The sequence below is a fragment of the Pseudophryne corroboree genome, chromosome 8 (assembly GCF_028390025.1).
Source record: "Pseudophryne corroboree isolate aPseCor3 chromosome 8, aPseCor3.hap2, whole genome shotgun sequence".
NCBI classification, from domain to species: Eukaryota; Metazoa; Chordata; class Amphibia; order Anura; family Myobatrachidae; genus Pseudophryne; species Pseudophryne corroboree.
The window spans coordinates 61721009-61964801 of record NC_086451.1 but is presented as its reverse complement, the minus strand read 5'-3'; the positions used below and the strand labels follow the sequence as shown (position 1 = coordinate 61964801).

Here is a 243793-nt window from a genome sequence, read left to right as displayed (position 1 = left end):
TGCAATGTACACTCCCTACTGTATTATGTGCCACAGGCAGCAGAGCTCCCATAGCAGCTCAGTATTAGACTGCAATGCTTCTGATCAGTGCCAAATGGTCAGGGGCTAAATATTCTGTACAATGAAGGATACTGGGGGTCATTGATGACCAGAGGGAAAAAAAAATCTTCATAGGATGCACATAAAATATATATATATATATATATATATATATATATATATATTCTATAATAATGAATAGTCCTATGCTACAGGACTAAAGAGGTAAAAAAATAAAATATACCAGGCTGCGCTGCAAATAGTAAATAATATTTGCAGTCCTTTGTCTGGTGACTGGATGACACAATGTTTCAGCGAATGTTAATAAGAACAATGGATATTTCCCATTTTGACCTTGTTCATCATTCATGCTTACTCTGTGGCTGATTTTAGAACCAGGGCTGAATAGTGGGCAGCTAGTTGTTCTGCTGCGTTTACAGCCTAACTAAGTCGAGCTATAGAAGCTTTGAAGAAGTTTGAAAAATCATAGCAATCCCGCCACGGTGTGTCAGGGGACAAGAACTGCTAGTGATAAGCTCTTTCTGCAAAGATTTGGAAAATATTGGTATCATCACACCTTCCAGGGAGCTTCAGCTGCATTTCCAGAGCAGCGCCACTAGGAGGAGCTCTGGCAACTGCTTACACGGACAGCAATGGGAGTAGATCGGTGGACTCAGGGCTCCTTGCTATAAACATATCCTCTATGTTCTCGCACAGAAAACTAAATAACGTTTGCAGAAAGAACCGCTTCAATAAGCAACATGAGCTTCTTGTGTTATTATGTAGCCTGCGTTTTATTTCTTTTTCTCCAGCATCTGCAAAAACTACAGTCCTGCATTTCCCCTGGGTGGTATTTTTGCCCACATAACTATAAAATAAGGCTGCAATGCTCTGCACAGCATCGGATCGATTAAATCGACTAAGCTGTTCTGTGAATCACAACTGCCCGTTTTATGCTGCTCCTAGACTTTATGTTCCTGTACTGCCTCTTACGTAGGTGTGATATAAGTCAGGTGTATCTAGAGGTGTATATTGATGCATGAAAGTCTACCCTTATTGTAATTCCAGAGCCTGAGTCTCTTTTCCTTGATACAAGAGTGGAGGTTGGATTATCTGCATCCTGGATAGAAAGATGCAAAACTGCTGGGGTTTAAAAAAGGTTCTCATTCAGAGGTTATCCTATAGGTGGTTAGATAGGCTCTAGTTCCCTTCCTAAAAAGGGGAGGGGGCACCACACCACCAAGTGGCACAGTGCAGTGATGACAAATACTAAAAATAAGGAACCTCACAAGAGCATAAGGCAGGATGAGAAGGGATAATTACACTCTCATCATGACCTCTTCTGCTAGCTGGACCAGAGCAAACTGCTGGGCTATACCCACCTTGCAAGGACAAACAGCAGTCTACTGCCAGGTAACTTACCCATGGGTACAAGTCACTTCTACCAAATTTACAGGGGTGGTATATGGTTTATTTTGTGTTCTCAGAAAGCCCAAACTAGGCATCAGTGGACACTTGGCTAGTAACTTAGAAGTTCTGTTCAGTAAGAAAACCCAATGCCACGTATAGGTAGGAGACATCTTTGTTTCACACAAGGGGGTTCAACCATATCCCCCCCCCCCCCCCCCCATCTGAATTAAACAACTATGGTGTTACATGGAATGAGGGAGAGACAGTGACAAGTCAAGCAAGATTGCATAAAGTTTGTTTTATTTAAGATTATAAATTTAAACAAATAATTTGAACAGTTTACCCGGTGATATACAGTTCAATATACACAAAATACAGGAATTGTAACACAAAATAAAACGTTTGGCAAAATATTTAATACACATAGTGCTTGTAAGTGTGAATGTTGGCAGGCTCATCCTAAACCACCTTTTTACAACAAAAGGATTAAATGCCAAAAGTATAAAGAAAAATGGAAGATAGATAGGGATAGAGAGATTATATATATATATATATATATATCTCTATCTATCTATCTATGGACAGATCACAAGACCAAAACTACGCTGGTTTCATGAAGTCAGTTGAAGGCTGAAATTGGAACAAGTGAACTTTTGGATTAAGGGGAGCACACTGCTGCGCTTGGGTTCAAGGGTAGTGTTCTCGCAAATCTGGGACTTTTTCATTTAAAACTTTACAAAAAAACATAATAGTATTTGGGTTCAGGGGCTGAAGGTGATCTGTAGCGTTCGCAGGTTTCCATGACCCACCATATAAATGAAGCCAGTGACACTACAGCCCCAATCTCCAAACACCCCCTCCACATATGCAGCTGCATTACACAGGCTCACGTTAGTCACAACACAGGAAAGAGAAAAAAAATAAAAAGTTAAAATGTTACTATTTCTGCCTTCATCTTGTAAGTCACACAACCTGACAAGGGCAAGACTGTAAAAAAAAAAAAAAAAAAGCAGTTTATTATACCCCAAAACCTTCCCTGTGACTGGTCTGAGGCTGTGCCCAGGTAGGGGACGTCTGCTTGACTCAGTTTAAAGGGAAGGTTCCAAATGGAAGAATAAACTTTTGGAGATATATTATTCCTCCTATGCGTCTTGAAGGGTTAACCCATAAGTGGTTAAAGTGTACCCAGCACTGGGAAAGTTAACCACCACACCAGGTACAGACCCCATCTCACATACTCCCTCCATAGGAGTAACCTTTAGTTTGGAGGTCCCAATGCAGCCCACCCTGTAAGTTACATGGGGACGGTGACTGCTTTGCAACAATACCCCCCCAAAAAAGCCACTCTTCCTTCTCCCCATTCTGCAGCCTGGCTTGTGTGACATTACTAGATCATCGACCACTACAAAGAAATGAAACAAAATGCAATTAAATAGGTGCTTTCTTTCTTTTTGCAAAAATAAAGTCCAAGATTATTTCCCCCCCATTAAGAGTCTGTACAGTTCTATAAAACATGTTTGGATTATTTGCAAGTCCTGATGTCGGTGTCCCCTCCAAGACCGCCACAGCAGCCCCCCACCCTCCCCGGTCAGCACTCTGGAGAGGGGCCGCTAGAAAGCCACGATCGCCCTAGTCCATGCACCCAGGCTGGCGAGCGCCTGCTTGCCGCACAAGTGTCCGTTTAAAGTCTGCTCGGACTCCGCCTGCCGGCTCATCAGCCCCGAGAAGCCCGAGCCGAAGATAGAGATCAGGTTGGAGATGTTGGAAGAGTCCGTGTGCTCGGGGGGTCCCATCTGCGGGCAGAAGTCCTCGTACCTGCCCCTCTTGCAGGGCACGAAGTGGGGCTCCAGGTCCTCCTCGTCCTCCTCCGCCTGCCCCGTGTAGCTGTACCCCGCCGGGGGGTACTTGCGCTTGGGGGCTGCGGCGGGCAGCGGAGCCGGAGCCGGCGGGAGCGCAGGGCACGGTGAGCCGAGGCACGGGCACTGTGAGGCGCAGCAGTCCTGGTGCAGGTAGCCGTTCTCCACCGTGGTCACGACGTGAGTGTCCAGGTCCAGCACGGTGGTCTGGCTGCAGTGGGGCAGCAGCAGGGCGCCCGGCTCCTCCGAGCAGCAGCCCCGGGGGTAGAAGCTGTCCTTGCCCGGGTGCGGGGTGTGAGCGCACGGCGGCAGCTCCAGGGGCTCCTCCGGGCTCAGCGCCGGGACGCAGCCGGGCTCCAGCAGCTCGGCGCCGGTCTGTATCCTGGGCAGCTGGTGCATCTCGTCCTCGCCTTCCTCGGGAATCTGCAGGGGGCTGAGCTCAGGGATCTCCTCCGCCGCCGAGCCGCACTCCATGGCTTGCGGGAAGGGCTGGCGGCGGTACAGCTCGGCGTAGCGCTCGCTCAGGTAGAGCTGCCGGGCGTTGCGCAGCACGTAGGACACCAGCAGGTTCTTGTGCAGCTTGATGCCGCCGCGCTGGGTGCGGGAGCTGTGGATCTTCCTCAGGGACAGGCTGATTAGACTCTGTGCGTCAAGGGCGCATTCCATGCTGTACGGACTCCAGCAGCCTGGTTCGGGAAGCGCACACTCTCACAGACGCGGCGGGACTTTCCCTCCACCGCTCACCCCCTGGCTCAGCAGTAGCAGCAGCGGCGGCGGCAGAAGGGATCAGCCAGCCTCTCGGCCCCCGCTCGCTAGCAAGCCTCTGAACTGGTTGTGCTTGTTCCCTTCCCCAGCCCGGCTACTTATACCGCCAGCGTAGATCCGCCCGCGCCCGCTTTGGCCAATCAGCGGCGCTCATCAGCCCTGAGTGACAGCGAACGCTCGCCCAGCCAGGGGCCTCTCAGCCAATGGAAGCGAGGCGGGTCCTTTGTGCTATTCAAATAACAAAGTTGTGTCGCTTCTTCTTCTTCTTCTCCTCCTGCTGCTGCCGGGGAATTACAGAGAAGCGCGAGCCTGGCTGCTCTGCATCAGTGTCAGGGGGATCTGGCTGGAGGGGACACCGGGCTCTGTGCAATCACAGGCTGGATGGGAAGTGAATGGGGGCAGCTCTCTGCACCCAGGACGTTTTATATCGCCGGTCACATTTGCATACAACAACCGAGTATATACTGTATGCATCTGTCTGGGAACCTGCAAGCCGGACAGCCTTAGTTACCATGCTGCAATTCTGTTCTTACATCGGAATACGCGATGCAACGAAACCTTAGATTGCAAGCTTTTGGGGTCAGAGGCTAGCATAGGTGCTTCTAATAGGTCCCACTATGGTACTTGGTGGCGCTATCGGAAAAGAGCCACGAGAGCGATGCTAGAACAGATAGGACAGGGCAATGAGAAGTGACAGCAGAAGAGCAGGTGACTGGCACCAGGACACAGCAGGGCAGCGATCTCATTGGACGAGAGGGATTTTACCTGCCCCATGCTGTGACATCTGTAGTCACACTGACATAGGTGCAGCAGGCTATTCTTCTTTGCACAACTACAAGTACCAGCAAGCTGTAGAGAGCCACGTGTCTTTAATAAAAATGATGCCACAGAACAAAACATAAAGACAAATCCAATCATCGTGCTTGTAAAAATATAGAGAGAAACCTATATAATACAGTACCATGAATAGAAACCAACCATGGTGATTGTCAGACTCCCTCTTACTTGGGTGTAAGTTTGTTGTGGTTCTGAAAAATAAAAGAAACATCTAATCACACCAGAGAGGTGGTTTATTGAAAGGAACCTATCACTTATCAGATGAGTCCAGTTGTAATGTTACACCGAATATCCTCTCCCCTTATTACATGTCACCCTCACATAAAGCATGATGGGCCCCATCTGTGCCCTGTCCTGATCACATAGATAAGAGTGCCCAGTAGTAACAGACTAACAATCCCAGGAACAATAGTATAATAGTAATAGACTGACACAGCCCTAGTAGTAATAATATAATAGTAATACACTGACACAGCCCCAGTAGTAATAGACTGACACAACCCCAGGAACAACAGTATAATAGTAACTGACACAGCCCAAGTAGCAATAGTATAATAGTAATAGACTGATGCAGCCCCAGGAGCAATAGTATAATAGTAATAGACTGACACAGCCCCAGGAGCAATAGTATAATAGTAATAGACTGACACAGCCCCAGGAGCAATAGTATAATAGTAATAGACTGACGCAGCCCCAGGAGCAATAGTATAATAGTAATAGACTGACACAGCCCCAGGAGCAATAGTATAATAGTAATAGACTGACGCAGCCCCAGGAGCAATAGTATAATAGTAATAGACTGACACAGCCCCAGGAGCAATAGTATAATAGTAATAGACTGACACAGCCCCAGGAGCAATAGTATAATAGTAATAGACTGAAGCAGCCCCAGGAGCAATAGTATAATAGTAATAGACTGACACAGCCCCAGGAGCAATAGTATAACAGTAATAGACTGACACAGCCCCAGGAGCAATAGTATAATAGTAATAGACTGACACAGCCCCAGGAGCAATAGTATAATAGTAATAGACTGAAGCAGCCCCAGGAGCAATAGTATAATAGTAATAGACTGACACAGCCCCAGGAGCAATAGTATAACAGTAATAGACTGACACAGCCCCTGTAGTAATAGTATAATAGTAATAGACTGACACAGCCCCAGGAACAATAGTATAATAGTAATAGACTGACACAGCCCCAGGGGCAATAGTATAATAGTAATAGACTGACGCAGCCCCAGGAGCAATAGTATAATAGTAATAGACTGACACAGCCCCAGGAGTAATAGTATAATAGTAATAGACTGACACAGCCCCAGGAGCAATAGTATAATAGTAATAGACTGAAGCAGCCCCAGGAGCAATAGTATAATAGTAATAGACTGACACAGCCCCAGGAGCAATAGTATAACAGTAATAGACTGACACAGCCCCTGTAGTAATAGTATAATAGTAATAGACTGACACAGCCCCAGGAGCAACAGTATAATAGTAATAGACTGACGCAGCCCCAGGAGCAATAGTATAATAGTAATAGACTGACACAGCCCCAGGAGCAATAGTATAACAGTAATAGACTGACACAGCCCCTGTAGTAATAGTATAATAGTAATAGACTGACACAACCCCAGGAGCAATAGTATAATAGTAATAGACTGACACAGCCCCAGGAACAATAGTATAATAGTAACAGACTGACACAGCCCCAGGAGCAATAGTATAACAGTAATAGACTGACACAGCCCCTGTAGTAATAGTATAATAGTAATAGACTGACACAGCCCCAGGAGCAACAGTATAATAGTAATAGACTGACGCAGCCCCAGGAGCAATAGTATAATAGTAATAGACTGACACAGCCCCAGGAGCAATAGTATAACAGTAATAGACTGACACAGCCCCTGTAGTAATGGTATAATAGTAATAGACTGACACAGCCCCAGGAGCAACAGTATAATAGTAATAGACTGACGCAGCCCCAGGAGCAATAGTATAATAGTAATAGACTGACACAGCCCCAGGAGCAATAGTATAACAGTAATAGACTGACACAGCCCCTGTAGTAATAGTATAATAGTAATAGACTGACACAACCCCAGGAGCAATAGTATAATAGTAATAGACTGACACAGCCCCAGGAGCAACAGTATAATAGTAACAGACTGACAGCCCCAGGAGCAATAGTATAATAGTAATAGACTGACACAGCCCCAGGGGCAATAGTATAATAGTAATAGACTGACACAGCCCCAGGGGCAATAGTATAACAGTAATAGACTGACACAGCCCCTGTAGTAATAGTATAATAGTAATAGACTGACACAGCCCCAGGAGCAACAGTATAATAGTAACAGACTGACAGCCCCAGGAGCAATAGTATAATAGTAATAGACTGACACAGCCCCAGGGGCAATAGTATAACAGTAATAGACTGACACAGCCCCAGGAGCAATAGTATAATAGTAATAGACTGACACAGCCCAAGTAGTAATAACATAATAGTAATACACTGACACAACCCTAGGAACAATAATATAATAGCAATAGACTGACATAGCCCCTGTATTAATAGTAATAGACTGACACAACCCCAGGAACAATAGTATAATAGTAATAGACTGACACAGCCCCTGTAGTAATAGTATAATAGTAATAGACTGACACAGCCCCAGGAGCAATAGTATAATAGTAATAGACTGACACAGCCCCTGTAGTAATAGTATAATAGTAATAGACTGACACAGCGCCTGTAGTAATAGTAATATACTGACACAGCCCCAGGGGGCAATAGTATAATAGTAATAGACTGACACAGCCCCAGGAGTAATAGTATAATCAGGCTTGGACTGGCCCACAGGGGTACAGGGGAAACCACCGGTGAGCCCCACTGCCTGGGGTCCCACCTCCTGCTCTAAGGATCAGGTTCCAGACTGTGCACTTAATTTATACATCATAGAGATGTTACCTTATACTGTACTATGGTGTATTTTCTACAGTGCATTGCTGTTATTAATCTGTTATTAATCTGGTATATTATCATGCATGCAGCAGCTGAATTTACTGTATATATTTATGAAGGGGCCCAGATGTTGCATTCTCTAATGGTTAGTCAAACCAATCAGGTGGCAGGCCACACCCCCTCTGTGGACTGGCCACACCCCTAAACATGGGCCCCTACCACTGCATTCCCCCGGTGGGCCCTATATGCCCCAGTCCGACACGGAGTATAATAGTATTAGACTGACACAACCTCAGGAACAATAGTATAATAGTAATAGGCTTACACAGTCCCTGGAACAATAGTATAATAGTAATAGACTGACACAACGCCTGTAGTAATAGTATAATAGTAATAGACTGACACAGCCCCAGGAGCAATAGTATAATTGTAATAGACTGACACAGCCCCAGGAGCAATAATAGGATTTTAATACCTACCGGTAAATCCTTTTCTCTTAGTCCGTAGAGGATGCTGGGGACACTTCAAGAACCATGGGGTATAGACGGGATTCGCAGGAGACATAGGCACTTTAAGACATTAAAAGGGGTGTGAACTGGCTCCACCCTCTATGCCGCTCCTCCAGACTCCAGTTATAGGAACTGTGCCCAGGGAGACGGACATTTCGAGGAACAAGGATTTATTTTGATTTAAACTAAAGTGAGATACATACCAGCTCACACCTCAAACATGCCGTACAACATGGCATTCAACCCAACGCATGCAACGGCATGAATAATGACAGCAACAGGCTGCCTATAAACGCAACACAACACGTGTGTAACCATAACCAATAACTGCAGATACAGTATGCACTGGGACGGGCGCCCAGCATCCTCTACGGACTAAGAGAAAAGGATTTATTAAAATCCTATTTTCTCATACGTCCTAGAGGATGCTGGGGACACTTCAAGAACCATGGGGTTTATACCAAAGCTCAAGAACGGGCGGGAGAGTGTGGATGACTCTGCAGCACCGATTGACCAAACAAGAGGTTTTCCTTAGCTTGGGTATCAAACTTGTAAAACTTTGCAAAAGTGTTTGAACCCGACCAAGTAGCTGCTCGGCAAAGCTGTAATGCCGATACCCCCCTGGAGCCCACCTTTCTGGTAGAATGGGCCTTCACCGATTTCGGTAATGGCAATCCAGCCGTAGAATGAGCCTGCCGAATCGTATTACAGATCCAGCGTGCAATAGTCTGCTTGGAAGCAGGAGCTCCAATATTGTTGGGATCATACAGGACAAACAGAGCCTCCGTTTTCCTAATCTGAGCCGTTCTGGCTACATAACTTTTCAAAGCTCTGACCACATCTAGAGACTTCGATTCCTCTAAGTCATCAGTAGCCACTGGCACCACAATAGGTTGGTTCATGTGAAACGATGACACCACTTTCGTCAGAAATTGCTGACGAGTTCTCAACTCCGCTCTATCTTCATGGAAGATCAAATAGGGGCTCTTGTGAGACAAAGCCGCCAATTCAGACACCCGCCATGCAGAGGCCAAGGCCAACAGCATGATCACTTTCCAAGTGACGAATTTCAACGCTACCTTACGTCAAGGTTCAAACCAATGAGAGTGCAGGAACTGCAACACCACGTTAAGATCCCATGGTGCCACCGGGGGCACAAAGGGAGGTTGGAAAGTCTGAACTTCTGGAAGGGAAGACAATTCTTTTTGAAAGAAAATTGATAAGGCCAAAATTTCTACTTTAATTGAGCCTACTTTTAGGCCTGCATCCACCCCTGCTTGCAGAAAATGGAGAAAGCAGCCCAGCTGAAATTCCTCCGTAGGAGCCTCCTTGGATTCACACCAAGACACATATTTTCTCCAAATACGGTGATAATGTTTCGCCGTTACCTCTTTTCTAGCCTGAAGCAGTCTGGGAATTACTTCACCGGGAATACCCTTTCGGGCTAGGATCTTGCGCTCCACCTCCAAGCCGTCAAACGAAGCCGTGGTAATTCTTGGTACACGCACGGCCCCTGCTGTAACAGATCCTCTTGTAGAGGAAACGGCCAGGGATCTCCTATGAGCAATTCCTGAAGATCTGGATACCAGGCCCTCCTTGGCCAGTCTGGTACAATGAGGATTGCATGAACCCTTGTTATGATCTTTATCACTTTTGGAATGAGTGGAATCGGAGGAAACACATATACCGACTGAAACACCCACAGTGTCACTAGGGCGTCCACCACTATTGGTCCCGCGACCTGGAACAATATCTCGGAAGTTTCTTGTTGAGGCGAGACGCCATCATGTCTATTTGAGGAATTCCCCAACGACTTGTCACTTCTGCAAAGACCTCTTGATGAAGACCCCACTCTCCTGGATGGAGATCGTGTCTGCTGAGGAAGTCTGCTTCCCAGTTGTCCACACCTGGAATGAAGACTGCTGACAGAGCGCTTACATGCCTTTCCGCCCAGCGGAGAACTTTTGTGGCTTCTGTCATTGCCGCTCTGCTCTTCGTTCCACCCTGGCGGTTTACGTACGCCACTGCTGTTATGTTGTCCGACTGAATCAAGACGGCCAGATCGCGAAGAAGATGTTCCGCTTGTAGAAGGCCGATGTAAATGGCCCTTAATTCCAGAATGTTTATGTGTAGACAAGCTTCCTGGCTTGACCATTTTCCCTGGAAATTTTCTTCCTGTGTGACTGCACCCCAGCCTCGGAGACTCGCATCCGTGGTCACCAGGATCCAGTCCTGGATCCCGAATCTGCGTCCCTCTAGGAGGTGAGAGCAGTGCAGCCACCACAGGAGTGAGATTCTGGTCTTGGAAGACAGGATTATCTGTCGGTGCATGTGCAGATGGGATCCGGACCATTTGTCCAACAGGTCCCACTGAAAAACTGAAGGGCCTCGTAGGCCTCCACCATCTTCCCTAGCAACCGAGTGCATTGATGAATCAACACTCTTGCTGGTTTCAGAATCTGTTTGACCAGGTTCTGAATTTCCAGAGCCTTTTCCACTGGAAGAAAAACTCTCTGTAACTCCCTGTCCAGAATCATACCCAAGAACGACAGCCTTGTTGTCGGAACCAACTGTGATTTTGGCAAGTTTAGGAGCCAACCATGTTGTTGCAGAATTGTCAGGGAGAGCGTCATGCTCTGCAGTAATTGTTCCTTGGACCTCTCTTTTATCAGGAGATCGTTCAAGTACAGGATAATTGTGACTCCTTGCTTGCGCAGGAGAACTATCATTTCCGCCATAACTTTGGTGAAAACCCTCAGAGCCGTGGACAGACCAAACGGCATCGTCTGAAATTGGTAATGACAATCCTGAACGGCAAACCTCAGGTAAGCCTGATGTGGAGGATATATGGGGACGTGTAAGTAGGCATCCTTTATGTCGACTGACACCATAAAATCCCCTTCCTCCAGACTGGAGATCACTGTTCGGAGAGATTCCATCTTGAATTTGAATTTTCTTAGATAGAAATTGAGGGATTTTAAGTTCAGAATTGGTCTGACCGAGCCGCCCGGCTTCGGGACCACGAACAGGCTCTAGTAAAAGCCTTCTCCCTGTTGTGACGGGGGTACCGTGACAATGACTTGATTTTGACATAGCTTTTGTATAGCACCGCATACCACCTCCCTGTCCTGAAGAGAAACGGGTAAGGCTGATTTGAAAAATCGTCGAGGGGGCACATCTTGAAATTCCAGCTTGTACCCTTGGGACACTATTTCTAATACCCATGGGTCTAGGGCCAAACGAACCCAGAAAGACTGAAGAGTCGGAGACGGGCCCCCACTGGCGCGGACTCCCGCAGAGGAGTCCCAGCGTCATGCGGTGAATTTGGTAGAAGCCGGAGAGGGCTTCTGCTCTTGGGAACCTGCCACAGACGGTGACCTTTTTCCCTTTCCTCTTCCTCTAGACGCAAGGAAGGAAGACCCTCGTCCTCTTTTGCATTTATTGGGCCGAAAGGACTGCATCTGATAGTGGTGTGTTTTCTTTTGTTGTGCAGGAACATAAGGTAAAAAGGATGACTTACCCGCGGTAGCCGTAGATACCAGGTCAGCGAGGCCGTCACCAAACAAGACACCACCTTTATACGGCAGAGACCTCATAGCCTTCTTAGAGTCAGCATCAGCATTCCATTGATGAATCCACAATGCTCTCCTAGCTGAGACTGCCATAGCATTGGCCCTTGATCCCAAAAGGCCAATGTCCCTCGCAGCTTCCTTAAGGTAGGCTGCAGCATCCCTGATATGACCCAGTGTCAAAAGAACGCTATCCCTATCCAGGGTATCTAACTCAGATGACAAGTTATCTGCCCACTTTTCAATAGCGCTACTCACCCATGCCGAAGCAACTGCAGGTCTGAGTAGCGTACCCGTAGTGACATAAATGGATTTCAATGTATTTTCCTGCTTACGAGCCGCAGGCTCCTTTAGGGCTGCTGTGTCAGGAGACGGAAGCGCCACCTTTTTGGACAGTCGTGATAGAGGTTTGTCCACAGTGGGGGTTGACTCCCACTTTTCCCTATCCCCAAGGGGGAACGGATATGCCACCAGAATTCTCTTGGGAATCTGAAACTTCTTGTCAGGATTTTCCCAAACCTTTTCAAAAAGAGCGTTCAGTTCATGAGAGGGAGGAAACGTTACCTCAGGTTTCTTTCCTTTAAACATACAGACCCATGTATCAGGTACAGCAGGGTCCTCCGTGATATGTAACACGTCTTTTATCACCACAATCATGTACTGAATGCTTTTAGCCAGTTTTGGATTTAATCTGGCATCACTATAGTCGACACTGGAGTCAGAGTCCGTGTCGGTATCTGTATCTGCTATCCGGGTAAAAGAACGCTTTTGTGACCCCGAGAGGGTCTGAACTTGTGACAACACATCCTCCACGGATTTCTTCCATGCCTGGGTCTGAGACTCAGACTTATCCAATCTCTTAATTACTAGAGTCACATTCGCATTCAAAGCACTCAAAACATTTACCCAGTCAGGCATCGACGGTGCCGACAGGGTCACTCCCACAGTCGTTTCTTTCCCTACTCCAGTCTCCTCCTGGGAAGAGCACTCAGCCTCAGACATGCCGACACACGTGTACCGACACCACAAACACACTGGGCATATAGGGGACAGACCCACAGTAAAGCCTGTCAGAGAAACACAGAGGGAGTTTGCCAGCTCACAGCCCAGCGCATATTCCAGTTCTGAACCTTTTAAATATTGCCTAAGACCTGTTAGCGCTTTTATAACATTAATCCAGCACCAAATTAAGTGTGCCCCCCCGTTTTGCACCCTGTTACTTGTACAGCAGTGTAGAGGAAGGACCAGCGTCTCTGCAGCTCTGTGAAGAGAAAATGGCGCTGATGAGAGCTGGGAGGGCTAAGCCACGCACCCTTAATGGCGCGCTTCAGCCCCGCTATTTTTTTAAATAAATTATACTGGCGGGGGTCAGATTTAGTGCCTAGGCACTTGAATACCTCTTAGCTAGTCTCAAAATGAGGATTTTATGCTGCCCAGGCCCCCCCCCCGCGCCCTGCACCCTGTAGTGCCGCTGTGTGTGTGGGAGCATGGCGCGCAGCGCAGCCGCTGTGCGTTACTGAAAGCCGTCACTGAAGTCTTCTGATCTTCTTCTACTCACCCTTCTTCTGACTTCTGGCTCTGTAAGGGGGGTGACGGCGGGCTCCAGGAACGAGCATCTAGGCGTACCTAGCGTTCAAACCCTCAGGAGCTAATGGTGTCCTGTAGCCTAAGAAGCAGAGCCATGAAACTCACAGAAGTAGGTCTGCAGGGAGCCTGTTGCCAGCAGGTCTCCCTGAACATAATAAACCTAACAAAAAGTATTTTTTCAGAAAAACTCAGGAGAGCTCCTCAGTGTGCATCCAGTCTCACTGGGCACAGATTCTAAACTGGAGTCTGGAGGAGGGGCATAGAGGGAGGAGCCAGTTCACACCCCTTTTAAAGTCTTAAAGTGCCCATGTCTCCTGCGGATCCCGTTTATACCCCATGGTTCTTGAAGTGTCCCCAGCATCCTCTAGGACGTAGGAGAAAGTATAATAGTAATAGACTGACACAACCTCAGGAACAATAGTATAATAGTAATAGACTGACACAACCCCAGGAACAATAGTCTCCTATATAATAGCCCTATTCTGTGACCTTGTGATTCATTTGCTAACGCTGCGCGGAGTCACAACAGTGGGCGGAGTTATTCAAATGAGTCACAGAGATCTGGCCAAATCTACAGGAGACTAGGAGCAGAAGCAGATAGCATGGACATTGGGCATGTCACAGACAGGGGTGCAGACCTCCCAGCTTTCTGCAGGAGCTTTCTCCAGGCAGAAGGAGGGAAACACTCGGCGAAAAGGGGGCGTGGCTTCACGGGAGGGTCCCCGTTTTCGTCAGTGAGGGGGCATGCCCAGCGCTCTGTGAGCTGCTGGCATGCCCCCAGGGGCTGATTATGAGTCCGGGGGGCCCAGGGCACTTGAGACAGGGGAGCCCTATCTCATTGCTGTGCCTGCTGGGGGTTGGGGGGCGTGGCCTAATCGCGGACCGCGCGGCCACGCCTCCTTATGCAAATTCCGATTTTTGTTTTTATTTTTTTGATGGGATTTTGGCCCCTCAGCTAGAGGTAAATCCAGAGGAGGTGGTCGCTCTCCCCTACACACCCGCACAGGGAGAAGAAAGCAGGGAGACTGCTGCCTCCCTGCAACACCACAGACCTGCCAATATGCAGCAGCGTGTGCTGACTGTAGCACAATGCTGCCACTGTTGCTGGCAGGACGGGGGGGGGGGGGGGGGGGGAGCTTCTGAGCTGGGACAGAGCTACTCCAGCCGGGGGGGCCTCTAAAACTGTGGGGCCAGCGGTACGTATCCCCCGCCCCCCCCCCCCCCCTTAATCCGGCTCTGCTGCTGGAACCCCCCCATTAATCCGTACCCCCTGATGCCCCCTCTCCCTCTGTCTCCACTATTCACCGCTGCTCTGCTAAGCAGAACAGCGAGTACAGGAGCTTTCCAACTGCCCCCCCCCCCCACCGCAGGACACTGCGACCCGCGGGTGGGACAGCGGGACAGACCCCAAAAAATGGGACTGTCCCGCGAAAATCGGGACATTTGGGAGGTATGGGGGTGTGTGAGGGGTATGTCATACAGACAGACGGGCACCGGCTCACTGTGTGCTTGACCCCCCACATCGGCATACTCAGCAGGGTCTCTCTGGTGCGGAGGAGCGTCACTTTCTGACACACTCCACGCTTCTTAGCTGCAGTTTAGTGAGGCACCTGCCGCTGTGCAGGTTCCATACTGCCTCTGTTATCTCCAGCCCCGGCAACCCCACCGCTAGCTGCAGCGCTGCCACCCGCAGTGGAGTGCGCCCAGCTCATTCACACACTTTAGCTGGCGGGTAGCGCTGCAGAAATCCGAGCTGCTTGCAGGCTCTGACCCACTCCTCCCTCCAGCCGCAGCGTCTTCTGGGAGCTAACCAGTCACTCCCAGTCTCCCCTTACCACAGTGCCCGGAAGCCGTGAGGTCCGCGCCACGTGCATGCTATGACCCCCTCCTCCCTCCAGCCGCAGCATCTCCTGGGGGCTAACCAGTCATTTCCAGTCTCACCTTACCACAGTGCCATGCAGCTGCGCGAGGTCTGCGGTGTGTGACTGAGGAGGGGGGGGAGGGATGCGGACTGGCAGAGAAAGCAGGACTCCAGCCTGAGAGAGTCAGCCATGCCAAGTCTCCAGCAGCAGCAGATCCCAACAGGTTGGAATGGAACAGCAGCAGCCAGCAGCAGTGACTCCGGTAAGACACATCTGTCTGTCACCACTGTTTTGTCCCTAATACCAATCTCTCCCATGCCCTGTGTTCTGTCATGTCCCTGGCCTTGCCCTGCCACCCTTATTCTGGCCCTTTCACCCTTATCCTGGCCCTGTCACCCTTATGCTGGCCCTGTTACCCCTATCCTGGCCCTGTCACCCCTGTGCTTGCCCTGTGAACCCTGTACTGGCCCCGTCACCCCTGTCCTGGTCCTGCCGCCCCTACCCTGGCCCTGTCACCCCTATCCTGTCCCTATCATTTCTGTCCTGGCCCCGTCACCCCTGTCCTGGCCCCGTCACCCCTGTCCTGGCCCCGTCACCCCTGTCCTGGCCCCGTCACCCCTATCCTGGCACCGTCACCCCTATCCTGGCCCCGTCAACCCTGTACTGACCCTGTCACCCCTGTCCTGGCCCTGTTACTGCATATCCTCCAACTACCTTTTATGGCATGTACAGTACCCGCAGCGCCTCCAGACCTCTCCCCAATGCACCACACCTCCGCACCTTCCCCTCCACCACATGCGGCACTCCACCCCTCCCCCACATGCTGTGCCTCCAGACCCCCTACACCACCCGTGGCTCCCACTCCTCCACCCCTTCACCACCCACAGCACCTCCAGGCCCCTTCCACCATTCACCCCCCTTATACGTCTCCCCCCACACCTGCCCCCCTCCACCCGCAGCATCTGCAGACACCCTCCTCCATCAGCGGTCCCCCCCTCACCCACCCCTCCCCCACCAATGGCACCCCTGCACCTGCCCCTCCACCACCTGCAGCACCTCCGGACCTCCTTTCCCATCCGCCGCAACACCCGTACCTGCCCCTACCCTACCCATGGTGCCTGCGGTCCCCTACCCAACCCCCGACACACCCGTCCCTTCCCATCCCACAGCACCTCCGGAACCCTTCACCCATCCACAACATCCCCACACCTGCCCCTCTCCCATCCGTGGCACCCCTGCCCCTCCCCCACCTGCGGTGCCTCCGGACCCCTCCCCCATCTGCATCCCCCACTCCTCTGCCCCTCCCCCACGCGCAGCACCTCCCGAACCTTCCCCATCCGGGCCCCACCCCCACTTCTGCCTCCCCTCCACCCGCAGCATCTACAGACACCATCCGCAGTCCCCCCCGCACCCGCTACATTCTGTACATCGTGCCCTGCAGGTGCTGTTCACGCCGTCGCAAGGGGCTGCGCCTCCTTCACCATCGCACGCCCTTTCATCTCCTATATATTAGCCTTGTGACTCTGTGCCTGGCTCTCTAACGCTGGGCGGAGTCACAGTCACAGATCTGGGTTGCTGGATGCAGGCCAGGAACAGTCCTCTCCCTCGGTCCGCCCATCCCCACCCAGTCCCCTCCCAATCTCCGCCCAGTCCCCTCTTTCCCTCCTCCCGGTACACTCCCTGCACCCTGGTGATACTGCAGCAGGTGAGTCTTGCAGCTGCCGCACAGTCCGGAGGAGAATGCCGTGGACCACCTCTGACTGCCGCACCCACCCCCCTCCCACCCGCAGCACCCACAGCCTCCACAACATCCGCCCCCCACCCGCGGCACACGCCCCACTCCTCCCCGCACCCTCCCACCCGCGGCACCCACAACTGCAGCACCCCCCGTCCCTCCCCCACCCACGGCACTCCCGCCCCCTCCCCCTCCCATAGCACCCACATCTGCAGCACCACCCACCCCTCTCCCTCCCGCAGCACCCCCACCCCTCCCCTCCCCCACCCGCTGCACTCCAGCCTCCTCTCCCACCCATAGCACCCACATCTGGAGCACCCCCACCCCTCCCCCACCCGTGGCACTCCCGCCCCTCCCCCACCCACAGCACTCCCGCCCCCTCCCCCACCCGCGGCACATGCCCCTCCCCCACCCGTGGAACTCCCGCCCCCTCCTCAACCCGATGCACCCACACCTGCAGCACCCCCTGCTCCTCCCCCACCTGCAGTACATGCCCCTCCCCCACCCACGGCACTCCCTCCCCCACCCATAGCACCCACACCTGCAGCACACCTGCCCCTCCCCCACCCGCGGCACTCACAGCACCCACCACATTCGTCACCCAACCATGGCACACGCCCCTTCCCCACCTGCGGCACTCCTTCATCCCCCATCCGTACCACCCACAAACCGCGGCCCCTCACTCCTCCCCAACCTGCGGCACCCCCCGCCCCTCCCCCATCCCATACCCACCTCTCCCCCCCGCTCCACCCCCGCACCCTCCACCCCACCTGCCCCTCCCCCACACGCTGCACCCCCGCCCCTCCCCCACCTGCGGCACCCACAGTATCCACCACATCCGTCCCCCACCCGCGGCATCCAACACATCCGCCTCGCGCCCCCTCCCCCACCCGTACCACCCACACCCGCAGCACCCCCGCCCCTCCCCCACCCACGCCACTCAAGCCCCCACCTGCAGCACCCCCCGCCCCTCCCCCACCCGCAGCACCCAACACATCAGTCCCCCGGCACACGCCCCTCCCCCACCCGCGGCACTCCCGCCCCCTCCCCCACGCGTATCACCTGCAAAAGTTCCCCACCCGCGGCACCCCCGCATCCCCATACCCACCTCTCTCCCCACTACACCCCCGCACTCTCCACCCAACCCCCATACCCACCTCTCCCCCCCGCACCCTCCACCCCACCCGCACCTCCCCCACCTGTGGCACTCATAGCATCCACCACATCCGCCCCCCACCCGCCTCACATGCCCCTCCCCCACCCGTAGCACCCACAGCCGCAGCACCCACCACCCCTCCCCCACCCGCGGCACCCCCATACCCACCTTTCCACCCCTGCACCCTCCACCCCTCCCCCACCCGCGGCACCAACAGCATCCACCACATCCGCCCCCACCCGTGGCACACGCCCCCCTCCCACCTACAGCATCCACCACATCCCCCTCACGCCCCCTCCCCCACCCGTAGCACCCACACCCACAGCACCCCCGCCCCCTCCCCTGCCCGCAGCGCATCTGGCCCCCCACCACACCCACATCATCTATAGACACCTTCCCCCATTCTTGGACCTACCACACCTGCCCCACCCGCAGCACCTCTGGACCACCTCCCACAGCACCTCCGGACCCCATCCACGGCTCCCCTGCAGCCACCCCACCTCCACCCGCAGCACTTCTAGAACCTATCATCCAACCTCCCCCCCCCCCCCCCGCAACCCCACCTCCCCACACCCCCCCCCCCCCACTACATCGCCCCATTATGTGTCTAAGCGACTCTGCTACCTGTGGGTATTGTGTATATGCGGCTCTGCTACCTGTGGTCACTGTGTGTATAAGCGGCTCTGCTACCTGTGGGCACTGTGTGTATAAGCGCCTCTGCTACCTGTGGGTATTGTAAGTATAAGCGGCTCTGCTACCCGTGGGTATTGTGTGTATAAGCGGCTCTGCTACCTGTGGGTATTGTGTGTATAAGCGGCTCTGCTACCTGTGGGTATTGTGTGTATAAGTGACTCTGCTACCTGTGGGCACTGTGTGTATAAGCAGCTCTGCTACCTGTGGGCACTGTGTGTATAAGCGGCTCTGCTACCTGTGGGCACTGTGTGTATAAGCGCCTCTGCTATCTGTGGGTATCGTGTGTATAAGCGGCTCTGCTACCTGTGGGTATTGTGTGTATAAGTGGCTCTGCTACCTGTGGGTATTGTGTGTAAAAGCGTCTCTGCTACCTGTGGGCACTGTGTGTATAAGCTGCCCTGCTACCTCTGGCCACTGTGTGGATACGTGGCTCCGTTACCTGTGGCCACTGTGTGTATAAGCTGCGCTGCTACCTGTGTCCATTGTGTGTATACGCGGCTCTGATACCTGTGGCCATTGTGTGTATAAGCGTCTTAGCTACCTGTGTCCATTGTGTGTATACGCGGCTCTGATACCTGTGGCCACTGTGTGTATAAGCTGCATTGCATACACTAGCAGTATATACTACACTATGTTATTCATTGTGCCCTGCGGCCACCCTTCACGCCCTCACAAAGGGTTACGCCCCCTTGACAATCGTACACCCTTGCAATATTTACCCACTAGCATAAACTTTTTTGCAGGTAATACTCCATATAATAACAATTATAGCACAGCTGAAGCCCGTGCAGGGGTTAACGGGACATAGCCTCTTGCAACGGTATTTTCTGTCTAACACCTTGCCTCTCTTTATTCTCTCCCTACCACCCTGCCTCTCCCTATCCTTTACCGATCTCACAGCGTTTCTGTACATTCCATTCCCCCTCCCCCCCATGCCTCTCTATCTTTTCTCACCCGGACACCATTTCTGTATGCCCTCTATACTGCCCTGCATTTCTGGATCTGTTATCTACCGGCCTGCGTATGTTCAAAGGCGTGCAGGGGTTAACGGGGCGTAGCCCCTAACGGCGGTGTGAAGAGCGCCCGTAGGGCGCGATGAATCACCTAGTTGTGCAATATTTAACCACTAACAAAGGAATGCAGGTAATACTCCATATAATACAAATATTAAACCCCAGAAAAGCATGCAAGGGTTAAGGGGGCGTAGCCCCTTGCGACGGTGTGAAGAGCGCCCGTAGGGCGCGATGAAGCACCTAGTATAATAGTAATAGGCTTATACAGTCCCAGGAACAATAGTATAATAGTAATAGACTGACACAACCCCTGTAGTAATAGTCAGTGGCAAACGCAGGATTTGCATGGGGGGGTTTCCAGAATTGGGTGGAGCCAATCACGGGGGTGGGGACTGAGGTGACCCAGTATATGCTGGGTCCGTAAAACTAGTGTGTCTGTGTGTGTGTGTATATATATATCTCCTATATATTTGCCTTAGTCTGTGACTCTGTGCCCGTAACGCTGGGCGGAGTCACAGAGCTGGGCGGAGTCAACTGCATCTGCTGCAGGGAGCTACCCCATACCCAGCGCCAGCAGCAGTCAGGTGCAAGACCCTACCTTACAGTATAGGAGGTGAGGATGGCCACTAGCTGCCGGCTGCTGTGCCTGTCCTCCCCCCCCCTCCCCCCCCAATCACCTGTGACAGCGGGCTGTGTGCTGTGCAGTGCGGGTCCCGAAAAGGGGGCGGAACTACGGCGTCACGAAGGGGAGGAGCTACACGGAATAGAGGGGCGGAGCTACACGGGACCAGACAGCTGAACAGTGGTGGAATCAGCATTGCAGTGACGGCCAGCCAGACTTGGTAAGTGGAGGGTGAGAGAGAAATGTGTGCGCGTGTGTGTATATAGTGGGGGTGTGTGTGTGTGTATATAGTGGTGTGTGTGTGTGTGTGTATAGTGGGATGTGTGTGTATATATGGTGGTGTGTGTGTGTGTGTGCGTGTGTGTGTGTATATAGTGGGGTGTGTGTGTATATATGGTGGGGTGTGTGTGTTTGTATATATGTGTGAATTGTGTGTGTGTGAGGTATGTCTGTGTGTGCGCACTTTATGGACGTCACTGCTGGGGGGGCCATTACATGCAAGGACGCTACTACTATAGGGGGGGCATTACGTATAAGGACGCTACTACTATAGGGGGGGCATTACGTATAAGGACGCTACTACTATAGGGGGGGCATTACGTATAAGGACGCTACTACTATAGGGGGGGCATTACGTATAAGGACGCTACTACTATAGGGGGGCATTACGTATAAGGACGCTACTACTATAGGGGGGGCATTACGTATAAGGACGCTACTACTATAGGGGGGGCATTACGTATAAGGACGCTACTACTATAGGGGGGGCATTACGTATAAGGACGCTACTACTATGGGGGGGGGGCATTACGTATAAGGACGCTACTACTATAGGGGGGCATTACGTATAAGGAGGCTACTAATACTGGGGGGCATTACATATAAGGACGCTACTACTGGGAGGGCATTACATGTAAGGATGCTACTACTACTGGGGGGGCATTATGTATAAGGACGGTACTACTACTGGGGGCACATTATGTATAAGGATGCTACTACTACAGGGGTGGCATTACGTATAAGGACGCTACTATTACTGTTGGGAGGCATTACATATAACTGCTACTACTACTGGGGGGCATTACGTATAAGGACGCTACTACTACGGGTGGGGCATTACGTATAAGGACGCTACTATTACTGTTGGGAGGCATTACATATAACTGCTACTACTACTGGGGGGGCATTATGTATAAGGACACTACTACTGTTGGGGGGGCATTATGTATAAGGACGCTACTACTACTGGGGGGGCATTATGTATAAGGATGCTACTACTACTGGGGGGGCATTATGTATAAGGACGCTACTATTACTGTTGGGGAGCATTACATATAACTGCTACTACTACTGGGGGGGCATTATGTATAAGGACACTACTACTATTGGGGGGGCATTACGTATATGGACGCTACTACTACGGGTGGGGCATTACGTATAAGGACGCTACTACTACGGGTGGGGCATTACGTATAAGATGAATAAGATTGTGCTACATTGTGGCATAATTTTAAATGGGGGTACTATTGTGTGGCCAATGCCATGCCCCTTAGTTGTGAGACCACACCACTTTTCCCGATGCACAACAAAGGAATATGGGAGGCCGCAAAATTCATAGTTTGCAGGGGGGCGCCGAACACCCTAGCACCGGCCCTGGCCACCAGTAGCAAAAGTACACCACGGCCACTGACACTATCTGCAGGGAGGGGAACAGCGCTGATATGGAGGGTACTTGCAGGCAGCGAGTCGCCGCCCGCAGCTCCTCTCCCACCTACACACCATACCTGCCGCCTGACACCCACACCCCAGGGAGAGGGCGCTAGCTCAGGCACCGCTAGATCAGCATCTGCAGCATACACACAAGGGCTGCCATGCTCAGCGGCAAGCGGTGCGGAGCATGTGCAGCGGGACAGCGCCAGGACGGGACACGCACTAATCAACATTGCTGCTGGGCCGGAGCTCCCTCCGTCTGCAGCCTAAGGACGCGCACCGCATCTCTCCAGGGAAACACCATGCCTGCCCGCCCACAGGGCTCCGGACGCTTACCTATGCTCCGCGATCACAGCAGCTGACGCTGCCATGCAGGATGGAGGAATGACGCCCGTCAGACGGGGCGGACAGTGTGCGGCGGAACGGGGCCAGGAAGGAATGCTGACCACGACCCATTGCTGCTGGGTCTGAGCTCCCTCCCTCTGCAGTCACCATCTCACAGCAGCAGCCTGGAGGTTAGTGGCCACCACGACCCGCACATCCTTACCTCACACATACCTCACATATACCTCACATACCTCACACATGAGAGCAAAGGTACACACACTGTGACATCACACCTGTAGCCCACCCCTATATCTGCTAAGTACTCCCCGTCACTATGCCCTGTCACCCTCATCCTGCTCTCTAACTGCCTGTCTGTGTACTGGCCTTCACCCCTCTCACACCATCACCAACCCTCACTAACTACCACAGAGACTATGTGCACTGATATCTGCCCCTCCACCACCTGCAGCGCCCCTGGACCCCTCCCCATCCCCCGCACCTGCCCCTCCACCACCCGTGTCACCCCCACCCACTGCGCCTTCGGACCCCCTACCCCACCCGCAGTGTCTTCCAAACCCCTCCCCCATCTGCAGCAGCCCCTCCCCCATCCGCTGCACCCCCCGACCCATCCGCTGCACCCCCACCCCTCCAGCAACCGCAACACTTTCGGTCCCACTACCCCACCCGCAGCACTCACCCCACCACCAACCACTCCACCTGCGGACCCCCTACACCACCTGCTCCTCCACCACCTACAGCCCCTCCCGATCCACCGCACCCTCACCCCCCTCCCTCCCTCCCCCACCCGCAGCGCTTCCAGGCCCCCTACCTCACCCGCAACACCTGCACCCTTCTCCACCAGCAGCGCCTCCGGAACCCCTCCCCCATCCGCAACAGCCCCTCCCCCGCCTCCCCCACCCACAGCACCCCCACCCCTCCCGCATCCCCTGACCCCCTCCCCATCCGCTGAACCCCCGCACTCACCCCTCCCCCATCCACTGCACCCACTGACCCATCCCCTACACCCCCACCTCTCCAGCAACCGCAACACCTTCGGACCCACTACCCCACCCTCAGCACCCACCCCTCCACCACCCACTGCACCTCCGGACCTCCTACACCACCCGCTCCTCCACAACCTGCAGCCCCTCCCCATCCACCGCACCACCACCCGCAGCGCCTCCAGGCCCCCTACCTCACCCGCAACACCTGCACCCTTCCACCCTGCAGCGCCTCCGGAACCCCTCCCTCATCCGCAACAGCCCCTCACCCGCCTCTCCCCCACCCACAGCACCTCACCTCTCCCACACTCCCGGACCACCTCCACCATCCGCTGCACCCCCGCACCCACCCCCTATCCCACCCGCGCACACACCCCTCCATCACCTGCAGCACCTCCAGACCCCCTCCCCCATCCACCGCAAATCCACACACCTGTCCCTCCACCACCCGTGGCACCCCCACCCACAGCGCCTACGGACCCCACACCTCAACACACACGGACCCTCCCTCCTCCGGACCCCTAACCCCATTCACTGCACCCCCCCTCTCCCACCCGCAACGCCTCCACACCTCCTACCCACCCGCCACACCCTTTCCCACCCGCAGTACCTCTGGAACCCCTCCCCCATCCAGCCCAGCACCTGCCCCTCCCCCACCTGCCCCTCCCCCACACACAACGCCCCCCCGGCCCCCTCCACCGGTACCCACCCGCGGCGCCTCCAGACCCCCTATGCCACCCGCCCCTCCACCACCTACATCACCTCCGGACCCCCTCCCCCATCCGCCACACCCCGCATCTGGCTCTCCCACGCCCGCTGCACCTTTGGATCCCCTACCCCACCCACGCAGCAGGCCCTTCCCAATCCGCATCGCCTACACCATTCGCAACAGCACCGCACCCGCCACCCCCCACCCACGTTACCCCCGCATCCACCCCTCCCCCACCCACCGCGCCCCCTGGACACCTCCCCCATCCACTGCACACCCGCACCCACCCCTTCCCCATCTGCAGCGCCTTCGGAACCCCTCCTCCATCCGCAACAGCCCTGCAGCTGCCATCCCCCACCTGCGACACCCCTGCTCCTACCCCACCCACAGCGCCTTCATACCCCCTCCCCCATCCGTGGTCCCCACTCCCCAAACCCCTTCCTGTTGCAAGGGACTACGCCCCCTTCACCATCGGAAGGCCTTTCATTGTGCAATATTCAAACACTAACAAAACTAGGAATGCAGGGAATACTCCATATATTGAACCCCAGAAAGGCGTGCAGGGGTTAAAGGGGCGTGGCCCCTTCCGACGGTGTGAAGAGCGCCCGTAGGGCGCGATGAAGCACCTAGTATATATATATATATATATATACACACATATATATATATATATATCTACACACATATATATATATATATATATATATATATACACATATATCTACACACACACATATATATATATATATATATATATATATACATACACAAACATATACACGGGTGGTCTTCAGTATGCCGGCGGTCGGGCTCCCGGCGACCAGCATACCGGCGCCGGGAGCCTGACCGCTGGCATACCGACACTTATTCTCCCTCGTGGGGGTCCACGACCCCCCTGGAGGGAGAATAGAATAGTGTGGCGCGCGTAGCGTGGCGAGCGCAGCGAGCCCGCAAGGGGCTCATTTGCGCTCGCCACACTGTTGGTAAGCCGGCGGCTGGCCTCCCGGCGCCGGTATGCTGGTCACCGGGAGGCCGGCCGCCGGGAGATCGTAGTGAACCCATATACACATATACATAGCATATTAAACATGCATACATATATATATATATATATACACACATACAGTACACATATATATACACATGTATATATATATCATATGTGTGTGTGTGTGTTTATATGTATGTATGTATGTATGTATGTATGTATATACATGTGTATATATGTAGGCACATGGATATATATGTACTATAATTAAAATAAAGTAAACTTTTATTGCACTTGCAAGTGCCACCAGGAAGACAGCAGGCTGCAGAGGACGCTAGACAGTCATTAATAATACTCATGCAGCTAAAAAAGAAAAGAAAAAAAATAATTTTTTTTTAGTGGAGGGGGGTTTCTGGGTACTCGGAAACCCCCCCTGGGTGCGCCACTGATAGTATAATAGTAATAGACTGACACAGCCCCAGGAGCAATAGTATAATAGTAATAGACTGAGACAGCCCCAGGAGCAATAGTATAATAGTAACAGACTGACACAACCCCAGGAAAAATAGTATAATAGTCCCAGACTGACATAACCCCAGGAACAATAGTATAATAGTAATAGACTGACACAACCCCTGTAGTAATAGTATAATAGTAATAGACTGACACAGCCCCAGGAGCAATAGTATAATAGTAATAGACTGACACAACCTCAGGAACAATAGTATAATAGTAATAGACTAACACAACCCCTGTAGTAATAGTATAATAGTAATAGACTGACACAACCCCAGGAACAATAGTATAATAGTAATAGGCTTATACAGTCCCAGGAACAATAGTATAATAGTAATAGACTGACACAGCCCCAGGAACAATAGTATAATAGTAATAGACTGACACAGCCCCAGGAGCAATAGTATAATAGTAATAGACTGAGACAGCCCCAGGAGCAATAGTATAATAGTAACAGACTGACACAACCCCAGGAAAAATAGTATAATAGTCCCAGACTGACACAACCCCAGGAACAATAGTATCTCCTATATATTAGCCTTGTGACTCTGTGCCTGGCTCTCTAACGCTGGGCGGAGTCACAGTCACAGATCTGGGTTGCTGGATGCAGGCCAGGAACAGTCCTCTCCCTCGGTCCGCCCATCCCCACCCAGTCCCCTCCCAATCTCCGCCCAGTCCCCTCTTTCCCTCCTCCCGGTACACTCCCTGCACCCTGGTGATACTGCAGCAGGTGAGTCTTGCAGCTGCCGCACAGTCCGGAGGAGAATGCCGTGGACCACCTCTGACTGCCGCACCCACCCCCCTCCCACCCGCAGCACCCACAGCCTCCACAACATCCGCCCCCCACCCGCGGCACACGCCCCACTCCTCCCCGCACCCTCCCACCCGCGGCACCCACAACTGCAGCACCCCCCGTCCCTCCCCCACCCACGGCACTCCCGCCCCCTCCCCCTCCCATAGCACCCACATCTGCAGCACCACCCACCCCTCTCCCTCCCGCAGCACCCCCACCCCTCCCCTCCCCCACCCGCTGCACTCCAGCCTCCTCTCCCACCCATAGCACCCACATCTGGAGCACCCCCACCCCTCCCCCACCCGTGGCACTCCCGCCCCTCCCCCACCCACAGCACTCCCGCCCCCTCCCCCACCCGCGGCACATGCCCCTCCCCCACCCATGGCACTCTCGCCCCTCCCCCACCCGCGGCACATGCCCCTCCCCCACCCGTGGAACTCCCGCCCCCTCCTCAACCCGATGCACCCACACCTGCAGCACCCCCTGCTCCTCCCCCACCTGCAGTACATGCCCCTCCCCCACCCACGGCACTCCCTCCCCCACCCATAGCACCCACACCTGCAGCACCCCTGCCCCTCCCCCACCCGCGGCACTCACAGCACCCACCACATTCGTCACCCAACCATGGCACACGCCCCTTCCCCACCTGCGGCACTCCTTCATCCCCCATCCGTACCACCCACAAACCGCGGCCCCTCACTCCTCCCCAACCTGCGGCACCCCCCGCCCCTCCCCCATCCCATACCCACCTCTCCCCCCCGCTCCACCCCCGCACCCTCCACCCCACCTGCCCCTCCCCCACACGCTGCACCCCCGCCCCTCCCCCACCTGCGGCACCCACAGTATCCACCACATCCGTCCCCCACCCGCGGCATCCAACACATCCGCCTCGCGCCCCCTCCCCCACCCGTACCACCCACACCCGCAGCACCCCCGCCCCTCCCCCACCCACGCCACTCAAGCCCCCACCCGCAGCACCCCCCGCCCCTCCCCCACCCGCAGCACCCAACACATCAGTCCCCCGGCACACGCCCCTCCCCCACCCGCGGCACTCCCGCCCCCTCCCCCACGCGTATCACCTGCAAAAGTTCCCCACCCGTGGCACCCCCGCATCCCCATACCCACCTCTCTCCCCACTACACCCCCGCACTCTCCACCCAACCCCCATACCCACCTCTCCCCCCCGCACCCTCCACCCCACCCGCACCTCCCCCACCTGTGGCACTCATAGCATCCACCACATCCGCCCCCCACCCGCCTCACATGCCCCTCCCCCACCCGTAGCACCCACAGCCGCAGCACCCACCACCCCTCCCCCACCCGCGGCACCCCCATACCCACCTTTCCACCCCTGCACCCTCCACCCCTCCCCCACCCGCGGCACCAACAGCATCCACCACATCCGCCCCCACCCGTGGCACACGCCCCCCTCCCACCTACAGCATCCACCACATCCCCCTCACGCCCCCTCCCCCACCCGTAGCACCCACACCCACAGCACCCCCGCCCCCTCCCCTGCCCGCAGCGCATCTGGCCCCCCACCACACCCACATCATCTATAGACACCTTCCCCCATTCTTGGACCTACCACACCTGCCCCACCCGCAGCACCTCTGGACCACCTCCCACAGCACCTCCGGACCCCATCCACGGCTCCCCTGCAGCCACCCCTCCTCCACCCGCAGCACTTCTAGAACCTATCATCCAACCTCCCCCCCCCCCCGCAACCCCACCTCCCCCTCCCACTACATCGCCCCATTATGTGTCTAAGCGACTCTGCTACCTGTGGGTATTGTGTATAAGCGGCTCTGCTACCTGTGGTCACTGTGTGTATAAGCGGCTCTGCTACCTGTGGGCACTGTGTGTATAAGCGCCTCTGCTACCTGTGGGTATTGTAAGTATAAGCGGCTCTGCTACCCGTGGGTATTGTGTGTATAAGCGGCTCTGCTACCTGTGGGTATTGTGTGTATAAGCGGCTCTGCTACCTGTGGGTATTGTGTGTATAAGTGACTCTGCTACCTGTGGGCACTGTGTGTATAAGCAGCTCTGCTACCTGTGGGCACTGTGTGTATAAGCGGCTCTGCTACCTATGGGCACTGTGTGTATAAGCGCATCTGCTATCTGTGGGTATCGTGTGTATAAGCGGCTCTGCTACCTGTGGGTATTGTGTGTATAAGTGGCTCTGCTACCTGTGGGTATTGTGTGTAAAAGCGTCTCTGCTACCTGTGGGCACTGTGTGTATAAGCTGCCCTGCTACCTCTGGCCACTGTGTGGATACGTGGCTCCGTTACCTGTGGCCACTGTGTGTATAAGCTGCGCTGCTACCTGTGTCCATTGTGTGTATACGCGGCTCTGATACCTGTGGCCATTGTGTGTATAAGCGTCTTAGCTACCTGTGTCCATTGTGTGTATACGCGGCTCTGATACCTGTGGCCACTGTGTGTATAAGCTGCATTGCATACACTAGCAGTATATACTACACTATGTTATTCATTGTGCCCTGCGGCCACCCTTCACGCCCTCACAAAGGGTTACGCCCCCTTGACAATCGTACACCCTTGCAATATTTACCCACTAGCATAAACTTTTTTGCAGGTAATACTCCATATAATAACAATTATAGCACAGCTGAAGCCCGTGCAGGGGTTAACGGGTCATAGCCTCTTGCAACGGTATTTTCTGTCTAACACCTTGCCTCTCTTTATTCTCTCCCTACCACCCTGCCTCTCCCTATCCTTTACCGATCTCACAGCGTTTCTGTACATTCCATTCCCCCTCCCCCCCATGCCTCTCTATCTTTTCTCACCCGGACACCATTTCTGTATGCCCTCTATACTGCCCTGCATTTCTGGATCTGTTATCTACCGGCCTGCGTATGTTCAAAGGCGTGCAGGGGTTAACGGGGCGTAGCCCCTAACGGCGGTGTGAAGAGCGCCCGTAGGGCGCGATGAATCACCTAGTATAGGAGATAAAAGGCTGCTGCTCACCTCTATTGGGGGGGGGGGGGGGGGGCGGATTCAAGTGTTTTGCGCACCGGTAGCCACTAGAGGGCGCCTGATGGAGCAAGTCAACTATTGCTCCGTTCATGGGTCGCACAGATCGGATCAGGGGTCCGTTCGTGGGGGCGCACAGATCGGATCGGGGGAGGGCAAATGAGTGATCCAGGAGGTAGTAGTGGAGTGAGGTTGGGGCTGCTTTGGTGGTCTCGAGGCATCCTGCCTAGCCCTGTAATGAAGAGAGCAGTGATGTAATGGTTAGGTCTAAAAACAAGTTGGAGAAGGGACCTCTGACATCACCAGGGGGAGGAGCTGCGTCACCAGGGGGAGAAGCCATGGCCGAACAGGATACCCGAAATGTTACGCTCGCCACGCTTTACGCGCCACCCTTTGGGCAGGTTACTACAGGGACTACTTGGTGGCGTAGATAGTAGAAAAACTATTCTGAAGGCCTAGCTCCCCCCCATCGTGTCGTGGCCCCTCCCCCTGATGTCAGAGTTCCTTTAGCCCACTTGATTCTAGCAATTACCGTGATGTAATGTGTATGGGTCATTAGGTCGACCACACTTAGGTCAGCAGTCATTAGGTCGACCACTATTGGTCGACACGCATTAGGTCGACATGGCAAAAGCTTGACATGAGTTTTTTTTTAAAGTTTTTTTGGTGTTTTGTATCTTCGTAAAGTGATGGGGAACGCCAATTAGTGTACCGTGCCCCCCCCCCCCCCCCCCACCCGCTACCGCTGCGCTCGGCACAGGTTACTATTCCCAATCGCAGTCCACGTGGATCGTAAAGTATGAAATAGTTCAAAAAATTTTAAAAAATTGAAAAACTCAACCTTTTTCCATGTCGACCTAATGATAAGTCGACCTAATAACCGTATCCCGACGTAATGGGGGAGGGGGGTTGCAGACAGTAATGTACCTAGGGGCAGCCTGAACCATAAATCTGCCCCTGGCTTTCCACATTACAGCTGGAAGTAGATCAGGCCTGAGGTGTGCAGTAATTGGGAAATAATGCATGGTCATGTGATCTGATGTATCCAATCCAATGGGTGAAATCTGTCTCAATATACCGCACTATGGGGGTCATTCCGAGTTGTTCGCTCGCAAGCTGCTTTTAGCAGCTTTACACACGCTAAGCCGCCGCCTACTGGGAGTGAATCTTAGCTTCTTAAAATTGCGAACGAAAGATTCGCAATATAGCGAAAAGACATCTCTGTGCAGTTTCTGAGTAGCTCGAGACTTACTCGGCATCTGCGATCAGTTCAGTGCTTGTCGTTCTTGGTTTGACGTCATAAACACACCAGCGTTCGCCCAGACACTCCTCCGTTTCTCCAGCCACTCCCGCGTTTTTCCCAGAAACAGTAGCGTTTTTTCGCACACACCCATAAAATGGCCAGTTTCCGCCCAGAAACACCCACTTCCTGTCAATCACATTACGATCACCAGAACGAAGAAAAAAATAAGAATTTACTTACCGATAATTCTATTTCTCATAGTCCGTAGTGGATGCTGGGGACTCCGAAAGGACCATGGGGAATAGCGGCTCCGCAGGAGACTGGGCACAAAAGTAAAAGCTTTAGGACTACCTGGTGTGCACTGGCTCCTCCCCCTATGACCCTCCTCCAAGCCTCAGTTAGGATACTGTGCCCGGACGAGCGTACACAATAAGGAAGGATTTTGAATCCCGGGTAAGACTCATACCAGCCACACCAATCACACCGTACAACTTGTGATCTGAGCCCAGTTAACAGCATGATAACAGAGGAGCCTCTGAAAGATGGCTCACAACAATAATAACCCGATTTTTGTAACAATAACTATGTACAAGTATTGCAGACAATCCGCACTTGGGATGGGCGCCCAGCATCCACTACGGACTATGAGAAATAGAATTATCGGTAAGTAAATTCTTATTTTCTCTGACGTCCTAGTGGATGCTGGGGACTCCGAAAGGACCATGGGATTATACCAAAGCTCCAAACGGGCGGGAGAGTGCGGATGACTCTGCAGCACCGAATGAGAGAACTCCAGGTCCTCCTCAGCCAGTGTATCAAATTTGTAGAATTTAGCAAACGTGTTTGCCCCTGACCAAGTAGCTGCTCGGCAAAGTTGTAAAGCCGAGACCCCTCGGGCAGCCGCCCAAGATGAGCCCACTTTCCGTGTGGAATGGGCTTTTACAGATTTTGGCTGTGGCAGGCCTGCCACAGAATGTGCAAGCTGAATTGTACTACAAATCCAACGAGCAATAGTCTGCTTAGAAGCAGGAGCACCCAGCTTGTTGGGTGCATACAGGATAAACAGCGAGTCAGATTTTCTGACTCCAGCCGTCCTGGAAACATATATTTTCAGGGCCCTGACTATGTCCAGCAACTTGGAATCCTCCAAGTCCCTAGTAGCCGCAGGCACCACAATAGGCTGGTTTAAGTGAAATGCTGAAACCACCTTAGGGAGAAATCGAGGACGAGTCCTCAATTCTGCCCTGTCCGCATGAAAAATTAGGTAAGGGCTTTTATAGGATAAAGCAGCCAATTCTGAGACACGCCTGGCTGAAGCCAGGGCTAACAGCATTACCACTTTCCATGTGAGATATTTTAAATCCACAGTGGTGAGTGGTTCAAACCAATGTGATTTAAGGAATCCCAAAACTACATTGAGATCCCAAGGTGCCACTGGAGGCACAAAAGGAGGCTGTATATGCAGTACCCCCTTGACAAACGTCTGAACTTCAGGAACTGAAGCTTGTTCTTTTTGGAAGAATATTGACAGGGCCGAAATTTGAACCTTAATGGACCCTAATTTTAGGCCATAGACAGTCCTGTTTGCAGGAAATGCAGGAAACGACCCAGTTGAAATCCTCTGTAGGGGCCTTCCTGGCCTCACACCTCCTGCTTCTTGTGCCGCCCTGTCTGTTTACGTGGGCGACTGCCGTGATGTTGTCCGACTGGATCAACACCGGCTGACCCTGAAGCAGAGGCCCTTGCCTGACTTAGGGCATTGTAAATGGCCCTTAGTTCCCAGGATATTTATGTGAAGTGACGTTTCCGTGCTTGACCACAAGCCCTGGAAATTTCTTCCCTGTGTGGACTGCTCCCCAGCCTCTCAGGCTGGCATCCGTGGTCACCAGGACCCAGTCCTGAATGCCGAATCTGCGGCCCTCTAGAAGATGAGCACCCTGTAACCACCACAGGAGAGACACCCTTGTCCTTGGAGACAGGGTTATCCGCTGATGCATTTGAAGATGCGATCCGGACCATTTGTCCAGCAGATCCCACTGAAAAGTTCTTGCGTGGAATCTGCCGAATGGAATCGCTTCGTAAGAAGCCACCATTTTTCCCAGGACCCTTGTGCATTGATGCACTGACACTTGGCCTGGTTTTAGGAGGTTCCTGACTAGGTCGGATAACTCCCTGGCTTTCTCCTCCGGGAGAAACACCTTTTTCTGTACTGTGTCCAGAATCATCCCTAGGAACAGCAGACGTGTCGTCGGAATCAGCTGCGATTTTGGAATATTTAGAATCCATCCGTGCTGTCGTAGTACTACTTGAGATAGTGCTACTCCGACCTCTAACTGTTCTCTGGACCTTGCCCTTATCAGGAGATCGTCCAAGTAAGGGATAATTAAGACGCCTTTTCTTCGAAGAAGAATCATCATTTCGGCCATTACCTTGGTAAAGACCCGGGGTGCCGTGGACAATCCAAACGGCAGCGTCTGAAACTGATAGTGACAGTTCTGTACCACAAACCTGAGGTACCCTTGGTGAGAAGGGCAAATTGGGACATGGAGGTAAGCATCCTTGATGTCCAGAGACACCATATAGTCCCCTTCTTCCAGGTTCGCTATCACTGCTCTGAGTGATTCCATCTTGAATTTGAACCTTTGTATGTAAGTGTTCAAGGATTTCAGATTTAAAATAGGTCTCAACGAGCCGTCCGGCTTCGGTACCACAAACAGCGTGGAATAATACCCCTTTCCCTGTTGTAGGAGGGGTACCTTGATTATCACCTGCTGGGAATACAGCTTGTGAATGGCTTCCAATACCGCCTCCCTGTCGGGGGGAGACGTTGGTAAAGCAGACTTCAGGAACCGGCGAGGGGGAGACGTCTCGAATTCCAATTTGTACCCCTGAGATACTACTTGCAGGATCCAGGGGTCCACTTGCGAGTGAGCCAACTGCGCGCTGAAATTCTTGAGATGGGCCCCCACCCTGCCTGAGTCCGCTTGTAAGGCCCCAGCGTCATGCTGAGGACTTGGCAGAAGCGGGGGAGGGCTTCTGTTCCTGGGAAGAAGCTGTCTGCTGCAGTCTTTTTCCCCTTCCTCTGCCCCGGGGCAGATATGAGTGGCCTTTTGCCCGCTTGCCCTTATGGGGACGAAAGGACTGAGCCTGAAAAGACGGTATCTTTTTCTGCTGTGAGGTGACCTGGGGTAAAAAGGTGGATTTCCCAGCCGTTGCCGTGGCCACCAGGTCCGATAGACCGACCCCAAATAACTCCTCCCCTTTATACGGCAATACTTCCATATGCCGTTTGGAATCCGCATCACCTGACCACTGTCGCGTCCATAACCCTCTTCTGGCAGAAATGGACAGCGCACTTACTCTTGATGCCAGAGTGCAAATATCCCTCTGTGCATCTTGCATATATAGAAATGCATCCTTTAAATGCTCTATAGTCAACAATATATTGTCCCTGTCCAGGGTATCAATATTTTCAGTCAGGGAATCCGACCAAGCCACCCCAGCACTGCACATCCAGGCTGAGGCGATAGCTGGTCGCAGTATAATACCAGTATGTGTGTATATACTTTTTAGGATATTTTCCAGCTTCCTATCAGCTGGTTCCTTGAGGGCGGCCGTATCAGGAGACGGTAACGCCACTTGTTTTGATAAGCGTGTGAGCGCCTTATCTACCCTAGGGGGTGTTTCCCAACGCGCCCTAACCTCTGGCGGGAAAGGGTATAATGCCAATAATTTTTTAGAAATTAGCAGTTTTTTATCGGGGGAAACCCACGCTTCATCACACACCTCATTTAATTCATCTGATTCAGGAAAAACTACGAGTAGTTTTTTCACACCCCACATAATACCCTTTTTTGTGGTACTTGTAGTATCAGAAATGTTCAAAACCTCCTTCATTGCCGTGATCATGTAACGTGTGGCCCTACTGGAAAATACGTTTGTTTCCTCACCGTCGACACTGGAGTCAGTGTCAGTGTCTGTGTCGACCACCTGAGGTAACGGGCGCTTTAGAGCCCCTGACGTTGTTTGAGACGCCTGTACAGGTATTAACTGATTTGCCGGCTGTCTCATGTCGTCAACAGTCTTTTGTAAAGTGCTGACACTATCACGTAATTCCTTCCATAAGACCATCCAGTCAGGTGTCGACTCCCTAGGGGGTGACATCACTAATACAGGCAATTGCTCCGCCTCCATACCATTTTCCTCCTCATACATGTCGACACAACGTACCGACACACAGCACACACACAGGGAATGCTCTGATAGAGGACAGGACCCCACTAGCCCTTTGGGGAGACAGAGGGAGAGTTTGCCAGCACACACCAGAGCGCTATATATATATATAGGGATAACCTTATATAAGTGTTTTTCCCTTATATAGCTGCTGTATAGATTTATCTGCCAAATTAGTGCCCCCCCTCTCTTGTTTTACCCTGTTTCTGTAGTGCAGGACTGCAGGGGAGAGTCAGGGAGCTTCCCTCCAACGGAGCTGTGAGGAAAAAATAACGCCAGTGTGCTGAGGAGATAGGCTCCGCCCCCTTCTCGGCGGCCTTTCTCCCGCTTTTTTAAGGAAAAATTGGCAGGGGTTAAATGCATCCATATAGCCCAGGAGCTATATGTGATGTATTTTTTGCCATATAAGGTGTTTTTATTGCGTCTCAGGGCGCCCCCCCCCAACGCCCTGCACCCTCAGTGACCGGAGTGTGAAGTGTGCTGAGAGCAATGGCGCACAGCTGCGGTGCTGTGCGCTACCTTAATGAAGACAGGACGTCTTCTGCCGCCGATTTTCCGGACCTCTTCAGTCTTCTGGCTCTGTAAGGGGGCCGGCGGCGCGGCTCTGGGACCCATCCATGGCTGGGCCTGTGATCGTCCCTCTGGAGCTAATGTCCAGTAGCCTAAGAAGCCCAATCCACTCTGCACGCAGGTGAGTTCGCTTCTTCTCCCCTTAGTCCCTCGGTGCAGTGAGCCTGTTGCCAGCAGGTCTCACTGAAAATAAAAAACCTACTTTAAACTTTTACTCTAAGCAGCTCAGGAGAGCCCCTTAGTATGCACCCTTCTCGTTCGGGCACAAAAATCTAACTGAGGCTTGGAGGAGGGTCATAGGGGGAGGAGCCAGTGCACACCAGGTAGTCCTAAAGCTTTTACTTTTGTGCCCAGTCTCCTGCGGAGCCGCTATTCCCCATGGTCCTTTCGGAGTCCCCAGCATCCACTAGGACGTCAGAGAAACCGTGAGTAAAAAACCTAACTGCATTGCAAATTTACTTTGCGCAGTCGCACTGCGGACATTGCGCATGCGCACTAAGCGGAAAATCGCTGCAATGCGAAAAAATTTACAGAGCGAACAACTCGGAATGACCCCCTCATATACATCTATCTATCTATCTATCTATCTATCTATCTATCTATCTATCTATCTATCTATCTATCTATCTATCTATCTATCTATCTGTCTGTCTGTCTGTCTATTTATATTATCTATCTATCTATCTATCTATCTATCTATCTATCTATCTATCTGCTGTCTGTCTGTCTATCTATCCATTATGTCTGTCTGTCTGTCTGTCTGTCTATCTATCTGCTGTCTGTCTATCTATCTATCTATCTATCTATCTATCCATTCTGTCTGTCTGTCTATCTATCTATCTATCTATCTATCTATCTATCTATCAGTCTGTCTGTCTGTCTGTCTGTCTGTCTGTCTATCTACAGTATCTATCTATCTATCTATCTATCTATCTATCTATCTATCTATCTATCTATCTATCTATCTATCTATCTATCTATCGTATCTGTCTATCAGTCTGTCTGTCTGTCTGTCTGTCTATCTACAGTATCTATCTATCTATCTATCTATCTGTCTGTCTGTCTGTCTGTCTGTCTGTCTGTCTGTCTGTCTATCTATCTATGTCTGTCTGTCTATTGTATCCATCTATCTATCTGTCGGTCCGTCCGTCTGTCGTATCTATCTATCTATCTATCTATCTATCTATCTATCTATCTATCTATCTATCTATCTATCTATCTATCTATCTATCTATCTATCTATCCATCCATCTATCTATCTAATCTCCTATATATTAGCCTTGTGACTCTGTGCCCTGGCTCTCTAACGCTGGGCGGAGTCACAGGCACAGATCTGGGTGGCTGGATGCAGGCCAGGAACAGTCCTCTCCCTCGGTCCGCCCATCCCCACCCAGTCCCCTCCCAATCTCCGCCCAGTCCCCTCTTTCCCTCCTCCCGGTACACTCCCTGCACCCTGGTGATACTGCAGCAGGTGAGTCTTGCAGCTGCCGCACAGTCCGGAGGAGAATGCCGTGGACCACCTCTGACTGCCGCACCCGCCCCCCTCTCACCCGCAGCACCCACAGCCTCCACAACATCCGCCCCCCACCCGCGGCACACGCCCCACTCCTCCCCGCACCCTTCCACCCGCGGCACCCACAACTGCAGCACCCCCCGTCCCTCCCCCACCCACGGCACTCCCGCCCCCTCCCCCACCCATAGCACCCACATCTGCAGCACCACCCACCCCTCCCCCTCCCGCAGCACCCCCACCCCTCCCCCACCCGCGGCACTCCAGCCTCCTCCCCCACCCATAGCACCCATATCTGGAGCACCCCCACCCCTCCCCCACCCGTGGCACTCCCGCCCCTCCCCCACCCACGGCACTCCCGCCCCCTCCCCCACCCGCGGCACATGCCCCTCCCCCACCTGTGGCACTCCCACCCCTCCTCAACCCGATGCACCCACACCTGCAGCACCCCCTGCTCCTCCCCCACCTGCAGTACATGCCCCTCCCCCACCCACGGCACTCCCACCCCCACCCATAGCACCCACACCTGCAGCACCCCCGCCCCTCCCCCACCCGCGGCACTCATAGCACCCACCACATCCGTCACCCAACCATGGCACACGCCCCTCCCCCACCTGCGGCACTCCGTACCTCCCCCATCCGTACCACCCACAAACCGCAGCCCCTCGCCCCTCCCCAACCTGCGGTACCCCCGCCCCTCCCCCACCCCATACCCACCTCTCCCCCCCGCTACACCCCCGCACCCTACACCCCACCCGCCCCTCCCCCACCCGCTGCACCCCTGCCCCTCCCCCACCCGCGGCACCCACAGTATCCACCCCATCCGCCCCCCACCCGCGGCATCCAACACATCCGCCTTGCGCCCCCTCATCCACCCACACCCGCAGCACCCCCTGCCCCTCCCCCACCCACGCCACTCCCGCACCCACCTGCAGCACCCCCCGCCCCTCCCCCACCCGCAGCACCCAACACATTAGTCCCCCGGCACACGCCCCTCCCCCACCCGTGGCACTCCCGCCCCCACGCATATCACCTGCAAAACTTCCCCACCCGCGGCACCCCCGCATCCCCATACCCACCTCTCTCCCCACTACACCCCCGCACTCTCCACCCAACCCTCCCCACCCCACCCCTATACCCACCTCTCCCCCCCCGCACCCTCCACCCCACCCGCACCTCCCCCACCTGTGGCACTCACAGCATCCACCACATCTGCCCCCCACCCGCCTCACATGCCATACCCACCTCTCCACCCCTGCACCCTCCACCCCTCCCCCACCCGCGGCACCAACAGCATCCACCACATCCGCCCCCACCCGTGGCACACGCCTCCCTCCCACCTACAGCATCCACCACATCCCCCTCCCGCCCCCTCCCCCACCCGCAGCACCCCCCGCCCCCTCCCCTGCCTGCAGCGCATCCGGCCCCCCACCACACCCACATCATCTATAGACACCTTCCCCCATTCTTGGACCTACCACACCTGCCCCACCCGCAGCACCTCTGGACCACCTCCCACAGCACCTCTGGACCACCTCCCACAGCACCTCCGGACCCCATCCACGGCTTCCCTGCAGCCACCCCTCCTCCACCCGCAGCACTTCTAGAACCTATCACCCAACCTCACCCCCCCCCGCAACCCCACACCCCCCCCCACTACATCGCCCCATTATGTGTCTAAGCGACTCTGCTACCTGTGGGCATTGTGTATAAGCGGCTCTGCTACCTGTGGGCACTGTGTGTATAAGCGGCTCTGCTACCTGTGGGCACTGTGTGTATAAGCGCCTCTGCTACCTGTGGGTATTGTAAGTATAAGCGGCTCTGCTACCTGTGGGTATTGTGTGTATAAGCGGCTCTGCTACCTGTGGGTATTGTAAGTATAAGCGGCTCTGCTACCTGTGGGTATTGTGTGTATAAGCGGCTCTGCTACCTGTGGGTATTGTAAGTATAAGTGGCGCTGCTACCTGTGGGCACTGTGTGTATAAGCGGCTCTGCTACCTGTGGGCACTGTGTGTATAAGCGCCTCTGCTACCTGTGGGTATTGTGTGTATAAGCGGCTCTGCTACCTGTGGGTATTGTAAGTATAAGCGGCTCTGCTACCTGTGGGTATTGTGTGTATAAGCGGCTCTGCTACCTGTGGGTATTGTGTGTATAAGCGGCTCTGCTACCTGTGGGCACTGTGTGTATAAGCGGCTCTGCTACCTGTGGGTATTGTGTGTATAAGCGGCTCTGCTACCTGTGGGTATTGTGTGTATAAGTGACTCTGCTACCTGTGGGCACTGTGTGTATAAGCGGCTCTGCTACCTGTGGGCACTGTGTGTATAAGCGCCTCTGCTATCTGTGGGTATTGTGTGTATAAGCGGCCATACCTTTGACAAAGTCACATGATTTGTGACGAAACGTGTCAGGACCCCGCCTCTCTGCACACCTGGATCATTCTACCTATTAGGTAGCAAGCCGCACACTGAGCCACAGAAATCCTGGTTCTACACCGGCCCTACATCTTGGCTCAAACTGCTCATTGAACCACAGATATCCCGGCTCCACACCAGCTGCACATTCCGGCTCATTACACGGCCGTCAGCTACTCCTTTCATTATATTGGAGAGACCACCTATATCAGGCAGTGAATTGTCCGTAAGCCATCCGGTCTTTCAGCCCCACGCATCGGCCCTGTGCACGGCTGCTGACATCTTCTCTTAGAACGCGGCTGAAACTACATTCTTTACCGCTGGTTGCCTGGTTATCGCACAGTCATCTCCTCGCCGCGCAGACGGACACTGGGCATTGCAGGACCGCAATACCGAGGACGCTCGGTACGGACCAGCCCTAGGAGAAGGTAATCATAATTTAATTATTCATATGCCCACCTGCCTGTGAAAATCTCTCAAGACATCTATCATCAGCCACACACTGATCGGCTGTTTATCTGGAACTGTGGACATTCCAATTACATCAATTCTGGACTCTGTGGTTCCCATTCTCAATAAGCAGATTGAGAATTTACAGCTCATACATCTTATGATCTAGGTGTTGACATATTTAATTTTATTTTCATGTGTTTTTTATTGCATTTTATATGTAGACTCCGAAAGTCTTAATTAATGTTATTAACATAATAAATCTTTTCTTTTTCTACGTCAGCTCTTATAATTAATTATTCCCCATTAGCCATTGGTGGTTGTTCTTCCACTTTTGCGCAGCCGTTTCTTCTTATTATTGTGTGTAAAAGCGTCTCTGCTACCTGTGGGCACTGTGTGTATAAGCTGCCCTGCTACCTCTGGCCACTGTGTGGATACGTGGCTCCGTTACCTGTGGCCACTGTGTGTACAAGCTGCGCTGCTACCTGTGTCCATTGTGTGTATATGCGGCTCTGATACCTGTGGCCATTGTGTGTATAAGTGTCTCAGCTACCTGTGTCCATTGTGTGTATACGCGGCTCTGATACCTGTGGCCACTGTGTGTATAAGCTGCGTTGCATACACTAGCAGTATATACCACACTATGTTATTCATTGTGCCCTGCGGCCACCCTTCATGCCCTCACAAAGGGCTACGCCCCCTTGACAATCGCACGCCCTTCCCCCTTGCAATATTTACCCACTAGCATAAACTTTTTTGCAGGTAATACTCCATATAATAACAATTATAGCACAGCTGAAGCCCGTGCAGGGGTTAACGGATCCTAGCCTCTTGCAACGGTATTTTCTGTCTAACACTTTGCCTCTCTTTATCCTCTCCCTACCACCCTGCCTCTCCCTATCCTATACCGATCGCACAGCGTTTCTGTACATTTCCTTTCTCCCCCCCTACGCCTCTCTATCTTTTCTCACCCAGACACCATTTCTGTATGCCCTCTATACTGCCCTGCATTTCTGGATCTGTTATCTACCGGCCTGCGTATGTTCAAAGGCGTGCAGGGGTTAACCCCTAACGACGGTGTGAAGAGCGCCCGTAGGGCGCGATGAATCACCTAGTATTGTATATTGATCGCGAGTTGCTGCGGGTGGGATAGGGGCGGGGGAGTGGGTGCCGCAAATGGGGGAGGAGGTCCGGAGGCGCTGCGGTTGGGAGAGGGGCAGGGGCGGTGCTGCCGTGGGTGGGGGAGGGGTTCCGGAGGCACTGCGGGTGGGGAAGGGGCGGGTGCAGGGTTGCCGCGGGTGGGGTAGGGGTCCGGATTCGCCGCTGGTGGAGGAGGGGGTCCGGGGGCGCTGCGGGTGGTGGAGGGGCACTGTATATACATCATTCCATTCACACATGATACACTGTACACATACCCCATGCACACACTACACACAATGCAGCACACACACAATCTGCTGGAGCAGCAGCGCTGTAGTGACCCGAATGCGCGCTCCCTCACACCTGCTGCCCGAGTAACAGCGGCGTCTCGGAGTTGGGGTCGCGCCTGGGCAACAGCAGCAGCAGGTGAGCGGGATCGCGCCGGCCAGTGACACGCACAGGGCGCGCCCTCGGCGGCTGACAGACTCGGGAGAGGGGATCCTCGGTGGGTGCAGCAGCGGTGGGAGGCGGCCTCATCCTCCGCCTCATAATGGCATCCTGTGCCAGGCGCAGCCGCCCTCCTAACCCTAGCACAGGAGCCGGGAACCGCGGGGAGGACGACGTGTCCGGCCGGGAAGATGGCAGAGAGGTAACATCAGCTGCATATTTGGCCATATCTGTGAGTCTATGACTCTGACTCCGCCCAGCGTTGTGACTCCACCCAGCGTTAGGAAATGAGTCACAGATCTGGACAAATATATATAGGTTACTACGTGCAGAGAGTTGCAGCTGAGGGGTGAATCACTTTTGGTGGGAATGAGTGTGAGTCACCTTTTTGTCTAATGTCTTGAAATCTGATCCTGACTAAGTACCCCCTTTTCCACTGAGCATAACACACTAGAAGCTTGGTCACATCCACCTACACTAGGTGGACAATTACAGAAGACCCTTCACTTCCAGTCTTCTCCAGACCACAAACATGCTGGGATAACTGGCTGCTAGAGGGTCCCTTGTGTGAGTAAATTTAGGGCTCTCCAGCCTGTGACACACTGCTGTGCTATAGACACTGTGCAATGGGCCTAATTCAGGGACACTAACATGCGGGGGGACACCTAGCACAGGGCTAGTCCACCCCGCATGTCAGGCCGACCCCACAGCGGCAATGCTTTTGTACTGGAAGAGTAGCTTCCAGCCAGTGCAGCTCCTGTGCGCTGGCAGGAGCTACTCGTCGCTGTGAGGGTTGTAGCGGCTGCGTGTGACGTCCCGCAGCCGCCGTGGCCCGCCCCTACCCCCAAACGGTCCGGGGACACCTGCGTTGCCTGACCGCGCCCCCTAAACGGCGGCCAAATGCTGCCGGCCCTCCCACCTCCGCCTGTCATTCAGGCAGAGGCGATCGCAGGGCTGAGATAGCCGTCGGCTGTCTGGCATGTGCCGGCACAAGCGCAGTGCAGACCTGATCGGCTGCTGTGCGAAAACAGACAGCAGCGATCGGGTCTGAATTAGGCCCAATGAGAGGATGCAGACATTGCGCACCGCACCGCATTGTGGGACCGGCACATAGACGCTAGGGGTCATAATTGACCTCTATTGTCTATGCTGTGCTATGGGAGAGACATCATGATGTCTCTCCCATAGATCCGAGGAGCGGCACCGACGGCCGGAGACAGAGGACAGCAGCAGTCGGGAAACAGGAGCGGGGATGGTATTTTTGTTGGTGATCGGCGCTACTGGGGGCACAGTACAGGGGGAACAACTGCTGAGGGCACAGCTACAGGGGGCATAAATGACCATGCCCCTTCTCTGAAGCCACGCCCCAATTTTTCGACCTGGGCGCCGCAAGGCCTAGATCTGGCCCTGATTGCTCTGAGAAGCAGCAGCCAGTGACGCATTCATAGTAGGAACGGAACATGGTTACAGCATGAGTGGAAGACACACATGGATGTGGTTACTGAATGAATGAAGGCATGTCTATGGTGTATTCAAAGTACAGCAAAACAAACCATAAAAGCATATGTGTATTCCATTGTATAGATGTAATAAGGATACAATGAATTAGCATTCCACAGTAGGACAAAAAGCCAGCGCAGCACACTATGGGGGTCATTCCGAGTTGTTCGCTCGTTGCCGATTTTCGCTATACTGCGATTAGTCGCTTACTGCGCATGCGCAAGGTTCGCAGAGCGCATGCGCTTAGTTATTTTACACAAAAGTTAGGTTTTTTACTCACGGCATAACAAGGATTTTTCATCGTTCTGGTGATCGTAGTGTGATTGACAGGAAGTGGGTGTTTCTGGGCGGAAACTGGCCGTTTTCTGGGAGTGTGTGAAAAAACGCAGCCGTTTCTGGGGAAAACGCGGGAGTGTCTGAAGAAACGCTGGGTGTGTTTGTGATGTCAAACCAGGAACGAAACTGACTGAACTGATCGCAATGTAGGAGTAGGTCTGGAGCTACTAAGAAACTGCTAAGAAATTTCTATTCGCAATTCTGCTAATCTTTCGTTCGTAATTCTGCTAAACTAAGATTCACTCCCAGAGGGCGGCGGCATTAGCGTGTGCAATGCTGCTAAAAGCAGCTAGCGAGCGAACAACTTGGAATGAGGGCCCATACCTGCAGTGGGGGAATGGGAATGTTGCCATAGAAATCCATAGGGCTTATTTAATACAATGGTGCATGCTGAACAAGGACTGTAACACACAGCAGCCAATGAAATATAAGTTTACATTGCTCTGACTACACGCATACTATTGCTACATGCGAATACATATTTGGTTGCTATGGGTTACAGCACACCCTTTGCACCATGCACACAGCAGCAGCTATTGATGGTCATCTGCCTGTGAGTTCATGCAAATGGACTACAGACTCTTTCCCCCGTGTACATCTGTGTGACCAAATGAGCAAGGACTGAGACACCCACTTTAGTGCCCATGCATGCTGTTATAGCAATTGTTGTGTCCTTATACACTCCCATCGGTCCCACCATCGGAACTTGCAGCAGTCCTCTGGGCAGATGCGTTGTCTCTGTCTGACTATGGCGTGGATGGGGAACCTTCGGCCCTACAGCTGTTGTTGAACTACACATCCCAGCAAGCCCTGCAACAGTTTTAGCATGGCCAAATGGTGAAACTGTAGCAAGGCATGCTGGTATGTGTAGTTCAACAACAGCTGGAGGGCCGAAGGTCACATCCCCGGACTATGGTCCCCCATGCCTGCGGCTGTGTAAGCATAGGTCGGTGGGAGCAGGAGGGTTAGGTTGTAGGATGGGAGGGTTAGGCTGCGGTAGGGTTAGTATTAGGCTGCGCGATGAGAGGATTGGGGTTAGCTTCATTGCAGCCACCTGTCAGGGTGCCGTTGGCGGTATTCTGAGCACCAGCCTCCTCACTGTCTGTATCCTGTACCCAACCCTTCACAACATCTCCCCCTTACAGATTGCAGTCTGCAACAGTAGCGTGGACAGTGTAAAACATGGAATACTGACCTGCAGGATACACATTGCAGCAGGTATACTCAAGGATACGTCATAAAATTCATAAATGATCACAAATCCAGCAAGAATCTCAGAGGATGCCTCATGCTGTCATTTCACCTACAAATCTGTCTGGCAGAACACCTTCCACTTGATGGGATATATTATTTACTAAAGAGCGGGTTTTAGAAATGGAGATGTTGCTCATAGCAACTAATGAGATTCTACTTCTCATTTATCTAGAACCTTGTTGAAGATAACTATTATTTATTTATTATTTATTAACAGTTTCTTATATAGTGCAGCAAATTCCGTTGCGCTTTACAATTGGAAATAACAATGATATAACAAAACTGGGTAATAACAAACAGTCATAGAGGTAGGAAGGCCCTGCTCGCAAGCTTACAATCTATAGGGAAATAGGCATGGATACACAAGGATAGATGCTATCTATTGCATAATGGTCCACCAGATTGCAAAGGTTCTTGGTGGGCTCTATGATATGGTCATACAGCAACGATGAACCAGGGTCGGGAGGAAGGTAAAGTAAAGGATGAGAAAACATGTGAGGATATGTGTGGACTGTACAGAGTGGATGCAATTTGATAGGAAGGTTTATGAAATGTATGTGGGCGGTTCTGGAATTTGATATGCTTGCCTAAAGAGGTGAGTTTTCAGGGGACGCTTGAAGGTTTGGAGACTAGAGAAGAGTCTTATTGTACATGGGAGGGCATTCCACAGAGTGGGTGCAGCCCGATGAAAGTCCTGCAATCGTGAGTGGGAGCGAGTAATGAGTGTGGATGAGAGACGCAGGTCTTGTGAAGAGCGAAGAGGTCGGGTTGGGAGATATTTTGTGATAAGCGAAGTGATGTACGTTGGTGTAGTTTGGTTAATGGCCTTGTGTGTGAGTAAAAGTATTTCATATTGAATACGGTAGAATACCGGTAACCAATGGAGGGACTGACAGAGTGGATCTGCAGACGATGAACGTCTAGCGAGGAAGATAAGCCTCGCCGCTGCATTCAGAATGGATTGTAGTGGTGAGAGTCTCGTTTTGGGAAGACCAGTTAGGAGACTATTGCAATAATCAATGCAGGAGATAATGAGAGTATGGATTAGAGTTTTAGCAGTGTCTTGTGTAAAGTATGGTCGTATTTTGGATGTTTTTTAGATGCATGTAACATGATCTTGAGACAGATTGAATATGGGGAACAAAGGACAGATCAGAGTCAAGGATGATACCTAGGCAGTGAGCTTGTGGGGTAGGGTAGATAGTAGAGTTTTCAACAGTGATAGAGATATCAGGTTGGTACCTACTATTGGCCGGTAGAAATATAATTAACTCTGTCTTTGAAGTATTAAGTTTGAGGTGGCGAGATGTCATCCAGGATGAAATGGCAGAAAGGCATTCAGTGACACGGCCCAGTACAGATAGGGACAAGTAAGGGGAGGATAAGTAGCTTTGCGTATCATCTGCGTACAGATGATACTGAAATCCAAAAGAGCTGATTAGTGTACCAAGAGAGGAGGTATAGATAAAGAAAAGCAGAGGACCCAAGACTGAGCCTTGCGGTACTCCAACTGAAAGAGGTAGCGAAGAGGAGGTAGAGAAGCTTATACTGAAGGAGCGATTAGATAGGTACGATAGGAACCAAGAAAGGGCTGTGTCTTTAAGACCTAGGGATTGTAGTGTTTGTATGAGAAGAGAGTGGTCAACAGTGTCAAATGCAGCAGAGAGATCTAGAAGAATAAGAAGTGAGTAATGGCCTTTAGACTTCATAGTGACCAAATCATTAACGACTTTAGTCAGTGCTGTCTCTGTGGAGTGTTGGGAACGGAAGCCTGACTGAAGTGGGTCCAATAAAGTGTGTGAGTTAAGAAAGTGTGTGAGTCGAGTGTAGGCAAGTCTCTCAAATAGCTTAGAGAGACAAGGGAGTTGAGAGATAGGGCGGTAGTTTGAGAGAGCGTTAGGGTCAGAATTTTGTTTTTTAAATGGGAGTAATCACTGCATGCTTGAAGTGTGAAGGAAAAATACCAGTAGAGAGAGAGAGATTACAGATGTTAGTTAAGGTAGGGATGAGCACTAGAGACAGAGCTTTACTTATTTGTGAGGGTAAAGGATCAAGAGGAGAGGTAGTAGAGAAGCAGGATGAGGAGAGTGATGATACTTCATATTCATTTGCGGGATCAAATGAAGAGAGAGTACCAGAGGGTTCAGATAAAAAGAACGGAGCAGGTCACTGGCTGCCGAAGAGCATACCATTTCATCTCGGATCTTATCAATCTTCTCCTTGAAGTAGGAAGCAAGATCCTGTGCCTTGATAGTGACTTGTGAGGTAGGTGAGGAGGATTCAGAAGTGATTTAAATGTATTAAAGAGTCGTTTGGGGTTAAAGGCTTGAGCAGAGATAAGAGAGTTTGGAAATATGTTTGTTTGGCAGTGTCCAGGGCATTTCTATAAGAGTGGTAGACAGTCTTATATGTGAGGAAGTCACTTGAAATACAAGATTTACGCCGCTGATGTTCAAGTTTTCATGTGAGTTTTTGTAGCTGTCTTCTTAATTTGGAGTGCCATGGTTGACATCTAGGCCTACGTGGAGTGTAATGGGTAGCTGGAGCCACTTCATAAAGGGCTAGTTCTAGAGTCTCGTTCAGGTGTGACTAGAACCTGATTGGTTGTTGTGGGCAACATCTCCACTACTATAAACTCACTCTTTAGTAAATATACCCCTATGAGGCTAAATATCTTCACTCCTTTCAGCCATTACTGAAGACTCAATAAATCTATGTGTATTCAATCAAGGCTATAAGGAGTCAGTGTAGGGTATGGGTTCTGGATGATAGGTCAACAGTCAATAGGTCAACCCAAATTGGTGACATGTAGGCAGACAGATATAAAAGTTCTGAAGGAAAGACAAAAAGTCTGAGGGACAATGCACAGGTAGCCAAAAATTTATAGAAACAATTATATGTAACCAACCAATAGAGAAACTGTAGTGAGGGCTAAAAAGAGGCCCTGGTCAAATTGAGGCTAGGTTGGAGGTGCGCCACTAAGCTAAATTGCAATGTTTTTCTAGACGTTATTAGTGTAAACCACTAGTGGGTTTATCACTAAAAGAAAGGCTTAGTGTGTGGCGCACTCTTTTGAAATGTTAATACAGTATTAAAACATAACTTTTATTCAATCTTTTAAAATAAATCTCTATAACCAGGCAGAGCAAATCATCTGATAGCCTGAGAGTGCAGAATAATTAAATTATTGCCCTGAAATCAGAATGCCAAGATGATATATGATTCCACAATATGGTTAGGGCAAGAGAAATATAAAAATACAAATATAAATAGATAGAAAAAACAAAAAATTATTTAAGATAAGTGAATTATTACTCCAAAACTATTATTGCTAATAGGCTATTAATTCAAAGAATTTTTGTTAAGGAGACTCAGTACGTTAGTAGTCTCTATGATTCTTAGGATACTAATTGCTCTCAAACGAGGCTTGTACCTAAAAGGATAGTGTGAAAGTATTGTAACATAGAGCCATCTTTTACACCAGTCTACTGTTCAAGACTGCAGTAACAGTGCAGATGTAAATTGAGACAAAGTTATGTCCACCAACTCGCAACAAATATATGGCTGACAACAATTCATACAAGAGATCAGATAATAGATACACTGTCTCTTGTGATTACATTCATGAGAACTGTAAGTGAGAGAAAATTGCAGACGAAATAATAAATATTTCAAATGGTTATTACTACTGTAAACCATGTGTACAAAATCACAAATAAAATTAATTTATTGGGTATAGGTGGACACAGTTGACTGATCTCACTCCTCTAAAAAATGTTTAATACTGTATTAACATTTCAAAAGAGTACGCCACACACGAAGCCTTTCTTTTAGTGATAAACCCACTAGTGGTTTACACTAATAACGTCTAGAAAAAGATATAAAAGTTCGACAGGTTCAAATAGTCAACATGACAATCGTTGACAAAAGTTTTTTGGGGTTGTTTTTTTCAACTTCTTCATCATTTACTATCCACATGGAATATGATTGGGCATAGTAACCTTGCCTGAATTGTGGCCAGCAAAGTGGTAGATTAATTGGGGTCACATGTGGTTTAATATAGAAAATTACACCACCCCCCAAAAAAAATAAATTAAAAAAATTGTGTCGACCTTTTGTATCTGTGGACATTTTCAAGAGTCTACCTTTTACATATCGGCCTATTGACCTCGTCGACCTTTTGACCATATGGGGTCGACCTATTGACTGTACCCAATGATCCACACCTGTAGGATATACCTTTTGTTTCATATAACTATCCTATACCTTACTTTTCATTCACTTATAGGCTACATGAGCAGGTATAGGGTCCGTATCAATATTACTAACAATGTCCCACTGGTGGCATTCTGACGTCAGCTGATGACACGGTGAGCGGACCTTTGCTACCTCAGTTACGTGCTCACACAGCTGATGGCATATGCATCTATCTACATAATAGCAATTGTATTTTTAGTTAACTTTTTTTTGTACACATACTTTTGCCTTTTTGACTTTTGTTGATGCCCCCGAAGAAAGTCAGTTATCTTGAAACAATCTTTTATTGTTTGCAAGAAAGCATGTGCTGGTTCATCATTTGGGTAACATGATGCAAAATAATGCATTCTAATCCAAAAGACCAAACAGCAAGGTCACGGTGTGAGATGGATCAGCCGCTATGTAGAAACAATTGCTTTGATGGGATTGCATGCAGACTGACCAATCAAAAGTAAGCTAGTTCCTGCATGCTCTAATAAATCATATTCACAGGGGTCCATTCAGTTAGCTATAAGTAAATCTGCGTATGTGTGGCTATATTTAGATTGCAAGCTCCCACGAACAGGGTCGTCTTCCCTCTTCCTTCACTTATACCATCATCTCCTCACTGGCACCAAACCATTGGGTTCAGCCGTCCTGCTGCTGATTTAGGTATTATGACTCTGATGCAGCAATGCTTATACACCTTGTCCTTGTTCTGCACTGTAAGTCACTTTTCTTTTGTTTTTGTGTTTATACTGTTCCTTCTTATGTACTTTGTAAGGCGCTGTGGACCCCTTGTGGCGCCATAAAAATAAAAGGATAATAATAATAATAATAATAATAATAATAATAATATGCCACACTTACAGTAGCCCAAGACTCTGTATTTTTTGTTCATATCCCAATTAGGCTGCACAAATAATTCACGAGCGAGGGTGAGATGGGGGTGAGATGAGGTACTGAGGCTGGCATTTCCGCAGCTTTGCAACAGCACTTCACTGCACCAGTGGTTAAGTGTATCGATCCCACCTTGTGTCACGTTTTTTGTTTTTTTCTCTCCTGTGGGTACACAGGACCGACATGTAGGGCGGACACGGACAATCTAAAAATCATATACACTTACCGATCGGCTGCTTGATATCTCGGTCCTGTCATACAGCTGCAGCCAGTGTACAAGCGGTTGGCGGACTGCCCGAACACACAGCCAGATGCGCCGATATATCTGAAGATAGATCAGCCATTTGCTGCGCTGCACAGCCAGCACGATATGTCTGTGAATGACGTCATTCACAGACATATTGTTTGCATACATCTGCTGGCCCGCTAGCGATCTATCAGCCATTTGCTCAGCTTTCCATTCCTCTTCTCTGTAATAACTCACCACCTCAGTATGGCATAATGAGGCAAAACTAGCCCCTTGTTTGGAGAAGAGCAGGAAAGTTGAATACATCCCTGCTTCCTCCCAGTCCTCGGCAGAGACGACCCTAACCAATATGATGCCCTAGGTAAGATTTTGGCTGGTGCTCCCTAGCACCGCCGCTAGTTCCGCCTCTGACCCTGCACCCCTTTCCCACCACCATTACCCCTCACCCATTGCAGTGCTCATATTTTAAAAAGGAACAGTGCGCACATTCGGCGCACAGTCCAAAAAAGGGGTGTGTTCTTGTTGGGAAGGGGCATGGCCACACAATAGTACCCCCAATTCAAATTATGCCACAGTAGTGCAACTTCATTCACATTTTATCATGCAATAGTGTCCCTTATTCACGTTACATCACACAGTAGTACCACTTTACCTTATATACATAACTTCTCACAGTAGTGCCCCTTATTTACATTACATCACATTGAATTGCTCCTTATTTCATTACACTGTACCATATTGCTCTTTATTGCCATTAGACCACACAGTAGTGCCCTTTCTATACGTTACAGTAGAGTACCTTATACACATAATGCCACACATTAGTAATGTCTTTATACACATAATGACACACAGTGCCCCTTACACATGACACTCATTATTAATGCCCTTATACACATAATGACACACAGTGCCCTTTAAACATATGCCGCACATTATTAATGCATTTATACACGACACACATAATGCCCCTTACTCATTTGCCACACATTATTAATGCCCTTATAAACATAATGACACACAGTGCCCCTTACACATATGCCGCACATTATTAATGCATTTATACACGACACATACAATGCTCTTTACACATATGCCGAACACTACTGCACAACCAACCCACCAGCACACAGCACTCACACAGCCGCTAACACGGTGACCTCTTCCTCTGCTTGGATACAGATGTGTCCTCATACATCTTTCCTCAATACGCCATGCAGCAGGAGATGCCTGGCGTGAGTCAGCTGGCAGCTCTAGGCCAGCTCTGCTAACTTCGGGCAACTTTTTTGCTGAAAATGCATCTTATTTGTATTGCTATGTGACTAGGATGCACAAGCAGCTTCAGCTGATTAAAATGATATGTTGCATGCCTTTATTCTGTGTGCGACTGTGGCTGTATCTGCATACAAAATGCTGTGTTACAGGGATTTCCAGGAATACACTGTTACGTAGCACTTCGTATGCAGATACAGCCTCAGTCACACACAGAATATAGGCATGCCGCATATTATTTTAATCAGCAGAAGCTGCTTGTGCCCCTAAGCATTCCAAAATGCCCTAGGCATTTGCCTATGCCTAGGACCGGCCCTGTCCTCGGCACTCACTCTGCCGCCTTTGTAGCATCCAGCGGTCACTGCATGAACAGACACTGGGGTGCAAAGCAGAGCCATAGTGAGCAGAGATGGGCCTGTGTGCTGTGGGCATGGCCAAATTGGGGAGGCATGGCCACACCCTATCCCCAATTTTTTTGTTTTTTAAGTTATTTGCGGCGCCGTTTGCAAGCCAGGGGACAGTTGCAGGGTGGGCATACAGTGCAATCGCCCCCCCCTTCCACACTTCCCCAAGTAACACTTGCAGGGAGTAGCCCGGGCCCTTCCTAATGGCGCTCCTGCTGCAAAGCACACGCAGTGTGACCACGCGGAATCGCGGAGGGGCTGCTTCTCGAACGATGTCGCTGATAAGGTTTTATTGAATGGCTACACAGCATTACTATACATTGCATCGACATTTTGTCTACCCTGTTGCATACTTTTGTGTCATCTGCAAAAGGACATACTTTCCCTTCAGTAGCATTGGCAATGTCACCAACAAAGATATTAAACAGCACTGGCCCACCTTAGATGCCAAATACCACTAGACGGTCGCAGCATCAGTATTACTTTCAAGAGATGAAGCATGTGAGGGCCTGATTCATAGTAGTATGCAAATGAGACTGCAGATGCGATTTTTGATTCAGAGGATCTGGGAAATGATGCTAATGTACCAGCCGCCACGATTTGTATTGAGACGCCCACTGGACACAACTGTGTTTGCAGCATGGACGCAGGTCTGGGAATGGCTGCTGCAACTGAGATGTGATTCCTACGATGCACACCCTGAAAACTATCCTGACATGCCCGCATTTCTGCAGCCACTTCCTGTCACCTCCCACAAAATGGCCACTTCCTGGAAATCACTTGCTAATGGATCCTCACTGTGAACGTAATCACAAATCAACCTTTGTGCACACGCATTGTGGCAGTGACACATGCACAGATTACCGATAATTGCTCAACTGTCAAAACATAGGCCTAGAGTATAAATCTGAACCAGGCCCTGTGTTCACAGCCACTTCAGTGACCCTCGCATAACGAGCCTGTAAGACGACCATCTCAGTGCGTAGGCATAGAACCCTCCCTGTCACCATCCAGTTAGAGCCCAGGAACGCCCAATACATTTTCAATACACTTCTGCATGCGCACGCCTGAAATCTCTACTGTTACTGTGACTCAGTACAAACACAATCAAGATGTGGTCAAAAAATGTCTGACTTTGACATAGCGTGCAACTGAGAATGAGGCCCTTCTAGTAGGGAAATAGGAACATGTAATTATTTGAGCACAGCTCTCCCTTATATCTTTCACAGACATAGGGGGTCATTCTGACCTGATCGCACGCTAGCTATTTTTTGCGTATGCACCGCAATGCGCAGGCACGTCATATGGGTACAAAGCGGATCCGTGCTGGGTGAAGGATTTAACGAAGATTCCATTCGCACAGCCGATCGCAAGAAGATTGACAGGAAGAAGGCGTTTCCGGGTGGCAACTCACCATTTTCAGGGAGTGGTTGGAAAACGCAGGCGTGTCCAAGCGTTTGCAGGGCGGGTGTCTGACGTCAATTCCGGGACCAGACAGGCTGAAGTGATCACAGCGGCTGAATAAGTTCAGATCTACTCAGAAACTGCACAAAACTTTTTTGTACTGCTCGGCTGCACAAGTGTTCGCACACTTGCAAAGTGAAAATACACTCCCCCATAGGCGGCGACTATCTGTTCGCAGCGCTGCAAAAAATAGCTAGCAAGCGATCAACTTGGAATGACCCCCACAGTTCATTACTAGATATATACTAAGGATCCATCTTGAAATGTGGCGTTTGTTTTTTTATATATGAGAATGGATCTGGGTCGGAGTTTATTCCCTGGTGACATCACAAGATGTTACAAAACTGCTCCAGTTACGTTGATGGTCCTAAGGTGGACTGTTAGATACTGTTCATTGTATTTTTAACCGTTTCGCTGCTGAGGTTTTTTTTTTACCCCTGTGCTGAGCCCAATTTTCCATATTTGCGCTCACCACATTCCATTCATCAGTGTCAGTAGTTTTTCTATACAGCACCCACATACTGTAATTATCTTGGGGTATTTTTTCAGGAGGACTTTGAATTTTCAGAAAATACTATTGCTCTTTTTGATCCTTCCAAAATGTCCTTAAAAAAGTAACTAAAATAAGGAGAAAAGCATTTTATTCCCTTTAAGTTGCAAGAAAGGGAATGTGTCTTTTTCTTATTATATATACACTACTTCACTGACGGATGCACCAGGGGAGTGACCAGGGCCGGTTCAAGGGCGCTCTGCGCCCCGGGCAGGAAAAGAGGCGTGGCCTAATACAGGGGGCGTGGTCAGTTACGCCCCCTGTACATTGCTAGCGCCGCTTGAATGCTGAGCGGTGCGCGATGACGTCATCGCGCACCGCTCAGCAAAGTTACTCTCTACGAAGGGAAACTAGACGCATAGCGTCTAGTTCCCTTCACAGGAGGCGGACGGGGACGGCAGCGGGCAGCGGAGGCGGACGGGGGACACAGCGGGCAGCAGTGGCGGATCTTGTCACGGTGCGGCGCCCTCCGGATGGCGCCAGCGCCCTCCGGAAGGTGGCGCCCCGGGCAAAAGTCCTGCTTGCCCGTGGCAAGATCCGCTACTGGGAGTGACCAGAAGTTTGTGGGCCCCATAGCAACATTTTGAAGGGGCCCCCGTCCCAATGCTTCTAGAGACTTCTCTGCAGCAGTTGTTCATTTTATGCCCTATAATAGTGCCCTAGTTCATTTTCTGAACCGTAGTAGAGCCTTATTTAATGTTATGCCCTATAGTAGTGCCCTATGAATCGCAGTAGTGCTTAAGTTCAACATATGTCACATTTCAGAGCTGCCAGTACACATTATGCCGCACAGTACCCCCAATTCACATTATGATATATAGTGCTCCCCGTTCATATTGTGCCTCATTACAGTGCCCTGGTTCATATTATATAACATTAAAATGCCCTCCAGTTCATTTTATACCACACTACAATGAGCAGGTCCAAGAACATACCTAGGTATATTGCAGGCCCCAAAGAAAAAGTTTGAAAGGAACCCTACATACCATCCAATGGCGAAAAATGTATGCAACACATGTAACTGTGACAGGGAAGGTGGCCCCTCTCAGCTCTGGGCCCCATAGCAGCTGCACTGCCTGCACCTATGATAGCTACGCCATACTTACCGACATTCTGGCTGCTCTCTGCGGGAGAGAGCAGCCAGGTCGGCTCAACAGGCGGGCCGGGGAGCGCTGTGACGTAAGGAGGGGGTGGGACGGGGGCGGAGCAAGTGTGGGACGGGGGCAGGGTTACGGTGATGCCTCCTTTAAGCCCCGCCCCCACCCTGTAATGCCGCGATTACCGGCATTACACTGCAAGGGGTTGGCTATGATGACGCAATTCAGCAAGAATCACGTCATCGACTGCCCGAATCGGCCACTTTACACACAAAGCGGGCGGACGGGCAGGGGGGACCCCTCAAATCGTGAGACTTGCCTGCTCTTCCGGGGGGCTGGGAGGGTCACACAGATTTTCGGGAGCCTCCCGGCCATTCCAGGAGAGTAGGCAAGTATGAGCTACGCCCTTGTATATAACACATATAACTGTGACAGGGAAGGTGGCCCCTCTTAGCTACGGGCCCCATAGCAGCTGCACTCCCTGCACCTATGGTAGCTACACCCCTGTATATAGCACATGTAACTGACAGGGAAGGTGGCTCCTCTCAGCTCTGGGCCCCATAGCAGCTGCACTCCCTGCACCTATGGTAGCTACACCCCTGTATTTAGCACATGTAACTGTGACAGGGCAGATGGGCCTCTCTCAGCTCTGGGCCCCATAGCAGCTGCACTCCCTGCACCTATGGTAGCTACGCCCTTGGGATGCACGGCCTATTGTTTCGCAATTGGCTGTTCTTTTACACACTGGGCAAGTGCCAGAGCTGCAGTGCCCATGACCAGTGATGGTGCTGCAGCTCTGGTCACAAAGCACTGGACACCACAACCTGCGGGCGTTTAGGGGTAGGGAGAGGGTGACGTACAGCATGGCCGCTAGAAGTAAGACTCCGGAGCCATGTTTACTGCATATAGGATCGCAGTCGCAAGCTGTGACACGCCCCCGACACGGTTGCATCACGCATGAGTTTCAGTTCCCAGTCCCACAAACACTACCTGTCAATCACTTTGGGCATAAATCCTCAGTGCGACCGCCACTGCAAGACCTTTGTGGCACATGTGCAGTGGCAAAAAATAGGATTTTGATACCTACCGGTAAATCCTTTTCTCCTTGTCCGTAGAGGATGCTGGGGACGACATCAAGACCATAGGGTATAGACGGGATCCGCAGGATACATGGGCACTCGAAAGACTTTTCATTGGGTGTGAACTGGCTCCTCCCTCTATGCCCCTCCTCCAGACTTCAGTTGTAGCAACTGTGCCCAGGGAGACTGACATTTCGAGGAAAGGATTTACTTAACTAGTGGTGAGACATTTACCAACTCACACCCTCAACCATGCCGCATACATGGCATTCAACATAACACACGCCAACAGGCATGAACCAAATGCAGCAACATGCTGAAACTAAGATAACACAACTTGTGTAACTGTAATAACTAAACTGCAGGTAAAATACGCACTGGGACGGGCGCCCAGCATCCTCTACGGACTAGGAGAAAAGGGTTTACCGGTAGGTATCAAAATCCTATTTTCTCATACGTCCTAGAGGATGCTGGGGACGACATCAAGACCATGGGGTCTATACCAAAGCTCCAGTACAAGTGGGAGAGTGCGGATGACCCTGCAGCACAGATTGACCAAACTTTAGGTCCTCATCGGCCAAGGTGTCAAACTTGTAGAATTTAGCAAATGTGTTCGACCCTGACCAAGTAGCTGCTCGGCAAAGTTGTAATGCCGAGACCCCCCGGGCAGCCGCCCAGGATGAGCCCACCTTCCTAGTGGAGTGGGCCTTTACCGACGTCGGTAACGGCAATCCAGCCATAGTATGAGCTTGCTGAATCGTATTCCTAATCCAACGTGCAATAGTCTGCTTGGAAGCAGGACAGCCAATCTTGTTGTGAGCATACAGGACAAACAGAGCCTCTGTTTTCCGTATACGAGCCGTTCTAGCAACATAGATTTTCAAAGCTCTAACCACATCTAAAGATTTTGAATCAGTGAATGTGTCAGTAACTACTGGCACTACAATAGGTTGGTTTATGTGGAAAGATGAAACCTCCTTCGGAAGAAAATGTTGACGAGTTCTCAACTCTGCCCTATCTTCATGGAAGATCAGGTAAGGGCTCTTGTGAGACAAGGCCCCCAATTCAGACACCCACTGCGCGGATGCCAATGCCAAAAGCATCACCACTTTCCAAGTGAGAAACTTCAACTCTATCTTTTGTAGAGGCTCAAACCAATCCGATTGAAGGAACTGCAATACCATGTTAAGGTCCCATGGTGCCACTGGAGGCACGAATGGAGGCTGTATGCGCAGAACCCCTTTCACGAAGGTCTGAACCTCTGGAAGAGAGGCCAATTGTTTTTGGAAGAACACTGACAAGGCCGAAATCTGGACCTTGATTGATCCCAATCGGAGGCCTGCCTCCACACCATCCTGCAAAAAACCAAGACACATATTTTCTCCAGTAATGTTTCGACATTACTCCCTTTCTGGCCTGAATAAGGGTGGGGACGACTTCCTTGGGAATACCCTTCCTGGCTAGGATACAGCGCTCAACAGCCATGCCGTCAAACGTAGCCGCGGTAAGTCTTGGTACACGCACGGCCCCTGCTGCAGCAGGTCCTCTCGAGGAGGAAGAGGCTGAGGATCTTCTATGAGCAACTGCTGAAGATCTGGGTACCAAGTCCTCCTTGGCCAGTCTGGGGCAATGAAGATTGCTCGAACCCTTGTTTTTCTTATGATCCCGAGTACTTTTGGGATCAGCGGAAGTGGAGGGAAGACATACACTGACGGAAACACCCACTGGGTCACCAGTGCATCCACTGCTACTGCTTGAGGGTCTCTCGACCTGGAACAGTATCTCCGTAGCCTCTTGTTGAGACGAGACGCCATCATGTCTATTTGAGGAACTCCCCAAAGACTTGTCACCTCTACGAAGACTTCTTGGTGGAGGCCCCACTCTCCTGGATGGAGATCGTGTCTGCTGAGGAAGTCTGCTTCACAGCTGTCTACTCCCGGAATGAATATTGCCGACAGAGCTTGTAGATGTTTTTCTGCCCAGCGGAGGATTTTTGTCGCCTCTGCCATTGCCGCTCTGCCTGTTTATGTATGCTACTGCTGTTACATTGTCCGCCTGGATCTGCACGGGACGGTCTTGAAGAAGATGTACCGCTTGTTGAAGGCCGTTGTAAATGGCTCTTAGTTCCACAACGTTTATGTGAAGGCAGGCTTCCTGATGTGACCAACGTCCCTGGAAGTTTTCTCCCTGAGAGACTGCTCCCCAGCCTCGGAGACTTGCATCCGTGGTTACCAGGACCCAGTCCTGAATCCCGAACCTGCGTCCCTCTAGTAGGTGAGAGCTGTGCAACCACCACAGGAGCGAAATCCTGGTTCTTGACGACAGGATTATCTTTCTGAGCATGTGTAGGTGTAACCCCGCCACTTGTCCAACAGGTCCCACTGGAATACTCTGGCATGGAACCTGCCAAACTGTATGGCCTCGTAGGCCGCCACCATATTCCCCAACAACCGAATGCACTGATGGATCGACACACTTGATGGTTTCAATATCTGTTTTACCATTTTCTGGATTTCCAGAGCCTTTTCCAGCGGAAGAAATACTCTCTGAACTTCTGTGTCCAGAATCATCCAGAGGAAAGACAACTTTGTTGTCGGTTCCAACTGTGACTTTGGGTAATTTATGATCCATCTGTGTTGTTGCAGTATTGACAGGGAGAGTGTGATGTTCTGTAACAACTGCTCCCTGGATCTCGCCTTTATCAGGAGATCGTCCATATAAGGGATTATATTGACTCCTTTCTGACGAAGGAGGACCATCATCTCCGCCATCACCTTGGTGAATACCCTCGGCACCGTGGAGAGACCGCAAGGCAACGTCTGGAATTGGTAATGGCAATCCTGGACCGCGAATCTCAGATAAGCCTGGTGAGGAGGATAAATGGGAACATGCAGGTGAGCATCCTTTATGTCCACCGACACCAAGTAGTCCCCCTCCTCCAGACTGGTAATCACTGCCCTCAGTGATTCCATCTTGAACTGGAACCTTTTTAGGTAACAATTCAGATCTTTTAGATTTAGGATCGGTCTGACCGAGCTGTCCGGCTTCGGTACAACAAAGAGGCTGGAATAAAAGCCCTTCCCTTGTTGAGACGACGGTACCAGGATTATGACCTGGTCTTGACATAATTTTTGGATTGCCGCTGTTACTGCTTCTCTTTCTGGCAGAGAAACTGGCAAGGTCGATTTGAAAAATCGTAATGGAGGCACGTCTTGAAACTCCAGTTTGTATCCCTGGGATACTATTTGCAACACCCAGGGATCCAGGCCAGACAGAATCCAACCTTGGTTGAAGAGTTTGAGACGTGCCCCCACCCGAGCGGCCTCCCGCAAGGGAGCTCCAGCGTCATGCTGGGGATTTGGCAGAAGTAGGGGTAGACTTCTGCTCTTGGGAACCTGGAGCTGCTGTGGGCTTCTTTCCCCTTCCCCTACCTGCAAAGAAGGGGGAACCTCTCGCTTTTTTGTATTTATTGGGCCAAAAGGACTACATTTGCGGGTGATAGGTCTTTTTTGCCGGTTCAGGCGCAGAGGGCAAAAATGTCGACTTACCTGCGGTAGCCGCCGAGCCTAACGCATCCAGGCCATCGCCAAATAAGGCCTCACCTTTATATGGGAGAGCCTCCATGTTTCTTTTGGAATCTGCATCCGCGTTCCACTGGCGAATCCACAACGCCCGCCTAGCCGATACTGCCATGGTAGCGGCCTGTAAACTCAAGACTCCAATATCCTTCATTGCTTCCAGCATGTAGGCGGCAGCGTCCTTGATATTCCCTAATTTAAGGAGAATCTCATCTTTATCAATCGTGTCAATTTCTGATGACACGCTTTCTGACCATTTTTCAATAGCGTGACTCACCCATGCGCAGGCAACAGTGGGCCTAATCAGTGTACCATTGGTAACATAAATGGATTTCAATATCGTTTCCATTTTGCGGTCTTCCGGCTCTTTAAGAGAAGCCGTGCCAGGAGCAGGGAGAATTACTTTCTTTGTCAACCTGGAAAGTGCACTGTCTAACACTGGGGGTGACTCCCACTTTTTCCTGTCCTCAGCCGGGAAAGGGTAAGCTATGTTAATGCTTTTGGGAATATGAAATCTTTTATCAGGATTCACCCACATCCCTTCAAACAGAGCATTTAGTTCGTGTGAAGGGGGGAACGTGACTTTGGACTTCTTTTCTTTACATAAATAAGCCTTCTCCTGTGGTACAGGAGTGGTTTCTGTAACCTCCAACACGTCCCTTATAGCCACAATCATATATTGTATATTTTTTGCCAATTTATGATCTATCTCTGGATTCACTATCGTCGACACAAGAGTCAGAATCCGTGTCGGTATCAGTGTTTACAACATTTGCAAATGGTCTCTTATGTGACCCAGAGGGGCCGTCCGCATAAGGAATAACAGCATCCTGAAAAATCACATCTTCCATAGATTTTCTCCAGCATGCAGCCTTAGATTCAGACTTATCTAATGTAATATTTATACTGGCGGGGGTAGGGCTGTGCCAGCGGCAACTTATGCCCCCTATAAGCCAGTTTGAGGTATTTTTATTGCTGCCAAGGGCGCCCCCCCCCCCGCGCCCTGCACCCTGTAGTGCCTGTGTGTGTGGGCAACAATGGCGCACTGCGCTCCCGCCAGCCGCGCCGCACCTTAGCCATCACTTACTTGATAGACGATCATTCTTCCTATACTCACCTGTCTTCTGACTTCTGGCTCTGTGAGGGGGGTGACGGCGTGCTGTGGGAGTGAGCATCTAGACACGGCTAGCGTTCAGTTCCCTTCAGGAGCTAATGGTGTCCTGTCAGCCAGAAGCAGAGCCATGAAACTCTGAGGAAGTTGGTTCTGCTTCTGCCCCCTCAGTCCCACGAAGCAGGGAGTCTGATGCCAGCAGATCTCCCTGAAAATAAAAAAAACCTAACATTAGTCTTTTCAGAGAAACTCAGTAGAGCTCCTCAAAGTGCATCCAGTCGACCTGGGCACATTTCTAAAACTGAGGTCTGGAGGAGGGGCATAGAGGGAGGAGCCAGTTCACAACCAATGAAAAGTCTTTAGAGTGCCTATGTCTCCTGCGGATCCCGTCTACACCCTATGGTCTTGATGTCGTCCCCAGCATCCTCTAGGACGTATGAGAAAATAAAAATAAAAAATTGCTCCACTGCCTACAACACTGTCATTCTTCTATGACATTCATTCCCTCTTTGAATCAGATGGCCTTAGACAGACATTGGATATTTCAATGCTCATCTATAAAATGGATTCCCACAGTCTCCGTAGCTCCCCTGAGCCCTGACAGCGTTCCACTACACAGACTGTGTGGCCACCACTGCACCAGCATCTGAGACACTGAGGTCATGTTTGGGTCCCTCATGGCATCACAGCCGCTACCTTTGTGAACCCTAACCAGTGCACTACAACACCGGCTGGTCTGTCAGATTACCGGCACCTGAGTCTCCGTTACCAGCAATACGGACCCGCCTACCATTGTTGCATATTATAGGAGCTACTTGAATCCCGGCTTCCATTACCCGCTTGTGGAACATTTAAGGGGTCCATTTTACAAGTTTTGGGCAACTCTATATCAAGGTAGACTACTGTGGATCCCATGTCATTTAACATTAGGTTTTAACTGGCACCATATATACATCTGTTGGCATCTTTTCATATGAGTGCCATCTAAGGTCACATACTACTGTATAAAGATGCCCATTTATCATTGAATATATGTGACTTTACCCCTGAAAACACCCGTTTTTTTGGGGGGTAACCACAAATAATCGTATCCCCCAATGTATCACAGAGGGACCGCAGCAGATATCTCCGATACCTGCTAATATCCCTCCATTCCCGTCGGCAGTCACAGCCCCCCCATAGGTTTCTATTGGGGGGATGTGATGCTGCCAGATTTACTAAGCTTTGCATTCCGTACATTGGGGGTCATTCAGATCTGATCGCTGGGCTAACGTTGCTGTCCTGCGTTCAGATAGTCGCTGCCTCCAGGGGGAGTGTAAATTTGCTGTGCAAGTGTGCAATCCCATGTGTACGCCAAGCTGCTAAAATCCACTGTGTGCAGTGTGTGCGCAGCCCAGGACTTACTCCTCCAGCGCGATGAGAACAGGCTGATTGGGGCTGGAGGTGACGCCAGACACCCTCCCTGAAAACGCTTGGACACGCCCGCGTTTTCCAGACACGCCCTGAAAACAGTCAGTTACCACCCAAAAACGGCTACCTCCTGTCAATCACCTTGCGAACGCCCATGCAAATGGATTTTTCGCACCATCCCACCGGCGATGCTCGTTGTTGCAGACCAACACGCTTGCGGAGTGTTCTCCCAGAACCGTCACAAGCAATGGCCACCGTGCATGCACATTAACCCTGCTGCCACTACGAGCACATTGCACCTGTCCCTGCAGTTGCTAGATACTATATTACTCTAGTGTAATCGCATATTGCACTGCAATCTAATGTTGCGCCCAGATCGCAATACAATAAAAAATGAGCCCCTTAGCGACTTACTACTGTGGAGTGATGCCAGTAGTATTATACTGAGACCAAATAATTGCTGACTATCAGGAGGCCCATCTGCATGGGTATGGGTCAGCGTCAGTAGCGGATCTTGCTACGGGCACACAGGATTTTTGCCCGGTGGCGCTGCCATCCGGAGGGCGCCGCCACCGTGGCAAGAGCCGTTACTAGTGGTGCCCCCCCAGTGCCAGTACTGCTGTGCGGTGCACACCGCACTGCATTGTAGGAGCGGCACTCAGACACTAGGGGTCATGATTGACCTCTAGTGTCTATGCGCTTCTATGGGAGAGACGTCATGATGTCTCTCCCATAGATCAGAGGACAGAGACGGAGGGCAGCAGCGGTCGTCATCAGGAGCGAGGATGGTAAGTATTAATTTTTTTTTTTTTAAAGCGGCACAAACGGGGGCAATACTACTGGGGCCACAAACGGGGGCAATACTACTGGGGCCACAAACGGGGGCAATACTACTGGGGGCACATTCCCCTTTATGAAGCCATACCCCTATTTTCACCCAGGGAGCCACAAGGGCTAGAACCGGCCCTGGTAAGCGTCTCTACATGGAAAAGGTATACAGTCATTAGGTCGACCACTAATGGTCGACATGCATCAGGTTTCATTTAATTATTGTGAATTTTATCATGATTGCTTACCGTACTGTCCTCATGGATTACACAGGTTCTGTGGCTGATTAAAACCAGGTGATATGCAGGCTTGAAGTCAGGCTTGTAATTCATGAGTGTCCCGCTTTAAAGGGATAGTATGGTAAGCCTAATTATTGCAATTGTTTGATTTTATTTTAACTATATCCATTGTGATTAAAGGGGTTATTCAGACCTGATCGCTCCTCTGCGAATTTTCAGAGGTCTACGATCAGATAACGGCTTGCGAAAATCTTGTCGATCGCCGGTCAGCTGCAAATCTATTCGCAACTCACTCACCATCTAATGATTTTGCAGTCTGTGTACAGCCAAAGACCTACTCCCTACTACAGTGTGCTAGAATCAGGCTGATCAGGCAGGAGCTGACGTCACATACCCTCCATGAAAACGCTTGGGAACGCTTGCGTTTTTCCTGACACTCTGAAAAAACGGCCAGTTACCACTGCCAAACGCCCGCTTTCTGTCAATCAACTTACGTACACCCAGCGATAAAAAAAAAGTTGCTGGATTTTTCCCGCTGTTGGAATTCTATGATCCGTATACATGCGCAGTCAAATCTATAAGCAGACAGCTTGCAAATTTGCACAACAGCGATCAGCATACCTCCCAACATGACCCTCTCCAGGAGGGACAAAATGCTCTGCTCCTGGACTTCTCACCTGTGTGGAACTAGTTACTTGATAAGAAAGGTGTTTCACCACAGGTGATCAGGGCCAGCGACGGGGAGGGGGGGGGGGCTCAAAGGGGACACCTGTACCGGGCCACAAGGATCAGAGGGCCCACAAGGATATGCCACTTAGAGCCCAGCACGGATGTGAGCTGTCTTGTCCAAATAGGGCAGCGAGCTGTAGGCGGTGTGGCTGCAGCCTGAGAGTGACAGGAGCCTCTCACACAGTGAGTGTGCGCCCACTCTTCCGGGTCCCGCTCTGTTGCAGCAGTTATGGGACATGGCAGTAGCTCCACTAGCCAGCATTCCCGTGCCCTGCGCCGGCCTATTCTGGTGGGCTGTGAGGGCCGCATGGTACCTGCTGTGGGGTGTTCAGGTATGGATACCGGGGAGTGCAGCGCAGGCGAGTCTCTCCCCATGGTAAGAGTGGATTGGTGAGGGGACACAAGATATCACTGTGCTGGGCCCCAAGATTTCTGTTGCCGTCCCTGCAGGTGATGGCAATCATAAATGAAGCCCAGGAGCAGGGCATTCTGTCCCTCCTGGAGAGGGTCATGTTGGGCGGTATGGATCAGGTCTGAGTAAACCCCTAAATTACTTTAATTTCATTCTTTTGCTCTCCTTTCCCATCTCTTCAGTTCCCTACTGTTAGGTAGCAGCATCAGGACAGAATACGCAGTCAGTGAGTGGAGTCTGGTATTTTCCTTTTACACCCTTAGATAGGCTTACCATACCATCCCTTTAAACCAGGACGCTCATGGATTATACAGGTTCTGTGCCTGATTAAATCCAGGTGAAATACAGGCTTGAAGTCAGCAGCCACAGAACCTGTGTAATTCTTTAGTATCCCGGTTTAAAGGGAAAGTATGGTAAGCCGACGCAAGTATGGGGAAGAGAGGGCACCTACTACAGCCTTACCTCCCTCCGATGTATTCCTTTCTGGTTTGTTCACTTTATTTTTAAAGTGATACTCCCGCGTGTGATTTAACAGAGCATATGTAATAGGGTCAGAGTTTGCTAGCGGTGCGTGATGCTGGCCAATCTCTGAGTTTTTTTTTTTAAAGCGGCAATCATTTAAAAGGCAAAACCATGACTTGTAAATGAATGCCGCTTACAAAAACCTCAGAGATTGGCCAGAATACCGCATCTCCGGAAAACTCGGACCCAGTTACATATGCCTCAGTGTCCGCAATTCTTATGTATATGCATAGTCCCACTCGTCGACAGCAGCAAAGCAGTTAAATAAACTATGTAAAATTTGAAAAATTGTTATAACAAGCAATTTATGAAACTACATGAATTTTATTTGCAGCGTTTTGCCTGAATTCAGAATCAGTTTGCAGATGACAAAATTTTCTGAATCATAATTTTATCTACAAATATTTGGCGACCTCAGTCCTGTCAAAGTCAGAAAAATATCTCTATGCACACTACCATATTTGCACCTCACACAGGTCCGTGCTGCGCATGCGTACGCTCTCCCGTACGTGCGCATACTCACAGTCGCGGGCACCCGCAGGCGCACGGTATGCGTATTTACGGTAGAGTTTATGTGATCGTAGCGTGCGACTCAATCGTTACATATTTTCACTAATAATGTAATTTGTAGATTATGGTCCCTTTGATAGATTCTGAAAGTTTGGTTAATGTAGAATGTTCATGAACAGAGAAATCCCTCTTTGTTTGATACGAAGGGACAGACAGGAGTAATACTGTTGTGTTTAGTACCCATCGGAAGAGTATTTAATTAGCAATATTCCGGTGTTGGTTTGAAGCGGATTAATCGCTCGTGCGAATAGTTATGGACATAAGAAGTTTATGTCCATTTACTATTATTTGCTCTTACTTAGTCATGCGGCGGGAAACTCAGTTTCCCTCCCACCTGAGCTGTTGGAAATAGTCACAGCCCACCTGTATGAATCAACCTATGACCTTTTGTTATAATGCGAAGCCGAATTCCTGTGTCCAATGAACAATGAGATTGTAGGGACCATTGAATTGTATTGTGTGTGGGGCATAAATAGACAAGCCGATCACATCCAGCTCTCACTCTTCAACGGTTATCATTGCTGAAAATCGGGAGCTGGATGTCCAGAGGCGCATGCGATCGTTTCCCCTTGTGCGTAAGTGTTTCTCCGCAACCATATTGTTCTTACTGTTATTGTGGGCCATTTCTCTCTCTCTCTCTCTCTTCTCCTCTTTCTCTCTTATTTTTCCCTTAAAACGTAATTGTATTGTATTGTATTTCCTGTGTAGTTATCTGGTTAGGTAGTCTATGTTATATTGTAGTGTATGACTTGTATTGTGTTAATTCTTTTGCAAGTATATCATTCATAATATATATTTATTAGGCGTTGGACCCTAAGCCCAGGTATCTGTGTATTTCTTATAGTGTTTAGTATTCTCAGAGCGTCGGTGACGCTCAAACAGCTTTTGAGTTAATAAGGTTATACTGTGTTGCATTTACACTCTATCATTACACTAAGGTTTTACTGCACAATACACTGTTTATGGTTTAGATACAAAGGTTTAACATTGTTAGCGTCAGCGCCGCTGGTGATCTCCTCTTGGTCCCGAGCGTCCGCTACGCTATAGCGAATCATTACGTTAGTCAGCAGCCAATAGCGTGCCTGCCCGTGATCTCTTGGCCGTGAGCGAACGTGACGCTTGAGCGTCTCGACTACGGCTAAGCGATTGCTATGCAACGTGCGTACCCTTACGGTACTCCATACGTAAATAGCGTACAGTGTTCTTAGACCTCATAAAGGGTTTTATATAAGATAAATATTCCGCTTTAACAGTCCTTAAGGCACTTAACGGTTCAGGTTTATGTATATCCATGCTTGGCCACAGGTGACTTAATTAGTACCTCAGTCAATGCTATTTAACCATCTGTGGTGAGTCATGGGATCTTTAAAACCTGTACTGTTAGTGAGCCTTAAGGACTGCGTTTGGGAACCACTGGGCTAGAGCTAGACTTAAAAAAAAAAAAAAAAAATTCAAACAATCTTCTGCAATGCGCATTAGATGCTATTGGTTTTGGCACAAAAGCACCAATTTAGACCACCTGGCACGGCTAAAGGTACAGGCCTACTTTCTGGTCTTTACAGGTGCTTCTAAACCACAGGTTCTCAAACTCGGTCCTCAGGACCCCACACAGTGCATGTTTTCCAGGTCTCCTCTCAGAATCGCAAGTGAAATAATTAGCTCCACCTGTGAACCTTTTAAAATGTGTCAGTGAGTAATGAATATACCACCTGTGCGCCTGCTGGGTGACCTGCAAAACATGCACTGTGTGGTGTCCTGAGGAACGAGTTTGTGAACCCGTGTTCTAAACAAGTAGAAGTGCTACCAGTGCAACCTTTCACTACTTCAGTACAACCTTATTTTAAATAAAACATTGCAGTTTGTATCCTAAATCCCTGCTTATTGTAACCACTGTCTTTATAACGTGACATTTTTGTGTTTTCTAAGATTTTTTCATATATTGAGCAAAGTGCGCTTCTCTGCAGAAGTGTAAATGGACGGCACAACCTACATCCCATAATAACTCTAACAAAACTGCACTTACATCTTATTACTAATTAACATCTTACTAATGAGAGCCAGTCCAATGAGAGCTAGTTGTGCCCACATCTACTGTAGCTTGTGTGTCAATAAAGTTATTATATGTTACTACTCTACATCCAGACCAGCGGCGCAGTTTTCTTAAGGGCCCCATACACTAGAACAATAAATGCCCAATTTCAGCCTAATTCGGGCATTCGGGCCGACATATTGGGTGAAATCGGGCATTTTCGTTGTGCTTTACACCCGATCCGATCCGCTTTCCCTAAATCCGACATATCACGAGTGCTGCACTCGTGATATGTCGGATCCCGCAGGAATGGCTGGGATAGTAAAAGATACATTGTATGCAAAAGGGCAGCATACAATGTATCTTTTACTATCCTGCCGCCCAGGAGGTTGAAGGGAAATCCTAGACGACATGACGGACCGTCATGTCGTCTAAGTGTATGGGGCCCTTTATACAGGGCCTGATTAAGCTGTGGTTGGAGCTGCTACTTACATAGAAGCAGCAGCGATCACTCTAATATGGTAACGCAGCAGGGGGCGTCACACCTCTGGCACGTATTACTGATCCTAGGATGCAGTATAGGATCATCTGCAGCACCAACGGATGGCAGGGTAACCCATGGGGTAGTGCAAGCTGGCTGACACAACTTCAACCGATGAAACCTCCGCCATCCAAAGCAGATTCTGGCTTTGTCCCTCCCCCCACAATGTCGGCAACACACCTCCGTTTTGGAAAGCGGATGTCGTCGCCTTCCCTACCAAACATCAGACTAGGTGTGTACACACAGTGAGATCCTTGCTATGTCCGATTTTAACTACTATGCGATTTCCCTTGAACTCCCCCAGAGCTCAGATAGAACAGATTGTACAGATTTTGCACAGATGCTTGAGATTTTATCTATGCACGATTTTGACTAAGTGCCAATTTTGACTATACTTTGTACTAGATAGTCAAGATGGACTTGCCTGCACAGTCTATCTAGCCTTACGATACCGACCCCACGGGAGCGCGCATCGGGATCGAATCTGTATCGCAAGCTGCCTAACACCTTGAGATCTGCACTAACTTTTCATAAGATTTTGATTATATAGTCAAAATCTTAGATGTATCTCAGCGTGTGTACTCACCTTGTTAATAACTGGCAGTCTGATGACGTACTGTGTCCTCCGTCGCTAAACCTATACTGCACATGCGTAAAGTAGCGGACAGTGGTTCTTTGTGACATGCACAGCTGCTCTGTCCACAGCTAATTAAGGGCCATTATTATAAATATAGGGCAGAAAGTTGATCTTTGCTAGTTCTAAGTTGTTGCAAAGTGTAACTGCCCACTCTATACTCCTAGATCTCAAAATAATCTCGCTCTGCAAAACAAAATCTACACAAGTCAGCAAAACTAGGTGCACCTGAGAGTCCAAATCTAACTTGCCTACTCTCCCGGAATGGCCGGGAGGCTCCCGAAAATCGGGTGACTCTCCCGGAACCCCTCCCTGGAAGAGCAGGCAAGTCTCCCGATTTCAGGGGTCCCCCCTGCCCGTCCGCCTTCTTGTTGAATCACGTCATCATAGCCACGCTCCCTGCTGTATAATGCTGGTAATAGCGGCATTACATAGCGGGGGCGTGGCTTACATGACGCGATCCCGCAGCCACGCCCCATTCTGCCTCCACCACGTCACTTTCCGCCTCCCCTGCTGAGCCGACCTGGTTGCTCTCTCCCGGAGAGTGTAGCCATGAAGTCGGCAAGTATGGTCCAATCTGTATTTACCAAGAAACAACAGAAATCCACCCAACTCCTTACTCAGGCCACCATCCCATGATCTGTTGGGATTGTATGCCACTGTGCCCTTACTTGCCTCTTTTTGCTGCAAACCACGGGCAGATTCAGAACTAAAAGTGGCCCTACAAAATTTGGTAGAAGTGGCCCAACATGGGCAGCACAAGAGGTATAACATACCGTGTAGCCATGGCAGCATCACTGGATGGCAGAGTTGCTGTACTGCAGAGATGTACTGAGGGGGTAATTCAGACCTAATCACTGTTGTGCGAATTCGCAAGGCGGCCGATTATCAATCGACTGCGCATGCGTACGGATCGCAGTGCGTACGAGCAAGGCCAAACTGCGAAATAGTCCAGCGTCTTTTTAACGCTATGCATACGCAAGTTGATTGACAGGAAGCCGGTGTTTGGGGGGTGGTAACTGTGCATTTTCTGGGAGTGTCAGGAAAAACGCAGGTGTGCCCAAGCGTTTTCAGGAGGGTGTGCGACGTCAGCTCCGGCCCCGATCAGCCTGTTCTTATCGCATGTAGGAGTAGGTCCTGGGCTACACACAGACTGGAAAAAATATTACATGGTGAGTTGCGAACGGATTTGCAGCTGACCAGCATTTGCAAAACTTTTCACACGGCGTACGCAATTTGCAAGGGGCTTGGCGGTGACTATCTGATCGCAAACCTCTGCAAATTTGCAGAGGAGGGTTTTATAATTTTAAGGCTGTTGGGGAGGGAGGGTGTCAAGCTGCGAGGGGAGGGAAATTTAAGGCTGTTGGGAAGGGAGAAGATTTCAGGCTGTCGGAAAGGGAGGTTTTCAAACTTCAGGGGAGAGGAAAAGATTTCAGGCTGTCGGGGATGGACAGTTTCAAGCTGCCAGCAGTGATTTTCATGCCGATGGCTGTGTGATGTCCTGTGCTGGGCATCTCCCTCCCCACTCCTCTCGGAGGGTTCACTACGGCTGGCCGGCGGTCGGGCTCCCGGCGACCAGCATCCCGGCGCCGGGAGCCCGACCGCCGGCTTACCGACAGCTTGGCGAGCGCAAATGAGCCCCTTGCCGGCTCGCTGCGCTCGCCACGCTACGGGCACGGTGGCGCGCTACGCGCGCCACACTATTTTATTCTCCCTCTATGGGGGTCGTGGACCCCCACGAGGGAAAATAAGTGTCGGTATGCCGGTTGTCGGGCTCCCGGCGCCGGTATACTGAGCGCCGGGAGCCCGACCGCCGGCAAACAGAAGACCACCCCTCTCGGATACTGCAGGGACTATTCTGTAATCTCAAGCTTCTGCTGCTGCTAGGAGAGCTGCTTCTGGTGGCAGAGGCTGAAGAGGGGAGACAGCAGTACCAGTGCTTCAGCCGGGAGGCCCCATGAGACAGGGGGGCCCGGGGGTACTTACCCCTCCTGGGCACTCCCTTAATCCGGCTATGCCGTCAGGATTCCGCTGTCAGTCTTCTGACTGACAGGATTTGGACCGCATCGCAATGCCACTGCATGGACATGTACTGTAATGTATATGCACTGCATACTGGGGACAGCCAGCAGTAGGTTAACCATTGATGGTACCATAGCTCCAGGAGTAATGCGTCTGACTGCAATATGGAAGGTCATGGGTTCAAATCCTTGATATGATAGTATTGATGGTCCATTACTTTTTGTCCTTTGGGCTAAGACCAGGTGTAGATGCCTATGTACACTATAGGGATTACAGGTGCACCATAGTACTCTGGTCCTCTGGCCAAGAGGTCAGCAGACTGAAGCCCGAGGTGTTATGCGCCCATGAGCAAGGGGTGCCTGAAAATGCACTGGTGATGAAAAACACCTTTGCACTAGTTTGGCAGTTTAGCACTTCTTTTTATGGACACACCATATTTCCTTTGCCCTAAGCCTTTGTCTGTAGCAAGGATAATTTTTTTATTTCCCTGGCCTATTTAATCATTGCACTTTTTTTTTTACCTCACCTTTCTAGGTTTTTATTGTGAGTGTGTCAACTTTGTGGAGGGTTTAGGTGAGAACATTATGGGCCACCCTCTCCCTTAGTTCCTGGAGGCTCTCTCCTTCTGGGGAGAGCGTAAGAATCTATTCCCCAGGGGGAAGCTGCAGCCAACCGTGGGGAGAAAGGGGCGACCCAGAGTCTTGCAGTGGAGGAAAGCCTGAAGACCCTTACCTCATAAGGGGCCTTTTGGCTCCGGGGGTCAGTGACTCTAGAGGTCCCTGCTAGCTTCAGCAAATAAAGCTAGTGGAGTGTTAAGGGGGGGTACACACAGAGATCTGTGCGTATGCCCAGAGCGATGCGTGGCGCTATCGTTGACTCTGTGTGCTGAGCGGGGGGAGAGATGTATGCTGAGCGGTCTGTGCTAGATCGCTCAGCTCACATCTCCCCCGTGTGTTTAAGCAGTTAATGTCCCTGTTAGTGCTAAAATAGGAATTAGCTATTCGGAAAATTCATGACATCACAAGCCAACAAGGGATTGATAAGTAAACAATGAACTATGAGGTAGTTGGTTGTGAATATTTAGGGCTTCCTCATAATAGAACTGTATTTAAAATATATGTGTTCTAGTTCAGCAAAATGGCAGTACTCCTGTACCTGAGGGTACTGACATATATTCCAGCTTTCATATTACCCTATAATGGTGTCATTTGAGCTAGACATGTAAATTCTACTCTTACTGGCTAAGGGGACTATTTATTAAACTGCCAAATATCTGGCAGTGCTCCGGGAGATTGGCTATCACAGCTCTTCATACAATTTATGAAAATGGCACTTACCGCCATCCCGATAGATCTCTATGGGGAGAGTGATCCATGAAGCAAAGCCTTTCACGTAAAAGGAACGTGCTCTCAGTATACCCTATAACATAGGGTCTGGAGAAGCTGGAGAGGTTTTGCTAGATCCCTCACCAGGTAAGAGCCATATCATGTACATACCATACCACACCATGTATGTACATGTAGCTACTGTAGCTTAAACGCCTTTCCCTTGCAGTATTAAGGTACATACACACGGATACATTTGACAAAACAATGTGGGCATTCTCGATCAATGGGAATGACCAATCGTCCCATGTGTATGAACAATGACAATGCTAATGTGCGCACATGCGGGTCGCTAGCGACAGTCTCAGATCTTTTGTACATGCAAAAAGATCTGAGGTTGACACTAGCGACACCATGCTGCCGAATGCAGCATGGCCCCCGCTTCACCCCCCGCTCGTCGCTGTCGGTATCGGCAAGTGTGTATGCACTTGCCAATGCCACCCACCCCCCCAGCCGGGCACGATGTGTCGTTGAGTGACACATCATGCTGTGTGTACCCACCTTTAGAAGAAAAAAAGTTTCATCACCAATGAGGTTTTCTCTTATCAGGGCTCGCACAGTCATCCCAGTTTGGTAAACCGCAACGTGCAGCAATTCATAATGCTAGTTACCATAGCCACCAGAGATAAATAGACCGTGAAGGGGTGTATGGATGTGTGTGTATATATATATATATATATATATATATATAAATTTGCTTTCTGCCTCTGAAAATTGCTGCAACAAGGAATCAGTATTCGCTAGGATGTACAATAATACCCCTTTCACACCAGCAACTATGAACACGGGTTTTTGGCACATGAACGCGCATGACCCGTGTTCATGTGCGGTGTTCACTCTCTATGTACAGGTGGCGCTTGGAGATCATGTGATCTCTAGCGCCGTCGCTGCTGACTGCGGTATGAAAGGCGCCTTAGCCAGGAATGTCCCTGCATGATCCTGGGACCGTATTCCCGGGTAAGACCCGCAGTTTTAGGTATGAAAGGGGTATTAGTGAGTTGCCAGTACAGGGGCTCCTTCTGGGTAATCTCTGAGAAATAATGTGTACTGCAATCACATTACTTCATGCCTTTGTCCCCTCAGCTGCTCTACTGCACACGCAAATTGGAGCCAGTGGGATGGGATACTTTGGGTCCCTTTCCTGAAAAAAATTGTGCAAAAGGTAGCGGATATACTTTGCATTACAGAGTTTGCTAAATCCGGCAGCCCCCATAGAAACCTATGGGTGCTGCGGCTGCTGTCCGAAAATGTAGGGACTGCGGCAGGTAGCGGAGATATCGTCTGCAGTCCCTCCATATTACAGTTGTGTCTATGTTACCTTCGTGATTAGGACCTGGAAGTGACATAACGAGAGGGCAGGAGCGAACTTCCGCCCTTACAGCACCTAAATATTTTCTCCGTTCTCCGTTCGTTTGAGGCTGTTTTTTTTTTCTATGCACCAGTGGACCCTCGCGGTCTCACTTCGCTTGCCGCGCTTCGGGCTCAGTGTCTCGCTTCGCTCGCTACAGGTTACTATTAAAAATACTTTGTGACATGGACCCAGGGGCTTATGGGAAAGGTCCTCTCCACGAAGGGAAACTAGACGCTACCTCCATAGTACATCTTAGAGATACTTAAAATTTCATGGTAACCACACAAAAATGGGTGTTTTCGGGGCATATTATGCAAATATACTTTAACAAATAGTCCCTTAAGTCATGTAAACAATCAAAATCTTCACATTTCATTGGCTACATACTATTATTTTTATGCTGACTTGTTCAGAAGACTGTTATAAGTGCACAATCTGACAATTCTATTCCACCCAAGTCCTGTACTCCTTTCTGCCCTGCACAGTGCAGTAGCGCTGTCTGACAGCTCTCCTCGCTTCCCAGCACGGCTGCACTCATCTGCATATTCACTAAATCTCTCACCGCTTCTTTCAAAGAGAAACAAAGGTGAAGAAGACCACAAGGTGGAGTTGTTAATTCCCTAGCAATTACAGCTACAGATTGACATTGACCTTAGATGAAGCTAGTGCCTGTGTGATCCTTCCCTTTCTATGCATCTTTTACAGGCTGAGCGCTGCGGAGTCTGTCCACACAACGCAAGGGGCTTGTTCATGAATCCAATGATGTTAGCCAGCCATGTGATTCTGGACTGTCCTTTTGTGGCACAGGGGCTAGTTTCTGTGTATGGTATATACAAGGCTAAGCGCCAGGTTCTAATAATAAATATTTCCCACGACAAAGTGTTTTCCAATAGTGATCTTTTGCATCAAAGCACTTCTCCAGCTGTGCATACTGAGTACATTGTCAGCAACTGTTCTTATGCTTATTCTGCATGTTTAGGGGCATATTTAGCAAGACCCACATTTAAACACCAATATAATGTTAAAGCTGCATATGGCGGCAATGAGAAACTATTTATTGGGTTGTCATTTATCAAGACTTTGTTGCAGTGCTGCTGTAAATTCTAAAAAGCAAAGGGAACAATTACACGATCACTTTACTTCCAAGTTTGGGCCTGGCAGGGTTACTGCAGGTTCAGTAGAGAATGATGGCAGTAGAATCCCGACGATCAGAATCCCAACAGGGGAAGGTAAGTATACTTACCTTCCTACGTGGAGGCAGTTTCTGCAGTTTTGCTTTGGACTACATAGCGGCCCTCATTCCGAGTTGTTCGCTCTGTATTTTTCATCGCATCGCAGTGAAAATCCGCTTAGTACGCATGCGCAATGTTCGCACTGCGACTGCGCCAAGTAACTTTACTATGAAGAAAGTATTTTTACTCACGGCTTTTTCTTCGCTCCGGCGATCGTAATGTGATTGACAGGAAATGGGTGTTACTGGGCGGAAACACGGCGTTTCAGGGGCGTGTGGCTGAAAACGCTACCGTTTCCGGAAAAAACGCAGGAGTGGCCGGGGAAACGGTGGGAGTGCCTGGGCGAACGCTGGGTGTGTTTGTGACGTCAACCAGGAACGACAAGCACTGAACTGATCGCACAGGCAGAGTAAGTCTGGAGCTACTCTGAAACTGCTAAGTAGTTAGTAATCGCAATATTGCGAATACATCGGTCGCAATTTTAAGAAGCTAAGATTCACTCCCAGTAGGCGGCGGCTTAGCGTGTGTAACTCTGCTAAATTCGCCTTGCGACCGATCAACTCGGAATGAGGGCCAGCATTAACAGAGACCACTAATTCAGCTTCTGTTGTAATTTTGCTAAAATAGAAAAACTGCATACGATTGCAAGCTGGAGACCGCCCAGCGATGCAATCGCAATTCAATTGCGATCGCATCGCAGACGCAGCAAATAGAGGTAGCCCCCCTGCATACGCAGCCAGGGTGTGTATGCAGGTGCATTACGGCCATGTTTTTCCCCGCATTGTGGTGTGTGACGTCACTAAAATGGTCTGGATATGCCTGGGCTGTCCGGACCACCCCCTCTTAACGCTGAATCGCTGCCCATTCTAACAATGCCGATATCAGTGACAGTGCGATCGTATCCTTCCGGGATGCGATCTCACTGTGAAAGTCTGCGCATGCACTGTGCAAATGGGCGATTTTTGGACTATTGCGTGTGAGGCTGAATCAGGTCCATTGTGTATTACAATGTGGTTCTGCAAAGTGCTGTTGTTCAAAGGCAGATTCCATTGAAAGCAGCAAGACAGGGGGTCTCCAAATCAGTGTCTTGCTTAGAGCCCCATGAGGTCTAAACCCGCCTCTGATCAGGAGGCAAGCTGCAAAAGGCTCAGCTTTTTGGAGCTTGGTCAGTTTGCCAATATTGCACTTCCCATGAGCCTTTGCTCTACGTGGCCCTGAGGCTAAAAAAGTAACAAAAAAACACAAAAAAACCCACAAAAACAAGACAAAAGTGTGAAAAGAATGCCCACCGGTAGCTTTGCAATCTCATGGGAAGATTTAGGGGTTAGGGCGCCCCTAGGCACAACAGTAATTTTATTATTTTCATTGATTGGTAACTCTCATTTGATGATAGCCAATTTAATAGAATAATAAAAACCCACTATGACATTTTTTAATTTTTTTATTATGTACACATATTTACTAAAGTAGGACAGCTTACAGGGGCATTATGTGTATGTCCTATCCATTGACACTCCATTCAAGACAGCATATGGCACGGTACAGTGGAAATATTTTGCAGTTACTGGTACATTTTGGGCTGACAGTACCAACACAAGCATCCAAGTGCTGCCCCCAAACAAGTGCCGCCCCTAGGCATGTGCCTCACATGCCTAATGGGAAATTCGGCACTGGCAAATACCAGTGGCTGCGTACAAAGATGCAGTGTCCGACGCAGGTCAGTCAACTATCAACTGCACGTACATACTGCCGATAATCGCTCAGCTGCAAAAAAAAAAAAAAGAGGTCTGCTTCCTTCTCTGAATCAGGCCCTTCGCTGATACTGCTGTATAATATACCACAGCCGAGGGTGTTATTGTCCACAGGCAGCATCCAACTCCCCACCTCCTCTTCTCCCAGGCACCTACCCAGCTATAGTATGGCACTGTAATATACATGAGTATTGCAAATTCAGAAAAGTCATTCTGTTTGTACTGTAACACTGACATGGCTATGCGGCGTAGCTAGCATAGGTGCATGGAGTGAATCTGCTATGGGGCCCTGAGCTGAGAGGGGCCCGGAGCTGGCAAGAGCCCACCTTCCCTATTACATGTGTTATATACATTTCTCACCATTGGAGGGTACATAGGGGACAAACTTTTGCCTTGGGCCAACAAAATATCTAGGTATGCCCCTGGATCTGCTCATTGTAATGTGGTAACCATACTGTTATATAATATGAACTGGGGCACTGTAATGTGGCACAATATGAACGTGCACTGTAATGTAACATATTCACAGGGCGCACTGTCATGTGGCATAACATGATCTGGGACACTGAATGTCATATGTGAATTGGGGCAGGGCCGAAACTAAGATTTTCATCACCCGGGGCAAGGCGGTAATTTGTCGTCCCCCCCAAAAAAACAAAAACAAAAACACAAAAACAAACATACAAACAAACAAACAAACACTGTCAGACTAAAATAATCATATTATCAAAAACCCATTGGGGGTACGGTGTTGCAAATGTGTACTGGCAGCCCTACAATGTGACATAACTTGAACTAGGGTACCACTAGCGGATTCGTGGGGGACACCCAGGCACATGTCCCCCTACCCGTTATTTTCGTGGTTGTTTGTTTTGTTTTTATTTTTTAGTCAGCAGGAGGCTGGGAATGAGAGGCAGTGGGCAGGCAACCGGCCCTCTGTACCAGACTCTGTCACCCACTGCCTCGCCAGTCACCCACTATCTATCTGTCATCCCTGCCTCCCTAGTTCCACACTATCTTTCCGTCACACTTGACTCTCGGTCACCCACTTACACCATGTCACCCACTGCCTCTCCGTCCCCCTTATCTCTCCCTATCACCCACTGCCTCCCACTCTGCCTCTCCCCGAGTCACTCTCTTCCCATTACCCTCTCTCTCCTGTCACCCTCTACCTATCCAAGGCATCGCCCTCTCCCCGTCACATGGATATGGCATTCCTTTTGAGGCCACACCCACTTTCCTAGGAGCAGGCACGCCTTCGGCGCCTAACACCACCCCTCGTTCCCTTGTCATGGTGCCACGCTGTCATTTTGTTCTGGGTCTGCCCCTCTGGGGCACTAACATGGTTTATAAAATAAACTAGGGCACTACGATGGGACAGAACAACAACAACTGCTGCAGAGAGGTCTCTCTAATATCACTGGGACAGGGGCCCCTTCAAAATGTTGCTATGGGGCCCACAAAGTTCTGAATACACACACACCTCTCAACATGTCTCCTCTGGGAATCAGGACACTACCTGAAAAGAGGCATGGTCATGTTGGTGGAGGGACATGTCCCCCCTCGGCTACTGAAGCGTGCAGTTACTATAATAGTATAATAATAATCATTTTATTTATATACGCTCTTTCACCAATAGGACTCAAGGCGCTTAACAGATAGAATGAACATAATACAGTACAGAAAAGCTCTTCACAAATAGAGAGAGCAGGGAGATACTAAAGGGCTGTTAAGGAAATGCTGAGTAAACAGGAAAGTCTTGAGTCTGTTTTTGAAGGATTCTAGAGTGGGGGCCTCTCGCACTCTGCGGGAAAGCGAGTTCTGGAGAGTTTGCGCCATGTGGCTAAAAGCTCGACCTCCAGATGAATTACAGGAGATTTTATGTACTTCTAAAAGTCTTTCATCCAGGGCTGGAGTAAGCCTTGGGGGAACCCAGGGCACTTAAGACACGGGTGCCTGGGGCAGTGCCGTAAGTAGGTGTGTGCCGATGGTGCCTTGCCCACAGCGCACATGCACTGAAGGCGCACCGCCTGGCCGCAGCCACATTGGCAGCATTCGATATAGAGTCCCTCCAGCACCGCCTCACTGAATGGGTCCCTGAGCGCCACAGCTCCCTCTCCTCCTCCTCCCCCCCCCCCCCCCGGCACGACACGCTGTCAGGTCTCCGCCGGCGCCTGTCTCCCGCCTGCGCCGCTGCAGGGGACTCGGGAGCGCAGCCGCCAGCTCCCGGGTCTCTCCCTTCACAGTCAACCGCCTCTCTCTGCTCTGGATGCCGCATCGCCACCCCCGCAACTTGGGAGCCTGTTCCGGCTTGGTCTCCCCGCGCCCCGCCAAGCGCTGCGAGGAGCTGGCTTACAGTAGCTTTCAGAGGAGGATAACTCACTCGGGCAGGCTGCAGTTTTCCATCCCCTGACTTGTCAGTAGCAGCACTGCAATGCCACATATGTATATTTATTTATCATCAATTGTGAAAAGGGGACACTGTCTGGCGTAATGTGTAAAAAGGGGACGCTGCCTGCCATAATGTGTAAAAAGGGGATGCTGTCTGCCGTAATGTGTAAAAAGGGGGACGCTGTCTGCCGTAATGTGTAAAAAGGGGACGCTGTCTGCCGTAATGTGTAAAAAGGGGACGCTGTCTGCCGTAATGTGTAAAAAGGGGGATGCTGTCTGCCGTAATGTGGAAAATAAGAATTTACTTACCGATAATTCTATTTCTCGTAGGCCGTAGTGGATGCTGGGGACTCCGTCAGGACCATGGGGAATAGCGGGCTCCGCAGGAGACAGGGCACATCTAAAAAAGCTTTTAGGTCACATGGTGTGTACTGGCTCCTCCCCCTATGACCCTCCTCCAAGCCTCAGTTAGGTACTGTGCCCGGACGAGCGTACACAATAAGGAAGGATCTTGAATCCCGGGTAAGACTCATACCAGCCACACCAATCACACCGTACAACTTGTGATCTGAACCCAGTTAACAGTATGATAACAAAACGAAGTAGCCTCCGAAAAGATGGCTCACAACAATAGTAATAACCCGATTTTTGTAACAATAACTATGTACAAGCATTGCAGACAATCCGCACTTGGGATGGGCGCCCAGCATCCACTACGGACTACGAGAAATAGAATTATCGGTAAGTAAATTCTTATTTTCTCTAACGTCCTAGTGGATGCTGGGGACTCCGTCAGGACCATGGGGATTATACCAAAGCTCCCAAACGGGCGGGAGAGTGCGGATGACTCTGCAGCACCGAATGAGAGAACTCCAGGTCCTCCTTAGCCAGAGTATCAAAATTTGTAAAATTTTACAAACGTGTTCTCCCCTGACCACGTAGCTGCTCGGCAAAGTTGTAATGCCGAGACTCCTCGGGCAGCCGCCCAGGATGAGCCCACCTTCCTTGTGGAATGGGCATCTACATATTTCGTCTGTGGCAGGCCTGCCACAGAATGTGCAAGCTGAATTGTACTACAAATCCAGCGTGCAATAGACTGCTTAGAAGCATGAGCACCCAGCTTGTTGGGTGTATACAGTATAAACAGCAAGTCAGACTTTCTGACTCCAGCCGTCCTAACTATATATATATATATATATATATTTTTAGGGCCCTGACCACGTCTAGTAACTTGGAGTCCTCCAAGTCCCTAGTAGCCGCAGGCACCACAAGAGGTTGTTTCAGGTGAAAACGCTGACACCCCTTTATGAAGAAACTGGAGACGAGTCCCAGTTCTGTCCTGTTCAAATGGAAAATTTTAATATGGGCTTTTGTAAGACAAAGCCGCCCATTCTGACAATCGCCTGGCCGAGGCCAGGGCTAACAACATGGTCACTTCCCATGTGAGATATTTGTCAACAGCATGGTCACTTTCCATGTGAGATATTTCAAATCCACAGATTTGAGCGGTTCAAACCAATATGATTTTAAGAAATCCCAACACTATGTTGAGATCTCACGGTGCCCCTAGGGGCACAAAAAAGCTGTATGTGCAATACATCCTTTACAATCTGGACTTCAGGAACTGAAGTCAATTCTTTCTGGAAGAAAATCTACAGGGCCGAAATTTAAATGTTAATGAACCCCAATTTGAGGTCCAAAACACTCCTGTTTTCAGGAAGTGTAGAAATCGACCTAGTTGAATTTCCGTCGTGGAGCCTTCCTGGCCTCACCCACGCAACATATTTTCACCACATGTGGTGATGACGTTGTGCGGTCACCTCCTTCCTGGCTTTGACCAGGGTAGGTATGACCTCTTATGGAATGCCTTTTCCCCTCAGGATCCGGCATTCAACCGCCATGCCGTCAAACGCAGCCGCGGTAAGTCTTGGAATAGACATGGTACTTGCTGAATCAAGTCCCTTCTTAGCTCCCCAGGCCCTTAGTCCTCTGTGAGCATTTCTTGAAGTTCCGGGTACCAAGTCCCTCTTGGCCAATCCGGAGCCACTAGTATAGTTCATACTCCTCTATGTCTTATAATTCTCAATACCCTGGTTATGAGAAACAGAGGAGGGAACACATACACAGACTGGTACACCCACGGTGTTACCAGAACATCCACAGCTATCGCCTGAAGGTCTCATGACCTGGCGGAATACCTGTCCCGTTTTTTGTTCGGGCGGGACGCCATCATGTCCACCTTTGGTCTTTGCCAACGGTCCACAATCATGTTGAAAAACTTCCCTATGAAGTTTCCACTCTCCCGGGTGGAGGTCATGCCTGCTGAGGAAGTCTGCTTCCCAGTCGTCCACTCCCGGAAAGAACACTGCTGACAGTGCTATCACATGATTTTCCGCCTAGCGAAAAATCCTTGCAGTTTTCACTGCCCTCCTGCTTCTTGTGCCGCCCTTCTGTTTACGTGGGCGACTGCCGTGATGTTATCCCACTGGATCAATACCGGCTGACCTTGAAGCAGAGGTCTAGCTAAGTTTAGAGCATTATAAAATTGCTCTAAGCTTATTTATGCGGAGAGAATTCTCCAGACTTAATCACACTTCCCTGGAAATTTTTTCCCTGTGTGACTGTTCCCCAGCCTCTCAGGCTGGCCTCCGTGGTCACCGGCATCCAATCCTGAATGCCGAATCTGCGGCCCTCTAGAAGATGAGCACTCTGTAATCACCACAGGAGAGACACCCTTTTCCTTGGATATAGGGTTATCCGCTGATGCATCTGAGGATGCGATCCGGACCATTTGTCCAGCAGATCCCACTGAAGAGTTCTTGCGGGAAATCTGCCGAATGGAATTGCTTCGTAATAAGCCACCATTTTTACCAGGACTCTTGTGCAATGATGCACTGACACTTTTCCTGGTTTTAGGAGGATCCCGATTAGCTCGGATAACTCCCTGGTTTTCTCCACTGGGAGAAACACGTTTTTCTGGACTGTGTCCAGAATCTTCCCTAGGAACAGTAGACGTGTCGTCGGAAAAAGCTGCGATTTTGGAATATTTAGAATCCACTCGTGCTGTCGTAGAACTACTTAAGATAGTGCTACTCCGACCTCCAACTGTTCTCTGGACCTTGCCCTTATCAGGAAAGCGTCCATGTTTCTTTTAAGAAAAATCATCATTCCGGCCATTACCTTGGTAAAGACCCGGGGCGCCGTGGACAATCCAAACGGCAGCGTCTGAACTGATAGTGACAGTTCTGTACCAGGAACCTGAAGTACCCTTGGTGAGAAGGGCAAATTTGGACCTGTAGGTAAACGTCCCTGATATCCAGTGACATCATATCGTCCCCTTCTTCCTGGTTCGCTATCACTGCTCCGAGTGACTCCATCTTGATTTGAACGCTTGTATGTAAGTGTTCAAATATTTCAGATCTCACCGAGCCGGTTGGCTTCAGTACCACAATATAGTGTGGAATACTACCCCCTTCCTTGTTGTAAGAAGGGTACTTTGATTATCACCTGCTGGGAATACAGCCTGTGAATTGTGTGAGGGGGAGACGTCTCGAATTTCCAATGTACACCTGGGATATTACATGTAGGATCCCGGAGTTCCCTTGCGAGTGTTGCTGAAACTCTTGAGATGACCCCCTACCGCACCTGAGTCCGCTTGTACGGCCCCAGCGTTATGCTGCGGACTTGGCAGAAGCCGTGAGGAGCTTCTGTTCCTGGGAATGAGCTGCTTGCTGCAGTCTTCTTCCCTTTCCTCTCCCCCTGGGCAGATATGACTGGCCTTCGCCCGCCTGCCCGTATGGGGACGAAAGGACTGAGACTGAAAAGACTGTGTCCTTTTCTGCCAATATGTGACTCGGGGTAACAAAAGGTGGATTTTTCAGCTGTTGCCATGGCCACCAGGTCCAATGGACCGCCCCTTTATACGGCAATACTTCCATATGCCGTCTGGAATCTGCCTCACCTGACCACTGTCGTGTCTTCGTCTGGCAGATATGTACATCACATTTACTCTTGATGCCAGAATGCAAATATGCCTCTGCGCATCACACATATATAGAAATGCATCCTTAAAATGCTCTATAGACAATAAAATCCTGTCCCTGTCAAGGGTATCAAAATTTTCAGTCAGGAAATCCGACCAAGCCCCCTCAGCGCTGCACATCCAGGCTGAGGCGATTGCAGGTCGTAGTATAACACCAGTATGTGTGTATATACTGTTATGATATTTTCCAGCTTCCTATCAGCTGGCTCCTTGAGGGCGGCCGTATCTGGAAACGGTAACGCCATGTTTTTTATAAGCGTGTGAGCGCCTTGTCCACCCTAAGGTGTGTTTTCCAACTCGCCCTTACTACTGGCGGGAAAAAGGGTATACCGCCCATAACTTTCTGTCGGAGGAACCCCACGTATCATCACACACTTCATTTAATTTATCTGATTCAGGCAAAACTACAAGTAGTTTATTCCCACCCTACAAAATACCCTTATTTGTGGTACTTGTGGTATCAGAAATACGTAACACCTCCTTCATTGCCCTTAACATGTAACTTGTGGCCCTAAAGGAAAAATACGTTTGTTTCTTCACCGTCGTCACTGGGGTCAGTGTCCGTGTCAGTGTCTGTCGACCGACTGAGGTAAATGGGCGTTTTTACAAGCCCCTGACGGTGTCTGAGACGCCTGGACCGATACTAATTTGTCCGCCGGCTGTCTCATGTCGTCAACCGGCTTGCAGCGTGTTGACATTATCACGTAATTCCATAAGTAAGCCATCCATTCTGGTGTCGACTCCCTAGAGAGTGACATCACCATTACAGGCAATTTTCTCCGTCTCCTCACCAACATTTTCCTCATACATGTCGACACACACGTACCGACCTACAGCACACACATACAGGGAATGCTCTGATAGAGGACAGGACCCACTAGCCCTTTGGGGAGACAGAGGGAGAGTTTGCCAGCACACACCAAAAGCGCCATAATGTATATAACAACCCTAGAAGGTGTTGTTTCTATATATGGGCTCTTAATATATAATTATATCGCCAATTTATGCCCCCCTTCTCTTTAACCCTGTTTCTGTAGTGCAGGGGAGAGTGGGAGCCTTCCTCACCAGCGGAGCTGGTCAGGAAAATGGCGCTGAGTGCTGAGGAGAATAAGCTCCGCCCCTTTCACGGCGGGCTTTTCTCCCGGTTATTAGGAAAACTGGCCTGGGTTAAATACATACATATAGCCTTAATGGCTATATGTGATGTATTTATTTGCCTCTAAGGTAATCTATATTGCTGCCCAGGGCGCCCCCAGCAGCGCCCTGCACCCTCCGTGACCGAGATCAGTGAGCCGTGTAGCAACAATGGCGCACAGCTGCAGTGCTGTGCACTACCTTCATGAAGACTGAGGAGTCTTCTGCCGCCTGTTTCCGGACCTCCGTTCTGCCGTTCTTCAGCGTCTGTAAGGGGGATCGGCGGCGCGGCTCCGGGACGAACCCCAGGCTGACCTGTGTTCCGACTCCCTCTGGAGCTCAGTGTCCAGTAGCCTAAGACTTCAATCCTCCTGCACGCAGGTGAGTTGCAAGTCTCTCCCCTAAGTCCCTCGTTGCAGTGATCCTGTCGCCAGCAGGAATCACTGATTAGAAACCTAAAAAAAAACTTTTCTAAACAGCTCTTTAAGAGAGCCACCTAGATTGCACCCTCTCGGACGGGCACAAAAACCTAACTGAGGCTTGGAGGAGGGTCATAGGGGGAGGAGCCAGTACACACCATGTGACCTAAAAGCTTTTTTAGATGTGCCCTGTCTCCTGCGGAGCCCGCTATTCCCCATGGTCCTGACGGAGTCCCCAGCATCCACTAGGACGTTAGAGAAAAGGGGCTCTACCTGGTGTAGTGGCGCTACTGTGCAGCGTAATTTGAATAATGGAGACTACTGCGCACCGTAGTATGAATTGGTATTATTTTGTGGCCATGCCCCTTCCCCGTGAAGCCAAGCCCCTATATATTTATCGCACGCCTGCTGCGCGCACTGCCCCCATCTTGCATAGGGGGGGTGCCAAAGACGTTTCTTGCACACAGCGCTAAAATGCCTAGTTACGGCACTGGCCTGGGGGAAAGGGGATTGTGGATATCTCCCACTATGACCCATTCCAGGAGGGACAAAATGCTCTGCTCCTGGACTTCCCTCTTGATATTTGATCGGCGTCACCTGTGATGAACTATTTAATTGTTAAGACAGGTATTTCAATGCAAGTGATTGCAATCATAAATTAAGAGGGAACTCATGTCGGGAGGTATGGATTGTGTATATTTAACCAATAGTATATATTAGATTTAAAACTAATATTTTAATAATGCCTGGGTACTGTTTATAGCTTCACCTAATTGAGACAGCTATTTTATAAAGTTTTCTTGAAGTGGAACAAAGACAACTTAACCTTAAAATACACACAGAAAAAGAAAATCTGTAATTTAACTTGTCACATGCAAGAATAGCAGCAGCCTCTGTACTACTTAAACACTGGGACATAACTCAGGAAGACTGTGTGTGTCGCTCTGAAACCTGATTCCCCTGAGTCTCTACCTGCACTACATACTGTACTGTCCTGTTTGCATTCTGGCTGCCTTGTTCTGCTGCTGCACAAGAGGGAGAGCTAGTGATGTAATTGTGCATCAGCCTAGGGGTCCACCAAAAGAGGGGGGCCAGGGTTACAGTATACCCTGCACCCCCTTCTTAATTTGACTATGCCTTTATCTACAGATCATAGTAATTGAGCGGGGCAGTATGAAATCAGAAGCTGCTTCAGATACCTTGGACCCTGGTCATGTAGGACTTTGAAAGTCAGTAAGCCAATCTTGAAAATAATTCATCATCTTACAGGCAGCCAGTGGAATTCTGCGTGAATTCTTCTATTTGCTGAAAAAAATAATCGGATACAAAATAAGGTGCAATAAATAGCAGAAAATGTGACAAAACCAACCCAGTGCACACAATAATATAATAAAATCTTACAGTTGGCAGCTACAATAGGGATGGATATTGAAGGGTTCACCGTGGATGATCTCAATTGATTGATTGATTGTGTCATCTGTATTTTACATCGATGGCATGAAAACCATCAATGGATATCCCTACTCTGGAACAAGTGACTGCTGACAGACAATCAGGAAAAAAGGGTGGGGCCAGGCTAAGTGCTGTTTCTCTATCGTCCTAGTGGATGCTGGGGTTCCTGAAAGGACCATGGGGAATAGCGGCTCCGCAGGAGACAGGGCACAAAAGTAAAGCTTTCCGATCAGGTGGTGTGCACTGGCTCCTCCCCCTATGACCCTCCTCCAAGCCAGTTAGATTTTTGTGCCCGGCCGAGAAGGGTGCAATCTAGGTGGCTCTCCTAAAGAGCTGCTTAGAGAAAGTTTAGCTTAGGTTTTTTATTTTACAGCGAGTCCTGCTGGCAACAGGATCACTGCAACGAGGGACTTAGGGGAGAAGAAGTGAACTCACCTGCGTGCAGGATGGATTGGCTTCTTGGCTACTGGACATCAGCTCCAGAGGGACGATCACAGGTACAGCCTGGATGGTCACCGGAGCCTCGCCGCCGGCCCCCTTGCAGATGCTGAAACATGAAGAGGTCCAGAATCGGCGGCAGAAGACTCCTCAGTCTTCTAAAGGTAGCGCACAGCACTGCAGCTGTGCGCCATTTTCCTCTCAGCACACTTCACACGGCAGTCACTGAGGGTGCAGGGCGCTGGGAGGGGAGCGCCCTGGGAGGCAAATGAAAACCTATTTGGCTAAAAAATACCTCACATATAGCCTCCGGGGGCTATATGGAGATATTTAACCCCTGCCAGAATACACTAAAGAGCGGGAGACGAGCCCGCCGGAAAAGGGGCGGGGCCTATCTCCTCAGCACACAGCGCCATTTTCCTTACACAGCTCCGCTGGTCAGGACGGCTCCCAGGTCTCTCCCCTGCACTGCACTACAGAAACAGGGTAAAACAAGAGAGGGGGGGCAAAATAGTGGCAAAAATTATATTATAAAAGCAGCTATACAGGGAGCACTTATTATAAGGCTATCCCTGTCATATATAGCGCTTTTGGTGTGTGCTGGCAAACTCTCCCTCTGTCTCCCCAAAGGGCTAGTGGGGTCCTGTCTTCCTTAAGAGCATTCCCTGTGTGTCTGCTGTGTGTCGGTACGTGTGTGTCGACATGTATGAGGACGATATTGGTGTGGAGGCGGAGCAATTGCCAAATATGGGGATGTCACCTCCTAGGGGGTCGACACCAGAATGGATGCCTTTATTTATGGAATTACGGGATAGTGTCAACACGCTAAAGCAGTCGTTTGACGACATGAGACGGCCGGACAATCAGTTAGTGCCTGTCCAGGCGCCTCAAACACCGTCAGGGGCTGTAAAACGCCCTTTGCCTCAGTCGGTCGACACAGACCCAGACACAGGCACTGATTCCAGTGGCGACGGTGACGAATCAACCGTATTTTCCAGTAGGGCCACACGTTATATGATTTTGGCAATGAAGGAGGCGTTACATTTAGCTGATACTACAGGTACCACTAAACAGGGTATTATGTGGGGTGTGAAAAAACTACCTATAGTTTTTCCTGAATCAGAAGAACTAAATGATGTATGTGATGAAGCGTGGGTTACCCCCGATAAAAAGATGCTAATTTCAAAGAAGTTATTAGCTTTATACCCTTTCCCGTCAGAGGTTAGGGCGCGCTGGGAAACACCTCCTAGGGTGGATAAGGCGCTCACACGCTTATCTAAACAAGTGGCGTTACCCTCTCCTGAGACGGCCGCACTTAAAGATCCAGCAGATAGGAGGATGGAAAATATCCAAAAAAGTATATACACACATACAGGTGTTATACTACGACCAGCTATAGCGACAGCCTGGATGTGCAGTGCTGGAGTAGCTTGGTCAGAGTCCCTGATTGAAAATATTGATACCCTGGATAGGGACAATGTTTTACTGTCTTTAGAGCAAATAAAGGATGCATTTCTTTATATGCGTGATGCACAGAGGGATATCTGCACACTGGCATCACGGGTAAGTGCTATGTCCATTTCGGCCAGAAGAAGTTTATGGACGCGACAGTGGTCAGGCGATGCGGACTCAAAACGGCATATGGAAGTTTTGCCGTATAAAGGGGAGGAGTTATTTGGAGTCGGTCTATCAGATTTGGTGGCCACGGCTACAGCCGGGAAATCCACCTTTTTACCTCAAGCTACTCCCCAACAGAAAAGGACACCGACTTTTCAACCGCAGCCCTTTCGTTCCTTTAAAAACAAGAGAGCAAAGGGATATTCATATCTGCCACGAGGCAGAGGAAGGGGGAAGAGACACCAACAGGCAGCTCCTTCCCAGGAACAGAAGCCCTCCCCCGCTTCTACAAAAGCCTCAGCATGACGCTGGGGCTTCTCAAGCGGACTCGGGGGCGGTGGGCGGTCGTCTCGAGAATTTCAGCGCGCAGTGGGCTCACTCGCAGGTAGATCCCTGGATCCTGCAGATAATATCTCAGGGGTACAGGTTGGAACTAGAGACAGATCCGCCTCGCCGTTTCCTGAAGTCTGCTTTACCAACGTCCCCCTCCGAAAGGGAGACGGTTTTGGAAGCCATTCACAAGCTGTACTCTCAGCAGGTGATAGTCAAGGTACCTCTTCTACAACAGGGAAAGGGGTATTATTCCACTCTATTTGTGGTACCGAAGCCGGACGGCTCGGTAAGACCTATTCTAAATCTGAAGTCCTTGAACCTGTACATAAAGAAGTTCAAGTTCAAAATGGAGTCACTCAGAGCAGTGATAGCGAACCTGGAAGAAGGGGACTTTATGGTGTCCTTGGACATCAAGGATGCGTACCTCCACGTTCCAATTTACCCCTCACACCAGGGGTACCTCAGGTTCGTTGTACAAAACTGTCACTATCAGTTTCAGACGCTGCCGTTCGGATTGTCCACGGTACCTCGGGTCTTTACAAAGGTAATGGCCGAGATGATGATTCTTCTTCGAAGAAAAGGCGTATTAATTATCCCATACTTGGACGATCTCCTAATAAGGGCAAGGTCCAGAGAACAGCTAGAGAGGGGATTAGCACTGTCTCAAGAAGTGCTAAAACAGCACGGCTGGATTCTGAATATTCCAAAATCCCAGTTAATGCCGACAACTCGTCTGCTGTTCCTAGGGATGATTCTGGACACGGTTCAGAAAAAGGTTTTTCTCCCGGAGGAAAAAGCCAAGGAGTTATCCGAGCTTGTCAGGAACCTCCTAAAACCAGGAAAGGTGTCTGTACATCAATGCACAAGAGTCCTGGGAAAAATGGTGGCTTCTTACGAAGCAATTCCATTCGGCAGATTCCATGCACGAATTTTCCAGAGGGATCTGTTGGACAAATGGTCAGGGTCGCATCTTCAGATGCACCAGCGGATAACCCTGTCTCCAAGGACAAGGGTATCTCTTCTGTGGTGGTTGCAGAGTGCTCATCTATTGGAGGGCCGCAGATTCGGCATACAGGATTGGATCCTGGTGACCACGGACGCCAGCCTGAGAGGCTGGGGAGCAGTCACACAAGGAAGAAACTTCCAGGGAGTGTGGACGAGCCTGGAAACGTCTCTTCACATAAACATTCTGGAACTGAGAGCAATCTACAATGCTCTAAGCCAGGCAGAACCTCTGCTTCAAGGAAAACCAGTGTTGATCCAGTCGGACAACATCACGGCAGTCGCCCATGTAAACAGACAGGGCGGCACAAGAAGCAGGAGTGCAATGGCAGAAGCTGCAAGGATTCTTCGCTGGGCAGAGAATCATGTGATAGCACTGTCAGCGGTGTTCATCCCGGGAGTGGACAACTGGGAAGCAGACTTCCTCAGCAGACACGACCTTCACCCGGGAGAGTGGGGACTTCATCCGGAAGTCTTCCACATGCTGGTAACCCGTTGGGAAAGACCAATGGTGGACATGATGGCGTCTCGCCTCAACAAAAAACTGGACAGGTATTGCGCCAGGTCAAGAGATCCGCAGGCAATAGCTGTGGACGCGCTGGTAACGCCTTGGGTGTACCAGTCGGTGTATGTGTTTCCTCCTCTGCCTCTCATACCAAAAGTATTGAGAATTATACGGCAAAGAGGCGTAAGAACGATACTAGTGGTTCCGGATTGGCCAAGAAGGACTTGGTACCCGGAACTTCAAGAGATGATCACGGAAGATCCGTGGCCTCTACCTCTAAGGAGGGACTTGCTTCAGCAGGGTCCCTGTCTGTTTCAAGACTTACCGCGGCTGCGTTTGACGGCATGGCGGTTGAACGCCGGATCCTAAAGGAAAAAGGCATGCCGGAAGAAGTCATTCCTACTTTGATTAAAGCAAGGAAGGAAGTAACCGTGCAACACTATCACCGCATTTGGCGAAGATATGTTGCGTGGTGCGAGGATCGGAGTGCTCCGACGGAGGAATTTCAACTGGGTCGATTCCTACATTTCCTGCAATCAGGATTGTCTATGGGTCTCAAATTGGGATCTATTAAGGTTCAAATTTCGGCCCTGTCGATTTTCTTTCAAAAAGAATTGGCTTCAGTTCCTGAAGTCCAGACTTTTGTTAAGGGAGTGCTGCATATACAGCCTCCTGTGGTGCCTCCAGTGGCACCGTGGGATCTCAATGTGGTTTTGGAATTTCTAAAATCTCATTGGTTTGAACCACTAAAAAAGGTGGATTTAAAATATCTCACATGGAAAGTGACCATGTTACTAGCCCTGGCTTCGGCCAGGAGAGTGTCAGAACTGGCAGCTTTATCTTACAAAAGCCCATATCTGATTTTCCATTCGGACAGGGCAGAACTGCGGACTCGTCCGCATTTTCTCCCTAAGGTGGTGTCAGCATTTCATCTGAACCAGCCTATTGTAGTGCCTGCGGCTACAAGTGACTTGGAGGACTCCAAGTTACTGGACGTTGTCAGAGCATTAAAAATATATATTGCAAGGACAGCTGGAGTCAGAAAATCTGACTCGTTGTTTATATTGTATGCACCCAACAAGATGGGTGCTCCTGCGTCTAAGCAGACGATTGCTCGTTGGATCTGTAGCACAATCCAACTTGCACATTCTGTGGCAGGCCTGCCACAGCCTAAATCTGTAAAGGCCCACTCCACAAGGAAGGTGGGCTCATCTTGGGCGGCTGCCCGAGGGGTCTCGGCATTACAACTTTGCCGAGCAGCTACGTGGTCAGGGGAGAACACGTTTGTAAAATTTTACAAATTTGATACTCTGGCTAAGGAGGACCTGGAGTTCTCTCATTCGGTGCTGCAGAGTCATCCGCACTCTCCCGCCCGTTTGGGAGCTTTGGTATAATCCCCATGGTCCTTTCAGGAACCCCAGCATCCACTAGGACGATAGAGAAAATAAGAATTTACTTACCGATAATTCTATTTCTCGGAGTCCGTAGTGGATGCTGGGCGCCCATCCCAAGTGCGGATTATCTGCAATAATTGTACATAGTTATTGTTAACTAATTCGGGTTATTGTTTAGGAAGCCATCTTTCAGAGGCTCCTCTGTTATCATACTGTTAACTGGGTTTGATCACAAGTTGTACGGTGTGATTGGTGTGGCTGGTATGAGTCTTACCCGGGATTCAAAATTCCTCCCTTATTGTGTACGCTCGTCCGGGCACAGTACCTAACTGGCTTGGAGGAGGGTCATAGGGGGAGGAGCCAGTGCACACCACCTGATCGGAAAGCTTTACTTTTGTGCCCTGTCTCCTGCGGAGCCGCTATTCCCCATGGTCCTTTCAGGAACCCCAGCATCCACTACGGACTCCGAGAAATAGAATTATCGGTAAGTAAATTCTTATTTTCCCCTGCGTTGGAAAAAAAAGAACAATCCTCGCCATTGATGGCAGAGAAACATTGTATCTCCATCAATGATCGCAAAACCATCAACCATCTTTGGTAAACCGATGGTTGCGGTCAATGACCATAGCTAAGCTACGGTAAATTTTATTATGTAATTTTTACCATTTTTTGGGGGGGGGGGTTGTGTTAAATGGCCAGTCATGTAGCTGTGTGTAGCCTTCTGTTTCATTATTAGATAGAGGATCACGGCAGCATCCTACAACATATAGAGGAAGTGTGGTGTGTACAGAAACAAACGATTCCCCTGTGGCAAACCTATTCACAAATAACATAGTAACATAGTAATTGAGGTTGAAAAGAGGCAAAATGCCCTTCGCGTTCAACCTGTTTATTGAATTAAGTTGAGTTGATTTTAATGTACCTGCAGAAGAATGTTTTATGACTAGTTAATAACTACAATGACGTTACACCCAGATTAACAACTTCAATATTTTAAGTGTTGTGGCCTTGGCTATCCTTTTCAATCAGAAATTCATCCAATCCCCTTTTAAATGCATTTGTAGTGTCCACCATTACCACCTTCCCTGGCAAGGAATTCCAAATCCTTATTGCCCTAACAGTGAAGAACCCTTTCCTCCGTTGCGTGCAGAATTTTCTCTTCTCCAGCCGCAGCGAGTGCCCACGTGTCCTAAACAGAGTTCTTTTAATAAATAATTCCTCTGATAACTCTTTGTAGTGCCCCTTTACATAACATTCTAGAAATCCTGCCAAAGCTTTGCATCTATATTTGTGAATGTTATAAGAAGGTTTTTTCAGCATAAAATAATTTAAAGTTTACAGCTAGTGGTCCTTTAATACAAAAGCAGTTCTGGCAGAGTAACAAACGCTGCAGCGCTCAACTTGCATTACGTGTGCTGGAATAAAAGCCTAATTCCAAAGCATTATGCAAGTGCTCTTCTAACTTTTGACAGATTCCCTTCAAAGTCAAGGTTTGCAATCAGTGGATGTGTGGTAAGAAGTGCAGACCCTGACTACAAAATCTCCACAGGCTTGCCAGTTTCCACTTTACCTTAAGTAGTCGCCAGCAAAATAAAATGGCCTATGATAGAAATAATACTTTGGGAATATGTCGCTGAATGGGATCGTGATGGGATTAGCAGAGCACGTTTTTGGTTACTTTGGTCAATACTAATTTCTACACTGTGCTGAAGTAAGGCTTTCCAGAAAAATGTCACACGTGTTAAAGTTTCACTGCTAGCTTTTAGAAATGTCCTACTAAAGGGGCGTATTCATTTAGTGCCGGTTCTTTCGTCCAGGCAAAAACCGGCACTTTTCGGCTGTTTATAGGTCGAATTTATATTCGACCTATTTAATGCCTGTGGCACCGGCGAACACCACGTGGATTGGCGAATTCGCCGCCAATCCACGCGTTTTGGTGAATTCGTGGTTGTTTTCGCCCGTTTTTTGGTCCATTTTCGCCCATGCTGTTTCGTCCACACAAAAAAAAAAAACATAACAAAAAGGGACTCAAAAATGGGCGAAAATGCCCGCAATTGAATACACCGATGTCAAATTAGTGCCGTTTTTTCGGCTAGCCGAAGAAAATGGCACTAAATGAATACGCCCCTAAATGTTTATTTCCCTGAAGTCACAATGATATCCCGGAATGAGAAGGAAGTTCACATTACAGAAAGGAAGCAAAATAATTGGTTTTAAATGTAAAGCGTATGCTGCTATCTGATTTAGGTTTGTATATTTTGTACATCTTCCGCAGTGAGATTCAGGTTTTACGTATTGACTTATAGGGCCCATACATCAGCAATAACAAAAATAAATAAAAATCACAGATTCTACGTTTTCCACGATTTTCAAATCCATCAATATGCCGATATTTTACAGTGATTCGCAGGCCATTTTCATCCAAAGAACAGATCTGCAAATCACGAAAGTGCCCATTTTCATAGTAAAATACTAGTAAAGGTCTGCAAATCGGCCGATTGTTACCATCCACTAGCCATTTACATCCCAGATTGGTCGGTGGAATCAACATGTTGGACAATCTGATTTACCAATTTCAATGACTTTATGGTCAGAATTAGCAATCTGTTAAACGCTAGACCTTGGCGATTTTTTTTTTTTTTTAACACATTCATCTGCAAGATGCAGAATTGCTCCAATAGATTGCTGACGTATGGGCTCCCTTAAGTGATTTTGTTATTCCAAATGATTTAAAACAAAGTAATGGCAGATTTAAATAAATGACATGTAGAGTTGGACTTGCGGCTGTTTTTTGCAGAAGATGCACATTTCCATAGTATGCATAAAGAGGCTGATTCAAGGTTGAAATCAAGTTGGCTGCAGTTACGCTCACATTGCATGCACAGAAATAAATGCAGAGGTTTGGCTGTATGCGGAGCAGTACACATCTACGCAGCCGCACTTATCTCATCCACTCGCTTGGTTGCAAAGCTGTCACTGTGATCAGCACGCACTTGGATCAGCCCTGTCCTTAGTGCAAGATATCCACTTTATCAAGGCTTGTGGCCCAATTCAGGTTGCGTCAAGGTGGCGAAGCGACCTCAATTTCAGCGGCAAGTCCCGTGATTGCATGCACAGGTCCCGTTCTGCGCATGCAGTTAATGCAGTTTGCCCGCATTAACTGCGAATGCCTCTGCCTGAATGACAGGCAGAGGTGTTCGGAGGGCGGGCAGCGCCGGGGGAAACGGATGAGTATCAGCTGTGTTTTCGGGGCGGCTGTGTGTCATCAAACGCAGCCACGCCGGCAGCAGAGCGTGATCGCAGTGGGTGGGCAGCTGGTAGAATGTTGGGCGGCCTTGCCCTGCGATGTGCGGCTCCCAGCATGCGACTGAAAGAATTGCAGATTCTGCTTTACTGAATAAGGTCCTTAGTACATCTGCCCTTATGTCTCCATACATATGGAAGGAGCGGAACAGGTATCGGTAAGTGTAAGCCGTGTACAGGCGCTGCTTTTAAGTAACTGTAACACAATTATACATGGACGTATCTATATGATGCACATCTCCTGCATGTGTTGACTGTACAAAATGACTGCCAATGATAATGGCAATCAGCACTAATTTCTAGAGGCTTCGGAATGACTGATTGTGTATTGGCCCCTCCAACTGATGGTGCTTAACTCATTAGCACTGTGGCTATATTATTACAAGCCGACTATTCATATTGCTTAATTAACATTCCCATTGAGACCATTGCAGGAGAGAAGATTCCAATTCCAGATGTTTATACAGAATCATATTTTATATAGAACATGCGACTTTCATATTTATTAATATCGCTGTCAAGGAAATATATCCTCTCTTGTGTAAAAGACACTTCATTATATTAGTATATTGTGTACAAGTAGGGTAATGCAATGTCACTTGTTACACCTGATGTACACCTAGCACAAATGCTACTGTCTTGAAAAGGACGAATTTTAAACTGTATTCAACTCGAGGCCTGATTCAGAAATGTACGCAACTGGACCTGGTCACGGTTAAGCAAATATCGTCAGTCTGCTCATGCACCACAATGGTCTTGCAACAGGTCACAGAGAGGATTTATTCACAAAGTGATTGACAGTCAGGAACTGTTTGGGGGAGGAAACAGGGAAGTGGCAGCAAAAAACGCAGGCATGTCGCTACTGTTTTGGTGGCGTTCTACTGCTTGCAACAGCAATGCCGTATGAAGTTACAATGGCTCCTGCATCCTACACCCATGCTGAGCGGCTACAGGGTTACCCAGAACTGTAATAATTGACTGATCTGCGATGGCATGCTGCCACTGGTGGGCTTCACAATCAACATCCAGGCATCAGTGACATTTGCATATTTTCGCACAGCCGCTACATACAAATTTGCAGCGGCGAATGCATTTTGCGCACATTTCTGAATCAGGCCTTTAGCGTATGCTGGTAAATATGCTTTATTTGCATGCGTCTTTTCTAAAGGTGCGTTTTGAATGCCTCTGAACAGTCCCTTAATGAAAAATACCTCTAAACTAATATCCATCCATCCATATCTTCTTTCTCTTAACCTTAACCTTCTGGCAATAACAGAAATATGGCAGACATTGCCTCACCTGGAGCCCTTTAACACACGGCGGTCTCCACTTCACCTACACCTCCTGGCCTGGAAGATGTAACGGTGGTGGGATTGGAATACTCCTTTCCAAACATTACACATTCATAGTACTAACAAATGCTCCATCATTCACATATTTTTAAGTACATGCTTTGAGGATTTCAGTCTATTACCTCTTTGTGTTGCTGTGATGCACCACCACCATGATCCCTCATTTCTTATTCTCTCCTTGTGCCTCCAAACTACTCTCCTAGTTGTCCGACTCTTTTACCCATCAGGATGGCTACTGCCTTGATCTTGCATACACTAGAGATGCCTGGCCAACCTGTGGCTCTCCAGCTGTTATTAAACTACAATTCCCAGCATGCCCGACCACAGTTTTGCTATTACGGAATGCTAAACCTGTGGCAGGGCATGTTGGAATGTGTAGTTTGACAACAGCTGAAGAACCCCAGGTTGACCAGCCCTGCACTAGAGGATGCTCCGATTTTCTTAACACACCTTTCCCACTCTCAGATCAGAATGGGATGCAGTTACATTGCTGGCAGTCGGGATCCTGGCGGTCAGGATACAGACGCCGGAATCCCGACCACTGACAATGCCGACAGCCGGAATCCCGGCTAACGGGCTACACCCATAGAGTGGGAATAGAACCTGTGGCGAGTGCAGCAAGCCCGAAAGGGGCTTCGTTGCTCTTGCCCCCCCACCGGCATTCTGGCGGCCGGGAACTCGGCATCAGTATGGTGACCGCCAGGATCCCATACCCAACTCCTCAGATCACCACCTTAAGACCGCCTGCATTTCTGTCTAACTCTCTGCAACAACTCTCACCAATTTCTATATTCACTGCTTCTAATATTGCTGTACTACTTCTTAAAAACCCTACACAAGCCCGTAATGTACTCATCACACACCACATCGATTTTGGTGCTGGCCATGGAACTCTAAAGTAAAACGAAATTTACCAAATGTCTTTTTGTAAAGCAGAAAGTCATTGCTGTAAATCTTGTACTCCTATGTATTGAAATAGGCACCATGAATGGTAAGTCCTGGATAAATTTATATTATAGGTCAGTATTAGGAGTAGGTTGGAGTCGTCGGGCCGCTTCGCGGCATCATTATTGTAACACTTAAGTACTTAATCTGCTTTTTACTTATGTAACACTTTTTAACACCTTAATTTCTAATTCTCACCTATGTAATACGTCTAACACTCAGCTGCTATACCTTATTAATACAACAGTTTTTAACACATAAACTGCTACTTCTTACTATTGTGATGCCTTGGGGCGGTTGGGTTGTGCTGGCCCAGGGGGTCCCCTGCTCTGGATTTGAACCTTAGGAATGTTAAAAACTTTAAGATTAATGTATAAACATTTCCAAATCATATATATTTTACAGGAGTTTACTTCCTCTAACAATACATTAAAAAAAGACGCCCCACTCATACTGTCTAAGTTCTCATGAATTAGAAGGGTTGTATTTCCTCCAGGTACAAATCCATACCCAGCTGATATAGAGTTGGCTAAAACATGAACACATACAAAAAAAAAAAGCACACAAGACTAGCGTTCATGCACCCATTTGCAGTTCACCTTGGATCCTTCAGCTCTATGTAGCTCTGTATATATGAGTAAAGGTATCCGCTCACGTAAAAGCAGTGGCTGGAATGGTTCATCTACAGCGGTTCCGGTATGAATGGTCGAGAATGTTAAGGTCGACATGTACATATGGTCGACACATGAAACTGGTCGACACGTGACAGGTCAACGCATGAAATGGTCAACATGGATTATTTTAACTGTTTTTGGTGTCCGTAACATGACCAGGAACCCCAATTAGTGTACCGCTTTGCTCGCCCTGCTGCGGGCAAGGTGCCTTGCTCGGCTACCGCTGCGCCCGGCACAGGTTATCATTCCCAATCATAGTCCGCGTGGATGTTAAAGTATGAAAATTTAAAAAATCTAATAAAAAAAAAGAAGAAGCCATGTCGAGCTTGTCATGTGTCGACCATTTTCATGTGTCGACCATATGTCCATGTCAATTTCGCCCAATAGTGGTCGACCTGACTGTCGACCTTAACATTGTCGACCATCCAAACGGACACCATCTACAGCACAGATGATGTCAACTCCATCGCTCTCTATTCTTAATGTTAAATTATTATTATCAACAGTTTCTTATATAGCGCAGGATATTCCGTTGCGCTTTACAATTAGAACAACAGTAATAGAACAAAACTGGGTAATAACAGACAGACATAGCGGTAGGAAGACCCTGCTCGCAAGCTTACAATCTCTAAGGAAATAGGCATTGATACACAAGGATAGATGCTACCTATTGCATAATGGTCCGCCAGATTGCAATGTTGGAAGACAAAATATGTGAGGTTATGTGGACTGTACAGAGAAGATGTAATTAGATAAGGAAGCATTGAAGGCTATGTGGGTGGGTCTGGAATTTGGTAGGCTTGTCTGAAGAGGTGAGTTTTCAGGGAACGTTTAAAGGTTTGGAGACTAGAGGCAAGTCTTATTGTGCGTGGGAGGGCATTCCACAGAGTGGGGGAAGCATGGATAAAGGCCTGTAATTTTGAGTGGGAACAAGTAATACGTGTGGATGAGAGACGCAGATCTTGTGCAGAGCGGAGAGGTCAGGTAGGGAGATATTTTGAGATGAGTGAAGAGATGTATGATGGTGCAGTTTGGTTAATAGCCTTGTATGTAAGTAAAAGTATTTTATATTTAACACAATAGAATACCGGTAACCAATGGAGGGACTGACAGCGCGGATCAGCAGACGATGAACGTCTAGCGAGGAAGATTAGCTTTGCAGCTATATTTAAAATGGATTGTAGTGGTGAGAGCCTATGTTTGGGAAGACCAGTAAGGATACTATTGCAACAATCAATTCGGGAGATGATGAGAGCATGGATTAGAGTCTTTGCAGTGTCTTGTGTAAGATAAGGACGTATTTTGGATATGTTTTTTAGGTGCATGTAACATGATTTAGAGACAGATTGAATGTGTGGAACAAAGGACAGTTCAGAGTCAAGGGTCACACCTAGGCAGCGAGCTTGTGGGGTAGGGTGGATAGTCGCATTGTTAACAGTTATGGAGATATCAGGTTGGTACGTACCCTTGGCTAGTGGGAAAATAATTAATTCTAGTTTGGAAATGTTGAGTTTGAGGTTGCGAGATGACATCCAAGATGAATTGGCAGACAGGCATTGAGTGACATGAACCAATACAGATGGTGATAAATCTGGGGAGGATATGTAGATTTTAGTATCATCAGCGTAGAAATTATACTGAAATCCGAAGGAGCTGATTAGTTTAATAAGAGATGAGGTATAGATCGAGAAAAGTATACACTAAACAATTATCTGGCAGATCATCTTCCAGATCTGGCTGGTTGGAATTAAAATCTGGTAATGGATGAGAGTAAATGACAATATATGTAATGTATCTTTAACAGGAACTAAGGATTCTATGTACTAAGCCTAGAGAGATAAAGTGGACGGGGATAAGCACCAACCAACCAGCTCCTGTCATTTTTCAAACACAACCTGTAACATGGCAGTTAGGAGCAGCTTGTCTTGTACTTTATCTCTCTCCAAGGCTTAGTACATATACCCCTAATTGCTTATACTGTCTACACTGTGCAGGCAAATAAACCATTAAAGCTCAACTTACCGAGATGCAGAGTACGAATATACTAATCACGGGAGAATATACACGTTATGGTAAGAATTACCGTTGATAACTGTATTTCTCCTAAATCCACAGGATAACATTGGGATATGATGAAGCGACAGTGGATTTGCACCAATCGGTCAAAGCTTTTCAGCTTCCCAGCATGCAACGGGCCCACCCATATATCCCCGCCTCCTAGCTCAGGCAAATTAGTTGTATTCCAAAGCTCAAGGCAGAAGCATCATAGACAGCCCTAATCAGGCGAGAAGGACACACATACACACCCTTCCATACAAGAAGGAAAAGGTTAGTGAGTAAAAGGATCCTCAAATCAGGAGTGTCAGGGTGGGATCCCTGTGGATCCTATGGACTTAGAAGAAATACCGTTATCAACGGTAAATTCTTACCATAACGTATAATTCTCCGGCAGAAGCCACAGGTTATCCACAGGATAACATTGGTATTTCCCAAAGCAATTTAGTGGTGGGGACGCTCCTGATTGGACAGGAGAATCCTTCGCCCGAATTCAGCGTTATGAGAGGCAAAGGTATCTATGGCATAATGTCTAATGAATGTGTTAATGGAAGACCATGTGGCTGCCTTACATATCTGTTCTGCTGAAGCACCACGCTGTGCTGCCCATGATGGACCTACCTTACGAGTAGAGTGAGAGACATTAGCTGGAACAAGGAGATCAGCCTGAGAATATGCTTCTGAAATCGTCATCCGAAGCCATCTTGCCAGTGTCTGTTTACTAGCAGGCCATCCTCTCTTGTGAAATCCGTAGAGAATGAAGAGAGAATCTGTCTTTCTGATGGCACGGATACAATCCATGTAGATCCTTAAGGCACGGACCACGTCCAGCGATGCATCTCCCGCAGAAAGGCCCGGTACCTAGAAAGCCGTGACTACAATTTCTTTGTTAAGGTGGAATTTAGACACCACCTTGGGAAGATACTCAGATCTAGTTCTGAGAACTGCTTTATCTGGATAAAAAAACTCAGAAATGGGGAACAACATGACAATGCCCCTAAATCTGACACTTTTCTAGCTGACGCCATGGCCAGTAGAAAGAGAAAACTTTAGCTGTCAACCATTTAAGATCCACTTTATTAAGTGGTTCCAATGGGGCAACCTGAAGGGCCTTTAGGACTAAATTTAAGTCCCAAGGCACTGTAGGGGGAACAAGAGGAGGTTGAATGCACAGCATTCCCTGGAAAAAAAGTATACACATCCTGTAAGTTGGCAATTTTCTTTAGGAACCATACAGTCAATGCTGACACTTGCACTCTCAAGGAAGCCATCTTCAAACCTTTATCCATTCCTGCCTGAAGGAATGCTAAGACCCTGGAAACTCTGAAAGACTTAGGGTCCATTTCCCATATTCGGTGATAAACGCAAGCTGAGGAAGGTTTCCTTGCTCTGAGCATTGTTTGAATTAACTGTTGTGAGAATCCTCTTGACTTCAGGATAGAGGTTTCAAGAGCTACGCCATCAAAGACAGTCGATCCAGTTGTCTGTGATAACAAGGACCCTGCATCAGTAGATCTGGACGTTGAGGGAACAGGAGTGGGGCATCCATCGACATTCTCTGCAGATCTGTGTACCAATGCCTTCTGGGCTAAGCCGGAGCTATTAGTATCATGGCACCCTATCCTTGCTTTATCTTTCTCACCACCATGGGTAATAGGGGGATTGGAGGAAACACATAAGCCAGATGAATGTCCCATCTCACTGGCAGGGCTTCCACAAAGATCGCTCTGGGATCCATTGTTCTTGACCTGTACGCGAGAACTTAGTTGTTCTGATGGGACCCCATGAGATTTTTCTCTGGCAACCCCCACTTGTCTACTAGAGTCTGGAAGACCTCCGGGTGTAGAGCCCATTCACTTGCCTGAATGGCGTGTTGACTGAGAAAATCTGCTTCCCAGTTTAGGACTCCTGGAATGAATACTGCAGACAAGGCTGGATGATGAAGTTCTGGCCACTTTAGTATGTGACTTACCTCCTTCATCGCTTTTCAGCTGCGAGTTCCTCCCTGATGGTTGAGGAACGCTACTGCCGTCGCATTGTCCGAGAGGATCTGAACTGGTTTTCCCCAAAGAATGTCCTTTGCCGAAATCAGTGCCATGTATATGGCCCGAAGTTCCAATATATTTATTGGCAGGCAACCTTCTTCCTAGGTCCATTTCCCCTGGAAACACAACCTTTCTGACACTGCTCCCCAGCCCTGGAGACTGGCATCTGTTGTCAGAAATTCCCAATCTGATATCCAAAAGGATCTCTCCTTGTCCAGGTGGGATGTCTGTAGCCACCAGGTTAATGACCTTGTTACTTCTATCACAAGAACCATAGTCTGCGTTTTTATCATCTGATGCAACCCATTTCATTTGGCAAGAATCAGATGCTGCAGAGGCCTCGAGTGGAACTGTGCATACTCCACCATGTTGAATGTAGACACCATCAATCCCATCACCCGCATTGCTGCGTGAATGGATACCTTTTGACTGTGTAGCAAATCCTGAATCCTTGACTAAACCTTGGATATCATGTTCAGAGGTAAAATTACTCTCTGAAGACTTGAATCCAGTACAGCCCCCAAGTGAGTCATCCTCTGAACAGAACCAGAGACGATTTTGCCCAATTTATGAGCCACCCGTGCCTTTGTAGACATGTTATTGTCTGTTGCAGATGACATAGGAGCAATTCCTGCGACTGTGCCAGGATTAAAAGATCGCAGAGGTATGGAAAAATTCTTATCCCCTGCTGGCGGAGATAAACTGCCAATACCACCATAATCTTGGTAAATACTCTGGGGGCTGTGGCTAACCCAAAAGGTAGAGCCTGGAACTGAAAATGCTGTTGGAGAATAGCGAACCTGAGAAAGCACTGATGGGACCGTGCTATAGGAACATGTAGGTAAGCATCCTGTATATCCAGGGATACCATATAATCCCCTGGCTCCATGGCCAAAATTATGGAACGTAAAGTTTACATATGAAACTGAGGTACCCAAATGTACTTGTTTAGCACTTTGAGATTGAGAATGGGCTGAAATTACCCATTTGGTTTCTGAACTAGAAACAGGTTGGAGTAAAAACCCTGTCCTCATTGTGCAGTAGGAACTGGAATGACTACTCCTGACTGAAGCAAATTCTGAACAGCCTCTAGCAAAGCCCTGGCCTTCATCTCTACCCGAGATGGGCTGGTACAAAAAAAAAAAACCTTTGAGGAGGGTGCTTCTTGAAGGCAAAAGCATCACATAGAGATACCGCTTTCTGCACCCAGGCATCTGTTGTAGACTGCTGCCAGATCTGTGCAAACTGAAGAAGTCGGCCCCCCACCCTGGGATACCCCAGGTGGAGGCCCGCACCATCAGGCTGATGGCTTATTATCTGTCTTACCACCCGGTCCTCTGGTAGCCCAATGCTTTTTAATCTTACCAGACTTGTTGTATTGGGACTGCTTGCCATCACTTTTTCCTTTAGCTTTTCCTTGAGCTCGAAAGGGGCGAAAAGCCGGAACTTTAGGTTTGAAATTGTATGTGGAAGGAAAGTTTACCTTCTTGGAGTCTGCTTCTGACTCCAAATTAACCAGCAATTCTTTACCTAAAAGAATATCTCCAGAAAAAGGCAAGGATTCCAAAACCTTCTTAGATTCTGAATCAGCTTTCCACGTACGTAGCCAAACTGCTTTGCAAGCAGCGATTGTTGAAGCCAATGCCCTGGAGGCAATAGTACCCATATCCAATGCTGCTTCTTTCAAGAACATGGCAGCCTGTTTTATATGTGCTATATGGGATTTTTGCTCTCTAGATGCTATTGAAAAATCCCCCTCCAATGCATCAGCCCAGGCAGCCACTGCCTTTGCCATCCAAGCTGAAGTTATGGCTAGCCTTATGACTGCCCCAGACAGGGAAAACATGGTTTTCAAAAAACCATCTACTCTCCTAATACGTGACATCATTTAATGATGTTGAAGACAAAGGTAATGTAAATTTTTGCACTAATCGAATAACATGCGTATCTACTTTATGAGCCCCCTCACTTTTTAAACAATCCCCAGTTGGAAGAGGATAATTGGAATTCCATTTCTTAGGAATTCTAAAGTTCTTACTGGGTGTAGCCCAAGCCTCTTCCATGATTTCCATCAGCTGATCTGACCCTGGAAACTCAGTCTTAACTGTTTTGGGACATTTAAACACAGGTGCCTTGGTATTTAACACAGGCTCTGCTGAATCCTCTGAGGAAAGAATGGCTTTCATTGCTTTAATTAACTCAGCTATATTCACTGTGCTGAGACCTTCCTCCGCCTCCTCTTCGTATGCCAAAGCAGAGTTTATTGAGCTTTCATCCTCTGATGAATCCTCATCTGAAACATGTGTAGCCTGTAAGGATGAAGATTTACTTACCACTGGCTTATCAGCATGTTTCTTTTGAGAAGCTGCTGCTGCTAGAAGTGAAACTGCAGGTGTGATAGCTGCATGTAAGGGTTAATCTTGTAACCTGTCCCTGGTACAGGAGTTGGAGGAATTATCTGTTCACCTATACTGGATAATGGCGCTCATTCCGACCAGATCGCACGCTGCACTTCTTCGTAGTGGTGCGATCGGGTCTGGAATGCGCACGCGCTTTGCTGCCCAGCGGCGTCCGTCACCGGGCAACGACGCTGACCGCGAAGAAAGCTGTCACAGCGGCGACCGCAAGAAGATTGACAGCAGGAAGGCGTTCTGGGGCGTCAACTGACTGCTTTAAGCCGTTTTCGGGGAGTGGTAAGAAAAACGCAGGCGTGTCCAGGTGAACGGAGGGTGGATGTCTGATGTCAAAGCCGTGGCCATCATCGATGGACCCGTCGCACAGGGTATGTCCAGGGCTGGTCTTGTTTTGTGTGAAACTTTTTTAGCATAGCAGGGCTGCACAAGCGATCGCAGCCCTGCTATGCTAAAATACACTCCCCTATAGGCGGAGATTAGTTGATCGCACCAGCAGCAAAACGTTGCTTGGTGCGATCAACTCGGAATGAGGGCCAATGTCTGTGCAAACATAGCCCAAGGTGGATTAACCTGCACCTGAATCTGCCTTGTATCTTTCAAGAGACCCCGGTGAAAACTAAAACAATTTGCACACAAACCATCCTGAACCAGATCCTGAGAGGTTAACACAGCTTTGCAAGACAAACATGATATGAGTGTTGGTGTGAGTGTATCTTCCTCACCTTTGCCATTCTTAGACATGATAAATAATCAACACTTCCACAGTGTACTACACAATTTGTGACTGTAGTCACTTTAAGCTTTTTAAAGTGACATACAATCCGACCCTACCCATGCACCAGCATTGAGGATAGGAATAGAAAAAAAACTGACAGAATATACAGTAAAGTCAGCAATCACACTAGCAGTCAGTCACATGTTATACATTAGTATAATAAGCAATATGAGCACATCATCAACTACAACTACATTTCAAGTATGTAGGAGAACACATTATTGAATCATATTTAAACAGATCTACCGTATTCAGACGCATAGCGAAAGAAACCGCAGTAATAGTATACAGTAATAGGCACTTACCTAACTATTCGTACTCAAAAAGGTAGATAGAGACTTAGAGGGTCATTCCGAGTTGATCGCACGCTGACGATTTTCGCTGCACTGCGATCAGGTCTCTACTGCGCATGCACTGCAATGCGCACGCGCGTCGTACGGGTACAATGCGGATCGTTGCTGAGCTATGGATTTAACAAAGAATCCACACACACAGCCGATCGCAAGAAGATTGACAGAAAGAGGGAGTTTATGGGTGGCAACTGACCGTTTTCTGGGAGTGGTAGGGAAAATGCAGGCGTGTCCGGGCGTTTGGAGGGCGGGTGTGTGACGTAAATTCCGGCACCAAAAAGACTGAAGTGATCCCAAGGGCTGAGTAAGTTCAGACCTACTCAGAAACTGCACAAAATGTTTTTGTAGAGCTCGGCTGCACAGACGTTCGCACACTTGCAAAGCAAAAATACACTCCCCCGTGGGCGGCGACTATGCGTTTGCACGGCTGCTAAAAACAGCTAGCGTGCGATCAACTCGGAATGACCCCCATAGTGCCGTATTACCCGTACTCAGTAGAGTGGGATACAGGGAGACTCACCTCGCTTCCAGGACCGATCAATAGGTTAGCGAACGCTGAGTGGATCCAGACGCTACTAGTGTACACTGCCACCCCATGAACCTATAGTGAACACAGATGCTCAGTGAACACAGACGCACCCGTCACACAGTGTACAGTGTCTGAGACGGAAGCGGGTTTCATGGCGGGAGACTCGAAGGAAACTGGTCATGAACTGGGGGGAGGGGCAACCAGGAGAGCATCTGACTCCCCACTGTTGACATTAACCCTAGGGATCGCGGCCTAATCCCTGAGGTTTAGTAGCGCTGGTGCACCCGAGGTGGCAGCCGCGTCAGCATCTGTTTGGTAACCTCCTCCCAAAACAGTGCGGCTGTGTCCGTATTCCCCTTCTAAGCGGAACCGATGCCTTACCTTCTCTCCGTGCTCCAGCCAGAGCCTGGTAACGACCTGCTAGTATATCCGACACAGACGCCCGCCGAAACAGCACTGTACTCGTGGGTAAGCGTTGTCGCGACCCGGAGGAGAGCTGCTGGAGTGACTCTTTCTAAGGTACGTATAAGACGTTTCTTAGAAAGATCACTCAAGAAAAAAATAGTAAGACTATAAAAATAAAATAAGAAAGCTTAGGGCTGCTAAAAACCAGCAGCCCTCTGACCATGGTCCGGCTCCTTCCGCACCAAACAAAAAACTGATTTGCCTGAGCCAGGAAGCGGGGATATATGGACGGGCCTGTTGCATGCTGGGAGGTCGAAAAGCTTTGACTGATTGGTGCTGTTGCTTCATCATATCCCAATGTTATCCTGTGGATAACCTTTGGACCCTGTCGGATAAACAGTTGTATTCACCCTGTGTTCACCATCTGTACGGACTTCTGAATAGTGATCACTGGCAGATGTATTTTGCCTGGAGAAGTGATAAAGCAGTGATAAATGCAAGGTTATAACGCACCAGCCAATCAGCTCCTATCAATTTACATATTGGAGCTGATTGGCTGGTGCGTTATCACCTTGCACTTATCACTGCTTTATCACTTCTCCAGGTTTAATACATCTTCCCCATTGTGAGGACTGCTCCTTAAGGGGTCTATTCATGAAGCAGTGAAAAGTGTGGAGCCAATGGAGAAGTTGCCCATGGCGACCAATCAGCATTGATGTAACATTTGTAATTTGCATACTACAAAATTTTACAGAGCTACTGATTGGTCGCCGTTGGCAACTTCTCCACTGGCTCACTTCTCCACAATTTTCGCTGCTTCATGAATAGACCCTTAGGGGGAGATTCAAGTGTTTGAAAAGTCAGTTGAGAGTCTGTTTTTTCCTATCCAATTGACAGACACCCAACCGACTTTTCAAACATTTGAATTCCACCCTTAATATTCAAAAAACTTAAACTGGGCAGTCAATAAAAAAAACACAAAAACCAAAAACTAGCCTTCGGGTCTGTCCAGCTTCAGTCATTACTATGTGGAATGACAATGATTCCAGACAACACGATCCTCATTCCCAGGTCTGCTCCCACTGCGTTCCCTTGAAGCCTTACAACAGCGCTTACTGTAGTTACATAACTAGCATACTACATATGGCAGCTAGAATATGACCAGACTGTCACCGGGAGATTGGGACGGTTTAGGAATGTAGTGTATTGTATGAATGGTGTTACTTTATTATGTGTGAACTAAAAGGACCTGTGAATGCAAAAAAAACAAGGTGAACTTAGGTGAACAGGAATCTTGTAATATGTATACAAGTGTGTATTAAGGATCACACACCATGACATAGTTAAGATCTGTACAGTTTATGTAACCTTGTCATCCATATCACTACAAGCTGTTACACTGTGTTATTACGTGTGCAGCTTCTACAGTGCATTAGTTCCTAACTGGGGTTACGAATAGGAAGTCTGGTGTGTACAGGAAAAAGGCTTCCCCTACCCCTACTAACAGAAAGTATCCGAGATATGTCTTGTTCTGATAAGCTTTTCCATGTATATTCTGAATGTGATAAGCAGCTTTTTTATAGGAAGCGATTTGTATCTTATGGTTAATGTTCCTTTAATAGTCAGTCACTTCTTGCAGCATTTAGCAAGGTATACAGGGCACAGCGTAGCGGCAAGAGGGGTAGGCAGGATTTTTCTGCTGTTACAGACAATCTATACTGTCTACTTGGCTTGTGCTCTGCAATTGCAAAGGCTCCAGTCCCAAAGCCCTGAGCTTCTATTTCACAGGCGGATTCAGCAATGTGAGGCCACACCCTTGTCAGCATTCAGTCTCTCTGTACATGCTTGTGCCTGCAGAGCCCAGAACAAAGGGAGGGGGAGGAGTGGCCTGTGCTCACTGCTCACTGTGGCAACGCTTGCGGAAGACCTGTCTGATAAATTCAGGCTTGCCGATGGAAGGATCTATAGTTTTCCTATGCGAAAACCGACAAGGAAAAGACATTGAAACAAAGCTGAAAATAATATTTCTGCAGTTATAAGACACTGTTTAGTTCTAATGGGACTAGATACAATGTATACGTTTTATACTCTGCGCCGAAACAAACTATTTTTTTTGGCACAACTTCAAAGACAAAACTAAAAGGGTGATTTTAACATAAAACTTTAGGCAATAATACATTCTTCTATATTTATCTCATTCCATATCCTCCACATATTGCGCAGAATTTAAATAACACAGTCATTTGAACACGTACGCCAGCACAGAGGTCACGGGTTCGATTCCCAGTACGGCCCTAACTGTGTGGAGTTTGTATATTCTCCCCGTGCTTGCACGGGTTTCCTCCGGGTACTCCGGTTTCCTCCCACACTCCAAAAATATACTGGTAGGTTAATTGGCTCCTGAGAAAAACAATTAACTGTAAATGCCTGCAAATACCTGGAAAACATAGTTAATGAAGGAACACGGACTTGCTGTTTGCTAACACTGTGTAATTTTCCATCTAACATCAGTAAAATATTTGACTTACTGTTAACCTGTAGACATTAACCACATTTTAAATACTTGCAAATCGTATTTATTTCTGCAATTTCAGTGTTCTCTCATTCAGCCACCACTCCTCCTATTCTAATTTTACTACCACTATTTACCCCATCCACACTATGGCCAGGCTAGCAAAATCCCCCATTAATCCTTTATTCTGTCCCCTGGTACCACCTCTATCCTTCTTTCCTAGTCTCTTACATCTCATCCTCTCTCCTCTCCTCTGTCTCCCATTCTCCTCTATCTGCCTTCCCTTCCCTTCCTGTTCTGTTTCCCCATTGCAACTTACTTCTGCCCCTTCACAGGCTCTCTACCGCACCACTGAAACCCTGCTCTCTCCCTCCTCTGCCGGTCACCTCGCTTCTTCTCCAGCACTATCATACTGCACTCTCTCCCTGCCTCTCTCCTGCAGTCTCCCTTCCTAGCCAAGGCCCCAGCACCATCTTTACACCCTCTCTATCCCTTCCTTCCAAATTAATCTTACCTCAACGCTACAGCAATCCTGATAATCTCATTCACATCTCTCCAACAAACTCCTAACCCCTATCCTGTGCCCTCTGGAATGCCAGATCTGTTTGCAACAAACTGGCCCCTACTCATGACCTTTTCATTTCCAACTCCCTGCATCTCCTAGCCATTACAGAAACCTGGATTACGCCCTATGACACTTCTCCTGCTGCTCTCTCTGCTGGGGGCCTCATATCTCACACACACCCCGACCCGGGGGTCGCCATGGGGGTGGTGTTGGGATCCTTTTACCCTCTAGCTACAAATACCAACTTATACCTCCAGAACCGTCCCTTACATTCTCTACATTTGAGGTCCATGCAATACGCCTCTACCAACCTACTAATCTTCGAGTTGCTGTCATTTACCGTCCACCTGGCATTTCCTCCAAATTCCTCGACCACTTTGCTTCCTGGCTACCTCACTCCTTCTCTTCTGACATTCTCTCCATTATCCTAGGTGATTTCAACATCCCTATCGATAACCCCACAAAATCACTTGCCTCTAAACTCCTTAACCTCAACTCTTCACTTGGTCTCTCCCAGTGGACCACCTCACTCTCCCATGTGAACGGGAGCTCACTGGATCTGGTTTTCACTCACCGCTGCGATATTTCTGATTTCTCCAATTCCCCTTTTCCCCTCTCTGACCACCACCTGCTCTGTTTCAACTTATCTATCTCTGCTTCCCCATCTCTCCCTCCTAAGGCTACCATCACTAAGCGTAACATTGAGGCTATTGACACCTCATCCCTATCCTCCTTGTTTGACTCACTTCTCTCTCCTCTACCCTATTTAATGCATCTCTTACTTCTGCTCTTGACTATGTTGCTCCGCCAACCACTATTCACCCTCGCAGATCAACACCTCAACCCTGGCACAACAAATGCACCAGATATCTTCAAAAATGCTCACATACTGCCGAGCGACAGTGGAGAAAATCACGCTCTAAGGCAGACTTCCCCCATTTCCAATTTATGCTCTTATCCTTCAGTGCTGCCCTTTCCCTCGCTAAACAATCATACTTCACAATTCTCACTCTACCCAGTCTTCCAACCCCCGACGCCTCTTTGCCACTGTTAACTCCCTCCTCTGCCCGCCACCACCTCCTCTCCCTTCCTCATTGTCTGCTCTTGACTTTGCCACTCATTTCACATCCAAGATTGACTCCATACTTCAGGACATCACATCCCACCAGACCAGCCACCACCCATCCCTTGCCACCCCTCCCCTCTCACCAACTCTGACATCTTTCTCCCATGTATCTGGTGAGGAAGTCATGGCCCTCATCTGTTCCTAGCCTCCCACAACCTCCCCACTTGACCCTATCCCCTCCCACCTCCTCTGCTACCTCTCTCCTTCTGCCTGTTCCCATCTTGCCCACCTTCTCAATCTCTCCCTCTCATCAGGCACTGTCCCCTCTGCCTTCAAGAATGCTCTTGTCTCCCCTATTCTTAAAAACCTACCCTTGATCCACACACTCTCTCAAACTATCGACCCATCTCTCTCCTCCCTTTTGCTTCCAAACTTCTTGAGCGTACCGCCTATAATCGCCTCACAGCCTTTCTTTCCTCTCACTCACTGCTTGACCCATTCCAGTCTGATTTCCGTTCTCTCGACTCCACTGAAAAAAACCCCAAAAAAAACAAAAACAAAATATATATATATATACACACATACATACATACATACATATATACACACACACACACACACACACACACACACACACACATATACATACACCACACATACAGTCAGGTCCATAAATATTGGGGCATCAATACGATTCTCATATTTAGGGCTCTATACACCCCCACAATGGATTTGAAATGAAACAAACAAGATGTGCTTTAACTGCAGACTTTTCCGCTTTAATTTGAGGGTATTTATAGCCAATGGGTTTCATCCCTGGTGATGCTCTGCCAGGCCTCTACTGCAAAGGTCTTCAGTTCATGCTTGGTATTGGGGCATTTTCCCTTCAATTTTGTCTTCATCAAGTGAAATGCATGCTCAATCGGACTCCGGTCAGGAGATTGACTTGGCCATTGCATAACATTCCACTTATTTGCCTTAAACTCTTTGGTTGCTTTCGCAGTATGCTTCGGGTCATTGTTCATCTGCACTGTGAAGCGCCGTCCAATGAGTTCTGAAGCATTTGACTGAATATGAGCAGATAATATTGCCCAAAACACTTCAGAATTCATCCTACTGCTTTTATCAGCAGTCACATTATCCATAAATACAAAGGAACCAGTTCCATTGGCAGCCATACAAGCACAAGCCATGACACTACCACCACCATGCTTCACTGATGAGGTGGTATGGTTTTGGATCATGAGCAGTTCCTTTCCTTCTCCATACTCTTCTCTTCCCATCACTCTGGTACAAGTTGATCTTTGTCTCATCTGTCCATAGGATGTTGTTCCAAAACTGTAAAGTCTTTTTTAGATGTTGTTTGGCAAACTCTAATCTGGATTTCCTGTTTTTGTGGCTCACCAATGGTTTACATCTTGTGGTGAACCCTCTATATTCACTCTTGTGAGGTCTTCTCTTGATTGTTGACTTTGACACATATACACCTACCTCCTGGAGAGTGTTCTTGATCTGGGCAACTGTTGTGAAGGGGTTTTTCTTCACCAGGGAAATAATTCTTCTGTCATCCACCACAGTTGTTTTTCTCGGTCTTCCGGGTCTTTTGGTGTTGCTGAGCTCTCCAGTGCATTCTTTCTTTTTAAGAATGTTCCAAACAGTTGATTTGGCCACACCTAATGTTTTTGCTATCTCTCTGATGGGTTTGTTTTGATTTTTCAGCCTAATGATGGCTTGCTTCACAGATAGTGGCAGCTCTTTGGATCTCATATTGAGAGTCAACAGCAACAGATTCCAAATGCAAATGTCACACCTGGAATCTACTCCAGACCCTTTACCTGCTTAATTGATGATGAAATAATGAGGGAATAGCCCACTCCTGTCCATGAAATAGCTTTTGAGTTGATTGTCCCCATTACTTTTGGTCCCTTAAAAAGTGGGAGGCACACATAGAAACTACACCGTTCACCTGATTTGGATGTAAATACCCTCAAATTAAAGTGGAAAGTCTGCAGTTAAAGCACATCTTGTTTATTTCATTTCAAATCCATTGTGGTGGTGTATAGAGCCCAAAATATGAGAATTGTGTCAATGTCCCAATATTTATGGACCTGACTCTGTGTGTGTGTGTGTGTGTGTGTGTATGTATATATACAAATATTATATATATGGAATGAGAAATAGAGGAATAGGGCGCCCAAGGATTGTGTCAACCCCAAAGTTTAAAAAACCTCCGAAAATTATACGGTATGATTAAATCTGGAATTAAAACATAAAAATATACTGGTCATTTAATAATTTATTTAAAAAATACAGAAGCATACATAGGGGTAAATTTACTAAGATGAGAGTTGTATTTAAGAAGGGAAGTTTCCCTTAGCAACCAATCAGATTCCAGGTATTTTCTTCTAGAAGGTGCTAGATAAATGAGAAGTATAATCTGATTGGTTGCTATGGGCAACATCACATCTTAAATAGAACTTCAATCTTAGTAAATTTACCTCATAGTGTCCATCACATTACATAGTTAGCAAGATGCAAATCTCCTGTGTTTTGTGGAAGGGTGCAGATAAACTTCTGCCTGAATCTTTAATCTTCCTTATAGAGTATTCGGAGATAACATCAGAAAACAGAGTAATAGTCCAACGCGTTTCGTCTAATATCAAGACTTCATCAGAGGTGTGTCTCTGATTTTTGATAAATAATGACAAAAAAGAACTATTTTGATGGACCCAGACAAGCAATCAAGGATATTCATAAGGAAAATTCGATAACCACCATTGTGGTAATGTCACTCCAACCTCTAGAGTCGACTACCCAAATTCTAACCATCAATAGAGGAGGTTCAAGATGATAATGAAGTTGGCTAATTCCAACCCAAAAGAACATGGAGGTTTGTACAATCACTGACTTGCTGTTGGAAGGTTCCAAAATCCATTTATTCATACTAGGATCTCTCGTATGCATAAGCTCCATTGTTTTAGCTGACCTTTGAGGTTCTTTTAGGTTGGAATTAACAGACTTCATTATCATCTTGAACCTCCTCTATTGATGGTTAGAATTTATTATATATATATATATATATATATATAAAATAAGATTTTACTTACCGGTAAATCTATTTCTCGTAGTCCGTAGAGGATGCTGGGGACTCCGTAAGGACCATGGGGAATAGACGGGCTCCACAGGAGACATGGGCACTTTAAGAAAGAATTTAGTTCCTGGTGTGCACTGGCTCCTCCCTCTATGCCCCTCCTCCAGACCTCAGTTAAAGAAACTATGCCCAGAGGAGATGGACAGTACAAGAAAAGGATTTTGTTAATCCAAGGGCAAGATTCATACCAGCCACACCAATCACACCGTATAACTTGTGATAACTAGCCAGTTAACAGTATGAAAACAACATATCATCAGTGCAAGACCGATGCAACTATAACGTAACCCTTATTGAAGCAAAAACTATATAAGTATTGCAGAAGTAGTCCGCACTTGGGACGGGCGCCCAGCATCCTCTACGGACTACGAGAAATAGATTTACCGGTAAGTAAAATCTTATTTTCTCTCACGTCCTAGAGGATGCTGGGGACTCCGTAAGGACCATGGGGATTATACCAAAGCTCCCAAACGGGCGGGAGAGTGCGGATGACTCTGCAGCACCGATTGAGCAAACATGAGGTCCTCCTCAGCCAGGGTATCAAACCTATAGAATTTTGCAAAAGTGTTTGAACCCGACCAAGTAGCAGCTCGACAAAGCTGTAGTGCCGAGACCCCCGGGCAGCCACCCAAGAAGAGCCCACCTTCCTAGTGGAATGGGCCTTGACCGATTTTGGTAACGGCAATCCAGCCGTAGAATGCGCTTGCTGAATCGTGTTACAAATCCAGCGAGCAAAAGTTTGCTTTGAAGCAGGGGCACCAATCTTGTTGGATGCATACAGGACAAACAGCGCTTCAGTTTTCCTGACTCTAGCCTTTCTGGCCACGTAAATTTTCAAAGCCCTGACCACATCAAGTAACTCGGAATCCTCCAAGTCACATGTAGCCACAGGCACCACAATAGGTTGGTTCATATGAAAAGATGATACCACTTTCGGCAGAAATTGTGAACGGGTCCGCAATTCTGCTCTATCCATATGGAAAACCAGATAGGGGCTTTTATGTGACAAAGCCGCTAATTCTGACACACGTCTAGCCGAAGCCAAGGCTAATAAACATGACCACCTTCCACGTGAGATATTTTAACTCCGCCGTTTTAAGTGGTTCAAACCAGTGTGACTTTAGGAAACTTAACACCACGTTAAGATCCCAAGGTGCCACCGGAGGCACAAAAGGAGGCTGAATACGCAGCACTCCTTTTAAAAACATCTGAACTTCTGGTAGAGAAGCCAACTTTTTTTGAAAGAAAATGGATAGGGCCGAAATCTGAACCTTAATGGAGCCTAAGTTTTAGGCCCAAATTCACTCCAGTCTGTAGGAAGTGAAGGAAACGGCCCAGATGGAATTCTTCCGTAGGAGCATTCCTGGCCTCACACCAAGAACATATTTTCGCCATATACGGTGATAATGTATAGATGTCACGTCCTTCCTAGTGTTAGGGTCTCCTGCCCTGTGCTGCCACGTCGTCATGGCAACCGGGAGACAAGTGCTAGTGGAGTAACCTGAGCGCAGCTGATACTCCGGTTCGGGTCTTTTGCTGTGCAGTGGTTATAGGCTCTGTGCACGGCAGGGGATCCGGTGCTGGTTTTTGTGCTCACAGTCTGTGGGGTCTGAGTGGGGCGTGGACAGCACCTGCTTTATAAGGCCTCTTTTCAGGGTAGGCAGATGCTGCTGAATCTTTGTTGGTTAGTCAGTTCATGAAAGTTAGCCAGTACTGTGTAGCTTTGTATTTGTTTGTTGCTTACTGCAAATAGGCCTGGGGATTTGGTATTACACTCTGCCAATCCAGACCTAGCAGTAAGACTGGAGTCAGTCGTTTAGCTTGCTGGGGTTCTGTTACTACTCTGTGAACTTAGCAAGTTTGCGGCTGTATTCTAAGACTTGCCTGTCTAATCCTGTCTCACTGTGCTAGGTGTCAGGGGTCAGTTTAGTGGCAGTAAGCTAAAACCTGTGCACTGCAAGTGAGAATCAGGATTGTGGAGTCTCTCCTTGTGTCTATCATTCCATCTCTGACCAAGGAGTTTACTGCCACACCCGTTGGTAACCCTTTAGGGTTTTGCTGTTGCCCTTAGCAACAGCATTTCGGGTTCTCTACGTATTAAAACACAACATCTTGCTATTTCCATCTGAGCAGTTCTAATACAAGGGAGATACCCAGTTCCTTAGCCTCTGGGCTTCTCTGTTCACTTTGTGTGTATTTTGTTACCCTATCACCTTCTGTGTACGTTATGTCATATTCCCCAGTTTGTCTGTGAGTCCATTTGTTTTGCATAACAGTTCAAACACCAGTACATTCCTGCAGACACTGGAGTGCATAACAGTTCTGACACCAGTACTTTCCTGCAGGCACTGGTGTGCATAACATATTCAGCAGCCTAATACTCCTGTTGAAATTTTGTGGGAATATGGAGCATACCCCTCAAAATACGTTGCAACAGGTGGTCGATCAGGTGCAGGTCCTGACTCGACAATTTAATGATTTGTCCATTAAAATGCACACCTCCCAGGCTGCTGGCGGAGCTCCCGCAGCAGCAGCACCTGCAGGGGTTAAGGAGCCGAAAGTAAATCTCCCGGATCGTTTTTCTGGAGATCGCTCGCAGTTCTTTTGTTTCAAGGAGAGCTGCAAGCTATACTTCCGGCTTAGGCCTCAGTCTTCTGGGTCGGAGATTCAGCGGGTGGGCATAGTGATTTCCTTGCTACAAGGAGACCCACAGGTCTGGGCATATGGGTTGCAGCCTGACTGTCCGTCGCTTAAAAGTGTTGATGCTTTTTTTTACAGCACTGGGCATGTTGTATGATGACCCTGACAAGACGGCCTCAGCCGAGGCTCAGATTTCGATCCTTAAGCAAGGGCGAAGGCCAGTTGAGGTTTACTGTACAGAGTTTCGGAGGTTGGCCCATGATACCCAGTGGAATGACCCAGCCCTGAGACACCAGTACCGAAGAGGTCTTTCTAACCAGATAAAGGACCAACTGGTACAATATCCCTTGCCTGATAGCTTGGATCAGCTCATGCAGTTATCCATCCGGGTGGATAGACGGCTGAGAGAGCGTAGGCTTGAAAGGGAGACTGAGATTTCCTTCCTTCCCAAGGGAACCTCAGACTCTGAGGAATTTTCTGAGGAGCCTATGCAGATTGGGGCTACCCGCCTCTCCTCGCGTGAGAAGACGCGGAGGAGACAGCAGGGCTTGTGTTTGTACTGTGGGAATAAAGGTCATGTGGTAGTATCATGCCCAGAAAAGCCGGAAAACTTCAGGGCCTGAGGGTGATGGGAAATATCCTGTCAGGCCAGAAGTCAGAATTTCCCAAGAAGACTTTTATCATTCCGGTGACCTTGAAGATCCTCGGTCAAACTGTCAAGACTGAGGCCTTTGTGGACAGTGGGGCCGACGGGGTTTTTATGGACCGCCAATTCGCCCTGAAACACTCTGTTCCCTTAGTACCCTTGGCATCGGAAATTGAGATTTGTGGGTTAAACGGGGAACCATTATCCCAAGGTAAAATTACCTCTTGCACTAGCCAGATTTCTTTGTTTATTGGAGCCACACACTCTGAAAAATTGTCCTTTTATGTGACTGTCTGTACTTTTGCCCCATTGGTGTTGGGGTTACCCTGGTTAAGGGCCCACAATCCTCAATTTGACTGGGTCTCTGGGGAGATTCTTAGTTGGGGTACTGATTGTTTCAGGAGTTGCTTGAGCCTTCCAGTCAGGCTCTCGCAGCTAAGTTTGCCAGGATTGCCAGGGTGTTATGCAGATTTTGCGGACGTGTTCTCCAAAAAAGTTGCAGAGGTACTACCTCCCCATCGCCCCTATGACTGTGCCATTGATTTGTTGCCAAATGCTAAGCTTCCCAAGAGCAGGTTGTACTCCCTGTCACGTCCTGAGACTCAGGCTATGGCAGAGTACATTCAGGAGAACTTGGCTAAGGGATTTATCAGACCTTCACAGTCTCCAGTTGGGTCGGGGTTCTTCTTCGTGGGTAAAAAGGACGGTTCGTTGCGACCCTGCATCGACTTCAGGGAATTGAACCGTATCACGATTAAAAACTCATACCCACTGCCTCTCATTTCGGTCTTGTTTGACCAGCTTCGTACTGCCACCATTTTTTCTAAGATTGACCTACGCGGTGCGTACAATCTAATCCGAATAAGAGAGGGGGATGAATGGAAGACTGCCTTTAATACCCACTCAGGGCATTATGAATATTTGGTGATGCCTTTTGGGCTCTGTAATGCCCCGGCAGTCTTCCAGGATTTCATGAATGATGTGCTCAGGGAATATTTGGATAGATTCTTAGTTGTATACTTAGATGACATCCTAATCTTCTCCCATTCCCTGGAGGAACATCGGAAGCATGTACGCTTAGTCCTCCAGAAACTCAGAGACCACCGGCTTGGGGCGAAGCTGGAGAAGTGCGAATTTGAAGTTCAGCAAATCGCATTTCTAGGATATATTATCTCCCCAGAAGGTTTCCAAATGGAGGGTTCCAAGGTACAGGCAGTCCTGGATTGGGTGCAGCCCACTAGTTTGAAGGCGCTTCAGCGTTTCCTGGGCTTTGCGAATTTTTATAGACGATTTATCGCTGGATTTTCGTCTATAGTGGCGCCCTTGGTGGCACTCACTAAGAAAGGGGCGGATGTTGCTCACTGGTCTTGTGAGGCTAAAGCGGCTTTTGCCCGTCTCAAAAGGGCATTTGTTTCGGCCAAGGTGCTGCGACACCCAGATCCAGAGCGTCCTTTTGTGGTGGAGGTGGATGCCTCTGAGATGGGTATTGGGGCAGTGCTTTCTCAGATGGGAGTGTCTGATAATCGCCTTCATCCCTGTGCTTACTTTTCCCGTAAATTTTCGCCTGCCGAGATGAATTATGACGTGGGTAACCGGGAATTGTTGGCTATTAAGGATGCACTCGAGGAGTGGAGACACTGGCTTGAGGGGGCTAAGTTTGTGGTCTCAATTCTCACTGACCATAAGAATCTGGCATATTTAGAGTCAGCGAAGCGTCTCAATGCCAGGCAGGCACGATGGGCTTTGTTTTTTGCTCGCTTTAATTTTTTGATAACATATCGCCCTGGGTCAAAAAACATCAAGGCTGATGCGCTCTCGCGGAGTTTTGCTCCAATCCAGGAGACCACCGAGGAGCCGTTGCCCATTGTTTCCCCATCATGTATTAAAGTGGGCATTACCCAGGACCTCTTATCATTAGTCCTTAGAGCACAGGAGCAGGCTCCTCCAGACCTTCCGGTAGGTCTTTTGTTTGTGCCTCCTAGGTTAAGACAGCGAGTGTTCCTGGAATTCCATGCCAAGAAGTCGGCAGGTCACCCGGGTATTGCCAGAACTCGGGAGTTGCTATCTAGGGCGGTGTGGTGGCCCTCGGTGGCTAAGGATGTGGATCAGTGGGTTCGGGCATGTGACATCTGTGCCCGAAATAAGACTCCTAGAGGGGTTCCTGTTGGCCCATTACATCCACTCTCTATCCCATCTAAGCCATGGACCCACATTTCAATGGATTTTGTGGTGGACTTGCCCAAATCCTCGGGGATGACAGCCATCTGGGTTGTCGTTGACAGGTTTTCGAAGATGGCGCACTTCGTTCCACTGGTTGGGCTGCCATCAGCCAGACGCCTGTCTGAATTATTTATGCTGCATGTTGTGCGTCTCCACGGGTTGCCACTTGATGTGGTCTCTGACCGCGGATCCCAGTTTGTGGCCAAATTCTGGAGGGCATTTTGTTCCGATCTCCAGATTTCTGTCAGCTTGTCGTCAGGCTACCATCCGCAGTCTAATGGGCAGACTGAAAGGGTGAACCAGTCCTTGGAGCAGTTCCTCAGGTGTTATGTCTCCAAGTGTCAGACTGACTGGGTTGCTCATCTGTCCATGGCGGAGTTTGCCTATAACAACGGGGCTCACTCTGCTACAGGGATCTCTCCCTTCCTTTGTGTGTATGGGTATCAATAAAACATTTCATTGTTCCCTTTTAAAACGGGCGATTAGTAATCCTTCTTCCAGTGGAAGACCTTCCCCTCTTCTGATACGTGGCCAGAGGGAGTTTGTTGTTGAAAGGATTCTTGACTCCAAGGTGGTTCGGGGTCGGCTGTCATTTTTGGTGCACTGGAAGGGGTATGGCCCGGAGGAGCGGTCGTGGGTGCGCAGTTGTGATCTTCATGCCCCCAGACTGATACGCTCTTTCTTCTCGCAGTTCCCCGATAAACCCGGTGGTAGGGGTTCTTTGACCCCTCGTCAGAGGGGGGGTACTGTTAGGGTCTCCTGCCCTGTGCTGCCACGTCGTCATGGCAACCGGGAGACAAGTGCTAGTGGAGTAACCTGAGCGCAGCTGATACTCCGGTTCGGGTCTTTTGCTGTGCAGTGGTTATAGGCTCTGTGCACGGCAGGGGATCCGGTGCTGGTTTTTGTGCTCACAGTCTGTGGGGTCTGAGTGGGGCGTGGACAGCACCTGCTTTATAAGGCCTCTTTTCAGGGTAGGCAGATGCTGCTGAATCTTTGTTGGTTAGTCAGTTCATGAAAGTTAGCCAGTACTGTGTAGCTTTGTATTTGTTTGTTGCTTACTGCAAATAGGCCTGGGGATTTGGTATTACACTCTGCCAATCCAGACCTAGCAGTAAGACTGGAGTCAGTCGTTTAGCTTGCTGGGGTTCTGTTACTACTCTGTGAACTTAGCAAGTTTGCGGCTGTATTCTAAGACTTGCCTGTCTAATCCTGTCTCACTGTGCTAGGTGTCAGGGGTCAGTTTAGTGGCAGTAAGCTAAAACCTGTGCACTGCAAGTGAGAATCAGGATTGTGGAGTCTCTCCTTGTGTCTATCATTCCATCTCTGACCAAGGAGTTTACTGCCACACCCGTTGGTAACCCTTTAGGGTTTTGCTGTTGCCCTTAGCAACAGCATTTCGGGTTCTCTACGTATTAAAACACAACATCTTGCTATTTCCATCTGAGCAGTTCTAATACAAGGGAGATACCCAGTTCCTTAGCCTCTGGGCTTCTCTGTTCACTTTGTGTGTATTTTGTTACCCTATCACCTTCTGTGTACGTTATGTCATATTCCCCAGTTTGTCTGTGAGTCCATTTGTTTTGCATAACAGTTCAAACACCAGTACATTCCTGCAGACACTGGAGTGCATAACAGTTCTGACACCAGTACTTTCCTGCAGGCACTGGTGTGCATAACACCTAGCCTTTATCAGCGTAGGAATGACCTCATCCGGAATGCCTTTTTCCGCTAGGATCCGGCGTTCAACCGCCATGCCGTCTTGGAACAGACATGGGCCCTGTTGCAACAGGTCCTGCCTTAGAGGAAGAGGCCACGGATTTTCTGTAAGCATTTCCTGCAGATCCGGATACCAGATCCTTCGTGGCCAATCTGGAACAATGAGGATTGTTCTCACTCCTCCTTTTTCTTATTATTCTCAACCCTTGGGTATGAGAGGAAGAGGAGGAAATACATAGACTGACTGGAACACCCACGGTGTCACTAGGGCGTCTACCGCTACTGCCTGAGGGTCTCTTGACCAGGCGCAATAACTCTGCAGCTTTCTGTCTATCTGTGGCAGTCCCCACCGAACTGCAATCTGTGCAAAGACTTCCTGATGAAGTCTCCACTCTCCAGGACGTATGTCTGGTGAGGAAGTCTGCTTCCCAGTTGTTCACTTCCAGAATGAACACTGTTGACAGTGCTCTTACATGATTCTCCGCCCAGCAAAGAACTCTGGTGGCTTTCGCCATCGCCACTCTGCTCCTTGTGCCGCCTTGGCGGTTTACATGAGCTACTGCGGTGACGTTGTCTGACTGGATCAAAACCGGTTGGTCGCGAAGAAAGGTCTCCACTTGAAGTAGGGCGTTGTATATGGCCCTTAGTTCCAATATGTTGATGTGAAGACAAGTCTCTTGACTTGACCACAGACCTTGGAAATTTCTTCCCTGTGAGACTGCTCCCCAGCCTCAGAGGCTCGCGTCCGTGGTCACCAGGATCTAGTCCTGAATGCCGAATCTGCGGCCCTCTAGAAGGTGAGCACTCTGCAGCCACCACAGGAGAGATACCCTGGCCCTGGGGGATAGGGTGATCAACTGATGAATCTGTAGATGTGACCCGGACCACTTGTCCAGTAGGTCCCATTGGAAAGTACTCGCATGGAACCTGCTGAAGGGAATGTTTTTCCAGGACTCGAGTGCAGTGATGCACTGACACCTGTCTTGGTTTCAATAGGTCCCTGACTAGAGTCATGAGTTCCTGGGCCGTCTCTATCTGAAGGTAAACCCATTTCTGGTCTGTATCCAGAATCATACCCAAGAAGGGCAGACGAGTTATAGGAACCAACTGTGACCTCAGGAAATTGAGAATCCAGCCGTGTTGCTGTGACACCTTCAGCGAAAGTGACACGTTGTTCAACAACTGCTCTTTTGATCTCGCCCTTATTAGGAGATCGTCCAAGTGTGGGACAACTGTGACTCCTTGCTTGCGTAGGAGCACCATTATTTCTGCCAATTACCCTGAAATTGGTCATGACAATCCTGTACCGCAATTGTCAGGTACGCCTGATGGGGTGGATAAATGGGAACATGAAGGTATGCAGCCTTTATGTTTAGATACACCATCAAATCCCCCCCTCCAGGCTGGCGATCTCGCATAGGTTCAGAAATTTTAATTTTAAAAATAGGTCTGACCGAACCGTACGGTTTCGGGACTACAGCCAAGGTTGAGTCATATCGCCTTCCTTGTTGCAGGAGGGGAACCTTGAGCACCACCTGTTGGAGATACAATGTGTGAATTGTATTTAATATTATCTGCCTTCCTGGGGGAGAAGCCAGTAGGTCCGATAAGGAAAAACCGTCGAGGAGGCACCTTTCGAATTCCAGCTTGTAACCCTGAGAAACAATTTTTTATTGCCCCGGGAACCACCTGTGAGTGAACTCAGATGTGGCTGAAGAGTCGAAGACGTGCTCCCACTGGGGCGGACTCCCTTAGCGGAGCTCCAGCGTCATGCGTTGGATGTAGTAGAGGCCGGGGAGGACTTCTGTTCCTGGGAACTAGCTGTGCCCTGTACCCTTACCTCTGGTAAGAAAGGACGCTCCTCGTACTTTCTTGTTATTCTGCGACCGAAACGACTGCATTTGATAATGTTGTGCTTTCTTAGGCTGTGAGGGAATATAAGGCAAAAGATCAGAATTACCAGCTATAGCTGTGGAGGCCAGGTCCGAGAGCCCTTCTCCACACAATTCCTCAGCCTTGTAAGGTAAACCTTCCATATGCCTCTTTTAGTCGGCATCACCTGTCCATTGCATGTTCCACAGGACACTTCTAGCAGAAATCGACATAGCGTTGACTCTAGAACCCAGTAGACTAATGTCTCTTTGGGCATGTTTATATATATATATATATATATACCAGACAAAAGAGGCGGCACTCGAAGTCAGTGAATAAATGTAGATATATTGTGATAGAGCGTTAACGCTCTATCACAATATATCTACATTTATTCACTGACTTCGAGTGCCGCCTCTTTTGTCTGGTGTTATTCTGGGGGAGTCCCCCGGTGGGAAGGCACAGGAGCAAGCATTGTATTTGTGAGCTGTTTCAAGTGGAGTGCCGGAGTCACCATTTCTGTATATATATATATATATATATATAAAAGACAGCATCTTTTATATATATATATATATATATATATATATATATACATATACTAGGGTCAATACCATGGTATCCTTATCTAGGGTTTCAATCTCTGCTGATAAGGTATCTGTCCACACTGCTACAGCGCTATAAACCCATGCCGACACAATCACCGGTCTGAGTAGTGTACCAGAATGTGTGTAAATGGACTTCAAAGTACTTTTACTGCAAGCTATCTGCAGGATCCCTGAGGATAGCTGTTAAGTCAGCGCTACCTTTTGGGTAAACGTGACAAAGCTTTGTCCACCCTAGGGGAAGATTCCCATCGTATCCTGGCCCTAGTAGGGAAAGGATACTCCCTGAGAATTCTTTGTGGGAATCGAATCTGTAGTCTCTTGTCTGGAGATTCCCGCTCTTTTTCTTCATGAGAGGGGGGGGAATTTACCTCAGCTTTCTTCCCCTTAAACATTTGTACCCTCGTGTCAGGGACAGATGAGTCATCAGTGATATGCAAAACATTTTTTATTACAATAATCATATATTGAATACTTTTCTGCCAGTTTTGGCTGTAACTTTGCATTATCGTAGTCGACACTGGAGTCAGACTCCGTGTCGATATCAGTGTCTATTATTTTGGATAGTGAGCATTGTGAGACTCTGAAGGTCTCTGCGACATAGGGACAGACCTGTGTAGATTCACTGTCTGTTCTCTAATCTTTTGTGCAATAAATTTACCTCAGCACTTTATTTCACATATCCAATCAGGTGTCGGTGTTGTCGACGGAGACACCACTCACACACACACACACATTTGCTCCATCTCCTCCTTAGGAGAGCCTTTTACCTCAGACATGTCGACACACACGTACCGACACACCACACACTCAGGGAATGCTCATCTGAAGATAATTCCCCCACAAGGCCCTTTGGAGAGACAGAGAGAGAGTATGCCAGCACACACCCCAGCGCTATATGACCCAGGAAAAAACACAGCAATTTAATGTTTACCCAGTAGCGCTGTTATTATCTGCGCCGAATTATGTGCCCCCCCCTCTTCTTTAAAACCCTCTCTTCTACCTTGGTATAAGCAGGGGAGAGTCCGGGGAGCTTCCTCTCAGTGGTGCTGTGGAGAAAAACATGGCGCGGATGAGTGCTGAGGGAGAAGCCCCGCCCCCTCGACGGCGGGCTTCTGTCCCGCTAAAAGTGTAAAATTGGCGGGGGCTCATGCATATATACAGTGTCCAGCTGTATATATGCTCCTTTTGCCAAATAAGAGGTTTATATTGCTGCCCAGGGCGCCCCCCCTGCGCCCTGCACCCTTACAGTGACCGGAGTATGTGAGGTGTGTGGGAGCAATGGCGCACAGCTGCAGTGCTGTGCGTTACCTCAGTGAAGATCATGAAGTCTTCTGCCGCCTCTGAAGTCTTCTTTTCTTCTCATACTCACCCGGCTTCTATCTTCCGGCTCTGCGAGGGGGAAGGCGGCGCGGCTCCGGGACAGACGGCGAGGGTGAGATCCTGCGTACCAATCTCTCTGGAGCTAATGGTATCCAGTAGCCTAAGAAGCAGGACCTAGCTTCAGAGAGTAGGGCTGCTTCTCTCCCCTCAGTCCCACGATGCAGGGAGTCTGTTGCCAGCAGAGCTCCCTGAAAATAAAAAACCTAACAAAATACTTTCTATCAGTAAACTCAGGAGAGCTCACTGAAAAGCACACTGAGGTCTGGAGGAGGGGCATAGAGGGAGGAGCCAGTGCACACCAGGAACTAAATTCTTTCTTAAAGCGCCCATGTCTCCTGTGGAGCCCGTCTATTCCCCATGGTCCTTACGGAGTCTCCAGCATCCTCTAGGACATGAGAGAAATATATATATATATATATATATATATATATATATATAATGTGAAAAGGGACAGGCAGAGACAGGGAAGGAGAAGAATGTAAGAACTGTCAATATGTCAAGACGTTGTCAGCCTGTGCACCAAGAGTGAGAACTCTGTGAATGAGTGACGGGGGACTAAGGTTGTACAAAAGGCTGGGGAGCTGGTGCTGATCACTGAATACAGACAGATAAAGGATGGCTAAATGACATAATGACAATGAGATGAGCATACACATGTCTTTGGTTGTGAATACAGGAAACGTGCTGGGAAACTTTTACTATCCTAACATATGAAGTGGAAACGGACGCTGAGCTAAAAATATGAGATGTAAGTTATGGAAGGCATCTAACTGTAGGTGCCCATTAATCATTAAATATTGGCAGACTTTTCAGGGGTGACCGCACATATTTAGTATCACCTCGATGTATGACAGAGGGACCGCAGCAGATATCTCCAGTCCCATCTGCAGCCGCAAGGCTTCTATGGGTGATGTGACGCGTGGAGATTTTCCAATGCGAGTCATTCCTGAGACTGGCCCCCCACAGCTAATGCCACCTAAAGATGGAGTTAGCCTACTGTTGCCTATGGGCTACACATCGCAAACGTAGCCGGGAGAGGATTCCTCCTGAACCCTCTCTGGCAATACCCACCGCAAATGTGCAGGAGTTCCACTTCCAATCGCAGGGACGGGCTCCATGATACAAGGTGCTGGTGTAACCGCATACTGCAATGCATTTCTGGGTGCTAATATCGTGCCCAGATCGCATTGAATATGTGATTAATGATATACAGACCCCCTAGTACATAAAAAAAGGGTTCCTGTCACTTTAAGCAACAATTACACAAACCTACAATTATTTTATTTTCTCCTGTAAAGGAAACTTCATCTAATGATGGATTAAGATACCAGTCCCGGACTGACATACATCTGAATTACTAGTAGACTTTTCTTTCAGGCAACTACTACAGATTCTAAAATGATGGCACAGTGGTTAGCATTGTTATTTCACAGTGCCGAGCCCGTGAATTTGGTTCCAACCAAGGTTTTATCTTTGTGGACTTCTTATGTTTTACCCATATTTCCAAGGCTGCAGTCAGTTTCCTCACACAGTTGTGAATGATATTCATGGTACTGCAGAATACTGTGGAGTTATATAGAACATACTGTAACTAGAACTTTGTGGCCCCATAGCAACATTTTGAAAGAGTCTCCACCCAGACATGCTTCATTTTCTGACACCTTGCAGTGCCCCACAGCTCACATTATTATTATTATTATTATTATCCTTTATTTATATGGCGCCACAAGGGTTCCGCAGCGCCCAATTACAGAATACATAAACAAATAATCAAACAGGAAAACAGCAACTTACAGTTGATGACAGTATAGGACAAGTACAGGGTAAATAAACATAGTTACATCAGCAGATGACACTGGAATAAGTATCAGGTGGCAGAAGACTGCTGGATGTGGTGCAGTTGAAGATTATTAAAGTATACCACATCGGTGCCCCCCAGTTCACATTCTTATGCCACATTTTAGTCCCCCCCCCCCCACCCCTGTTCACATAATGCCCCACTGTAATGCCATTTCACATTCATTAATTTAAAAAAAAAAAAAAAGGGGGAGGGGTTTGCCTGTTGATCCCAGTGGCCACTGCCCCTGGGGACATCCTCATATCTGCCTGTCATATGTATAGATGTAGAGCAGGCATGTCAAACTCGTGGCCCTCCAGCTGTTGTAAAACTACAAGTCCCAGCATTCTTTGCCAGCATATCTTCCACTGATCAGCTGGTAAAGCATGCTGGGACATGTAGTTTCACAACAGCTGGATGACCATGAGTTTGACATGCCTGATGTAGAGGGTAGCACTCAGCAATCATTAGGAGCAGGTGTCGTTTTTTTAGTTCAAATGGTTACGAGGGTGAAAAATGGTCTTGATATAAGCGTTTTTAAATGGCTTATTGATATCTCACAAATATTTAATTTCTGTGACTGGACATTTTTTTAAAGTATTTAATTGGAGCCACAAATTAAAAACATGATTTGCACTCGTAAAAAAAACAAAAAAAAAAACCTACAGTATATAGGTCATCAGCCAATTTTTGTAACTACCTACCAGCAAAGTCTGTGTGATCTGCTCTTTACTGGCATGCTTGTCGTTACCAAACCTTCTAATGCCCAGATATGTAGCATTTTCACTTTAAGTATTCCCACTATTATGCAAGGGGTTAAAAATGTATTAACAAAAAATCCTTTATCTTATTAAAACATTAAGTCACTCATGATTTCCAATGCGTTTTGTCCGTTGGACTTCTTCACAGAAACGCGTTGGGATTTCTTGAATTAAGTCATGCTTTAATAAGAGTTAAAACTCCTTAAGGATTTATTTTTATTCTTATACTATTCCCTCTGTGTTATTGGAGATTTTTTATGTTTTTAAGTTTCCTTTTTTTTACCTGCAATTTATGTCACATTAATAAATGGTTACCCCCTAGTAGTAACAGAATAATGAAGATTTATTTCATGGTTAAACAAATCTTAAAGACATATATGATATAATTTATATGGGACACTACTGGAGGCTATGTGCACAGTACAAATCCATAGTAACCCATGACAACCAATCAGCTTCAATTCATCAGTTGCACATGATATAGTCAAAGCCATTAGTTGCTGCAGGTTACTGCACATTGACACTCCACATATGGAAGTCTGCATTATAACATTACAAAACCAGCACACAATGCCACAGGAGCAATATTGTTATAAGACATGAAACACCATTTACAAACTAAATACACCCACCGCATTTTTTACGTAAAGACTGTCAAAGTCAAAAATATTACATAGAAAGAACATACAAACTACACACATTATGAGTCGCTATACTTGCAAATACGTGCAGCAAGCACAGCAATATATGGTAACACACGCATTTACACGGACATGCCACAGAGATGGATTCGACACTTATTTCATGCAGTACATAATTATAATAATATCAAGCGCCAGACATCATGATGATTTAAAATTATATAATGAAGTAATGTCATGTATGTGTATTATTTGAACGAAACCAGATACACCTGTCATATTTGGTATTTAAGCAACCAGATTAATGTGTAGATTCATTTGATACTTGTTATTAAGTTGTAGGACATTGCAACAAATAATTATGATTAAATGTATAAAAGCTAAAATCACTTTTATTAGAACAATAGATATTCCAAACAGGTAGTGGACAGGAAGCTCAGGCCAGCCCTTTGGATGTCTTCAAGGCTGAACCTGATTAGCATATACAAAGAGACTAGTGACTCATCATGAATGAGTAAGTTCCCTCCCCCAAAAACTAGATAACACATTGCTGATCACACAGGTCAGTTGCTGTTTGGTACCAGACGATGATGGAGTTCCAGCATGATTTTACAAAGAGAGAGAGAGAGAGAGAGACATAAGCATTGAGGGAATGGTATTGTATTGCTGGCCTGTAACTGTAAGTAACTGTATGTATTAGTTGCTTACTGTATGAGTTGTAACTATAGGTATACTGTACATTGTAATATATTGAATCCATATCCTTTTAATAACAAATATATAGATCAATGAGCTTTGGAACTCAGATAATGTGTGGGTGTATTGTTTTCTCTTATGGGATGCAGTGTTTTGCGATGTACAGCGCACTTTTATCGTATATAGTAATAAGAGGAGTAGGCGTTTACAATATATATTAGAGCGAGCATTTCAAATATTTGTGAGAAAGCAATTTGGCATTCTCAAGACCAACACAAGATACAGGATATAGATATTTTGTGTGTGTATATATATATATATATATATATATATATATATATATAAATAAGATATTTTGTATATATATATATATATATATATATATATAATTATATATATATATATATATATATATATACACACACACACACACACACACACACACACATACACAGGTTGAGTATCCCATATTCAAAATGCTTGGGCCTAGAAGTATTTTGGATATTGGATTTTTCCGTATTTTGGAATAATTGAATACCATCATGAGATATCATGGCGATGGGACCCGAGTATAAGTACAGAATGCATTTATGTTACATATACACCTTATACACACAGCCTGAAGGTAATGTTAGCTAATATTTTTTAATAACTTTGTGCATTAAACAAAGTTTGTGTACATACACGCAATTCATTTATGTTTCATATACACCTTATACACACAGCCTGAAGGTCATTTAATATAATATTTTTAATACTTGTGTATTAAACAAAGTTTGTGTACAATTAGCCATCAGAAAACAAAGGTTTCACTATCTCACTCAAAAAATTCCGTATTTCGAAATATTTGGATATGGGATACTCAACCTGTATATATATTTCTCACTGGTGAAGCCAGCCTGGGGCACGAACACCCACAAGAAGGGCTGACATTGTAAAAGAGACCAAGTCTTGGGTTCATATATTACATAAACAGAACTGCACTGAAATTCATGTGTTCTTTAGGTTATATCAGACTAATTCACCATAGGCATTAAATATATGTATTAACGATTTCAACAACTGCTACATGCCTGTTTAGACATGACAAGTCTAACATTATTTTATTACGTTTTTCCCCTTTTTACTGCAAAACTAATGGGAAAAGAGATACAGTGTGTTTATTTCACAGTGATAAATGAGATTCTTTTTTAAATCAAATGATTGGCTACACTGAATAGTCATGGGATCGAGGCTGAGCTTTATATCGTTCCTCAGAGCCGGCTATTAAAATCTAAAGATAGAATAAGAGTTATATACATAAGGGCAGAGTCTACTTTTTAAAATGTGCTGTACACAGAGCATATCACCCTTTACATGTGCTCCCTGTTGTGTAGTGGCAGCTTTTCAGCTGTATTCGGTTTCATGGATATTTCCAAGCATGGTGCTTAGTCAGTGGTGTGCCATTACTCCCATTTGCATGCACTTTCTACTACGGTGGGGGGCATTTACTATAGAACGTAGTGTATGACCACTCAGTAGTTCTGGATTTGCCTACATCCTGTCCAATCAGGTATGGAACATGGGACAAAGCAAGTTTTTTGTTATTTTCTTCTTTTCATACTTTTTTTTTTAGGTTGGATACCATAGATTTGCCCAGCTGTTCCGTTACATGTTTCTAAATTACCCCCATAAACTGGTTTCTGTTCCATGTCCATAAGTAGGACAGGACTGGACTATGGCATAGCTTGCTGCTTTATATGCATAGGTGGTCATTCGTTATTTGTTTTTCGCAATGGAGCGATTAGTCCGCAGTGCGACTGTGCCAAGTAAATTTGCTATAAAGTTAGGTATTTTACTCACGGCATTACAAGGTTTTTTCTTCGTTCTGGTGATCGTAATGTGATTGACAGGAAGTGGGTGTTTCTGGGCGGAAACAGGCTGTTTTATGGGTGTGTGCGAAAAAACGCTGCCGTTTCTGGGAAAAACGCGGGAGTGTCTGAAGAAACGGGGGAGTGTCTGGGCGAACGCTGGGTGTGTTTGTGACGTCAAACCAGGAACGAAACTGACTGAACTGATCGCAGTGGCAGAGTAAGTCTCGAGCTACTCAGAAACTGCTAAGAACTGTCTATTCGCAATTTTGAGAATCTTTCGTTCGCAATTTTGCTAAGCTAAGATTCACTCCCAGTAGGCGGCGGCTTAGCGTGTGCAATGCTGCTAAAAGCAGCTTGCGAGCGAACAACTCGGAATGAGGGCCATAGTTCTGATGCAGCGTTCCAGGAAAGACGGCCATCGTGCACAGAACTAGATTTGTACACTCACCCGTATTTAGCTGTACACATCCTTGTAGGTGGAGCGCCAATACGTATACACTTAGTTGATAGTGACCAGTATGATGATGATCAGGACGCACTTGCCCCGGCCAATACTTGGTGAAAATTATACACCTGGCGTATTTATGCTTCCTTCTAAGTCTGTGTATAGACACAATGAACTCTGCCTACAAGGAAACACCCAGATACGCCCCTTCAGTGGAGGTGCGGAAAAAATGCGCCTGAGTCTGCAGCGCCCGTCCTTGCTTACGCTTGGTTCCTGAGCATGCGCTGGGGGAACACACGCAACATATGCTCTGCAGCACTTCATCTGCCCCAATGTGTTTTTAACCATAAGGAAAAATAAGAATTTACTTACCGATAATTCTATTTCTCATAGTCCGTAGTGGATGCTGGGACTTCCGTAAGGACCATGGGGAATAGCAGCTCCGCAGGAGACAGGGCACAAAAAGTAAAAGCTTTAGACTAGCTGGTGTGCACTGGCTCCTCCCCCTATGACCCTCCTCCAAGCCTCAGTTAGGATACTGTGCCCGGACGAGCGTACATAATAAGGAAGGATTTTGAATCCCGGGTAAGACTCATACCAGCCACACCAATCACACTGTACAACCTGTGATCTGAACCCAGTTAACAGTATGATAAACGTAGGAGCCTCTGAAAAGATGGCTCACAACAATAAACAACCCAATTTTTTGTAACAATAACTATATACAAGTATTGCAGACAATCCGCACTTGGGATGGGCGCCCAGCATCCACTACGGACTATGAGAAATAGAATTATCGGTAAGTAAATTCTTATTTTCTCTGACGTCCTAGTGGATGCTGGGACTTCCATAAGGACCATGGGGATTATACCAAAGCTCCCAAACGGGCGGGAGAGTGCGGATGACTCTGCAGCACCGAATGAGAGAACTCCAGGTCCTCCTCAGCCAGGGTATCGAATTTGTAAAATTTTGCAAACGTGTTTGCCCCTGACCAAGTAGCTGCTCGGCAAAGTTGTAAGGCCGAGACCCCTCGGGCAGCCGCCCAAGATGAGCCCACTTTTCTTGTGGAATGGGCTTTAACAGATTTTGGCTGTGGCAGTCCTGCCACAGAATGTGCAAGCTGAATTGTACTACAAATCCAACGAGCAATCGTCTGCTTAGAAGCAGGAGCACCCAGCTTGTTGGGTGCATACAGGATAAACAGCGAGTCAGATTTTCTGACTCCAGCTGTCCTGGAAACATATATTTTCAGGGCCCTGACTACGTCCAACAACTTGGAGTCCTCCAAGTCCCTAGTAGCCGCAGGCACCACAATAGGTTGGTTCATGTGAAACGCTGAAACCACCTTAGGGAGAAATTGAGGACGAGTCCTCAATTCTGCCCTGTCTGAATGAAAAATTAGGTAAGGGCTTTTATATGACAAAGCCGCCATTTCTGAGACACGCCTGGCTGACGCCAGAGCTAACAGCATGACCACCTTCCATGTGAGATATTTTAATTCCACAGTGGTGAGTGGTGCAAACCAATGTGATTTTAGGAACCCTAAAACTACATTGAGATCCCAAGGTGCCACTGGTGGCACAAAAGGAGGTTGTATATGCAGTACCCCCTTGACAAACGTCTGAACTTCAGGCAATGAAGCCAGTTCTTTCTGGAAGAAGATCGACAGGGCCGAAATTTGAACCTTAATGGATCCTAATTTTAGGCCCATAGACAGTCCTGCTTGCAGGAAATGCAGGAAACGACCCAGTTGAAATTCCTCTGTGGGGGCCTTCTTAGCCTCACACCACGCAACATATTTTCGCCAAATGCGGTGATAATGTTTCGCAGTTACATCCTTCCTGGCTTTGATCAGGGTAGGGATGACTTCATCTGGAATGCCTTTTTCCATCAGGATCCGGCGTTCAACCGCCATGCCGTCAAACGCAGCCGCGGTAAGTCTTGGAACAGACAAGGTCCCTGCTGGAGCAGGTCCTTTCTTAGAGGTAGAGGCCACGGGTCCTCCGTGAGCATCTCTTGCAGTTCCGGGTACCAAGTTCTTCTTGGCCAATCCGGAGCCACGGGTATAGTCTTCACTCCTCTCCTTCTTATGATTCTCAGAACTTTTGGAATTAGAGGCAGAGGAGGGAACACATACACCGACTGGTACACCCACGGTGTTACCAGAGCGTCCACCGCTATTGCCTGAGGGTCCCTTGACCTGGCGCAATATCTGTCCAGTTTTTTGTTGAGACGGGACGCCATCATGTCCACCTTTGGTTTTTCCCAACGGTTTACAATCACTTGAAAGACTTCTGGGTGAAGTCCCCACTCCCCCGGGTGGAGGTCGTGTCTGCTGAGGAAGTCTGCTTCCCAGTTGTCCACTCCCGGAATGAACACTGCTGACAGTGCCACCACATGATTTTCCGCCCAGCGAAGAATCCTTGCAGCTTCTGCCATTGCCCTCCTGCTTCTTGTGCCGCCCTGTCTGTTGACGTGGGCGACTGCCATGATGTTGTCCGATTGAATCAATACCGACTGACCCTGAAGCAGAGGCCTTGCTTGACTTAGGGCATTGTAAATGGCCCTTAGTTCCAGGATATTTATGTGAAGAGACGTTTCCATGCTTGACCACAAGCCCTGGAAATTTTGTACCTGTGTGACTGCTCCCCAGCCTCTCAGGCCGGCATCGGTGGTCACCAGCATCCAATCCTGAATGCCGAATCTGCGGCCCTCTAGAAGATGAGCACTCTGTAACCACCACAGGAGAGACACCCTTGTCCTTGGAGATAGGGTTATCCGCTGATGCATCTGAAGATGCGATCCGGACCATTTGTCCAGCAGATCCCACTGAAAAGTTCTTGCATGGAATCTTCCGAATGGAATCGCTTCGTAAGAAGCCACCATTTTTCCCAGGACTCTCGTGCATTGATGCACTGACACTTGGCCTGGTTTTAGGAGTTTCCTGACTAGCTCGGATAACTCCCTGGCCTTCTCCTCCGGGAGAAACACCTTTTTCTGGACTGTGTCCAGAATCATCCCCAGGAACAGTAGACGTGTTGTTGGAATCAGCTGTGATTTTGGGATATTTAGGATCCACCCGTGCTGACGTAGCACTACCTGAGATAGTGCTACTCCGACCTCTAACTGTTCCCTGGACCTTGCCCTTATCAGGAGATCGTCCAAGTAAGGGATAATTAAGACGCCTTTTCTTCGAAGAAGAATCATCATTTCGGCCATTACCTTGGTAAAGACCCGTGGTGCCGTGGACAATCCAAACGGCAGCGTCTGAAACTGATAATGACAGTTTTGTACCACAAACCTGAGGTACCCTTGGTGAGAAGGGTAGATTGGGACATGGAGATAAGCATCTTTGATGTCCAGAGACACCATATAGTCCCCTTCTTCCAGGTTCGCTATCACTGCTCTGAGTGACTCCATCTTGAATTTGAACCTTTTTATGTAAGTGTTCAAGGATTTTAGATTTAAAATTGGTCTCACCGAGCCGTCCGGCTTCGGTACCACAAATAGCGTGGAATAATACCCCTTTCCCTGTTGTAGGAGGGGTACCTTGATTATCACCTGCTGGGAATACAGCTTGTGAATAGCTTCCACTACCGCCTCCCTGTCGGAGGGAGACGTTGGTAGAGCAGACTTCAGGAACCGGCGAGGGGGAGACGTCTCGAATTCCAATTTGTACCCCCTGCGATACTACCTGCAGGATCCAGGGGTCCACTTGCGAGTGAGCCCACTGCGCGCTGAAATTCTTGAGACGGCCCCCCACCGTGCCTGAGTCCGCTTGTAAGGCCCCAGCGTCATGCTGAAGACTTGGCAGAAGCGGGGGAGGGCTTCTGCTCCTGGGAAGAGGCTGCCTGGTGCAGTATTTTTCCCCTTCCTCTGCCCCGGGGCAGAAATGAGTGGCCTTTTGCCCGCTTGCCCTTATGGGAACGAAAGGACTGAGTTTGAAAAGACGGTGTCTTTTTCTGCTGAGAGGTGACCTGGGGTAAAAAGGTGGATTTTCCAGCCGTTGCTGTGGCCACCAGGTCCGATAGACCGACCCCAAATAACTCCTCCCCTTTATACGGCAATACTTCCATATGTCGTTTGGAATCCGCATCACCTGACCACTGTCGCGTCCATAACGCTCTTCTGGCAGAAATGGACATCGCACTCACTCTAGATGCCAGGGTGCAAATATCCCTCTGTGCATCTCGCATATATAGTAATGCATCCTTTAAATGCTCTATAGTTAATAATATACTGTCCCTATCCAGGGTATCAATATTTTCAGTCAGGGAATCCGACCAAGCCACTCCAGCACTGCACATCCAGGCTGAGGCGATTGCTGGTCGCAGTATAACACCAGTATGTGTGTATATACCTTTTAGGATATTTTCCAGCCTTCTATCAGCTGGTTCCTTAAGGGCGGCCGTATCGGGAGACGGTAACGCCACTTGTTTTGATAAGCGTGTGAGCGCCTTATCTACCCTAGGGGGTGTTTCCCAACTCTGGCGGGAAAGGGTATAGTGCCAATAATTTATTAGAAATCAGCAGTTTTTTATCGGGGGAAAACCACGCTTTATCACACACCTCATTTAATTCATCTGATTCAGGAAAAACTACTGGTAGTTTTTTTACACCCCACATAATACCCTTTTTTGTGGTACTTGTAGTGTCAGAAATATTCAATGCCTCCTTCATTGCCGTGATCATGTAACGTGTGGCCCTACTGGACATTACGTTTGTCTCCTCACCGTCGACACTGGATTCAGTATCCGTGTCTGGGTCTGTGTCGACCATCTGAGGTAACGGGCGTTTTAGCGCCCCCGACGGTGTCTGAGACGCCTGAACAGGCACTAATTGATTTGCCGGCTGTCTCATGTCGTCAACAGTTTTTTGTAAAGTGCTGACACTGTCACGTAATTCTTTAAACACGACCATCCAGTCAGGTGTCGACTCCCTAGGGGGTGACATCACTAACACAGGCAATTGCTCTGCTTCCACATCATTTTCCTCCTCATACATGTCGACACAATCGTACCGACACCCAGCACACACACAGGGAATGCTCTGAAAGAGGACAGGACCTCACGAGCCCTTTGGGGAGACAGAGGGAGAGTTTGCCAGCACACACCAGAGCGCTATATATATACAGGGATAACCTTATGTAAGTGTTACTCCCTTTATAGCTGCTGTTTTATATTAGCTGCCAATAGTGCCCCCCCTCTCTTGTTTTACCCTGATTCTGTAGCAGGACTGCAGGGGAGAGTCTGGGAGCCTTCCTTCCAGCGGAACTGTGAGGGAAAATGGCGCTTGTGTGCTGAGGAGATAGGCTCCGCCCCCTTCACGGCGGCCTTTTCTCCCGCTTTTTTTAGGAAAACTGGCAGGGGTGAAATGCATCCATATAGCCCAGGAGCTATATGTGATGTATTTCTTTAGCCATATAAGGTTTAAACATGTTTTATTGCGTCTCAGGGCGCTCCCCCCCAGCGCCCTGCACCCTCAGTGATCGGAGTGTGAAGTGTGCTGAGAGCAATGGCGCACAGCTGCAGTGCTGTGCGCTACCTTATCTGAAGACAGGAACGTCTTCTGCCGCCGATTTCTCCGGACCTCTTCGCTCTTCTGGCTCTGTAAGGGGGCCGGCGGCGCGGCTCCGGGACCCATCCAGGCTGAACCTGTGATCGTCCCTCTGGAGCTAATGTCCAGTAGCCAAGAAGCCCAATCCACTCTGCACGCAGGTGAGTTCGCTTCTTCTCCCCTTAGTCCCACGATGCAGTGAGCCTGTTGCCAGCAGTACTCACTGAAAATAAAAAACCTATTTAAACTTTTACTTCTAAGCAGCTCAGGAGAGCCACCTAGCATGCACCCTTCTCGTTCGGGCACAAAAATCTAACTGAGGCTTGGAGGAGGGTCATAGGGGGAGGAGCCAGTGCACACCAGCTAGTCTAAAGCTTTTACTTTTTGTGCCCAGTCTCCTGCGGAGCCGCTATTCCCCATGGTCCTTACGGAAGTCCCAGCATCCACTAGGACGTCAGAGAAATAAACATTACTATACTATAGTATAACATATACTTTCATATAAGTATAAATAAGATTTTACTTACCGATAAATCTATTTCTCGTAGTCCGTAGTGGATGCTGGGGACTCCGTCAGGACCATGGGGATTAGCGGCTCCGCAGGAGACAGGGCACAAAAATAAAGCTTTAGGATCAGGTGGTGTGCACTGGCTCCTCCCCCTATGACCCTCCTCCAAGCCTCAGTTAGGATACTGTGCCCGGACGAGCGTACACAATAAGGAAGGATTTTGAATCCCGGGTAAGACTCATACCAGCCACACCAATCACACCGTACAACTTGTGATCTGAACCCAGTTAACAGTATGACAAACGTAGGAGCCTCTGAACAGACGGCTCACAACAATAACAACCCGATTTTTTTGTAACAATAACTATGTACAAGTATTGCAGACAATCCGCACTTGGGATGGGCGCCCAGCATCCACTACGGACTACGAGAAATAGATTTATCGGTAAGTAAAATCTTATTTTCTCTGACGTCCTAGTGGATGCTGGGGACTCCGTCAGGACCATGGGGATTATACCAAAGCTCCCAAACGGGCGGGAGAGTGCGGATGACTCTGCAGCACCGAATGAGAGAACTCCAGGTCCTCTTTAGCCAGGGTATCAAATTTGTAGAATTTTACAAACGTGTTCTCCCCCGACCACGTAGCTGCTCGGCAGAGTTGTAATGCCGAGACCCCTCGGGCAGCCGCCCAGGATGAGCCCACCTTCCTTGTGGAATGGGCCTTGACAGATTTAGGCTGTGGCAGGCCTGCCACAGAATGTGCAAGTTGAATTGTGCTACAAATCCAACGAGCAATCGTCTGCTTAGAAGCAGGAGCACCCAGCTTGTTGGGTGCATACAGTATAAACAGCGAGTCAGATTTTCTGACTCCAGCCGTCCTTGAAATATATATTTTCAATGCCCTGACAACGTCCAGCAACTTGGAATCCTCCAAATCGCTAGTAGCCGCAGGCACCACAATAGGCTGGTTCAGGTGAAACGCTGACACCACCTTAGGCAGAAACTGAGGACGCGTCCGCAGTTCTGCCCTGTCCGAATGGAAAATCAGATATGGCTTCTATACGATAAAGCCGCCAATTCTGACACTCTCCTGGCTGAAGCCAGGGCCAGTAGCATGGCTACTTTCCATGTAAGATATTTCAAATCCACCGATTTGAGTGGCTCAAACCAATGGGATTTGAGAAAATCCAAAACTACATTAAGGTCCCACGGAGCCACTGGGGGCACAACCGGGGGCTCTATATGTAGTACTCCTTTTACAAAAGTCTGGACTTCAGGAACTGAAGCCAATTCTTTCTGGAAGAAAATCGACAGGGCCGAAATTTGAACCTTAATGGACCCCAATTTGAGGCCCATAGACAATCCTGTTTGCAGGAAATGTAGGAATCGACCCAATTGAAATTCCTCCGTGGGGGCCTTCCTGGCCTCACACCACGCAACATATTTTCTCCAAATGCGGTGATAATGTTGTGCAGTCACCTCCTTCCTGGCTTTGACCAGTGTAGGAATGACCTCTTCCGGAATGCCTTTTTCCCTTAGAATTCGGCGTTCAACCGCCATGCCATCAAACGCAGCCGCGGTAAGTCTTGGAATAGACACGGTCCCTGCTGAAGCAGGTCCCGTCTTAGAGGTAGAGGCCACGGATCTTCCGTGAGCATCTCCTGAAGTTCCGGGTACCAAGTTCTTCTTGGCCAATCCGGAGCCACGAGTATCGTTCTTACTCCCCTTTGCCGTATAATTCTCAGTACTTTTGGTATGAGAGGCAGAGGAGGAAACACATACACTGACTGGAACACCCACGGTGTTACCAGAGCGTCCACAGCTATTGCCTGAGGGTCTCTTGACCTGGCGCAATACCTGTCCAGTTTTTTGTTGAGGCGAGACGCCATCATATCCACCTTTGGTTTTTCCCAACGGTTCACAATCATGTGGAAGACTTCTGGATGAAGTCCCCACTCTCCCGGGTGTAGATCGTGTCTGCTGAGGAAGTCTGCTTCCCAGTTGTCCACTCCCGGAATGAACACTGCTGACAGTGCTATCACATGATCTTCCGCCCAGCGAAGAATCCTTGCAGCTTCTGCCATTGCTCTCCTGCTTCTTGTGCCGCCCTGTCTGTTTACGTGGGCGACTGCCGTGATGTTGTCCGACTGGATCAACACCGGCTGACCCTGAAGCAGGGGTTTTGCCAGGCTTAGAGCATTGTAAATCGCTCTTAGCTCCAGTATATTTATGTGAAGAGACATCTCCAGGCTTGACCATACTCCCTGGAAGTTTCTTCCCTGTGTGACCGCTCCCCAGCCTCTCAGACTGGCATCCGTGGTCACCAGGACCCAGTCCTGTATGCCGAATCTGCGGCCCTCTAACAGATGAGCACTCTGCAACCACCACAGAAGAGACACCCTTGTCCGTGGCGATAAGGTTATCCGCTGATGCATCTGCAGATGCGATCCGGACCATTTGTCCAGCAGATCCCACTGAAAAGTTCTTGCGTGAAATCTGCCGAATGGAATCGCTTCGTAAGAAGCCACCATTTTTCCCAGGACCCTTGTGCAATGATGCACTGACACTTTTCCTGGTTTTAGGAGGTTCCTGACTAGCTCGGATAACTCCCTGGCTTTCTTCTCCGGGAGAAACACCTTTTTCTGGACTGTGTCCAGAATCATCCCTAGGAACAGCAGACGTGTCGTCGGAAACAGCTGCGGTTTTGGAATATTTAGAATCCACCCGTGCTGTCGTAGAACTACTTGAGATAGTGCTACTCCGACCTCCAACTGTTCTCTGGACCTTGCCCTTATCAGGAGATCGTCCATTTTCTTTGAAGAAGAATCATCATTTCGGCCATTACCTTGGTAAGGACCCGGGGTGCCGTGGACAATCCAACCGGCAGCGTCTGAAACTGATAGTGACAGTTCTGTACCACGAACCTGAGGTACCCTTGGTGAGAAGGGCAAATTGGGACATGGAGGTAAGCATCTGTCCCGGGACACCATATAGTCCCCTTTTTCCTGGTTCGCTATCACTGCTCTGAGTGACTCCATCTTGATTTGAACCTTTTTATGTAAGTGTTCAAATATTTCAGATTTAGAATAGGTCTCACCGAGCCGTCTGGCTTCAGTACCACAATATAGTGTGGAATAATACTCCTTTCCTTTTTGTAGGAGGGGTACTTTGATCATCACCTGCTGGGAATACAGCTTGTGAATTGTTTCCACTACTGCCTCCCTGTCGGAGGGAGACGTTGGTAAAGCAGACTTCAGGAACCTGCGAGGGGGAGACGTCTCGAACTTCCAATCTGTACCCCTGGGATACTACATGTAGGATCCAGGGGTCCACTTGCGAGTGAGCCCACTGCGTGCTGAAACTCTTGAGACGACCCCCCACCGCACCTGAGTCCGCTTGTATGGCCCCAGCGTCATGCTGAGGACTTGGCAGAAGCGGTGGAGGGCTTCTGTTCCTGGGAATGGGCTGCCTGCTGCAGTCTTCTTCCCTTTCCTCTATCCCATGGCAGATATGACTGGCCTTTTGACCGCTTGCCCTTATGGGGACGAAAGGACTGAGGCTGAAAAGACGTTGTCTTTTTCTCCTTTATACGGCAATACTTCCATGTGCCGTTTGGAATCTGCATCACCTGACCACTGTCGTGTCCATAAACAACTTCTGGCAGATATGGACATCGCACTTACTCTTGATGCCAGAGTGCAAATATCCCTCTGTGCATCTCGCATATATAGAAATGCATCCTTTAAATGTTCTATAGTCAATAAAATACTGTCCCTGTCAAGGGTATCAATATTTTCAGTCAGGGAATCCGACCAAGCCACCCCAGCGCTGCACATCCAGGCTGAGGCGATCGCTGGTCGCAGTATAACACCAGTATGTGTGTATATACTTTTTAGGATATTTTCCAGCCTCCTATCAGCTGGCTCCTTGAGGGCGGCCCTATCTGGAGACGGTACCGCCACTTGTTTTGATAAGCGTGTGAGCGCCTTATCCACCCTAAGGGGTGTTTCCCAACGCGCCCTAACTTCTGGCGGGAAAGGGTATACCGCCAATAATTTTCTATCGGGGGAAACCCACGCATCATCACACACTTCATTTAATTTATCTGATTCAGGAAAAACTACAGGTAGTTTTTTCACACTCCACAAAATACCCTTTTTTGTGGTACTTGTAGTATCAGAAATATGTAACACCTCCTTCATTGCCCTTAACAAGTAACGTGTGGCCCTAAAAGAAAAATACGTTTGTTTCTTCACCGTCGACACTGGAGTCAGTGTCCGTGTCTGTGTCGACCGACTGAGGTAAAAAGACGTTTTAACGCCCCTGACGGTGTTTGAGACGCCTGGACAGGTACTAATTGGTTTGCCGGCCGTCTCATGTCGTCAACCGACCTTGCAGCGTGTTGACATTATCACGTAATTCCTTAAATAAGCCATCCATTCCGGTGTCGACTCCCTAGAGAGTGACATCACCATTACAGGCAATTGCTCCGCCTCCTCACCAACATCGTCCTCATACATGTCGACACACACGTACCGACACACAGCACACACACAGGGAATGCTCTGATAGAGGACAGGACCCCACTAGCCCTTTGGAGAGACAGAGGGAGAGTTTGCCAGCACACACCAAAACGCTATAATTATACAGGGACAACCTTTATATAAGTGTTTTTCCCTTATAGCATCTTAATATATATAATCATATCGCCAAATAAGTGCCCCCCCTCTCTGTTTTAACCCTGTTTCTGTAGTGCAGTGCAGGGGAGAGCCTGGGAGCCTTCCCACCAGCATTTCTGTGAGGGAAAATGGCGCTGTGTGCTGAGGAGAATAGGCCCCGCCCCCTTTTCGGCGGGCTTCTTCTCCCGTTTTTCTGAGACCTGGCAGGGGTTAAATACATCCATATAGCCCCAGGGGCTATATGTGATGTATCTTTTAGCCAGTATAGGTATTTCATTGCTGCCCAGGGCGCCCCCCACAGCGCCCTGCACCCTCAGTGACCGCTGGTGTGAAGTGTGTGACAACAATGGCGCACAGCTGCAGTGCTGTGCGCTACCTCATGAAGACTGAAAAGTCTTCTGCCGCCGGTTTCTGGACCTCTTCACTTTTCGGCATCTGCAAGGGGGTCGGCGGCACGGCTCCGGGACCGGACTCCATGGCTGGGCCTGTGTTCGATCCCTCTGGAGCTAATGGTGTCCAGTAGCCTAAGAAGCCAATCTGCACGCAGGTGAGTTCACTTCTTCTCCCCTAAGTCCCTCGTTGCAGTGAGCCTGTTGCCAGCAGGACTCACTGTAAAATAAAAAACCTAAAAACCTAAAAACTTTTTCTAAGCAGCTCTTTAGGAGAGCCACCTAGATTGCACCCTGCTCGGACGGGCACAAAAACCTAACTGAGGCTTGGAGGAGGGTCATAGGGGGAGGAGCCAGTGCACACCACCTGATCCTAAAGCTTTATTTTTGTGCCCTGTCTCCTGCGGAGCCGCTAATCCCCATGGTCCTGACGGAGTCCCCAGCATCCACTAGGACGTCAGAGAAATATACTTATATCATGTTCCCAATGGTTAATTGGAGTACCATGCTATATACAAGTCAAAATCTTTGCAGTATATGTTCAGAATGTTGACAGCAGACTGTCAACAGCAACAAAATATCGACATTGTTATGTCAACAAACGATTTCAAGATTAGGATAATGCTGCAGTTAGGGTAAGGCTGCGTTTCCTGCGTGTGAAACATGGCGGCAGTGCCCCTGCCTACGCAGTCACGCTGCGCAAACAGGGGCCAATCTCTATTAAATGCATTCACAATTAAATTGCGAAGCATCGCGGGGCGGTGCTACACATGCTGGGCGGCTCTCAGCATGTGAGTATACTGTCGCAGAGTTTGCTGCGAGTCGTAAATCTGCCACCATCTCTGAATAACCCCCTTAATACACAGGATTTAGAAGTACAGCAAAAACAAAACACAGAGAAATAATTAAAAACAACAAAAGCTAGAGAGCATAATAACATAATGGTGCAATCATTTTGGGTAATAAATTCCATGGGTTATATATTCCACCCAGGTGAGGCAGCCATCTTGGGCATACTACATAGGATTACCCTGGGTGGAACAGGTCACGCCTTGAAGAAATGACACAAAATGGTTGGTTGCAACGTCCTAACACTACGAGCAGGGTCTCAACATAACCGTCGGTTCCTGTAACTTTCCATCCCTTCCACGAGCGCGCCAGGTGAGGCAGCCACGTGGACACACTACAAAGGTTACACTGTGGGAGATAAGCCATACAAGGACCTGAGGCATGTATGGGAAAACGGACACGTTTGTAGCAGTATGATGTACTATGTATGAATAGATCCACACGTAGTATACCCTGCCCACAGGAGGAACCATCCAAGGCAGCCACCTGGGGCTACTAGGTTGCTTTCAGTGCAAATAAGTGGAGGTACAGCATATGGGCATAGCATACAATGGAGTGAAGCACAGAGCAAACAAACACTACAAATCATACAAAGAAATGACATCACCAGATTAACATGTTGCAAATGGCAGATTGACACATTGCAGAATGTCAAATCATGCCCACCAAACAAAGTCCAGAAATACACCACTGTCTGCAGCAGGAGGTCATAAGAAAATGAACTGGGAGGAAAGGCCAGCTACTACAGCATCAAATGGCCAGGAGGAGGCGGTCAGAACGTGGGTACCGGCGCAGGATCCAGAAGCCAGGGACATACACCTGCGCAGTACATGAAAAGCATGACATGCCTTGTAATGGTGTGTGCGCAGACTAAGTACTACTAGAACAATTAGGTCACGTGGGCTAATCCACAGACTAAAGGTTTAATAAAAGAAAACACAGAGCTCTAAATATAATAAACACAGGCTCTGAAGGACACTGGTGAGAAGAGACGACAACAAAATATAAATCAGAAAATCCTGGAAAACACCAAAAATTCTTTAAAATACTGTTGGAAAGGGAATTAGTGCTGAACGCATGCAAAGCACACGTTACATCGGGATGCAGGTAAGATGCTAGCTGTCGGGATCCCGGCAGTCGGAATCCCGACATCAGCCAGAATGCCGACACCGGAATCCCGACAATAGCCAGAATGCCGACGCGGGAATCCCGACAATAGCCAGAATGCCGACGCCGGAATCCTGACAGGGTCAGAAGACCGATGTTGGAATCCCAACAGCTGGTATCCCGACTGTAAGTACGGCGGCCGGGTTTGGGTTAGGGCCTGGAGGAGGTGGGGTTAGATTTAGGCATCACCCTGGGGGGTTAGGTCTAGGTTGCGAGGGGGAGGATTAGGGTTAGGCACCACCAGGGGGAGGCTAGGCACTAAGGGGAGAGGTTGGAGTTAGGCTTCGGGAAGGGAGGGTTAGGGGAGAGTGGGTAACATACTTACCTTGCCCCTGTTGGGATTTCACAGATCGGGATGCCAGCGTCGGCATCGTGACCAACGACATCCCGTCCGGCGGTCATTCATACCGAACCCATTACATCTACGCATGTGCTCCTTTGGTGCGCCCACCAGGAATCCATGCAAATGACATGTGTAGCATTCCGATATGAGGGAGAATTGATACATACAGCTACAGTAATGCGTCAGTATAATGTTCCTTTAATGTGGGCACTGCAAATACAAATGGAATTAGCTCAATCAGACTGGAAAGGACATGGATGTGGCACCACGTGGCGCTATTTTTATACCCTCAAGAAAAAGACCTTACACGATGGAGTCTGATTTGTTCTCATAGATGGTAAAATTCATATGAGGCATATTGATTTCTAAAATACAAAAGTACACACAAACATAGTGCAACTCTGTTTTAACACCAAACAACACTTCAATCTCTATGGTCTCACTCACATAGAGCAATTTTGATATTGCATGTAGAAAATCAAGGATGATGGAATGGCCTCTGTCACTCAATGGAACGAGATTCCTTATTGGATGGCTTAAAAAGAAACAAGGCAATAGTGCACTAACGTCTTAAAAGCCAAAAACGAACATATTGCAAACCACGGTGAAAGGTTTTTTGGTATCCAAGGGCTGCTATTAGTATTTAAGCGCACAAGGGGTCTATATTTTCTTTGTTTAGACTGGAAAGGACACTAGGAATGACTTGCTGGAGAACCCAGTTTGAATCCCAGGGTCAGTTCCGTGAGCTCATTCTCTCATTTGTTGGCAGACAATTAAACGATGGTGACACAAACCAGTTTTATTAGCACTGTAGGGCAGCGCTGTCAGCACCAAAGCTCAGTGCACTTACCAACACCATCTCCAGGACTTGATAACGTAGAATTTGGAGCACACGAGTTTGGTGGCTTTCAGTGTTCTTTAGCTGGGGAATAAACAGAGGGTAATAATCAATTAAACTGAATTCACACAGTGTACAGTCAGCAGAGTAGGACTGGCCCGTAGGCAGCAGGCGCAGGGGGAAATCCCTGGTGGGCCCCACTCCTCCCTCTAATGCAGTGATTTTCAACCTTTTTCAACATGCGGCACACCAAACAAGATTTTTTAATTGCCAAGGCACACTGTGGGGGAGGGGGATCAGACCTATTGGCCCCCACAGGAAAAATACAATCACACTGGCCCCCACAAGAAACAAAAAATGATAAACAGAGTACAGTGTGTGTGCCAGGCTCATCTGCTTGCAGAACACAGGAGGGCAAACAAACAGTGGTAGCAGCTCAATCACTCTGGAGATACTTATCCAGTGCTAGAAAAGGAGTGGGGTCACAGCAAACAGAAAGCCCCGGTATCCCCCCAGCACACTGACTAATACCTGTAACAATACTTGAACGTATCTGGTAATAGAATTTCAGAGATATTTGTTACATGAATTTGCAAATACATGCAAAGCTGGTGAGACACTTCACAGCTTCAGGAGGGACCTTATCAGAACTTCACGGAACACAGGAGGGACCTTATGCCAATTAGAGATGAGCGCCTGAAATTTTTCGGGTTTTGTGTTTTGGTTTTGGGTTCGGTTCCGCGGCCGTGTTTTGGGTTCGACCGCGTTTTGGCAAAACCTCACCGAATTTTTTTTGTCGGATTCGGGTGTGTTTTGGATTCGGGTGTTTTTTTCAAAAAACACTAAAAAACAGCTTAAATCATAGAATTTGGGGGTCATTTTGATCCCAAAGTATTATTAACCTCAAAAACCATAATTTACACTCATTTTCAGTCTATTCTGAATACCTCACACCTCACAATATTATTTTTAGTCCTAAAATTTGCACCGAGGTCGCTGTGTGAGTAAGATAAGCGACCCTAGTGGCCGACACAAACACCGGGCCCATCTAGGAGTGGCACTGCAGTGTCACGCAGGATGTCCCTTCCAAAAAACCCTCCCCAAACAGCACATGACGCAAAGAAAAAAAGAGGCGCAATGAGGTAGCTGTGTGAGTAAGATTAGCGACCCTAGTGGCCGACACAAACACCGGGCCCATCTAGGAGTGGCACTGCAGTGTCACGCAGGATGGCCCTTCCAAAAAACCCTCCCCAAACAGCACATGACGCAAAGAAAAAAAGAGGCGCAATGAGGTAGCTGTGTGAGTAAGATTAGCGACCCTAGTGGCCGACACAAACACCGGGCCCATCTAGGAGTGGCACTGCAGTGTCACGCAGGATGTCCCTTCCAAAAAACCCTCCCCAAACAGCACATGACGCAAAGAAAAAAAGAGGCGCAATGAGGTAGCTGTGTGAGTAAGATTAGCGACCCTAGTGGCCGACACAAACACCGGGCCCATCTAGGAGTGGCACTGCAGTGTCACGCAGGATGTCCCTTCCAAAAAACCCTCCCCAAACAGCACATGACGCAAAGAAAAAAAGAGGCGCAATGAGGTAGCTGTGTGAGTAAGATTAGCGACCCTAGTGGCCGACACAAACACCGGGCCCATCTAGGAGTGGCACTGCAGTGTCACGCAGGATGTCCCTTCCAAAAAACCCTCCCCAAACAGCACATGACGCAAAGAAAAAAAGAGGCGCAATGAGGTAGCTGACTGTGTGAGTAAGATTAGCGACCCTAGTGGCCGACACAAACACCGGGCCCATCTAGGAGTGGCACTGCAGTGTCACGCAGGATGTCCCTTCCAAAAAACCCTCCCCAATCAGCACATGATGCAAAGAAAAAGAAAAGAAAAAAGAGGTGCAAGATGGAATTGTCCTTGGGCCCTCCCACCCACCCTTATGTTGTGTAAACAAAACAGGACATGCACACTTTAACCAACCCATCATTTCAGTGACAGGGTCTGCCACACGACTGTGACTGATATGACGGGTTGGTTTGGACCCCCCCCAAAAAAGAAGCAATTAATCTCTCCTTGCACAAACTGGCTCTACAGAGGCAAGATGTCCACCTCATCTTCACCCTCCGATATATCACCGTGTACATCCCCCTCCTCACAGATTATCAATTCGTCCCCACTGGAATCCACCATCTCAGCTCCCTGTGTACTTTGTGGAGGCAATTGCTGCTGGTCAATGTCTCCGCGGAGGAATTGATTATAATCCGCGGAGGAATTGATTATAATTCATTTTAATGAACATCATCTTCTCCACATTTTCTGGATGTAACCTCGTACGCCGATTGCTGACAAGGTGAGCGGCGGCACTAAACACTCTTTCGGAGTACACACTTGTGGGAGGGCAACTTAGGTAGAATAAAGCCAGTTTGTGCAAGGGCCTCCAAATTGCCTCTTTTTCCTGCCAGTATAAGTACGGACTGTGTGACGTGCCTACTTGGATGCGGTCACTCATATAATCCTCCACCATTCTATCAATGTTGAGAGAATCATATGCAGTGACAGTAGACGACATGTCCGTAATCGTTGTCAGGTCCTTCAGTCCGGACCAGATGTCAGCATCAGCAGTCGCTCCAGACTGCCCTGCATCACCGCCAGCGGGTGGGCTCGGAATTCTGAGCCTTTTCCTCGCACCCCCAGTTGCGGGAGAATGTGAAGGAGGAGATGTTGACAGGTCGCGTTCCGCTTGACTTGACAATTTTGTCACCAGCAGGTCTTTCAACCCCAGCAGACCTGTGTCTGCCGGAAAGAGAGATCCAAGGTAGGCTTTAAATCTAGGATCGAGCACGGTGGCCAAAATGTAGTGCTCTGATTTCAACAGATTGACCACCCGTGAATCCTTGTTAAGCGAATTAAGGGCTGCATCCACAAGTCCCACATGCCTAGCGGAATCGCTCCCTTTTAGCTCCTTCTTCAATGCCTCCAGCTTCTTCTGCAAAAGCCTGATGAGGGGAATGACCTGACTCAGGCTGGCAGTGTCTGAACTGACTTCACGTGTGGCAAGTTCAAAGGGCATCAGAACCTTGCACAACGTTGAAATCATTCTCCACTGCACTTGAGACAGGTGCATTCCACCTACTATATCGTGCTCAATTGTATAGGCTTGAATGGCCTTTTGCTGCTCCTCCAACCTCTGAAGCATATAGAGGGTTGAATTCCACCTCGTTACCACTTCTTGCTTCAGATGATGGCAGGGCAGGTTCAGTAGTTTTTGGTGGTGCTCCAGTCTTCTGTACGTGGTGCCTGTACGCCGAAAGTGTCCCGCAATTTTTCTGGCCACCGACAGCATCTCTTGCACGCCCCTGTCGTTTTTTAAAAAATTCTGCACCACCAAATTCAAGGTATGTGCAAAACATGGGACGTGCTGGAATTTGCCCATATTTAATGCACACACAATATTGCTGGCGTTGTCCGATGCCACAAATCCACAGGAGAGTCCAATTGGGGTAAGCCATTCCGCGATGATCTTCCTCAGTTGCCGTAAGAGGTTTTCAGCTGTGTGCGTATTCTGGAAAGCGGTGATACAAAGCGTAGCCTGCCTAGGAAAGAGTTGGCGTTTGCGAGATGCTGCTACTGGTGCCGCCGCTGCTGTTCTTGCGGCGGGAGTCCATACATCTACCCAGTGGGCTGTCACAGTCATATAGTCCTGACCCTGCCCTGCTCCACTTGTCCACATGTCCGTGGTTAAGTGGACATTGGGTACAACTGCATTTTTTAGGACACTGGTGAGTCTTTTTCTGACGTCCGTGTACATTCTCGGTATCGCCTGCCTAGAGAAGTGGAACCTAGATGGTATTTGGTAACGGGGGCACACTGCCTCAATAAATTGTCTAGTTCCCTGTGAACTAACGGCGGATACCGGACGCACGTCTAACACCAACATAGTTGTCAAGGACTCAGTTATCCGCTTTGCAGTAGGATGACTGCTGTGATATTTCATCTTCCTCGCAAAGGACTGTTGAACAGTCAATTGCTTACTGGAAGTAGTACAAGTGGGCTTACGACTTCCCCTCTGGGATGACCATCGACTCCCAGCGGCAACAACAGCAGCGCCAGCAGCAGTAGGCGTTACACGCAAGGATGCATCGGAGGAATCCCAGGCAGGAGAGGACTCGTCAGAATTGCCAGTGACATGGCCTGCAGGACTATTGGCATTCCTGGGGAAGGAGGAAATTGACACTGAGGGAGTTGGTGGGGTGGTTTGCGTGAGCTTGGTTACAAGAGGAAGGGATTTACTGGTCAGTGGACTGCTTCCGCTGTCACCCAAAGTTTTTGAACTTGTCACTGACTTATTATGAATGCGCTGCAGGTGACGTATAAGGGAGGATGTTCCGAGGTGGTTAACGTCCTTACCCCTACTTATTACAGCTTGACAAAGGGAACACACGGCTTGACACCTGTTGTCCGCATTTCTGGTGAAATACCTCCACACCGAAGAGCTGATTTTTTTGGTATTTTCACCTGGCATGTCAACGGCCATATTCCTCCCACGGACAACAGGTGTCTCCCCGGGTGCCTGACTTAAACAAACCACCTCACCATCAGAATCCTCCTGGTCAATTTCCTCCCCAGCGCCAGCAACACCCATATCCTCCTCATCCTGGTGTACTTCAACACTGACATCTTCAATCTGACTATCAGGAACTGGACTGCGGGTGCTCCTTCCAGCACTTGCAGGGGGCGTGCAAATGGTGGAAGGCGCATGCTCTTCACGTCCAGTGTTGGGAAGGTCAGGCATCGCAACCGACACAATTGGACTCTCCTTGTGGATTTGGGATTTCAAAGAACGCACAGTTCTTTGCGGTGCTTTTGCCAGCTTGAGTCTTTTCAGTTTTCTAGCGAGAGGCTGAGTGCTTCCATCCTCATGTGAAGCTGAACAACTAGCCATGAACATAGGCCAGGGCCTCAGCCGTTCCTTGCCACTCCGTGTGGTAAATGGCATATTGGCAAGTTTACGCTTCTCCTCCGACAATTTTATTTTAGGTTTTGGAGTCCTTTTTTTACTGATATTTGTTGTTTTGGTTTTGACATGCTCTGTACTATGCCATTGGGCATCGGCCTTGGCAGACGACGTTGCTGGCATTTCATCGTCTCGGCCATGACTAGTGGCAGCAGCTTCAGCACGAGGTGGAAGTGGATCTTGATCTTTCCCTAATTTTGGAACCTCAACATTTTTGTTCTCCATATTTTAATAGGCACAACTAAAAGGCACCTCAGGTAAACAATGGAGATGGATGGATTGGATACTAGTATACAATTATGGACGGGCTGCCGAGTGCCGACACAGAGGTAGCCACAGCCGTGAACTACCGCACTGTACTGTGTCTGCTGCTAATATATAGACTGGTTGATAAAGAGATAGTATACTCGTAACTAGTATGTATGTATAAAGAAAGAAAACAAAACCACGGTTAGGTGGTATATACAATTATGGACGGGCTGCCGAGTGCCGACACAGAGGTAGCCACAGCCGTGAACTACCGCACTGTACTGTGTCTGCTGCTAATATATAGACTGGTTGATAAAGAGATAGTATACTCGTAACTAGTATGTATGTATAAAGAAAGAAAAAAAAACCACGGTTAGGTGGTATATACAATTATGGACGGGCTGCCGAGTGCCGACACAGAGGTAGCCACAGCCGTGAACTACCGCACTGTACTGTGTCTGCTGCTAATATATAGACTGGTTGATAAAGAGATAGTATACTCGTAACTAGTATGTATGTATAAAGAAAGAAAAAAAAACCACGGTTAGGTGGTATATACAATTATGGACGGGCTGCCGAGTGCCGACACAGAGGTAGCCACAGCCGTGAACTACCGCACTGTACTGTGTCTGCTGCTAATATATAGACTGGTTGATAAAGAGATAGTATACTCGTAACTAGTATGTATGTATAAAGAAAGAAAAAAAAAACACGGTTAGGTGGTATATACAATTATGGACGGGCTGCCGAGTGCCGACACAGAGGTAGCCACAGCCGTGAACTACCGCACTGTACTGTGTCTGCTGCTAATATATAGACTGGTTGATAAAGAGATAGTATACTCGTAACTAGTATGTATGTATAAAGAAAGAAAAAAAAACCACGGTTAGGTGGTATATACAATTATGGACGGGCTGCCGAGTGCCGACACAGAGGTAGCCACAGCCGTGAACTACCGCACTGTACTGTGTCTGCTGCTAATATATAGACTGGTTGATAAAGAGATAGTATACTCGTAACTAGTATGTATGTATAAAGAAAGAAAAAAAAACCACGGTTAGGTGGTATATACAATTATGGACGGGCTGCCGAGTGCCGACACAGAGGTAGCCACAGCCGTGAACTACCGCACTGTACTGTGTCTGCTGCTAATATAGACTGGTTGATAAAGAGATAGTATACTCGTAACTAGTATGTATGTATAAAGAAAGAAAAAAAAACCACGGTTAGGTGGTATATACAATTATGGACGGGCTGCCGAGTGCCGACACAGAGGTAGCCACAGCCGTGAACTACCGCACTGTACTGTGTCTGCTGCTAATATATAGACTGGTTGATAAAGAGATAGTATACTCGTAACTAGTATGTATGTATAAAGAAAGAAAAAAAAACCACGGTTAGGTGGTATATACAATTATGGACGGGCTGCCGAGTGCCGACACAGAGGTAGCCACAGCCGTGAACTACCGCACTGTACTGTGTCTGCTGCTAATATATAGACTGGTTGATAAAGAGATAGTATACTCGTAACTAGTATGTATGTATAAAGAAAGAAAAAAAAACCACGGTTAGGTGGTATATACAATTATGGACGGGCTGCCGAGTGCCGACACAGAGGTAGCCACAGCCGTGAACTACCGCACTGTACTGTGTCTGCTGCTAATATATAGACTGGTTGATAAAGAGATAGTATACTCGTAACTAGTATGTATGTATAAAGAAAGAAAAAAAAACCACGGTTAGGTGGTATATACAATTATGGACGGGCTGCCGAGTGCCGACACAGAGGTAGCCACAGCCGTGAACTACCGCACTGTACTGTGTCTGCTGCTAATATATAGACTGGTTGATAAAGAGATAGTATACTCGTAACTAGTATGTATGTATAAAGAAAGAAAAAAAAAACACGGTTAGGTGGTATATACAATTATGGACGGGCTGCCGAGTGCCGACACAGAGGTAGCCACAGCCGTGAACTACCGCACTGTACTGTGTCTGCTGCTAATATATAGACTGGTTGATAAAGAGATAGTATACTCGTAACTAGTATGTATGTATAAAGAAAGAAAAAAAAACCACGGTTAGGTGGTATATACAATTATGGACGGGCTGCCGAGTGCCGACACAGAGGTAGCCACAGCCGTGAACTACCGCACTGTACTGTGTCTGCTGCTAATATAGACTGGTTGATAAAGAGATAGTATACTACTAATATTATATATACTGGTGGTCAGGTCACTGGTCACTAGTCACACCGGCAGTGGCACTCCTGCAGCAAAAGTGTGCACTGTTTAATTTTAATATAATATTATGTACTCCTGGCTCCTGCTATAACCTATAACTGGCACTGCAGTAGTGCTCCCCAGTCTCCCCACAATTATAAGCTGTGTGAGCTGAGCAGTCAGACAGATATATAATATATATAGATGATGCAGCACACTGGCCTGAGCCGTGCACACAGATATGGTATGTGACTGACTGAGTCACTGTGTGTATCGCTTTTTTCAGGCAGAGAACGGATATATTAAATAAACTGCACTGTGTGTCTGGTGGTCACTCACTATATAATATATTATGTACTCCTGGCTCCTGCTATAACCTATAACTGGCACTGCAGTAGTGCTCCCCAGTCTCCCCCACAATTATAAGCTGTGTGAGCTGAGCAGTCAGACAGATATATATAATATTATATATAGATAATAGATGATGCAGCACACTGGCCTGAGCCTGAGCAGTGCACACAGATATGGTATGTGACTGAGTCACTGTGTGCTGTGTATCGCTTTTTTCAGGCAGAGAACGGATTATAAATAAAACTGGTGGTCACTGGTCACTATCAGCAAAACTCTGCACTGTACACTACTGAGTACTCCTAATGCTCCCCAAAATTAGTAAATCAAGTGTCTCTCTAATCTATTCTAAACGGAGAGGACGCCAGCCACGTCCTCTCCCTATCAATCTCAATGCACGTGTGAAAATGGCGGCGACGCGCGGCTCCTTATATAGAATACGAGTCTCGCGATAGAATCCGAGCCTCGCGAGAATCCGACAGCGTCATGATGACGTTCGGGCGCGCTCGGGTTAACCGAGCAAGGCGGGAAGATCCGAGTCGCTCGGACCCGTGAAAAAAAACATGAAGTTCTGGCGGGTTCGGATTCAGAGAAACCGAACCCGCTCATCTCTAATGCCAATGCCAGTTGTTTTCAGTTTTGAGTGCCCCAGGGTGTAGAGTTAAAAATGCCCTCATGTGAACACCATACGAGTCGCTGCCCAGCTGCCATCATGTGCTCCTAGAAAGCTAGGGCAGACAGTATAGCAGCAGGTCACCTGAGCAGCTCCTCACCTTGCTCCCTGTAACGCATCTTCTCTAAATCCCGTAACACAGTCAACACACCTCGACCACGACACCAGGACTGATGCGGACACCATCGTTGTGAGTGAGGAAGCAGCAGCAGCCGCCACCAACCAACGATGATTAATGGATGACAGGAAGAGGAGGGGCTAGCGGCCAGATCTGGACCCACTGACATCATGGAGGGGCAGTCTCATGCCAAGGATACAGACACAGGACTGGAGCAGGAAGAGACCAGTGCTGCCCAAAATTAATAACTGGTGGCTGTACACTGGTGCGGGCATCTCTGGATCCGGCGGCACACTTGAGAGCTGCTCACGGCACACTAGTGTGCCTCGGCACAGTGATTGAAATAAAGCTGGTCTAATGTCAAGTTCCAACAGTACATTCAAATTATACATCGCTACTCTATTAGGGTCAGTTACCTGGTAGAGAAGGAACATGGTCAAACATGGGTGCTTGGTTTGTTTTCTAGAAATCAAATTTAGAGGTTGGGTTAATACATTTAAGAAGTTTCTTATATAGCACAGCAAATTCCATTGCGCTTTACAATTGGAAACCACAGTGATAAAACAAAATTGGGTAATAACAGACAGTAATAGAGGTAGGAGGGCCCTGCTTGCAAGCTTACAAACTATGGAAAGTTACAAGGGAGGCACGTGCCTAGGGGTGGAACTTGCTGGGGAGGCAGCACAGCAGGTTGATGAGGCCAGCTGATTCTTTTTTGTTATTACAATAATTTTTTCATTCTTTTATTTTGCAAATGACGGGGGTGGGACAATGGGCTGCAAATTGTGGTGCGGGAGTTGGGGCTGGGGTAAGGTTGGGCCTGTTTGGCGGTCTGAAGGGATTGAGACTAGCCTTGACATGAAGGGCGCAGTGACATGATGGGGGGAGTGATCAATAATGTGCCTACGAGTGGCCTGACCCCTAAATCCGCCCCTGTCCATGTGCATCTACTTTGGATAAACGCACATTGAAAATGCTAATAAAACACATTACAAATAAGTTAAAAAAATAAGAATTTACTTACCGATAATTCTATTTCTCATAGTCCGTAGTGGATGCTGGGGACTCCGTAAGGACCATGGGGAATAGCGGCTCCGCAGGAGACTGGGCACATCTAAAAGAAAGCTTTAGGACTATCTGGTGTGCACTGGCTCCTCCCCCTATGACCCTCCTCCAAGCCTCAGTTAGGATACTGTGCCCGGACGAGCGTACACAATAAGGAAGGATTTTGAATCCCGGGTAAGACTCATACCAGCCACACCAATCACACCGTATAACCTGTGATCTGAACCCAGTTAACAGCATGATAACAGAGGAGCCTCTGAAAGATGGCTCACAACAATAATAACCCGATTTTTGTAACAATAACTATGTACAAGTATTGCAGACAATCCGCACTTGGGATGGGCGCCCAGCATCCACTACGGACTATGAGAAATAGAATTATCGGTAAGTAAATTCTTATTTTCTCTAACGTCCTAAGTGGATGCTGGGGACTCCGTAAGGACCATGGGGATTATACCAAAGCTCCCAAACGGGCGGGAGAGTGCGGATGACTCTGCAGCACCAAATGAGAGAACTCCAGGTCCTCCTCAGCCAGGATATCAATTTTGTAGAATTTTACAAACGTATTTGCTCCTGACCAAGTAGCTGCTCGGCAAAGTTGTAAAGCCGAGACCCCTCGGGCAGCCGCCCAAGATGAGCCCACCTTCCTTGTGGAGTGGGCATTTACAGATTTTTGGCTGTGGCAGGCCTGCCACAGAATGTGCAAGCTGAATTGTACTACAAATCCAACGAGCAATAGTCTGCTTAGAAGCAGGAGCACCCAGCTTGTTGGGTGCATACAGGATAAACAGCGAGTCAGATTTCCTGACTCCAGCCCTCCTGGAAACATATATTTTCAGGGCCCTGACAACGTCTAGCAACTTGGAGTCCTCCAAGTCCCTAGTAGCCGCAGGCACCACAAATAGGTTGGTTCAGGTGAAACGCTGAAACCACCTTAGGGAGAAACTGAGGACGAGTCCTCAATTCCGTCCTGTCCGAATGGAACATCAGATAAGGGCTTTTTCAGGATAAAGCCGCCAATTCTGACACGCGCCTGGCCCAGGCCAGGGCCAACAGCATGACCACTTTCCATGTGAGATATTTTAACTCCACAGATTTAAGTGGTTCAAACCAATGTGACTTTTGGAACCCAAAACTACATTGAGATACCAAAGTGCCACTGGAGGCACAAAAGGAGGCTGTATATGCAGTACCCCTTTTTACAAACGTCTGAACTTCAGGGACTGAAGCTAGTTCTTTTTGGAAGAAAATTGACAGGGCCGAAATTTGAACCTTAATGGACCCCAATTTCAAGCCCATAGACACTCCTGTTTGCAGGAAATGTAGGAATCGACCCAGTTGAATTTCCACCGTCGGGCCTTACTGGCCTCGCACCACGCAACATATTTTCGCCAATTGCGGTGATAATGTTTTTGCGGTTACATCCTTCCTGGCTTTGATCAGGATAGGGATGACTTCATCCGGAATGCCTTTTTTTCTTCAGGATCCGGCGTTCAACCGCCATGCCGTCAAACGCAGCCGCGGTAAGTCTTGGAACAGACAGGGTCCTTGCTGGAGCAGGTCCCTTCTTAGAGGTAGAGGCCATGGATCCTCCGTGAGCATCTCTTGAAGTTCCGGTTACCAAGTCCTTCTTGGCCAATCCGGAGCCACGAATATAGTGCTTACTCCTCTCCATCTTATCAATCTCAGTACCTTGGGTATGAGAGGCAGAGGAGGGAACACATACCCTGACTGGTACACCCACTGTGTTACCAGAGCGTCTACAGCTATTGCCTGAGGGTCCCTGGACCTGGCGCAATACCTGTCGAGTTTTTCCCAACGGTTTATAATCATGTGGAAGACTTCTGGGTGAAGTCCCCACTCTCCCGGGTGGAGGTCGTGCTGAGGAAGTCTGCTTCCCAGTTGTCCACTCCCGGAATGAATACTGCTGACAGTGCTATCACATGATTTTCCGCCCAGCGAAGAATCCTTGCAGCTTCTGCCATTGCCCTCCTGCTTCTTGTGCCACCCCGTCTGTTTACGTGGGTGACTGCCGTGATGTTGTCCGACTGGATCAACACCGGCTGACCTTGAAGCAGAGGTCTTGCTAAGCTTAGAGCATTGTAAATGTCCCTTAGCTTTATTTATGTGAAGTGATGTCTCCAGGCTTGACCATAAGTCCTGGATATTCCTTCCCTGTGTGACTGCTCCCCAGCCTCGCAGGCTGGCATCCGTGGTTACCAGGACCCAGTCCTGAATGCCGAATCTGCGGCCCTCTAGAAGATGAGCACTCTGCAACCACCACAGGAGGGACCCCTTGTCCTTGGTGACAGGGTTATCCGCTGATGCATCTGAAGATGCGACCCGGACAATTTGTCCAGCAGGTCCCACTGGAAAGTTCTTGCGTGGAATCTGCCGAATGGGATTGCTTCGTAGGAAGCCACCATTTTACCCAGAACCCTTGTGCATTGATGCACTGAGACTTGGCTCGGTTTTAGGAGGTTCCTGACTAGCTCGGATAACTCCCTGGCTTTCTCCTCCGGGAGAAACACCTTTTTCTGGACTGTGTCCAGGATCATCCCTAGGAACAGAAGACAAGTCGTCGGAACCAGCTGTGATTTTGGAATATGGAGAATCCAAACGTGCTGCAGCAACACTACCTGAGATAGTGCTACACCGACTTCCAACTGTTCCCTGGATCTTACCCTTATCAGGGAATTGTCCAAGTAAGGGATAACTAAAATTCCCTTCCTTTGAAGGAATATCATCATTTCGGCCATTACCTTGGTAAAGACCCGGGGTGCCGTGGACCATCCATACGGCAGTGTCTGAACTGATAGTGACAGTTCTGTACCATAAACCTGAGGTACCCTTGGTGAGAAGGGTAAATTTTGACATGAAGGTAAGCATCCTTGATGTCCCGAGACATTATGTAGTCCCCTTCTTCCAGGTTCGCAATCACTGCTCTGAGTGACTCAATCTTGAATTTGAACCTCTGTATGTAAGTGTTCAAAGATTTTAGATTTAGAATCGGTCTCACCGAGCCGTCCGGCTTCGGTACCACAACAGTGTGGAATAATACCCCGTTCCCTGTTGCAGGAGGGGTATCTTGATTATCACCTGCTGGGAATACAGCTTGTGAATGGCTTCCAAAACTGTCTCCCTGTCAGAAGGAGACATCGGTAAAGCCGACTTTAGGAAACGGCGAGGGGGGAGACGTCTCGAATTCTAATTTGTACCCCTGAGATATCACCTGAAGGATCCAGGGGTCTACTTGCGAGTGAGCCCACTGCGCGCTGAAATTCATTGAGACGGGCCCCCCACCGTGCCTGATTCTGCTTGTAAAGCCCCAGCGTATACTGAGGGCTTGGCAGAGGCGGGAGAGGGTTTCTGTTCCTGGGAACTGGCTGATTTCTGCAGCCTTTCCTCTCCCTCTGTCACGGGGCAGAAATGAGGAACCTTTTGCCCGCTTATCCACGAAAAGACTGCGCCTGATAATACGGCGTCTTCTCATGTTGAGAGGCGACCTGGGGTACAAATGTGGATTTCCCAGCTGTTGCCGTGGCCACCAGGTTTGAAAGACCGACCCCAAATAACTCCTCCCCTTAATAAGGCAATACTTCCAAATGCCGTTTGGAATACGCATCACCTGACCACTGACGTGTCCATAACCCTCTACTGGTAGAAATGGACAACGCACTTAGACTTGATGCCAGTCGGCAAATATTCCGCTGTGCATCACGCATATATAGAAATGCATCTTTCAAATGCTCTATAGGCAAAAATATACTGTCCCTATCTAGGGTATCAATATTTTCAGTCAGGGAATCCGACCACGCCAACCCAGCACTGCACATCCAGGCTGAGGCGATTGCTGGTCGCAGTATAACACCAGTATGTGTGTAAATACATTTTAGGATACCCTCCTGCTTTCTATCAGCAGGATCCTTAAGGGCGACCATCTCAGGAGAGGATAGAGCCCTTACAAGCGTGTGAGCGCTTTATCCACCCTAGGGGGTGTTTCCCAACGCACCCTAACCTCTGGCGGGAAAGGATATAATGCCAATAACATTTTAGAAATTATCAGTTGTTATCGGGGGAAACCCACGCATCATCACACACCTCATTTAATTTCTCAGATTCAGGAAAACTACAGGTAGTTTTTCCTCACCGAACATAATACCCCTTTTTGGTGGTACTCGTATTATCAGAAATGTGTAAAACATTTTTCATTGCCTCAATCATGTAACGTGTGGCCCTACTGGAAGTCACATTTGTCTCTTCACCGTCGATACTGGAGTCAGTATCCGTGTCGGCGTCTATATCTGCCATCTGAGGTAACGGGCGCTTTAGAGCCCCTGACGGCCTATGAGACGTCTGGACAGGCACAAGCTGAGTAGCCGGCTGTCTCATGTCAACCACTGTCTTTTATACAGAGCTGACACTGTCACGTAATTTCTTCCAACAGTTCATCCACTCAGGTGTCGACCCCCTAGGGGGTGACATCACTATTACAGGCAATCTGCTCCGTCTCCACATCATTTTTCTCCTCATACATGTCGACACAAAAGTACCGACATACAGCACACACACAGGGAATGCTCTGATAGAGGACAGGACCCCACTAGCCCTTTGGGGAGACAGAGGGAGAGTTTGCCAGCACACACCAGAGCGCTATATATATATATACAGGGATAACCTTATATAAGTGTTTTTCCCCTTATAGCTGCTGTATAGTTAATACTGCGCATAATTTGTGCCCCCCTCTCTTTTTTAACCCTTTCTGTAGTGTAGTGACTGCAGGGGAGAGCCAGGGAGCTTCCCTCCAACGGAGCTGTGAGGGAAAATGGCGCCAGTGTGCTGAGGAGATAGGCTCCGCCCCCTTATCGGCGGCCTTATCTCCCGTTTTTTTATGTATTTTGGCAGGGGTTAAATGCATCCATATAGCCCAGGAGCTATATGTGATGCATTTTTTGCCATCCAAGGTGTTTATTCTTGCGTCTCAGGGCGCCCCCCCCAGCGCCCTGCACCCTCAGTGACCGGAGTGTGAAGTGTGCTGAGAGCAATGGCGCACAGCTGCAGTGCTGTGCGCTACCTTGTTGAAGACAGGACGTCTTCTGCCGCCGATTTTCCGGACCTCTTCGCTCTTCTGGCTCTGTAAGGGGGCCGGCGGCGCGGCTCTGGGACCCATCCAAGCTGGGCCTGTGATCGTCCCTCTGGAGCTAATGTCCAGTAGCCTAAGAAGCCCAATCCACTCTGCACGCAGGTGAGTTCGCTTCTTCTCCCCTTAGTCCCTCGATGCAGTGAGCCTGTTGCCAGCAGGTCTCACTGAAAATAAAAAACCTAAACTAAAACTTTCACTAAGAAGCTCAGGAGAGCCCCTAGTGTGCACCCTTCTCGTTCGGGCACAGAGATCTAACTGAGGCTTGGAGGAGGGTCATAGGGGGAGGAGCCAGTGCACACCAGATAGTCCTAAAGCTTTCTTTTAGATGTGCCCAGTCTCCTGCGGAGCCGCTATTCCCCATGGTCCTTACGGAGTCCCCAGCATCCACTTAGGACGTTAGAGAAATGTAAATGCAAAGTCACTGGGTACCTGGCCCATATAGTGCACTGTTATAATAGTATGTCCACTTTGTCTCCCCCATTGTGCAGTCATTGTGAACATTGGGCCTAATTCAAGGTTGATTACAAAATAAAATTTTCCCGTAATGGACAAACCCATATGCACTGCATAGGGGGATATAACATGTGCAGAGAGAGTAAGATTTGGGTGGGTTTTGTTGTTTCTGTGCAGGGTAAATACTGGCTGCTTTGTTTTTACACTGCAGTTTCGATTTCAGTTTGAACACACCCCACCCAAATCTCAAGGGCCCTACACACAAAGATTTCACTGAATGATATGATTGATCTCGTTCATTAATAAACAAGATACCATTCATATCATAGAAACATAGAATTTGACGGCAGATAAGAACCACTTGGCCCATCTAGTCTGCCCCTTTTTTATCCTTTAGGTAATCTCAACCCTTTTCGAACCTTAATTCTTTGTAAGGATATTCATATGCCTATCCCAAGCATGTTTAAATTGCTCTACAGTCTTAGCCTCTACCACCTCTGATGGGAGGCTATTCCACTTATCCACTACCCTTTCTGTGAAGTAAGTTTTCCTTACATTTCCCCTGAACCTCCCCCCCTCCAGTCTCAGTGTATGTCCTCGAGTTCTAATACTTCTCTTCCTTTGAAGAATGTTTCCCTCCTGAACTTTGTTAAAACCCTTGGTATATTTTAAAGTTTCTATCATGTCCCCCCTTTCCCTTCTCTGCTCCAAACTATACATGTTAAGATCTTTTCGCCCTTTCAGTGTGTAGGCACAGATGAACGATGTGCAGCCCTGCGCTCGTTCATCGTTGGTGCCGGCCAGTATGGACAATCTCATCCATATTAGCATGCAGAGCTATGGAACCGGGTGACGGGGGGAGTGAAGAAACTTCACTCCCCCTGTCAAACCCCCCACCCCCACCCGCCGCTGGGTCCTTCGACAGCCGTACCGGCAGCCAGTCGCTGAGTGTGTAGGGCCCATAACTCTCTCTGCACATGTTATATCTGCCCCACCTGCAGTGCACATGGTTTTTCCCATTAGGGGAAAAATAAGAATTTACTCACCGGTAATTCTATTTCTCGTAGTCCGTAGTGGATGCTGGGGACTCCGTCAGGACCATGGGGAATAGCGGCTCCGCAGGAGACAGGGCACAAAATTTAAAAGTTTGACCACTAGGTGGTGTGTACTGGCTCCTCCCCCTATGACCCTCCTCCAAGCCTCAGTTAGGATACTGTGCCCGGACGAGCGTACACAATAAGGAAGGATTTTGAATCCCGGGTAAGACTCATACCAGCCACACCAATCACACCGTACAACTTGTGATCTGAACCCAGTTAACAGTATGATAACGTAGGAGCCTCTGAAAAGATGGCTCACAACAATAAACAACCCGATTTTTTTTGTAACAATAACTATGTACAAGTATTGCAGACAATCCGCACTTGGGATGGGCGCCCAGCATCCACTACGGACTACGGGAAATAGAATTACCGGTGAGTAAATTCTTATTTTCTCTGACGTCCTAGTGGATGCTGGGGACTCTGTCAGGACCATGGGGATTATACCAAAGCTCCCAAACGGGCGGGAGAGTGCGGATGACTCTGCAGCACCGAATGAGAGAACTCCAGGTCCTCCTTAGCCAGGGTATCAAATTTGTAGAATTTTACAAACGTGTTCTCCCCTGACCACGTAGCTGCTCGGCAGAGTTGTAATGCCGAGACCCCTCGGGCAGCCGCCCAAGATGAGCCCACCTTCCTTGTGGAGTGGGCATTGACAGATTTAGGCTGTGGCAGGCCTGCCACAGAATGTGCCAGTTGAATTGTGCTACAAATCCAACGAGCAATCGTCTGCTTAGAAGCAGGAGCACCCAGCTTGTTGGGTGCATACAGTATAAACAGCGAGTCAGATTTTCTGACTCCAGCCGTCCTTGAAATATATATTTTCAATGCTCTGACAACGTCCAGCAACTTGGAATCCTCCAAATCGCTAGTAGCCGCAGGCACCACAATAGGCTGGTTCAGGTGAAACGCTGATACCACCTTAGGTTGAAAATGAGGACGCGTCCTCAATTCTGCCCTGTCCGAATGGAAAATCATATATCGGCTTTTATACGATAAAGCCGCCAATTCCGACACTCTCCTGGCTGAAGCCAGGGCCAGTAGCATGGTTACTTTCCATGTAAGATATTTCAAATCTACCGATTTGAGTGGCTCAAACCAATGGGATTTGAGAAAATCCAAAACTACATTGAGATCCCACGGTGCCACTGGGGGCACAACCGGGGGCTGTATATGTAGTACTCCTTTTACAAAAGTCTGGACTTCAGGAACTGAAGCCAATTCTTTCTGGAAGAAAATCGACAGGGCCGAAATTTGAACCTTAATGGACCCTAATTTGAGGCCCATAGATAATCCTGTTTGCAGGAAATGTAGGAATCGACCCAGTTGAAATTCCTCTGTCGGGGCCTTCCTGGTCTCACACCATGCAACATATTTTCTCCAAATGCGGTGATAATGTTGTGCAGTCACCGCCTTCCTGGCTTTGACCAGGGTAGGGATGACCTCTTCCGGAATGCCTTTTTCCCTTAGGATCCGGCGTTCAACCGCCATGCCGTCAAACGCAGCCGCGGTAAGTCTTGGAATAGACACGGTCCCTGCTGAAGCAGATCCCTTCTTAGAGGTAGAGGCCACGGATCTTCCGTGAGCATCTCCTGAAGTTCCGGGTACCAAGTCCTTCTTGGCCAGTCCGGAGCCACTAGTATCGTTCTTACTCCCCTTTGCCGTATAATTCTCAGTACCTTGGGTATGAGAGGCAGAGGAGGAAACACATACACTGAGTGGTACACCCATGGTGTTACCAGAGCGTCCACAGCTATTGCCTGAGGGTCTCTTGACCTGGCGCAATACCTGTCCAGTTTTTTGTTGAGGCGGGACGCCATCATGTCCACCATTGGTCTTTCCCAATGGACTACAATCATGTGGAAGACTTCTGGATGAAGTCCCCACTCTCCCGGGTGAAGATCGTGTCTGCTGAGGAAGTCTGCTTCCCAGTTGTCCACTCCCGGGATGAACACTGCTGACAGTGCTATCACATGATTTTCCGCCCAGCGAAGAATCCTTGCAGACTCTGCCATTGCCCTCCTGCTTCTTGTGCCGCCCTGTCTGTTTACGTGGGCGACTGCCGTGATGTTGTCCGACTGGATCAACACCGGCTGACCATGAAGCAGAGGGTTTGCCAGGCTTAGAGCATTGTAGATTGCTCTTAGTTCCAGTATATTTATGTGAAGAGACGTTTCCAGGCTTGACCACACGCCCTGAAAGTTTCTTCCTTGTGTGACCGCTCCCCAGCCTCTCAGGCTGGCATCCGTGGTCACTAGGACCCAGTTCTGTATGCCGAATCTGCGGCCCTCTAACAGATGAGCACTCTGCAACCACCATAGCAGAGAGACCCTTTTTTTCCAGGACTCTTGTGCATTGATGCACAGACACTGTCCCTGGTTTTAGGAGGTTCCTGACGAATTCGGATAACTCCCTGGCTTTCTCCTCCGGAAGAAATACCTTTTTCTGAACAGTGTCCAGAATCATCCCTAGGAACAGCAGACGTGTCGTCGGGATCAGTTGGGATTTTGGAAAATTCAGAATCCACCCGTGCTGTTGGAGCACTACTTGAGTTAGTGCTACTCCGACCTCCAGCTGTTCTCTGGATCTTGCCCTTATCAGGAGATCGTCCAAGTAAGGGATAATTAATACGCCTTCTCTTCGAAGAAGGATCATCATTTCGGCCATTACCTTGGTAAAGACCCTAGGTGCCGTGGACAATCCAAACGGCAGCGTCTGAAACTGATAATGACAGTTTTGTACCACGAACCTGAGGTACCCTTGGTGTGAAGGGCAAATTGGGACATGAAGGTAAGCATCCTTGATGTCCAAGGACACCATAAAATCCCCTTCTTCCAGATTCGCTATCACTGCTCTGAGTGACTCCATCTTGAACTTGAATTTTTGTATGTACAGGTTCAGAGATTTCAGATTTAGAATAGGTCTTACCGAGCCGTCCGGCTTCGGTACCACAAATAGCGTGGAGTAATACCCCTTTCCCTGTTGTAGAAGGGGTACCTTGATTATCACCTGCTGAGAATACAGCTTGTGAATGGCTTCCAATACCGTCGCCCTGTCTGAGGGAGACGTTGGCAAAGCAGATTTTAGGAACCGGCGAGGGGGAGACTTCTCGAATTCCAACCTGTAACCCTGAGATACTACCTGCAGGATCCAGGGGTCCACCTGCGAGTGAGCCCACTGTGCGCTGAAATTCTTGAGGCGACCCCCCACCGCCCCTGAGTCCGCTTGTAAGATCCCAGCGTCATGCTGAGGCCTTTGCAGAAGCCGGGGAGGACTTCTGCTCCTGGGAAGGGGCTGCTTGCTGCAGTCTCTTACCCTTTCCTTTGCCTCGGGGCAAATATGAATGTCCTTTTGCTCGCTTGTTCTTATAGGAACGAAAGGACTGCGGCTGAAAAGACTGCGGCTTTTTCTGCTGGGAGGGGACTTGAGGTAAAAAGGTGGACTTCCCGGCTGTTGCCGTGGCTACCAAATCCGATAGACCGACCCCAAATAATTCCTCCCCTTTATACGGCAATACTTCCATATGCCGTTTGGAATCCGCATCGCCTGACCACTGTCGTGTCCATAGACTTCTTCTGGCAGATATGGACATCGCACTTACTCTTGATGCCAGAGTGCAGATATCCCTCTGTGCATCTCGCATATAAAGGAATGCATCCTTTAATTGCTCTATAGTCAATAAAATACTGTCCCTATCCAGGGTATCAATATTTTCAGTCAGGGAATCCGACCAAGCCACCCCAGCACTGCACATCCAGGCTGAGGCGATTGCTGGTCGCAGTATAACACCAGTATGTGTGTATATACTTTTTAGAGTATTTTCCAGCCTCCTATCAGCTGGATCCTTGAGGGCGGCCGTATCAGGAGACGGTAACGCCACTTGTTTGGATAAACGTGTGAGCGCCTTGTCCACCCTAGGGGGTGTTTCCCAGCGCGCCCTAACCTCTGGCGGGAAAGGGTATAACGCCAATAACTTCTTTGAAATTAGCAGTTTTTTATCAGGGGTAACCCACGCTTCATCACACACGTCATTCAATTCCTCTGATTCAGGAAAAACTACAGGTAGTTTTTTCAGACCCCACATAATACCCCTTTTTGTGGTACTTGCAGTATCAGAGATATGCAAAGCCTCCTTCATTGCCGTGATCATATAACGTGTGGCCCTACTGGAAAATACGTTCGTTTCTTCACCGTCGACACTAGATTCGGTGTCCGTGTCTGGGTCTGTGTCGACCGACTGAGGCAAAGGGCGTTTTACAGCCCCTGACGGTGTTTGAGACGCCTGTACAGGTACTAACTGGTTTGCCGGTCGTCTCATGTCGTCAACCGACTTTTGCAGCGTGCTGACATTATCACGTAATTCCATAAACAAAGCCATCCATTCCGGTGTCGACTCCCTAGGGGGTGACATCACCATTACCGGCAATTGCTCCGCCTCCACACCAACATCGTCCTCATACATGTCGACACACACGTACCGACACACAGCAGACACACAGGGAATGCTCTGATAGAAGACAGGACCCCACTAGCCCTTTGGGGAGACAGAGGGAGAGTTTGCCAGCACACACCAAAGCGCTATAATTATATAGGAACAACCTTATATAAGTGTTGTTTCCTTATAGCTGCTTAAATATATATAATATCGCCAAAAAATGCCCCCCCTCTCTGTTTTTTACCCTGTTTCTGTAGTGCAGTGCAGGGGAGAGCCTGGGAGCCTTCCTAGCAGCGGAGCTGTGTAGGAAAAATAAGATTTTACTTACCGATAAATCTATTTCTCGTAGTCCGTAGTGGATGCTGGGACTCCGTCAGGACCATGGGGAATAGCGGCTCCGCAGGAGACAGGGCACAAAATTTAAAAGTTTGACCACTAGGTGGTGTGTACTGGCTCCTCCCCCTATGACCCTCCTCCAAGCCTCAGTTAGGATACTGTGCCCGGACGAGCGTACACAATAAGGAAGGATTTTGAATCCCGGGTAAGACTCATACCAGCCACACCAATCACACCGTACAACTTGTGATCTGAACCCAGTTAACAGTATGACAAACGTAGGAGCCTCTGAACAGACGGCTCACAACAATAACAACCCGATTTTTTTGTAACAATAACTATGTACAAGTATTGCAGACAATCCGCACTTGGGATGGGCGCCCAGCATCCACTACGGACTACGAGAAATAGATTTATCGGTAAGTAAAATCTTATTTTCTCTGACGTCCTAGTGGATGCTGGGACTCAGTCAGGACCATGGGGATTATACCAAAGCTCCCAAACGGGCGGGAGAGTGCGGATGACTCTGCAGCACCGAATGAGAGAACTCCAGGTCCTCCTTAGCCAGGGTATCAAATTTGTAGAATTTTACAAACGTGTTCTCCCCTGACCACGTAGCTGCTCGGCAGAGTTGTAATGCCGAGACCCCTCGGGCAGCCGCCCAAGATGAGCCCACCTGCCTTGTGGAATGGGCCTTGACAGATTTAGGCTGTAGCAGGCCTGCCACAGAATGTGCAAGTTGAATTGTGCTACAAATCCAACGAGCAATCGTCTGCTTAGAAGCAGGAGCACCCAGCTTGTTGGGTGCATACAGTATAAACAGCGAGTCAGATTTTCTGACTCCAGCCGTCCTTGAAATATATATTTTCAATGCTCTGACAACGTCCAGCAACTTGGAATCCTCCAAATCGCTAGTAGCCGCAGGCACCACAATAGGCTGGTTCAGGTGAAACGCTGAAACCACCTTAGGCAGAAAGTGAGGACGCGTCCGCAGTTCTGCCCTGTCCGAATGGAAAATCAGATATGGGCTTTTATACGATAAAGCCGCCAATTCTGACACTCTCCTGGCTGAAGCCAGGGCCAGTAGCATGGTTACTTTCCATGTAAGATATTTCAAATCCACCGATTTGAGTGGCTCAAACCAATGGGATTTGAGAAAATCCAAAACTACATTAAGATCCCACGGTGCCACTGGGGGCACAACCTGGGGCTGTATATGTAGTACTCCTTTTACAAAAGTCTGGACTTCAGGAACTGAAGCCAATTCTTTCTGGAAGAAAATCGACAGGGCCGAAATTTGAACCTTAATGGACCCTAATTTGAGGCCCATAGACAATCCTGTTTGCAGGAAATGTAGGAATCGACCCAGTTGAAATTCCTCCGTCGGGGCCTTCCTGGCCTCACACCACGCAACATATTTTCTCCAAATGTGGTGATAATGTTGTGCAGTCACCTCCTTCCTGGCTTTTACCAGGGTAGGGATGACCTCTTCCGGAATGCCTTTTTCCCTTAGGATTCGGCGTTCAACCGCCATGCCGTCAAACGCAGCCGCGGTAAGTCTTGGAATAGACACGGTCCCTGCTGAAGCAGGTCCCTTCTTAGAGGTAGAGGCCACGGATCTTCCGTGAGCATCTCCTGAAGTTCCGGGTACCAAGTTCTTCTTGGCCAATCCGGAGCCACGAGTATCGTTCTTACTCCCCTTTGCCGTATAATTCTCAGTACTTTTGGTATGAGAGGCAGAGGAGGAAACACATATACTGACTGGTACACCCATGGTGTTACCAGAGCGTCTACAGCTATTGCCTGAGGGTCTCTTGACCTGGCGCAATACCTGTCCAGTTTTTTGTTGAGGCGGGACGCCATCATGTCCACCATTGGTCTTTCCCAATGGACCACAATCATGTGGAAGACTTCTGGATGAAGTCCCCACTCTCCCGGGTGCAGATCGTGTCTGCTGAGGAATTCTGCTTCCCAGTTGTCCACTCCCGGGATGAACACAGCTGACAGTGCTAACACATGATTTTCTGCCCAGCGGAGAATCCTTGCAGCTTCTGCCATTGCCCTCCTGCTTCTTGTGCCGCCCTGTCTGTTTACGTGGGCGACTGCCGTGATGTTGTCCGACTGAATCAACACCGGCTGACCCTGAAGCAGAGGTTTTGCCAGGCTTAGAGCATTGTAGATTGCTCTTAGCTCCAGTATATTTATGCGAAGAGACGTCTCCAGGCTTGACCACACGCTCTGGAAGTTTCTTCCCTGTGTGACCGCTCCCCAGCCTCTCAGGCTGGCATCCGTGGTCACTAGGACCCAGTTCTGTATGCCGAATCTGCGGCCCTCTAACAGATGAGCACTCTGCAACCACCATAGCAGAGACACTCTTGTCCTTGTGGACAATTTTATCCGCTGATGCATCTGCAGATGCGATCCGGACCATTTGTCCAGCAGATCCCACTGAAAAGTTCGTGCATGGAATCTGCCGAATGGAATCGCTTCGTAAGAAGCTACCATTTTTCCTAGGACTCTTGTGCATTGATGCACAGATACTTTTCCTGGTTTTAGGAGGTTCCTGACTAGATCGGATAACTCCCTGGCTTTCTCCTCCGGAAGAAATACCTTTTTCTGAACAGTGTCCAGAATCATCCCTAGGAACAACAGACGTGTCGTCGGGATCAGTTGGGATTTTGGAAAATTCAGAATCCACCCGTGTTGTTGGAGCACTACTTGGGTTAGTGCTACTCCGACCTCCAGCTGTTCTCTGGATCTTGCCCTTATCAGGAGATCGTCCAAGTAAGGGATAATTAAGACGCCTTCTCTTCGAAGAAGGATCATCATTTCGGCCATTACCTTGGTAAAGACCCGGGGTGCCGTGGACAATCCAAACGGCAGTGTCTGAAACTGATAATGACAGTTTTGGACCACTAACCTGAGGTACCCTTGGTGTAGGAGGGGTACCTTGACTATCACCTGCTGAGAATACAGCTTGTGAATGGCCTCCAATACCGTCGCCCTGTCGGAGGGAGACGTTGGCAAAGCAGACTTTAGGAAACGGCGAGGAGGGGACTTCTCGAATTCCAACCTGTAACCCTGAGATACTACCTGCAGGATCCAGGGGTCCACCTGCGAGTGAGCCCACTGTGCGCTGAAATGTTTGAGGCGACCCCCCACCGCCCCTGAGTCTGCTTGTAAGGTCCCAGCGTCATTCTTATAGGAACGAAAGGACTGCGGCTGAAAAGCCTGTGGCTTTTTCTGCTGGGAGGTGACCTGGGGTAAAAAGGTGGATTTTCCGGCCGTTGCCGTGGCCACCAGATCCGATAGACCGACCCCAAATAATTCCTCCCCCTTATACGGCAATACTTCCATATGTCGTTTGGAATCCGCATCACCTGACCACTGGCGCGTCCATAAACTTCTTCTGGCAGATATGGACATCGCACTTACTCTTGATGCCAGAGTGCAAATATCTCTCTGTGCATCTCGCATATAAAGAAATGCATCCTTTAACTGCTCTATAGTCAGTAAAATACTGTCCCTATCCAGGGTATCAATATTTTCAGACAGTGACTCCGACCAAGCCACGCCAGCACTGCACATCCAGGCTGAGGCGATTGCTGGTCTCAGTATAACACCCGTTTCTATCTGGGGTAACCCACGCTTCATCACACACTTCATTCGGTTCCTCTGATTCAGGAAAAACTATCGGTAGTTTTTTCACACCCCACATAATACCCCTTTTTGTGGTACTTGCAGTATCAGAGATATGCAAAGCCTCCTTCATTGCCGTGATCATATAACGTGTGGCCCTACTGGAAAATACGTTTGTTTCTTCACCGTCGACACTGGATTCAGTGTCAGTGTCTGGGTCTGTGTCGACCGACTGAGGTAAAGGGCGTTTTACAGCCCCTGACGGTGTCTGAGACGCCTGGACAGGTACTAACTGGTTTGCCGGCTGTCTCATGTCGTCAACCGACTTTTGTAGCGTGCTGACACTATCCCGTAATTCCATAAACAAAGCCATCCATTCTGGTGTCGACTCCCTAGGGGGTGACATCACCATTACAGGCAATTGCTCCGCCTCCACGCCAACATCGTCCTCATACATGTCGACACACACGTACCGACACACAGCAGACACACAGGGAATGCTCTGATAGAAGACAGGACCCCACTAGCCCTTTGGGGAGACAGAGGGAGAGTTTGCCAGCACACACCCAAGCGCTATAAATATATATAGGGACAACCTTAATAAGTGTGTTCCCTTTATAGCAGCTCAAATATTATAAATATCGCCAATAAGTGCCCCCCCTCTCTGTTTTTACCCTGTTTCTGTAGTGCAGTGCAGGGGAGAGTCCTGGGAGCCTTCCTCGCAGCGGAGCTGGGCAGGAAAATGGCGCTGTGTGCTGAGGAGAATAGGCCCCGCCCCCTTTTCGGCGGGCTTCTTCTCCCGGTTTTTTTGGAACCTGGCAGGGGTTAAATACATCCATATAGCCCCAGGGGCTATATGTGATATATTTTAGCCAGAATAGGTATATTACATTGCTGCCCAGGGCGCCCCCCCCAGCGCCCTGCACCCTCAGTGACCGCTGGTGTGAAGTGTGCGGAGAGCAATGGCGCACAGCTGCAGTGCTGTGCGCTACCTCATGAAGACTGAGACGTCTTCTGCCGCCGGTTTCTGGACCTCTTCTCTATTCAGCATCTGCAAGGGGGTCGGCGGCGCGGCTCCGGTGACCCATCCAGGCTGTACCTGTGATCGTCCCTCTGGAGCTAGTGTCCAGTAGCCTAAGAAGCAAATCCATCCTGCACGCAGGTGAGTTCACTTCTTCTCCCCTAAGTCCCTCGTTGCAGTGAGCCTGTTGCCAGCAGGACTCACTGAAAATAAAAAACCTAACAAACTTTTTCTAAGCAGCTCTTTAGGAGAGCCACCTAGATTGCACCCCGCTCGGACGGGCACAAAAACCTAACTGAGGCTTGGAGGAGGGTCATAGGGGGAGGAGCCAGTACACACCACCTAGTGGTCAAACTTTTAAATTTTGTGCCCTGTCTCCTGCGGAGCCGCTATTCCCCATGGTCCTGACGGAGTCCCAGCATCCACTAGGACGTCAGAGAAATGGCGCTGTGTGCTGAGGAGATAGGCCCCGCCCCCTATTCCGGCGGGCTCTTCTCCCGGTTTTTCTGAGACCTGGCAGGGGTGAAATACATCCATATAGCCTCATGGACTATATGTGATGTATTCTTTTTAGCCAGAAAGGAATTAACATTGCTGCCCAGGGCGCCCCCCCCAGCGCCCTGCACCCTCAGTGACCGCCGGTGTGAAGTGTGCCTGAGCGCAATGGCGCACAGCTGCAGTGCTGTGCGCTACCTCATGAAGACTGAAAAGCCTTCAGCCGCCGGTTTCTGGACCTCTTCTTACTTCGGCATCTGCAAGGGGGTCGGCGGCGCGGCTCCGGTGACCCATCCAGGCTGTACCTGTGATCGTCCCTCTGGAGCTAGTGTCCAGTAGCCTAAGTAGCCAATCCATCCTGCACGCAGGTGAGTTCACTTCTTCTCCCCTAGGTCCCTCGTTGCAGTGAGCCTGTTGCCAGCAGGACTCACTGAAAATAATAAAACTATCAAAACTTTTACTCTAAGCAGCTCTTTATGAGAGCCACCTAGATTGCACCCTGCTCGGACGGGCACAAAAACCTAACTGAGGGTTGGAGGAGGGTCATAGGGGGAGGAGCCAGTACACACCACCTAGTGGTCAAACTTTTAAATTTTGTGCCCTGTCTCCTGCGGAGCCGCTATTCCCCATGGTCCTGACGGAGTCCCCAGCATCCACTAGGACGTCAGAGAAATTTTATTTTGCAATCATCCTTGAATTAGGCCCATAGGCTAGAGTAGAGCTCCCAAACTCCACCATTACAGTCCAGGTTTTAAGAATATTCATGCTTGAGCACGGATGACTAATTACCTCAGTCAATTTGATTTAACCATCTAGACTAAAGCCAACAGTCCCTAACACAGTGGTTTCCAAACTTTTTTGAATCACGACGCCCTAGAATATCAGAATTTTTTTCACGGCACCCCTAGGCCAAAAATGTCTTATTGAGAAATTTAGAAAGAAATATTACATTAAGCAGATTGCGTTTATATGTCATCCTTAGGGTCAGTTGTGTGGTGAGGGACAAAATTTGCTTCTGTTTGGCCACATATTTTATGACTGCCAGCCACCATCACCTATTATATTGACCATGAATAATTTGAATTGGTCCTGGACCACCAACCCAGGGCACCCCTGCAAGTGTCCCGAGGCACCCCAGGGAGCCACGGCACACAGTTTGGGAACCTTTGACCTAACACCTGGACTGAATGGGCAGAGTTTGGGAAATTCTTGGCTAGAGAGTAAAGAAGGTCACTGGCTAGCAGAAAATAAAGGGCAACTTTGTGACCATGGTGCCTCTTACCCCCTTGCATTTAGGAGGCATTGTTTAATGGCAGTATAAACACATATCAAACACAAACGTTATATGCATTATTATGCTTTCCACCATGCTGGAATGCAGCAAACACACAGTAATAGACAAAGCACTGTAAAAACAGACACCACTGAAACACTAGTGAAAACACAAAAGTGAAGAGACGCTGATGGAAACACTGAAACAAAGAAATGGATATTGCTCAATACATCACATTACTAAGCAGGAGTAACTTCCTATTACTGAACCCTACAGCCTATGTCTATGATCTTACTATGACGGAATTTAACGACCCAACAACTATGCACATCATACATAGCCCAGTCAGACGCAAAGCAATATGCACAAATCATATGCTATCAATTCCTGCAAAGAAAACGCGGCAAATGAAGGTTTAGCAACATTTTACCTAGTCATACTTAAGTAAAACATGCATCTAAGGGCTGCTGTATGTCCTTCAGCTCCTGCTTACCATATTGTCCATTTAAACCTGCACGCTGATGTATAACACAGGTTATCTAGCTGCTTAAAATGAGGTGACATGCAGGTTTAAAATCAGCCAGCCACAGAACCTGTGTAATTCATGTGTGTCCCAGTTTAAAGGGATAGTATGGTAAACCTATCTACAGATATCTTCTATATAATAAAAGACTAATGCTGCTCCTCACGTCTATGGAGGGAATTCAATTGTTTTGCTTATCAGCGGCAACTAAGTGGTGCCCAGCAGAGCAATTCAAGTGTTGCCCCGTTCGGGCGCGCACAGCCACCAGTGCTATTACTGTTCCGTCTTTTCAATCGGTATGGGATCCCGGCATACAGGGTGCCGGTGGTCACTATACCAACTACGGTATCCCGATGGTTACGATCCTAACAGGGGTGAGGTAAGTATTTAAACCACCCCCCACCAACACAGCCTAACCCTCCTGGCTATACTTACCTTCGGGATTCCGGCTGTTGAGATTCTGGCCTGTCCAGTATCTCGAAGAGTATGTGTGTGTGTATATATATATTTTTTTATTTATTTCTATTTGTGTAGCACTGTAGAGAAAATATCTGTCATTCATAGCAGTCTAGGGCTGGGCATCAATCTCTGATCTTTTAACTAAAATTACTATGTTGCAGCTGTGATCTATTTACCTGGTCCCCCCAACTCCCCTCACCCCATCTCCACACACATGCATACACCTTTGCCCCTGCAGGTGACACCAGGCACAGTAGAGCTGTACTGTGCAGTGCACTATAGGAAGTGTCCACAGGCAGTGATACAGAGTAACACTGGGTCAGTGCCTCACGCAGCACATCTCCCTCCAGTGTATGATGTTAGATGTGTCACACACACAGAGCTGAGGTACAATCACCAGCAGCAGCACCCACACTAACTGACTCCCTCCAGCTAGTGACAGACCCCCGCACCACGTGACCCGCCGGCCCCGCCCCCAACCCTATGCGGGTCGCGCCTCGCTGTGAGATCCCGCTGACCCCGCTGCTCTATAACGAGGCTTGGCCGAGAGGCTGCTGCTGCCGCCGCAGGTACTGATGTCCCACGGGGCCGCGCCTCGCCTCGCCGGGAACGGACCAAGCACCGGTCTGTGGAGGGGTGTTACGTGAAAACCGTGCCTGACGGGAAAACTGACGCCTCAAACACGTAGTTGCCGGTCCTCATTTAATGAGTGGTCGGGAGGCGTTTATTCATTAAGGCGTCCGGGAAGTAGTGAGTGTGAGCGCCCCCTCTGGTGTAGCCGCAGGCAGGCACGCCCAGGGGAAAGCGCGGGAACAGCATGTGGTACTTTTATAGTCCCTTTTCACCCCATGGGAGGCAGACTGGGTGTGTGTACCTACCCTGCTTCTTTGCCTGGTCTTACAGGATGCAAGTACTCGGGTGTGTATAATGCACAGTGTGGGGGCTGCCCTGCGCAGGTGGCCGCTCCCACCCTCCATATGAAAGGGGTGTGGGGCGGTAGTGGTAATTATTCGCTGTTGTCAGCAGTGGAATGCAAATGCCACTATCATGCCTACTTCCCACACATCTGTCCCTGGTACCGCCCATCCAGGATCTTGCAGGGTCGAAATCAAAAAGAGCTGAGTACGGTTTAGTAAATGTTTTCTCTAACGTCCTAGTGGATGCTGGGGACTCCGTAAGGACCATGGGGAATAGACGGGCTCCGCAGGAGACAGGGCACTCAAAGAGAGAATTAGGACTACTGGTGTGCCACTGGCTCCTCCCTCTATGTCCCTCCTCCAGACCTCAGTTAGAATCTGTGCCCGGACAGAGCTGGGTGCACTTTAGTGAGCTCTCCTGAGCTTGCTAATAAGAAAGTATTTTGTTAGGTTTTTTATTTTCAGAGCGATCTGCTGGCAACAGACTCTCTGCTACGTGGGACTGTGGGGAGAGAAGCAAACCTACTAACTGCGGATAGGTCGTGCTTCTTAGGCTACTGGACACCATTAGCTCCAGAGGGATCGAACACAGGAACTCACCCTTGGTCGTCCGATCCCGGAGCCGCGCCGCCGTCCCCCTCGCAGAGCCAGAAGGCAGAAGCCGGTGAGAGAAGCAAGAAGACTTCAAAATCGGTGGCAGAAGACTCCTGTCTTCATATGAGGTAGCGCACAGCACTGCAGCTGTGCGCCATTGCTCCCACATTACACCCACACACTCCAGTCACTGTAGGGCGCAGGGGGGGGGGGCGCCCTGGGCAGCAATTAGAGACCTCTTGGCAAAGTGGGCATATATACAGTTGGGCACTGTATATATGCATGAGCCCCCGCCATTTTTACACAAAATCGCGGGACAGAAGCCCGCCGCTGAGGGGGCGGGGCTTCTTCCTCAGCACTCACCAGCGCCATTTTCTCTCCACAGCTCCGCTGTGAGGAAGCTCCCCAGGCTCTCCCCTGCAGAAGCATGATAGAAGAGGGTGGAAAAGAGAGGGGGGGGGGCACATAAATTTGGCGTAAAAACAATATACAGCAGCTACTGGGTTAACACTACGTTACTGTGTGATTCCTGGGTCATATAGCGCTGAGGTGTGTGCTGGCATACTCTCTCTCTGTCTCTCCAAAGGGCCTTGTGGGGGAACTGTCTTCAAATAGAGCATCCCCTGTGTGTGTGGTGTGTCGGTACGTGTGTGTCGACATGTCTGAGGTAAAAGGCTCCCCTAAGGAGGAGATGGAGCTAATATGTGTGTGAGAGGGTGTCTCCGTCAACAACGCCGACACCTGTTTGGATATGTGTAAGTGCTAAGGTGAATTTATTGCACAAAAGATTAGAGAACAGACAGGAAATCTACCCATGTCTGTCCCTATGGCGCAGAGACCTTCAGAGTCTCACAATGCTCACTATCCAAAATAATAGACACTGATATCGACACGGAGTTTGACTCCAGTGTCGACTACGATAATGCAAAGTTACAGCCAAAATGGCAGAAAAGTATTCAATATATGATTATTGTAATAAAGATGATTTGCATATCACTGATGACTCATCTGTCCCTGACACAAGGGTACACATGTTAAGGGGAAGAAAGCTGAGGTAAATTTCCCTCCTCTCATGAGGAAAAAGAGCGGGAATCTCCAGACAAGAGACTGCAGCTTCCCACAAAGAATTCTCAGGCAGTATCCTTTCCCCACTAGGGCCAGGATGTGATGGGAATCTTCCCCTAGGGTGTCACGTTTGCCCAAAAGGTAGCCCTGATTTAACAGCTATCCTCAGGGATCCTGCAGATAGCGTGCACATTTTGGTACACTACTCAGACCGGCGATTGTGTCGGCATGGGTTTATACAGGGCCGAAACTAGGGGGGGGGCTAGGGGGGCAGGTGACCTGGGCGCCGGATTGGAGGGGGCGCCGAGACCCCCAAACACCGCCGCGGCACTTTTAAACCCCCTTCTCCCGAGTGACCAGCTCGGGGGGCGGGGTTTCGCGGAATGACGCGATTGCGTCGTGACGTCACGGCGCAAACGCGTCATTCAACGAAACCCCGCCGGAGGAGGGAGAACTGAAGGGGGAGCCCGGAGCCGCGCAGACGAGGAGGGAGAGGCGGCTGAAGAGCGGCGAGAACCGCTTCAAATGTAAGTCAGCCCCTCTCTCTCTCTCTCTCCCTCCCTCTCCCCACCACCTGCCGTAATGTTTAAAATGGGGACCTGTGCCTGCGTACTGTGTAAAATGGGGACCTGTGCCTGCGTACTGTGTAAAATGGGGACCTGTGCCAGCGTACTGTGTAAAATGGGGACCTGTGCCAGCGTACTGTGTAAAATGGGGACCTGTGCCAGCGTACTGTGTAAAATGGGGACCTGTGCCTGCGTACTGTGTAAAATGGGGACCTGTGCCAGCGTAATGTGTAAAATGGGGACCTGTGCCAGCGTACTGTGTAAAATGGGGACCTGTGCCAGCGTACTGTGTAAAATGGGGACCTGTGCCAGCGTACTGTGTAAAATGGGGACACTTGCCAGCGTACTGTGTAAAATGGGGACCTGTGCCTGCGTACTGTGTAAAATGGGGACACTTGCCAGCGTACTGTGTAAAATGGGGACACTTGCCAGCTTACTGTGTAAAATGGGGACACGTGCCTGCCGCAATGTGTAAAATGGGGACACTTTTTCCTGCCGCAATGTGTAAAATGGGGACACTTTTTCCTGCCGCAATGTGTAAAATGGGGACACTTTTTCCTGGATATGAAATTTATGTTAGAAAAGGCAGTTTTTCAGGTTAAAAAGCTCTGAAAGAGATATATATATATATATATATATATATATATATATATATATATATATATATATAATATTTTTATTCATTTATTTATTTATTTATTTTTTATTTTATTATTTTTATTCATTTATTGTAAAATATATATATATTTTTTTTCGCGGGGGGGGGGGGGGGGGATTGGGGGTGTCAAATGACTACCTTGCCCCGGGTGACAGAAATCCTAGTTTCGGCCCTGGTTTATAGCGCTGTGGCAGCGGGGACAGGTACCTTATCAGCAGAAATTGAGACCCTAGTATGTGTATATATATGTATATGTAGAGATATATTTATATAAATATTAAAGATGCTGTCTTAAGAGAGATATATCATAAAACATGCCCAAAGAGACATGAGTATACTGGGTCCTAGAGGCAAAGCTATGTCGATTTCTGCTTGACGTATCCTGTAGAATATGCAATGGACAGATGATGCCAACTTAAGTGGCATGTGGAAGGCTGAGGATTGTGTGGAAAAGGGTTCTCGGACCTGGTCTCCACAGCTATAGCTGGTAATTCTAATTTCTCTAACGTCCTAAGTGGATGCTGGGGACTCCGTAAGGACCATGGGGATTAGCGGCTCCGCAGGAGACTGGGCACATCTAAAGAAAGCTTTAGGACTATCTGGTGTGCACTGGCTCCTCCCCCTATGACCCTCCTCCAAGCCTCAGTTAGATCTCTGTGCCCGAACGAGAAGGGTGCACACTAGGGGCTCTCCTGAGCTTCTTAGTGAAAGTTTTAGTTTAGGTTTTTTATTTTCAGTGAGACCTGCTGGCAACAGGCTCACTGCATCAAGGGACTAAGGGGAGAAGAAGCGAACTCACCTGCGTGCAGAGTGGATTGGGCTTCTTAGGCTACTGGACATTAGCTCCAGAGGGACGATCACAGGCCCAGCTTGGATGGGTCCCAGAGCCGCGCCGCCGGCCCCCTTACAGAGCCAGAAGGCAGAAGAGGTCCGGAAAATCGGCGGCAGAAGACGTCCTGTCTTCAACAAGGTAGCGCACAGCACTGCAGCTGTGCGCCATTGCTCTCAGCACACTTCACACTCCGGTCACTGAGGGTGCAGGGCGCTGGGGGGGGCGCCCTGAGACGCAATAAAAACACCTTGGATGGCAAAAAATGCATCACATATAGCTCCTGGGCTATATGGATGCATTTAACCCCTGCCAGAATACATAGAAAAACGGGAGATAAGGCCGCCGATAAGGGGGCGGAGCCTATCTCCTCAGCACACTGGCGCCATTTTCCCTCACAGCTCCGTTGGAGGGAAGCTCCCTGGCTCTCCCCTGCAGTCACTACACTACAGAAAGGGTTAAAAAAGAGAGGGGGGCACTAATTAGGCGCAGTATTAACTATACAGCAGCTATAAGGGGAAAAACACTTATATAAGGTTATCCCTGTATATATATATATATAGCGCTCTGGTGTGTGCTGGCAAACTCTCCCTCTGTCTCCCCAAAGGGCTAGTGGGGTCCTGTCCTCTATCAGAGCATTCCCTGTGTGTGTGCTGTATGTCGGTACTTTTGTGTCGACATGTATGAGGAGAAAAATAATGTGGAGACGGAGCAGATTGCCTGTAATAGTGATGTCACCCCCTAGGGGGTCGACACCTGAGTGGATGAACTGTTGGAAGAAATTACGTGACAGTGTCAGCTCTGTATAAAAGACAGTGGTTGACATGAGACAGCCGGCTACTCAGCTTGTGCCTGTCCAGACGTCTCATAGGCCGTCAGGGGCTCTAAAGCGCCCGTTACCTCAGATGGCAGATATAGACGCCGACACGGATACTGACTCCAGTGTCGACGGTGAAGAGACAAATGTGACTTCCAGTAGGGCCACACGTTACATGATTGAGGCAATGAAAAATGTTTTACACATTTCTGATAATACGAGTACCACCAAAAAGGGGTATTATGTTCGGTGAGGAAAAACTACCTGTAGTTTTCCTGAATCTGAGAAATTAAATGAGGTGTGTGATAATGCGTGGGTTTCCCCCGATAACAACTGATAATTTCTAAAATGTTATTGGCATTATATCCTTTCCCGCCAGAGGTTAGGGTGCGTTGGGAAACACCCCCTAGGGTGGATAAAGCGCTCACACGCTTGTAAGGGCTCTACCCTCGCCTGAGATGGCCGCCCTTAAGGATCCTGCTGATAGAAAGCAGGAGGGTATCCTAAAAGGTATTTACACACATACTGGGGTTATACTGCGACCAGCAATCGCCTCAGCCTGGATGTGCAGTGCTGGGTTGGCGTGGTCGGATTCCCTGACTGAAAATATTGATACCCTAGATAGGGACAGTATATTTTTGCCTATAGAGCATTTAAAAGATGCATTTCTATATATGCGTGATGCACAGCGGAATATTTGCCGACTGGCATCAAGTCTAAGTGCGTTGTCCATTTCTACCAGTAGAGGGTTATGGACACGTCAGTGGTCAGGTGATGCGTATTCCAAACGGCATTTGGAAGTATTGCTTTATTAAGGGGAGGATTTATTTGGGATCGGTCTTTCAGACCTGGTGGCCACGGCAACAGCTGGGAAATCCACGTTTGTACCCCAGGTCGCCTCTCAACATGAGAAGACGCCGTATTATCAGGCGCAGTTTTTTCGTGGACAAGCGGGCAAAAAGTTCCTCATTTCTGCCCCGTGACAGAGGGAGAGGAAAAAGGCTGCAGAAATCAGCCAGTTCCCAGGAACAGAAACCCTCTCCCGCCTCTGCCAACCCCTCAGTATACGCTGGGGCTTTACAAGCAGAATCAGGCACGGTGGGGGGCCCGTCTCAATGAATTTCAGCGCGCAGTGGGCTCACTCGCAAGTAGACCCCTGGATCCTTCAGGTGATATCTCAGGGGTACAAATTAGAATTCGAGACGTCTCCCCCTCGCCGTTTCCTAAAGTCGGCTTTACCGATGTCTCCTTCTGACAGGGAGACAGTTTTGGAAGCCATTCACAAGCTGTATTCCCAGCAGGTGATAATCAAGATACCCCTCCTGCAACAGGGAACGGGGTATTATTCCACACTGTTGTGGTACCGAAGCCGGACGGCTCGGTGAGACCGATTCTAAATCTAAAATCTTTGAACACTTACATACAGAGGTTCAAATTCAAGATTGAGTCACTCAGAGCAGTGATTGCGAACCTGGAAGAAGGGGACTACATGATGTCTCGGGACATCAAGGATGCTTACCTTCATGTCAAAATTTACCCTTCTCACCAAGGGTACCTCAGGTTTATGGTACAGAACTGTCACTATCAGTTCAGACGCTGCCGTATGGATGGTCCACGGCACCCCGGGTCTTTACCAAGGTAATGGCCGAAATGATGATATTCCTTCGAAGGAAGGGAATTTTAGTTATCCCTTACTTGGACAATTCCCTGATAAGGGTAAGATCCAGGGAACAGTTGGAGGTCGGTGTAGCACTATCTCAGGTAGTGTTGCGGCAGCACGATTGGATTCTCAATATTCCAAAATCGCAGCTGGTTCCGACGACGTGTCTTCTGTTCCTAGGGATGATCCTGGACACAGTCCAGAAAAAGGTGTTTCTCCCGGAGGAGAAAGCCAGGGAGTTATCCGAGCTAGTCAGGAACCTCCTAAAACCGAGCCAAGTCTCAGTGCATCAATGCACAAGGGTTCTGGGTAAAATGGTGGCTTCCTACGAAGCAATCCCATTCGGCAGATTCCACGCAAGAACTTTCCAGTGGGACCTGCTGGACAAATGGTCCGGGTCGCATCTTCAGATGCATCAGCGGATAACCCTGTCACCAAGGACAAGGGTGTCCCTCCTGTGGTGGTTGCAGAGTGCTCATCTTCTAGAGGGCCGCAGATTAGGCATTCAGGACTGGGTCCTGGTGACCACGGATGCCAGCCTGCGAGGCTGGGGAGCAGTCACACAGGGAAGGAATATCCAGGGCTTATGGTCAAGCCTGGAGACATCACTTCACATAAATATCCTGAAGCTAAGGGACATTTACAATGCTCTAAGCTTAGCAAGACCTCTGCTTCAAGGTCAGCCGGTGTTGATCCAGTCGGACAACATCACGGCAGTCACCCACGTAAACAGACAGGGTGGCACAAGAAGCAGGAGGGCAATGGCAGAAGCTGCAAGGATTCTTCGCTGGGCGGAAAATCATGTGATAGCACTGTCAGCAGTATTCATTCCGGGAGTGGACAACTGGGAAGCAGACTTCCTCAGCACGACCTCCACCCGGGAGAGTGGGGACTTCACCCAGAAGTCTTCCACATGATTAAAAACTCGACAGGTATTGCGCCAGGTCCAGGGGCCCTCAGGCAATAAGCTGTAGACGCTCTGGTAACACCGTGGGTGTACCAGTCAGGGTATGTGTTCCCTCCTCTGCCTCTCATACCCAAGGTACTGAGATTGATAAGATGGAGAGGAGTAAGCACTATATTCGTGGTTCCGGATTGGCCAAGAAGGACTTGGTAACCGGAACTTCAAGAGATGCTCACGGAGGATCCATGGCCTCTACCTCTAAGAAGGGACCTGCTCCAGCAAGGACCCTGTCTGTTCCAAGACTTTCCGCGGCTGCGTTTGACGGCATGGCGGTTGAACGCCGGATCATGAAGGAAAAAAGGCATTCCGGATGAAGTCATCCCTATCCTGATCAAAGCCAGGAAGGATGTAACCGCAAAAACATTATCACCGCAATTGGCGAAAATATGTTGCGTGGTGCGAGGCCAGTAAGGCCCGACGGAGGAAATTCAACTGGGTCGATTCCTACATTTCCTGCAAACAGGAGTGTCTATGGGCCTGAAATTGGGGTCCATTAAGGTTCAAATTTCGGCCCTGTCAATTTTCTTCCAAAAAGAACTAGCTTCAGTCCCTGAAGTTCAGACGTTTGTAAAAGGGGTACTGCATATACAGCCTCCTTTTGTGCCTCCAGTGGCACTTTGGGATCTCAATGTAGTTTTGGGTTCCAAAAGTCACATTGGTTTGAACCACTTAAATCTGTGGAGTTAAAATATCTCACATGGAAAGTGGTCATGCTGTTGGCCCTGGCCTGGGCCAGGCGCGTGTCAGAATTGGCGGCTTTATCCTGAAAAAGCCCTTATCTGATTTTCCATTCGGACAGGGCGGAATTGAGGACTCGTCCTCAGTTTCTCCCTAAGGTGTTTTCAGCGTTTTCACCTGAACCAACCTATTTGTGGTGCCTGCGGCTACTAGGGACTTGGAGGACTCCAAGTTGCTGGACGTTGTCAGGGCCCTGAAAATATATGTTTCCAGGACGGCTGGAGTCAGGAAATCTGACTCGCTGTTTATCCTGTATGCACCCAACAAGCTGGGTGCTCCTGCTTCTAAGCAGACTATTGCTCGTTGGATTTGTAGTACAATTCAGCTTGCACATTCTGTGGCAGGCCTGCCACAGCCAAAAATCTGTAAATGCCCACTCCACAAGGAAGGTGGGCTCATCTTGGGCGGCTGACCGAGGGGTCTCGGCTTTACAACTTTGCCGAGCAGCTACTTGGTCAGGAGCAAATACGTTTGTAAATTTCTACAAAATTGATATCCTGGCTGAGGAGGACCTGGAGTTCTCTCATTTGGTGCTGCAGAGTCATCCGCACTCTCCCGCCCGTTTGGGAGCTTTGGTATAATCCCCATGGTCCTTACGGAGTCCCCAGCATCCACTTAGGACGTTAGAGAAAATAAGAATTTACTTACCGATAATTCTATTTCTCATAGTCCGTAGTGGATGCTGGGCGCCCATCCCAAGTGCGGATTGTCTGCAATACTTGTACATAGTTATTGTTACAAAAATCGGGTTATTATTGTTGTGAGCCATCTTTCAGAGGCTCCTCTGTTATCATGCTGTTAACTGGGTTCAGATCACAGGTTATACGGTGTGATTGGTGTGGCTGGTATGAGTCTTACCCGGGATTCAAAATCCTTCCTTATTGTGTACGCTCGTCCGGGCACAGTATCCTAACTGAGGCTTGGAGGAGGGTCATAGGGGGAGGAGCCAGTGCACACCAGATAGTCCTAAAGCTTTCTTTAGATGTGCCCAGTCTCCTGCGGAGCCGCTAATCCCCATGGTCCTTACGGAGTCCCCAGCATCCACTACGGACTATGAGAAATAGAATTATCGGTAAGTAAATTCTTATTATTTTGCCTTATATTCCTGCACAGCCTAGGAAAGCACGTCATTATCAACTGCAGCCTTTCGAACAAAGAAACAAGAAAGTCCGAGGTGCGTCCTTGCTTGCCAGAGGCGGGGGCAGAGGAAACCAGCTGCACAACACAGCTAGTTCCCAGGAACAGAAGTCCTCCCCGGCCTCTACGAAAATCCAGGCGGAGCTAGGCCCGGTGGGGGCACGCCTTTGTAAGTTCAGCCACAAGTGGGTTCACTCCCTGTTAGATCCCTGGGCAATAGATATTGTGTCTCAGGGATACAAGCTGGACTTTGAGAAGATGCCTCCTCACTGAAGGCCCTGCAGGCTTCCCCCCCCCGAGAGGGAAACAGGGTTAACTGCAATTCACAGATTGTATCTTCAACAGATGGTGGTCAAGGTTCCCCTCCTTCAACAAGGAGGGGGTTAATATTCGACCATGTTGTAGTCCCGAAACCAGATGGTTCGGTCAGACCCATATTGAATTTAAAATCCCTGAACATATTCTTGAAAAGTTCAAGTTCAAGTTTAAATTGCTCAGAGCGGTCATCGCAAGGGAGGGGGATTTTATGGTGTCTCTGGACATAAAGGATGCTTACCTTCATGTCCCCGTTTATCCACCTCATCAGGAGTACCTCAGATTTGTGGTACAGGATTGTCATTACCAATTCCAGACGGTGCCGTTTGGTCTGTCCACGGCACCGAGAATATTTACCAAGGTAATGGTGGTAATGATGGTTCTCCTGCGAAAGCAAGGAGTCACAATTATCCCATACTTGGACGATCTCCTCATAAAGGCGAGGTCCAGAGGGCAGTTGCTGATTAGTGTAGCACGCTCTCGGGAAGTGTTACAACAGCACGGCTGGTTTCTGAATATTCCAAAGTCGCAGCTGATTCCTACGACGCGTCTGCCCTTCCTGGGCATGATTCTGGACACAGACCAGAAGAAGGTTTTTCTCCCGACGGAGAAGGCTCGGGAGCTCATGACACTGGTCAGAGACCTCTTAAAACCAAAACAGGTGTCGGTGCATCACTGCACGGGAGTCCTGGGAAAGATGGTGGCGTCATACGAGGCCATTCCCTTCGGCAGGTTCCATGCGAGGACCTTTTCAATGGGATCTGTTGGACAAGTGGTCCGGATCGCATCTACAGATGCATCGGCTGATCACCCTATCCCCCAGGGCCAGGGTGTCTCTTCTGTGGTGGCTGCAGAGTACTCAACTTCTCGAGGGCTGCAGGTTCGGCATTCAGGACTGGGTCCTGGTGACCACGGATGCAAGCCTTCGAGGGTGGGGGGCAGTCACTCAGGGAAGAAGTTTCCAAGGGCTGTGGTCAAGTCAGGAAACTTGCCTTCACATCAATATCCTGGAACTAAGGGCCATATACAACGCCCTAAGTCAAGCGGAGACCCTGCTTCGCAACTAATCGGTGCTGATTCAATCAGACAACATCACCGCAGTGGCCCATGTAAACCGCCAAGGCGGCACAAGGAGCAGGGCGGCGATGGCGGAAGCCACCAGAATTCTTCGATGGGCGGAGAATCACGTATGAGCACTGTCAGCAGTGTTCATTCCAGGAGTGGACAACTGGGAAGCAGACTTCCTCAGCAGGCACGACCTCCACCCGGGAGAGTGGGGACTTCATCAAGAAGTCTTCGCGCAGATTGTAGGTCGGTGGGAACTGCCACAGGTGGACATGATGGCATCCCGCCTCAACAAAAAGCTACAGAGGTATTGCGCCAGGTCAAGAGACCCTCAGGCGATAACTGTAGACGCACTGGTGACACCGTGGATGTTCCAGTCGGTTTATGTGTTTCCTCCTCTTCCTCTCATACCCAAGGTGCTGAGAATCGTAAGGAAAAGAGGAGTGAAAACAATACTCATTGTTCCGGATTAGCCTAGAGGGACTTGGTATCCAGAGCTGCAAGAAATGCCCGCTGAGGACCCATGGCCTCTGCCGCTAAGGCAGGATCTGTTGCAGCAGGGACCTTGTCTGTTCCAAGACTTACCGCGGCTGCGTTTGACGGCAGGGCGGTTGAACGCCGGATCCTAGTAGAAAAAGGGATTCCGGATGAGGTTATTCCTACGCTAATAAAGGCTAGGAAGGACGTGACGGCTAAACATTATCACCGTATACAGCGAAAATATGTTGCTTGGTGTGAGGCCGGGAATGCCCCTACAGAGGAATTCCAGCTGGGCCGTTTCCTTCACTTCCTACAGTCGGGAGTGACTTTGGGCCTGAAATTGGGGTCCATTAAGGTCCGGATTTCGGCCCTATCCATTTTCTTTCAAAAAGAACTAGCTTCTCTATCTGAAGTTCAGACGTCTGTAAAGGGAGTGCTGCATATTCAGCCCCCGTTTGTGCCCCCAGTGGCACCTTGGGATCTTTACGTGGTGTTGAATTTCCTGAAATCACACTGGTTTGAGCCACTTAAAACCGTGGAGTTAAAATATCTCACGTGGAAGGTGGTCATGCTATTAGCCTTGGCTTCGGCTAGGCGTGGGTCAAAATTGGCGGTTTTGTCACATAAAAGCCCCTATTTGGTTTTCCATATGGACAGGGCAGAATTGCAGACTCGTCCGCAATTTCTGCCAAATGTGGTGTCATCTTTTCATATGAACCAACCTGTTGTGGTGCCTGTGGCTACTCGTGACTTGGAGGATTCCGAGTTACTGGATGTAGTCAGGGCTTTGAAGGTTCATGTAGCCAGAACGGCTAGAGTCAGGAAAACTGAGTCGCTGTTTATCCTGTATGCATCCAACAAGCTGGGTGCTCCTGCTTCAAAGCAAACTATTGCTCGCTGGATCTGTAACACGATCCAGCAGGCTCATTCTGCGGCTGGATTGCCGCTTCCAAAATCAGTAAAGCCCACTCCACAAGGAAGGTGGGCTCTTCTTGGGCGGCTGTTCGAGGGGTCTCGGCATTACAGCTTTGTCGAGCGGCTACTTGGTCAGGCTCAAACACCTTTGCAAAGTGCTACAAGTTTGATACCCTGGCTGAGGAGGACCTTGTGTTTGCTCATTCAGTGCTGCAGAGTCATCCGCACTCTCCCGCCCGTTTGGGAGCTTTGGTATAATCCCCATGGTCCTTACGGAGTCCCCAGCATCCACTAGGACGTTAGCGAAAATAAGATTTTACTTACCGGTAAATCTATTTCTCGTAGTCCGTAGTGGATGCTGGGCGCCCGTCCCAAGTGCGGACATCTTCTGCAATACTTGTATATAGTTATTGCTTACATAAGGGTTATGTTATGGTTGTATCAGTTATGTCTGATGCTCTGTTGTTGTTCATACTGTTAACTGGGTAAGTTTATCACGAGTTATACGGCGTGATTGGTGTGGCTGGTATGAGTCTTTCCCTGGATTCCAAAATCCTTTCCTTGTACTGTCAGCTCTTCCGGGCACAGTTTCCTTAACTGAGGTCTGGAGGAGGGACATAGAGGGAGGAGCCAGTGCACACCAGTAGTCCTAATTCTTTCTTAGAGTGCCCTGTCTCCTGCGGAGCCCGTCTATTCCCCATGGTCCTTACGGAGTCCCCAGCATCCACTACGGACTACGAGAAATAGATTTACCGGTAAGTAAAATCTTATTTTTGGAAGCAGAAGTTCTAATAAATAATGCAAGAGCCTGCAAACGAGAGTCTGCTCAGTACACCATGCTGCTGCTCCCCTGACCACATGTGCAGGAATCCTAGTAATGGCATTTATACCCCTTTCACACGGAGCTTCTGGCCCAGATATTGCCGGGGCAACCCAGGTCCTGGCTTGGTGTGAAAGGGTCTACTTGGGTTGTGTGTCCTAGGTCGTGACCACGGTTGACCCTGCTGTGTGATTGTGAAAGTGCGGCCTGTGTTATCTGATAAACGAGCGCGGGGCCGTGCATCGTTCATCGTTGTTGCCTAACACTGACCGATATGAACAAATTCTCATTCATTAATGAACAAGAACGTTCATATTGATTAGTGAAATCGCTAAGTGTGTAGGACCCATAACACTGACGAACTTTCCAGTGATGTTGGCAAGTTTGGCTACAAATAAATTTGAACGTTAGATTTTTTTTTACAATTTTTGATAGGCAACTAGTGATGGCCATCAGAAGGACAACATTTTGATACATAGTGACATCGCCAAACATTGGGGAACCAGCATTGGAACGACATCTCCATCACAAAATCAAATAAATAAAAAAACCAAGCCATTGTAAAGAAAACATTGATGGTTACAAGCCAACAGTTTCCAAAGACTATTCCTTTTTTCAAGCCATTTTGGGCTGCAAACACAATAGCTGCTGCAAACCATATTCACTGCTTTCGAAATAGAACCTAAATCTAGGAAGTTATATATTCATATATCAAAAGTTTAAGAGGAAAGAGCTGGTGACTGACACAAGAACACACAATTGTATATTTTTATTAAACACAAGTACAGTTAATATGTACTCTTCCCCCTATATATTACAAAGTACATTAGATTACTTTTCAGGGCTCTCCTGTCTCGCAGAGTGCAGTGACTGTAGTTGCAGTACAGGTACTAGCACAGCAATCTGCACTCATCCTAGTGGCGGTTCTATAAAAACCTTGACTTAGAAATTGACACTGCTTCACAGACTTTCAAAATATGGGCATGTGCTTGGGTATGGGAGGTAAATATTTCTACTTTTCTATAAACAGTACTGAACACAATTTAAACCATGGTCATAAAGCCAGACTAGTCTCTATGGTTTGTTAAAACATCTCTGCATACCTCCCACCCAACATTTGGGAGCTCCCACTGTGGTGGGAGTGGCCAAATACCAGAGGTATGGTCACACCCCCTCCCAAAAACCCATCACTGTTAGAAACTATGAATTGAACCAGAAAAAGTGCCATGTGCTGCTAAGGAGGGCATTTATCCACTTCAGTAGCTGGCCTGGACTCCTACAACAGGCCTGGGTAATCAGTACCCTACCGCCCGCCCCCCCTTCCCCCATTCCTCTCATCATCCCTGGCTGTTCACATAATATATAAACTAGGATTAATTTTGTCAGAAGCCAGAAAATTTACCAGTATGTATATGGTATTCGGAAGGATATTGGAGCATCCGGTGGAATCTCACACGAACACATAGAGAACATATAAACTCAATCAAACCTATGATCCCAGCATTGTGAGAGAGCAATGCTAATATTTTAATTCACTATCAATGTGTTTCAATCAAAATGTATGGCAATCCCACAATTACTTGTTTGTGTTTTTCTAAGCCAATGTCGGAATTTGTAGCATTAACTGCAGCTAGCAAAAAGGTATGCATTATGATAAATCCATTGAAGGGCTGTGTGGTCTTAATGAAAAAAAAATAAAAACCCTGATCAATTAAATGCTGTCCCACCCTCTGTGTGATTAGTATATACCACCTTCTTCCCAGTTCCACATATATGATGTTTTTGTGTCGACGATAGTGACTCAAGGGAAATAGATAGTGACTCAAGGGATAAATTGGCTAAATATATACAATATATGATTGTGGCTATAAGGGAAGTTCTGGAACTCACGGAAGCCACTCCTGTACCTCAGGAGAAGGCTTATTTCTATAAAGAAAAGAAATCCAAGGTCACTTTCCCTCCTTCCCACGAGCTGAATACTCTCTTTGAAGGGATGTGGGTGAATCCCGAAAAGAAATTTCGTATTCCCAAGAGGATTCAGATAGTTTATCCTTTCCCGGTAGAGGACAGAAAAAAATGGGAGTCACCCCCTGTGTTAGACAGTGCACTGTCCCGGTTGACAAAGAAGGTAATTCTCCCTGCACCTGGCACGGCTTCGCTAAAGGAGCCGGCAGACCGCAAAATGGAGACTACATTGAAATCCATTTATATTGCCAATGGTACGCTGCTCAGGCCCACGATTGCTTGCACATGGGTGAGTCGTGCGATTGAAAAATGGTCGGACAATTTGTCATCAGAAATTGACATGATTGATAAAGATGAGATACTCCTAAAGTTAGGTAATATCAAAGACGCAGCCGCATACATGCTACTAGAAGCGATGAATGATATTGGACTCTTGGGTTCAACGGCCGCTACCAGGGCAGTATCGGCTCGGCGGGCGTTATGGATTCGCCAGTGGAACGCGGATGGAGATTCCAAAAAGAATATGGAGATAAAGATGAGGCCTTGTTTGGCGATAGACTGGATGCATTAGTCTCGGCGGCTACCGCAGGTAAGTCGACGTTTTTGCCTTATGCCCCTGCACTGGCAAAAAAGACACATCCCTCTCATATGCAGTCCTTTCGGCCCAACAAATACAGAAAGGCCAGAGGTTCCCCCTTCTTTGCAGGTAGGGGAAGGGGAAGAGGTAAGAAGCCCGCAGCATCTCCGGGATCCCAGGAGCAGAAGTCAACCCCTACTTCTGCCAAATCTGCAGCATGACGCTGGGGCTCCCTTGCGGGAGGTCGCTCGGGTGGGGGCACGTCTGAAACTGTTCAGTCAAGGTTGTATTCAATCTGGCCTGGAACCCCTGGGTTTTACAGATAGTATCAGGGGTACAAGCTGGAGTTTCAAGACGTTCCCCCATGACGATTTTTCAAATCGACCTTGCCAGCTTCTCTTCCAGAACGAGAGGCAGTAACAGCGGCAATTAAAAAATGATGTCAGGATCAGGTCATAGTCCTGATACCTTTGTCGCAACAAGGGGAGGGGTTTTATTCCAGCCTCTTTGTAGTTGCGAAGCCGGACGGCTCGGTCAGACCGATCCTAAACCTAAAAAATCTGAATCTCTACTTGAAACGGTTCAAGTTCAAGATGGAATCACTCGGGGCAGTGATTTCCAGTCTGGAGTAGGGGGATTACATGGTGTCAGTAGACATAAAGGATGCTTACCTACATGGTCCCATTTATCCTCTTCACCAGGCTTATCTGAGATTCACGGTTCAGGATTGCCATTACCAGTTCCAGACGTTGCCTTTCGGTCTCTCCACGGCGCCAAGGGTATTCACCAAGGTGATGGCGGAGATGATGGTCTTCCTTCGTCAAAAAGGAGTCAATATAATTCCTTATCTGGACGATCTCCTGATAAAGGCGAGATCCAGGGAGCAGTTGCGACAGAACATCACGCTCTCCCTGTCATAAATTTTCCAAAGTCACAGTTGGAACCGATGACAAGATTGTCTTTTCTCGGAATGATTCTGGACACAGAAGTTCAGAGAGTATTTCTTCCGGTGGAAAAGGCTCTGGAAATCCAGACAATGGTAAAACAGATATTGAAACCGTCAAGTGTGTCGATCCATCAGTGCATTCGGTTGTTGGGGAAAATGGTGGCGGCCTACGAGGCCATACAGTTTGGCAGGTTCCATGCCAGAGTATTCCAGTGGGACCTGTTGGACAAGTGGTCGGGATCCCACCTACACATGCACTGGAAGATAGTCCTGTCGTCAAAAGCCAGGATTTTGCTCCTGTGGTGGCTACACAGTTCGCACCTACTAGAGGGACGCAGGTTCGGGATTCAGGACTGGATCCTGGTAAACACGGATGCAAGTCTCAGAGGCTGGGGAGCTGTCACTCGGGGAAAGCTTCCAAGGAAAATGGTCAAGTCAGGAAGCCTGCCTTCACATAAACGTGCTGGAATTGAGAGCCGTTTACAACGCCCTTCGACAAGCGGTACATCTTCAAGATCATCCCGTGCAGATCCAGTTGGACAATGTAACAACAGTCGCATACATAAACAGGCAGGGAGGAACAAAAAGCAGAGTGGCTATGGCAGAGGTGACGAAGAGCCTCCTCTGGGCAGGAAGACATGTACAAGCTCTGTCGGCAATTTTCATTCTGGGAGTAGACAACTGGGAAGCAGACTTCCTCAGCAGACACGATCTCCATCCAGGAGAGTGGGGCCTCCACCAAGAAGTCTTCGCAGAGGTGACAAGTCTTTGGGGAGTTCCTCAAGTAGACATGATGGCATCTCGTCTCAACAAGAAGCTTCAGAAATATTGGTCCAGGTCGAGAGACCCTCAAGCGGTAGCAGTGGATGCGCTGGTGGCCCAGTGGGTATTACGGTTAGTGTATCTCTTCCCTCCACTTCCGCTGATCCCAAAAGTTCTCAGGATCATAAGAAGAACAAGAGATCGAGCAATCTTCATTGCCCCGGACTGGCCAAGGAGGGCTTGGTACCCAGATCTTCAGGAGTTGCTCATAAAGGAGCCTCGGCCTCTTCCTCTTCGAGAGGACCTGCTGCAGCAGGGGCCGTGCGTGTATCAAGACTTACCGCGGCTACGTTTGACGGCATGACTGTTGAGCGCCGGATCCTAGCCCGAAAGGGTATTCCGAAAGAAGTCATTCCCACACTTATTCAGGCCAGGAAAGGAGTAACGTCGAAACATTACCACCATATTTGGAGAAAATATGTGTCTTGGTGTGAATCCAAGAAGGCTCCTACGGAAGAGTTTCAATTGGGACGTTTTCTCCATTTTCTGCAGGCTGGTGTGGAGGCGGGCCTTCGATTGGGGTCAATCAATGTCCAGATTTTGGCCTTGTCAATTTTCTTCCAGAAACAATTGGCCGCTCTTCCAGAGGTTCAGACCTTTATGAAAGGGGTTCTGCACATCCAGCCTCCATTTGTGCCTCCAGTGGCACCATGGGACCTTAATGTGGTGTTGAAGTTCCTTCAATCGGATTGGTTTGAGCCTCTACAAGAGATAGAGTTGAAGTTTCTCACTTGGAAAGTGGTGATGCTTTTCGCATTGGCATCCGCAAGGCAGGTGTCTGAATTGGGGGCCTTGTCTCACAAGAGCCCTTACCTGATCTTCCATGAAGATAGGGCAGAGTTGAGAACTCGCCAACATTTTCTTCCAAAGGTGGTTTCTTCTTTCCACATAAACCAAAGTATTGTGGTGCCAGTAGTTACTGACCCGTTAACTGAGTCAAAGTCTCTAGATGTGGCTAGGGCTTTGAAGATTTATGTCACTAGAACAGCTAAGATACAGAAAACAGAGGCTCTGTTTGTCCTGTATGCTCCCAACAAAATTGGGTGTCCTGCTTCCAAGCAGACTATTGCGCGCTGGATCAGAGGTACGATTCAGCATGCACATTCTACAGCTTTATTGCCGTTACCTACGTCATTGAAGGCCCATTCTACTAGGAAGGTGGGCTCATCCTGGGCGGCTGCCCGGGGCGTCTCGGCATTACAACTTTGCCGAGCAGCTACTTGGTCAGGGTCAAACACATTTGCTACGTTCTACAAGTTTGACACCTTGGCCGATGAAGACCTCAAGTTCGGTCAATCGGTGCTGCAGGGTCATCCGCACTCTCCCGCCCGTACTGGAGCTTTGGTATAGACCCCATGGTCTTGAAGTGGACCCCAGCATCCTCTAGGACATATGAGAAAATAGGATTTTGATACCTATTGGTAAATCCTTTTCTCCTAGTACGTAGAGGATGCTGGGCGCCCGTCCCAGTGCGTACTTTACCTGCAGTTTTTGTTAATTTTGGTTACACAATTTGTGTTACATTTGTTTTCAGCATGTTGCTGTAAATGGTTCATGCCTGTTGGCGTGTGTTATGTTGAATGCCATGTTGTGCGGCATGGTTGAGGTGTGAGCTGGTATATATCTCACCACTAGTTTAAAAGTAAATCCTTTCCTCGAAATGTCCGTCTCCCTGGGCCTTTAACTGAGGTCTGGAGGAGGGGCATAGAGGGAGGAGCCAGTTCACACCCTTGAAAAGTCTTAAAGTGCCCATGGCTCCTGCGGAACCGTCTATACCCCTTGGTCTTGAAGTGGACCCCAGCATCCTCTACGGACTAGGAGAAAAGGATTTACCGGTAGGTATCAAAATCCTATTTTTTTCAGACCTGTAATGATTGGCTGGTGCGTTATCACCTTCCACCTATCATTTCTTTATCACTTCTCCAGGCTGAATACATCTGCCCCATTATTCCTCATAAAAGTTCTGTCTGTTGGGTCAGCTGGACAGTTCCCTAAGTCAGGACATTTGTGTTAATAGGAGGAATGATGATGCAAGGAATTGGTACTAATAATTATCATGCACATTGTAGATTTTAGAAATGTACACGACACATCGGTGACAGTATTAAAATTGGTCACACTGATTTACTGCAGCAGTTTGTACTTTAATCACAGCTAATACTGCATATCAATAATACCCCTCTTACACCATTAGCTTTGAACACGGGTTATTGCACATAAGCATGCATAACCCGTGTTGCTGTGCCATGTAAAAGGGCCCAGTTTAAATAATCCGGGACGAGCGACCCGGTATTCCAACTTGGGTAGCGAGCAGGATTGAACACGCTGTGCTGTGTAAACGGGAAGCCGGGTCGATGCAACACGTTTCTTGTTCACTCTGTGTGGACAGGCGGCGTTTGGAGATCATGTGATCTCTAAGTGCCGCCCCGCAGCGTCATCGCTGATGTCACCAACCCAGCAATGTGCCGGGTTGGAAATAGCGACAGAGAGGGGCCTGAGGCGGGTCCCAGACGGGAAGCACCTGTGTGAGGCTCCCGGGTGCGACCCGCCTCAGGCAGTATAAAAGGGGTATAACATTGCATCCCAAATTGAAAGCTGCTGCAGGGGACTTGCTTGTCTGTGGTCAAGCCATTTTACTGGCTGCATTTTAACAGGAAGACTCCTAAAAGGAATAACACATGCAAACAGTAGCATATTTCTATATATGAATATTTACTGTTTTTGTCTCTCCAAATTCCCTTCTATTATCAAGTTTAAAAAGATCATCTCACTTTGTTGCAAACACAGTGGAGTTAGCAGTATAGCATAGTATATATCGCTTCTGTGGTTTTATTTTCCAATTATAGGAGTGATGGCACCATGAAAGATAACAAATCAAAATCCATATTATGTTTATACTGCTGGTTCTAGGTGATAATTTATAAGCAGTAGCTCACAGTGGAACCAGTTCACGCATGGAGGCCAGCAGAAAGCTGTGTTTTGCTAGCTACAGTAGCAGTTTTCTGTGGCTGCATCAGTGTCAAAGCCGGTCGCCCTGAGAAGGGACACAGCGCATGGGGCCTGATTAAGATGTGGTTGGAGGTGCTATTGCTTCTGCCTACTTGGACGCACATGCCTCCTGCTTTTATTAGTGATCAGTGCCGTATCCTAGTACACAGCACCTGCGACACCAACGGCCGACTGAGTGACCCATGGGGTCACACTGGCCGCTGCAGTTCCTACAAAGAGGCCAGGAAATATCCTTGGCCTCATCACTCCCCTAAAATGGTGGAGACAAGCCTCCGTTTTGGGAAGCAGATGCCGTTGCCGCCCCCAGACGGCTGCAGAGTGTCAGTCTAGTGACGTCTGCAGCTGTAGGACGGACTTGTGCAGTATGGGTCCAGCGCATGCACAAAGTTCCAAACATCGGTACTTTGCGACTCGGATCCGATTGGATCTGAATTAGGCCCATGGTTCGGATGAGTCCATTTTCTAATGCAAATCGTCTATTGTACTTCTTTCACCAGGACTGGAGAGGTGTAATCATCTGTTTGGCTGTAGTAGTTGCAGTGTTAATATAGGTGCATGTGCACTTGTTTTCAGGGCCTCCTTTTAATGTGTATGGTGGCAGGTTGGGAGGTCTCTTTCACCAGCTGCTTGTGACGCTTGGCCATGTTCCCTTTTTGCCTGCATTTCCGAATACCACCATCCAAATGTTGGGAGGTGTCGTATAGATGTATACAGTATGTACACAAACATCCACTGTACTACAAAGACATTTTTATTGTTATTTTAGATAATTAGGTTTTCAGTACACACGTTTTATGCTTAGTTGCACCTATATCTTCTGAGTTTACACTAAGGCTAGGTGCACTGCAATTTTTTTTGTCAAACATACAAACGGGGCTATTTGTGTGCTACTGGAAGGACCGGATATCTGCGTTTCACTTTAAGTGGGGGTTTTTTTGTAATTTTTTTTTTCCAAGTTTCAGATTTTCTGTCACACCACAGGGAGTTTACATATGTCTGCCAACAAAGAGGATGAGGTAACCAGTATACACCATAGGAAACATGGACAAATTATCGAAAATGCCCACACACTGCACGATATTGTGACCTTCTGGCCAAAGATTGACCAGTCCAATAATCAAAGGCAAACGTTTCTGGACGTTTTTTTTTATTTTTTATCGTTTCATCTGTGTTTGGCCAAAACACTCATGCCTACACAGTACACAGTAAAACAGGCCGATCACCTGTTTATTGGCAAATCGGCACAATAAATGTATTGTTTGTGCCTAGCTTTATCCTTAGTGAATTCAGTCACCCTTCACCATGAGAAGCCATGCTTCCAGATGTATTCAGTCCATTGATTTTTTACTCATCTCAATATCAGGCTCACAAATCTTAAATTCTACTTTTACACCTAGTGCAAAAATGAATGTGCTTAATTACACCCTGATTTGCCACTTGTGCTGCACATCTAACACTGCATGAGCTGAACTTGTGCCCAGGATCTAGGTTGGAGATTGTACCAGATCTGCTGGAGGAGGCTAGGAGTTGAGCAGCTCTGACATAATCATGCTTGTGAAGTGCATAAAGGCCAGTACTCACTGGCCGATGCGGGAGAGATGTGTGCTGAGCAAACCGCTCCGCACACATCTCTCCCACCGCTCAGCACAGCGCGACCTGCTAGATTGGCCTGCATCTAGCACCAGCGATAGCGATGTGCGGAGCTGCGCATCGCTATCGCTGTGGAGTGTACACACGGAGCGATCATGCTTAAAATCTAAGCAATCTAGTCAGATTGCTTAGATTTTAAGCAGCGATCGCTCCGTGAGTACCCCCCTTTAGAGCTTACAATTTAAAAGAAGAGAGAAAGAGTGATAACTGTATGGATATGTAGGTGGGTGGGGGGCGCAGAAGGGAGTGGGCAAGCAGGAGGGATTGTAGGTTTTTATGAAAAAATGAGTAACTTAGGGCACATCTGAAGATATGGAGGCTTGTGGATACTCTGAGCGGCAATGTGAGTGCGTTTCAGAGGTGGGCAGCAGAAGTCTTGGAAGCTGCAGTGAGAAGTGGTAAGAGGAGGGGAGGTGATGCAGAGTTAGTTTCCAGAGCGAAGGGGGCAGCATAGAGTGCAATGGAAATGAGGTTGGAAATGGAAGGAAGAGGAGCGACATAGAATACCCCGGCTCCATAGCAAGCTTCACTGTGCATTATCAGTTGCTGGTCCCCCTCTTACCTCCAAGCCCGATGCCGTCTCTGCAGTGGTTACTGCCTGAGCTGTGTAGTTTACTCTACACCTGATTGGACATGAGCTGTTCTGTATATAGCTCAATCATCACCCACCATTGTCATCATCATTCTATAATATTGAGAAATGTATCAATGCTTCTTAAGAGTGGATATGTGGAGACATTGCCCATAGCAACCAACCAGCATTTTTCTATAAAATGATAGATGTTAAGTGGTTGCTGTGCGCAACTTGTCCACTTCTCTATTCAAAGAAGTGGAAACAGACCGATTACTCCCATCTGCAAGTCTAAAAACATTTGTCCCACTCATAAAGCACCCCAATATTCCTGTCCAATACCTTGTACCCCAGTTTCCATCATTTTGCACTTTTTCACCCCAAAAATGACATGTCATTATTGGCCAATTTAAAATAATTAAAAACTTCTAAGTGCCTAATTAGTCATTCAGGGGGTTGTCCCAGGGGTTCAGATCCAAATTTTGCATGTTTTTACGGCGATTTGTTTTTACCGCAAAACGTGTTTTTGCCAGTTATTGAATTCCTCTAACATTCCCCCCCCCCCCTACACACAGCTTAACCGTAATGTTGCCATTCTGCAGATGTCGTCATGTTCCGTGTTGACATTTCAGAAATATCAACATGATAACAGTGGACATTGTGACTGTCGGCATTTTGGATGTCGATTTGGTGACTGCATCCCGAAAGTGACTGCTCTGCAGAAGACCCTAATTGAGACAGAGATTCTAACGGGATCAGGCGCAGGTGACACTGTATTTATACCACATATATCCCTTATCCCCAGCATTTTGCTATTCAATTCTAGTGCCTGCAGTTTCCTGTAAGCAGCTGCTTCGCTATGACGATCAGCAAGTTGCAGGGGCAAACACTCAGGGCTGCAAGCGCAGATCTCAGGACCAACTGCTTCTCCCATGGATTTTTTTTATTAGCAAATTACCAATTAAGAGCTATATAAGCCCAATACATTATAATTTTATTAACAAATATGCAAATTTGTTAATAAAAGTATACAGAATAAGGGTTAAATAGCTCTTATTTGCATAATTTGACCATTAAAAAAAAATCAAGACTGTTTTCCCTGCAACTGTGGGTTGGAGTTCCTTTTAGGACTGCCCAGAGGAGGCAGCGGGGAGGTTACCGTGGCAGCTGGTGGAAGATTTGCTTCCATCAGCCACCGGCAGGCTCCTCTGACACTATCGCATCAGATGCAACCATGTCAGGGAAAACCCAGCTTGGCGTGGTCAGATCTGGTGCAACCATGCCAGGAAAGTGGTTAAAGGCTGAATAAAGTGAACACTGTAAAAGCAAAAGTTACGATTTGTCATGTTTACTAATACATATTTTGGTAATCTTATATGACTCTCACAAATTCCAACTGGACAAATGGATTGGTTAATGCCAATCTGGGTTTGCCTTGGCAGTGGCACAAAGTCTTAACAAGTCCCTGGTCTTCACCAGGGCGCATCGCTATCGCTGACTCTAGATTTGGCATCGTGCTGTGTGTAGGAGCGAGGGAGATGTGTGCTGGGTGATCTGTGCTAAAACGCTCAGCACACATCTCTGGGAGAAATCTCCCTGTGTGTACTCCCACCTTAAGCCTTGGGACTGGCGGTCCCTACACTGCATGATAACAATACCCACTCTGGGCCATATACCGTAATTATCTACTGTAAATCTACATGACAATAGCACGTTATCATGTAGCCTTACAGTAGACCATTATAAGGCCCAGAGTGGCTACAGTTATCATGCAGTGTAAGGACCGCCAGTATCAGAGAAGCATTGGTGTTTGACCTGGAGGCTTACCATATCTTTATTTTAGGGAATCAAGTCAGAATGTAAAATGTTTTCTGAATAATTGAGAATATAATTAATGGACATATTCAGTATATCATCACATGAGTAACTTCTACAATTAAATTAGTGTTGTAAGAGAGGAATAACAAAGAAATTGAATATTTCTGAAACAGATGGTTAACGTCCAGTGATCGCGCTAAGTGAAAAAAATTGGGGGTCCCAGGGACCCTTCACTTTATAAAAAGGGGTCCTACTCCACTATTTCTGGGTCTGATCACATATGATGTGTGTGTGTGTATGCTGAGCACTATGTGTGGATATGGGAATGTATATACTGTATGCTGGGCACTGTTGAGGGTTGAGAGGGAGGTGTGTCTGTGTGTGGAGGGGGGGGGGGATGGGGGGGGAGAGAGATAGAAGGAATAAGGGGAAATGGGAGGGAGATGCCATGGGGGAGATGGAAGAGAGAAAGAGGAGGAATAAGGAGAGATGGGAGGGAGGGAAAGAGATGATAATTTAAAATAATACATACAAGAGGGGTAATTACATGTATACATATACAGTCAGTTACAAACACTTCCTCACCTCAGACTGTATGCAGCTGCTACTTGGAGACAGTCCTCCTGGTTGTCAGGCTGCCACTATGGCCAACCTCTGAGTGTAAGTGACCAGGCAGACCAGTAGGGACTTATAGTAACGGGCGGCTCTGCCACTTCAACCCGCTTTCTGTTTGATTTTTTTTTCTTTTTTAATGAGTAGTCCTGTGGGTGACTAAGGGTGAGGAGCCTGCTGATTCCGAGCACCCAGAGCGATAATATGGCTGCCGCAGCTAGCACAGTCTCCCTCCATCCTCTGGCCCCCTTCCCGTGGCGTCCAGAGAGCCCCAGCCCTCGTAGAGCACGAATGCCCAATCTAAGCAAAGGTGCCGCTTTGTAAGAACGGTGCAGTGCTGCGCCAGCAGCTGTGTCACAGGCACGCAATCTGCCGAGGCTTCTGTCACTGACTGTCGTGGCCGTGCTAGGGCGCCCCCTTCTATGTGGTGCCCTACTCGGCTGCGTAACTACTGTACAGCCCTGGTGTAGTCTCTGGAGCGGCATGCTGGCAGGGAGGACGGACATCTCAGGCGGGCTTGGATGGGGAGACGCTGCCGGCGGCGAATAGCTGAGGAGATGCTGCCGGCGGCGATTGGATGAGGTGACACTTGCACTGAGGAATTTTATTGGTTGTGGCGCACAGGTCACTGAGAGACAGCGCGTCCTGCGGGACCACGCTCATTTTTAAAAAATTAGTCTCTCACTGCCTATAGTGCGTAAAAATGAGCTATAGCGTGTATTTTGCGATCACTGACGTCTAAGCAGATGTAAATTGATTTTATTTTTCTCTTGGATCAGAAAGGATTCATTAATGTGGTCATTTCCATTCACCTTGACGTTCAATGTGAAATTTAGCAATATTTGAGTCACAAACAAAATTAAAGTAGGAGCCAATGTTATGCACACCAGTGCCAGCAGGAATGTACTGGTGTCTGAACGGAGAGGGATGCAAAACAAATGAACTCACAGACAGACTGGGGAATATGACATTACATACACAGAAGGTGATAGGGTAACAAAATAAACACAAAGTGAACAGAGAAGCCCAAAGGCTAAGAAACCGGGTGTCTCCCTAGTATTAGGAATGCTCAGATGGAAAGAAGCGAGATGTTGTGATTTAATACGTAGAGAACCCGAAATGCTGTTGCTAAGGGCAACAGCAAAACCCTAAAGGGTTACCAACGGGTGTGGCAGTAAACTCCTTGGTCAGAGATGGAATAATAGACACAAGGAGAGTCTCCACAATCCTAGTCCTCACTTGCAGTGCACTGGTTCAGCTTACTGCCACTAAACTGACACCTGAACACCTTGCACAGTGAGAAAGGATTTTGGCAGGCAAGTCTAAGAATACAGCCGCAAACTTGCTAGATTCACAGAGTAGCAAAAGAACCCCAGCAGGTTAAACGACTGACTCCAGTCTTACTGCTAGGTCTGGATTGGCAGAGTGTAATACCAAATCCCAAGGCCTATTTGCAGTAAGCAACAAACAAATACAAAGTTTACACAGTACTAGCTAGCTTTCAGGAACTGACTAACCAACAAAGATTCAGCAGCATCTGCCTAACCTGAGAAGAGGGTTTATATAGCAGGTGCTGTCCACGCCCCACTCAGACCTCACAGACTGTGAGCACAAAAACCAGCACCGGATCCCCTGCCGTGCACAGAGCCTGTAACCACTGCACAGCAAAAGACCCGAACCGGAGTATCAGCTACGCTCAGGTTACTCCGCTAGCACTTGTCTCCCGGTTGCCATGACGACGTGGCAGCACAGAGCAGGAGACCCTAACAGTACCCCCCCCTCTGACGAGGGGTCAAAGAACCCCTACCACCGGGTTTATCGGGGAACTGCGAGAAGAAAGAGCGTAACAGTCTGGGGGCATGAAGATCACAACTGCGCACCCACGACCGCTCCTCCGGGCCATACCCCTTCCAGTGCACCAAAAATGACAGCCGACCCCGAACCATCTTGGAGTCAAGAATCCTTTCAACAACAAACTCCCTCTGGCCACGTATCAGAAGAGGGGAAGGTCTTCCACTGGAAGAAGGATTACTAATCGCCCGTTTTAAAAGGGAACAATGAAATGTTTTATTGATACCCAAAGAACGGGGTAGATCTAACTGAAATGCCACCGGATTGATAACCCTAGTGATCTTATAAGGACCGATGAACCGGGGGCCTAACTTATGAGATGGCTGTCTCAACTTCAAATTCTTGTTAGACAACCAGACGAAGTCTCCTAATTTGAAGCTGCAGGGTCTTTTCCGCTTATCAAAAACCCTTTTGGTCACTAATGACACAGACACAAGGGCTTTCTTCACTTTCCTCCAAATACCTCTAAGGACCGAAACCACAGAGGAACCACCAGGCGTGGAGTCCAGGGGGTCAAAAGAATTGGCCTTAGGATGATGCCCATACACACAAAGGAAGGGAGAGATCCCTGTAGCAGAGTGAGCCACGTTGTTATAGGCAAACTCCGCCATGGACAGATGAGCAACCCAGTCAGTCTGACACTTGGAGACATAACACCTGAGGAACTGCTCCAAGGACTGGTTCACCCTTTCAGTCTGCCCATTAGACTGCGGATGGTAGCCTGACGACAAGCTGACAGAAATCTGGAGATCGGAACAAAATGCCCTCCAGAATTTGGCCACAAACTGGGATCCGCGGTCAGAGACCACATCAAGTGGCAACCCGTGAAGGCGCACAACATGCAGCATAAATAATTCAGACAGGCGTCTGGCCGATGGCAGCCCAACCAATGGAACGAAGTGCGCCATCTTCGAAAACCTGTCAACGACAACCCAGATGGCTGTCATCCCCGAGGATTTGGGCAAGTCCACCACAAAATCCATTGAAATGTGGGTCCATGGCTTAGATGGAATAGAGAGTGGATGTAATGGGCCAACAGGAACCCCTCTAGGAGTCTTATTTCGGGCACAGATGTCACATGCCCGAACCCACTGATCCACATCCCTAGCCACCGAGGGCCACCACACCGCCCTAGATAGCAACTCCCGAGTTCTGGCAATACCCGGGTGACCTGCCGACTTCTTGGCATGGAATTCCAGGAACACTCGCTGTCTTAACCTAGGAGGCACAAACAAAAGACCTACCGGAAGGTCTGGAGGAGCCTGCTCCTGTGCTCTAAGGACTAATGACAAGAGGTCCTGGGTAATGCCCACTTTAATACATGATGGGGACACAATGGGCAATGGCTCCTCGGTGGTCTCCTGGATTGGAGCAAAACTCTGCGAGAGCGCATCAGCCTTGATGTTTTTTGACCCAGGGCGATATGTTATCAAAAAATGAAAGCGAGCAAAAAACAAAGCCCATCGTGCCTGCCTGGCATTGAGGCGCTTCGCTGACTCTAAATATGCCAAATTCTTATGGTCGGTGAGAATTGAGACCACAAACTTAGCCCCCTCAAGCCAGTGTCTCCACTCCTCGAGTGCATCCTTAATAGCCAACAATTCCCGGTTACCCACGTCATAATTCATCTCGGCAGGCGAAAATTTACGGGAAAAGTAAGCACAGGGATGAAGGCAATTATCAGACACCCCCATCTGAGAGAGCACTGCCCCAATACCCATCTCAGAGGCATCCACCTCCACCACAAAAGGACGCTCTGGATCTGGGTGTCGCAGCACCTTGGCCGAGACAAATGCCCTTTTGAGACGGGCAAAAGCCGCTTTGGCCTCACAAGACCAGTGAGCAACATCCGCCCCTTTCTTAGTGAGTGCCACCAAGGGCGCCACTATAGACGAAAATCCAGCAATAAATCGTCTATAAAAATTCGCAAAGCCCAGAAAACTCTGAAGCGCCTTCAAACTAGTGGGCTGCACCCAATCCAGGACTGCCTGTACCTTGGAACCCTCCATTTGGAAACCTTCTGGGGAGATAATATATCCTAGAAATGCGATTTGCTGAACTTCAAATTCGCACTTCTCCAGCTTCGCCCCAAGCCGGTGGTCTCTGAGTTTCTGGAGGACTAAGCGTACATGCTTCCGATGTTCCTCCAGGGAATGGGAGAAGATTAGGATGTCATCTAAGTATACAACTAAGAAACTATCCAAATATTCCCTGAGCACATCGTTCATGAAGTCCTGGAAGACTGCCGGGGCATTACAGAGCCCAAAAGGCATCACCAAATATTCATAATGCCCTGAGTGGGTATTAAAGGCAGTCTTCCATTCATCCCCCTCTCTTATTCGGATTAGATTGTACGCACCGCGTAGGTCAATCTTAGAAAAAATGGTGGCAGTACGAAGCTGGTCAAACAAGACCGAAATGAGAGGCAGTGGGTATGAGTTTTTAATCGTGATACGGTTCAATTCCCTGAAGTCGATGCAGGGTCGCAACGAACCGTCCTTTTTACCCACGAAGAAGAACCCCGACCCAACTGGAGACTGTGAAGGTCTGATAAATCCCTTAGCCAAGTTCTCCTGAATGTACTCTGCCATAGCCTGAGTCTCAGGACGAGACAGGGAGTACAACCTGCTCTTGGGAAGCTTAGCATTCGGCAACAAATTAATGGCACAGTCATAGGGGCGATGGGGAGGTAGTACCTCTGCAACTCTTTTGGAGAACACGTCCGCAAAATCTGCATAACATCCTGGCAATCCTGGCAAACTTAGCTGCGAAAGCCTGACTGGAAGGCTCAAGCAACTCCTGAAACAATCAGTACCCCAACTAAGAATCTCCCCAGAGACCCAGTCAAATTGAGGATAGTGGGCCCTTAACCAGGGTAACCCCAACACCAATGGGGCAAAAGTACAGACAGTCACATAAAAGGACAATTTTTCAGAGTGTGTGGCTCCAATAAACAAAGAAATCTGGCTAGTGCAAGAGGTAATCTTACCCTGGGATAATGGTTCCCCGTTTAACCCACAAATCTCAATTTCCGATGCCAAGGGTACTAAGGGAACAGAGTGTTTCAGGGCGAATTGGCGGTCCATAAAAACCCCGTCGGCCCCACTGTCCACAAAGACCTCAGTCTTGACAGTTTGACCGAGGATCTTCAAGGTCACCGGAATGATAAAAGTTTTCTTGGGAAATTCTGACTTCTGGCCTGACAGGATATTTCCCATCACCCTCAGGCCCTGAAGTTTTCCGGCTTTTCTGGGCATGATACTACCACATGACCTTTATTCCCACAGTACAACCATAACCCCTGCTGTCTCCTCCGCGTCTTCTCACGCGAGGAGAGGCGGGTAGCCCCAATCTGCATAGGCTCCTCGGAAAATTCCTCAGAGTCTGAGGTTCCCTTGGGAAAGAAGGAAACCTCGGTCTCCCTTTCAAGCCTGCGCTCTCTCAGCCGTCTATCCACCCGAATGGATAACTGCATGAGCTGATCCAAGCTATCAGGCAAGGGATATTGTACCAGTTGGTCTTTTAACTGGTTAGAAAGACCTCTTCAGTACTGGTGTCTCAGGGCTGGGTCATTCCACTGGGTATCATGGGCCAACCTCCAAAACTCCGTACAATAAACCTCAACTGGCCTTCGCCCTTGCTTAAGGATCGAAATCTGAGCCTCGGCTGAGGCCGTCTTGTCAGGGTCATCATACAACATGCCCAGTGCCGTAAAAAAAGCATCAACACTTTTAAGCGACGGACAGTCAGGCTGCAACCCATATGCCCAGACCTGTGGGTCTCCTTGTAGCAAGAAAATCACTATGCCCACCCGCTGAATCTCCGACCCAGAAGACTGAGGCCTAAGCTGGAAATATAGCTTGCAGCTCTCCTTGAAACAAAAGAACTGCGGGCGATCTCCAGAAAAACGATCCGGGAGATTTACTTTCGGCTCCTTAACCCCTGAAGGTACTGCTGCTGCGGGAGCTCCGCCAGCGGCCTGCGAGGTGTGCATTTTAATGGACAAATCATTAAATTGTCGAGTCAGGACCTGCACCTGATCGACCACCTGTTGCAAAGTATTTTGAGGGGTATGCTCCATATTCCCAAAAAATTTCAACAGGAGTATTTGGCTGCTGAATATGTTATGCACACCAGTGCCAGCAGGAATGTACTGGTGTCTGAACGGAGAGGGATGCAAAACAAATGAACTCACAGACAGACTGGGGAATATGACATTACATACACAGAAGGTGATAGGGTAACAAAATAAACACAAAGTGAACAGAGAAGCCCAAAGGCTAAGAAACTGGGTGTCTCCCTAGTATTAGGAATGCTCAGATGGAAAGAAGCGAGATGTTGTGATTTAATACGTAGAGAACCCGAAATGCTGTTGCTAAGGGCAACAGCAAAACCCTAAAGGGTTACCAACGGGTGTGGCAGTAAACTCCTTGGTCAGAGATGGAATAATAGACACAAGGAGAGTCTCCACAATCCTAGTCCTCACTTGCAGTGCACTGGTTCAGCTTACTGCCACTAAACTGACACCTGAACACCTTGCATAGTGAGAAAGGATTTGGGCAGGCAAGTCTAAGAATACAGCCGCAAACTTGCTAGGTTCACAGAGTAGCAAAAGAACCCCAGCAGGTTAAACGACTGACTCCAGTCTTACTGCTAGGTCTGGATTGGCAGAGTGTAATACCAAATCCCAAGGCCTATTTGCAGTAAGCAACAAACAAATACAAAGTTTACACAGTACTAGCTAGCTTTCAGGAACTGACTAACCAACAAAGATTCAGCAGCATCTGCCTAACCTGAGAAGAGGGTTTATATAGCAGGTGCTGTCCACGCCCCACTCAGACCTCACAGACTGTGAGCACAAAAACCAGCACCGGATCCCCTGCCGTGCACAGAGCCTGTAACCACTGCACAGCAAAAGACCCGAACCGGAGTATCAGCTACGCTCGGGTTACTCCGCTAGCACTTGTCTCCCGGTTGCCATGACGACGTGGCAGCACAGAGCAGGAGACCCTAACAGCCAATCAAGCAAATCAAATTAAGTAGGAGCCAATCAAACAAATATAGGAGGAGTCAGTCAGTTAAATCTAGCAGGAGGCATTCAGTCAGATCTAGCTTGCAAGATCAAAACTAAGGAACCTGTCAGTCAAATATATGAGGGGTCAATCATTCAAATAAACTGTAGGTGTCAGCAGGAACTTGTCCCGAATGTTTAGTACTGCAAATCTCTTTAGTACTAGCCATTGCAGCTGTCTTTTTCCGAATGTAGCTCTCGTGTCTGTGGATGCCTACTTGGAAAAACAGATTTTCTAAATAAAATAAAAAGTAAAAGCTAAAGAGTTTATCCTTTGAAATGCAATATGATATGCAACTTCTTTTTTTTTTTTTTGCCCAGTACAGACCTGCCGTGTGATAACAGCCAAACTTTCACTGCTTTTTCTCATTCACTTGCAATTGTTGATTGTTTCTTGGCTCTGAGCCTGTGTCTCTAGATGGGCGTCATGCATTTTGCTTGCTAGTTTATTGGTAAGCCGTGTTGAGTGCAAACTCTGAGATGCTTCTTTTTGTACGTTACAGCAAGATGAATAAACTGTTCCTGTTGGGGAGCATGCAAAATGCCTATACTCTTCAGTGAGGGAGGTGAGAGGCTGTGATCCTTTTTTTATTAAAGCTGTGATTCATTGATGAAGACGGCAGATCAGCTACTGTGATTGAGTAGTGGCTGTTTGGTCATGTCCTAGTGATGCATTGATGTCATTGCATAGAAACTTCGAATTTGACAGCAGATAAAAAACCACTTGGCCCATCTAGTCTGCCCTTTTTTTTGGTACCCTCAACACTACTTGATCCTTAGTTCTTTGTAAGGCTATCTCTCCAAGCATGTATAAATTGCTTTACTGTCTTAAGCTAGGTACACACTAAAGGCCAGTACTGACGGGAGAGATGTGTGCTGAGCGATCTTAACACAGACCGCTCAGCACACATCTTCCCACTCCCGCTGTGCTGAGGGAGGGGGACGGGGGGGGGGGGGGGGCGCTCATTTCACCCAGCGGGTGCTAGATTGAGGCCAATCTATCACCGGCGATAGCAACGCGCGGGGCCGCACTTTGCTATCGCTGTAGGGGGTACACACGGAGAGATCAGTGCTTAACTTCTAAGCAATCTAGTCAGATTGCTTAGAATTTAAGCACTGATCTCTCCGTATGTACCCCCCTTAAGTGATAAATCGGACATTCGAGCGAACGGCAGATATGTCGCAAGCCCGTCAGCAGGTGTTTACCCCCAATATGTCTGTGTACAAAGTTCATCGGCATATCGCATCAGCTATGCACAGCAGATGGCCGTTATATCTGCAGATATATCGTGCATCTGGCTGTGTGTATGGCAGGTCTTATAGGCTTTCCAGTTAAGATTCAGGATGTAGGCCAGCAGTGGCCAACCTGTGGCTCTTGAGCCTCAAGTGGCTCTTTCTTTATTCAATTGTGGCTCCCGACACTCAAAATCACGTGACCACAACAGATCCGAAAACCGCTGCACTCCAGCCAGATACGCATCAGCACTATGGGGACTAAGAACTGAGGGAGCCACCGGCAAACAGAGGACACATAAGGGGCTGCTGCAATGGCACGAGTTGGGGGGCAGCTATAGTGACGTATGAGGGTGTGCTGGAGTGACACGAGGGGAACTCGCTGGGATGACACAGGAGGGTCCTGGCATGAGAGACACAATGGGGGTGCTGGCTGGAGTGACACAGGAGGGTGCTGGCAGGAGTGACACATTGACACATGGGGGAGCTGGCTGAAGTGACACAGCAGAGTGCTGGATCGAGTGACACATAGGGGAGCTAAAGTGTATTATGTGAATCTGGCTTTTTTATATATTTCTCTAACGTCCTAGTGGATGCTGGGGACTCCGTAAGGACCATGGGGAATAGACGGGCTCCGCAGGAGACAGGGCACTTTAAGAAAGAATTTGGATACTGGTGTGCTCTGGCTACTCCCTCTATGTCCCTCCTCCAGACCTCAGTTTGAATCTGTGCCCGGACGAGCTGGGTGCTACTTAGTGAGCTCTCCTGAGCTTGCTAAAAAGAAAGTATTTTGTTAGGTTTTTCATTTTCAGTGAGATCTGCTGGCAACAGACTCTGCTACGTGGGACTGAGGGGAGAGAAGCAGCCCTACTCTCTGAAGATAGGTCCTGCTTCTTAGGCTACTGGACACCATTAGCTCCAGAGGGATCGTACACAGGATCGCACCCTTGGTCGTCCGATCCCGGAGCCGCGCCGCCGTTCCCCTCGCAGAGCCGGAAGACAGAAGCCGGTGACAGATGCAAGAAGACTTCGAAATCGGCGGCAGAAGACTCCAGTCTTCATATGAGGTAGCGCACAGCACTGCAACTGTGCGCCATTGCTCCCACACTAAACCCACATACTCCGGTCACTGTAGGGCGCAGGGGGGGGGGGGGCGCCCTGGGCAGCAATTAGAGACCTCTTGGCAAAAGTGGGCACTGTATATATGCTTGGGCCCCCGCCATATTTTTTACACAGAAACGCGGGACAGAAGCCTGCCGCTGAGGGGGCGGGGCTTCTTCCTCAGCACTCACCAGCGCCATTTTCTCCCCACAGCTCCGCTGAGAGGAAGCTCCCCAGGCTCTCCCCTGCAGAATCACGGTAGAAGAGGGTAAAAAGAGAGGGGGGGCACATAAATTTGACGCAAAAACAGTATATACAGCAGCTACTGGGTTAACACTAAGTTACTGTGTGATTCCTGGGACATATAGTGCTGGGGTGTGTGCTGGCATACTCTCTCTCTGTCTCTCCAAAAGGCCTTGTGGGGGAACTGTCTTCAAATAGAGCATCCCCTGTGTGTGTGGTGTGTCGGTACGCTTGTGTCGGCACGCTTGTGTCGGCATGTTTGACGAGGAAGGCTGTGTGGAAACAGAGCGGGAACAAATGAATGTGGGGTCGCCGCCGACGGCGCCGACACCCGATTGGATGGATATGTGGAAGGTTTTAAATGATAATGTTTCTTCCTTGCATAAAAGGTTGGATAAAGCTGAAGCCTTAGGACAGTCAGGGTCTCTGCCCGTGCCTGATCCTATGTCGCAGAGGCCGTCAGGGTCTCAGAAGCGCCCACTATCCCAAATTGTTGACACAGATATCGACACGGATTCTGACTCCAGTGTCGATGGCGATGAGGCAAAGTTACAGCCTAAAATGGCTAAAGCCATCCGTTACATGATTATAGCAATGAAAGATGTATTGCACATCACAGAGGAAACCCCAGTCCCTGACAAGAGGGTTTATATGTATGGGGAAAAAAGGCAAGAGGTGACCTTTCCCCCTTCACATGAGTTAAATGAGTTACGTGAAAAGGCTTAGGAATCACCAGATAGAAAACTGCAGATTTCCAAACGGATGCTTATGGCGTATCCCTTCCCGCCAACGGACAGGCTACGCTGGGAATCCTCCCCTAGGGTGGACAAAGCTCTAACACGCTTATCCAAGAGGGTAGCCCTGCCGTCACAGGATACGGCCACCCTAAAAGATGCTGCGGATAGAAAGCAGGAGGGTATCCTGAAGTCCATTTATACACATTCAGGTACCTTACTAAGGCCGGCGATTGCGTCAGCCTGGATGTGTAGTGCGGTAGCAGCATGGACAGATACCTTATCTGAGGAACTTGATACCTTGGATAAGGATACTATATTACTAACCCTGGGGCATATAAAAGACACTGTCCTATATATGAGAGATGCTCAAAGAGACATTAGCCTACTGGGCTCTAGAATAAATGCAATGTCGATTTCTGCCAGAAGGGTCCTGTGGACTCGGCAATGGACAGGCGATGCCGACTCAAAAAGGCACATGGAGGTTTTACCTTACAAGGGTGAGGAATTGTTTGGGGACGGTCTCTCGGACCTGGTCTCCACAGCTACGGCTGGAAAGTCAAATTTTTTTGCCATATGTTCCCTCACAACCTAAGAAAGCACCGTATTACCAAATGCAGTCCTTTCGATCACAAAAAGGCAAGAAAGTCCGAGGTGCGTCTTTTCTTGCCAGAGGCAGGGGTAGAGGAAAGAAGCTGCACAATACAGCTAGTTCCCAGGAACAGAAGTCCTCCCCGGCTTCCACTAAATCCACCGCATGACGCTGGGGCTCCACAGGCGGAGCTAGGCCCGGTGGGGGCGCGTCTTCGAAATTTCAGTCACAAGTGGGTTCACTCCCAGGTGGATCCCTGGGCTATAGAGATTGTGTCTCAGGGATACAAGCTGGAATTCGAAGAGATGCCCCCTCACCGTTACCTCAAATCGGCCCTGCCAGCTTCCCCCTTAGAGAGGGAAATAGTGTTAGCTGCAATTCACAAATTGTATCTTCAGCAGGTGGTGGTAAAGGTTCCCCTCCTTCAACAGGGAAGGGGCTACTATTCGACCATGTTTGTGGTACCGAAACCGGATGGTTCGGTCAGACCCATATTGAATTTAAAATCCCTGAACATATACCTGAAAAGGTTCAAGTTCAAAATGGAATCGCTCAGAGCGGTCATCGCGAGCCTGGAAGGGGGGGATTTTATGGTGTCTCTGAACATAAAGGATGCATACCTTCATGTCCCCATTTATCCACCTCATCAGGCATACCTCAGATTTGTGGTACAGGATTGTCATTACCAATTGCAGACGTTGCCGTTTGGTCTCTCCACGGCACCGAGAATATTTATGAAGGTAATTGCGGAAATGATGGTGCTCCTGCGAAAGCAAGGGGTCACAATTATCCCATACTTGGACGATCTCCTCATAAAGGCGAGGTCCAGAGAGCAGTTGCTGATCAGTGTAGCACGCTCTCGGGAAGTGTTACAACAGCACGGCTGGATTCTGAATATTCCAAAGTTGCAGCTGATTCCTACGACGCGTCTGCCCTTCCTGGGCATGATTCTGGACACAGACCAGAAGAAGGTTTTTCTCCCGACGGAGAAGGCTCAGGAACTCATGACACTGGTCAGAGACCTCTTAAAACCAAAACAGGTGTCGGTGCATCTCTGCACGCGAGTCCTGGGAAAGATGGTGGCAGCATACGAGGCCATTCCCTTCGGCAGGTTCCATGCGAGGACCTTTCAATGGGATCTGTTAGACAAGTGGTCCGGATCACATCTACAGATGCATCGGCTGATCACCCTATCCCCCAGGGCCAGGGTGTCTCTTCTGTGGTGGCTGCAGAGTGCTCACCTTCTCGAAGGCCGCAGATTCGGCATTCAGGACTGGGTCCTGGTGACCACGGATGCAAGCCTCCGAGGGTGGGGGGCAGTCACACAGGGAAGAAATTTCCAAGGTCTGTGGTCAAGTCAGGAGACTTGCCTTCACATCAATATCCTGGAACTAAGGGCTATATACAACGCCCTAAGTCAAGCGGAGACCCTGCTTCGCGACCAATCGGTGCTGATTCAGTCAGACAACATCACCGCAGTAGCTCATGTAAACCGCCAAGGCTGCACAAGGAGCAGGGTGGCGATGGCGGAAGCCACCAGAATTCTTCGCTGGGCGGAGAATCACGTGAGAGCACTGTCAGCAGTGTTCATTCCGGGAGTGGACAACTGGGAAGCAGACTTCCTCAGCAGGCACGACCTCCACCCGGGAGAGTGGGGACTTCATCAAGAAGTCTTCGCGCAGATTGCAAGTCGGTGGGAACTGCCACAGGTGGACATGATGGCATCCCGCCTCAACAAAAAGCTACAGAGGTATTGCGCCAGGTCCAGAGACCCTCAGGCGGTAGCTGTAGACGCACTAGTGACACCGTGGGTGTTCCAGTCGGTTTATGTATTTCCTCCTCTTCCTCTCATACCCAAGGTGCTGAGAATCATAAGAAAAAGAGAAGTGAGAACAATACTCATTGTTCCGGATTGGCCAAGAAGGACTTGGTATCCAGAGCTGCAAGAAATGCTCACAGAGGACCCATGACCTCTGCCTCTAAGACAGGACCTGTTGCAACAGGGGCCCTGTCTGTTCCAAGACTTACCGCGGCTGCGTTTGACGGCATGGCGGTTGAACGCCGGATCCTAGCAGAAAAAGGCATTCCGGATGAGGTTATTCCTACGCTGATAAAGGCTAGGAAGGACGTGACGGCTAAACATTATCACCGTATATGGCGAAAATATGTTGCTTGGTGTGAGGCCAGGAATGCCCCTACGGAGAAATTCCAGCTGGGCCGGTTCCTTCACTTCCTACAGTCGGGAGTGACTTTGGGCCTAAAATTGGGTTCCATTAAGGTCCAGATTTCGGCCCTATCCATTTTCTTTCAAAAAGAACTGGCTTCTCTTCCTGAAGTCCAGACGTTTGTAAAGGGAGTGCTGCATATTCAGCCTCCTTTTTGTGCCTCCAGTGGCACCTTGGGATCTTAACGTGGTGTTGAGTTTCCTGAAGTCACACTGGTTTGAGCCACTCAAAACCGTGGAGTTAAAATTTCTCACCTGGAAGGTGGTCATGCTATTAGCCTTGGCTTCGGCTAGGCTTGTGTCAGAATTAGCGGCTTTGTCACATAAAAGCCCCTATCTGGTTTTCCATATGGACAGGGCAGAATTGCGGACCCGTCCACAATTTCTGCCAAAAGTGGTGTCATCCTTTCATATGAACCAACCTATTGTGGTGCCTGTGGCTACTCGTGACTTGGAGGATTCCGAGTTACTAGATGTGGTCAGGGCTTTGAAGGTTTATGTAGCCAGAACGGCTAGAGTCAGGAAAACTGAGTCGCTGTTTATCCTGTATGCACCCAACAAGCTGGGTGCTCCTGCTTCAAAGCAAACTATTGCTCGCTGGATCTGTAACACGATTCAGCAAGCTCATTCTGCGGCTGGATTGCCGCTTCCAAAATCAGTGAAAGCCCACTCCACAAGGAAGGTGGGCTCTTCTTGGGCGGCTGCCCGAGGGGTCTCGGCATTACAACTTTGCCGAGCGGCTACTTGGTCAGGTTCGAACACTTTTGCAAAGTTTTACAAGTTTGATACCCTGGCTGAGGAGGACCTTGTGTTTGCTCATTCGGTGCTGCAGAGTCATCCGCACTCTCCCGCCCGTTTGGGAGCTTTGGTATAATCCCCATGGTCCTTACGGAGTCCCCAGCATCCACTAGGACGTTAGAGAAAATAAGATTTTACTTAACGGTAAATCTATTTCTCGTAGTCCGTAGTGGATGCTGGGCGCCCATCCCAAGTGCGGACTTCTTCTGCAATATGTGTATATAGTTATTGCTTAAATAAGGGTTATGTTATGGTTGCATCAGGGTTGATCTGATGCTCCGTTGTTGTTCATACTGTTAACTGGGTAAGTTTATCACAAGTTATACGGTGTGATTGGTGTGGCTGGTATGAGTCTTGCCCTGGATTCCAAAATCCTTTCCTTGTACTGTCAGCTCTTCCGGGCACAGTTTCTCTAACTGAGGTCTGGAGGAGGGACATAGAGGGAGGAGCCAGAACACACCAGTATCCAAATTCTTTCTTAAAGTGCCCTGTCTCCTGCGGAGCCCGTCTATTCCCCATGGTCCTTACGGAGTCCCCAGCATCCACTACGGACTACGAGAAATAGATTTACCGGTCAGTAAAATCTTATTTTTTTGTGGAAGTGGCTTTTTCAATGTATTTTATGTGGCTCTCGCTTTTTCAATGTATTTTATAGAATGGGCGTGGCCTAGCAGGCACAAGGCCACACCCTATTTTTGCACGTGCCTTTGGCTCGATGTTGGCTCTTTGACGTACCTAACAAGATTTTTTGACTCTTTGTCTCTGACTGGTTGGCCACCCCTGATGTAGGCAATGCACCATTTTAGTTGCCCTTCTTTGTACGGTCTGTAATGTATTTATAGCCTTCTGGAGATATGGCCTGAACACAGTATTCTAGATGAGGCTGTACCAATGACCTATACAGTAGCATTATTACTTATTTCTTCCTGTTGCTGGTACCTCTCGCTATGCAACCAAGCATCTGACTTTTCTTCCTCATTACTTTGTTACATTGCTTACCTGCCTTTAAGTCCCCTGAAATAGTGACTCCAAGATCCCATTCATTCTCAGTAGTTTCTAGTATAGTGCCGTTAATACTATATTTAGCCTTTCAATTTTTGAGACCAAAGTACATGATTTTGCATTTTTTGGCATAAAAGTTGCCACGTTCTTGCCCATTCCTCTAGTCTACCTAGATCCTTGATCATTTGTTTTATCCCCTCCTGATGTGTCTAACCTGTTGCATACTTTCTTGTCATCTGCAAACAGGTATACTTTCCTCAATACCATTTGTTATGTCACCAACAAAGATAATAAAAAGCACAGGTTCAAGTACAGATCCTTGGGGTACTCCACTTCCAACCTTTCCTTCTTTAGACTGCACTCCATTTACTATGACCCTTTGTTTTCAATCATGCAACCAAGTTCTTATTCATTTACCTGTCTTAGAATTTAATCCCATACTTTTGAAGTTATTTAGCAGTGTGCAAAGCTACATCTACGCCCCCCCCCCCCCACCACCACCACCACCATAATCAGTTACTTTAGTCACCCAGTCAAAAAAAGTCAATAAGATTGTTTAGCATGATTCCCCACCAACAACAAAATCCATGCTGTTTGCGATCCATTAAATTGTTGGAATTGAGATACTCTACGTACAACTCTTTATTTTAATAGTGTTTCCATTATTTTCCCTACCGTTGATGTAAGGCTCACTGGTCGGTAGTTAATTGCCTCTTCCTTGCTTTTACTTTTGTGTACTGGGGCTACATTTGCACTTTTCCAGTCCTCTGGAGTTACTCCTGTAGCTAGTGACTGGTTCAATAATTCTGTTAATAGTGTTGCCAGCACTCCTTTACTCTTCTAGTATCCTTGGATATATCCCACCTGACCACACTGATTTATTCATTTTCAGTTCTGAGAGTTCTGTTAGGACCTTCTTCTCTGTAAAATTATACCCCTGTCACACCGCAGCTTGGACCCGGTAAATTTTCGATTTTTAAGGCTTCCTAAACGGTTCGAGCTGCGATGTGAAAGGGTCACCTTCAATTTACCGTTTTCAAAATATCGGTATTTTGAAACGGTAAAAAAGCAGGGTCCTACCCGTTTCAGGCCCATTTCATTGTGCAGTGTGAAAGGGTCTGAAACGGTATTTGCAAGCCCCAGAAGGTGATAGGTTGTCTCCATGAGTGATGTCACCAGGCAGAAGCAGGAAATAAACATTTAAAATGACAACCACTGTTTTGTATGGGTGAAACGGGTTCAGTGTGAAAGGTACCAAAACGGTAATGAAATGGTAATATACTGGTTACAACATGCGATGTGAAGGGGGTTTAACTGCTCAGACCCGTTTTAAGAACCGTTTAAAGAACCATTTCAAAAGCAGGTTTTGCGATGTGAAAGCAGCATTACTTTTAACTACCTTTTTCTCTGACGTCCTAGTGGATGCTGGGAACTCCGTAAGGACCATGGGGAATAGACTGGCTCCGCAGGAGGCTGGGCACTCTAAAGAAAAGATTAGGTACTATCTGGTGTGCACTGGCTCCTCCCTCTATGCCCCTCCTCCAGACCTCAGTTAGAATCTGTGCCCGGCCAGAGCTGGGTGCTCCTAGAGGGCTCTCCTGAGCTTGCTAGTAAAGAAAGTATTTATTAGGTTTTTTATTTTCAGTGAGCTTCTGCTGGCAACAGACTCACTGCTACGTGGGACTAAGGGGAGAGAAGCAAACCTACCTGCTTGCAGCTAGCTTGTGCTTCTTAGGCTACTGGACACCATTAGCTCCAGAGGGTTCGAACACAGGCACCTGTCCTCGATCGTCCGTTCCCGGAGCCGCGCCGCCGTCCCCCTCGCAGAGGCAGAAGAACAGAAGCTTGAAGACGACGAAATCGGCGGCAGAAGACTCCTGTCTTCATTTAAGGTAGCGCACAACACCGCTGCTGTGCGCCATTGCTCCCAGCACACTTACACACTCCGGTCACTGTAGGGTACAGGGCACTAGGGGGGGGGGGGGGGGGGGGGGCGCCCTGGGCAGCAATTGAAGTACCTTTTGGCAATAAAAATACATATATACAGTCTGGCACTGTATATATGTAAAACCCCCCGCCATTTTTTCACACAGAAAGCGGGACAGAAGCCCGCCACTGAGGGGGCGGGGCCTTCCTCAGCACACCAGTGCCATTTTCTCTTCACAGCTCCGCTGGAAGCAGCTCCCCAGGCTCTCCCCTGCAGTATCCAGGTACAAGAAGGGTAAAAAAGAGAGGGGGGGGCACATAAATTTAGGCGCAAATAAAACATATAAGGCAGCTATTGGGTAATCACTTATTATAAGTGAAAATCCCTGTGTTATATAGCGCTGTGGTGTGTGCTGGCATACTCTCTCTCTGTCTCCCCAAAGGACTTTGTGGGGTCCTGTCCTCAGTCTGAGCATTCCCTGTGTGCGGTGTGTCGGTACGGCTGTGTCGACATGTTTGATGAGGGTTACGTGGAGGCGGAGCAAGGGCAGATAAGTGTGGGGTCGCCCCCGTTGGGGCCGACACCTGATTGGATGGATATGTGGAAGGTCTTAAACGACAATGTAAGCTCCTTACATAAAAGGTTTGATGACGCTGCAGCCTTGGGACAGCCGGGGTCTCAGCCCGCGCCTGCCCAGGCGACTCAGAAACCGTCAGGGGCTCATAAACGCCCTCTATCTCAGATGGTTGACACAGATGTCGACACGGAGTCCGACTCCAGTGTCGACGATGATGAGGCACATTTACAGTCTAAAATGACCAAGGCCATCCGATACATGATTATTGCAATGAAAGATGTATTACACATTTCTGAGATTAACCCTGTTAATACCAAGAGGGTTTATATGTTTGGGGAGAAAAAGCAGCCAGTGACTTTTCCCCCATCTGATGAATTAAATGAATTATGTGAAGAAGCGTGGAGTTCCCCTGATAAGAAACTAGTGATTTCTAAGAGGTTACTGATGGCGTACCCTTTCCCGCCAACGGACAGGTTACGTTGGGAAACATCCCCTAGGGTGGACAAGGCGCTGACACGCTTATCTAAAAAGGTGGCCCTGCCGTCTCAGGATACGGCCGCCCTAAAGGAGCCTGCGGATAGAAAGCAGGAAGCTATCTTGAAGTCTGTGTATACACACTCTGGTACTCTACTGAGACCTGCTATTGCTTCAGCCTGGATGTGTAGTGCTGTAGCAGCATGGACGGATACTCTGTCAGACGACATAGATTCCCTCGACAGGGATACTGTTTTGCTAACCCTGGGCCATATAAAAGACGTCGTCTTATATATGCGGGATGCTCAGAGGGACATTTGCCTGCTGGGCTCTAGAATTAATGCTATGTCCATTTCTGCCAGGAGGGTCTTATGGACTCGGCAATGGACAGGAGATGCTGATTCTAAAAAACACATGGAGGTTTTGCCTTATAAGGGTGAGGAATTGTTTGGGGATGGTCTATCGGACCTCGTGTCCACAGCGACAGCTGGAAAGTCGACTTTCTTGCCTCAGGTTTCCTCACAGCCTAAGAAAGCACCGTATTATCAAATGCAGTCCTTTCGTTCTCAGAAAGGCAAGAGGGTCAGGGGCGCATCCTTTCTTGCCAGAGGCAGGGGTAGAGGTAAGAAGCTGCACCATGCAGCCAGTTCCCAGGAACAAAAGTCCTCCCCTGCTTCCACTAAGTCCACCGCATGACGTTGGGGCTCCACAGGCGGAGCCAGGTGCGGTGGGGGCGCGTCTCCGAAACATCAGCAACCAGTGGGTTCGCTCACAGGTGGATCTCTGGGCTGTACAAATTGTATCTCAGGGATACAAGCTGGAATTCGAAGCGACTCCCCCCCGCCGTTACCTCAAATCAGCCTTGCCAGCTTCCCCCATGGAAAGGGAGGTAGTACTGGCGGCAATTCACAAGCTGTACCTCCAGCAAGTGATTATCAGGGTCCCCCTCCTTCAACAGGGAAGGGGTTACTATTCCACAATGTTTGTGGTACCGAAACCGGACGGTTCGGTGAGACCCATTCTGAATTTAAAATCCTTGAACACTTATATAAAGAAATTCAAGTTCAAAATGGAATCGCTCAGAGCGGTTATTGCAAGCCTGGAAGAGGGGGATTTTATGGTGTCGCTGGACATCAAGGATGCTTACTTGCATGTCCCCATTTACCCACTTCACCAGGAGTACCTCAGGTTTGTGGTACAGGACTGTCATTACCAGTTCCAGACGTTGCCGTTTGGCCTGTCCACGGCACGAGGATATTTACCAAGGTAATGGCCGAAATGATTATACTCCTTCGGAAGAAGGGAGTTATAGTTATCCCGTACTTGGACGATCTCCTCATAAAGGCGAGGTCCAGAGTGCAGTTGTTGATCAGCGTAGCACTCTCTCAGGAAGTGTTGCAACAGCACGGCTGGATTTTGAATGTTCCAAAGTCGCAGCTGATTCCTACGACGCGTCTGCTTTTCCTGGGCATGATTCTGGACACAGAACAGAAGAGGGTGTTTCTCCCGGTGGAGAAGGCCCAGGAATTAGCATCTCTGGTCAGGGACCTCCTGAAGCCAAAACAGGTATCGGTGCATCACTGCACGCGAGTCCTGGGAAAGATGGTGGCTTCATACGAAGCCATTCCCTTCGGCAGGTTCCATGCAAGGATCTTTCAGTGGGATCTGTTGGACAAGTGGTCCGGATCGCATCTTCAGATGCATCGGCTGATCACCCTGTCCCCAAGGGCCAGGGTGTCTCTTCTGTGGTGGCTGCAGAGTGCTCACCTTCTCGAGGGCCGCAGGTTCGGCATACAGGACTGGGTCCTGGTGACCACGGATGCAAGCCTCCGAGGATGGGGGGCAGTCACTCAGGGAAGAAACTTCCAAGGGCTGTGGTCAAGTCTGGAGACTTCTCTACACATAAATATCCTGGAACTAAGGGCCATTTACAACGCCCTGAGTCAAGCAGAGCCCCTGCTTCGAAACCGGCCAGTGCTGATTCAGTCAGACAACATCACGGCGGTCGCCCATGTAAACCGCCAGGGCGGCACAAGAAGCAGGATGGCAATGGCGGAAGCCACAAAGATTCTTCGGTGGGCGGAGAATCACGTGCAAGCACTGTCAGCAGTGTTCATTCCGGGAGTGGACAACTGGGAAGCAGACTTCCTCAGCAGACACGACCTCCACCCGGGAGAGTGGGGACTTCATCAAGAAGTCTTCACACAGATTGCAAAGCGATGGGAACTGCCACAGGTGGACATGATGGCGTCCCGCCTCAACAAAAAGCTAAAAAGATATTGCGCCAGGTCAAGGGACCCTCAGGCGATAGCTGTGGACGCCCTAGTGACACCGTGGGTGTACCAGTCGGTATATGTGTTTCCTCCTCTTCCTCTTATACCCAAGGTACTGAGAATAGTAAGAAAGAGAGGAATAAGAACAATACTCATTGTTCCGGATTGGCCAAGAAGGACTTGGTACCCGGAACTGCAAGAAATGCGCACAGAGGACCCATGGTCCAGACAGGACCTGCTGCAACAAGGGCCCTGTCTGTTCCAAGACTTACCGCGGCTGCGTTTGACGGCATGGCGGTTGAACGCCGGATCCTAGCGGAAAAAGGCATTCCGGATGAAGTTATTCCTACGCTGATAAAGGCTAGGAAGGACGTGACAGCAAAGCATTATCACCGTATATGGCGAAAATATGTTGCTTGGTGTGAGGCCAGGACGGCCCCTACAGAGGAATTCCAGCTGGGTCGATTCCTGCACTTCCTACAGTCGGGGGTGACTATGGGCCTAAAATTGGGGTCCATAAAGGTCCAGATTTCGGCCCTATCCATTTTCTTTCAAAAAGAACTGGCTTCACTGCCTGAGGTTCAGACGTTTGTTAAGGGAGTGCTGCATATTCAGCCCCCTTTTGTGCCACCAGTAGCACCCTGGGATCTTAACGTTGTGTTGGATTTCCTGAAATCCCACTGGTTTGAGCCACTTAAGACCGTGGAACTAAAGTATCTCACGTGGAAAGTGGTCATGCTGTTGGCCTTAGCATCGGCTAGGCGTGTGTCGGTATTGGCGGCTTTGTCATGTAAAAGCCCATATATGATCTTCCATATGGACAGGGCAGAATTGAGGACTCGTCCCCAATTTCTCCCAAAGGTGGTATCATCGTTTCATTTGAACCAACCTATTGTGGTGCCTGCGGCTACTCGGGACTTGGAGGACTCCAAGTTGCTGGACGTAGTCAGGGCTTTGAAAATATATGTTTCCAGAACGGCTGGAGTCAGGAAGACTGACTCGCTGTTTATCCTGCATGCACCCAACAAGCTGGGTTCTCCTGCTTCAAAGCAAACTATTGCTCGCTGGATCTGTAGCACGATTCAGCTGGCTCATTCTGCGGCTGGATTGCCGCATCCAAAATCAGTAAAAGCCCATTCCACAAGGAAGGTGGGCTCTTCTTGGGCGGTTGCCCGAGGGGTATCGGCTTTACAGCTTTGCAGAGCGGCTACTTGGTCGGGTTCAAACACCTTTGCAAAGTTCTACAAGTTTGATACCCTGGCTGAGGAGGACCTTGTGTTTGCTCATTCGGTGCTGCAGAGTCATCCGCACTCTCCCGCCCGTTTGGGAGCTTTGGTATAATCCCTGATAAAGCTAAATATTTATCTTACTTAAAACCCTTTAAGAGGTCTAAGAACACTGTACGCTATTAATGTATGGAATACCGTAAGGGTACGCACGTTGCGTAACAATCGCTTAGCCGTAGTCGAGACGCTCAAGCGTCACGTTCGCTCACGGCCAAGAGATCACAGGCAGGCACGCTATTGGCTGCCGACTAACGTAATGATTCGCTATAGCGTAGCGGACGCTCGGGACCACGAGGAGATCACCAGCAGCGCAGACGCTCACGATGTTAAACCTTTATAACTATACCATAAAACAGAGTATTATGCAGTAAACCTTGGTGTAGTGATAAGATGAGAATGCAACACAGTGTAAGATGGCTTACACTAAAGCTGTTTGAGCGATAGAGACGCTCCTATTACCCACTGCAATATAATGAACACACAATACCGGTCTAAGGGTCTAACGCCTTTTAAGGAAATGAATGAACGTTCAAAAGAATAATACAATACAAGTCATACACTACCAATATAACATAGACTACCTAACCAGATAACTACACATGAAATACAATATCAGTACAATAACTATATAAGAGAAACGAGAGAGAAAGAGAAGAGAGAGAGAGAGAGATATGGCTCACAATAACAAGAAAGACAATATGATTGCGGAGAAAACTTACGCACAAAGGGGAACGATCGCATGCGCCTCTGGATATCCAGCTCCCGATTATCAGCAATGAGAACCGTTGAAGAGTGAGAGCTGGATATGATCGGCTTGTCTATTTATGCCCCACACACAATACCATTCAATGGTCCCTACAATCTCATTGTTCATTGGACACAGGAATTCCTCCTCGCACTATAACAAAAGGTCATAGGTTGATTCATACAGGTGGGCTGTGACGATTTCCAACAGCTCAGGTGGGAGGGAAACTAGGTTTCCCGCCGCATGGATAAGTAAGTGCAAATAATAGTAAATGGACATAAACTTCTTATGTCCATAACTATTCGCACGAGCGATTAATCCGCTTCAAACCAACACCGGAATATTGCTAATTAAATACTCTTCCGATGGATACTAAACACCACAGTATAATCCCTGTCTGACCCTTCGTATCAGACAAAGAGGGATCTCTTTGTTCATGAACATGCTACATTAACTAAACTTTCAAATTCTATCAAAGAGACCATGATCTATAAAATACATTATATAGTTAAAATATGTTATGAACGAGTCGCCCGCTAGACGCACATAAACTTTACCGTAAATGCGCACACCGTGCGCCTGCGGGTGCCTGCAACGGCGAGTATGCGCACGCACGGCAGGGCTCATGAACGTGCAACAGGCACTCGCATGAGGTGCAAATATGGCAGTGTGCATAGTGATATTTTTCTGACTTTGACATCCCCATGGTCCTTACGGAGTTCCCAGCATCCACTAGGACGTCAGAGAAAATAAGAATTTACTCACCGGTAATTCTATTTCTCGTAGTCCGTAGTGGATGCTGGGCGCCCGTCCCAAGTGCGGACTTTCTGCAATACGTGTATATAGTTATTGCTTAAATAAGTGTTATTGTTATGAGCCATCCGTTGAGTGAGGCTCAGTTGTTGTTCATACTGTTAACTGGGTATAGTATCACAAGTTGTACGGTGTGATTGGTGTGGCTGGTATGAGTCTTACCCTGGATTCCAAAAATCCTTTCCTTGTAATGTCAGCTCTTCCGGGCACAGTTTCCCTAACTGAGGTCTGTAGGAGGGGCATAGAGGGAGGAGCCAGTGCACACCAGATAGTACCTAATCTTTTCTTTAGAGTGCCCAGTCTCCTGCGGAGCCCGTCTATTCCCCATGGTCCTTACGGAGTTCCCAGCATCCACTACGGACTACGAGAAATAGAATTACCGGTGAGTAAATTCTTATTTTCTGAATGCCCTTACAACTTAACTGTCACCCCTCCCATCTCCTTCTGTAATGAATACTGAGCAAAAATAATTATTTAGATGATTTACTATTCCACCTCGACCAGACTCTCACTTTCTGTCTTAAGTCTTATTCCTTTGTTTGATTTTCTCCTTTAATTTTTCTCCTATATACCTACTGACTGGGCTGTTTTCTCTACAGGTATTGCCTTTGCACAACTGATTACCTTCTTAGCCTCCTTCGGTCTGACAAAATATACCTCTTCATTATTTTTAATCTGTTTATATTTTCTAAATGCCATCTATTTGCTTTCACACTAGTTGATGCTTCTTTTGTAATCCATACTGGCTTCCTTATCAATGTGCTTTCCCTAACCCTTTTAATATAAAGACCCTCATTCCGAGTTGATTGCTCGCTAGCTACTTTTTGCAGCCGTGCAAACGCATAGTCGCCGCCCTCAGGGGAGTGTATTTTCGCTTTGCAAGTGTGCGAACGCGTGTGCAACCGAGCGGGACGAAATTTTTTTTTGCAGTTTCTGAGTAGCTCTGGACCTACTCAGCCCTTGCGATCACTTCAGTCTTTTTGGTCCCGGAATTGACGTCAGATACCCGGCCTGCAAACACTTGGACACGCCTGCGTTTTTCTCTAACGTCCTAGTGGATGCTGGGACTCCGTCAGGACCATGGGGAATAGCGGGCTCCGCAGGAGACAGGGCACATCTAAAAAAGCTTTTAGGTCACATGGTGCGTACTGGCTCCTCCCCCTATGACCCTCCTCCAAGCCTCAGTTAGGTTTTTGTGCCCGTCCGAGAGGGTGCAATCTAGGTGGCTCTCCTAAAGAGCTGTTTAGAAAAGTTTTTTTTTTAGGTTTCAATCTCAGTGATTCCTGCTGGCAACAGGATCACTGCATCGAGGGACTTAGGGGAGAGATTTCCAACTCACCTGCGTGCAGGATGGATTGGAGTCTTAGGCTACTGGACACTTAGCTCCAGAGGGAGTCGGAACACAGGTCAGCCTGGGGTTCGTCCCGGAGCCGCGCCGCCGATCCCCCTTACAGACGCTGAAGAGACGGCAGAACGGAGGTCCGGAAAGCAGGCGGCAGAAGACTCCTCAGTCTTCTTGAAGGTAGCGCACAGCACGGCAGCTGTGCGCCATTGTTGTCACACGGCTCACTGACTCAGTCACGGAGGGTGCAGGGCGCTGCTGGGGGCGCCCTGGGCAGCAATATAATTACCTTTAGTGGCAAAATAAATACATCACATATAGCCATTAAGGCTATATGTATGTATTTTAACCCAGGCCAGTTTCTTAAAAACCGGGGAAAAGCCCGCCGAAAAAGGGGCGGAGCTTATTCTCCTCAGCACTCAGCGCCATTTTCCTGCTCAGCTCCGCTGGTGAGGAAGGCTCCCAGGTCTCTCCCCTGCACTGCACTACAGAAACAGGGTAACAAAGAGAAGGGGGGCATAAATTGGCGATATTTATATATTAAGAGCGCATATATAGTAAACAACACCTTCTAGGGTTGTTTATATACATTTATAGCGCTTTTGGTGTGTGCTGGCAAACTCTCCCTCTGTCTCCCCAAAGGGCTAGGGGGTCCTGTCTTCGATTAGAGCATTCCCTGTGTGGCTGCTGTGTGTCGGTACGTGTGTGTCGACATGTATGAGGACGATGTTGGTGTGGAGGCAGAGCAATTGCCGATGATGGTAATGTCACCCCCTAGGGAGTCGACACCGGAATGGATGGCTTTAGTTATGGAATTACGTGATAATGTCAGCACATTACAAAAGTCAGTTGACGAAATAGACGCCCGGCAAACCAGTTAGTACCGGTTCAGGCGTCTCAGACACCGTCAGGGGCTGTAAAACGTCCTTTACCTCAGTCAGTCGACACGGGTACCGACACAGATGAATCTAGTGTCGACGGTGAAGAAACAAACGTATTTTCCAATAGGGCCACACGTTATATGATCACGGCAATGAAGGAGGCTTTGCAGATCTCTGATACTACTGGTACCTCAAAAAGGGGTATTATGTGGGGGGTGAAAAAACTACCTGTATTTTTTCCAGAATCAGAGGAATTGAATGACGTGTGTGATGAAGCGTGGGTTAACCCCGATAGAAAACTGCTAATTTCCAAGAAGTTATTGGCATTATACCCTTTCCCACCAGAGGTTAGGGCGCGCTGGGAAACACCCCCTAGGGTGGATAAGGCGCTCACACGTTTATCAAAGCAAGTGGCGTTGCCGTCTCCTGATACGGCCGCCCTCAAGGATCCAGCAGATAGGAGGCTGGAAACTACACTGAAGAGTATATACACACATACTGGTGTTATACTGCGACCGGCAATAGCCTCAGCCTGGATGTGCAGTGCTGGGGTAGTGTGGTTGGATTCTCTGACTGAAAATATTGATACCCTGGATAGGGACAGTATTTTATTGACTCTAGAGCAATTAAAGGATGCTTTCCTTTATATGCGAGATGCTCAGAGGGATGTTTGTACTCTAGCATCAAGAGTAAGCGCGATGTCCATATCTGCCAGAAGAAGTTTATGGACGCGACAGTGGTCAGGTGATGCGGATTCCAAGAGGCATATGGAAGTATTGCCATATAAAGGAGAGGAATTGTTTGGGGTCGGTCTTTCGGACCTGGTGGCCACGACAACTGCCGGCAAATCCATTTTTTTACCTCAGACCCCCTCCCAACAGAAAAAGACACCGTCTTTTCAGCCGCAGTCCTTTCGCTCCTATAAAAAGCGACCAAAAGGACAGTCTTATCTGCCGCGAGGCAGAGGAAAGGGTAAGAAAGGGCAGCAAGCAGCCCCTGCCCAGGAACAGAAGCCCGCCCCGGCTTCTACAAAGCCATCAGCATGACGCTGGGGCTTTACAAGCGGACTCAGGAACGGTGGGGGGTCGACTCAAGATTTTCAGCAATCAATGGGTTCACTCACAAGTGGACCCGTGGGTCCTGCAGATAGTATCTCAGGGTTACATGCTGGAGTTCGAAAGGTCTCCCCCTCGCCGGTTCCTAAAGTCTGCTTTACCAACGTCTCCCTCAGAAAGGACGTCGGTTTTGGAAGCCATTCACAAGCTGTATTCTCAGCAGGTGATAGTCAAGGTACCCCTCCTACAACAGGGAAAGGGGTATTATTCCACACTATTTGTGGTACCGAAACCGGACGGTTCGGTAAGGCCTATTCTAAATCTGAAATCCTTGAACCTGTACATAAAGAAATTCAAGTTCAAGATGGAGTCACTCAGAGCAGTGATAGCGAATCTGGAAGAAGGAGACTTCATGGTGTCCTTGGACATAAAAGATGCTTATCTACATGTCCCGATTTACCCCTCACACCAAGGGTATCTCAGGTTCGTGATACAAGACTGTCATTATCAGTTTCAAACGCTGCCGTTTGGGTTGTCCACGGCCCCTCGGGTCTTTACCAAGGTAATGACCGAAATGATGGTTCTTCTACGAAGAAAAGGCGTATTAATTATCCCTTACTTGGACGATCTCCTGATAAGGGCAAAGTCCAGAGAACAGCTGGAAGTCGGTGTAGCGCTAACACAAGTAGTGCTTCAGCAACACGGGTGGATTCTAAATCTTCCAAAATCTCAATTGACCCCGACAACACATCTGCTGTTCCTGGGCATGATTCTGGACACGGTTCAGAAAAAGGTATTTCTCCCGGAAGAGAAAGCAAGGGAGTTATCCGAACTTGTCAAGAACCTCCTAAAACCAGGAACTGTGTCAGTACATCAATGCACAAGAGTCCTGGGAAAGATGGTGGCTTCGTACGAAGCGATTCCATTCGGCAGATTCCATGCACGAACATTTCAGTGGGATCTGCTGGACAAATGGTCCGGATCGCATCTGCACATGCATCAGCGGATAACACTGTCACCGAGAACAAGGTTGTCTCTCCTGTGGTGGTTGCAGACTGCCCATCTGTTAGTGGGCCGCAGATTCGGCATACAGGACTGGGTCCTGGTGACTACGGATGCCAGCCTACGAGGTTGGGGAGCAGTCACAAAGGGAAGAAACTTCCAGGGCGTGTGGTCAAACCTGGAGACGTCTCTTCACATAAATATACTGGAGCTAAGAGCGATCTACAATGCTCTAAGCCTGGCAAAATCGCTGCTTCAGGGTCAGCCGGTGTTGATCGAGTCCGACAACATCACGGCAGTCGCCCACGTAAACCGACAAGGCGGCACGAGAAGCAGGAGTGCAATGGCAGAAGCTGCAAGGATTCTGCGCTGGGCGGAGAATCATGTCGTAGCACTGTCAGCAGTGTTCATCCCGGGAGTGGACAACTGGGAAGCAGATTTCCTCAGCAGACACCCGGGAGAGTGGGGACTTCATCCAGAAGTTTTCCACATGATTGTGAACCGTTGGGAAAAACCAAAGGTGGACATGATGGCGTCTCGCCTCAACAAAAAATTGGACAGGTATTGCGCCAGGTCAAGAGACCCTCAGGCAATAGCTGTGGACGCTCTGGTAACACCGTGGGTGTACCAGTCAGTGTATGTGTTCCCTCCTCTGCCTCTCATACCAAAGGTACTGAGAATTATACGGAAAAGAGGAGTAAGAACAATACTGGTAGCTCCGGACTGGCCAAGAAGAACTTGGTATCCGGAACTTCAAGAGATGCTCACGGAGGATCCGTGGCCTCTACCTCTAAGAAGGGATCTGCTTCAGCAGGGACCTTGTATGTTCCAAGACTTACCGCGGCTGCGTTTGACGGCATGGCGGTTGAATGCCGGATTCTAAAAGAGAAGGGCATTCCTGAGGAAGTTATTCCTACTTTAATTAAAGCCAGGAAAGAAGTGACCGCACAACATTATCACCGCATTTGGAGAAAATATGTTGCGTGGTGTGAGGCCAAGAAGGCTCCAACGGAAGAATTTCAATTGGGTCGATTCTTACATTTCCTGCAAGCAGGATTGTCTATGGGCCTCAAATTGGGGTCCATTAAAGTTCAAATTTCGGCCTTATCAATTTTCTTCCAGAAGGAATTGGCGTCAGTGCCTGAAGTACAAACTTTTGTCAAAGGTGTACTACATATACAACCCCCAATAGTGCCTCCAGTGGCACCGTGGGATTTGAACGTGGTTCTAAATTTTCTCAAATCTCATTGGTTTGAGCCTTTAAAATCGGTAGATTTAAAATACCTTACATGGAAGGTAACCATGCTGTTGGCCCTGGCTTCAGCCAGGAGAGTTTCAGAGTTGGCGGCTTTGTCATACAAAAGCCCATATCTGATATTCCATTCGGACAGGGCAGAATTGAGGACACGTCCTCAATTTCTCCCTAAGGTGGTTTCGGCATTTCACTTGAACCAGCCTATTGTGGTGCCTGCGGCTACTAGCGACTTGGAGGACTCCAAGTTACTGGACGTTGTCAGAGCATTAAAAATATATATTTCAAGGACAGCTGGAGTCAGAAAATCTGACTCGTTGTTTACATTGTATGCACCCAACAAGTTGGGTGCTCCTGCGTCTAAACAGACGATTGCACGTTGGATATGTAGTACAATCCAACTTGCACATTCTGTGGCAGGCCTGCCACAGCCTATATCTGTAAAGGCCCATTCCACAAGGAAAGTGGGCTCATCCTGGGCGGCTGCCCGAGGAGTCTCGGCATTACAACTTTGCCGAGCAGCTACGTGGTCAGGGGAGAACACGTTTGTAAAATTTTACAAATTTGATACTCTGGCTAAAGAGGACCTGGAGTTCTCTCATTCGGTGCTGCAGAGTCATCCGCACTCTCCCGCCCGTTTGGGAGCTTTGGTATAATCCCCATGGTCCTGACGGAGTCCCAGCATCCACTAGGACGTTAGAGAAAATAAGAATTTACTTACCGATAAATCTATTTCTCATAGTCCGTAGTGGATGCTGGGCGCCCATCCCAAGTGCAGATTGTCTGCAATACTTGTACATAGTTATTGTTACAAAAAATCGGGTTATTACTGTTGTTGTGAGCCATCTGTTCAGAGGCTACTTCGTTTGTGTTATCATACTGTTAACTGGGTTCAGATCACAAGTTGTACGGTGTGATTGGTGTGGCTGGTATGAGTCTTACCCGGGATTCAAGATCCTTCCTTATTGTGTACGCTCGTCCGGGCACAGTATCCTAACTGAGGCTTGGAGGAGGGTCATAGGGGGAGGAGCCAGTACACACCATGTGACCTAAAAGCTTTTTTAGATGTGCCCTGTCTCCTGCGGAGCCCGCTATTCCCCATGGTCCTGACGGAGTCCCAGCATCCACTACGGACTACGAGAAATAGAATTATCGGTAAGTAAATTCTTATTTTTCCAAACACTCCCAGAAAACGTTCAGTTGACACCCACAAATCTCCTTGCGATCGGCTGTGCGAATGGATTCTTCGTTAAATCCATCGCTCAGCAATGATCTGCTTTGTACCCAGACAACGCGCGTGCGCATTGCAGTGCATACGCATGCGCAGTAGTAACCTATTCGCTGCGCTGCGAAAAACATCAGCGAGCGATCAACTCAGAATGACCCCCATGGGTCTGTGGACTTTAGTATTGCAATTTTTATTTTTTGCATCTGTTCCATGCTCACTGTCTGCCCCTCCCCTTTAGAATGTAAGCTCTCACGAGCAGGGTTCTCAACCCTCATTTGCTTATCCTTCGCTTACTTTAACTGTCTTCAACGGCACAAATCCCTTGGTTTTCTGCCACCCTAATACTTATTTCAGTATCGTCTGCTGATGTAGCTATGTTTATTTACCCTGTACTTGTCCTATATTGTCTTCAACTATAATTCACTATTTTCCTGCTTTGATTATTTTGTTTATGTACTCTGTAATTGGGCGCTACAGATCCCTTGTTGCACCATATAAATAAAGGATAATAATAATAATAATAATAATAATAATAATAATAATAATAATAATAATAATAAAATGACACTTTGTGAATACACACTTTTACTTCTTTCATACTGAAGCCCTAGCTCTGACCTGGGATATTGAACACATATAGAATGCATAAGAGTTAATGCAAACTTGGACTTGTAGTGAAATTAAAATCACATACATGTGAGATGAAAAGAAACAGAAAGATAATCAGTCCATATTCATTGAGATTCATGCAGGATAACTGTCCTTTTGATTAACTGTTTAAAAATTGCACTTAGTTAAACTTACACTTAGTGAAATTCACCACCCAGCTGCATGCTGTAGTACTGGTAGGAAATAAGGATGCCTTTGCTGACTGTCTTTCTAGTTAAAAGAATCTGAAAATGACGAACAACAATTAGTAATTGTGAAATAACACAAGTATCCACATTTACTGTTTTTACTAATACAAACCCAAGGACAGTTCAGGTTTATCCTTATTTTGATTTTTAGACCAACTTATACCTAAAATTGGCATGAATCACAACAGTTTTTTTTACGTTTATTGTTCTTATATAAATTAGTTTGTGTTGTAGGGAGTTGTAATCTGTTTTGTCTTGTCTTTCTTTAACATCCAGAACAGCTCTGGCTAATCAAAAAATGAATCAGAGTTTGTTTGGCTCATGCGTCTTGAGTGCTGTCATATTTCCATGAAAGTCCATCCCACATCCTTAAGTCAATGAATAAACAGCTCTGAAGAAAAAGATATATAAATAGCAGTTTTTTTACCTAATCTGTTTGTCCACATATTCCAGCTTTGCGAAATAAAACCAAAACAACAATTTTAACACAAGTGTGTTCATTTTACTCATTAAGGTGCTCATGACGATTTGATGTACAGCTGAGGGTCTTTGTGTAAAATAAGTACTTCCGTATTGCGCACGTACACCAAATATGTGTACGCAGGTATCCTTATGCTGATTTCTCTAACGTTCTAGTGGATGCTGGGGACTCCGTAAGGACCATGGGGAATAGACGGGCTCCGCAGGAGACATGGGCACTTTAAGAAAGAATTTAGATTCTGGTGTGCTCTGGCTCCTCCCTCTATGTCCCTCCTCCAGACCTCAGTTTGAATCTGTGCCCGGACGAGCTGGGTGCTGTTCAGTGAGCTCTCCTGAGCTTGCTGTAAGAAAGTATTTTGTTAGGTTTTTTATTTTCAGGGAGCTCTGCTGGCAACAGACTCCCTGCATCGTGGGACTGAGGGGAGAGAAGCAGCCCTACTCTCTGCATATAGGTCCTGCTTCTTAGGCTACTGGACACCATTAGCTCCAGAGGGATCGTACACAGGATCTCACCCTCGTCGTCCGATCCCGGAGCCGCGCCGCCGTCCCCCTCGCAGAGCCGGAAGACAGATGCTGGGTGAGCATAAGAAGCAAGAAGACTTCGAAATCGGCGGCAGAAGACTCCAGTCTTCACTGAGGTAGCGCACAGCACTGCAGCTGTGCGCCATTGCTCCCACATACACCCACATACTCCGGTAACTGTAAGGGTGCAGGGCGCAGGGGGGGGCGCGCCGGGCAGCAATTAGGACCTCTTGGCAAAAGTTGGACATATATACAGTTGGGCACTGTATATATGTATGAGCCCCCGCCATAATATTGTACATAAACGCGGGACAGAAACCCGTCGCTGAGGGGGCGGGACTTCTTCCTCAGCACTCACCAGCGCCATTTTTTCTCCACATTTCCACTGAGAGGATGCTCCCCAGGCTCTCTACTGCAGAAACACGGTAGAAGAGGGTAAAAAAGAGAGGAGGGGGGGGCACATAATTAGGCGCAAAAATCATTATTACAGCGGCTACTGGGTTAACATTAAGTTACTGTGTGATTCCTGGGTTATATAGCGCTGGGGTGTGTGCTGGCATACTCTCTCTCTGTCTCTCCAAAGGGCCTTGTGGGGGAACTGTCTTCAAAAAGAGCATCCCCTGTGTGTGTGGTGTGTCGGTACGCTTGTGTCGACATGTTTGACGAGGAAGGCTATGTGCAAGCAGAGCGGGAGCAAATGAATGTGGTGTCTCCGCCGACGGCGCCGACACCTGATTGGATGGATATGTGGAAGGTTTTAAATGATAATGTTAATTCCTTGCATAAAAGGTTAGATAAAGCTGAAGCCTTAGGACAGTCAGGGTCTCAACCCGTGCCTGATCCTATGTCGCAGAGGCCGTCAGGGTCTCAGAAGCGCCCACTATCCCAAATTGTTGACACTGATACCGACATGGATTCTGGCTCCAGTGTCGATTACGATGATGCAAAGTTACAGCCTAAATTGGCTAAATCCATCCGTTATATGATTATAGCAATTAAGGATGTGTTGCACATCACAGAGGAAACCCCAGTCCCTGACAAGAGGGTTCATATGTATGGGAAAAAAAGGCAGGTGGTGACCTTTCCCCCTTCACACGAGCTGAATGAGTTATGTGAAAAGGCTTGGGAATCTCCAGATAAAAAACTGCAGATTTCCAAACGGATGCTTATGGCGTATCCTTTCCGGCCAACGGACAGGCTACGCTGGGAATCCTCCCCTAGGGTGGACAAAGCTTTAACACGCTTATCCAAGAGGGTAGCCCTGTCGTCACAGGATACGGCCACCCTAAAAGATGCTGCGGATAGAAAGCAAGAGGGTACCCTGAAGTCCATTTATACACATTCAGGTACCTTACTAAGGCCGGCAGTTGCGTCGGCCTGGGTGTGTAGTGCTGTAGCAGCATGGACGGATACCTTATCTGAGGAACTTGATACCTTAGACAAGGATACTATATTAGTGACCCTGGGGCATATAAAAGACGCTGTCCTATATATGAGAGATGCTCAAAGAGACATTAGTCTACTGGGCTCTAGGATAAATGCAATGTCGATTTCTGCCAGAAGGGTCCTGTGGACTCGGCAATGGACAGGTGATGCCGACTCAAAAAGGCACATGGAGGTTTTACCTTACAAGGGTGAGGAATTGTTTGGGGAGGGTCTCTCGGACCTGGTCTCCACAGCTACTGCTGGAAAGTATAATTTTTTGCCATATGTTTCCTCACAACCTAAGAAAGCACCGTATTACCAAATGCAGTCCTTTCGATCACAAAAAGGCAAGAAAGTCCGAGGTGCGTCCTTTCTTGCCAGAGGCAGGGGCAGAGGAAGGAAGCTGCACAACGCAGCTAGTTCCCAGGAACAGAAGTCCTCCCTGGCTTCCACTAAATCCACCGCATGACACTGGGGCTCCACAGGCGGAGCTAGGCCCGGTGGGGGCGCGTCTCCGAAATTTCAGCCACAAGTGGGTACACTCCCAGTTGGATCCCTGGACAATAGAAATTGTGTCTCAGGGATACCAGCTGGAATTCGAAGAGATGCCCCCTCACCGTTACCTCAAATCGGCCCTGCCAGCTTCCCCTTTAGAGAGGGAAATAGTGTTAGCTGCAATTCACAAATTGTATCTTCAACAGGTGGTGGTCAAGGTTCCCCTCCTTCAACAAGGGAAGGGTTATTATTCGACCATGTTTGTGGTACTGAAACCGGACAGTTCGGTCAGACCCATATTGAATTTAAAATCCCTGAACATATACCTGAAGAGGTTCAAGTTCAAGATGGAATCGCTCAGAGCGGTCATCGCAAGCCTGGAAGGGGGGGATTTTATGGTGTCTCTGGACATAAAGGATGCATATCTTCATGTCCCCATTTATCCACCTCATCAGGCGTACCTCAGATTTGTGGTACAGGATTGTCATTACCAATTTCAGACGTTGCCGTTTGGTCTCTCCACGGCACCGAGAATATTTACCAAGGTAATGGCGGAAATGATGGTACTCCTGCGGAAGCAAGGGGTCACAATTATCCCATACTTGGACGATCTCCTCATAAAACGAGGTCAAGGGAGCAGTTGCTGATCAGCGTAGCACGCTCTCTGGATGTGTTACAACAACACGGCTGGATTCTAAATATTCCAAAGTCGCAGTTGATTCCTACGACTCGTCTGCCTTTCCTGGGCATGATTCTGGACACAGACCAGAAGAGGGTTTATCTCCCGATGGAGAAGGCTCAGGAGCTCATGACACTGGTCAGAGACCTATTAAAACCAAAACAGGTGTCGGTGCATCACTGCACGCGAGTCCTGGGAAAGATGGTGGCGTCATACGAGGCCATTCCCTTCGGCAGGTTCCATGCGAGGACCTTTCAATGGGATCTGTTGGACAAGTGGTCCGGATCACATCTTCAGATGCATCGGTTAATCACTCTATCCCCCAGGGCCAGGGTGTCTCTCCTGTGGTGGCTGCAGAGTGCTCACCTTCTCGAAGGTCGCAGATTCGGCATTCAGGACTGGGTCCTGGTGACCACGGATGCAAGCCTCCGAGGGTGGGGGGCAGTCACACGGGGAAGAAATTTCCAAGGGCTGTGGTCAAGTCAGGAGACTTGCCTTCACATCAACATCCTGGAACTAAGGGCCATATACAACACCCTACGTCAAGCGGAGTCCCTGCTTCGCGACCAACCGGTTCTGATTCAGTCAGACAACATCACCGCAGTGGCTCATGTAAACCGCCAAGGCGGCACAAGGAGCAGGGTGGCAATGGTAGAAGCCACCAGAATTCTTCGCTGGGCAGAGAATCACGTAAGCGCACTGTCAGCAGTGTTTATTCCGGGAGTGGACAACTGGGAAGCAGACTTCCTCAGCAGGCACGACCTCCACCGGGAGAGTGGGGACTTCATCAAGAAGTCTTCACGCAGATTGCAAGTCGGTGGGAACTGCCACAGGTGGACATGATGGCATCCCACCTCAACAAAAAGCTACAGAGATATTGCGCCAGGTCAAGAGACCCTCAGGCGATAGCTGTGGACGCACTGGTGACACCGTGGGTGTTCCAGTCGGTCTATGTATTTCCTCCTCTTCCTCTCATACCCAAGGTGCTGAGAATCATAAGAAAAAGAGGAGTGAGAACAATACTCATTGTTCCGGATTGGCCAAGAAGGACTTGGTATCCAGATCTGCAAGAAATGCTCACAGAGGACCCGTGGCCTCTGCCTCTAAGACAGGACTTGTTGCAACAGGGGCCCTGTCTGTTCCAAGACTTACCGCGGCTGCGTTTGACGGCATGGCGGTTGAACGCCGGATCCTAGCAGAAAAAGGCATTCCGGATGAAGTTATTCCTACGCTGATAAAGGCTAGGAAGGAGGTGACGGCTCAACATTATCACCGTATATGGCGAAAATATGTGGCTTGGTGTGAGGCCAGGAATGCCCGTACGGAGGAATTCCAGCTGGGCCGTTTCCTTCACTTCCTACAGTCGGGAGTGACTTTGGGCCTTAAATTGGGTTCCATTAAGGTTCAGATTTCGGCTTTATCCATTTTCTTTCAAAAAGAACTGGCTTCTCTGCCTGAAGTTCAGACGTTTGTTAAGGGAGTGCTGCATATTCAGCCCCTTTTTGTGCCTCCAGTGGCACCTTGGGATCTTAACGTGGTGTTGAGTTTCCTGAAATCACACTGGTTTGAACCACTCAAAACGGTGGAATTGAAATATCTCACGTGGAAGGTGGTCATGCTATTAGCCTTGGCTTCGGCTAGGCGTGTGTCAGAGTTGGCGGCTTTGTCACATAAAAGCCCTTATCTGGTTTTCCATGCGGATAGAGCAGAATTGCGGACCCGCCCACAATTTCTGCCAAACGTGGTTTCATCCTTTCATATAAACCAACCTATTGTGGTGCCTGTGGCTACTACTGACTTGGAGGATTTCGAGTCACTGGATGTGGTCAAGGCTTTGAAGGTTTATGTAACCAGAACGGCTAAGGTCAGGAAAACAGAATCTCTGTTTATCCTGTATGCTTCCAACAAACTTGGGGCGCCTGCTTCAAAGCAAACTATTGCTCGCTGGATCTGTAACACGATTCAGCAGGCTCATTCTGCGGCTGGATTGCCGCTGCCAAAATCAGTTAAGGCCCATTCCACTGGGAAGGTGGGCTCTTCTTGGGCGGCTGCCTGAGGGGTCTCTGCATTACAGCTTTGCCGAGCGGCTACTTGGTCAGGTTCAAACACCTTTGCAAAGTTCTACAAGTTTGATACCCTGGCTGAGGAGGACCTTGTGTTTGCTTATTCGGTGCTGCAGAGTCATCCGCACTCTCCCGCCCGTTTGGGAGCTTTGGTATAATCCCCATGGTCCTTACGGAGTCCCCAGCATCCACTAGGACGTTAGAGAAAATAAGATTTTACTTACCGGTAAATCTATTTCTCGTAGTCCGTAGTGGATGCTGGGTGCCCGTCCCAAGTGCGGACTTCTTCTGCAATGCTTGTATATAGTTATTGCTTAAATAAGGGTTATGTTATAGTTGCATCAGAGTTGATCTGATGCTCTGTTGTTGTTCATACTGTTAACTGGGTAAAGTTATCACAAGTTATACGGTGTGATTGGTGTGGCTGGTATGAGTCTTACCCTGGATTACCAAAATCCTTTCCTTGTACTGTCAGCTCTTCCGGGCACAGTTTCTCTAACTGAGGTCTGGAGGAGGGACATAGAGGGAGGAGCCAGAGCACACCAGAATCTAAATTCTTTCTTAAAGTGCCCATGTCTCCTGCGGAGCCCGTCTATACCCCATGGTCCTTACGGAGTCCCCAGCATCCACTACGGACTACGAGAAATAGATTTACCGGTAAGTAAAATCTTATTTTTGTTACATCGTACGATTATGACTACTTACCGTGAGTGCGGTGCAACTGGGGAGGGAAGGGACTGGCTAGATGCGACTGATATGTAAATCATTAGTGTTTCTGCGATATTAGGTCATGGCTATCTGTTTGTAATGCTCATCTTAAATTTCCGTTTGGACTTCAGCAGGAAAAAGGGATTTGTAAGGCGAAGACAACAGATGTTTGGATTTTACTGACTTTCATGTAATACCGCTTTCATATTGCTATAGCGGGTCGCACCCGGGACTTGTTCACGGCTTCTTCCGCGGTGTGACCCGCTTGAGACCAGACTGGCGGCATGCCGGGTTGGTGACGTGTGTGAGGCCGCACCTGGAGATCAGATCATCTCCAAGTGCCGCCTCTCCCTATAGTGTGAATGGGTTCCACGTTTCATCTTTCTTCATGGGTTGAAATACTGGGTCAGTCGACCCGGAAAATTGTAACATACCCCTTTCACACTGCACCTCGACATGCATCGACCAGGCAATATACCGGGATATTTTGGCAATGTGAAAGGGGTATAATTAGTGTTTATGTTTGTATCTGACTATATATTTTATATGGTGAATGTGACATTTCTTAATGTCAATGAGGATAATATCTCTTGTATGTATATGTGTATATATAGATATATATATATTTCATAATGTTGACGCCTCAGTGTCAGCATCAGAAAGTCAACTTGGTTCAAACTGTCAACAGGCACCACGCCGACATTCTTAAAACTGTCGGAAGTTTTACAATCTCGACATCTGAAATGTCACCATATGAAATGTTGACAGTCTGAAGGTGCCGACGGTTAGGATTAGGCTGCGGGCGGGAGAGGTTAGAGTTAGGCACTAGGGGGGTGGTTAGTGATAGGGAGAGATATGCTCACAGGAACGCTGCCGCATCACAGGCCTGTGCCAGAAGTGACTGTCACAGTACCGCTGGGACCCGGAAGAAGACACTGGAGCCACCGCTGCTGCCGGGAGAAAGTAAGAGACCACCAGACTTCCAGTGTCAGTTTGTTAACAGTTCGTCATATCGACTTCCCATCCGAGTAGACGTGCCACATGTCGACAGTTCATCCCTGTCAACAGTCTTGAGTCTGCCTGCTGACTGTCGACAAGATTACTGTCGAGAAGCTATACCACACACTGGGGCAGATGTATTAACCTGGAGAAGGTAAACCAGTGACAAATGCAAGGAGATAAATGCACCAGCCAATCAGCTCCAATATGTAAATTAACAGTTAGGATTTGATTGGCTGGTGCGTTTATCACCTTGCATTTATCACTGGTTTATCACTTCCTTATGCCTTCTCCAGGTTAATACATCTGCCCCTCAGTGTGACATTAACATTTACTGGTAGGACTGTCTGGCTGCATCCCTACGCTGTCCTGGGGCATATGTGTACAGGATAGTTACTAAGTGCTTCTTTTTCTTTTTTTTTATTATGTAATAATAACTGACATTAAAAAAAAACACAATTGTCATTATAACTGGGTTTGTTAGAAGTTCTATTTTTTCAACTCGTTTAATACCCCATTTATATACTGTACGTCTCCACCAGTTGTTTGTCTCAGAATACAGTAGGTGGAAAAGTAGAGGATTATAATTGGATTTTGTTGAAATAAAACAAAAACAAATATTTTTTTTTACTATATCATGGATGGATCTTGAGGTGACTAATTACTGCCGTGCACTTTCAGGTGGTCACATGGCACCGTGCGCTGCCATACTGAACTCTGATGTTTGTAGTTACATTGGTCTGCATGCAGCAGTTCCTGTTACGTTATCACTGGATAGCTCTGTGACTATTGCAGGCAGGGTTCTTGGAATGTGATCTTGTGATAGGAAGTCAGCTAGTTCCTAAGGCGAAAATATGCTGTCATTGGCCGCAGAGGTGCGAGCAGCACAGTCACTAAAGTTACAACACAGTGAAGCAGCCAGCTCAGTGTGCGCTGCATACTTGTCAGTCTCTAAAGAGAACATTTAATCTTTTTAACTTTCTTCATTTAGATCACTTGATAATAAGAAACATTTTTAATTTGATTTGCCAGATATGGGGATAGGATGGAGAAAAGAGGTAGACTCTGAAAGCACGCATGTGAACAAGACCAAATTGATAATAGCATTCTAATTGTACATTGTTATATGCTTTAGGGGCCCATTTACCAAACAGTATTTGCTGCTATGTCCCTGAAAACACCGGGCTATCCACAAATACTATGGGGGAAATTTACTAAGCTCCCGATTTTGACCGAGATGCCGTTTTTTCATCAAAGTGTCATCTCGGTAATTTACTAAACACTAATCACGGCAGAGATGAGGGCATTCGTAATTTTTTGCAAGTCCAAGTAAAAAATTACGAATGAATACACCATCGGTCAAAACGCGGCTGTTTAAGTATGAATCTCGGTCATTTACTAAGAAGTGCAAAGCAAAAAAAAAAACAAACACTGCCGTGAAAAATTACAACTCGTAAAAAAGTGCTAAAAAAAAACAGACCTTTTTTTTTTATTCGTGATTGGATAGGCATGCACGGATCCATGAGATCCGTGCATGTATATCAGTGGGAAGGGGTGGGAAAGTGCTTATTTTTAAAAAAAAAATTGCGTGGGGTCCCCCCTCCTAAGCATAACCAGCCTCGGGCTCTTTGAGCCGATCCTGGTTGCAGAAATATGGGGAAAAAAATGACAGGGGTTCCCCCATATTTAAGCAACCAGCATCGGGCTCTGCGCCTGGTCCTGGTCCCTAAAATACAGGGGACAAAAAGAGTAGGGGTCCCCCGTATTTTTAAAACCAGCACCGGGCTCCACTAGCTGGACAGATAATGCCACAGCCGGGGGTCACTTTTATATAGTGCCCTGCGGCCGTGGCATCAAAAATCCAACTAGTCACTCCTGGCCGGGGTACCCTGGGGGAGTGGGGACCCCTTCAATCAAGGGGTCGTCCCCCCCAGCCACCCAAGGGCCAGGGGTGAAGCCCGAGGCTGTCCCCCCCCATCCAATGGGCTGCGGATGGGGAGGCTGATAGCCTTTGTTGTAAAAGAAAAGATATTGTTTTTAGTAGCAGTACTACAAGGCCCAGCAAGCCTCCCCCGCATGCTGGTACTTGGAGAACCACAAGTACCAGCATGCGACGGAAAAACGGGCCCGCTGGTACCTGTAGTACTACTACTAAAAAAATACCCAAAAAAAGACAAGACACACACACCGTGAAAGTATAATTTTATTACATACATACACACATACATACATACTTACCTTAAGTTCCCACGCAGGTCGGTCCTCTTCTCCAGTAGAATCCAAGGGGTACCTGTTGAAGAAATTATACTCACGAGATCCAGGGGTCCAGGCTCCTCGGGAAATCCAGGGGTAATCCACGTACTTGAAAAAAATAACAAAACGGTGTCCCGACCACGAACTGAAAGGGGACCCATGTTTGCACATGGGTCACCTTTCCACGAATGCCAGAAACCCACTTTGACTTCTGTCTAAGTGGGTTTCTTCAGCCAATCAGGGAGCGCCACGTTGTAGCACTCTCCTGATCAGCTGTGTGCTCCTGTCCTCACTGACAGGCAGCACACGGCAGTGTTACAATGTAGCGCCTATGCGCTACATTGTAACCAATGCTGGGAACTTTCTGCTCAGCGGTGACGTCACTTTAGGTCAACCGCAGGGCAGAAAGTTCCCATCATTGGTTACAATGTAGCGCATAGGCGCTACATTGTAACACTGCCGTGTGCTGCCTGTCAGTGAGGACAGGAGCACACAGCTGATCAGGAGAGTGCTACAACGTGGCGCTCCCTGATTGGCTGAAGAAACCCACTTAGACAGAAGTCAAAGTGGGTTTCTGGCATTCGTGGAAAGGTGACCCATGTGCAAACATGGGTCCCCTTTCAGTTCGTGGTCGGGACACCATTTTGTTATTTTTTTCAAGTACGTGGATTACCCCTGGATTTCCCGAGGAGCCTGGACCCCTGGATCTCGTGAGTATAATTTCTTCAACAGGTACCCCTTGGATTCTACTGGAGAAGAGGACCGACCTGCGTGGGAACTTAAGGTAAGTATGTATGTATGTGTGTATGTATGTAATAAAATTATACTTTCACGGTGTGTGTGTCTTGTCTTTTTTTGGGTATTTTTTTAGTAGTAGTACTACAGGTACCAGCGGGCCCGTTTTTCCGTCGCATGCTGGTACTTGTGGTTCTCCAAGTACCAGCATGCGGGGGAGGCTTGCTGGGCCTTGTAGTACTGCTACTAAAAACAATATCTTTTCTTTTACAACAAAGGCTATCAGCCTCCCCATCCGCAGCCCATTGGATGGGGGGGGACAGCCTCGGGCTTCACCCCTGGCCCTTGGGTGGCTGGGGGGGGGGACCCCTTGATTGAAGGGGTCCCCACTCCCCCAGGGTACCCCGGCCAGGGGTGACTAGATGGATTTTTGATGCCACGGCCGCAGGGCACTATATAAAAGTAACCCCCGGCTGTGGCATTATCTGTCCAGCTAGTGGAGCCCGGTGCTGGTTTTAAAAATACGGGGGACCCCTACTCTTTTTGTCCCCCGTATTTTTGGAACCAGGACCAGGCGCAGAGCCCGATGCTGGTTGCTTAAATATGGGGGAACCCCTGTCATTTTTTTCCCCATATTTCGGCAACCAGGATCGGCTCAAAGAGCCCGAGGCTGGTTATGCTTAGGAGGGGGGACCCCACGCAATTTTTTTTTAAAATTTTACAGTGTTTAATTAAAAAAAAAAAAAAAATAGAACCCCAGCACGGATCACACAGATCCGGCCGAGATTAATTGTAAAAAAGTCGGCAGTGTTTTGCTAATCACTGCCGTAAAAAACACAAAAAAAACACGAATGACATCGACATCGGAAGAAAAGAAAAACCCGAATACGACAGCTTAGTAAATCCATCGTAACAAATTCAAAAAGTTGCAGTTTTACACTTTCGATGTCATTCGTGATTGAACTTTGACCTGAAACGGGAAAATACGAATCTTAGTAAATTTACCCCTATGTATCCACTGAATGTATGAAGGAGTGATTGCAGCAGGGATCTCCGATGCCCCCGGTATACAGCCGCTGGGTGTGGTATGGAAGGTAGATAGTAACTAGGTCAACAGTGTCTAGGTCGACCACTATTGGTCGACAGTAACTAGGTCGACAGGGATGCTAGGCCGACAGGTTAAAAGGTCGACATGATTTTTTTTTTATGGGGGGTTTTCTGTCGTTTTCTTCGTAGAGTGACCGGGAACCCCAATTCGTGCACCGTGTACCCTCGCATGGCTCGCAAGCTTCGGGCAAGGTGCCTCGCTCCGCTACCACTGCGCTCGGCACAGGTTACCGTTCCCAATTGTAGTCCACGTGGATCGTTAAGTATGAAAAGGTTCAAAAAAAGAACAAAATTGTGAAAAACCCATGTCGACCTTTTGACCTGTCGACCTAGAGACCCTGTCGTCCTAGTTACTGCCAACCAATAGTGGCCGACCTAGATAGTGTCGACCTAGAAACCGGATCCCACAGCCGCCCTGGCCATCAAAATTCCTGGGGGGAACCCAGTGATTGTACACCTAGGGAAGGGCTGATACTAGCATTGGCATCTTAAATGGTGGAATGCCAGCAGGGGGGAAAGCACAATGAAGCCCCTTGCGGGCTCGGTGTCGAGCTGTGCTCGCCACGGGTTCTGTTCTCCCTCTATGGGTGTTGTGGACACCCGTAGAGGGGGAATCACCTACCTCGCCGGTATACCGGCGGCAGTATGGTAACTCAGTCAGGATTCTGGTGTCGGTATTGTGACAGCCGGGATCCCGACGAGCGGTATGCTAACACCATACCCCTTGACCAAAATGGGCTCATCTATTATCCATACAGGAATTAAACATAAATCACACATAACAGGCATGTACAATTTTATTTTCCATCATAAACAACTGCACTAAACTCCTGTGTCTATTCATTGCCCTATGCATAGTACAGTTTGTCTCTGGCAGCACCCCCGAATGTCCAATAACAAGCGGACAATTCATTTGACGGACATTAGTCGGGGTCCCTCCTTCAGACATTAATTACTCAGCTGGTGCAGAGCACATCCTTTCTCTAACGTCCTAGTGGATGCTGGGGACTCCGTAAGGACCATGGGGAATAGACGGGCTCCGCAGGAGACTGGGCACTCTAAAGAAAGATTTAGTACTATCTGGTGTGCACTGGCTCCTCCCTCTATGCCCCTCCTCCAGACCTCAGTTAGAATCTGTGCCCGGCCAGAGCTGGGTGCTTTTAGTAGGCTCTCCTGAGCTTACTAAGAAAGAAAGTATTTTTTTTATTTTCAGAGAGCTTCTGCTGGCAACAGACTCTCTGCTACGTGGGACTGAGGGGAGAGAAGCAAACCTACTAAATGCGGCTAGGTTGCGCTTCTTAGGCTACTGGACACCATTAGCTCCAGAGGGATCGAACACAGGTACCTAACCTTGATCGTCCGTTCCCGGAGCCGCGCCGCCGTCCCCCTCGCAGAGCCAGAAGTACAGAAGCAGCAGAAGCATGAAGACATCGAAATCGGCGGCAGAAGACTCCTGTCTTCACTTAAGGTAGCGCACAGCACTGCAGCTGTGCGCCATTGCTCCCACAGCACACCCGCACACTCCGGTCACTGTAGGGTGCAGGGCGCAGGGGGGGCACCCTGGGCAGCAATTAAGATACCTGATGGCAAAAATATGCATATATACAGTCAGGCACTGTATATATGTACGAGCCCCCGCCATTTTTACACATAAGAAGCGGGACAGAAGCCCGCCGCTGAGGGGGCGGGGCCTTCTTCCTCAGCACACCAGCGCCATTTCCTCTTCACAGCTCCGCTGGAAAGACGCTCCCCAGGCTCTCCCCTGCAATATACAGGTGCAATAGAGGGTAAAAAAGAGAGGAAACAGGAGCTACTGGGTAGACACTAAGGTACAGTGTAAGTGCTGGCATACTCTCTCTCTGTCTCCCCAAAAGCCTTTGTGGGGTCCTGTCCTCAGTCAGAGCGTTCCCTGTGTGTGTGCGGTGTGTCGGTACGCCTGTGTCGACATGTTTGATGAGGAAGGATACGTGGAGGCAGAACAAGTGCAGCTGAATGTGGTGTCGCCGCCGGCGGTGCCGACACCTGATTGGACGGATATGTGGAAGGTGTTAATTGATAATGTAAGCTCCTTGCATAACAGATTGGATAAAGCTGTAGCCTTGGGACAGTCGGGGTCTCAACCCGTGCCTGATCCTACAGCGCAGAGGCCGTCAGGGTCTCAAAAGCGCCCACTATCCAGATAGTTGACACAGATGTCGACACGGAATCTGACTCCAGTGTCGATGACGATGATGCAAAGTTGCAGCCTAAAATGACTAAAGCCATCCGCTACATGATTATAGCAATGAAGGATGTATTACACATTTCTGAGGAAAATCCTGTCCCTGACAAGAGGATTTATATGTATGGGGAGAAAAAGCAAGAAGTGACTTTCCCCCCGTCACATGAATTGAATGAATTATGTGAAAAAGCGTGGGATTCCCCTGATAGGAAGGTAATAATTTCCAAGAGATTACTTACGGCGTATCCTTTCCCGCCAACGGACAGGTTACGCTGGGAATCCTCCCCTAGGGTAGACAAGGCGTTGACACGCTTGTCTAAGAAGGTGGCCCTGCCGTCTCAGGATACGGCCGCCCTAAAGGATCCTGCGGATAGAAAGCAGGAAGCTATCCTGAAGTCTGTTTATACACATTCTGGTACACTGCTGAGGCCAGCAATTGCTTCGGCCTGGATGTGTAGTGCGGTAGCAGCATGGACGGATACTCTGTCTGAGGAGATAGATACCCTGGACAGGGACACTGTTCTACTGACCCTGGCACATATCAAGGACGCGGTCCTATATATGCGGGATGCCCAGAGGGACATTTGCCTGCTGGGCTCTAGAGTAAACGCAATGTCCATT

General features: G+C 48.5%; 1 protein-coding gene and 1 long non-coding RNA gene across 2 annotated transcripts; both read right to left on the bottom strand.

The window, feature by feature from the left end:
* Window positions 1–1732: 1732 nt before the first annotated feature.
* Window positions 1733–4150, bottom strand: IER5L (immediate early response 5 like). Its single transcript, XM_063936479.1, has one exon. The coding sequence runs from the start codon at window positions 3969–3971 to the stop codon at window positions 3060–3062; it is 912 nt and encodes a 303-aa protein (XP_063792549.1). The 5' UTR covers window positions 3972–4150; the 3' UTR covers window positions 1733–3059.
* Window positions 4151–4887: 737 nt separating this feature from the next.
* Window positions 4888–153936, bottom strand: LOC134948484 (uncharacterized). The gene is made up of 4 exons (XR_010182965.1): window positions 153889–153936; window positions 144863–144934; window positions 85524–85629; window positions 4888–5098 (listed from the first exon to the last, which is right to left on the bottom strand). It is a non-coding gene; the product is annotated as an uncharacterized LOC134948484 (long non-coding RNA).
* Window positions 153937–243793: the final 89857 nt, after the last annotated feature.

Excerpts from the sequence above, each read along its gene's own strand:
- IER5L (XM_063936479.1), bottom strand. The coding sequence starts at position 3,971 with ATGGAATGCGCCCTTGACGCACAGAGTCTAATCAGCCTGTCCCTGAGG.